General features: G+C 38.8%; 16 protein-coding genes and 2 long non-coding RNA genes across 37 annotated transcripts; 9 read left to right on the forward strand and 9 right to left on the reverse strand.

Annotated features, from left to right (window-relative positions):
• Positions 1–208: 208 nt before the first annotated feature.
• tsku (tsukushi small leucine rich proteoglycan homolog (Xenopus laevis)) lies at positions 209–10,211 on the reverse strand. 2 transcript variants are annotated; one of them, XM_034701962.1, is made up of 3 exons: positions 9,859–10,211; positions 4,698–5,009; positions 209–3,333 (listed from the first exon to the last, which is right to left on the reverse strand). In XM_034701962.1, exons 1-3 carry the CDS (start codon positions 9,871–9,873, stop codon positions 2,593–2,595), a joined length of 1,068 nt encoding a protein of 355 aa, XP_034557853.1. In that variant the 5' UTR covers positions 9,874–10,211; the 3' UTR covers positions 209–2,592. The 2 variants fall into 2 exon arrangements, with proteins under 2 accessions (XP_034557853.1, XP_034557854.1); XM_034701963.1 differs by lacking the exon at positions 9,859–10,211 and adding an exon at positions 5,752–5,843.
• A 4,987-nt stretch (positions 10,212–15,198) lies between these two features.
• Positions 15,199–25,349, forward strand: gucy2f (guanylate cyclase 2F, retinal). The gene is given in 19 exon segments (XM_034701676.1): positions 15,199–15,940; positions 16,562–16,863; positions 17,452–17,806; positions 17,916–18,000; positions 19,389–19,485; positions 19,642–19,767; positions 20,166–20,246; positions 20,371–20,547; positions 20,660–20,816; positions 21,055–21,162; positions 21,165–21,203; positions 21,378–21,526; positions 21,634–21,797; positions 22,001–22,193; positions 22,517–22,691; positions 23,544–23,642; positions 23,726–23,820; positions 23,917–24,002; positions 24,690–25,349. Coding segments are annotated over 19 exon segments (3,312 nt in total). The 3' UTR covers positions 24,772–25,349.
• Positions 25,350–27,138: 1,789 nt separating this feature from the next.
• serpinh1b (serpin peptidase inhibitor, clade H (heat shock protein 47), member 1b) lies at positions 27,139–30,840 on the reverse strand. Of its 2 annotated transcripts, XM_034701678.1 has the most exons (8): positions 30,715–30,829; positions 30,341–30,372; positions 29,458–29,607; positions 29,137–29,329; positions 28,737–29,007; positions 28,550–28,648; positions 28,223–28,455; positions 27,139–28,112 (listed from the first exon to the last, which is right to left on the reverse strand). In XM_034701678.1, the coding sequence occupies exons 3-8, from the start codon at positions 29,574–29,576 to the stop codon at positions 27,810–27,812; spliced, it is 1,218 nt and encodes a 405-aa protein (XP_034557569.1). In that variant the 5' UTR covers positions 29,577–29,607; positions 30,341–30,372; positions 30,715–30,829; the 3' UTR covers positions 27,139–27,809. The 2 variants fall into 2 exon arrangements, with proteins under 2 accessions (XP_034557569.1, XP_034557568.1); XM_034701677.1 differs by lacking the exon at positions 30,341–30,372 and having other exon boundaries at positions 30,715–30,840.
• A 6,142-nt stretch (positions 30,841–36,982) lies between these two features.
• gdpd5b (glycerophosphodiester phosphodiesterase domain containing 5b) lies at positions 36,983–85,391 on the forward strand. Its single transcript, XM_034700948.1, has 17 exons — positions 36,983–37,476; positions 54,118–54,291; positions 65,426–65,529; positions 68,202–68,295; positions 68,460–68,519; positions 68,961–69,059; positions 70,505–70,598; positions 74,427–74,572; positions 76,003–76,085; positions 77,289–77,439; positions 78,554–78,775; positions 79,021–79,178; positions 79,344–79,491; positions 80,498–80,580; positions 82,871–82,983; positions 83,258–83,532; positions 83,732–85,391. The coding sequence occupies exons 2-16, from the start codon at positions 54,175–54,177 to the stop codon at positions 83,269–83,271; spliced, it is 1,686 nt and encodes a 561-aa protein (XP_034556839.1). The 5' UTR covers positions 36,983–37,476; positions 54,118–54,174; the 3' UTR covers positions 83,272–83,532; positions 83,732–85,391.
• Positions 85,384–89,911, reverse strand: hspa13 (heat shock protein 70 family, member 13). Its single transcript, XM_034700950.1, has 5 exons — positions 89,722–89,911; positions 89,291–89,631; positions 88,354–88,567; positions 87,733–87,900; positions 85,384–87,417 (listed from the first exon to the last, which is right to left on the reverse strand). Exons 1-5 carry the CDS (start codon positions 89,744–89,746, stop codon positions 86,837–86,839), a joined length of 1,329 nt encoding a protein of 442 aa, XP_034556841.1. The 5' UTR covers positions 89,747–89,911; the 3' UTR covers positions 85,384–86,836.
• A 2,173-nt stretch (positions 89,912–92,084) lies between these two features.
• Positions 92,085–127,919, reverse strand: samsn1a (SAM domain, SH3 domain and nuclear localisation signals 1a). Its single transcript, XM_034701490.1, has 15 exons — positions 127,825–127,919; positions 104,648–104,815; positions 104,258–104,304; positions 103,420–103,460; positions 103,031–103,114; positions 102,411–102,505; positions 101,006–101,129; positions 99,868–100,298; positions 96,575–96,655; positions 96,087–96,215; positions 95,405–95,522; positions 95,111–95,262; positions 94,716–94,928; positions 94,177–94,324; positions 92,085–92,762 (listed from the first exon to the last, which is right to left on the reverse strand). Exons 1-15 carry the CDS (start codon positions 127,864–127,866, stop codon positions 92,608–92,610), a joined length of 2,028 nt encoding a protein of 675 aa, XP_034557381.1. The 5' UTR covers positions 127,867–127,919; the 3' UTR covers positions 92,085–92,607.
• On the reverse strand, positions 109,536–110,586 carry LOC117825585. The gene is made up of 3 exons (XR_004633872.1): positions 110,533–110,586; positions 110,128–110,232; positions 109,536–110,041 (listed from the first exon to the last, which is right to left on the reverse strand). It is a non-coding gene; the product is annotated as an uncharacterized LOC117825585 (long non-coding RNA).
• On the reverse strand, positions 115,214–123,737 carry LOC117825583 (P2X purinoceptor 5-like). The gene is made up of 12 exons (XM_034701496.1): positions 123,469–123,737; positions 122,849–122,999; positions 122,218–122,289; positions 118,972–119,047; positions 118,530–118,626; positions 118,318–118,398; positions 118,070–118,211; positions 117,706–117,842; positions 117,442–117,535; positions 116,617–116,682; positions 116,435–116,517; positions 115,214–115,976 (listed from the first exon to the last, which is right to left on the reverse strand). The coding sequence occupies exons 1-12, from the start codon at positions 123,591–123,593 to the stop codon at positions 115,895–115,897; spliced, it is 1,206 nt and encodes a 401-aa protein (XP_034557387.1). The 5' UTR covers positions 123,594–123,737; the 3' UTR covers positions 115,214–115,894.
• LOC117825584 lies at positions 124,914–127,772 on the forward strand. Its single transcript, XM_034701497.1, has 10 exons — positions 124,914–125,115; positions 125,537–125,872; positions 125,958–126,059; positions 126,182–126,226; positions 126,677–126,703; positions 126,832–127,020; positions 127,115–127,159; positions 127,232–127,288; positions 127,393–127,419; positions 127,507–127,772. The coding sequence occupies exons 1-10, from the start codon at positions 125,055–125,057 to the stop codon at positions 127,563–127,565; spliced, it is 948 nt and encodes a 315-aa protein (XP_034557388.1). The 5' UTR covers positions 124,914–125,054; the 3' UTR covers positions 127,566–127,772.
• On the forward strand, positions 127,893–130,228 carry LOC117825582 (zona pellucida sperm-binding protein 4-like). 4 transcript variants are annotated; one of them, XM_034701493.1, is made up of 10 exons: positions 127,893–128,042; positions 128,209–128,330; positions 128,410–128,512; positions 128,593–128,810; positions 128,896–128,984; positions 129,050–129,183; positions 129,324–129,510; positions 129,601–129,739; positions 129,865–129,928; positions 130,037–130,228. In XM_034701493.1, the coding sequence occupies exons 1-10, from the start codon at positions 127,928–127,930 to the stop codon at positions 130,126–130,128; spliced, it is 1,263 nt and encodes a 420-aa protein (XP_034557384.1). In that variant the 5' UTR covers positions 127,893–127,927; the 3' UTR covers positions 130,129–130,228. The 4 variants fall into 4 exon arrangements, with proteins under 4 accessions (XP_034557384.1, XP_034557383.1, XP_034557386.1 ...); XM_034701492.1 differs by having other exon boundaries at positions 127,894–128,135; XM_034701495.1 differs by having other exon boundaries at positions 127,925–128,135; positions 128,180–128,330.
• Positions 130,229–132,354: 2,126 nt separating this feature from the next.
• On the forward strand, positions 132,355–137,722 carry dhx40 (DEAH (Asp-Glu-Ala-His) box polypeptide 40). The gene is given in 18 exon segments (XM_034701489.1): positions 132,355–132,700; positions 133,655–133,800; positions 133,890–134,009; positions 134,150–134,386; positions 134,498–134,564; positions 134,649–134,780; positions 134,927–135,026; positions 135,111–135,197; positions 135,333–135,515; positions 135,617–135,697; positions 135,817–135,974; positions 136,213–136,239; positions 136,242–136,326; positions 136,485–136,593; positions 136,677–136,771; positions 136,901–136,970; positions 137,096–137,324; positions 137,515–137,722. Coding segments are annotated over 18 exon segments (2,190 nt in total). The 5' UTR covers positions 132,355–132,558; the 3' UTR covers positions 137,637–137,722.
• Positions 137,723–138,862: 1,140 nt separating this feature from the next.
• Positions 138,863–151,096, forward strand: akt2 (v-akt murine thymoma viral oncogene homolog 2). Of its 2 annotated transcripts, none has more exons than XM_034700872.1 (14): positions 138,863–139,270; positions 141,171–141,342; positions 141,759–141,890; positions 142,003–142,114; positions 142,914–143,067; positions 143,501–143,632; positions 143,741–143,806; positions 143,899–143,967; positions 145,274–145,396; positions 145,679–145,807; positions 147,599–147,813; positions 148,702–148,789; positions 148,876–148,978; positions 149,084–151,096. In XM_034700872.1, the coding sequence occupies exons 2-14, from the start codon at positions 141,297–141,299 to the stop codon at positions 149,161–149,163; spliced, it is 1,449 nt and encodes a 482-aa protein (XP_034556763.1). In that variant the 5' UTR covers positions 138,863–139,270; positions 141,171–141,296; the 3' UTR covers positions 149,164–151,096. The 2 variants fall into 2 exon arrangements, with proteins under 2 accessions (XP_034556763.1, XP_034556764.1); XM_034700873.1 differs by having other exon boundaries at positions 141,265–141,342.
• Positions 151,097–153,575: 2,479 nt separating this feature from the next.
• ccnp (cyclin P) lies at positions 153,576–157,244 on the forward strand. Of its 4 annotated transcripts, XM_034700794.1 has the most exons (10): positions 153,576–153,773; positions 154,009–154,115; positions 154,292–154,417; positions 154,656–154,731; positions 154,893–155,065; positions 155,231–155,329; positions 155,712–155,867; positions 156,122–156,280; positions 156,373–156,551; positions 156,693–157,244. In XM_034700794.1, the coding sequence occupies exons 3-10, from the start codon at positions 154,382–154,384 to the stop codon at positions 156,859–156,861; spliced, it is 1,047 nt and encodes a 348-aa protein (XP_034556685.1). In that variant the 5' UTR covers positions 153,576–153,773; positions 154,009–154,115; positions 154,292–154,381; the 3' UTR covers positions 156,862–157,244. The 4 variants fall into 4 exon arrangements, with proteins under 4 accessions (XP_034556685.1, XP_034556683.1, XP_034556684.1 ...); XM_034700792.1 differs by lacking the exon at positions 154,009–154,115 and having other exon boundaries at positions 153,577–153,773; XM_034700793.1 differs by lacking the exon at positions 154,009–154,115 and having other exon boundaries at positions 153,577–153,773; positions 154,896–155,065.
• A 487-nt stretch (positions 157,245–157,731) lies between these two features.
• On the reverse strand, positions 157,732–165,151 carry LOC117825134 (sodium- and chloride-dependent GABA transporter 2-like). The gene is made up of 13 exons (XM_034700797.1): positions 165,043–165,151; positions 164,249–164,389; positions 163,704–163,791; positions 163,474–163,606; positions 163,256–163,390; positions 163,075–163,178; positions 162,786–162,910; positions 160,913–161,025; positions 160,691–160,828; positions 160,394–160,496; positions 159,866–159,966; positions 158,597–158,767; positions 157,732–158,157 (listed from the first exon to the last, which is right to left on the reverse strand). The coding sequence occupies exons 2-13, from the start codon at positions 164,346–164,348 to the stop codon at positions 158,065–158,067; spliced, it is 1,404 nt and encodes a 467-aa protein (XP_034556688.1). The 5' UTR covers positions 164,349–164,389; positions 165,043–165,151; the 3' UTR covers positions 157,732–158,064.
• Positions 165,152–165,675: 524 nt separating this feature from the next.
• Positions 165,676–177,056, reverse strand: vwa7 (von Willebrand factor A domain containing 7). Its single transcript, XM_034700791.1, has 17 exons — positions 176,955–177,056; positions 175,393–175,657; positions 174,922–175,155; positions 174,575–174,671; positions 172,994–173,128; positions 172,664–172,859; positions 172,328–172,497; positions 171,464–171,576; positions 171,239–171,355; positions 170,753–170,965; positions 169,381–169,513; positions 169,035–169,187; positions 168,858–168,950; positions 168,466–168,752; positions 168,146–168,282; positions 167,885–168,044; positions 165,676–167,733 (listed from the first exon to the last, which is right to left on the reverse strand). Exons 2-17 carry the CDS (start codon positions 175,621–175,623, stop codon positions 167,173–167,175), a joined length of 3,030 nt encoding a protein of 1,009 aa, XP_034556682.1. The 5' UTR covers positions 175,624–175,657; positions 176,955–177,056; the 3' UTR covers positions 165,676–167,172.
• A 1,786-nt stretch (positions 177,057–178,842) lies between these two features.
• On the forward strand, positions 178,843–191,616 carry LOC117825274 (von Willebrand factor A domain-containing protein 5A-like). 9 transcript variants are annotated; one of them, XM_034701017.1, is made up of 21 exons: positions 178,843–179,006; positions 180,312–180,394; positions 180,793–180,995; positions 181,091–181,313; positions 183,105–183,280; positions 183,383–183,497; positions 183,585–183,760; positions 183,849–183,937; positions 184,040–184,184; positions 184,877–184,956; positions 185,052–185,166; positions 185,298–185,456; positions 185,589–185,692; positions 187,158–187,378; positions 187,562–187,618; positions 187,704–187,811; positions 188,647–188,739; positions 189,793–189,897; positions 190,635–190,783; positions 191,227–191,350; positions 191,470–191,616. In XM_034701017.1, the coding sequence occupies exons 2-21, from the start codon at positions 180,352–180,354 to the stop codon at positions 191,547–191,549; spliced, it is 2,565 nt and encodes an 854-aa protein (XP_034556908.1). In that variant the 5' UTR covers positions 178,843–179,006; positions 180,312–180,351; the 3' UTR covers positions 191,550–191,616. The 9 variants fall into 9 exon arrangements, with proteins under 9 accessions (XP_034556908.1, XP_034556909.1, XP_034556907.1 ...); XM_034701018.1 differs by having other exon boundaries at positions 180,315–180,394; XM_034701016.1 differs by lacking the exon at positions 178,843–179,006 and adding an exon at positions 179,067–179,211.
• LOC117825277 lies at positions 181,571–181,845 on the reverse strand. Its single transcript, XR_004633824.1, has 2 exons — positions 181,755–181,845; positions 181,571–181,657 (listed from the first exon to the last, which is right to left on the reverse strand). It is a non-coding gene; the product is annotated as an uncharacterized LOC117825277 (long non-coding RNA).
• A 1,723-nt stretch (positions 191,617–193,339) lies between the features above and the next one.
• LOC117825275 (von Willebrand factor A domain-containing protein 5A-like) lies at positions 193,340–206,519 on the forward strand. Of its 3 annotated transcripts, none has more exons than XM_034701027.1 (19): positions 193,340–193,443; positions 194,278–194,357; positions 194,658–194,860; positions 194,948–195,170; positions 196,675–196,850; positions 196,955–197,069; positions 197,157–197,332; positions 197,421–197,509; positions 197,612–197,756; positions 198,450–198,529; positions 198,625–198,739; positions 198,871–199,029; positions 199,162–199,265; positions 200,732–200,949; positions 201,133–201,180; positions 204,240–204,326; positions 205,100–205,248; positions 205,685–205,808; positions 205,928–206,519. In XM_034701027.1, the coding sequence occupies exons 2-19, from the start codon at positions 194,315–194,317 to the stop codon at positions 206,005–206,007; spliced, it is 2,334 nt and encodes a 777-aa protein (XP_034556918.1). In that variant the 5' UTR covers positions 193,340–193,443; positions 194,278–194,314; the 3' UTR covers positions 206,008–206,519. The 3 variants fall into 3 exon arrangements, with proteins under 3 accessions (XP_034556918.1, XP_034556919.1, XP_034556916.1); XM_034701028.1 differs by having other exon boundaries at positions 193,360–193,443; positions 194,275–194,357; positions 205,103–205,248; XM_034701025.1 differs by having other exon boundaries at positions 193,361–193,443; positions 194,275–194,357.
• Positions 206,520–225,162: the final 18,643 nt, after the last annotated feature.

Consider the following 225,162-nt stretch of genomic DNA (forward strand, 5'->3'; position numbering starts at 1 on the left):
ACACACCCTGTTATGAGTCAGTGCTGTTCATAGAAACAAATCACACACTGCTTTAAAAAACAGGATCTCTGGAAAAATGATAAATACAGTGTCGACACTGACACCATCTTTCCTGGGATGTGATTTTATTTTTAATATGTGTTTATGCTGCTTTGCTGACACACCTGACTACTATCAGACAGAACAAGAGACAGCAGTCACTCTGACCCCAAGTGTAAGAATAGTCAATTTATTATACATTTGATTCATTTACATTATATAAAATTATATACAATATAGTTACATACATACAAATATAAACTTCTGCATGAAGACAGGCTTTATCTATCAATTAAAATGCTGAAAGGTGTATTTCTTTTAAATGTCTTGCATCAAAGGCACCAAGCCTTTGCAGATCATTGACAGTCAAAAGCCAGAATATGCAGTACTGCGGCTGATCTTCCTCTCAGGTCCAAAGACACGCCACAGGAATGCAAGGGTAAGGCTGCACACAAGAGCACAGTGCAGCTTGTTGTTTTGCCGTAAAGATATATTTATACTGAATTCAGTAGTAAATATGTCACAGCTGTTTGATTGGGCAAGTTTGTTTTGAAATCAGCCGGATTTGATAGCAGGTCAAAATAAACTCACAGTCAACTAGGTCATTATTTGTTTGCTCCTGTTTCATAAACAAACAAATCACAGATTAGTGAGCACCATATCAAAAAGACTTATTTAGATTTAGACGTGTTTATGGAAAAACAGGCAAGTATTGAAACGGTCATCTTGTGGATGTAGCTAAGGACCATAGGTTAGCTTAGGACTGCATAAGACTTGACTCTTATTCTTCTTTATTTCCTCTTTTACATGGAATTAGATAAAAGGTTGATACCAGTCTGAAGTCTGTGTGGTAAATATGAAGCAACAACCAGCAGCTGTTTAGCTCTAAGACTGAAAACAAGTAGAAAGTTAGCGTGATAGTATCTATAGGCGGAAAAATACATCTGATCAACAATCTATATCTCTACTCTTTACATAACAGGGCTTTATCTTATGAAACAACTGGTGCCTAATCTTAGGTTTGTTCCTTGCAGCATTACTGCAACTGTTCTTGTCTAAAGATTCTCTTATGATTTTGTCTTGACTGCTGATAAACTCTGAAACTTTATCATTGTATCTCTATAAAATAGCAGTATGCTGAGCTTAGTAGTGCTAAAAACTATATCAACATTCAGCCAAAACTAAACAATTCCCTTAGATGTAAAATAATCTAAAAAATTTATTAAATTCTGACAGTTCTCAGAAACTGTTTACTTAGTTCAGGCACCAAACCTACTTAGGTGTTACGTTCAGTTAAAGCTTGTGGCTTATGTGAGCTACAGTTCTTTTTTGGAGCGTCATATCCAGTCTTTGTGCTAAGCCAGAGTAACTAGCTGAAGCTGCATGAATAGCAACCAGATGTCTGAGTGGTATCTTCCCTTATCTAAAGTTTGAACGTTGATACAAAAAAATCAAACTATCTTGTAAATTATTTTAACAAAGCATCACATTCAAAGTCAAATGAAACACATTAGTGGTCAACAGTCGTCAAGAATATTCTCCAGTGTGGGTATTGTTAATGATGCATAGAACTTTGTAAAACACTGGATGACATTAAGGCATTGATTACGGAAGAGGGTTAGGGTCACTGCAAAATAAAAAATTGAAGGGCAGGTGAGCAAAAACATTTTTTTCTCTGAATTCTGAGATTAAAATTAAAATTCTGACTTTAATCTTAGAATAAAAAATAAAAAAAAACTTTAAACATCTTTTTTTCAGTGTCTCTAATCCTCATCCGTACTTTTTTTAAGTGCATCATTAACAAAAAAATACCTCAACTGAAACAAGTGCAAATCATTTCTTATATGGTCCCACTTTAAATGAAGCACATAACCTACCTACGTTTTAGACTGATGAGAGGTTCCCTGCCATTGAGGATTACATAAGGAAATTATATAGTTATTTTTTTGCCAGGTGAAATGCTGAAAATCTTATGTTACAAGATTAGTTTTGAGTCTATGGCACTTTGGTCAGAACTTCACAAAGGCAACAGTACATCTTTAAGACAAATTCCAGTTTCACATAAACTAGGGTAATAAGGTGAGTGCAACATAAAAGGTGTTTGCATATCAAAGCTGGTAAGGCACAACTTGCATTGCAATTAAAGGCTTGGATATAATGCAATAACTACTTCATATGACTTTCTGTCTAACAACATCAGTATAAAAAGTGTTTATTGTTGTCTAAACGCTACACGCTCGGAGGCAGAGGTGAAAGCCAGCCTTTACAGTGAGGGCGGTATTTTAAGAACATTTTCCCTTAGTGTTACCCGCAGCTTTTTAAATGATGAGTTACATATGTTGCTGTCAAGAAAAAGAAAAGAGATATGGATGAAAGTGAGAAAAGTGGGTCAGACAGTCAGACCCTAATATTGCAAAGTGACTGAAAACGGTTGGACACAGCCCTCTGAAATGGAAGACAAAACGGTATGAGAGGTTACTCCATCACCCAGAGGACCTGGAGGAGTATACTGGCTCTTTTAAGAAGTGGTCCATTAGCACACATGCCATGTCTTTACAACGCCACCCCCTCTACGTTACAGTTGAGCACGTCGTTGTGTTGGACCTGACCCAGCTGTCGGTGGAACTGTCCCTGTTTCTGCGTCTTCCAGCATTGAATGTTTCTTCCTAGTGTAATGCTCTTAATACTGGGCAGGTGGGTCAGCATGTTATTTGGTAAGGTAACCAAACCAGAACCAGACAAATTCAACTCCTGCAAGGATTCCAGTCCACTGAAAACTGCAGGGCTCAAAGTCTTAAGTTTGGGGTTGTGTGAGAGATCCAGAACTTGCAAGCTCTGGAGGCCCTTGAAGCTGTACGGCTCAATTTCCTGAAGCTCATGCAGGCCACTGATGGACAAATACACCAGATCTTTCATTTGAGTAAATGCTCCCTCCTTGATGTGGGTGATGGGGTTACTATCCAGATTGAGGTACCTTAAAGGAAGTCCTGCCAGCTTTGGTACACTCAACAGTCGATTTACTGACAGATTTAAGCTCTGAATGTTTAAAACTCCTCCATGAAAAGTCATAGAGATTGTCACGAGCTGGTTATGGGACAGATCCACACTGACAGGTTCAGCGTTAACTTTGGTAGTGAACACGTCCATGTTGAAGTTCTGGAAGCTGTTATGGCTGAGGTCAACTTCAGCCAGAGGGAGGCCAGAGAAGCAGCTTGGGGAGAGGCTTTCCAGGTTGTTGCTGCTCAGATCCAGAGTCTCCAGGTAACGCAGCTTGGACAAAGCATTAGGGCTGACCTGAAAATGTGAAGGCAAGGAAAAGGTTAACGAAAGGAAAATACAATGTCAGACTTGAGCATTAGTGAGGTAACATTTTCAGGGTATAAGTTACAGCAAAAAAAAGCCCTAACATTTAAATCTGAGATATTTAAAGAAATGTACATTTTTAAAGTATTAGTGATGTCTCTAAAGCAAGAATAATTACGCAGCTGCTTCAACCTTCTGGATATTTTAATGAACCCAAAAAATAGAAAATAATTTTGGCAGTTGTGGAAGTATGTTTGACAACTTCAAAACTCATCTGACCGTCTTAAATTGTGGTATGATTTCATCCACAACAAAGGTATTGACATTTTATCTGTAAAGGAATAGTGTCTCTGAAGCATACTTCCTCTTTAATCTAGCGTTTTGCAAAGTACATGGCCATCATGGTTGTCAGTGCGGCTGACACACTCACAACTAGGCAACCCAAAGGTTGCAAACTTGACATGGATAGAAGTGATGGTACTAGAAAGAGCTACACAGCAGCACATAACTTATACACTGTAGATCATCATGCTGAAAGACGAGAAATGTAAACAAGAAAATGTTAAGTTACTGCATCCAATCAAGTCAGGAAGCCAATAAAGTATCATTTGACTGTGTTTCAAATGAAAATAAATTGCATAAATGTAAGTATTATGTATTGTTATTAATAAATAACCATAAAGATAAGTCATCCCTCTAGGCTGTGTCTTATATTCCACTGTGGATTTTATGGTACTTAATTTATGACCACTCTGGGGCAGCAACAATTAATCAACCATAAAATATAAAAAACTTGTCCACAAACAGTCTACTATTTACACATCCAGCAGTAAAGGAGTAACATGGTCATGTGGATTCATGTGTCGGGACACCTGGTCAGATAGACATCCAACCTTACTCCCTTTTAACTCTGGTTTGGTCTCAACCAGCACCTGAGGGAATTATCTGGCTCTTTGGTTGCTAAACACAACACTATGGAAGTACTAGCCACATATATTTGATTTTAAGGGGAGTTCTATTGAGTTTGTACAGCTATTTTAGCTAAAACTAGGTACTTGCTACAGTTAGTTATAGTTCATAGACTGAACCAACATAACAAAGACGCAACATGTTGCTCCGTAACATTGGTTACGCAATTCCATCTAAAGACCACTAATAATGCCTTCCATCAGACACAAGTTGTATCCAAATATGTTATACTTAGGAGGCAAAGTCTACACTTAGTCAAGACTGGATATGTTACACTGATAATAGATTAAACAGCATATTTTGTAAAAGAGAAAAAAAAGTGCTACTCTTTGATTAAAATATTTAACAGCAAAAATGTTCATATTTTATTTCCTCTAGCCACTGACCTTTGTTATGTGGTTGCTACTAAGATCCAAGCTAACAAGGGTGGTGTAGCCAGGACCAGATAACATTGTGTCACTGAGTGGGCCCACAGAATTGGAGGACAGGTCTAGGTGTGTAGTATCCAGAGGGATAGGGACTGGCATGGTGGTGCTTGGTCCCATCCCTCTGCAGTCCACTCTGGTGAGACTGAAGCTGTCGAACAGGCCAAAGCTTTCCACCTCACAGCGGCAGCCAGGGTGGCAGTTCTTCACGGTGCTGGACTGGACAGAGGCCAGCAGGGATAGGCCAAGCCAAAGGAGTTGTGTCATCATGCTCTGGAGAGAGAACAAATTCAATATTTACTTTTGAAACATGCCCAACCTGCTTCTCCCATTGAAATAAAATGTTTTTTTTGTTTCCTTTCATGCTGGTCAAATCAGCTTTCAACCTTCAGTTACCATCTGGGAAAAAAACCCCAACTTGAATCACCCCATCAGATCAGTGTCCATACTAGTTCAAAGGAAACTTTTTTGTGGTTTTAAATTTAGAGCAAGTCTCCCTGTTTGAATGTCGTCTTTAAGGTAATTGTCTGGCTTTGTGAAAAGACTTTAAGCCTTTATTCCTGCAACCTGAGTATCATCAGTTTCCTTTCCTCTTGTCTCCCAGTGGGTATGACCTTATTTCTTTGATCAAAGACTGGATTTGCACATTCATAGTGTACAGGCTGAAATGATTAAACATCGTTGCAAAATTTAAAAAAAGAACATTTGGAGTGAATCGTAAATCAAGCACCTTAAAATATCTCTGTTCCATATTAAAATGAAGAAATATGAGATGCCTCCACTTCCTAAGCACATTCTAGGAGCCTCTGCGTATTAAGACAAAAACAAAAAACCAACTTAAGGGTTTTTAAATAACTGAGAAAATGTTAAAAAGCTTGCACACTAAAGATCTGAAGCAGTAATCAAGTTTAAGATATCTTCAAAAAAAGAACAAAACAATAGAAAAAAATATATATGAGAATAAACCTTTCAAAGTTAACAGCTAATTTAATCTTCAAAAAAACAGTGAACCTACCATATCTTTATTCAGACGCTGCAGTCGTCCCTCTAAACACAACCTTGGTGAGAGCTGAATAGAACTCACCAAGCTAACCAGTGTGCACACACACACACTTGCACAAAAAACACCCAAGTAAGTGTGAAAATTGGACAGAGGTGAAACGTTGTGTAACAGGTAGAAATGAACAGTCATGGTCAAGTGGCTGGGGGAATGACACAACAATGTGCCTGTTAAAGATATGAGGTTTCACAAGTATTAAAGTCAAATTATGTTTTAGTCTAAAACCTTAAGTCTAGCTTTAAACCACTTACAGTTAATAACAACCTCAAAGTGGCCAAGCTTTTTTATGCCCAATAAAGGCATCTACTCCACACCTTACACTGCACATTGCTGTAAGAAATTTTATTTAAAATTCATATTTAAAATAATATATTCAAAAGCAAATCTATCTGTAGTCAAATAAATACAATTAAAAGTTATCTGATCTTTGAAGTGACATGAGTTTTAAATTCTAACGTTCTTTTTTGTGTACCCATGAAGGCGTGAGAGACGTAGGTTACAGCCGATATCAGGAATATTTAACAAGGCTTTAGATTATTCATCTCGGCTTATGTAACAGGCTGAAGTTACGTGGCTACATGGTACTTGTAGGTCAACAAAGCAGAATGGCTCAAAGTCTACCAAGACAGAGCTGTTCACCTTTGTGCTGTTTATTTTACTTGACTTTTGAACTCTCTTACTACTGCTAAATGCTTGAAACACTGATAGTGTCTGAGTGTTCCAATTTTATCAATTGACTTACTAACATGTACTGTTAGTACTCTGTTTTCATTTAACCTGCATTTCAAAAGTAATAAGGGCTGAGTTAACTGATAACACCAGTTTTTTTATTAGCATGCTTTTCCACTGTTACATAAAAGGTGCCAGGACATGTAAACATTGTTAAAAGTTGGTTTGATGGACACTTGTCATAAAGAAAACCAAATTATTTGCAGCACAGTCCATTTTGATAGAACATGGAATGGACTGTATAAAAGCTGAGGAGGAACTTCATGAATGAAGTATCTACGGTTTATTTAAAGATTAAAGCATGATGTCATTTTACAGGGTTTTACAAATGTACTTAAAACCCACAGGCACGATAGAAAATGATGAGCACCAATTTTCTGAGATGAAAATGACGATGTTACCCTCATCCTTCTGTAATCACAACTTCTCTTTAACCTCAAGCTAACGACCAGCCTGGGTACCTTCTTTGGTGGGAAACCACAAAGAAACCCATCTCAGACTAAACATGGGAAACTGCCAGTAAAACTAAGTGCCTAGACCTTTTTTACGTCAACCACACCGGTCTTCAGCAGCTCGTCACTTCTGTGTGGTTTCATAGCCACGCTGACCCATTCTTCTTTTCTACCCTGCCATCTTTTGCTCCATCTGTTGCTTCAGCATTGGTTGTGAACTCACTGCACCAGGTGTTCCTCTAAACCTTTCACCAATAAATCTCAGCTCACAGCAAACTGCTGCTGCCACTGCCTTCAAATCAAACACATTCTAACTACTGCAATTAGCCAAAGGCAACTGCAGTTGGAGCAATGAACCCCCTGAGTGGACAATTGGCAACGGCCTGTGAAGTCCCGCCCCAACATCTTCTCACTTTCAGAGGTCCTTTCACACCATTTACCCTGGGAAAGCAGCACAACCTCTGCTGTCGTCTGAGGATTATCAGCCATAAGGTGTTAATCTATTTATGTTGACATTCAAGTTGTATTATCACCTCTAATGTGATCAAGGTGGTGTGAAAGTCTGTTTGAGGGTTGGCTCCATTTGGAGTAATTCTCAAAAAAGGACATACAAAATATATTAAATGAAAGGTCATAACAATTAAATTAAATTAAGTTAAATTAAATTAAATTAAATTAAATTAAACAAGATAAATTACAATAAATAGATAAAATAAAATACGGAAATATACATTGTTGAAAATATAAGATATCAATATAATAGCAGTAAAAATGTTAAATATAAAAATCTAAATTAGCAATAAAAATGTCAAAAATATTCACATCTGAAAGCTGATCTTCCTGTGTGTCAACCTTCTTTTTCTGTGCCACATTCACACTTCTTTTCTACAATCAGACTCTTAAATAGTTTACAGCAATTATTACTTTTCATCACAACTTTTACATTCTTTTACCTCGCTTGTTCACATTTGTCAAAAGTATCTTGATAATACAATTCCAAGGAGGGTGTTATCAGTGAAAACTAATGTATTACTTATAAATCCAGAACAAAGGCACCACAGTTGCTGACCTTAAGTAATACACTAATCTCAAGTTTTTGTTCTTTACATAAATTTAAGAAATTTTACATTTAAAGCAGAAGACAGACCAATTACCTAACACAGTACTTGGTTTGTATCTTTTTGTATCAGTGTCATGCATCACCAGGCCCGAGATTAATTCAGCATCCTTTGGCACTCTGAGATATTCTTTAAATCATTGAGAACTCTCTCTTAATTTATAATCTCTTCAAACTGAAGGCTGAAACGTGTGTAATTAGAAGAATGATACCACGCAAATCCTTTTAAGCCAAATTAATGCATGATGCTCCGGAGGAGGCATGGTGTTTAAATAAATCAGCGGTGCCTAAGTGTTTTAAAACAATTAGATGACACAAGGACGCCTTCACAGCTGAGGTAATTAAACAAATTCATATGCAAGGAGAGAGATCAAAGCACATCTCACTGAGAAACAGAAAGAAAAAGTGATGACAGGTTCAAGAAATCAGGAGCTCACTGTATAATGATTATAATTACCCCTTCTTCACTGAGACATTGTGATGTAATGAGCCGACCTTTAGCACCAAGGAGCGTAAACTTTTGTGTCATGCTCGTGATTTGCTAACAAGCTTAAAGTAATCTATGATATATTCTCTGCGTGACTTCATTCCGAACCTGTTAGGTTGAGATATTTGCACACATTAGAGGGACAAAAGGCAAAAAAAAATGCATCATTAAAGCAGCAGTGAGTGGATGAATTGCACTTACTTCAGTACTTTGGTGTAGTGGTACAGTTTGAACAGACCTAAGTGTTACTTTAGTGTTATGCAACTACATAATACCTACTAGTATTAACTTCTTAATGACCTTTCTGAGTTTATTTTTCCTTTTTGTTCAGTTTATGTTTTGATTAAAGTTATTTATTTGTTCTGTGGATTATAATTTTACATTTAAATAACCTTTTAGTGAGATTATTGACATGAAGCATCGTCATAAACTTACAAATAGTAACTGTATAAAGAAGTTTCATGTATTTTCCCCTGACAGAATAAATATGCTTCTTCAATAATAATCCATTAAAAGTGCCAACAGTTTGTTAATCACCAAACTTTTTTTTTTTTTTGCATATTTTACCTCATCTGTAAGAGATACATTTTGCAACTTTAATTTTTTCTCTACACGTGCATCTGTTCCCTCGTTCTTAATCATACTGTTCTGACAAGCTGTGGTAATATGTTACTGCCCTGTCTGGACACCATGTGAATCACGGCTATGTCCCGGGACGTTGACACAGGAGGCGGGTATACATCCACCGCATGGGCACCTCTGCAGATCAGATTTCTCACAGCTGTACGTGGCAAAACCACGAAGAGCTTAAGACTATACCACAACATTTTCAGATACACTTATATACAAAAACAGACACATGTGTGAGTCTTAATCTCGTTCGTAAAACCTTCAAATCAACCCCGCCCCTCTAAGTTGTCAATCACTGCACCAGATGTCACCTTTACGCGCATCAGTCTCACGAGCTTACACAGGACTATAAGTTTATGTATAAGTCTTTACTACTCTGGGTAACAACACACAGCTGTTGGCACAGCAGTTCGGTCAGTTGAGTTGAACAGCAGGGGCAGTTTCTGAAACGCAGAGGACAGCGTGAAATCTGATCTGACCACTGATGTCCGCTGGTCTGCTGCATTTCTGTGCCTGAAACTCCGCTGCTGTTTGACGAACATTACGCACGTTTTCTGACCAGCGATCAAGAAGTAAAAGAATAAAAACGGTCAAACTACAACTATTACTACTACTTTTCTAATCAGTCAATGTTGAGAGGAACTTACTTTGGTACTTTTCATCCAGAAATACCGCTCTTCGACCGTTTTTCACTTCACCGCTCCCATTTTCCAGACCCCCGCGGCGCTCCTGTGTCAGGCTGCTTCGTTAGTCCGCCGGTCCACATGAGCTCTGCGAGTCTCTCCGTGAGTGTGGCCAGCCACTATAAACTGTCACAAACTGGAAACATCGGGGCACAGTCGTCATCCCATCGCAGAAGGTCTTACAGCTCGCCTCAAGACAGTCAAGCGGGCAAACGTATGAAAAAGAGCACTTCCTGTTTCTGCTTTTCAGAACAAAACGCGTTAAATGTTGGATAAGTTCTGTTTTTTACTTTGCCTTTGTGAAATACTTTCAACCTCTGTTGGTTGCTACACATTTTTTTACAGTGTTGCGTTGACTACCTTTGCCATGGCATTTTTAATGCCATACTTAGACCAAAATATCTTAGCTTCTACTGAGTCCAACCTTGCTAAAATGCAACCATATAAAAAAAAAACATAGTATGCTCATTTTTAGTGTCTCACAATGAAGACACATTTTCTTTCTTTCTGTATCAACCATAGACTGTATGAGATATGGACGTAGGATCTGGGACGTCACCCATCTGTTTCTGAAGCGCTGTTTTGAGGCCAATCATCTGCAGGAGCCATATTGTTGATGTCGAGTGATTGTGGCGTAAAGAGGCGGGCTTTGAGCCTCCTCACCAACAGTTACAGTGTTCCCGCCTGTCAGTCAAGTCAGCTGTTCCTCTCAATGGAAGACTCGTAATCTCAATATCTCTGAAATTGCCACGTTAGAAAAATATTTACCCCCCCTACAGTGTGTGCCGATCGAGAAATGAGCTATCCAGACTACACTCGTTTTTTGTACCAGGCTGTAAACATGTTTATTTCTGCCGTATAGATCAGCTTTTTTGAATTGGTGTGTATGTGGTTTCTGGTACTTCTGAAGCCGGCCTCAAGCGGATCCTAGATGAACTGCAGTTTTCAGCACTTCCGCATTGGACTCATACTTTTAGACCAGAGGTTGCCGCTTGGTCCAGCCTTGTTAACATGCAACCAAATGAAAAAAAAAAAATCATAGTATGCTCATTTTTAGTGTCTCACAACGAAGACACATTTTCTTTCTCTCTGTATCAACTCAGGTGATCTCTTACTGTTAACCCTGAGTGAGTGAGACAGAGTTTGATAGACTTTTAAATATATATATAGGCTATTTTCCCTTAAAGACAGACACCAGAGACATTTAATCATTGGCCTCTTGCACAGGTATTCTCATAGGACCTCAACCCACATCTGAGGCTAAAGTGTCCAGGTGTCATAATCCATGTCAGGCTTTTATTTTTAAGGCCCAAGCATACACTTCCGGCCTATGTCTTCTATGATAAGTTTTGACGCTGTTTGTCAGTGCGCACTCTAGTGGATATGCCGCAAAAAAAAAAAAAAAAAAAAAAACACGTGAAGAATAGCAGAAAACTGTGTTGCGCAACAACGCGGCGGTTTGTTTGATTTGGCCCTGAAGTTCACATTCTGATGAAACTGATAAAAAGGAATAATTAAACGGAAACGCAGACTTTTCCTGTTGTTGCTTCCGCAGCATGGTCTATTTGGACTGTTTCTTTTTAGAAAGCTCCTTAGCTTTGGTATTGTAGCGACAGCCCATGAGGAAAATATATGTCACCGAAATATAATTTCTACAGGTTCACTGTGTTGCTGATCGTTTTGATGCGAGTTTAAAACAACATGAAATACAGAAATCGATCAAATTGTACAGGCTACTTAACAAAGAAATATATCTGTAGAGCCAGACAACAACAATAGGTTACAACTTATAAATCTGTGGAGACAGACCACATCCTGTTGGAAGAGACACTGTAACAAGTTCTCCAAAAGGGGAGTCAAGTGTGATGAATTATGGGGAACATCTGCTGCTTCTCACACAAAACTGAGAGGCCTTCAGTCCTCAGCTATTGTTTTCTTTAGGAGCACATGACAGCATCAGAGCACACACCCAAGCTCTGTTGTGCTGATTAAATTAACTTCAAGTTGGACCCTCAAGGGTACACACAAACATAGCTCATGTCAGAAAGGAAAGAAAAGAGAAAGATCATGCCCTAATGAAAATGTCATAGAGTAAGATGGAGTGAAAAGAGGAGATTTAGCATGGAGGTGTTACACATGTATCTACTTGCACACACACACACACACACACACACACACACACACACACACACACACTCACACACACACACACACACACACACACACACACACACACACACACACACACACACACACACACACACACACACACCAGCATGCGGTAATGTCTTGGAATCTCCAAGGGCTGTAAAGATAAGATAAACTGCAGGCAGAAGGAATGCAGGGAACATTATCAGACTGAAAAAGAAACCAAAATACACCAGGAACATGATGCAAAGAGTTTGAGGACACTGTATTGAGTGGTCATGGATCTCTGTGCATTACAGCAATTTAAACTTGTGACTTACCTGAAACTGTCCAGGAAAGGAATATGGACAGTTTTCTGTCTTTTAAGTCACGGGGAAGAGAACTCATCAGGGCATAAAAGAAAGAGACTGAAAGTGTTGCACCAAATCTTAAAGAGGTGCATAAAGCTTCATATTTCTTTTATGCACCTGGAAGGGTGAAGATGATTTTATATTTGGAGAGAGTTAACATTTGAAATGGCCGAATAGATATAAGCACTTAAATGAATTAAAAAAGAGTATTGCCTTTTGTTTATTGTTAACATTTTATCATGCAATATGTAATGGCATCTCTGAAGATTTACCACTAGATGGCACCAGAGGTGAACACAACCAATTCACTGCAATTTCACAGGAGGGGAAAACTTCTAAAACCTGGCAGCTCTCATTAAACAAATGTTTAACATCCACATGTTGGAGGACACTAGAGGTCAGTGCAGGAGCAGGAATTAACAGCAACACAATATTCAGCATCAGTTCATGACCTGTCGCTTTGCTGTGACCTCAATGCACTGATTGTAACTCCAGTGAGAAGCTCTTTATGAACTTAATGTAATTTATTTAAGATAAGCCTCATATTTTACATCTTCCTCATATTTTGCATTTTCCACATATGTTGTCCCAGATGTGGAAAATGCAACTGAAGCTATGAGTGATCAAGTCCATGTATATCACTTCTGTCAGCATTGTTTTGATATAGAAATACTCCCCCCAGTTTAAAAGGAAGTCCTTTTTTTAATGTAAACAAATGACAGTTAGAATTAGAGCCCATGACTATTAGAGCCTTTTTTAATCGCTCCAGTGTAGTTTTTTTATTCAGCTATCTCCTAAGTTATCAGTGCAACAGGAGGAAGATCATGTTTATTCCTTTTGTGCCCACTGCCTTTTCCCCCTCCACTCTTTGTTTGAGACTGTACTCTAAGAGATGCAACTCTGCAGGTTAGAATCTGACAGATTTAGGGTTATTTATTTGTACCTTGTTGTTTTCCTTTAACTCATTTAGTTATTTGTGTCCATTTTTTAAGTGCACATGCAGATAACCTGTGAACCATCCGAGTGTCTAAAGCACTGGGACTAATGGGAGTCTGTCTCAGGAGTATCTTCAGATGTGCTGTGTGTGTTCACAGGCTCACTGGGTGAACAAAGAGCTGAGTCGACACTTCTGTCCTCTATTCCTGGATGCAAGGCAGCGGTGTCAAGGTTTAAGAGGCTCATCAGCTTATGTGGGTTAACGGTCAATGGAGGTGATATCACACATACACACAGCCATGCAGAAACAGACAGGCAAACTGAACAGTCACATAGAAGAAGAAGAGTGGATGGGCCTCTTTTTCTTACACAAACACATATACACACACTCACACACTTTGCACAGCAAGTAGCTGCAGTCTGATGTTGGTTTAAGTTTTCATCTCTGTGTGTTGATCATCTGATAGATCCTGCAAAAATTCTGGCAGGTGAATAATGCTTTTATATAAATTATAACTGATTTTAATGTATTGCAGCTGCCAGCTTGATCACAAATCACCTTTTCTGCATGGTATCTTCTGTCAAATCATCCATGCAGCCCATACTTGCATGTCATGCCCTGGTTGATGTTGTGGCAACCAGCTGTTCAGGGTCTCATTTGCCAGGCAGGCTGCATCACCAGAGAGTCTTTAGAATAAAGAGCTGAAAAGACTGACGCAGGAAAAACGCAGCAGAACTCAGGGGACCCACAGGGAGAGCCCTTCGTTATCTTTAATTACACTTCTCCACCAGGGTTCAAATTCATTTAATCTGTGGTACCTGCTGTACTGCAGGCACATTAGACCAATTAAAACATGGTTCAGGTGTCTTTGCGCAATATGACTAATGTGTCTCCATGGTAAGACAAGTGACCCTGCTTTGCACACAGAACATGTTTGTTTGCTAAATATCTACGTCTGTATTTTCACATATGTCTTATATAATCTCTGTATCCTACAGGGGTGTGATTACTGATAGGGCTCTCCAGTCTGCTTGACAACGTGTCTCTTTAATGTAGGCCTTAGGCCTGTTGTCAATCCTCTTATATTGTGCCTCACTGAAAATGGATTAGAGAGTAACACCTACGTTTCGGCCCAGGGTCACTTTGGAGGGATTTGACTGAATGGACCTGAAGCTGACACGGTCTCCTATAGTAATAAAACATCCAAAGCTCTCTCACATGTATGACGCGTCTATTTTTTAAGAGAATATCGCTCTCCTTGGGACCATAACCTTTTTGACTCAGTCTGGAGAATTGATTGTGATTGTTTTTCCTCAAAGATTTAACCTATATATAAAAGAAAGAAGCCAAAAGGGCGCCCTTCCTCTCATGTGCTGGCTGCAAACGGAGGTGTTTGTGGAAACGCACAGGAGCCTTCAGAGGCGGGACACAAGTAGCTCTCCAGGGTGCTGAAGTTGTCTCCAAACGTGACAGACACATAACCAGAGCTCTGCTCGTCACCCTCAGCCCATAATCCAAACATCATGACTTGCTGTGTCTTTTCCGGATTGACAGCGTGGATCGTTGGGGTGAATGGGTAAGGTTTGGGGAATGTTAGGAGACGGTTTACATGGAGACCGGAGACGCAGGAGCAGATCCGAGAGGACACCTGTAGGATTGTCTTACCATACTTTGTAGCTTTGTAAATGGCCTCAAATAAGTGGTAAGTAGTTTTACTTAAATTCAGACATTTCTGACCCACTGTTATCAATGCAAAAAGATAGACATGACCAAGACCTCTATCTGTCCCCGTTTTGCAGGTGTCTTCAGTCTGACTTATAGTTAGTGGTGAGCGCAAAGATTCCCTACCTTGGAATTTTTTGAGGAAAAATGCAAGATATTCCTCTAAATTTTAGAGGGGGCCTATGGGAGTCCAACCATCCGTGTGTGCCCATTATTAAAAGCAGACCAACTTTAACGACACTTCCTTTTTATAACTTTCTGTTATGGATCCTCCTCGGAGTATTGACGTTCCCTTGTTGCGTCCGCTGTTTGATATTCAAAGTGGGGGTGCTTGGACCTTGGAACTGCGATCCTGTTTACTACAGAGCTCTGCCAGCTGCGGCCGCCAAGCTCGCTGTTAACAGGATAAACGGAGACCTAAATCTGGATCTGGGCCTGAAAATGGACTACATCATCCTTCATGAACCTTGCGAGACCTCACAAGCCCTCAATGCGTTCATCTATTATGAGAAGATGGCGGATGCGTATGTGGGTCCCACTAACCCAGGATACTGTGTTGCAGCTTCTCTACTGGCCAAGAACTGGGAGAAGGCCATCTTCTCATATGGCTGCGTTAATTACGAGCTGGACCGTGTCATAGGATACCCGACCTTTGCAAGGACAGTGCCGTTTCCCTCTGAGGTGTTGTTCATTGTGTTGAAACACTTCAGGTGGGCCAATGTTGTGGTGGTCTCATCTAATGAGGACATTTGGATAGATACAGCTGGGAGAGTCGCTTCAGCCCTGAGGAATAAAGGGCTCCCGGTAGGAATGGTTACACCTATCGGAATAAACGAGACAGAGGTCGAGAGCACTCTGAGGAGGATCCAGGCTGCAGGAGAGATCAGGGGTGAGTATGCAAATGCATGGCGCTGAACTCATGTTGATATCTTTGCTGAAGATACCAGAGGAAATTAAAAAAAGAAGACTAGCACCTGTGATATAAAGAGAACAGATATTAACATGGACTTGCAGATTCCATATCCCCTGGAGAAGGTTTATCAGTACAAAACTTTAGGAATTCATCACCAAACTTAGCTTTTTTTGGGGACAGCATCAACATTTTCTCTCAACAAAAAGTGCGTTAATCTAGCATGTTTGGCTACCTTTACTACAGAGCTGACAGCAAAGAGGTGATGCACCCCAAAGGTCCCTGGCTGGATTTAAAGATGATAGTGATGTGCACCAAATGTCTTGTCTTCTTTAGACATTCAGGAAGATTTATAAAAAGACATGACAGATGACAATGTCATATATTTGTATCTTCAGAAGTAACCTTCCTCTGATCTGCACTGTACTTAAGTGCCCTTAACCCACTTTCAATCACAATGGTTTGTTATAAACTTTAAGAGGAACATCACACAACTTTTTCCTACTCTCCTTTTTTACAGCTGTCTATCATTGACACAGTAAATCCTTCTTTCTAGTTCAAGTTGTATCATTCCTACTTTTTTCTCACTCTTTGTTTCAGTCATTATCATGTGCATGCACTCCATCCTGGTCGGAGGAGAGCAGCAGGCTTCTTTTCTTCTCAAAGCGCAGGAAATGGGCCTGACTTCAGGGAAGTATGTGTTTGTGCCCTACGACACCCTCCAGTACAGTGTACCATACAACAACATCTCCTACTTCCCTCTGCAAAACAACAGCAGGCTGAGGGAGGCCTATGATGCTGTGCTCACCATCACTGTAGCCTCTGAGCCCTTTTCCTTCAACCAGGCCTTCACCGCTGCCAAGAGGAGTGAGGAGCTGAATGTAGCTGTGCAGGCAGAAGAGGTAAGGAAATCTTAGCATGTCACAAAAATTAGGAACATCAAAAGTTTCACTTCAAACTCGACTTAAATTTATCCACACTAAATATAAAGTGAGGAGTCAAGTGTAGGAAGAGCTGAGGAAGACAATCAGATATGTCAGTGTGAGTACAGAAAAGCCAACAGGTATCTAGAGTCAGAGGATACATTGAGCTTCTAAATGCACTCGTACCGATTCTCCTTGGGTGATCTAGGGAGTGGCCAGGGGTGGCCATGGCCCTCACTGTTATCTGATGGGCCACCCCAAAACCCTGTTGGCTATTAGTCTTAACATTGGCAGGACTTATGTTAAAATCCACTATTTAAGCTGTGTTGCAACAGGATAGCAGGAGCTTTCTAGGCATTCTTAGCTCCATCCCCTTTTGTGAGTGCTTTAAATGTTGACTTTGGGCATACATTTTTTTGAGCCCTGAAAGAAGTAAGTTAATAAGATTTATATTTTGATATATAAGGTTATATAAATGTTATTCATTCATGTGTGCATGTGTAAATTGGGTGTAGACGATGTTTCATCATTTCATTATTATTTTGCCTTTTCTTGTGCCCTTTGCAGGTACATCCACTATTTGGGACCATCTATAACAGCATTTACATGCTGGCTAAGTCCATCCACAATGCCAGAAGAGCAAGTGTGTGGCTGTCAGGCTCAAATCTGGCCTACTTCACAAAGAACATAAGCTTCACTGGCTTTAATCAGAAGATCCAGGTGGATAATGCTGGGGAACTGAAGACCAATTTTGTCATCTTGGACGCTGACATCACAGGGGGGCAGCTGTACCAGACCTACATGGTGGATCTATCATATGGAGTGCTTCGCTTTGCTGGGAGGTCTATTCATTTTCCAGGAGGATCTCCTCCTCCGTCTGATTCCAGCTGCTGGTTTGACAAGACTGCTGTCTGCACAGGAGGTAGGGGACTGTAGGGGGATGGGTACATATGAATGTGTTTCCTCAAGTCTTTTCATTTATTCATGCATCCTTTCTCCAAAAAGTCACCTGCTGTCATTGTCATCCTCAGGTGTGGAGGTCACGTACATCATAGTGGTATTTGCAGTCATCTTTGTGCTGGCTCTAGGAGGGCTCGCTATAAGCTTTTATATCAGGTACAGCCTTTAAATGCAAACAGATACCATCAATCTTAAAATTCAGTTTTTAATCTATCCTTTCGTTCCATCTTTCATCCAACATTTAGAGTCTTTTTGTATGAAAAAATATGCACTGACATACTGAAGAGCTGATGTGCAAAATAATAAGTGTTTTTGTGGGAAACAAGACATTTTGTAAAATAGCCTTCAAAACATGAGGCAGAGAAGAAATTATCTCTTAAGAAAAGAGAGTCATAACAAAACAAATGAGAAATGAAGACCTGGGATTAAAAAAAGTAGCAAAATGTTGATTTAAAAACAGGTGTTGGCATATTGTGTGGTGTTTTTCACAATTACATCAACGTCTTAAGACAAGGTTAAAATTGATATTCTCCCGACACCAAAACTAAATGACAAAGCCTGTTGGCTCTGTTTTATAGCATGTCATTGGCCGTCAGTCAGTCAATCACTCAATCACTCAATCAATTTTTATTTGTATAGCACTAACTCATAACTAAAGCTATCTCCAGACACTTTACACACAGAGCAGACTGTACTCTTTGTTGTAATGTTCATTAAAAAAGCCCAATATGGGTTTACCATGACTGAGAACCTTCACAGACATGTATTCCATGAGCCAGCCTTTGACATCCGAAAAAAATAGTGTCATAAGAGCACAAACAGCTTAGAAATGAAAAGAGTGATAATAATGATTGTAACACTAAAGTCCTATTTAGGTCTATTTTTGCAATTAACAAACATAAAATTAAGTCTACCCTATAAAGACCGGTAATGTTAATTAGGACAGCAAGACTCAGGCAGCTTTGAAGCTAACATTAAGGATCATAACAATGGTCATAAAAATATGACTGATATCAATAGGTGTAGCAATGGGAGTCAAGTATGTTCACAGACTCAGGCAGTCTACAAAGATCCATGGGAACCCATGAAACAAGGGAACTCAGACTTTTGGGAAAGTGTAGTGGTACCCTGTAACAGAGAAAAGTGGTGTCAGACTAAATGTGCTCCTACCCCTGATTTAATGATCATTTTCTAAATTCTTTCTCAGAAATGTACACATCATCTACACTCTGACTTCTGAGAGTTGACTGGCTAGGATTATGTAGTGTTTGTTGTGAGCAATAAAAATGCTAGAAAAACCCGTCTTAAAGTAAAGTTCAAACCAACCACTGATTTCTTTGACCTATGGCTCAAAGTGACTCAAATGAACACAGGCTTGATCCTGACCCTTATCTCATATCTTCCAATCTGACCAACATATGCTCACAGGAAACTCTCATAGAAGGAGAAGCTCTCACTCAAAGATGATCCCTGAGTTGATTTAAAGACCCTCACTCCCATTGGTTCAGCATTCTTATCTTTTTTTCAAAAAATGTCATTTGCAGAAGGCGACTGCAACAAATCCAGCTGGTGAAAGGTCCCAACCGGATCCTCCTGAGTTTAGAGGATCTCACTTTTATCAATCCTCAGCTTAGCAAAAAGGTAAGCAGTGACACCATATTCCAGTGAGTCCATTTTTTCTACATTTCACGGACATATAACTTTTGTAAGCTATAAAACTGAGAAAAAAATGCACTTTTGATTTATAAATATTCAGGATCTAACTAATTTTGATAAAACATATTCTTGTTGTTGCAGAAAATCACCTTAGAGGATCTCAGTGAGTCCAAGAGTGCACTGGAGGAAAAATCTGTAGACAACTCACACTCTGTCAACAGCATGCAAATGGCAACCCATGAGACCACAAATGTAGCTGTGTTTGAGGTAAGTAAGAGTGAAAACGTTGTGACACTTGTTCCTGCTGCCTTTCTGTATTTACAATATTTTCTAATTACATTTGAATGGATGTGTTTAATATTCTATTTTTGTGGGTTGGGTCGAACCTTTGGTTAGGGTAGAATCCATTTAATTGACAATATGTATATTTCTGCTATAGTCTAAAGCGATGAAGTCCATTTCAAAATGACTTCAATTACTTTTTCTTTTTTTAAGAAAAAAGAACACAGAGCCATCATTCATGTCATTTTACCCAGTAAACAAAACTGTATTTGCGAGTGGATGAACAGGCAGAAGTAAAATGGTTATTGTTTAATTTTAAAGTAAAAATGTGAACTCAATAAGCAGTTTTTTTTCCAGCTGTTACAACTCGGCTTTTCTTCCAGGGTGACTGGGTGTGGCTGAAGAAGTTCAAAGAAGGAGATTTCAAAGAAGTGAAGCAAAGCACAACAAAGATTTTCACAAAGGTGGAGGAATGTTTTTGAGTTAATCACAATTAAAAGCTAAACATTAAATGGACTTTCAGTTTTGTGATTTTCTCGGTTTAAATGAATCGCCTTCATCATTCCATGAACTTCTTTTACATCTTAGATGAAAGACCTGAGAAATGAGAACGTGAATCCATTTCTGGGCTTCTTCGTAGACTGTGCCATGTTTGCAGTGGTGACGGAGCACTGCTCCCGGGGCAGTCTGACAGACCTACTAAAAAACGAGGATGTTAAATTAGACTGGATGTTCAAGTCCTCACTTTTACTTGACCTCATCAAGGTAAACATTTAAGAGCTGCTGAATCACTGGGCCTTACTTTTATCCTTGTTGTCCTGTCTTTTTGTTCGTAGTTCTGTGATATTAACTGCATTGTGACATATTGTACTCCCAGGGTATGAAATACCTTCATCACAGAGATTTCCCCCATGGCAGACTAAAATCTGGTAACTGTGTGGTAGATGGGCGATTTGTCCTCAAGATTACTGACTACGGCTTCAATGAGCTGCTGGAGTCTCAGAAAGCTTCAATAGAAGAACATTCACCTCAAGGTACCTTCTGCTTTGGTTAACATGTGTCTCACTGCTATATTTGAACAACTGTTTACATCACTCAGCATTTTGGAGAAAGAACAAACCAGGGTTTGAATCCATCTATTTATCTTAGCTCTTTGAAATGGGTGTATATAAAACCTTTAGCTGCATGCATAAAGGCATTGATTCTTTACATTTGCTAGTGCCAAATGTCATCCCCCAGTTTAATCTGAAATCTTCTCTTCTTTTCTCTCAGATCTGTTTTGGACCGCTCCCGAGTTCTTAAGAGATCACGTTAACGCCCGCAAAGGCACATACAAGGGAGATGTGTACAGCTTTTCCATCATCCTACAAGAGGTGGTGGTCAGGGCCCACCATACTGCATGCTGGGTCTTCCACCTGAGGGTGTGTATCCACCGGGGAGGAGGAGACATAGACAGAAATAAAGAGACTAAATTACAGGCGAAATGTTTGTTGCTGAGATGTAGTTTTCAAAAATGAAGTGAAATTCAAATGTTCACTTCTGCAGGATAGCATATCCCAGTCAAATTTGATTGACATCTCCCGTTTCCTCACCAGAAATTATCCGCAAGGTGAAGAAGCCTCCTCCAATGTGCCGCCCCACTGTGGCCCCAGACCAGGCTCCTCTGGAGTGTATCCAGCTGATGAAGCAGTGCTGGAGTGAACTACCAGAACGTAGACCAACGTTTGATGAGATATTTGACAGGGTAAGTTACTGGAAGTTATTGTCTTGAAGTAATTAAACCCAAAATAAACCACAGATAAGAACAGTCAAGATATGTTTTAATATGTTTCTCTATTTTTGTATTATTAGTTCAAGATAATCAACAAGGGTAAAAAGACAAACATTATTGACTCTATGCTGAGGATGCTGGAGCAGTACAGCTCCAACCTGGAGGACCTGATCAGAGAGAGAACAGAAGAGCTGGAGGTGGAGAAACAGAGAACAGAGAAGCTTCTGTCAGAGATGCTCCCACCGTGAGTTTCCACACAACGTGCGCAAACATACCAACAGGCAATAAACATCAAATTTTTGAACAAAAATGCAACTGAAACTTAAGTATCTGTCTTTTGTAACCCTCTATTTGAAATAATTCCATCCGCACAGTGAATTTAGACACATTATTAAAAAGGTGGCTGAGAATGTTCTTCTCATGACCTCTCTGCTCCTCTGTCTTCAGTTCTGTAGCAGAGGCCCTAAAGACTGGTGCCACAGTGGAGCCAGAATACTTTGACCAGGTCACGATCTACTTCAGTGACATTGTAGGTTTCACCACCATCTCCTCGCTCAGCGATCCCATCGAGGTGGTCGACCTTCTCAACGATCTCTACACTCTGTTCGATGCCGTGCTCAGTAACCATGACGTATACAAGGTCAGAGAGCATGCTCACTATTTCTTATAAACCACCAGTGGGTTTTGAAACCGTGGCTCAAGATTCTCATTTGAGTTCGAACAAAAGTGACAGATATGTATCTTTCTAAATATATATCAGATGTTTTGTGTGAATGTTTTGTTGTTTTTGAGACACCAAAGCGACAGGTTTAATTATCATGGATGATTTCTTTAGTTGAAGAAAACCATACCTCCCGATATCCCGAGGTTTAACGTTACATAACAAAATGTGTCTAGTCATACATGACATATAGACATGCACTGAAGTCCTCATAACTAAATGCATATGTTGACTTTGTCTAGGTGGAGACTATTGGTGATGCATACATGGTGGCATCAGGTCTGCCAAAGAGGAACGGCAACAAGCATGCTGCTGAGATCGCCAACATGTCTCTGAATATCCTCAGCTCAGTGGGAACTTTCCGTATGCGGCACATGCCAGACGTACCTGTCAGGATACGGATAGGAATCCACTCAGGTGAGTCTCCATAACATGATGTTTATCTTCTGAACCTGTGCAGAGCTCTTTTTGACTCTGTGTTCTTAAGTGAAAACAAGTTATCAGGTTTCAACTTTGTACTTCAATTTATCCCCTCTACCAACCCTTACCCTAACCCTAACCACTCTGACTTTTTTGCCTAATCCGAACCCTTAATATTTGTCAGTGGACTTTATCTCTAACCCTAACCTTTAGTATTTGTCCGTGGACTTAGTCCCTAAACCTAACCTTTGGGCATACTCGCAATTCATCACCTCTCCCAAACCCTTGCTCAACCCTAACCACTCGGCATCTGAATCAAACTTCTGTTTTAGTTTATTTTAATTGATCAATTTACAATTTATTGCATGATTACTTGTGTTTTAGTTGTTATTTACACACACCTGATGCTGATAGGTGCAGACTGATAGCCATACCTTTTTTTTTAAGTTGTTCTGGCTGTCTCTGCAAACTGTTTGCCTGATGAAGGTCTAGGACCGAAATGTTGCAAATAGATTTTTTTTGTTGGACAGTGTGCAGGATTTTTGTGAAATTTGAAAAAATCCTGAAAACTGTCTGCATTGAGTTGTCATTACCCTTACATAGGGCTGACCTAGAGCGTTCACATCTTGAGATTGTAATAATAAGTTCTTGCATTTTGCTATGTTGGACAGTACTGATGCCTGCTGGGATATAGACTTAGGCAAAGAAGAATACAGTGCATTTTGCCAGAAGAAATAAAAAAGGCTAAAAAAACAACAGCAAATCAAGTCACAGCTACCAAGTGAAGTGTTATAAGTCTCAATCCATTCAGTTGGATTTATCTAAAAAAAGAAAACATGTCATTATCAGGACCTTGTGTTGCTGGTGTGGTGGGTCTGACGATGCCGCGGTACTGCCTTTTTGGAGACACTGTCAACACTGCCTCACGCATGGAATCCACTGGGCTGCGTAAGTATTTTGTACACATACAAACCATTTCAAGCTCTGTCATTTCATGTTTAGTTTCGGTCTAAAATCTTCATCTCCCTCAGCTTATAGAATCCATGTGAATATGACCACTGTGAAAATCCTCCATTCTCTTAATGAGGGCTACAAAATAGACATTAGAGGCAAGACAGAACTGAAGGTAACATATCATTCGACAACCATGTAACCACTGTTTTCGGTTATTGACTGATTTCATATGAGATGCTCTATCATCCATGTTTTGTCTTTTTTTCAGGGCAAAGGTGTTGAAGAGACATACTGGCTTGTGGGAAAAACAAACTTCACAAAACCTTTGCCAAAACCGCCAGAGATCAAACCAGGGTAAGCTTATTAATTCTCTTCAGTTTGTCTGAATCATTCAATATTTGTTTGATCAGCAGTGAATTCAAAAAAGATTTTAGGAGTGTCACATTTCGTTCATGTTATCTTCATGTTACTGTCTCCTGCCATTGATATACTTCTGGCTCACACAAATTGCAACTCTCTGAATGTTGCTTCAGGGAAGACAATCACGGGCTGAACCCTGAAGATATAGCTGCGTACAGAAGAAAAAAAGCTGAAAAAAAGGCTTGACCGTCTTAGTCCAAACACAGGAGGTAGAGTCTTGCATGCCAGCTGCTGTTGTATATTGTGGAGAAGTTACTGTGGCTGTGAGTTCTATAATGCAACCTCTGAGTCTGCACGTGCACTGTTTTGTCTCACTGGTTACTGAGTCTTATTGATTGCTCTGTGATCTATAAGTCTCATTAATCTCCTGATCTTATCACCTTCTACATCTTAAGGAGATTGGGAAAAGCCCTCTTTGTTTAGCTCATTCGCTTTTATTGCTGCTGGCTGGGACATTTTCATAATTAACTCATTTATTTGACTGTGTTTTTGGCTGTCTTTGATATGATTTTGTACTCTGTGTGGAATGCAGTATTGTATTTTTGTGGCTTTGGAATCCAAAAGCTTTGCTTGAAAACAATGACATTATTCATCAGTAATTCATTCTTTATATTTTGCCAGGACAAACTGGCAGGAGATGGTGACACAGGAGATCAGGACCATTTTTCGCAGGGCCAACAGGCAGGTGGACAAAAACATTTGAATGAGAAGAAAGAATGACATGCAAGAAGCAGAGCCAGAGGAGCACAAGAGAGGAGGACTTATCCAGAGGAAGAAAGAGACAGAGAGCTGGGAGGGGCAGGCAGACAATGCAGAGCACCCCCCAGCCTCTTGCTGTGCTTAATGCAGACTTGTTTAAGAGGATTGTCCATCGACCAGCTAATCTGCCTGCAGCCAGCACAGCAGAACATGACAGTGTTAATGTAATGAAGGTTGGCACATTACCTGCCTATGTACCTGCTGCCAGTAGCACAGGGAAGCTGCACGGCTCCTGAATGAGGGCTGCACTCACTACTCTCTGCACTAACCGGCCACTGAGTGGTCACCTATTTCAGGGCAACAGGAGGACGGCCCATCAGAAGACCGAACACCCAAAATGCCTATTTCAAAACGGAACCTGTGGCTGAGGCTGTTACTTCGCTTTGGCTGAATTTTATCTGTTATGTGCACTAAAGTAAATGCAAAGGCTGCTGTTGTAGATTAATATCAAGAAAAAAATTTGCACTTCCTGCACAAAGATAACGGGAAGTAAATCAAGTTCATTAAAGCCCTCCAAAAATCGCTTTTTAGGGTGTCACTTTTTATGTTGAAACGACAGGGTGAAAGCAATAACAAGGCAAATAAAGAAACGGAAATGTTTAACTGTTATCGCCGTTTTCACTACTCCACGTTGATGTATGAACACTTAAACACTCGGTCAAGAAATCTGTTGAAAGTAGATTTACCGGTACCGATTCTTCTAAACCTTTAATAGAACAAAAACAAATCTCTGTGATTGTTTCTCTTCAAAATTAATCCTGAAATGGAAATTAAAAAACAAATTGGGGACACGTTTACAAGATAAATAATCTTTGATGGCCCCTTTTCAACATTTTAGCAATTTCACATGTTGTTTAATTTCTGTCAGATTCCATAACAACTTTATTTAAGACACCAACCAAAAATCTATTAAAATAAATACACTTTTTTTCATGTTGTAACGTAAAAAAAATGTGTCCTCTAAGTTCAGAAAAGCAAAATATTCTGCTCTGTTATCTGGAAGGGTTTCAGCTTGATCCTGCCCTTTATTAATGTTCAACAAAGGTACAATGGAAGACGCCCTTGCTCCCAGAAGTGGAGTTTACGGATGCATAGTTTGTATTAAAAGCTAGAGAGCACCATCTAGTGTTTGTTGATAAGACTGCTGATATGGAGCTGATTGATTAATATGACATCATTATGTGACAGTCTGAAATTTGTCTTCCATCACAGTAGCTTCATTTAAAACACAGAAAGAGAGAGCATGCTATGATATCATGTGAAGCTGAGCAGCACACCTGATGACATCAGGTTTTCACTGCAAGCGTTTGAGTCAAAAATACAAAGCAACTTTTACACCATAATGTTTTTTAAATGTTAGAGTGAATTTCTGAGATAACGCACAAAATAATTTAATACAAGATTAACATTATTTGTCCTTTTTTGATAGAGGTGTTATGGTGACAATGTTGTTTTAAACATAAACCCCAACGATGAATTAACCTCTCATTTAAGGTATTTAAAAACAATCCCCTACATCTCAACATTTAAACACTGACTTTAGCAGCAGCTTTTTTTATGCTTGGGGTTAAAAATAACAGCATTCAGTCAATAACATGCATGATGTAGAACTTATATGTTTTTATTTTTATTTTGTTTTAACATTGCATTGCAAGTTATAAAGTGAATGTAATTATCATATTAGTTTGTAATGAAATCTGTACTTTGTAATACCTTCAATGTGAAACCTTTCTTCAGGGGAATCATCAGTCCCTTTCCTCTTTGCAGCCAGAGGGTGGCGCTACAGCTCTTACACAGAAAATAATAAAGCTTTCCTCTCTTCCAAAGGGATTGGCTAACAGAGGAATTTAACATGGTTACTGCATTTTTTTATATAAAGAAAATTATCATGATTATGCATTTTTAAACTTGTGACTTAAACTCTCTCTAGTTGTTTTGCAACTTTCTATGTGCTGTGCTGAAGTAGTCTGAGTGTCCCATTCTCCATGCGCACCCTGCATTCCAGTTTTACACTGCTTACTACTTTTACCACTTTAATTGTCCTATCAAAGTTCCTACAGTCTGTATCATAGAGGTGTGTGGTGGTGGAGGGAAATATCCAACATTCCCTGGATAGCAGACTCTGACAGACTAGAGACAGAAGGAAAGGGTGCTCATTGTTTGATCTCTACATTCCAGACCTGGGAGGATTGTGTGACCTCCAGCCGACTGGAAAGATTGTTATCCTTCTGCTTTGAGATGTCGACTCTATAACAGGCTCACGTTTCGCTGTGGGCACTGCGTTTGGCGAGAAAATAGAAAAACCCACGTAATCTGTTTCTTTTTTATTGAAAAGTCAACACGTTATTACAGAACAGCACATTTCCAACCACTTCTTTGTGGAAAAACACCTACAGTAACAACATGACACAGTATGGTTGGCAAGTACAATAAAGAAAGGAGAGCACATTTTGCCACCTTCTCTCTGCAGGCTCAGCTCGCACAGAGGAAAGATTCAGTGCGGACTGGAGGCAAAATCCACATCTGAGGTTGTAAAGAGGAAGGAGGGCGTAAGGATTGAGTATAAATGCTTGTGCGAAGATCTTTTTTTTTTTCTTTAAACGTTAAAGATAATGTGAGAAGACACAAGTGGAGCCTAGCCGAACCAATAGTGGCAAAACAAAGATGTAAAGAAAGAGAGATCACACTTAATATAAGCATGGTGTCGGCGGTGCCAACTGCTGTTTGAATGAGTGAAATCTCAGATAAGGCTTATATCTATTATAGAAACCATGGACTATGCATTGGGGTTTTAAGGCTGAGCCTCCACTTTGATGCAGAATTGATCTCTGGGAAGGTTTTGTGTTAAAAAGAAGTTCAAAAAGTTAGATTGTTTGAATTTACTCAAGAGGTATCAGTCAGACTTAAACACACACAAATGGACACAGTTTCCTGCCATCATTTCAAAACTATAACGACCCACCACAATTAATGACATTAACATTATAGCTCATCACGTATCTTGTCTCCTTTAGGTTTAACTACTCTGCCGATGTACATGATAGACTTGGTCTTGTTGTCCCTGACCAGGAAAATGAAGGGGTGATCTAAGTAGAAAAGTTTGGGGTTCCTGAGCTTGTCAGAGCCAAATATGCCGGTGTCGAATGGGTTTCCCTCCACGTCCAACTCGAGGGCTGATGCATGGAACACGTTCGAGAGGTAGAGGTCTTTCTTCCCTGAGATGTTGGAGAGGTCAGCTTTGGCTTTGTCCACAGCCTCAGTCAGGCCAAGGTCAGCCAGATGTTTCTAGAAAAGACATAATTACTCAAATTAAAAGGCTGTTTCTAAATTTTGTTGATGACTTTAATTTAACTTTAACTTCATATCAATTGCTCACTAGAATTGCATTGATTTACCTGCAAGTTGTGGCTGACTTCAACTGAGATTTTTGGGAGGGAAATAGCGACAGCCCTGTTCTGCATCTTGCTGAGCCAGGTGTCCACCTGCGCCTTGGTCAAGAGTTTCTCCAGGCGCTCCAGGGGCTCCATGTGGTAGGGCATGATAAGAATCATAGAGGCCTGCTTCTGGCCAAGAGGCATGTTCAGAGCAAAGATTTGGTTCACTGTGTCCTCATGGAAGTCGTACAGACCTGCACAGAGCACACAAATCAGATGTTTGATCTTTCTTTTTTCTTTTTTGAAGAAAAAAATCTCACAAGAAGCAGAGATGATGGAGGAACTTACCTGTGCGATGCATCATGGGAACGGCAACAGTGAATGAATGAGTAACCAGGAAACTACGTTGGTCCACCATTGCATCATGGAACTTCTCATCCCAGTGCGCTGTGGATCAAACAAAGAGGAGTCTATGAGAGTCTGTGTGTGTCTCATGTATGATAAGAACATAACTGTGCTTTCTTTTTAAACTCACGTTTGAAGAACATAGCGTTCACAATCATGGCTCCATCTGCGTTCGGCACATCCTTCGTGATCTCTGGCAGCTTGCCACCTGTCGACTTGGCTGCCCACTCGTTGATGGAGTTCACAGCGCTCTTCTTGTCCCTGAAGTTTATTTTGGAGTGGTCATAGTTGTAGTGCTTCTTGCTGGTTTTGACAAAATCATCAGCAAAGGAGACGGAGCTGGGGCCGTAGAGGCGGTTGTTGATCTTCCAGGTTGTGTTGCGTGTCTTTGCGTCACTCACCTATAAAGAAGCAGAATACAAAGGTGTTCAAGGAGCGAGATCTATCTTGTGATGTAAAAGTAGAAAGAGGCAGTGAGGGAAATCACTCACATGATAATATCACATTTTAATTAATTCTGTCACTCTTACCTCAGAAAGCAGCTCAGACAGGCCTGCATGCAGATGCTCATCCTTCAGTTTGTCAGCACTGAGTACAGTTTTGACCTGAGAGGCAGTAGCAGCTTTGCCTCCAAGAGCCACCATCCCCAGAGAGGAGGCCACCACCACAGGAGAGATGAGGATGTTCTCTGTGTCCTTCTCCTTTGCCATGCTGTGGTACAGGCTGAATAAAAAACAGAAGATTATATGCTTCTGCTTCTGACAGAAATAAGTTACACAAATGCTTAACAATAGATCAGTGTGCCTAGGTCATATGTTAATGATCACAGTTGTATAGAGTGTATTTCAGACCTGAAGGCCAGATCGACGCTTTTACCAGCCAGCGTGGTTGCATGGCTGCTCAGCTTCTTGTCCTCTGCAAAGGCCACGAGGACCAGCAGACAAAAAGCAACAACATGAGTCATCCACATCCTGTCAGTCTCCAAAAGCAGCTGTAGCAGTCTGTGAAAAGTAAACAAAAGAAAAAAGCAAGGCTTAGCCTCTCTTAGCCGGAATCACTAACACTGAATCAAGTAAAACTGACATGTTTTTTGCTTCAGGTGGAGGGCGGAAGTCTCATCAAAGTAAGTTTGTGAAAGAAGATGTTTCTTTAGTATCTGCTACACTTAAACAGAGTGATATCTCAGGGAGAAGATGTTAGAGCCAGCCCCAGCCAGCCATTTTCTCTGGCTGGGATGTGAAGCTGCTCGTTGAAGGCCAGGGTTGGCCCAGCCCACATAGAAGCTAGAGAAAGCCTCCAGTCTGAAGCAGACATGTTCCTCGCCACGTCAGCACCGTCTGAGGCCTGCTGCAGCTGCTGTCCACTTAGAGTGAAGCTGAGAACTGTGTTAAGACTGAAATATGATCACCCTCTTTTCTTAAGTTGATGTTAATTCTATGAACTGTTGATCAATTTCATGACATTTCATTTAGCTTAACTATCAACAATCACAGTATTTCACTGCAGACGTGCAGACCGTTCCATTTCTGTCATAAAAATGAGTGTGTGCCTACAGGTTTTATATAACTCATGTCATCACTTGTTCAAACAAAGGACCAAATGCATCAGGGCGTAATCAACCAGCTGAAGTGGCAGCTCTTAACATGTTTCTTTTGCCTCTCCACCATTCTGTTTGCATCCCAGTATTGTACATTTGTGATACAACAGAAAGGACTTCGCATCACATTCGGATACCTTTAGTTGTTTTCATGTCTGCCATTTTCATTCTGAAAGACAAGAGGTGTATGTAATAATCTCCATAGAGCAGGCAGTAAACATTACACAGGCTCTTGTGGAGACAGACTTTGAGAGTAAAGCAGTGTAAAGAAAAAAAAACGCAAGTATTAACATTCTTCAGTTGAGGGAAAACGTAAAGCTTTTCTAAAGAAATATTCTTTTGTGACTTAGTAATCATTTATGCAGGTCAAACAGTCAGAGAGGAAGTAGAGATCTAAAACTCATAAAATCCAAAAATGCTGCACTGCAACTTTAAACAATCAAATCAAAGTAGCTCATTCACTCCCTGCATTCTTTGGGAGAACATAGGCAGTTATTTATCTAATTCTTACCTGGCACATATGTCTCTTTCTCTCTTTTCTGGGTTGAGTCCTGCAGAAGGAAGAGTGTAACTGTACTACACTTGCCTGCTCTATATAGCAGTCCTGAGAGAACTTTCTGGAAGTGGGAATGGGATATTCAAATGAAGGTGTCTGTGATCCCATAGGAAGTTGGGAGCTGGGACGTCCCCCTTGCAACTACAGGCTGCAGAGAGAGGGGGGTCGGCTGATGTAAATACCTCAGTATTGGTCTGAGATCAGCATTGAATCTCTCCCTCCAGTGGCTGCAGACAGAAACCTGATTCTTTTTCAGTCTCTGCTTGTGTGTACCGCCCAGCTACAAGAACCTAATGCTGCACACTGACTCAACATCTAACACTTATTTCATCACATGCTTAAGCTAAAGATTACATGCATATTATCACCAACTACTGATCTTGTGCAAATTATTTGCTGCAAGTTAATGATGTTTTTAAAGTGGATGAAAATTTGATCACTTTTGTGTGATCACATCATGCAAGACATCAGTAAATGTTGTTTGCAGACGTTTGAGATGAAATTGAGGAGATATATTTATGTTACATAGATGTCTGATTGCAAACAGAACTTCCAGAACTTTAAAAGATTCACTTTGTCACCATGCTTCAAGGAAGTTGCAAACTCTGCAGCCCTGCCCCCACAGTGCCACGTCTGCTCAGCTGACTGCAGGGGAGTTGAGGGATGGGGGAGCACCACTGTCGTAAAAAATGCCGTAGTTCGAGGAGAATCAACAAAAATAGCTCTTACATCCACAGAGGACACAGAAGGACAACTGATAGATGAGATATCCTTGAACTACCTAGAGTATAATAGATTTACTCTTTGTCTAAAACAAACTGTTGACCTAAGGAATACAATCATTCTCTTAATCCCCAAATTCCATCTCTGTAGCAGCCATTTGTAAAATGTTTTCACATGCAAACTCATTGAACTCATCCAGAAAGTTCTGCAAAGGTTTTGGGGAAGAAAAGGTCTCCAACTACTACCATAGCTTCTATTTTATTGCAAATATTATAAGGTTTAAATTATGGGATAAATAAGCCCAGCTGACTAATTTCTACCTTCAAAGGTTGACACAAAGGCAGACCTTGCAGCTCCTCCCTTCTCCAAAGAGGTTGTTTGTCATTACTGGAAAGCCCCTGGGGTCACACTTTACATTGAAATTCTTCAACATGTGCAGATGGAGGGCCATTTCTAGGTCAAGCAAGTCTGGTCGAACCTCCTTAAACACGCACTTCCTATTAGACCCTGCAATCCTTTCTTTGTCTACCCCAGGGCACAAGACTGGAAACAGCCATACAGTCATTAAAGTGGGGGAGAAAACAAGACCAACGTGGCAGGAAATGTAGAAAACAGAAGAGATTGCATGTTTATTTTCTGATTAAAAGACAATAATTTCAAACAAAACATTATTTCAAGGAGGTCTAATGATGGTTGTGATACTTTATCATGTGTCTTTTTTAAGATAAGACACATATCAAATGCAGTAATAGTGCACAGAAAATGTGATTCCTCGTCTTTTGAAGTAATTATAAGACTTTAGAGGGGCCATGGTTTCCCTTTATGTGAGGTTCCACTCACAGAACCTCCTGTATACATACAAAAAGTACAGTGTGTACGTGTCAGTGTGAGTAATCAGTAGGTTCCAGCACTTTCAAAGCCACAACATGCATACAGCACAGTACAGCAAGTGGATGATGCAATATTTCAGAAGATTTAAAGATGGTCAGAATATCTTTTGGACAAAATATGAAATCTAGAATAACATCATGGGCTGGATTGGCTGCAACCCCAGGTTTGACTCTTTGAAAATCATCCATCTATAAAATAGAGGCCTGATTAGTTAGTAAAGTAAAATCATCATCTTTCTTCTTCGTACTATTTCTAGTCTTTAAGATGTATCAACTAATATGATACATTTCTAAGGGAATGGACAGTGACAAACTGGAATTCAAACAGTGCAGCCACCCTCCTGCCATTTGTGCTGTAGGTCTCCAAACAAAAACACTTGAAAGAATTTTCGCAGCCTCTTGCTATTGTTGTGAGGCTTCCTAAACCCTCCCACCCCCCAAGACTTCTTACTTCCAGATGTGTATGCATAAGTTTCTCTCCTGATTTACTTCTCAGGTCAGCTACCGTGACTGAATAATAGGCTCTCTAAGTGCATCCAGGGCAGCTTACATTTTCTTGCAAAAAAAAAGTTATATTTCTAAGTTGGCAAAAGTCAAATAATGTCTCTAAACAATCATTTATATAGATTATATTTGTAAGTTGTGATATATGGTTAGATAATAAACCGCTATGGACATAACAAACTGTGGAAATGTTGGACTCAAGCAGTGGACTGAAGAATTGGGGGTGCAGCAGCCAAGTGGAACATGACGCAATACCCGAGAAGTTTTTCAGCCTCCCTGAGTGATGTAACTTCCTGCAGTTCCTTATGTGTAAGAGCGGGAAGTAACTGTATGACATACATTCTTTATGATGCAATATCTGTATCTTTGATGAATTTCTAAAGTAAAGATTAAGGACTACTTGGTCTGTCAATTGAATAGACTGATGCTGTTTTCAAAATGGCACTATAAACTGCTGATATGTCAAATAACTGCCTTAAACAAAATATGCTTTTCTAGGGGTTGTTCATTTGTAGTTTGCAATGCATGACTTTACCCAGAGAAACAGCATTTACTTCTAAAGAGGCGATACTCTTCATAGCATTTTTAGTAGATTTACTTCAAAATATTTTTATTATCATACAAAGATCTGAATACTGTTTCAAACATATATTAGATGCAAGAATAACTATAAATATTTGTGACTTTCATTTAATAAAAAAGAGAAATATTCAAGGAATTTATTATCACATTCAGACACATTCTCTTTGCTGCATAGCACCAGTGTAATTTGTATCTGAGTGGATTGTGTCGAGGCAGCAGTATTCAGGTCACTCCTTCATATGGTTTTAACACTGACTCAACATGCCCCCTGGTGGAATAAGTTTAAGACTTAATCCAAGTCCAACAAAGTTCCCCTGAAGTAATTATAAATTTTAATTAAGGTTCTGCCCAAGGTTCTGTCTATTTTAAACCAAGATATGATTTCAGATTCAACTTCAGGTATTTTTTTTTTCTCATGTGCACAAGAGGAGATACACTTAAAATGGAACTTTGCATAGAAACCACAAACATCCATTCACCGTTCAAGTTTTTGAGGAGCCTTGAATTACAACACTGAATGCCAACAAAATTGGAAGAATGAGCTGAAATATTTCTCTTTTTTGTATGTTTTCAGGGCATTTATGCCTATATTGAAAGGATAGTACAGTGGATGGAGTGGAAGAGAGAGTGGGGGGTGTCATGAGACAAAGGGTTGCACAGAGGAATCAAACATGGGCTGCCAATTTAGAGCACTATAGCCTCTGCACTTGGGGTTCATATTTCACACTAAGTCCTGCCAGCACCCTATTGGAAATCAACTATATTTCAGACATGGTACATAATGCTTATAATCTATCTGCTATTGCATTGCACTGTGCACTACAAACCACTAGATGGAGTAAAAAGCAACCTAATAAAGTATGCCCAGTTGGCAAACAAAATAGAGGCTGTGTCCCAGTATACAGGTTGATTTGCTACTACAACAGCATAACAAATAAATCTGTTACTTTAAAAAAAAAAAGTTCACACAAGCTTCTTGATGGTCAATATATTTCACAGCACTTATTCTGTGTCAATAGCTTCAGTGTCGCAAAACGAAAGCGTCTGAAATCTAAATAGTCCAAATCCTCAAGCTTGGAGAATGTGGGATGACTTCAGTCTTCATCATTTGTATTCTACTCGTAGGAAAGTTGGCACATATATGGATCAAGCTTTCTCAGATAAATTACTTTTATATAAACTCCTACAGAGGACTGAATGTGTTATTTAAATTCACAGCTGTTTTAATCTCTTCAGCTTTTTTGAGTGAGCCTTCTGAAGTGTTACACTCTGCTGTGAAATTCCCCAACACCCCCAAAGTCCTAAGATGTTATATTGACATGTAGGCACTATTTAATGTTGTTAGTAGTGTTTTCATCTCTTCTCCTCTTTTCTTTTCACAAGTTGTGTTCTGGACCTTTTCACACAGCACCAATCACAAACTATCTGTCAGACCCTGCTGAATTATGCACCCCTCCCTGCGGAGGAGACCCCTACCAGCTGTCCCACCCTTCCTGCCTGTGGGTGCTGGTTGGCATTTAAAAATGGATGGAGATCATTACAAAGCGAAACAGCTGGAGCTGCTGACTAATGTCAACCTGTGGAGAGGAGAGCAGGGAAGCCTGGGTCAGTCACATCAAACAGGGATATGCCACAGGAAATCATCCTGGGGGCAACATTTCCCTTTTTCCCTCCTGCAGATGCTTATTGAGAGACAATGTCAATATGTACCTACCTGTGTTTGTGTGTACCCGTGTTTGTGTGTCCTTGTATGAGAGATGTAACATTGATGTTTCTGGGAGTCAAGTTACCAGAGAGTCAAAGTGATGTTTTTTCTGTGACAATTGTAAACATCAAATCTTCAGATTCATACAAAACACAATACTGTCATTCAATTAGAAGAAGGTGGGTGTTTTTTGGAATAACTGCTATGCTACATCAATACTGATTGCTAAATCTAATTAATTACTGTCAACTGATCTGGAAATGACTGAAGTATTCAAAAACGTAATTAGTTGATGAGTAATTTGACTCTCATGAGACCTGCAGCCCTTTTACCTCGCCCAAGGACTATCATCACAGACTGACTAAGTTCCACTGCGGTCCTAGAAACTAAATAGGCCAACAAAAATATGACATCTCTATTTAAATTTAGTGCTGATATAAATCAAGTTTTTAAAGGTTATTTTATAATAACCCTATTAGTCAATCAGCTATTTTTTAATCAAACTTCAATTATCTCCATGCTTCTTTTTTTCTGACTTTTTGACGCACATAACAATCTAAAAATTCAACTTAATACGAATATTATCATGTGTTGTCAGTTCGACGTGTTTCTTGAGTTTTGAGCACAAATAATGATTACATTCTGTTTTCAGCTATGAGTACTGAACCAAGTAACAAGAAAGAAACTATATTTTCAGGATGCACACTTTTTTGTTGTTGTTAGTTCATGGAATTCTCTGTTTATCATTCCACAAAAACTAAAGTCAATATTTGACATCATCCACCAGTGTCACAGCCAGTGGCACTTCTACAGCCAACAGGACAAATGAAGCTGAGTACTATGTGTCACAGCATGTTTGTTGTCGATTATTGTTGACTTTACATTATGTATCTGATTATGGTTGCAGATTGTGAAAAAAGTCAATGAATCTGTTCCCTGTAATCAGTCATCTGGTAGCCATGTGTCAGCTCATTGGAAGGTGCATGTCTGAACCTGGAAATTATTGAATGGGAGGGACCATGACATCATTAGTGTTAATATTGATATATTATATTTATTTATATTAATTAACAATTAGATGCAAAGTTATCCAGTCATACAAGTAGAACTTATCCCTTATTTAAGAGGACAACCACAATTTTAGAATCGAGCAATCAAATAAAATAAAGCCCACTTTAGTTTTTGGAAATAACAGATGGAGAATACTTTGAATCATGTGAAGAGTTCATTTGCAAAAACAGATAACTCACTTTAAAAAAATCAAAATCAAAATCTTTTTTTTTTTTTTTTCTATTACTAGCTTCAGGTATTATCAATCGATTGAAGTTGGGTGGCTTTGACTAAGTCAAAATTCCATTATTCATTAGAGGTATCTTAAAAATGTAACTTTATTAAAAAAATCTAGGCCTATATTAAAATAAATGTCTTTTGGAAATTTATAAAAACGGAGATATCTGTTTTTGCAAATGAACTCTTCGTGTGTTTGTGATTAAAACACATTTTTTATAATTCATCAGTTTCAGAAAAGAGCAGAAGGTACGGGTTTAATAAACAGCCTGATATAATGCCTTTTGGCTGAAATTATATTAGCACGTTGTTGCATTCACGTTACATCGGAATTTCTGACTGTCCGGCGTCGGCTGCTAAATAAGATTTTGATTTCTCTATAAGAAGAATTAATCCTGCATATAATTACGAAACCTTCGAGACCTTCAAACATATTCTCATTTATTCGTTCCATGTGTTGGTATATTGAGGAAATCAAAATAACATAAACAGTTTTGAGGTTCACTAAAAACCTGGGAAGCTATTGTTTTCCATGTGACTTGAACGCGCGGACCAGGAGTAAAGTCAGCTCGGTGACGCTCTCCCACTGTACAGGAGGGCTCCAGATAAAAAAGACCGACATACACTCCTCCCTCTATTCACTACACTGAATTAGTCAGCGGGCCAAAGTACCGCTACTCCAAAAAGACGAGAAGGTACGCTTACTGAGGTTCTTGAAGGGACCAAAAGACACTAAAACGGACTTGCTGAACACAAGAAACGAGACTTGTTTTAGAAAGAGCGAAGCTTCAACCCGTCCGTGCTCACCCGGCTCTCTTCTCCTTTGTTATCGGTGCAAAACTTCGGCTCTGTCAGCATTTACGGGCCACCCATCCTGCACACGTTACCTTTGACACGGGTTGTCCCCGTTTGACTTTCGGGATCATTTTAACGTGGGAAGAGAAAAAGATAAGGCTGAACATTGATCACCTTGTAACCGCAGAGCTCATCTTAAATCAAAGAGAAGCGGAAACAGCCCTCAGACAGGTGAGTGGAGAGCGGGTTTTAAAGGTGTTCTCACATGTACCTGTGTGTTACTTTAAATAGGGCATGCCTATTATTCTTTCACAACCTCTTCTGCAGTTACATACCTTTACATTGGCTTATACATTTTTTAAATGTATTTTCGTTAATGAGTTTTGGTGAAGCCTGCAGCAGCTTACATGTGTTCTACCCATCAGCTTAAAGCTTCACTGTACTCTCTGGTGGTCCCATGCCCTCAGACATAGACACGCCCATGATTTTGAATCACAAACGCTGGGGCCCCCTTTCCGGGAATATAGGCTAATAAATAAACCGGTTGCCTTTTATATCTCTAAATAATATGCAAGGGAGCTTAAGAGTGTTATTGTGAACTTCTGAGTGGAGGCTTCTACATGCATTTGTGTGTACACTCACGTTCAGCACTCCTGCCACATGCATAATTCATGACACCATAATTTTTCTTTATAATACAAGGGTTGTAAATGAGAGTAATCTTGTTTGTTGGTAGTCTAAGAAAGATTTAACAATGTTCAAAACATCTCAATGCTTCTTGGATTGCTTGTTACACTTCTGTTGATCACATACGTGTAATTCTTTGATTTCTGGTGCAATACCACATAACCATGTATAATATTGTAATTTATCCCATAACATATTTTATTATTAGAATAATCTACTAAATTTGCACTCTGGCTTAGGCTAATTTTACTTATTTCATGTCTTTAAAGTACTTCTACACCTTTCTTTGTACAGATAGTATTTTTATTTTTATTTAGAACTTTTGGATTTGTGTTTAGGTTTTTTTTATATTTATTGCCCTTACTGTCTTGTTGTGTTCTTACTGTCTTGTTGTTAAGTACCAGTGTTCCATTCACCATGTCAAATTCCTTGTGTGTGCGAGCTCACTTGGCAATACAGCTTTCTTGAATCTTGAATCTTAAATGTTGAGAAAAACTTGGCAACATTTCACCATGCAAAGATGGATAAGTTTAATCATCTTGATACTTTGGCCATTGGAGAGAATCCATTTTGCACATTGTTTGCAACCGTTACATCCTTCAGGGCTGTGTTAACACTTTCCCATCTGTCACTGCTGCCCCTCCAGTAAAAACATCTAACACTTATTTGTTTTTGCTAAGGCTTCCAGTTGACAGATGACATTTATCAACATCCCCTGGGCATGTTGACAAATACTTTTTAAGGGATTGAAACCTGTTTGGTCGGGGTATCAGTGGAAAGATGACTCAGCGTGAGCTAAAACTTTAAAAAGTGACTTGAAAGGCTTTTCTTCTTCCAACTTTTAACCATCTATAAGATATTTGAAGGGCCTTGGCGTGAAGTGTGCTGAATGCTGCATTTCTTAACTTCTTTCTGGCTTGTACAGCACAGTGTTGTATACATCTGCATAGTAAAGGGGGCTTCTGTCCCAAGGGCAGCGAGCACTGTAAAATATTTGAAAGTCATGACATTGAAATATGTATAATATGTCTGCCATATTAAAAAACAAGTACCTGTCTTTACATTTAATTAGCTACAGCTTATTTGTGACGTTTAGAAATGATACAGCTGTTGACAGAGGATTCATCAAGTAAAGATAATGCCATGTTTTTTTTTTTATTACAGTTCCTCATTTTTGTTGGAATAGATATGGATCAGCTTCAAAAATGCGCAGTCATGCTAAAAAAGGCTTTGGATTAGTTGTAAGTTCTCTAAAAGATCAGCTGTGTTTCAGAAATATTAGTTTAGGAGAAAGGCCCAAATAGAGAATGGTGGGAGATATAATAGGTCAGAAGACTGAGGAATGTGGTATGCTGTGTACACAGCAGTAATCCACTTACTGGTTCCCCATTCTTTTACAGGTCCAGTTCTGCACATATTTCATTCAGATCTTAAATCATGTATATAGACTTAAGGTTTGGTGCACAGTGTTGCTGATTAGACATGCAGAGTTTCTCTGTGAAGACAATAGCTGACCCCTTTGTCCATTTGATTGTGGTATTGATTCTGTCTTCCAGCTGCTCTGTTTCGCCTTGCTTATGTAACCGCCTCTGTGCATTTATACCATGCAAGACATTTGTTCTATTTCAAAAACAGATACATGTCCGACACTAATATTACAGTAGTGTACTCTTTTCTTCATTAGGAGCAAACATCTCTAAGATCTGTTTTGATTTGCAGGATTCTGTAGAGAGATTGCAAGTCAGATTTGTATGCAGTGGCCTGTACTGACTCCCCTAGCACAGCATGGTCGTGTTCAACCTTCGTGTGTCTTACTCATAGAATCACACACTTGTATCCTCACCTCCTGTATCTATTTGCAGACATGATAATGGACATTAACAGACAGCTGACATGTGTCTGAAAGTGTTTAATGTTCATTTGGAGCACTTGCATGAAAAAGTCCACTTTTTGAAACAAGAGAAAACACTTTTTACTTAAGAAATATTCAATGTTATAAAGCTGTATTTGAATAATTCTACAAGGAAACGGGTGTGTAAATATATTGAACATTATAGCCTTGATTCAGAAGGACTAATTCAATTTAAAAAGTCCTTCATGGTGATGCAACAAACTGCAACCTTTATATTTCTTGCTGGTTTTGATCAGGGTTAATATAACAGGAAGTAAACCATTCTGTGCTTCATCAGTAAGGCCGATCAATGTTAAAGGTGTGATGGATACCAAGGGAAATAAAACCTGCTGGCTATTTCAAAGAAATGTTAAAGCTCACAATCAATAAAATGCTTTCACTTACTCTCTTGGAGCCTTGCTACACCATGTCCAGAGAATCAATGTTCAATACGGACTGAATAATTGGTTGAAATGTGATCTTTAACAAACAAGGTGAAAATCATTGTTTATCTGTAAGAATGGGCAGGCTCTGTTTCTGTACCTGTAGTCAGGGCCCTTCAGTCCACAGTTTCAGCCTGTGAAAGACGATAAAGAGCAGGCGGGGTTGAGCTTTTATCCACTCATTCCACACATTTTGAATTCAACCCTCATAAGAACAACAGATGCTTTATTTTGCTGTCTTCACTAGTTTGCAACCAGAGCGCTCCTCGAAATCCAGGTCACAGACAAACCAGGTGGTGCAGTTGTTCTGTCAAGGTTAAGGGTCCAGTCTGAAAAATAAGACTTTACCTTCTTGTCTGAGAAGCCTGCTCATTTTTCTTTCATCCTTGGTTCCCCACAACAACAGAGTTTATTAAATTCGGTCACAGAGAAAGCTTAAAGTGAGACTCAGAGAAAAAGTAAGTTCTTCATTCCTTCAGACTCGACATGTTACATCACAACTTCATGGTATGGGACTCTTGTTTTTCGGATTAATACATGATCTGAGTTTCTTGCAGACAGGTAATGTACCTGCAGTAAAGTTTTGTGATGCATGGGGAAAATAGGTGCTGCTTGTCTGGACTCCTAGTCCTATTGGAGGACAGATCTCTGTGTGTTGTCCGCACACAGATGGTGGTGAACAGCCTCATGTCCACGCTTTCTGCACCAGGTGAAAACAAACAATTTTCTTTTAGACTATGAAATTATTAAGTTGAGGAGGTCAGAGTGAACATAGCTAAGAGAGATGTCCAGGCATCGACACAGTACAGCAATTGTTCCCAGCATGCAACAGTAATTTTAACTGATGCAAGACATTTTAATGTGAAAAGTAGTTATAAAAAATGACATTCTTTAATTTAAGGTGCCAGCTGGATGGACAATCTTTCAACACAATTTGAGCCTTGGTTCAATAGTATTTGCAGCAGCACAGTGCCAAGGACAGAACCCTCATATGTGCTTGTAATGGACTATGTGTTTGTTTAATTATCTCTCTTTGACACAAAAATAGGATTGTTTAACTAATTACTAATGAGGTATCATCAGTATCAAAGTAACCAAACTACTGGTCTTTGTTTTCCTTAATATTATTATCAGTATTGGTTCATGAATTAGCAGCTTGATTCTCAAACACTTTTATGCTTGGATGACTGGAACAAGCTCTTTAATGAAGTACCTGATATAAATAGTGAGCAGGGCATGGCAGCTTAAGGCTTGTTTCTCTTTTGTTGTAAAATCACCATCATCAAACACAGGAGTCGGGCCAGAAGTCTCTACTCATATAAGGCTTGAAAAAAAGGAGCTGTGTGATGAACATCCACTGCTTGCTATAACACTAATACACTCATTGCATTGACAAAAAAAAGCAAAGTGCTCACCTTTACCTTCTGCAACACTTTGCTCCGGTTCTTTCTACAGAGTTCCTCAAAGGAATCAAATTATATTAGGGCTGGGCGATAAAATGATATCGATGATCAACATGATATAACTTTGCTCGATAGATGCAACCAACATTAAAGAGAAGAGGAAGACAGAGACTTTAAACCAATTATTTCACAGGGTCAGGGGCAGGCTTTTAACTTTTGAAACAGAATCGTAACACAACTGAAACAAGCAACAGCGACAATGGATAAAATGCAATACCAACCAGCTGAAAGCAGGCTGAAAACTTTGTCGACAAGAGAGGACACTCAACTTAAATAGTTGAGATACTTTGGCTAATTACAGTCCAACAAACTTTTACGATGACACGCCAGCTAATTGAGGTAACACTGCAAACCTTTTAATATGGGCAATCATTTTCGAATATTTGAATATTCGCTCACTTAGTAAAAATCGAAGGGTTACTGCGCATATTCTCTCATTGTAAAATTACAATTTTCAATCGTTTTTACCAGTGCCTGGTTGTTAAACTGTATTACCGCCAGACAGTGGCTATAAGGTAGCAAAAGAAGAAGAAAACATTAGCGACAGCCGCAGTGATTTTCTCCGTTTCTGAATCTCACACTACTACACACGTATTTCCAGAGACTGAGCATGGCTGTAAAATGTAAACCTACGCGCCGCAACATAGAAACAAAGATTGAGACAGATGCTGTCAGTGCCCGCTACGGCTGCTGGTTAACGCAACTGCCACACAAACGGGCCGTTAACGGAACAGGTCTGTGTGTGTGTGTTTGTATTTGTGTGTGTGTGTGTGTGTGTGTGTGTGTGTGTGTGTGTGTGTGTGTGTGTGTGTGTGTGTGTGTGTGTGGATGTGGATGTGGATGTGTGTGTGTGTGTGATAATTCGAATAATGGTTGAATAGATCCCAATGATTATTTTGGCTTGAAATGCCCATCCCTACATTTTACACTAACAGTATAACCTGTAGAACACATCGAAAGCATACCGTGATTACATTTTTTGCAATATTGCACAGCGCTACATTTTATCTTTCGAAAAACGAGAGAACAGATACAGAGACTTGACCTTTTAACCATGTGCTTTAATTGGTTAGTTGGTCCAACAGTCTGGTCAAGACTGAAATATCTCAACAAGATTTCTGTGAGATGTGGACAAACACAATATCAAGAGGATGAACGCTATTAACACATTTGATCCTAAATGTGCAATGTAAAACCAGAGCATCTAGCTGTAGTCTCTGGATTCTGTTGAGTGACAGAACTTGTGTGGGCATGAACATTCAGCTCAGGCCTCTCTATTGAGTCAGTCCTACAAGCTCTTCACAGCCTGGCACTCTTACCAATCCACCTCCTTAATTCAGGGTCCTCTCCACTTCCCCTCTGAACATCCAAAATCACAGACTATTAAAGCTGATGTAGCAACACAGTACAATTACACACTGAGCAGGGAAGAGTTAGTGTCACCCAGCCTTTAAGGTGGTAATTATTCAAACCCACGGACCATCAGCTGCCTAAACAGAAGCAATGTAGATCAAAGGTTAGCATGTTCAAATTCAACAAAGTGGACTGAGGCGTTCCTGTAATGAAGTTTGCATGTTTGCCAATCCATTTTTAAAGATGTGACTGGGTGAGCCACTTACCTCACACTCCCCTACATGTGCATATTATTGATTACTTCTCCATCCTTTGGCCTTGATACCTGATATATGAAAGGATGCTGCTTCAACAGTATTCCTTCTGTCACCACACATAGGTTGAAGGCTGAAGGTGAATATAGCTAAATAAATGAAGACAAAGCTGTCCATCCACAAAGCTCCTACAATCTCCTATCACAACTTTATTGTTCACTGTATCTAAATTACTGTGACAAGCAGTGTCCCTGAAGCTTTAAGACAGCTTCCTGCTTTATCAAAACACCTTTGCTATTATGAAGGTGGCTACACACTGTAAGGTTAAGGACGGTTTATTGAAGGAAACCCAGATTACTTTTTATCTCCAGATGACAAATTAGACCAATAACTCCACGTCACACGACCTATTTACACCTCAGTCAGTTTTTCCGTGCGAAAACGTGTGGGTGGTTTTCCCTCTCTTGTCAGGTCATTACATTCAGTTGTGCTCTAATATTGGAAATGAGTGACTGTAATGCTCTTCCACTTTCCAATTTTAGTTTTCCGAATAGTAGATACTGACGGAATAAGATTAATTTTTCCTCAGATTATACAATACCCACTTTTTTAATTAATGATGCTGTTAGTCTATTTGAAAGTTCCAGTAATTCTTTCGTCCTACCCACTTTAGAGCCCTGGTGGTTCTACCTTTTGAAGCACAACCCTGGAGTCTGCTTTTTAGAAACTATAATTTTCTTGGTACGTTGTATGACTTCAATCTTGTAAGCTGCTGTGAAGACTGCTGAGCTTTCTTGGCTAATCAATCCCTCACAATCAGCAGTTTGCAATTCATCAAGCTGCCTGGCCCCTTTTAAAAATAATGAATGGTTATTTCTGTAGGTTGCCTTTTGTAAAGCTTTCTTAAAGTCACAGTGACTACATTTAAGATTATTGGTATATTTCTTAATGTACTGTGTACAATAGTGTCAGGATAAAAATCATCTGTCTAATAACGTGCAGCGAGGACATTAATACTAAAGAGTAGTTATGTAAGAATTTGGAATTACCCATCCATCTTCATTTGATAGGCCAGACTGTTCTGGTACGGGCGCTTCTCAACAAGTACGCGTTGAAAACCCCCAATCTCTTTTTTCATCATGAAGTCAAACTTTAAGTGCAAAGGAAACTTACATATCAGCTAATTTTACTTGAATATTCATTGTGCCTGAGGTATTGTGTGCTTGGAAATGACTCATTTTTCATGAATATGCAGTTGACTGTTTTTTAAGATCACTGGTTACTTCAAAGAACAAACATGGCAGAGACAGACTTGTCTGTCATTGCCTCTAGTCTTCTGATAAAATATGCACTTAGGTGGTGTTTGATACTGTGTGAACACAAACGTCAGAATCTGTTTCATTTGAACTTTAATCAGATTTTCGATAAAAAAAACTCAGATAGCTGAGGATAGCGGATGCATGGACACTAATAGTCTGGCAGACTCACTGGGAGCATTGGGGTGTGGTGGTGTTTATGTTAGCTATGTTTCTCTGCTTCATACGCTATACTAGGTATGTCAATTTTAAGTAATCTCTGTGATCGATCTTTGAAAATGCTAGCGATCAATCATCGATTTATCCTAAAAAAAACGTTTTCAATGTCAAAGACAATGCCAAATGTCCGAATGTCCTGAAATGATGATTAGTTCATGTGTTGAAGGGCTTAATGGCTGTGATTGATTTTATCATTGATAAGTTGTTCCCTAAAGACACAGATTGCTCAATTTGTCCTAACGACAGATTCTTTGACAGAGAGGACACATCATTTAAAAAATCACTTTGCTGGGATAGGAAACTTGGAGCAGGCTTCCTTTGTTTTCACCCTGTGGACCTAAGACTGAAAAGCCCATGATAATGTTCATTATGATTATAAATCACTTCCCTATACATGTGCAATAGCTGTCAACAACTGGTACAGCTGGTTGCACAGTTGCTGAGTTGTTTGTGGTTGATCCTAATGTCGGACTGGGATGAGCAGGAACTGTGGGCAATAAGCTGTGACCATAAATTGTTTGCTTTCCACCACACTGACTCATGGGAGTTGTTTGGCTGGAACTATATTAACAAGTTATGCTGGGCTTAAATTAATCGTTACATATTAGATCAACTGGAAATTTGCCAAGAGTTGTTTTGTTGTGTGATGCAGAGGCATTTAATATAAAATACAGAAATGAAAAAACCTTACTTTTATAATCGACAACATTGTTTTTAAATCTTGAGCATAAAACTCAGCCAGCTCTTACCTGGGACTTCCACCAGATCTGTGTCCGGTCCTTCTTCAATTCCGCTGCGGTCCGGCTTTGTGCTCTCTCATCCATTAACACCCACCGTTTGCGTTTTCAGAGTCATGTGACCAAAGTTTTATTGCAGTAATTACTGAATCAAGGATTCTCCTCCTCCTCCTCTCCTCATCCATGGTGTCTTTCTGGTCCTCTGAAAACCTCTGACATGTTGACTCCAGGCCTGGCTCCGCTCATCATGACGGTTTGTTGTTGTAGTTACTTGAAATACGATCTGGTGATAACACAGAGTGCTTTATTTTGAAAATTAACCGGATGTTTTCATTTGTTTTGGTGCCATGACTTCCTGTCCCGCTCCATCTGCTCTGTGCTGATTGATGCGTCGTGCTCCGGCATCTGGCAAAAATAGAAATTCGGTTTATCTGATCTGGAGGGCTCCTACCTGCCAAATCAGAGACGCAGCCGAAACGCACTGGAGCGGATCCAGTGAAAGTTTGACTAGAATAGAAACCTATCGGATCGGAGATGGACCGGACACGGACGTTAGTCTTAAGTCTTTAAAAACATGGCTTCTTTTCAGTTGCCCAACACTTCAAAATGATGCTGGCCACCAACTAAGCTGTCATCTCTGATCCATGAGGATGAAAGTATGTTGTGCGACCAAACATGAGCTCTCCATCTCTTAGAAGAAGTTGACACAGTTCTCACTCCATGTTGCTGTTGATTGTCTTCTTTAGCCATGCAATTTCAAGCTGATGCTTTTGAGAGTCAGCTCATTAACTTTACGGTCGTTGAAGGGGCTGATAATATGATAGACAGTCGGTACATAATGATTCACAACAGCTTGTTAGGCTAATTAGTGTTGTTATCACACAGGTGGAAGAAAGCTACCTCAGTGTTTATGACACACTTGATTGCGTTTGAAATGTGGAATACATAGTGATTTTATTCTAAGTGATTCAGATGACTGTTTGCATTCTTTTTATATATCTTCCTAATATATGATCTAGATGTTAGGCTGAGACTCCTATATCTATGAAATAATAAGAATACATCTGAATTGTCTGTTTTATTGGGGAGGATCGACCAAAAGTAATTTTGAAACAGTATTAAATGTTGATATATTTAGAAGGATGCAGATGCAAAGGGCCCTGCAACCTTATAAGGTAAGGTCCAGTCTATTTTTGATTCTACACAGTATAGATCTATCCCTTCCCTTCATCCACAGCTCTCCCTCATGAAAAATAAAAGAAAACACAAACTTAATTTAACTGACTCCTTTAGTGTCAATAGTTTGCCCTTGCTCCTGCTGAGCACCTGCACAATATGAAGATGTCTGGCCTGTAACAACACGTCTGGAGGTGTTTCTTCTCTCATAAACTCGCCTGGCTTTGTCATGTAAGAGAGGAATTACAGAAAGCAGTGTGAAGATTACCCTGCATTAGTGTGTTTCTGTATAAATGAGCGTTGCTTACATCTCTTGGAGCATTTTGCATTTTCTTGAGAAGAAAACGGTAAGCATGATGCTGCTTTTAAATCATCAACTTTCCAAACAAGTCTGTTGAACTTAATAAATAACCCTTTTCAAAGAAAGAACTTATGGTATAGCTCTAACAGAAATAGATGCAATGTTGATTGGAGTAATTGAAAAGGTCATTTCATTTAGTCCCTTTTGTATCGCACTGATTTGAATGACATAATGGTCGTTGAAAGAGGAGAACCTTGGCTCTCTCGTGAGCTGTTTCATTGAACTTCTTTCCCTTCTCATTATCTTGAATCTTCAACTTGATCACCTCTCACTCAGTTTGGTCAGAAGCAGAAACCGCTCTCCGATGGGAAACTGCTGAAGCATTTCCTCGCCTGCAGACTGTTTTTCCTCACTGTGCCGTCGACTGAAGGAAATGAGGCAGCAGAAAAGGAGATGAAAACAGCTGTTTGGGGGGTTTCACGCACCCCTTATGTCTCCTCTTGTTCACGCATGTTCAGACAACTTGTTGTTTTTGAGGGGTTGCTGCTCCTTTGAGGAAAGGCTTTGTTGATTTCACTTGTTGAATTTTCCAGTCTGTTTTAATTGAAACTTATGAAGTAATAAAAGAGTTTTCCTTTTTTATTATTATTTTTCACCCAGGGATTGAGCTTGTTTGGCTCAGCTGTTGTGTCTGTGGTACACTGAATCACTGTGACCGTACAGCCCACATGATGGTCACACTTCGGCTGCAGTGTGATCTGAAGTGTTACGACCATGATGGCAAAATATGATGGTGTAAGCACAGCGTCTGGGGGTGAATAGAATTTCAGTCTGAGATACTCAGATCGCCACTCATGCTGTATTCATCTGGGCTTTGACAAGACGCAGCAGTTTATTAAAAAATGAATTGTCTCCGCTGGGTCTTTTTAAGCTGATGAGTTTCTGGTAAGACATGCTGATAAAGGGATTAATGTGCAGCACTTTCCCGCCAGTCTTTCTATAGCCGGAAGGAGGGATGAGGCCTTTTTAACTAGCAAGTAAAAAATGGATGAGCCCCCCATGTCAAGGTGACAAGTCTGTGTCATCAGTGCTTCTCTGCCTCATTATGATAATATCCTACATCAAATAGCTTCAATTAAATATCTGTTTGATGTGCGGCTCAGTTGAAGATGAAGTGATGTGTCATATGTCTGACTATCTGAAAGGGCCTGCTACCCTGATATGATAAGGAGCTTTTTGAGGTAAACATGTTGCAACATATTCTGCACAAACCACTTTGCAGTGACAACATGGCAGAAGAATTGCTGCAGGTTTGAACATCGTAATTGATCAACAAGTGACAACATGACACTGCTGAAAGCCAGTTGTTGTTACTTTCCCTGAGCACCAGTAAAGCTTTGCTGAGTCAGTCAACCGCAGGATTTGAATTGTGTCTTAGAGGCCTTGTCTACATGCCCAGACACACATCCATGTTTGTCTTTGTGCATTATGTAAGGAGTGGTTGATTTCTTTCAACTGTCATAGATATTTGGGCCTGATATTCAGTTATGTAATCCAATTACCTCTTGGACAATTTAGAAACTCGACTTTCAGCCTTTCAAATCTCTTTGTAGCTGTTTCATCTAGGTTTACATGTTTATATTTATTGTATCATTTTAATCAATAGTCCCTTCATATTCCCTTCATATTTTAGTGCATTTTATAGTCAATCCACAACACCTCCTTTTATTTTAATATTTTATTTCATCTTTTAATTGTTTTTATCTCCAAATCACAAATTATCGAGTATCAATAAAGGTTGATTGATTGAATTGAAATATAATTTTTGAGAACATAATTCAGGATGAAGTTAAAAGAAAAAAAAAAGTATTTTCTAAGTGGAAGTATTCAAAATAGTGTTATATAAGGTATAAATTACAATATATGTCATGAATTAGAAATTAAAACAGCTTTGATGTTCTTTGGGTGTGTTTCAAGCAGCAACCTCTGCCCTCAAGAATTGAAGCTCATGCAGAAGTGTTAAAAACTGCAGTTCATTGATTGTCTGCTTGAGGCTGGCTCCGGAAGTACCGGAAACCACATACACACCGATTCTAAAAAGCTGATCTTTACAGCAGAAATAAACACGTTTACAGCCTGGTACAAAAAAACAAGTGTAGTCTGGAAAGCTCATTTCTCGATCGGCACGCACTGTACGAGGGTGACGTGGCAATTACGAAGATATTAAGATTACGAGTTTTCCATTATGAGAGACACAGCTGACTTGATTGACAGGCTGGAACACTGCAGCTGTTGGCTAGGAGGCTCAAAGCCTGCCTCTTTACCTCACACTATCCAATATGGTTTCCTCTAACGATTGGCTTCAAAACAGCGCTTAAGAAACAGATGGGTGTCAAGGATACTACGTCCATATTTTATACAGTCTTTGGTATGTTTACATCTGAAGAAGGAGGGATTTTAAGTACGACTCACTGAAAAGGTTTTTCCTCATTTCAACACTATTTCAACGTCCATAATTTGACAGAGATCAGATCAATTGATCCACCAGGGACTTTTTTTCTCTTTTACGAATTAAAGACAAATTGTGACATCACGAATGATGGAAGGATTTCTACTTCTTACATGCATAATAAGAAAAATAAAACATAAAATAGCTTATTGAAATCTGAATATTGTAGATTTTTTGTTCTATATCCACAGAGAATTGAATTCACAAATGGTTTTTAGTATTTTCTTATCATGGATGGACACGTCCGACCGATTGGACTTTTTGGCCAACTGGCTGCACTGCAAGATCAAAATGTTCTTCACTTGACCTTTCATGTCTTCTCAGGGTGGCAAAACATTAATCTTTTTTAACTTCATTTCAAATTTTCACATTTGAACCCTTCAGCAGACTCAAATCAAGTTCTCACAAAGCTGTGCTCACCATCTGACACACAACATTTATTCAGTAAAAAACGATCAGACGAGTTTAATTGCTCTGCCTGTAGTCAAGCAGTTCCTGATCTGATTAAGGTCTTAATCCATCACAGACATGGAGCGCCTCAGCTAGGTTGGACTCTGGACATCTTGATAATGGGACAATACAGCTGTGGAAACTCTGAGTATGATGGTAATTATTCATAAGACAGTAGCCAGTGTCTTTGTTAAACAAAAGAATGCATGGATCAGATGAATGCAGAGCTTAACCTGTACCTGTCAGGTCACAGCATTAACCATGTCTGTCCTGGAGGGTCGATCTTCATCGCTACCACTCAGTGCAAACTCGTATGTTGGCAAATAATGGCCTATACTGTAACGTGTATTTTAACAGTTTTGATGTGAATAATTTTTCGGCATGAAAAGGTTTTTTTTTGTAACATCTCGGTATGTTGATGTCAGCTTTTGGTTGCCATGGTTTTACAGGGGAACCTGAACACTTGTCATTCATGGCATGGGGCAGCCTTTGCATATTGCCTGTCAAGATCTTAAATCCTGCTGCAGTCCAGCTTCATTTTCCCCTTGTGTTTGGCCCCACAGAGCAGTTTTACTAATAACAGGAAACATGGCTGCTGCTGCAGACACTAATGGGTGCCTGCTCAGAGCCCGAGACAGCCAGATTACAGCAGGAAGAGTGTTGTTAACATACATACATGCTCTCAAACTGCAGATGCTACCTAGCAGCTGTGCTCCACAAACTGCAAGGAAACAGTGATGTCACCAGTTATGATGCTGTATTTGTGTATAGATACAACCTGATCAACCTGATTGGTGTATATGCATTAATCAAGGTAATTGTCATTGACAAAAATGAACAAAATACAAAACTAGAATGCAAAATAATTTCCGTTAATTTAAATAATAAAATCGAGGCTTTACAAAAAACGGTTAACTGTAACATGTTTACAAAACTAACAGAAGTGAAACATGTCCTTAGTTTTCATTCTTTGACACAAGCGCTGTGACTGACATTCATTCCTCTTGGTCTGTCTCAGGAGCATTGCCAGGAGTTCTGTGTTGGCTGACCTCTCAACAGCAGGAGTTAAAACATTTCCTCTTTATTATTCAAAATTCAGTAGAGTACTTTTAAAGAGCTTGTATGAGATCGTTCCCTGAAACATCTAATACAGAGAGAGCCTTTTTGTTCACCCACCAACTATTAATATTCTAATCAACAGACACGAGTAAAGCCTGCCACTCTTCAAACATCATATCTTGTTCATCTTTCGCTGTAGATGGTGAAGAAATATGCTCGAGTCAGTCAACTCATGTTGACTGGTGTTTGGAGTCTAGGCTCTAAACCTCATGACCCCTTGCAGATTAACTTTACATGCAGAAAATAAGGAGTAATGACATGACATGGTCTGAACCTGCAGGTGGCATGGATTCATCTGTTGTTGTGCTAAGTAATATGATGTAGTTGTGACGTAGAATGCGCTATGCAGCAGGGGCGTGTCCTGAGTTTTTTGGCTGGGGTGGCACTAGCTTATGCCAGGGTGGCATGAATACTGTGTGCACACACACCAATAAGGGGCAAGGCCAGTCCTGGATGGATATGTTCATCATCTTTTGTATTTGGATTACTTTTTTTTTTTTTACATGGATTAATGTTTTGACTTTTTTTCTACACATTGTCTTTTCAGATCCTTAAAAATTTCCCATATTACAAACAAATTAGACTAACACTCTACAACTTAGAATAACTAAACTAAAACTTAACTGTGTGAAAAAAAATAAAAGCTAAACGGAACTTAAAAAATAGAATAAGGAACAAAAAGTCAAAACAAAATAAAATTGAAGTAAAATTAAAAAAACATAATCTTAGTATTTATGATGTTTGTTTGATGCCATCTATATATTCTATAATTAGTCTATATTTTACATGCCATTATTAATGCATCGTATATGTTTTGATTACACTGATACCCTTCAAAGACCAGTTTGTTCTCCAATGTGTCTATGCCAGTTTTGGGGGTGAGGTATTTATTATTTATGTATGGTTCATTTGTGAGAGACAGATGCAGTATACTTAGACAAACTGAAAACAGCCATCTAATGCAAGTATCATAGTGTTTAAAGCAGATGCTGTTAAACTTGTGATAACAGTTAGCTCTGCTGTAATAACATGATTGTTGTTATATCTGAAAGCAGAGTCTCAGCACTGAATCAGCGGCAGCTTAATGGGATGACTGAGTGATAACCAGTTATTCACAGCCAACACAGCCTGGTACTTCCTATCATGGGTGATACTGCTACATTAGACAAGCATGGCAGGAGTGCTGGGTTTCCTCTGAAGTATCATAACATTCTGCTGCTTGCCCACACAGGAATACATGTTGCTGCTGGAACAATCATGCTGTATTAAAAAATCCCTGATAAAGAATTCCACTTGCCAAAGACCCTCAGGATTTGGGAAGTCTTGAGCAAATCTGGCAGGGCTCTGTGCTCATGTTTGCGATCACTGCGAGACAGATTTATTAGTTTTCTTAAGATGTACACTACCAGTCAAAAGTTTGAAAACAACTTCTCATTCAATTCTTTTTATTTATTTTAATTATTTGAAACACTGTAGATTAATTCTGAAGGCATTAAAACTATGAAAGAACATATATGGAATTATTTAATTAACAGAAAAGTGTTAAACAAACCAGAACATGTTTTATATTTTAGATTCTTTAAAGTAGCCCCCTTTTGCCTTCATGACAGCTTTGCATACTCTTGGTATTCTCTCAGTCTGCTTCATGAAGTGGTCTCCTGGAATGATTTTGAGTTAATACGATCCTTGTTAAGAGTTAATTTGTAGAATGACTTGCCTTCTTAATGTGTTTGAGACCATCAGGGGTGTTGTTCAGAGCTAGGGTTAGCACACAATGGATAGCCCTATTATTGTAATCTATATTATGGCAAAACCATATTATTTGATAGTTCTGATGTCTTCAGTATTAAATTACAATGTTGAAAATAATTGAAATCAATAAAAACCATTGAATGAAAAGGTGTGTCCGAACTTGTGACTGGTAGTGTAGTTCCATGCTACCTTCGCATCTCCACACTCCAGAATGTATTGGTTTTAATACAGTGACGTGTCATGGTAGCATTACATCCTTGTTAGCCCAGCTGGCATTGTCTATGTCTGGCTCTTTTCTTCTAGCACATAACCGCTATCCTGTAGCATCATGTAACTGCCTTTTGGCCCAGATATGTAGTGACTGTGAGATGTATTCATTGTCACTGTAATTTAATGTGATGTTCAGTTCAATAAGCCTTTTAAATGTAATTTTCTTTTTTTTTCTGCATTAATGATATTGATAAAAGCTCCAAGCAGCCTCAGTTGTCATTGGAAACAGGAGCAGGGGAGCAAGGTCTGAATTTGAGGCTGGGCTCTGTCTCAAAAGCATGCTGGTTTTTAAATCAGGACATGTTTTCAATCAAAGTGACAGACATGAAACCCAAGCAGCTATTTGATAAATAGGTTTTTTTATGTTGTCGTTTTGATCTGAACCCTTCGTAGTCATGTCAACATGCATACGTAAGGGATAATGTATGGTTAGCAGGTTGTTATGGGAAAAAGAATCCTCTCCGGGTGAGACAAGACACCGACGCAAAGCGGAGGGGCCTTGACCACCCTGAAGGGGTTCTTTTACCATAACAACCTGCTAACCATACATTATCCCGCTTATTACTCAGCCACTAACTTAAAATACAAACACGTCTTCAAAAACATTGATGAAAATATTATTTTATTGATCTAAAATGATTTATGTTTACAGTTTTAAAAAGATAATCCCAGTGATTCCACGTCAGTTAGCGTTCCATGGTGATGGATTCCTATCTGCCTGTTAAATGTGACGGAACTCTTTTCAGTGGATTGTTTTGACATGAATGCATGCGATAAGTTTGACTATGGTGTTGCTCAAGTTACTGAATGTTAATAACCGCTATCAAAGCAGGGTTTTGACCAATCAGAATCAAGCTTCTTATACAACCTAAAGATCAGTAAGAATGCCGGGTAATAACAAACATTAACGTTTTCTTTTTATCTTCTTGTAGGATACTTCAGAGTCAGTGGGATGTTAGAGCACTGGAAGAAGGACTGACTAAAGGAGCATGGTGAAACACCAACCCCTCCAGGTCTATGAGCGCCAGCTGTGTTTGTCATGTATCACTGGGATTTATGGTTGTCGCTGGAAACGTTACCAAAGATCCCATGATGACACCACCAAGGTGAGAGCTGACGGAAACCTTACTGTCAACCACACACACCAACATTCCTACACATCTTAGTGTAAGTGATTAAGAAAAAATTAACACATCATGAACTCTTTATTACAAGACTTAGTGTGACACTGTGTGTTGGATCAATACTGTGCAAGATACAGTATATGTTTATGATGTTAGTACCTTGATAATGCAGTCATGTGTGCGTTCAGCAGCCAATCTGTTAATGCACTGGAAGGACATTTGACTGACCTTGTTGAAGCATTTTATTACATGTCTGAATCTTTTACAGTTTTGCCTTTTGGGGATCAAAGATAGCCTTTTTCCTGCAAAACAATAAGATAGGATAAAATGAAATAATAGATGAATAAATTAGATGGATAGATAGAGATCTAGTGAGAAAGAAAGAGAAACAAATGCAACAAAAAAACTATGCAGTGGTTTTTGAAGTAGACAATAAAACAGTAGAAAATAAAGGTAAAGCTGACCTGGCTCTCATTGATTATCTTGAAAGAACACTATAGACTACCCACACTCATTAATGCTCATATGTTATATATGCTCATGTGCTATATGTGCTCATGTGCTGATATTAATTGGAATGGGACTCAGCATCTCCTTTTCAGTTCAAGTATTCTTAACACGGCCATCTTTCATGGTTATTGTACGGCTGTCATTGATTTAGAAAATAGATGTTTACCTTTTTATATATCATTTGTTTTTTAACAAATATGAATTTCTATACACTTTAATTACATATGTATTGCATACCTTTTTTTTCTACATCTTCCAATAACCACCTACATTTTTTGACAACAGTATGCTTATTGAAACGGCTCTTGATACTCGTCTGCAGAATTCCCAAGCAGCTTTTGCATCAGTGTGTGTCATTTCACAGCTCTGGATTACAACATGCTTGTGTAGGAAGAGGGTTATTTTGAAAACTGCTCTTGAAGAATAGAGCAGAGAGGAAAAAAATATGAAACTATAAAGCCATGTATTGTGCTTCCTCAGCAGTTATACCTTTCACCTCAGGGTCTCTGGGTACCTTTGTGCAACACCCTTTCTCACTCTCCATCGATTTACAGAGAACAATTATCTTTGACCAAATACGCCCTTGTGAGCTGCTTCCCCTATCAATAACCTTGAGTTTCCAGATAGGGGTTAATTTCACATTATGATACTGTTCCCAGTTGTCTGTCACCTGCTATGTCATGCACATTTTAGATTTGTTTCAAAAGATTTTATCAAAAATATTAACCATCAGATGTTTTTATATTGTTATGTGTGTATATGTGTTTAAATTATTTATAAAGAGGGTCACATTTATGATAGCAATACAAGATTGTGAGACACTGAAAAATAGTGAAAGCTTTATACTTGGCATTAAAATAATTTATTGAGCAAAATAAATGCATCTATGGTAAGATTTTTAATGTGCAGCTCTTTAATGTCCTCTTATTGAAACACATTTGTAAATCAATGTAATGTTTTTATATGAAGGACAGTAACTTGTAGTGCTTTCTTAGGAAATAACATGTACACAGGCACCGCAACTTGTCCAGACCTTTCCCTTAATCTCCTCCTCTCTGTTTTTAGGAAGCACACAGAGGTTTTGTTTTTGCAACAAACTCAACAAACATACAGCACATGTGCACTTACATGCACTCGCACACAAGGTTGGATAGTTTACATGGGCCTACATGCCATACTGTAGTCGAGCAGAAACCTAGGACACAGACCAGAGACTAATGTCACTCAGTACACATGGATACACCAGAGCAAATTTACAGCCTGTTTTAAACCTACATTAAGTCTGAGGGGAAAAAAATAGAAGACATAACTCACGTAGGAGGGATGGGCGATTACAATCGATCTTCTTTTGGATCATGCAAAAAGCTGAACTATAAAAAGAGAGATTGATTTTGCCCTATACTGTTTGCAGGAAACTGGACACCTTGTGTTTCCTGTTGCAAGTGGTTGTCTTGCAGGATAAATGATAGCTTAATGCACAGTCAGCATTCTTTATGGTGCTCATCCTTTGTCGAGATCGTGTGGTGGTGGATAGCTTTTTTTTTACCCCATATGAAGCAGTTAGACACATACTGATGATTTGACTCACTTTTTAAGAATGGGTGAATAGAGACCTTGTGCTATTTATTTGTATCTACTCTCCACAGAGTACGATCTTTCTCTTCTGAATGCCTCCAAGCATAGGTCAAGATGCTATCATATAAGTCTGCATCTTTAATGATACGAGTAAACAAACTGTAACCAATCAAGACCAGGTACATCAGTTTCATGTAACTGGATCTGAAGGAATCACAGGAGCGTGAGAACTGGGGATCTCATGTTGAAACAACTGACAGCTCATTCATAATCCAGGGGTAAACCATGCCCGTTCTCTCCTTTTCTTTGTTTGCTTTAATGAACCGTTCAGGTTGACTGGCTGTCTTAATAAAGCTGTTTCTGTCAGTATTCAAGGTGTTTTGTAGAAAGAGAGTCCACGTCATGCAATGCAAGCTGATCTAGCCTCTCAGTAATAATTGAAAGTATTTCCATTCAGCCAGTCTCAACCATTCAGACACACAAAGACTTCAAAATAGAAGCAAAACTCCTCTGCCCTCATTTGTCAGTGACTGTGTGGTCTTTGTTATGCCTGGCCAGTGAAGAATCTAGACAGACAAGTAAACACAGTTACCTGTAACTATGAATTATACTTTGTTGCTGTTATTAGGATTTCCCTACAAATTGTAATAAGTTAGCTGTATATTTTTAACATATAAATTATGTTATTTGTAACAACTTTGGTTCTAAAAAAAAGTTGAGACACTGTGTAAAATGTATAAAAAACAGAGTTTTCCATCTCGGCTCAGTCCATCTTAAATGGGCTTTGGCCCTAAAATGTAGCCGGAGCTTCTTGATCTTGTTTATAAATTGTGCCCTCCTTTTATGCTGCATTTTTAACCTGTATTTGTGGATATAGCGTCAAACTGTGTTCACAGATGGTGGTTTTTGAGATTGATTTTGAGCCCATACAGTGATTTCCACTACAGAGTCATGTCTGATTTATGATGAAATCCCAGAACTCATTGCAATTTTACTCAGAAAATTATTCTGAAATAGTTTAACTACTTGCTCAAGGAGACTCTGACAGAGTGGTGCCTCTTCCCATGCATCTTTACTTGAGACTCCTCTCTGGAATGAACCTGTTGCAAATTAACCTTCTTTTTTTTTCTTTTTTTTTTTTAGTGTGACACAACTTTCTGGGACTTTGGCTGTCCCTGTCCCAACGTTTTTGAAACGTGTTGCACGCACCAAGTTTAACATGAGCATTTTTTTTTTACATAAAACAATCAAATTTGACACTTTAATAACTATCTTTGAACTGTTTTCAATTGATTACAGTGTTAAAATTAAAATCACATTCTGATTGTATCATAATTTTACACAGTAGTATTCCAATTATTTAGGAATAAAGGTTGTACAATTTTTACATTAAAGATGTTTACCTATATTTTCCCTGTAGCGGATATATTGGAAGGTCAAGAGCTTCCATAATTGAAACGTGAAATGACTGAATATGGGTCACATGAAGTGTTAGGTATCAGCTTTCAAGAAGCAATCCCAAGCATGTCATCAACACAAAACATTTAATCTATGCGAATTGTCTATAATTATATTTCTGTAGACTTTCTGTTCAGGCAGCCCAGCATGTGACAACAAAAGTCTCATACCGAGCTCAGTTTTGTGCCAGACTGTTAATTCTGGCTTAACATTATGGGCTTAACATCAACAACAAATATTGCAACCAAAAAATGTGATCCCCTGCCAGCAGAGCAGATTGAAGAGAGCTTAGATAAATGGAGCGGTTCGGGGTCAACCAGTCATGTTTGCTGCCGAGTAGGATGGTTGCCCAATCGGATTTTCACCTCACGATTATCTCGGTCAAAAAAATATCTCAATAAGTATACTTTTGCAATATTTATGAAAAAGACAGCAGGATCAATTCAAACTAAGGAAAGGATCTTGCCTTTGGCGGAGCAACACATTATAAACTTTACTGATAAACGCAATTGACTTACTTACATGACGTCCTTGTAAAGTCTCTTGAGATAACATTTGTTATGAATTGGCACTCTATAACTAATGATTTATTGACTAACAGATTGAAAGGTCTTCCATTTCTATTGATGTTCAAGTTTATGTTTGATTGGCTCTACCAGCCCTGTGACAGAATCTTCTTATTAAATGAAAAGTCACCATTGTCTTCTCCTTCTGGCATCTCATCCAACATCATTTGCGCTGGTAAAGGCTAAAGGCTTTTATTTTTTACCTCCAGCAGCTGCTTCTTCTATGTCTTCCCTCCACTGGTGATGGGTTTGAACAAAGCGGCAACCTCCAACTGCAAGAATTGAAGCCAATGCGAAAGTGTTAAAAACTGTAGTTCATCACACAAACTCAAAAAAGCCAATCATCACAGCAGAAATAAACATGTTTACAGCCTGGTAAAAAAAACGAGTGTAGTCTGGATAGCTCTTTATCTATCAGCACACACTGCAAGGAGGTGAATTTTTTCATAACGCAGCAATTTTAAATGTATTAAGAATACAAGTTTTCCATTACGAGAGGCGCAGCTGACTTGATTGACAGGCGGGAACACTGTAGCTGTTGGCTAGGAGGCTCAAAGTCCGCCTCTTTACGTCACACTCGCTCGACAGCAGTTAGGTTGAGTTCAGCATTTCCAATATGGCTGCCACAGACGATTGGCCTCAAAACAGCGTTTCAGAAACAGATGGGTGACGTCACGGATACTACGTCCACTATTTATACAGTCTATGGTTGGAACCAGTGTTAAGAACCACTACTGCTCCTTACTGTGAACCAATCTATCACGTTGTATTACTGCTTATTATGCTTATTTTTAGCACAATATCACCTTTTTTATATAGTTATCAATACCAATATATAGAGACAGTCCTACTGCTGAATTAAACTACTTGCTGGCTAGATTTGTTGCCTTCTATAACCTGTACATGAAAGATTAGAAAATGTACAACATTTTAGATACATAAAAGTACAGCCTAACACAAGATGTTTCTAAGATACAAAGAGGAAATTCAGGTTCATTATCAGGCCTGTGTCATAACTTTCAATTACCTGGCCCCCTTCAAAGAGGTGAACATTGTGTGCTACTCTGGTGGTATAGCTGCCTTGTAAAGAGGTACATACTCTGTGTGAAATGCCACAGACATATCCAGATATGCTTAGGAATGTGACATGGAACTGTAGTGTTAATCCAGGGAAGATAGAGGCAAAGGGGCATGCCTATGATGTCCTGTATGTGCTGTACAAGAAGCACAACATGCAAAACAACAGCAGAACAGGTTTGTCTTTTTTCTGCTGTTGTGTGACTTGAATGTAATTACATGAGTTTCAGGTTTACTTACACACACACAAAAACTTGTTTACGTTTGTATCTGTCCAACCATGTCATGTTAAAGCCAGGCATATCATATAATAGCATATTAGTATGCTACTATGCAACATGCCTTATTCATAATTCAAGCATATGTCATCTCATAAAATTGCTGGGATCCACAATGAAATATCTCTCTACCACGCAGTGTTTCTGCGTACGTGTGAAACTATGAATGTTATACAGTTTTTTATATTCTTATAGGACAGCCTTATAATAGCCATCAAAATATACTTTATCTGAGATATAGAGTCATGTTTTCAAAAGCTTTATAACAAATCACACCATGGTTTTTATTTCTCTGATCTCTTATATGTCCATACACTTTAATTTTAATAAAAACGTCAAAAAATCAGCCATGCATAAAGGTTAATCTCAAACTGTCTTGTGATAGGAATAAAAGGACAGAGAACCTTCAGTATCCATTGTACATGGTGGTGAACTTTACATGTTGCAGCAACAGTTTCTTCACATAATCCTCACACATAAACAAACAAACACAGAACCAAACATGCTTAACCTTTTCAAGAGAGCTCCCCTGTTCCTCTGTGACAGAACGCTCTGCAGAAATATGTGCATTTATCGTATCTATTTGACCATTATTGTTTCTTATAATGTAAACATAAACATCACGTCGTGTTTCCATGTTAACTACTTGGTTGAATTGCAAAACAGATGCAAATCAGTGCACATGGTATTGCCATTATCATTGTTTAGACAACCACACAAAATGAGCATGTTCTTGGTCTTTTGTATTTCTGTAAGTGACTTAGTATGTGTGTGACCAGGTATGTTTACATTGCCGGAGAGCCACTGTTGACAGCAGCTCTTGAGGTAAAGACAAGAGAAATAAGACAATCTTTACCCATGTTCAAACTTTTAAAGCAGACTTCCTTTCCTTTCCTTTCCTTCCTTTCTACAAGAGACATCTCTGTAGCTATTGCAGAATGGATGATTTAATGCTGTCTCTTTTACTTTCACCTTGTTCTGTGCATGCCTACATTTCATTCTTTACTTCTGACTGTACAGCAGAGTGCCTCAAAAGCCCCTGAAAGTCTATATGAAACAGCTTACAACGTAAAATCAGTTTAATTTAAAGCTCATAATCTACTTATCAACTGTAACTAACCCTACAAGAGGTTGCCCTGCCCACCTTAAACCCCTAAAACTAGGTTAATATACACTTGTAACATAAAATTCAGATATTGTGCTGTTTAAAGACTTAAATATGCTTAACTAAAATATGCAAAAGATATATGATTGTAAAGACAGCCCAGAATTATATGACACATTTTAACACAGTTCAAGAACCCATTAAGAAGTATGCTTATTTAAAAATCATAATCCTCCACACTGGATTTGCTGTAATCCGTGATTCAGTTTAAAGTCCAGACAAATCTATTTTAAGTCCAGACAAAATTCAGACTGAAATAATTTTGTCTGTTGTTACGTTGCTGTCCTGTTCTGGACTTGTTCTGACTGTTTATGCAGCTCTATTTATCACTCTCACCAATGACTTTCCACTATTTCCATTCAAAGACTAAAATTTGCCACTGTTTGACTGTTTCCCCATGCTCCGGCTATTCCCAGGTATTGAATCATTGGAACACATTCCTCAGATACAGTGTTGTGTCAGCAGAGATATCAGTTTCACATTAATTACAGTGTTTTTATAGTTCTCTTTAACTTTTTGACACTGCAAACCCTTGGTGCAATCTAAGTAAAGAAGGATAAACACTTCTTGACCCATAAGTAACTAATATGATCTTTAAATCCTTTTATGTTAACAGCACAACTTCCGAATTGAGTATTTCAAGTAATGTGTTGGGTTTTGTTTATTCGCTGCAAAGAATTTCTCAAGAGCCCCTTGATTTTTTTCTCAAGTTCTCGAGTTTGCTGCATTATTTTCTTTATGTCCCGCTCTGTATCCGATCGGAAGGCTTTAAATTCCACTCAGAAGTCCTTGATCTCAATAAAAAGTGATTATTTCAGCTTCGCAATTAGTTGCCTAATCTCACCTGCCTCTGTGTTCATTAAGGGTTATTCATGGCATTAATTTGCCTCTATCTCTTTGATTAAGATGCACATTTTTTCACCATTTAGAAAATATATCTAATCTGAAACAGCTTCCTTACATTACTCAGGGTATAACATGAGAATGTATTCGAGGCTAGTTATTAAAAAAATGATGAATTACTGTTAAACCCCAGCTAAACATATAATTTAAATTGAGTTCAATTCAGTCTAAAGCTTTCAAGGACTTACTCGTATGCTTTGTCTTCTGTGCAATACAGTCAGAGTAACAACTAAAACAAAGCCCAGATGATCGTAAGCATACTCTGCCTTTCAAACACTTCATTCTCACAGACTGCAGTGTTTTGAGAGATTTCTCTTCCCGTCAGTCTGTGCAGCGGGGTGTTGTGCCTAAACAAAATGCCAACCATGCAGAATGATAATGTGATGTCACCAAGGCAAGCCAAGTCATGTCAGGCTCAACAATCTCAGCTGCTTTGCTAGCTGGCAAACAGGAATAGAAACGCAAAAACTAACGAGGAAAGTCTCAATACACGAAAATCTGTAGTCTGTCTTTTTTATGAATGCAGGTTCTCGAAACTTTAGTGGTTTGTCTAATCAGTAAGACCTCAGATGTGAAATAAACATCAGAACAAGGAGTTCAAAAACTGCACTGTATGCTTTGTGTCAGACAAAAGGATCACCCCTTTGTCATTGAGACGTACAGAGGTGATGACTGCATTGTCATTTGGATGCAGTTTTTATCAAGAGGTCATGGGAACAGTAGCGCTGCAAAGATGTGCACAAAGAAATTCAGCCACAGGAGCTGGACTATATTATTCTGTGTTCAAGCCAAATCTGATCCCAGTACAGCTTATCTGTTTAATCACCATCACTGCTTTTTTCACGTGTCTCAGTTTAAATGCATCAATCCACAGAGGAAGAGGGGGTCTGGTAGTGAAGGGTGGGAGTGGGGGTGGGGTGAACAATAGTGCATCTCAGAAGCATGGTTGTATTTCCCAGGTGTTTTCAGGTACTCATTATAGGCCATGGGAACCAGGGTCAATGCTCTGTCATCAATGAGCCGGAGAGCCTGCCACACACACAAAGAGCTGCCTCCTACTCACCACAGACCAGGAAGTTGATTGGCTTTTGTGTCCTTTTTTTGTTTTGTGTTTTCTTTTGCAGTGGTAGTCAAATAATAAAGAGAAAGGAACACTGAAAGCTCAACTTTATGTGCTCTGAAAAGAATGCACACGTTCTTGAAATGCTGAATTTTTTCCTCTCAGGTCTATTTAGTAAAGAAACAAACATGTGCTGCCAAAATGATTTGCTACCCATATTATCTGATGGGACAGCACCTTATTACATAATGAAGACTTGTATTACACTTCTTTAAAAAAAAGGACTTCAGAAGCCATGTCCAAATATGAGAGGGGATCGAATCCACATTCCACAAGCCTTGTTGCCTTTTTTGTACAACCCATCTCTAGAAGGCTTTAAAAACATGCCCAGAAATGAAATAATACATCTTAATGCCATTGTGATTTCCATATTTAGTCTGACCCCATGCAGGTCTCAGTGGTAAAGTGTGGAAAGCTTTTAAAACAAGCTCGGGGTCATTACATGACCTTTAAATGAGGATGAGGATTTTGATTGCATCATGATACAAACTTCCATATTTAGCATTTAACATGTCTAGCATACGTGGGACGAGACTAGGTAAACAGGATCAGGGAAGCTGTCCTACTTGTCTCAAATGCTGGACGAGGGGAAAATTATTACATTCAGCAAACAACAACAGTTCACACAAAGGAGAGATGTTTGTTGGAATATCAATCTAGATTAAGAGATATCTTCCTGTTGCTTGTTTTTCCAAACTCAACTCAAATCAGCTTTATTTGGAGCTCCTCCAAAATGACACCCTCGCTCACATGCAAGAGCACCGCTGATTAACGACCATATGATCGTGACTGATTCAAAACCAGTCCTCAACACATCTTTTGTGTTTTGCACTACGTCAACTCATGTCTCACTCAGTGGTAAGAAAACACCAAAACATTACCATATTGAAAGTTAAAAACACAAACAAACATGAAATGTACGCGCAGGAGGTGGGCAGAATGGCAGGATGGGATTTGATTGGTTTCATAATTTGGCTCCTCAAGGCAGGGATTGGTTTAAGTTTTTCCAGGTTTACTCTGGCTGTAGATATCGCCTTTTTTCACTCTTTTTTTAAAGAACACATTATGTATTGATTGCCATTGGGAAATAAAGATCACTTTAACCAGTATAACAAAAAGTGTATCTAAATCTGACTACCAACCCCAGCTTTCATACATGCAAGTATGCAACCCAAAGTGCTTCACAATAGAACAGAGAGAAAACAACATAAAAAAAACTAAAACAAGAGAGAATATCGTGATCATGAAAATACTTCAAAATAAAACAAAATCAAAAAAGTAAAATTAATAAAATAAGTAAGGGTAGGAGGCAGAATTACAATTAGTTGAAGTTAAAAGTACAAGATAAATACAAGACATAATAATTGCATAACCAGATAAATAAGATGAATAAAAGTTGTTAAAACAATGATTATGATGAATATGAATATGAGAAATCCCTTCAAATTAAAAGCCAATTAAAAAGGTTTGTCTTTAGTTTCTCTGTTGAGGTGCTTTCATCAGCTTTTACATGGCAATCATACTCAGATGGATTTGAGATGATTTTTTCATAAATACTTGCATACATGTTTGCAAAAGTCATATCTCACCAGAGGATTGTAGTGATTTGTGGTTTTGAAGGTATTAAAAAAACATTTTGCTGGAAGTAGTTGCATTTTGTCCAGATAACATAGAATTTAAGCCACTACTCCTCTACTTTACATTGTGATGGAAGTATGTGTGCATATGTGTGTGTCACATCCCGTTACTGGCGTCAGATGTTTAAAGTTCTATTACTCTTTAACAGAAAGGCTTTAGAACATCATGTGTGTTTGTGCAAGTGTGTCATTGGTACATTTAAGTCAACTAACACTGCAGCTACTGACTTCTCTCCGGTGCTTTGGATTTTCTTTGAATGAATGCCAATATTCTGTGCAAAGATAGGACAGATGGTTCCTGTCTGACTTGTGCTAAACCTCTGGATGTGTTTAAAGTATGCTGAGAAGTACAGAAATGGGTGTGTATTCACCTAGGTAACCTCCCGAGTGTGGCCTCCGGTGTGTTCCCATTTTAAAGTTTAATATTTGCCATAGTGTGAAAGTATATACAAGAGAAGAACAGAAGCGAGTCTGCTTTTAATAAAAGTACTTCCAGGATAATGAGCTAAGTGAATAAGGGAATACTCTCTGCAAAGGCCAGCAGTAAGGTTCACACCATGTAGGACCAAGTTTACTTCTAATTACATCTTATGCGAAGTCATCACATAAACATACATCATGTTGCTGAATATTTCCTAGCAGTTAGATACTTTCTTTTTTTATGACGGCATTTATCTTCTGCTTCAATCGTTCAAGCTTGGAGCAGGGAATGTGCTGCCAGTGTTATCAAATAAATCTAAGTAATCGTTTATTCTCAAGTCAAGCCAAATAAATGGACAAAATCAATAGCTAAATGTTCTTATGTTTGTATTTGTGTTTGTGTTCAGTGGGAGCTGCTGTGGTCCCTCATCCTGCTCTTCACCTTCTCCCTGCTGCTGGTCTGGTTCTACTTCTGGTGGGAGGCTCATAACGACTACAATGAGTTCAACTGGTGAGTAGAGCCAGATAAATATCATTCTATTGTGTCTGTAAAAACGCTATCCATCTCTGCTCCTGCTGACTTCCTGAATCATGAGTATAATCTGTCCTCTGCCTCAATCTGAGCAGATATCACCCAGCCATTACGGATTATATCGTTATATAACAGAAGAGATGGCTAATCCAACATTTCTTTGTCTGTTACAGGCTTAGCTCAGGCAAATTTGATGCAATTGCAGTTTATTTGACTGAAAACAATAGAAATTAAGCCTTGTTTCAAACTTATATGATAATAACAATCATAATGATTACTATTTAATAGTTATAATTACAAAAATCTGTTTCTATCTACATGATTCAATGCAAAATCTGATGTTAATGTCCTTTATATCAAAAGTAATCCCATCTTTTCAAACAAAAGGAGAAGCTGACATTTATCAACACTTGATGCTGTGGGGGAAAAAAGGAATAGAGGTAATTAACAAAACATTCAAAACATAAACAGAACATAATAATAGGCAATATATGAATCTCCTGTAACCCTGGATCACACAGCTGTCACAAATTTCCTCTCTCTCTTTGACCCCCATAGATTCAGTGTTTAATCTAACAGCTACATCAGATCTGTGTTTTTAATGAATGTTTGGCATGTTTAAGTACATGCTGTAAGACGACAAGGTTGCAGCTGTGCTCTATAATGACATATGTTCTGCTCTCTAGATACCTTTCCCTTCCCCCTCTCCTCCTACTCTCAGTAACCTCTTACAATGTCAACAGTATAACCTTCTCCTCTTTTTGTCCTCTGTGGCCTTCCAGTTTCTCTCATTCCTCTATCATGTTTTCTGTGACAGCTTGTTCCCCATTGTATTCTTTAACTCGCCTCTTTTTATAAAATCCCTCAATGGGATCCGTTCCAATTTTATCAGCAATATTGCCAGTGTTGATTCACCTCTGGAGTTCAGATTTGGTTGGCAGACGTTTGCCTCCTCTTGATAGAACATGAACACATTTCCTGCTTTCCTTCCTGCTTTTTGTTGGATTGTGCAGGTAATCATGGAGATGACATCTCTGCCCTTATGTTTTCTCGTGATTTAGCAGAAGGGAGTGTCCCAGTTCTCCCGCTGTAGGAATGTTTTCACAAAGAGAGTATCATCTTTAACGGACCCCTGCTGTGGCACTGTGCCAGTTAAATCACTGATAAGGTTTTAAAAGTAATTAATTGGTGTTATGTGACTGAGCTGTCATGTCAAAACACACATGTACACACAATTCATTGTCTTTGCTCTGGAGCTGGGAAGCTACTTGCTTACCCATTGTCACCGATTAGTAGCGCGTGTTTACATTTGTGCACGTAAGAGCACAATGTCTAAGCCAAGTATATGCGCAAAATATTGATTTTGATAAGTTAATCGTTTATATCATAGCTGTAATCTTACATATTTCTCACACTACAGATCCCCATACAATGATGAAGGGCAGTAATTCATCAACAAACCATTTTAATAACAGTCACATATCTCTCCATGACTTCTCCCTGTTGCTCAGTGGAAGTGTCCTTGGCCACTGATACCTTTGTTGAGGTTTTATTACAAAATACAGAATTATGCTCGTTGCGTGTCAGTGTTCAAAGACTCTCGACACATCTTTTTGAAGCTTTTAGAGGCATGCATCCCTTTTTCTTTCTCCTTCCTCTTTTCTTGTAGAGTCATTTTAAACTGTTAATGTTTTAGGCTTATAAACTCCCATTAACATGCCATCTGCTTTATCAGAAATTTTAGTCAGTTATGTTCCAGACAGAGACAGGAAGTATAAAGACAAGGAGAGGAAGGAGAGAGAAAAAGGGAAAACATTAAACAAATTCATTCAATCTTCTCTCTATTCAAACAACAGCTGTTGTTTACAGAAACTAATAAAATAACATAAACCTGATGTCAGAATATCTTTTGGACACTAATATAAAAAAAATTGAAAATAAAATAAAATCCTTAAATAATAACAAGAAATGTTGAGAATGAATAAAAAATTTATAATTATACATACATAAAAAAAATTATAAAAGGGAATGATAATAACAATAATGATCATTAATATTATAATTAAAGCAAACATTATATCTAAATTAACCACAATAATACAAAAAACAAACAAATGAATTATGACACATACTGTATTGTATTTATAAAAATAAATAAGGTAATAAATTGCTGGTGGTTCTTCATTTTCTGTTTTTTTTATAATTTTTTTTAAACCCTATGAAATATTTAAAAAATATTAAAACACAATATTTTTTTTGGTCATGTGGGCTTTTGCCTAAACTAATAAAACTTAACTGAAATGAATCATTAAAAACAAAAGAGAAACTTAAATGCACTAACAAAGTAGAACAAAAAATTGAATAAAAACTAATCAAAAAGTCAAAACAAAATTGAACTAAAGAATACAATAAAATAAAAACTATATTAAAACTATCATAAATTGCTTTGATTGGTTCACAACCTTTCATATCATTTATAACATTCATGTTATAAATCTAGTAAGGCATCTTTTGCTTTGGCTGAAGACAAATGGCAGATGGCTCTTTCAATAAATCATGAAAGGTAACTCTTCCAAGTCTTCACACCAGTGATAATAAACTGCAGGGGAGCTCCCAGCTGTGAAGTGTCATTCATTCTTTTGTTCCTGCAGGTTCCTCTACAACCGCTCTGGGGAGTGGAGTGATGGAACGGTTCCCATCCTGGCCACCACTGCCGCTGGCTTCACCTACATTGCATTCTTAATGGTCAGTTCTACATCAAGTTACCCAATGAGGTGTTATACAGGAATATGATCATCTTGATAGTGAATGGTTATAGAGGTAATAAAAAGCAGCATGTTTTGAACAGTGTGTATGTTTTGATAGATATCGGGACAAAGTTTAACTCTGATGTGTTTCTTTGTTTAAAGGTTTTAGCACTTTGCCACATTGCACTTGGACAACAGTTGAATTTGCACTGGCTCCATAAGGTAAATACCCTTTTCGTTTGTGTAACTGTGTGTAGTTGTAGTTGGTCAAAACTGTGAGATAGATGGGTGTGAGTGAGATTTATATATGTATCTTTCTCTGTCTGTTGTTATTTATGGGCCTGTTTGTACTCCTGTGTGTTGGCTTGGTGCCTGTGTGTGTGTTCATTCATTCCTGATCAGTTGAACTTATCTTGAACTTCCAGTTTGGATCGCGGTGTCCCTGAAGGGTTGTGACAGTCCAGTAAATGACCTGTTTGAAAATGCTATCAGCAAATCAAACACAAGAACCAAACACTCTCTGGGGTGTGAAAGGGCTAAGGGCTATTTGAGGTTGTTCTGTGGTGTGTGTTTGTGTGTTTAGTTTTGTGGTTGTGTAAATGTATTAACCCACAGTGACAGTCACTCTGATTTTCTGTATCCTCTCCCTCTTTTTTCATACAGATAGGAGTGACTGCTGCTCTGCTCACTACAGTTGTTGGGGTTATATCTGTCACTCAAACATGGGGGCAAGAGTGGGACATCATCCCCATCTCACTACAGGTCAGAAAACCAAACACAGGAAAGCAACAATACAGTTTTGGCAGCTTGCCATCAATACAGATGCCAAGATTTGAGTGTTGCGTTATGCAGGGTGGTTGTAGTATAATAATTCAAAATACCAAAGGAGACTTTAACCCTTTGTGGACACATGGTTGAAAAAACTGTGGCCCTCTGAGCTGTGCTAAATACAAGGAATTTAGAGCAGTTCAGAGATCCAAGATGATGATAGTGATAATGATTATTATGTCCATTATTATTATTATTATTATTATTATTATTATTATTATTATTATTATTATTATTGTTGTTGTTGTTAGTAATAGTAGTATTGTCATTATGATTCTTATTATTAGTTTTATTAGATTATTAGTTGTAGTAGTAGTAGTATTTGTTTTCATAATAATAATAATAATAATAATAAGTATTATTATTTGTATCATTATGATAATAATCATCATCATCTTCTACTGTAATTATTATTCTACTATTAGTCTTATTTATTATTATTATTATTATTATTATTATTATTATTAGTGGTGGTGGTAGTAGTAGTAGTAGTAGTAGTAGTAGTGGTAGAAATAGTAGTAGTAATAGCAGTATTTGTAGAAGAGAATAATAATGACAGTAGTTTCAAAATTAAAGTATTTCATTTAAGTTTCATCTGAAACCAGAGGCTTGCAAATGAGATGTGATGTTATTCTGCTTTAAAATAATTGTAATCACATTCCAAGTATCGCACAATCAGAACTGAGTCTTTGGTAAAGATGCTTTCAAATATGATACCTGTGATATAGAGACGCATTCAATTTTAATTGCAGTTCAGACTCAGTCGTTTTGAAGAACTTTCAAAAAGTCCCCAATTTTTCTTCCGGGCAATTATTCAGACATGAAATATTTTGAATCACCATTGTTTCATGGATGTCAGTTCTGTTGCTTTAATTTGCCAGTTTATCTCCATGCAGGATGTTTCACAAAGGAGACAAAATAATACAAACATTAGCTGCTGTAAAATAATCACGTAATTAGATCTTGGTTAATGTGGTATAGATTTGTGGTTCTTTATCATTTAAGCAGCATAAACAGACGTTACATTACGAGGATCCATGTTTATCCTACCAACAACTAACAGCTAAACAATATTTAAGGAGTTGTCTGGCTTATAGACTCTGTGTCCATGTGAGATTCTTTAACTTGACGCTCAGTTTGAATTCAACTGAACTGCCATTAAGATTGAATGCTTCTACATATTATAGCTATTATCTCTGTAAAGTGCCTTCACCAAAGATAATGTCTGTAATTCCATGCCTCTCCGTCTTTGATTTGTCTGCCTGCTGAAATCCTTCCTAAACCCTTATCCTCCACCTATTCCCTCCATTTTTCTAATCCCTCTATTCTTCAAACATGACCTACCCTTATCCTCTCTATTCTGCCTCCTCTCTGTCAAGGCCACGGGACCATTCCTGCACATTGGGGCTCTTGCTGCGGTCACAGCACTGTCTTGGATTGTGGCTGGACAGGTCGCCCGCTCAGAAAAAACAAGTATGTTTACATCTGGAACACAGAATATGGGACACTCTTACCTGTCGTAACCATTATGCTCTACAGGCGCACACACATACAAATAGAGGAAGAGTGGTGAATGGTTAACACTATGTCGACAGAGGCCAGGACCTCCACCCAGGGTGTCAGAGATAAAGAACATTCCTGGAGGCTCATGTGATGTTTTCCAGCCAGGACACCTTTGATTGTTTTCATCTCCAATGAGCAGCTCTTGTTGTTTAAACTAACTGTGACTGCCAGTGATATCTGTAAAATAGCACAGGTCTGACTTCAGATGAAAGTCAGTGTCATTTATGTAGCAGTGCTATGCAATCAGCCAGTTATGTAACTCACTGAATGTAAAAGTCTTCAGATGAATCTCAATTGATGAAGAGATATTTCTGAAAAAACTGCCTGATTTAAATCACTTTCTATTTATAGAACACATCTGAATAGGCACTGTGTGATATGTACTGCAAGGCAGAATTCAAATTGAATAGGGGAACCTTTAGTCCCCACCTTGTACCCTGTGCCTTTGATGAGCAAAATGGACCTTGCCAGATTAGCCTGCCCTCAGCATCAGTGTTTAATCACAGAGTGGAGTCTGAATAAGGGCTTTCACAGCATCACAATTATAATCTTAGACATACGTGAGACATAATGTTTTATCCAATTAAAATGCAGTAGTTTTTTAAAACACTAATCTATAACGGGACACAACATACTGAACAATCCCTCTCAATCATCAATTATGGCTCACTTTAAATGTGTGGCTGCATTTGCATCTGCAAAGAAGCTATACTCTTAGAGTTGATCTTATGTTTTGCATTGTTTGTGAAAACTTTGGGTGTCAGTCATTGAACACTTGTGTATGGCAGCTGATCAACACAGGTTATGTCTACCAGGTCTACAGGGTGTGCTACCAGGTGACATAGCGCTCACAGTTTCCCTCCTCTGCTCTGTGTCGTCTTTGGCAGTCACTAAAGGGTGAGAAGCCAATTCTTCATGACTGAGGGGCAGTCCCACAATGCACACTATCACACGTACATGTTTGGGCACTTGGCGTTCATGTGTTAAGTGTCAGTGTGCAAGTGTGTCCCATTGCTTCAACAATCAAAAGTGCAGTGCGGTTGATTTGCATTTTACCTGTAGCATTGAAAACCTCAACTGAGCAGTTTTAGCCTTTGTATAAATACCATAATGTATCACGTTGGTGAAGTTTATTCCCACCACTATAAGTTATTATTAAGAGCCACAAGATTGCAGCCAGATGTTATCAAATAAATTTCAATGGAAGAAAGATGTTTCAAATACGCAAATGTTGCAACTTTATATTATATTCATATCATAACAATATGCTGATATAACCGTACATTTGCAAGCTTCAATAATGTGTCTGCAGTGAGCAGGTCCACAGTTATTATTAATATTACAAAATGTTTTATGAAGGGACCTCGAAACAAAAATTCCAATTTTTGAACTGAACGATAGAGAATGATTTTTCATCGAAGCACAGCGTCTGATATACAAGTAGGCCTATTGTTTGTCATTTATTTTAATTGGATTTTGGCCATGTATGTGTCACTACTTAAAATGATAACTATATTTGTATAGCACCTTTAAAAACAAATATTTACAAAGTGCTTTGAGAGCAAAGCATGGCAGGACTCAACAAAGCATGGCAGGATTTGGATGTCAAAATAAACACTTGTCTTAAAATGTAAAGATGTTGTTACTAATAATTATCTAAAGTTTCTTACTATAGCAACATACTACAGTTGATGTTGCAGCAAAAAAACTTGGTGATCAAAGTATGAATTTCACTCTCTACACATATGTCTGAACATTAATTGCTGGTGGGATCTCTTTAAAAAATTGCCCAAGCAGAGCGCCAAATAACGCCAGCACAGTTAGCCACATTTTTTGTCCAAAGAAACGTTTTCTTCTCAATCCACTGCATGATGAAAAGGTGGTTAGTAAGTGTGTTCCAATTGCTTCTAAATACCTTTCGAACTTGACCACTTAATACATGCTAACACACTACAGGCAAATGTTCATTTTACGTGGCAAAACGTCACCGAAGTGTGTGCATAACGAAGTGCACCCAAATAAGTTGAAGAAATGGGACAGGTCCAAAAAGTTGGTATTTTCCAATTGGTGAATACAGGCATTTTGCCTTAGGAATAGAAACAAACCCTGACATCTTTCTGCGAGGCTTGGTGGAGGAGTGGCCTATGTTGTTCCCTACAAGAAGCCAGAGTAAAACAATACAAAATAATTTCTTATTTGTGTAATTCATTGCTTTGTTCTCTATAAATCAGCTCACACATCACTAACAGTCTAAGTCACCACACCACCCTTACTCTCTCTCTCTCTTCTGCTCGGAAGCTTTGGATTGAAAATCTGCATCCTTCTGTCCTTTTGCTACCGATGAATGTAAAATGAAAAGAGACTGCATCCTTTGAAACACATGGCATAGAAGAAATATTAAATAATCATAACTTTCGACTGTCCTTGCCTTAAAACATAACAGAATGTGAGGGATTGTGTGTGTGAGTGTGTCTGTGTGTGGACGAAGGCTTTGAGTCTCCTGTGTGTAACTAGAGTTGTCTGCTCAACCTTGCTCAGGAGCTGACCTTGAAACAAATACATTCCCCTGAGTCTGTGTGTCTGTTTGCCTTCTCAGACACACACACGCACGCACACGCACATGCACACACACACACAGCTGATTGCTTGCATTGTACTTGCACTGGGGGAGATGCATGGGAAAGTGTCTCATTTGCCACTGATGTGAATGTTTTCAGCCATTGTGTATTACAGGAAATAGAACTGCACACTCTATCACACTCCACATTCACAGTAACTGCCTGCATCACACATGTTTTAACCCATAACCCCAATTTGGCATCTGAGCGGTAATGAAAGCATGAAATATTTTTAATTGACATTGCTATATGAATGTCATTGCTGCATCTTTAATTACTCCATTTATCTCCATGCAGGGTGTTTAGCAAAGGAGACAAACATGGCACACAAATTGTATGAAGCACAGCTTCACAGCATGAAGTTTTCCCTGTGTGACGTGGGACGGGGGAGGGGTGGGTCTGAGGAGGCAAGACACTGAAGAAAATACTGCACAATGCTCACAAGATATCCTAGATGACACGTGCAGCAGTCAGCTTTGACAATAATAACAACAGGGGAGCAGAAGTGAATATGAAGCAGCTTCATCACAGCAGTCTCTCACCAGTCACATGATACAAAGAACATTGTCCCTGCCCACTTTTTCATGGTGAATTTGTCCTGACTTTTACTTCCTGCATTCACACATCACCTCACCCTGACTTGCAAACATTTTATTAGCAGGACTAGCAGGGAGTGGTCCGAAAAATGTGTGATATTTTCAGGAGTGAAGTGCTCATGGGAAAAAAGCTTTAGTCACTGTGAAGCTTATGATGCAATAATGGAAAATGTTTGGCACGGTTTTATTTTTTTGAGAGCCACATCATGTTTTAGTAAATATTAACATTTTATTAAGCAGTCTTTATAGTTAATTTTATTTTTTTAAAGATCAAATGAATATATGATATGGTAATTCATGAGGTATCATATGAGGTCCAATATGCTGATAGTGGTTTCTGGACACAGCTTATTTCCTATTTTCTCCCCTCACCTTAGGCTCAGCTATGTTAACAACTGCAAGCTATTATTTCATTCTAGCATGCAGACATGGCAGTAGTATTATCATTTGATTTTAACCTCAAATAAAGAAAAATATTAAGTATATTATTCAAGAAAATGTTGAATGGATTTGTCTACTTTCAGTGTTTCAGGTGGTGGTCATGCTGCTGTATCTCACTGTGTTACTGGGACTCTACGTGATACCCCTCTACATCACCTCCCCCTGCATAATGGATCCCAGCTCCCTTAAACAACGCCCTGATGTCATTGGCCACCAGGGAGCCCCCATGGTGAGTCAGCTGACCTCTTATCGTCCACTTCCAGTGCAGGAATATGAGTCATTTCAAAGGAACTGTATTACATATTCTTCAAACTCATCTTAGTTCCAAAGAGGGTTCAATCACTCACTACAGCAAGGTCTGTGCCTCTCAGAAAATGAAGCCTTCAAAACAGGGTGTCTAAGGCCACTTGTGTCCAATGTGGAGGAGGTACAGGAAGAGCTGTGCCGCCTTCATAGATATCCGTCTATCTAGTTCAAAAGTCAATCTTCTTCCCAGTGCACTTCTGGTATTTATGACCCTGTTTTTGTACAGCTGAAATAAACATAACTATAAAAAGCTTGTAGCTCTTACAGCTTGAAGTACAGCTGATATATTTCCTGCAGAAAATAAAGACTTACACCTGACAAAGACAAAGGCACTGGAGCTTCATGGGTAAGAAAAACAAATGAAAGACTGTTATGATCATACTCACTGCTGTCTCCTCAGCTTTTAATTACACAATCATATTTCAGACTCACTCCATGACAGAGCCTGTTAGGGCCTGCTTGTTAAGTAAGCATCAGAATGTCATATAAGGATATGATTTCTGCAAACCACAGTGTGCTTTTTATATTTGATTAATGCTCTGGTAATAATGATATTGCTTTTACATGGTACCTGCAGATGATTTATGAACTTGGCATAAGATTCGGTTCATGATTGTGCAACACTTTGAGGGAAAGGAAGGTGAATACAGATGAAGTCACTCACATGTTTCAAAACAAACTGATGAAAGTGCTTTCGTGAAATTAATCAATCCGCACTGTGGACTCCAAACTGAGGAGTATCTCTGTGAGAAACTCGACAGGGAAAAACACATGACTTGATTCCATTTCCCAGAAGGACTCTCTATTGATGACAGCATTATCTACATCATGTTGTTCCCAGTCATTGGTCCACAACATCCCATAGGAGACAGCTTTCCTAGTTAGTCATTTTGAACAATTGAGTGGGTATTGATTAAAACCTTGACCAAGATAGTTAGAGAGCAGTGCACAAGTGTTGCTTGTTTTCATTTAACAACAGTCTTTTGAGAACAGAAGGGGGATTGTTTACTCATATGTGATGTTTTCTTTTTACTTTGTCACATAACTTACTAAATGTTCAACAAACACATCTGACCTTGTGATTTTGCGGTAACTCTTCCAGTTAAAACACCAGTTATTTTTACATGTAATAGTGCGTGCAGGCGGGCGTAAGTGCCCAACCTGTAGGAACAAAAGTATGACTAACACTTCTCCACTGGGAGCTGCCCTGTATTGGATTACTTACTGGTGTGAAGACTTGGAAGACTTGCCTTTCTTGATTGATTGAAAAAGCTATTATCTGCCATTCTGACTCCATTCAGACCAAAAGATGCCTCATTAGATCTCTAATAATCTGTGTCTGTGTGTCTCCAGCTTGCTCCTGAGAACACGCTATGGTCCTTCCAGCGAGCTCTGCAGATGAACGTCACTGGGTTTGAGGCTGATGTTACTATCAGGTATTCACACACACACACACACACACACACACACACACACAGCTACACACACAATCAATACAAAAGGATGACTAAACCAAATGCTTAAAAGGTTACGTAGTGTATGCTTAGATTCTGCCTTTCTGTTTGGATTGTTTTAGTAGGTTAAAAAAATGTGTTTATTAAAAAAATCTTTATATGAGCCACAGCACCACATGTGCGGCTTTTTGTCCACTATATGTACTATATCTTAACTATTCTTCAAACATGAAAAATTGTAAACAAACTCATACTTGGGATACTCCACCAGTCACAGGACAAAGCATTACTCAGTGATGCGACAACAGATTAGTCTATCAGCAAGCAGTGGATAGAGGCTTCATATCAACAACATAATATGAGCTGACAAGCTTAGAGAGACACACTTGGAGGAAGAAAGAGGAAACGGGGAGGGTGGTGAATGGTAAAGTGGCCACGGTATATGATGGATAGAGGGTATACATGTCCACTCATGCATGTGCAGGATGAGATTTGTTTTTCTGCTGCAGGAGGAACATTCGTGGGTGTGGGCCTTATTTTGTATTATAGTGGAGTATGACATAATTTCCAATTATTCCTGCATCTTAGAGAGCAACAGGTTTTTTTTTTTTCTGATTTAACGACCACTTTTTATGTTAGTGCGTGTGTAAGGGTGTAAGTGTGGATGTGAATGTGGGTGTAGGTGTGAGTGTATTGTGTGTATACAACTAGAGTTTGTGAGTGCGGTTGGTGCCGGCCGCTGACAGGTGAGCTCCTGACTGTGCTGAGTAATTAGACTTGACGACAGCCAGAGCGTCAGTGAGACTCCACTCCTGCAGCAGACCGGACACAAACACCCACACACACACACACACACACACACACTGCGCACACACTAACAGAAATGCAATTACATGGACAAACATGACTTCAAAAACTCACACGAGTACATTTAAACGTAGAACTAACACATGCTGGAAAAACATCCTTGCAATGCAGTCACTAGGAAGGAGATAGTCTACATACATAAAACACACACACTCACTCCTAAAAAACACACATAGTTCACCAATGTATTTGTATGAACTTCCTACTCCAGATTTCGCAACTTTATTATTCACCATTTTAATATTTTTACTGTAAAACTGATTATGATGATTTTATGCACATTATATAAAATGTTTTTTTTTTTTTTTTTATCATTAGTGAGGATGGAGTCCCTTTCCTCTTGCACGACCGCACCCTGCAGAGGACCACTGATGTACAGAAGGTTTTCCCAGACAGACAGATGATTGATGCCTCCTTCTTCAACTGGACAGACCTGCAGCAGCTCAACACAGGACAGTGGTTTCTCAAGGTAGGTCTTGTTTATTGATGAGGACAATATGAGGATATTTTTAGCTCTGTGATGTGTGATAAAGGTCATTAGTCCTCTGAGTCACAAGTGCTCCTCCCCCGGTTTTAACCAAATACAAGGGTCCATTGAAGCTTTCAGATGATAATGTCCTGTATGCAGAATGGATCAGGGTGAACTACTGCTTCAAAATAATTTACATTTTTAATCAACATGAAGCACTAAGTAATTGGCCAAATTCGGATGAAAATGTTGTTACAGAAAAAAATCTATGAGCATTGTCTGGAAATTATGCTAGTTCTGGTTTTCCTCAATTTGGCTAATTTATTCATCCACCTTTTCTTTAACAATGGAGGAGTGATGATGTGCTGTGCTGCCATGCACAGTTATACTTCAGAACTTTCAGAGTACACTGAAGTATTTGCTTACTTCTTTTATACTCATTTATAATCTTAATATCTAATTGTATACATGTGTGTTGTTGTTGGTTATTATACAGCCCAAATTGACTCATGTCTGTTATGCCTCTGCTTTATCAGTAACCTCTATTGTTTCCTCCATGCTCCCTGACTTTTTAAATTGCATAAGCTCATACTGACGCTGAAGATTGCATTCCGAGAGCAGCCTTCGTACTCTTAAGTGTTATGACCACAGAAGTCAGATTTCTTTTATGCACAAACTTTTCTAAATGTATCTTAGTCATATTATTACATTGGCAAAGCCAAGGTTTAGTCAGAACATTAAATTCAATCACATAGCCTACAGGAGAATCAGATAATCCAATCATGTTAGTCTTTAACTTTGAGAAGGAGCGAGGGAGTAATGATACAGCATGCAATGGGCGAAATAAAACTATTTACTACGAATAAAGCTATCATTATTTACCTTAGCCATTATCCAAACACTACATAAAGCTTGGACTGATGCATTTATGAAAAGATACTACCACTAGCATGAAAGTATTTCATGTTCTTGACTGGTTTTAAGAACTGGTAGGATATGTAGCAGCAGGAATTGTATCACCATGCAGAAATAGTGCAACGGTAAACATGAAATTCAAGTTACCAACACCTGTAATCATCATCCTCATGTTGTCTGGTCCTTGTGTTTCATTCAGGGTGACCCATTCTGGACAGTGAACACAATGTCCCCCCATGAGAGGTTTCTGATTACCAACCAGAGTTTGTGCAGCCTGGAGCAGCTTCTAAAACTGGCTTCCTATCACAACACCACAGTGGTGTTTAGGCTGAAGAGACCTCCTCAAGAGCACCCCTGCTATCACAGCTGGATCAATGATACACTGCAGGCTGTGCAGCAATCTGGCATTCCTCATAGCCTGGTGAGTATATTGAAAATGAATGCTTTGTTTAGCTCTTAGTCCCAGTGTGTACAGTGTTTGGTCCTGACCCCTCCTTTAAAATGTAAAATAACAAAGTAATTAAAATATTCATTTCGCTATTTCACGCTTTAGGCGATTAATGGTCCCCTACTTCTTTTCAAAATGTTCAAAGCCTGTCGCTTAAAAGATACAAAGTATCAATTAGATAAAATAAATTATAGTTCTGTGTATTGTGCTGCGTGTAGGTCATGTGGACTCCAAAAGAAGACAGAGCAATGATAAATCAGCTGGCGCCTGGCCTGATCCAGACCTCACTGGAGAAACTAAGTCCTCAAAGTCTGGATCACTCTGGCATCAGCAGGCTGTTGCTCAGATACAACCAGACCAGCACACAGGAAATCAGGTAGGGCTATATATACACACACACACACACACACACACACACACACACACACACACACACACACACACACACACACACACACACACACACACTAAGCTCATGTGTTGGCACCTTAGCATAAAGATTAATTTTCGAAGACCTTCCTGAATGTGTGATTACTTTCAGAGACTTCTCCCAGAGCAATATCAACCTCACCCTCTACACAGTCAACGAGCCCTGGCTGTACTCTGTGCTCTGGTGCAGTGGGGTGTCATCAGTCTCCTCAGAGGCCCCACAAATCCTTAATAAGGTGCCTTACCCCATCTGGCTCATGGTAAGCATCTAGGAGCTTTCTCTTTCTCTTGATTTTTCCTCACCTCTCACTTTAATATCAAGCTGTTTGCAGGACTTTTTTATTTGGCCTTCTTCATAGATCAGCTTTTGTTTCCCACTCTCCCTTTTCTTTAACATCAGTCTCTCAAGTATCCTCCCCTATCTACAAGCCTGGAAAAGATTGAGTTTTTAAAAACAGGTTAAAAAAGTCTAAATTGGCTATAGATTGAATCAGTGTGGATGAGATTAGATGACAGCCTGTCTCCTCTCCTTCAACCAAATCTCCTCTACCTGACTGAACTAGATTATCTTTCAACTGAGCCCCACTAGTCTGTGTATGTCCTGTTATACACATGCTCGCCTCTTTATATTCCAACACTTCAATGAAGTCCCAGCACAGTAGACAGATGTGCGTTATCTCCCAGCACATTCTTCATTCAGCTTTTTAGTTCAGGTGTCTCTTGAAACCTCCACTGATGTTGCTTCTCTTATATCAGCTGCATGCCAGCCTGCTCTCCCTGCCTGTCCCACCAGATGGGAACTCTCCATGGCAACATGTGGATGTAGCATGGCCCCCCTGCTGTGGTTTAGGGAGTTTGGGCATCTGCAGATCTGTGTCTTAGAATTGTGGAACGAAGCCAAGTCAAATCTTCCGTTGAGTGTTGCTAAGGCCAGTGGAAGTCAGTAAATATCCTCAGGACATCCAATTTTCTTGTGCAAGATTCCTGTTCTGTTTTAATTTGTAAGACTATGTTAAAGGTTGTGTTAAAGATACTCCCTGTCAAATACAACACATATTTATAAATACTCTAAATTGCTGTTTTATCAAGGTAAATTAGCTTAATGTTGTATTTTTTAGCAGATTAAGTATTTTTTTTCTTTGTTGCTCACAAGAGGATTATTGACATGCAGCGCCACCCAGTGGTGGACCCAGACCGTGATCTGTTGAAGGTGGAAAACTTGAACCTACTGACTGTCTCTCTGTGTGTGTGCTCATGTGTTTCCAGAGACCAGATGAATACTGCCTGATGTGGGTGTCTGCAGACCTCATCTCCTTTGCTGTAGTCATAGGAATATTCTTTTTCCAAAAGTAAGTCCTTCTGTGATACAACCAATCATCATAGTGAGTTCTCACACAAGAATGAAGTTAACCTCTGTGTTTCTGCTTCTGTATGAAGAGGAAAGTATATTATACTTGATTAGATTATAAAATATGACTGTTTACTGTTTTAAAACAACCCTACTTAAATACCGACAAGCATTAGAATATTACTGTCAACAATAACGTATTATACACAATGCGATTAAGGTCTGAAATTGACTTGCTTTTTAATTGCGTGCTATTTTGTCCCTTTCAGCCTGCTGTAGTTTAGTTGCTGAGGCATTTTCCTGCTGATGCAACACTTTTGAGTAGAAAATTTCACTTAAAAAAAACTCTTAAACGGCTCACAACGTGTCAGACATAATGACATTTTTATCACCTTGTATTTCAGTATTACCATTTCAAGTTTGTGCTAACACCTACGAGCTAAGCATACAGGTGCAGGTAATGCGACTGATGTCAGCAGATGACACAAAAGCCAACAGAGTACTATTTTGGAGTTTGTCAATATATTTGGATAAAACTAAATCAAAGAAGTTAACTGCAGTGCTTTCTGGCTAGCACTGACTGCCTTAATTTGATATCTAATTCGAGACATAGGTAAAAATTGACTTAAAAAATGTTGTGAAATGCAAAATAACTGGAATTTTAAACATGCAATTAAAAGTGTGATTAAGCACAATTAACCATTAAAATTCAATCATTGATTGAGATTGAAAAAAATGATATTCAACAGCCCTACAGATAACACGAGCAGCTAAATGTTATATATCTCACTTCATTTAGAAGTGAGATATATATAAAATCTCTGTCTGAAGCACTAAAATAACAGTTCATCCATATAAATGCAGCTCCTTCTGTTATTGTCATTAAATGATTTAACCATAATGAACTTCAAAGGTAAGGCTCAAAAGAACACATATTCATTTATTCCCTGAATTGATTGATGTCATAAGCTGCTAGGATGTATTCAGCTGTTATCTCCCCTTGCACCTCAGTGTCGTTACAAATCAATGACAAGCAGAGAAAATGTGTGACCATGTCTCTCCTGTACGACTTCTCCTTTGTCGGGGAGTGTGGTTTTGTTGATTCTCTGCTGGAGAGTGTAGTTTTGATTATTCCTGTGACACCTCCAGAGACAGATGGAGCTCCCTCCTGTTGTCTGTGGTATCTGGAAGGCAGTGATCTCTGCTTGTTATGGTCCTGCCTGGGTTTGCTCTGCTTAACTGAGCTTCAGTAGCTTCTGCCAGCTTCTAAACTGACCTCTCTTGTCTCCCGCCTTCTTTTGTCCTTTTTTGTCCTTCTGCCTCTTCCTCGTCCTCTCTTCTCTGCCTGACGTGCATGCTCTCCTCCTCTGCTGCATTCTGGCATCTTCTCTCAGCTATCACATGATCAGGTAACTGGGTCACCTCTTGGGAACCAAAGTCTTCTCCTCTTTCACCCTCTTTGTCTTTCACAACCTTTATCAGCCATCCTTTTGATCATTGAATTCTTTTGTCTCCTCCATCCTATGACACGGTATGACATCAATCTCCATCCACGTTTCTATCCACCTTACTTTATACTGTCTTTATTTCCTCTATCTCACTTCTCTGTGATGTACGTGAATCTGTGTACTGCTCTGCTGCCACTTTACTGGTGAGAGTGGCGCTCAGGTCTTTATTCCTGTCCTTGTGAACTCCATAAAAGAAATGCTTTTCACCCACAGAGCACAATCCTCACTGCTGAGTCCACAAATCAGTTCAAACTTGTCATGTTATCCATCTCATTAAGGCAAATGACTAAGCGTCTGAAATGAACTACGGCTGTGCGTTCATCAGGGGAAGTGCCTCAGTGTTGGCTGTGGTTGCTGCTGCCGATGAAGTAAAAGCTTGCTTGGTTGCATTTCTGTGTCCAAATGCCTTCCTGCATTAGTTGCAGTTCATTGTGACAAATGATCTTCAGTTAATTAAATTGAAGCAGAAACTGTTTGGATGCTGTTTCAACACAGGGAAAGAATTCCTGTGAAATGACTGATAACCAACGCCCAGTCCGGGAATTTTTCCTCTTAAGCTACCGATGAATATTGATTATTAAACAAGTCTTTTACAATAACATGGTGGACATTTTCCAATACCTTATAAGCTATAAAAAATTCCAGCACTGATTGAATCACCCAAGTGCTTGCCTTCTCAAAGAGGATCTGACTTGACCGTGTGCATATTTAGAGCAGAGGCAGCAGTATTAGGTGACACTTTTGCTTCTAACAGACATGTCTAACTAAAATATGACCCCACAGGTATCGTATGAGTGGTATGCACAGCTACAATCCTGAACAGATCATGCTGAGTGCTGCAGTCAGGAGGTCCAGCAGAGACCTCAATGTGATGAAGGAGAAACTCATCTTCTCTGGTAAGACCCTCACGCTGAAAGAGAGACACGTCTTTGTTTGTTACACTGAGATGTTTTGTCGTGGCTTCCTTGTCACATATTTGGGCTCCTGAACTCTTTGGTCAATACATTTCAATTTGCTGATTTAATAATAATAATACAAAGTTAACTTACTTACAGGTAGGTTTTAAGCTTGTATGAGTTTCAGGTTCCCAGCTAGCATGTCACTCCATCCCAGCATGCACCTCTGAGCGTCTGTGAATGTTCTCGCCTCTTCCTGTCTCCCTTATTGAAGGTCAACCCCAGTAGCAGCCTGTGTGATGTGCACCACCTCCTGTTCATGCTACCACCTGTGTGACTTCTCCCTTTATTCCATGCATTCATTGCATCCCTGGTTGCCTGCCACTTCTGTCTACTGTGCCCTTCTTCCCTTCATTCATCCATCCATTCATCCGTTCCTTCATGCACCAAACCTCCCCCATAATTCTCTCGCTGGAGACAAGGTCATGTGTTCGGGAGTTTAAACCCGCCCCTATCTGTCTTAGACAGCCTCTAGTGCAGGGGGTAAAGGTGAGTCCAATCAGTGACAACTTTTTAATCAGTTTTTCATTCATTCTTTTTCAGTATTCCCCTCGTTTACTACTGTTTGATGACTTCTCTTATATCTTTGACCTCTGCAGAAAGTGTTCTTGCAAACTGCTATGCATTGAAAATGATGACCTTACATGACACTGAATTTTGTTTTTTCTTATCATTTGGCGCCCTCCAGAGGTTGGAAATGGTGTTGAAAGTGCTGAGGATCTGTATGCAGATAATGGCTACGACTACTACACCAATCAGGGCATAAGCCACTGACTGGGACTCATCTTTGTGAATCTGCTGTAGCGAGGAGGAGACTACAACACGTTGTGTTTGAATCAATCCTTCCTAGTCAGTAAGAGGTCTGTCCTCCTCTTTCCTGCTGGTTAACTGATGGACTGCAGAACGCGATGGAGGAAAAAACACCCAGTCGCTTCTTGTAACTCTGTAAATAGTTTAACTTCTTGCTTGTCAGACAAACTGTATAATACACAGGAATAAATGCACTTTTTATGAATAGGATTCAACAAATCAGTGGCCTCCTCTCTCATGTCTAAATGTTAGAGAGGCTCATGTGAGTTACCAATGCCTGCTTCTTTGTAAAGATGTGTTTCCAGATTGTTTTGAGCTGATTCAGTGGAGCAGTTCTTTGTTTTTAACTAATGTACATGATGTTATTGTCTTAACGGATACATTTCTTTTTTAAAGGCTCTTTTAAAGGGTTTATTGCTTTATGAAACTATTACATTAACAGTTCATTATGCTCTTGCCTTCTGTCAACACTCAGCTGTGCTGTTGTTCACAAAAGATATATCATTATTTATATTTAAAGAAAAACCTAAAAAGTCAAATAAGCAGTTTACAAAAGTCCTGCCTTCTATTCCTCGAGAAAACTTCACATGGTGCATGAAGATTGTTTTACTACTTTGATAGAGGTTGAATGGCCCCATTTCCCTACTTTTGACCAGGGCATATAACAGTAATGATCATATCAACTTGTGTGAGTGTGTGAGTGTGTGAGTGTGTGTGTGTGTGAGCTGGGCTCCCAGTGCAACCAGAAGAACTGGTGGAAATGGTCTTAGGACATTTGTGCAGTCTTTTACGGTTAATGTGAATGTGTTTGGATCGTTTGCCTTTATTAAAGACGTGTATAATGTATTATGTGTAAACTTGGCTGGTATATATTTTTAACCTTGTGTGCAGTGCTATAATAGGTGTTATAGTACATAAAAGGGGAACCAAGATAACACAGCCAACTAAGAATTTGAACTATGTGACAGTTCTAAACTGTTTATTATGATAGCAATAGTTAGGTCAAGATGGAAGTCATGACACTTCCATGTCAGCCTCTGAACTGCTGTTAAGTCTGTGGTATATTAGTATAAACATACACGATGCATCTAAATGTTGGTTGCTGAAACTGAATGCTGATTGGTAACTGAAGTGGGTGCTTAATGTGAAATAAAGCTCTTGGCTTATTGAAGGGACGCTACAGGTATTACAACAGGCAGCACAGGATCAAGAGCTTGATGTTGCCTTTTGTGTTTTTTTTTCTCATCTTATGGTATTATAGTGTGCCTCAGAAGTCAACAGTTAAAAGCTTCTATTACTGGAGTTTTGTGTATTGTTTTGATAGCTTTCTTTTCCTCCATTTATTAATAATACATTTCAAAACAGGGAAAAAAATGCAAGTTAAAACCAGAGTATCGCAGGTCGTTCCCAGCACCAGGAAGATCTCGCTAAATGTATGGAGCATGAGATGAACTTTGTCAAGACGACACGGATGTGCATGACCCACAAAATGGATTATGTTTGACAGGACTTCAATAAAGCAACGATGGAGAAGATGACAAGTTGAGTTTTATTTGACTGAAAGGTGAAACCTGTGTCTTGACTCTTAATGTGTGTGGATAGAAAAATAGATCCTAATCATAGAGTTGATGTTCCCCCTGTTTCAACAGAGGTCAATAAATGATCTGTACAGTAAAAGGAAAACAACTTTGCATCATATTTAATAAAGGCTTTGTGACACAGAAACGACCGATTCAAATTTCACAGACTAAAAGAACTTGAAATAAATGAACATGTGACAAACAATAAGTTAAGATACTTTTTGAAAGGAATGTAGGCAGCTTAAGTTTCCAGTTTTATGTTTTTTTTTTCTTTCATCTTCCTCATCATCAGGTACACAAGGTACCAGAAAGTAATGCTTTGGTCCTTCTGAAAGATCACCAGGGTCTACTCCTCTACCTATAGTAGCAAAAAAGCAAATACTTCACTCTGATGTGCAACAAAAAAAAAATTAGCTGGTTGGAAAGTGTGAGACATGATCTTTTAAATAGAATATGCTGTATTAAAAAAAAAAAAAAAGGATAAGTTGGCCAACAAGAGGAAATTCTCAAAGTGCAGCACTGTGCGTCACTCCTCTTTCACTGACAGCTAATGCAATCTTTACTTCTTCAAATGGGTTGCATTATATTTGAAGTAGTTCCAACAAGTGAGTCGTCTGTTTCGAAGTGACCTCTTTTAAATGATTTGTGAATGATGGCGTATTCTCAATGACATCTTCCATTTGAAGCTATAAAGTCTGTGACTTTATGCAGAGCCTTACATCAGCTCTCTGAAACTTCAGTTCCAACAATATAGAAGCTTTTCATCACAGACATAAGTGCACTGTATGCAAACATTTGATGGAAAGATGTAAAAATGTGTTAAAGGCCTACAAAACACACACTATCTCTCCATCTTACACACACACACACACACACACACACACACACACACACACACACACACACACACACACACACACACACACACACACACACACACACACACACACACACACACACACACACACACACACACACACACACAGGTTACATGGGAATAAATAAATAAATAGATGAGGCTGCTCTGGCAAGTCTTTAAGTACTTTGAAAATAAATGTCTGCTCCCTGATTTGAACATCATTAGAGGATCTAACATGAGTGAGCATCAAATGAAGCTGATTGTGTCAGTAGATAAGTGAGAAAGAACCCTTTCGCACGCATCTCGAGGTTAACAAATCAGCGTGTGTGCAAAAGAGTAGCTTTCAATTTCAGAACAGGTTTGTACACTCTCACAGATGGTCTCTGTGCACACGAGACAAAAAAGAATGTGAGCATGTTAGAAATGCATAACAGTCAAACTGGTCTGCTTCAGTTACCCTCAGGATCAAAGAAGATAACCATGAAATGGTTACGGTAAGTCTGTGAGGCATCCCTTTTACTGGAATAAATAACTCTGACAAAGATTAGAGGAAGTTTGTCTTGCGTAAGTGTCTGTTTGGGATTTCTATGGCGCTCACTTGTAAAGGCCAGGAGCCGCCCATGATCCCTGCCTGGATGGCCACACCTGTAACCACAGCCAGGTCAGGGTCTACTGATGTGTTCGGCTCTTTCCCGAAGTACTCGCTGATCAGCCTCCTAATCCGGGGTATCCTGGTGGACCCTCCAACCAGAACAATCTCATCAACCTCCTCCTTCTCCAGGTGGCCCTCGGACAACACCGTCTCGATGGGTGCCAAGATTTTCTGGAAGAGATCCTCGTTGAGCTCTTCGAAGAGCTCGCGAGTTATCACAGACTGGAAGAGAACCAGAGAAGGGGGAGAACCCTCGGATGAGCCAGAGCTGTCATGGGTGTGAAGGTGCAGAGGCACCCTGATGGTGGTATCAGGCTGAAGGGTGAGGTTGAGCTTGGCTGCTTCGACAGCTTGTCTGAGACGGTGAATGTCTTCTTTCAGAGTGGGTGGGATGCCAAACTCCTGTCGTACGCGCTCTGTGGTGTACTGGAGCAATCTCTGGCTGAAGTCTTGACCTCCCAGCTTGTTATTCCCTGCAGAAACACATTACAGGACCACTCAAGTTTAAGCCACTGATTCCTGCAGGATCAAAATGACTTATGTGAACTAATAATATTCATTATTTAGTTTTATTGCGTGTTAAACTTCTTATTTGTTTGAGAAGTTCCAAATAACAAAGGTCAAATTACACCTCCCTATTTTCAAAACAAATATCAGACACCTCTCATATTCAGATAAAAGTTCTAACAACATATTTTAGGCTGTTCCATCCCCTTAAATCATGAATACAGGAAAACAAAAAAAATATTCAAGCCTTTAATTGGGACTGAAGTGGTTAAACACATTACCTGCCATGGCTCTGGTGAGAAACATGCCTCCCTGTTTGTTGAGTAAAGACACATCCAGGGTTCCTCCCCCGAGGTCCACCACCAGCACGTTGAACACATCCACCTTGTGCAGACCGTAGGCCATCGCTGCAGCTGTGGGCTCATTGATCACACGCAGGATCTCCAAGCCTACAAGACAACAGGGGGGATATAATCTTAACAACTAGATATATTTGCAATGCAGTGTGTGCATGTATATTACAAGCCAAGCTAGTTTGTAGGATTATAAAGGATCTTAGTTGGAATACAGTGTACATCTAGAAACCATTTGTGCACATTTTGTTACCTTTTGTACATGGTTTCTGTAAATGTTCAGCAAACAAACACACAGCCAGATGAGGTGAGACTATCCATAAAAAACTAAATTGAAGTAATTAAAGTTTTGTGCAGGGTTTTTGCTACCTTATCTTTGCTGATTTAAGCTGCTGTAACAGTACTATTCCCCACAATCTATCTACCTACCTGCCTACAAATGAAGATTACAAGCAGCAATCATCCCAAGTAATCCTTATGTGTAACTTTGTCTAATGAGGTGCTCAGAAAATCCAAAGTCCCCTTAATAAAAATAGTATTAAAACTGACCAGCGAGATTGGCCGCCCTGACAGTGAAGTTCCTCTGTCTCTCGTCAAATTCAGCAGGCACTGATATGACAGCTTTCTGAATCGGCACATTGAGCTGTCTCTCTGCCATCTTCTTCAATTTCAGAAGCAGCCTGGAGCCAATGAACTCTGGGGTCACAGTGAAGGTGCTGTTGGTGGAGATGGAAAACTCTGCACTTCCATTGTTGTTAATCACCTGAAGGAGAGGTAGAGAAATAGTGCAAATGAGAGGACACATCTATAAACATGAGTTGGATAACATCTTTAGTGTTATTTAATTTAAGTTGAGCTGGGCAGTGCTAGCCAATGACAACAATGTCAGAAAATTAAATTACTGATGCTGTTAAAGCTGCTGTTGGTAGTCACAGAGTAAACATCTGTTCAGAGAGAGGGATTTGGAATGTCAACACTATCCCTCCCAACCAGATTTCTTGTTAGCCCCCCAACCAAGATCGGCGTGTGCAGTCATGATAGTGCCAGACTCATAACCAACCGCAGGATGTAGTAGGGGGCTGCCCCTTAACCAATCAGGACAGATGATTGGAGATTAGCTATGATTGGTCCGTCATAACGGGAACGAGGGGAATAATAACATTGCTTGAAACAAAAGCAGCTGAAAACGCAGAGATTTCACAATAGTCTCAAATTACTGTACTTACTGATGAGTACAGATGAGTGTTATGACCTTTTCTCCAAACCCAGCAGAAAAAAACTTACATTTTTTACACCATTCCTACCAACAGCAGCTTTAATATGTGATGACTGTGAAGGTGTGTGATCTACACTTCTATTTGGCTGGATTTGTCAGTCTGTATAAAAGATTCCAAATGGGAAATAACAAATTTCACCAGTATAAACTCTGCAACAACACAGCATATGTTAGTGCACAGTCAGGGGGATCAGTCCCAGCATTACCCACCTTAAATGGGTACCGAGCACTCTCCTGCTCCAACACCTCAGCCTCAAACACCTTCCCTATGAACCTCTTGGCGTCATAGATAGTGTTTTGAGGGTTGCTGTCGGCCAGGTCCACGGCTTCGTGTCCAGCCAGCACCGCAGTGGTGGTAAACGAGACGGCGCTGGGGATGCTTCTCCTCCCCTCTTCATCTGCTATAACCTCCACATCCCCGACGCCCGGGTGGAAGACAGCCACAGAGCAGAAGGTGGTGCCCAGGTCCAGGCCGATCACTTTAGGTTTGGGTGGTGGTAGGTACTGTTGGCCCAGATAACCAGCCAGAAACAGGGCCAGGATCACCGAACCTGAGGCATGGGAACAACACGCGTATCACAGGTGGCTCACACAGCATCTTACACCGGTTATTTATCATACTGGAAAAAGAGTCAGCTTACCAATCATGGAAATCTCTCCAGACATTGTCCCGGAATGTTTCAGAGTCACACAACACTTTCAATTTCCCAAAATGTCGATTCAATACTATTTAAATTATGTTTAGCTCTGACAACTGGATGATGTGATATAGGAAGTTTTCAGAGCACCAACAAAATACACGTCAACTCTGCGTGGCGACCGTTGAATGCTGGGTAATGTAGTTCTTACACCCTTTGTAATGGACATTTTTTAGGTCAAACGTTGACTTTGAACTACATTTCCCATCACGGTTAGCGAAATTGAAACGTAGAACGTAGGCTTTTGACGAAACGAGATTTTCAGCCAATCAGAAAGAGCCAGGGAGCCAGCGACTCAGCAGCACATAACCATAGACCGTGGATGTGGTCGATTTTGGCCCTACACTTTACTTCCCCTTTCTTTTTATCAGCTTTTCTTTCTCAGCTTTGTCTATCCATTCTGAAATGAAATAGCCTATATTGATAACAAAACTATTCTATTTATTAAATGAATATATATAGTTATAACATAAATAATGTTCTAAATAAACCTTTATAACATAAATCTAGGAGTCCTGTTTAATCAAGATTTATCCTTCAACTCTCAAATTCAGCAAATCTCAAAATCAGCCTATTTTCACTTGCACAATATTTCTAAAATTAGACACTTCCTATCTCAGAGCGATGCAGAAAAACTAGTCCAAGCATTTGTTACCTCCAGGTTAGATTACTGTAACTCCCTCTTATCAGGCTGCCCCAATAAGTCTCTAAAGACTCTTCAGCTTGTTCAAAACGCCGCTGCTCGAGTATCTTCACTGGCTCCCAATAAAATGTAGAATAGAATTTAAAATCCTTCTTCTAACCTACAAAGCCCTTAAAAATCCGGCACCCTCATATCTTAAAGAGCTCATAGTGCCCTATTACCCCTCTAGAACACTACGCTCCAAACATGCAGGCTTGCTAGTTACACCTAAAATCTCTAAAAGTAGTATGGGAGGTAGAACCTGCAGTTACCAGGCCCCTCTCCTTTGGAATCATCTACCAGTCAGGGTCCGGGAGGCAGACACCCTCTCCACTTTTAAGAGTAGGCTTAAAACTTTCCTTTTTGATAAAGCTTATAGTTAAAGCTGGCTCAGGCTTGGACCAGCTTTTGTTATGCTGCTATAGGCCTAGACTGCCGGGGGAACTGGCGCACTGACACACTGGGATCCTAGCTCACCTCCTTCCCCCCAACCCCTTCATCACTTACTTTAACTCTCCCTGTCCCATTAAAGTTACTAACCATAGACCTTTCTGGAGTCCCTGAGCTCCATTGTCTCGTAGATTCCTTTGAGCTGCCGTAGACGTCCTCCTGCTGCGGACGTTCTGGACTCCAGCTGATACGGACGTGCTGGACTCCAGTGGCAACAGCTTCTACTACTCGTCTCATCACTATCACCTCTCTCTCTTACTCCCCTCTATCTGTCTTTCCAGACCCAACTCAGTCAAGGCATGATGGCTGTCTAACATGAGTCTGGTTCTGCCTGAGGTTTCTGCCTGTTAAAAGGAAGTTTTTCCTCACCACTGTAACTAGCTAAATACTGCGATGTGCAATGCTCATGATGGATTAAGGTGGGGTCAGACTGAGTCTTACCCTGTCTTGAAGTTGGGTCTCTGTTCATAATTTGACATAGAGTGGTCTAGACCTCCTATGTTTGTAAAAGCGTCTTGAGATAACGTTTGTTGTGATTTGGCGATATATAAATAAAGATTGATTGATTGATTGATTGATTGATTGATTGATTGATTGATTGATTGATTGATTGATTGATTGATTGATTGATAATCATACATATAAATTATTTATATGTTGATAAAGCTTAAATGTTTTATACATTCGATGAAAGGATATAAAAGCTGCAGTTGGTAGGTTTGGGGTAAAAAACAAAAACTACTTATTTTGTGCTGTGTTCGGAAAAAAAGTCATAACACCCATCAACACCCATCAATAAATTAGGTATTTTAAAATGATGGCGAGATCTCTTTGTTTTCCTCTGCCTCTTTACCCAGCAATTTATAAGTTCCAACCACTTCCATCAAGTCTGACCAATCAGAGCCACTCTCCTGATTGGTCCTCCTACATTGTCCTGATTGAGCATGCGCTACGATCTGTTTGTAGGCAGGGCTTACAGTAGCAGAGAGGGGGGAGATGGATGTACCGAGAGGTAAATCTGATGTGGAGGGGTAGTGTTGACATTTAAATTATCTCTCCCTGAATTGATGTTTATTCCAGGACTACCAACAGCAGCTTTAAGGCACAAAGAACATAGCTTTTATGTTAGACACATACGACTGACCACTCATAGATGATATTGATCATTCCGTCCTGACAAAGTTTTCATTCTTTTAGTTTATTTACAAAAAGCTGTGAAAACAGATGGATGATTTATTTTCTCATGAATGCATACAAAGGCTGTTTTTACACATATACAATCATCCAGACTCTCACATTCAGAAGATAGATGACACATTTGCTTGTTTTTTCTTTTTTTTCTGTACAATATGTAGACAAGATTTGATAATGCATTGCTCAAATCGTGACTCTATATTTTCCATAAACAAGTTCACAGAGATCCCTTTAATCAGAGCAAAAACAAACAAAACACGAGATGTTGAATCAAGCATGGGTTTAAAGAAAAGGGTCAACGTGATGCAGATGTGATAAATAAAGGCTTAATATGGCAAAAGAGTGAAATACACAAAATGGGAAAAATACAAGTGACATTTAATAACTGAAATATCACTTTCAAAAACGTGAAAAGTCCAGATGCCATAACTTATAACTTGATTATTTTCTTGATAAAGTGACAAATGAAAAGGGTGACAGTAATAATACCAGTCATTCACACATTAAGAATCCACAGTTTCTGTGATGGGTTCTGTTTCCTCTTTGCTGTCTGAACATTCAGATGGGATGAAGCAGCCTGAGTCTCTGGGACAGTCGCTATCTTCCTCCTGTGGACTGTGGGAGGATTTGTGTTCTTCACCCTCTATGACGTCAGCCCCTGCAGCAACAAACCAAATGGAATAAAATATTACAACTTCCTGTTGCCAACCATATCGGAGACATTGTTATCCATACCGAGTACGGAGAGTGGAAACCAACCCACATTTAAATGAGGGTTTTTTTTTGGCGGAAACATGTTTTTTTTTATCTGATTGCTATTGCACGATACATTTGCAAGATTAAAGGTTGTCACTGTTGAAATCACAGTAAAAACAGCACCATGTTTTGATGGATAACTGCTGGTGGTCAACAATCACAACTGTCTGTGGTAATATTTTAGTAAGTTGCTCCTTCTGTTAGTATAACATCTCTCTGACCTCATTTTCCCTTTCAGAGGACAAAATATTCCACCTTTCTTTAATATTTTGACTCCACTTGTGGGAGCTGCAAATCCTACAGTCCAGACTGCCAAACCACTAACCTAATGGAGTTGATTAAATTCCTGGCATCTAGTGGGAGTCAATAAGCTTTGCAGGATTGGTACTGCCATCTGTTTAGTCATGCTGTCGCCACAACAGAAGTAGTACAGTGTCCTTTTATTTGCAGTGCACACAATGGCGATAAAATATCAAAATAATGAATGCAACTGACAAGATGCTGCTCCCACTTCACACTGACAAGTTGTTTTGTTTTCATTCCTGCAAGGATCTGAGATGATCAGCCTTCTGCTTTAAGACATCCGATTACAGAAACACCTTCTGCCCCATGTAGCACTTTCTGTCTGAGTAACAGGAAGTCACAGATAAGCTTCTCTTACACACAAGATGCAGCTACTGTGTTGTACAAATGTTTCCGAATATACCTGGTATTCTACATGAATAAGATCTAAGTTATTATATATATATTATTATATATTATGTTAAGCCCTGGCAGGTATGTTATAAAATAACTGCCAAAGTTAGTGAGTGACAATGCCCTTAATTCAATTAGAAGTAACAAAGCTATATTGTGTTGAATGGTCATTCCTGATTGGCTAAACAAAATCAGATATTGCAGCACATTTAAGCGGATCTTTTTGCTGACACCGATCAATGCAGAAAAATGATCTGTTGAGTACTAGTGTTTGAAAGCTGGAAGGCAATAACACCAGATATACAGTTGTGCTCATACGTTTACATACCCTTGCAGAATTTGTGATTTTTTTGGCCATTTTTCAGAGAATATGAATGATAAGATAACAACTTTTTTTTCACTCTTGGTTAGTGGTTGAGTGAAGCAAAATTTTATCAAACACCTGTGTTTACTCTTTTTATATCCTAAAGACAACAGAAGCTACCCAAGAAACCATAAATTCTGCCGGGGTATTTAAACTTATGAGCACAACTGTAGGTATTGGCACGGAGTTGTATTAAAGACAAGTCATTTTATCAGTTTGTCATCAATCCTTAGTCATTACTTGAAGTGTTCCTCACCTTCTGTGTAGCGGCATTCAGCAGCAGCTAGAAGTCGCAGTCTGTGCTCTGGGTCTTTTACATTTAGCTCAATTAGGTGTTTCTCCTTTAAGTGTAGCAGGTCTTCCACTGTCTGATAGCCATTTAGCAGCAAGGCAGAAGCATACTCCTGTAACAACAAGAACCAACATCTTCAACACACATTGCATACTGAGTAAAAACTCCAGTGGCATACATATTCAGCTTTCATCTGTACACATCAAGTTTCAGATCATATATTGCAAACAATGTTTACTATTGGAGTCAACAGAGACTTAAGAAATGTAGGATACTTTGCCTGTATGTATCTTGGATCATGAAAGTTCAGCAACATTTACGGCTGGTACGATACTCATTAAAATCTTAAATTAATTGTGCAGCATTGACACAGCCTGTGTACATCATGTTAGATGCAAAAAAGAGGAGTCAACCAAATACTTTTCCCTGTAGTGATTGTTTGACACTCCTCCCTCAATACTGAAACCAGTAAGCATTCCCAGGTGGGTAAACCCCCTCCTCACCTCCAGATTCAGTCGCTCCAGTAACTCCAGCAATGTTTTAGGCCGAGGTCTTCTGCAAAGCTTCTGTTGTCTGACTTTAGGAGCCTCTTGTTCTTCCTCTTTATCCACCAAAATGTCCACATAGATGAACTTGAAGTTGCCCACTTTGTTGTTTAGCATGCCTGTCCAGATTCCCATTGGCGGCTTACTAATGATATTGATGATGTCACCAACCTAAAGAAAAAAATACAGTGAATGGTTTTTACATCATGGAGATAACGCTGATATGCAAATGTGCTTATTATGTTTTGTTCGCTTGGAATTCGCATTACCTTCCTCTACATGACAGAATCATGATGAGTCAAAGGGATCATTTGCATGAAGCTCTAAGAATGGTGTACAGTGTTGTTTCTCACCTTGAGTTTGAGGGAATCTGTGTCATACGGGCTTGGAACAAAGTCTGTGTGGACGCGAGCTCTGCCAGAGAACTGTCCCTGATAGGAGCCATCCTCTTCCAGTCTCAGACTGTCCCTCTGACCAGATCCATTGGATTCACTGGTTACACCACCTGAACCCGCAAACACAACAACAATGTAGTTACACTGTTGTGGACTCCCACATCTTTTTTTGTGGGTTCACACATTAATCAAAATGAGGGATAAAAAACAATCCAGCTCCCTTTGCTATAGGCTGAATACGTAGGTACTTACTAGAGGAGCTCTGGCCGCTGTAGAGACTTTCTAAGGAGTTGCTCGTCTTTGCAGAGTTTTTCTCAGCTGGAGTGCTGCTCTCCGTCTCTGCCTCTGGATCTTTGTCAATGTCATCACCCTGTGTGGAAAAAGACGTATTGTCATCAATCATCGATGAAATACCTGAAAGCAAATGTTGCTTAAGTTGTCCAGTAAATTCATAGTAAGTTAAAAATCCACCCCTGAATGGGAACTTTGGATGGTGACGTGGGCTGTGAAGGTTTCAAGGTGACTCATTTTATCTCTCCATCTCTGTTTCAGTAATACACAGACTGCAGCAAGACTTTTTCAGATGGAGGCCACAGTGAAGCGCATCACTTAAAAACTGCAGCAGCGTGGTGTTTAAGGATGTGGGTTTACAAGAAGATGAAAGTGATAAGACTCTTGAGAAAAACAGGTTTGCTCTGAATGTGAGTGACGTTGATTGGTGACAAGTCTGGACTGTTGTTGCTGAAAGAGGGAAATTGTTTGATCATTTGTTCTCACACTTTGTTTGATTTATGATCACAAAGCCAGTATCTTTACCCTTGGATAAATTATTTGTCGGCATGAATGAATAAAAGTACTATCCCATCTACCTGATAATAACAGAGCTGTGTTTGTGTGTGTATGTGTGTGTGTGTGCCTGTGTCCAGGGACTTACCGTCTCCTCTGAAAAAGACTTGGCATGTTTTTTGCCCATTTTTCTGCGCATGGTCAGTGAGATTGCCTTCATCTTCTTCCCAATTCCAGCTGATTTATTTGGTTCTGAACTCTCACATTCTTCTGTAAGCTGTGTGGAGAAGACATATTCAGTACATGAACTGTAACACATAGATTATTAAGACAAATACATCTCAAATACGCTTACTAATATTCCTCCATGTCTTATTGTCTCATGTGCAAAACGTTAAATTTCCACTTCAACGAAATTAACCTTATTTTGTGATGCATGATTTTATTAAAATGCAGCATCCTGCAGCACCCTGTTTTTTCCATCTACCCAAATCAACCACTCTCACAACAGGCATATCTTTAAAAGAAGTCTCTATTAATGCTTTAAATGTTGAACACAAGTTGCTATTCCTCTCGCAACTACATGACATTTTTTGCCATCAATTAAATTAAATCTCATCAAACAAATCTACATACCACGGTTGTTCCATTTTCCTCTGGCTTGGCTTGTGTTGTCGGATGTCTGAGACCCTCAAACTTGCCAAAGCTGGTGGAGCGCTATGGAGATTCAAAGACAAAGGGTGCATTTGAGAAAACTGTGACCGACTGTGTTGCAAAGTATAACAGCATTTCATCACATGAAGACATTGCAGCAGTCCTTGTCTTTGTTCAAGGTGTCTCAATCATCAAAAGTCCTTGAAGACCCCAGAGGATCTTTAATAATGATGAGGTATAATTGAAGGTTTGCAGTGGATTTAGTTGTCTGCAGATCCATTATATAGAAACTAACTCTGTTATGAGACTGTTTTAAAATAAAAGCTATTGAATTTTTAATGTAGTAGTAATCATGAGTAAAATCAGCAGTTCTGTGGCAGCAGAGAGTATCTGTCAGTAGAGCAGGCTTTTATGAGCAGATAAAAAGAGGAATTAAAACAGCGTGTCTTTATAAAACTGCTGATATGCCCTCATGAATACCATACTCTGCCTTCGTTTTAATTCTCTTCTTTTTATTTTTTCAAAATTTTTCATAAAACTGAAAGTTATTATAATCTCCTCCAACTCCCCCGCCAGCTCCACAGAAGAGCTCCAGAATAATTATATAAATGAATAATCCCTGGAAATCCTGGTTAAATATGAGCTCCACAGTCCTAGACAGCCCTCTGTAGATTGATTTCATGGAGTGTTGTCTGACAGGGCCACACTTTAGCAGCAGCAGCAGCAGAATTAAAGGCAGAATTAAAGGGTTGCATTTGAAGCCTTACCCAACCCCAAAAATGTATTACTGTAATAAAAAACAGTATTTGTATTTCATTTCTATCATGAAAATTCACCTGAAAACCATCTCTTTGTGTCGACTAAACATTCAGTGTCCAATCAGTATTTTGCACAATGTATTTTCACCTTTACATCCTTTAGAATAACATCCTCTACACATTTAATTCAGCTCTTGTTTTGTAGCTTTCTTCCTCTACTTTTTTTTAAGTACATTTAAGAAGCATCTGTGGCAAAAGTCACACTGGACATTGCCTCCTTCAAACTGTCATCACCTTCATGACTCCTACATCACACTTGACATTCGTTCATTTTGTTTTTTCACCTACCTTCGGCTTGCTGCTCTTTGCTTTGTCTGACACATTGGATGCCGCCCTATGTAACATTGTCTTCTGTTTTAAAAGTCAATTCTTAGTTCTTGTTCTTCTCTTTTCTTAACACCCACTCTCCTGACAGTGAAGTGTTAACTAACACTGGGGCTGTCTGTGTGATGGGCTGACTGGCTCACTTCCTCACAGCACACAGGATGTGAGGCAATTGGCATTGTCTTTCTTCATGCAGTATCGCTTTGAAAGGGAAAAAACAAGTGCTTGGGTTTGCATTTTGTGGCCTACTTGATGAAAACATCGACAACCACTTCCAGGAACAGCTGCATTTAGGTCTTGAAGAATTGTAGTAGTCGTCGTTTTTTGTTAAATGTGAAACATCTTGAAGAAGATGAGCTTGTTCTTTTTTTTTTTTTTTACCAACTAAAATTCAATTAAATCAACACTGCAATGAGAGATGATGTGTCAGGTGAAGGGATACATCTTCATGAACTACCAAACAATAGAAATATAAAATATTTAATTATTATCGACACAATTTTTAGTTCATCATCACAAAATTTCCATTAAAACAGAAAAGGGGGAACTTGGTTATGGTAAAATGTGCTAGAGTAATTATTCAAAAGTTCATTTCTTCATGTGGGGTGAATGCTTTTGAGGAAGTTTTGTTTGTGTCAGAGGAACAGCTCAAAGTGGAAGCTTTGTTGTGTTGAAACACATATTGGTTTGTACCTCTCTATACGGATGTGGACACGTATTATTCTCTGTTTATGAAACCCTCAGACAGGAAGATTTACATCAGTCATTCAAAAATGAAAAACACCTGTAACCTTTAAGAACATGGCTTTCTTGTTGAATCTTGGGATTGGACACAGCAGTATGGCTGTAAAAAAAGAGGCCTCTGTTGTTGTTCATCACTGCTCTGGTGTTGTCATGTGGGGATTTGCCACAGTGTTTACATCGCTGCATTTCAGTCGGTCTGTTGTGGAAAAGGGAATTCTAAAGACAAAGCCATTGCCTAATCCTGCTGCTTGCAATCAGCCGTAAACTCATGTCAATCCAGATTAAGGCTTCTAATCTATTACTTCAGAGTCTTCCAGGAGAAGCAGTTGTTCATCTACAGAGCTCAAAATCAGATATCCAGAATTTGAAAAAGTTACCTGATCTTTGTTGAAATTCTCTAAACCACTGTAAGAGAGCTTTTCTAGAAATATGGGCAGAATTATCCCTCAGATTTAGTTTGAAATAGTTTCACATCACCAGACAAGAGGGAAGAATTGAGATGTTAAAGGATACAGCATCACGTTTCTAGTTAATCCAATCATATATATTTTAAATGTATGTCATGTTAGAAATCTCATTGATACAGTGCTCATTTTAAAGAGAGGAGCAGATCAGACTTTGATTATCTGTTTCATGTCCTCTTAAGCCATGAGGAAAAACATAGATAGGGTTCTGACCTCTGTATCATCTTTCTCTGCTCTTAAGAGGCTTCATGTTCAATGAAATGACATTTTGCCCCTGAGATCCAATGACACTACACTGTAGATCCATAGGGGTCTTGTAATCTGTCCACCAGATCATCCTTTCCATCCTTGTCAATTTTCTCCCAAGTCATGTTAAGCCTTATGAACTGCTCAGTGTCACACGTCAAACGCTGCACGTGCTCCCTGGCTATCAGCAGAGGTCTTATGTTCTGAGAGATGTCAAGAGCACGCAAAGACACTGACCTGTACAGTTGACCTACACCGATATAGTAAGCTCAGAGTAATTGTTTGACATGCTATTCTGTCAAGGAACGAACTGAAAGCGCGCAAGTATGAGAGCTGTGAGTTCAATGGAAATTGATTGAATAAGTATCGACGCTGCAAATTTCACGTTTAAATGAAAATTCTATCAGATATGTGCTTGAACACAATGTAACAACATGAAGTGCAGAAATGCTTCACAAACAAGAAAGGTGTGTACCCAAGGTGTAAAGGTGCACGAAAAGTAAATAAATATAAAAATATAAAATTTCAAAACCTAAATAGTGGAGCAGAAACTAAAGTGAAAGAAAGAAAGAAAGAAAGAAAGAAAGAAAGAAAGCTTTATATATACTGCAAGAACTTAATTCAATTTTCAAAAACCTAAATGGTGGAGCAGAAACTTTTGCCACCAGCATGAACTCACATTTGATTTCAATTGATCCAGGTCTGTGATAGATCGTGACACCTTCGGGGGAATCTCGGGTTTACAGTCCTGCTGACAACTTCCATCATGGGCCGTCCCTTGCTCCTCTCTTCCCTCCCACTCCTTCTCATTCGGTGTGGAGAAGTCATGGGAGTACACACGATACTCCGTGAGCGGTCTGCGGCATGTGTGCTGGACGGCCCCCCATGCAGGACTGGTGTCACCTGGGTTGCTCCAACGCTGGTGGTAGGTGTGGGTGGGTGTTGCTCCACCAGGTAGGGTGGCCGCTTCTGTGCATTTACCCGGGGTTGTGTTCTCTTGAGCGGGGAGGGTGGAGGACTTGCCTTGGTAGAGTCTCCTGTCTGACCTGAATGGCACATCCAGATGCTGGTGTCCCGTTTGTTGGCTCATCACACATGATGGGGAATGCACTGAGAGAGGACAGAAGAAAATACAGAATTGACGTATTATCAATTGATACCATCAGAACTGATCACTGCAGCCATGATACAGTGGTTGGTAGTTCTAACAGTCCATCAAATTTTCTTCCCTCTGAGAATGGTTACACCAAATCAAAACCACATGATAAATTTATGTTTAAAAGCAGATAAATTCACAGTAGTCTCTCAGTCTAACTTACTTGGAATTACAAATAAAAAAAGGAACCGAAGAGCCCAATTTGCACAAAATTTGCTATGTCAGACAAAGGAGGACTCTGTGAGTTTTCACACTTTCCATATCATATCAGCAATCAATAGATAGTCAAATAAAATATCATAATAGCCAAGTAGGCCAAACAGAGTTCTTGCAGTGTTGACCTTTGCCTTTATTATGTGTGTTCTTGTTCACTATACTATAACACACTCCTTTTTGTACCTACACTGTGGGGAAATCACAGAAATCTATGTTGCAACACCAAAAACCAGAAGTATAATTTAGCCGTCTTCAGACCAGTAAAGTCATGGACTAAATTTGCATTTGACGAATAAAAAAGGGCCTCTTCTGCTACTGTAAGCACAAACCTGATCCAGTCATAGTTTAGACACTGAATCATACCGATCACAGAGAGGTCACAGAGAACATTGCTCTAGAAAGAGGGAAATCAACCATGTGTGGAAGTCCTGAAAAATGCTCTCACCTGTGGAGTTCTGAGTTTTCTTTGGCGCTTCTTTTCCACTCTTTACAGCTGGTTTCTTTCCAGGCTTTTGGCTTCTTTTGACAGGAGGTTTAGACTCTGTAGACACACCAATGGTGTGGACACCCTGGAAAATGTCAACACAAAACCCCAATTTATACCTTTTCCTTCACATGCTATCTTCTCTAGTTTCTTACTGAGAGCCAAGCGCCCTGTTTTCTTGTGCCTCTTGTGCAAAACTTAGCCAATACCATCAGTACTATCATAAGGTCAAAGCTAACATTAGCCCAGCACTTAGTCCAACTAGGCCTATTAAAGTTCCATCAGCTTCAGTTGTTCTGTGTGTTTATTAATATTATGTTCATATTAGCATGCTTAGATGTGAAACTATGGTGTTTAAAATGGTATAGGACTCACGTTTCTTTTTAGGAAAAATAGCATGCTGATGTTAGCTCAGAGCACTGTTTTGTTTCAGAGCTTCTAGCATTCCCTGTGAATCCTTTCTTTTTCCTTGCGCTCTGATTATCTGCTGATCCACAACTATGACAGGCATAGGTCAGAAGCTGGTTGACTCGTGCATAAGGCCTCTTAACCTTCCCCACCCAATACACAACAATAGTCCTCAGAGTATTTTGTTCTCTGCCATGTGGTTCTGAGATTACACAGAGAGCAGTACCCCTCTTTGGAACATCTGCCCTGTATTAAAACCCAATCAGCATTTGTGTGAAATAACTGCACCATTATGGCAGATGGCAGCTTGTCACTGCTCTGTCATATTATCCCCCCCGCACACACATACAAACACAGACCCACACCCAAAAACAAAGAACTAAACAAAAAAAAAATTGAAAATCTGGCAGACCTTTGTGTCTTCAATTTTGCTTGAGGCTAACAGCTCAAGCTAACATAGTGACAACTACCATTACATTACAGCGTGGCAATACAATACTGTAAGTCATCAAGTTTGATCATGGGTAACGTACAAGTCAGACTCTGTGGTAAATTATCATATCTCTGTAAAAAAAAAGAATAAAAAGCAGGGGACAGCTTTGACAGCTTTAAACTCAGGCTTCAATGCAGGAAGCAGTCCATTTTAATTAAGTCCAGAATTAGGTTAGGTCAGATGAGTCACCCTGTGTTTAAGGATTAATTGTTTTAGGGCGTTTTTTTTTCCAACTTTAATCACATGCAGCGCACAAAGGACCAAAACTTGATCATCCACATTCCTCTGTGTTTACCTTCAATAAGTAAAGCCCTTGGCCCTTGTTTTATTTTTGTCACACACGCCTATGCCCTACATTACCAAGCGCTTAAGGCATTTAAAATACCTCTGTAATGTCACATAATTAGACACATTAGACTCAGGCATAGAAAATATCTCTTGAATGAGATATATTTTCATTCTGACCTGGCTTGCGGTCGGCTTCTCCTTTTTCTTTGTGCCAGAATGATGAGCTCCTTTCCTCTCTTTGGTTTCTGTCCTGTGTTTAGCTCTTCTCGTCTCTAGGGAGACACAAGAATGTAAGATATTTACCTTATCAGGTGAGAGGAACAATGTCAAACCAAAAGTAAAACCAAACCCAAAGGCAATCATTGAATAAAGAAGCTTGTTTGTTCACATCTATGTGATTTGTGTGATGTGGATTCAAGGACAGGTGTGCCTTTTAAGTCTCTCTTAAAGCAGCTGTAGAAGCTTTTGCTTGCTCCTGTTTATACTGTTTCCACACGGCCAAAAGAACATGTGAAGGAAATATGAGGCCTGTATATCCAGCAGGGTTACATTCCACACCAACTTAAATTAAGAGTTGTGTGATGAGTCACTGGTTTTGGAATAATTCAAAGTGCAAATCTCAAGACATAAAAAAATAAGAGGCACCTCTGCTTTGTGTTTAATATTGTGCAAATTCTTTCCAGGCCAATGTCACATTATTGAATAATTTATGGCTTGATCATGACCTCAGATGTCCTGCTAGAGCCTAAATGAACACTGGCATATAGATGAGCTTGACCCATTTATTTCCTATTTACCTTCATTGTGATTTTTGGTGATGTGGATTAAATCTTCCGGGCTCTTGGCAGGCTGCCAAACTGCAGTATTACAGCTGGGGTTATCTGCCATAAAGGGAGACCAATCACAAACATTGAGGATTTTAAGTGAAAAGTCGGAGTGGATGGAGGTCACAGAAATTGTTTCCTAAGTCACAGACATGCAGCTAGTAGATTACTAAAGGTTTAAATCTAAATCAGAGACAAAAGGTTTTTTTTTTTAGCTTCCATAAAGATGAATGATTTTACTCTAGACATTCTGGGGTTTATGATTCAGGTGAAGGCATCAGTGGCAATTATGTTATTATTCCAATAAAACACCTAACGCAGTATTATCACATACCTAGCTTTTTGAAAATGTTTCTACTCACCAAGGGTTTCATTATCTGATGCAGACTTGGTTATATGTGTTCTGAAAGTAAAACAAAACAAAGTGAAGGAACCTGATGCTGCTTCTAATGCTTGTGTGAGAGATGATGCATTCAAGCCTTAATAACAAAACACAACAACCTCAAAGTTATGATTGTTTGTATGCTGGATAGTCACCAATATAAGATAGAAACTTGCTATAAGAAGTGACACAAATCATAGAACATAAGGTTTAATACTGAGGTCTACTTTTTCTATGGACTGAGAGACCATCATGTGACACTAAAGTTGTATTGCTTCCAAAGTAAAGTCAGGGAAGTGAAGGTGTTGAAAGGACTGTGGGCTTATAGGTGGGCCTTGAATCGGCTTAGTTCAACAAGCCCAGAGCCGTAAGCTGCTTTCTGGTGGCTCGTCTGCAGGGCCCTTCTTCCCAAAAGAAAAAAAACACTACCAATCAAACTTAACAATATATGCATACATTTTTTGTATTCATTGCTTCCAATGGGCAGTCAGTTTCTTTTCATAAAGTATTGTATAAAAAGAAAAAAAGATAAGGTTGATGAGAGGAATGCTGCTGAAAAGCCTGTCTGCTCTGCTGCAGGAAGGGTTTAAAGTATTAACCCTCTGTGAAAATAAACAGGGAGCCTTTCAAGCCATATATGGGAAAGCCTTTTTACTTGCATGGCAGATTTTAGCCGCACGCACATCCAATAAAAGAATCAGAAAGAAGGCTATGCAGTTCAAGCCTGAATTCCTGGCAGGATTACAGTATTTTTCTCATTGTCTCTTTTATAGAGCAGCTTGTGAGAATAGGCATATCCAATTCTAGGATGAGCTCACCTTCTTTTCTTCTTTTTAGAGCCGGTCCCCTGCATCTGAGGCATGTCCTGAGTGAAATCAGAGCATTTCAATTGAGATGTTAGAGATGAATAATGTGGAAAATGAACAGTGACATTCAACTGGATTAATAAAAAAATCCTTTTATAGACTTTAGTTAAGATTAACTGGTTTTACGTTAGTGGCATTTAATATTTCATATAGCTTACATTGCCTGGCCACAGCAGCATCTGTGAACTAGCTCACTATTTCGAAATCATCATTGTTCCATAGTTGCATTCTGGTGTGTTGGAGTCCTCAAGTCCCACATCAATCAATCATGATAGTTCACGTGGGCTGTCATTAACAAAATGCACAACATGTGTCTTATGTTTCAGGTTCTGTTACTCTCACCATAGAAATTGATCTCCCAGACCCTCGCCACTTTGTGTTTTCATCTAGAAGGACGGCCGGGCTACAAGAACGGCTGCATGAGCGACTGGAGGAACGGCTGGGGATTGGCGGTGGTGGACCATCACTGGAGTTCTGCACTGCCTCATACAGGCTGTCCATGGACCCCTCCTGATGCAATGTGAACAGACAGACAGAGCCACAATCGTGTTAAACAGCACTGCTAACACATTTGGCAGCAGACATCATTTATGAATGGATTTAATCTGTCTTGCTGGATTAAGTCTCATGCGTACTTGTGATGAAGTACACATTGGCGCACACATAAGCAGGTTTTACACACTTTGTGTCTGTCAGGAAATGTTATGCTGGAGAGTGACTGCTTTTTCCCAACACAGAGAAACCTCCAAAACTAACAGGGACATAAAAATGTTATTGTTTTTTTAGTTTTTTTTTTTTAAGTAGAGCATAAAAGGAGTGTATAATGTACCTTACCTAACCAAAACAAGGCAGTCAGCAGTTTAACCCAAAGCATCAATACCAGAGCTTGAGGATGAGATATGTATACAGAATTACAATGCTAATGCTGCTACAATGCTTTTTAAAATGTGCTAGTCAACCATAGATGCAAGCAAGGGTTTAGATTAAAATGAGTTCATCTTGCTTGGATTTCTTCTAGGAAAGCGCTGCTGTGTCTCCATACATGATCTGTCACCTCTGGGCTCACAACCGTTTTAGCTGCAACAAGCAGGTGTGTTTTGGTTCACAATGATCATTCGTTGAACAAATCTGCTTCCTTAGGTTTCAGTTCTCTTAGTATATAAGAAGAACCCGTTGTCTTCATTCATTGACTGCATTTGTTGAAATTACTTTTTCATAACTGTGCCAAATTAGCACGAAAAAGCATCAAATATTTGCACAAGATTCCATTGTGTGTGAAACTAATCAGATGAGATCAGGGAAGGACAATTAGTGCAATCACTGTTCAAGCCAGTACTGCAGCAGGGTGTGAGGTAATAACCCTGATTACTTGTCAATATCTGTCTAAAAACAAATACCTGAATTTATGCCCTACGTGCCCACGTGTAGCATGACAGCTGCAGCAGCCTCTCAGGAATCATACGAGAGACGTGAGAGTGGTGCATGTGCGTTCATGTGCCCCTGCCAATACAAGCTTGTCTTTGCTGTTGTCGCTTCCATAATCGACACCTTTTTGTTCTATTCTTCTGTTGTTTTGCATCATGAACTGAACACAATTCACCTCATATCATAGTTCAGAATCTGGCTGCCAACAACAACAACAACAACAAAAACAACAACAACAAAAACAACAACAACAACAAATATAGGAGTCACTTTAAAGGTTTAGCCACCCATTTTATGTGAGATTGAAGATGATCAAAAGACTGAATAACTGTGTTCACATCCTTGAACATATTTCCAACACTTACTCTTATACAAAGCTTATTCTACACTTACTTTCATAGCATCTTTTGATAGACAAAAACAAATGTGTTGCTAGAGACCAAGCTCACATATGCATCACATTGCAGAGTTTGAGTTTCCCTAACAGCTCAATGTAGCGTGTCATATGCAGAAATAAAAGTGAATCTTACCAGTGAAAAGCAGAAAAGGTTCATACTGAGAGGCTGAGAGGTGTCCCGGTTGTGTTCGTGTGTCTGATGAAGCAACCTGAATGACAGCGAGAGACTAAGAGACACAACAGCTGAGTGTGAGCCCAGCCTGGGTCGCCTGCTGTCTTCTCAGATTAATACCACAGTGAAATCCCTCCACTAATCCAATAGATGGACCACCATTACTCTACCGGCTAAATCAGAACTCACAACAAGCCCATCATTGGTGGACCAACAGGATGACTCTTTGTTTTAAATCGTTCTCTTTTTTCCACAGGGAAGCTATGCTCTTTGTAAACCTTTACTCAGTTAAAGCTTCACTTAAGGAGTCCTGCACTCAAAATAACACTTAATGGACATTTCTGAGCTGATATTAACAAAATTCTTAATAAAATAAAATACAATTCTATGATAACAAAACATTTCATTTGACTGATATACAACTCCAATTCCAAAACAGATGGGATACTGTTTTAAATGTTAGTAAAATAGAATGGCTTGCAAGTCATTTAAACCCTATATTTAACTGAGAATGGTGCAAGGACAACATATCATAAGTTATATCATATCATATCTAAGTTTGATGCCAGCAACAAATTTCCAAAAAGTTAGACATTGTGTTGCATCATTTCTTCCTTTAACAACACTGTAAACGTTTGAAAACCGAGGCCACTAGTTTCTGGAGTTTTGTGTGTGAAACCAAGCTTGTCCTAATCTTGCCAGATATTGGATTTCAGACGCTCAACAGTCTTGGGACTCCTTTGTCATATTTTTGTTTCATGCTGTACCAAGTTTTTGGCAGGCAGGCAGGCCAGTTTAGCACCCGGACACTTCTACTACAGAGCCATGCTGTTGTAATATGGGCAGAACATGGTTTGGCATTGTCTTGCTGAAAAATGTAAGGTCATCCCTGAAAAATGCTGATATGATGCTTCTAAAGTGTGTATATTGCTCAGCATCAATGAAGTACCCAGTGGTATTATCTACCGATACCATGTGCACTTATGCATCTCCATACCATCCGCTACATCAATACTGGTTTTTGATCTGTGCACAAATAACAAGCCCGGTGGTCTCTCTCCACTTAAGAGTAGAGGATGTTGTCCCTATGACAACCAGAAAGAACAGCAAATTTTGATTCATCAGGCCACAGAACTTCCACCTGTGTCACAAAGTTATCACGATTTGTGGATTATGTGTATGGATTTATCTTAGCGTGGTACATTTTTGAATTTGGTGATGCAGCAAAAAAAAGTGTTCACACTTGGGTTTTTGAAGGTGATTTTCAACCCATAATTTCCACTGCAGAGTCATGTCTGTTTTTAATCCACCTGAGGGCCTGAAGATCACAGCCTTCCAGTATTGGTTTTTCAGCCTTGTCCCTTTTACAGCAGAGATTTTCCAGATCATCTAAATCTTTAAATTATATAATTGAATGAAGATGATGCAATACTCAAATCATTTGCAATTTTACAAGGATAAAAATTGTTCTGAAATTGTTGACTGTCTCTGTTCAGCAGAGCCAACTCATCTCTTTACACAGACAATGCTGCACATAATCACCCACTCCATTCTTCACCAACTTTAAGATGATATTCTGGCAACAAATGTTAAGTGTGATTATCACCATGGCCTCATATCTGCTATATGTTAATGTTTTTTTCATGAATTGCATGCATTGTCAAAAATGTTACAAATACCACATTAGCACAGTAACATAAAAAGAGCAGGCTCACAAAAACGTTTGTTTACATCATTGCTGGAACGGAACCAGAGAAGGTTCAGAGAGAGGACTGTCAAAATGACAAGAAGAAATTCAGTAAGATGTGAAGAATACTCTTCCTAGAACTAACAACAACCAGGCCCAGGTCGACTCATCATCAAAACAAGCAAAGACACTAAACATAGAGCAAGCTTCTTCTTCCATTTTGCAGCCACAACTCTTTCAGTTAACCACAGATAAATGAAGTACACAACCACAATAAATCATAACCAGGGATTTTTTTTTTTACGTTTAGGGGTCACCAAAGAGTGACTGAGAAAAATAAAATTGCATGTATTTATTTAGCTTTTCAGCTAAGGACATTTAGTGAGGATTCATTTGTTTAATCTTTGTAACATTTGGAAAATAAGTGTCTCAGCAAATAACAAATTAAGTGTAAAAGGTTATCTATTAATCCATCAATCTTCCACCTCTGATGTCTGAGCCGCTCTAATGTAAGGAAGAAACAGATGGAGAGATTAACACATATGACCTATATCTTCATGCTGATGTAACAGTATGAATGATTATAAGTGGAGTGATTTGTGAAGTTTGGAATTAAACTGAATCCACTCAGTTTTACAGCCAAGTCTGTCCATTACCGTGTTTGAATATTACATATTTGTGTCTGCTAAGGATGCTTTTGTTATTTGAGACACAACAAACAGACAAAAGGTTTTAAATTGTCCCTTACACCATTTTCATTAAAGGGCCTTGAATGTGTTTCGATTTCCAGACATGAGCTCAGGCTGCCGGTAACTGTATCTTCCTTACAGTAACAAGGTGTGACGGAGTCCCTCCCTCTTCAAGTGAATGAATGCTGCCAGGCAAGATGCAATGTGTCCAGCTGCACATGTCAGTGGCAGCTTTAGAGAAGCTATTTCTGTTGATGTAAATCATTTTTGTGTTTTGTTGTGCACGTTTAAAAGATATTCCCATGTAGGTTAATGATGACAAATACCAAAATTGACCTTCCCTTTATCAACAAGTGAAGCAATTTATGGTAACTAGTAAGATATTTGTTTGTCATCATATGGGTTAAAAACGCATGCTTCATTTTTCCCTGGTTACCAAATAAAAACAACTCAATATTAAAGCCATTTCATTTGGCCACCTTGGCGCAAGCGTGATGACACCAGAGCTTCAAAAATCAAATCCAGTCCTCTCTAGTAATGTAGATATGTTTGCATAAAATTGTTGGAGTACATTTTCAACCACTTCAATTATATCCCTTATAAATAAGATTGTACATATTGATCAGAGCAGATTGAATAAAAAAACAGGGATCTGATGATTAGACAATCTGGTCATCAGATGAGAACAGTTGGCCGGGTTAAACCTATCTCAAAAGAAACCCATTATAAACGTATGTTAGCTGTGTCGGCTACAGTATGCTAGTCCATATGTTAGCTGTTTGTGAGCCCTTTAATTCTCCACATAAGAGAGATGTTTCATCATCATCAGCAACAAAAGACAGCTGAGACAACCTGATGAGTTCATTTCAAAGATTTATTCATTTTTTGCTGAATGATTTGATACAGATGACTTCCAGCTTTACGTTACAGCACAGACAGAGAGCGACCCACATATCAGACGCTGTTGCAGTGACCCACTAAGTGACATCAAGCCAGTACAGGATTAAGTGTGTCTTTGTGTGCATGTGTGTAGTTGCCCCGCTTCCAGCACTAGTGAATTACAAAATTCATGGTTGTGACCATTAGAGTTGAGTAAATAATGAGGAATAAGACTATGCAATTTCACATTTGTAGAATTAATAGAAACATGACAGCAAAGCAAATCAAAGACAGGATTTCAATCTTTCAAATGACCATGTCATCCTCAGCAGCATTTAGATTTCAATGACTCTTTTTCTTGTGTTAAGATGAGGCAGAATGATCAGAAAGCTGAGTGGTCCCTAGGGTCCATTGCAATAGTCTTCTTTGCAGCAGGATGTGGAGTTGTCCTCTGTACATGACTTCGCACAGGAGCGGGTAACAGCACCTGTAAGAAATACAAAGATATTCAAAGACTGAACTTTTCCAAAATCAGTGTTCTTTGAAAAACAAACAACAAAGCCTCCAACTTACCATTGTTGTTATAAGTCTTGCAGAAGTACTCGTCACTTGAGCATGCTGCTGTTGAATCACAGGTGTCATCTGCACTGTGGCAGGTGTAACATCTGATAGAGAGCACTGATGACAGGATAAGAAACCTTCAAATTAGTTGTCACTCAACACAATTTAATGAAGTTACGCAGTTACAACAAAGCTCTGTTTTTAATTCAACTTCGTCCGTTAGTGGAATTACCAAATAGAGGTATTTTCTCTTCTACTGCTGAGAAAACAATGTTCTTCCATTTGTGCCAAACATCAGTGATTAATCTAAAAGCTTCCATTTTAATAAAATAAACATTTGAAAATATTTTTTAACTCTACTTTCCTTTAGTTCATAAAAACAATACAAAAATGAAACATGAGCCAAAGTCCTCTTACCTTGAGTGCTAGACAGCAGGAGCAGCAGAGTGAGCAGCAGGACCTTCATGTTTGTGGAGTGGTGTGTGGTCCAACACATGCACCAGCACTTTTATACCTGCAGTCTGGTGATGGCATCACATACCAACCTACATAATTGAGCTGTGTACTTCCTTGTACACAGTTATTCCAGTAAATCTATTGTCCTTTAAAGAAAGACAACGCCTGAAAAACAACTTAAGCTGTCATACTTGACCTGCAAATTATTAACCCACTGTTGGATATCTATGATGTTATTTGTACCTCTGAATTTGAGATAAACTCATTGCTTGCAGTTTGAAGAGTAAGAACCTGAAACAGAATCTGATCATGTCACGAACTTTATACAGTCAGTTGTAACTTCAAAACTGGTTCTGTATAAGAGAAAGGCCAAGTTTTAGGTAAAACCAGAAAGACAACACAGCTCCCACAAAGGGCAACAACATGTTAACTTGTTTAGTTTGACTGGTTTATCTCTACCTTCTGTGCTGAATTATATCTGCACAGCTTCACAATTAAAATACATGATTTGCAATGAGCTTTCTTGGTGTGAGAAGTAAATGGAAGCATTGATATTTTTTTGCATTTGATGGAAAAAAAAAAGACTGAAATTGTATCTTGTGAATAATTAATAGAGATTAACTCGATACAAAATATTGCTTCATATCTGTGAGGTTGAAACATCAAATCATCACTGATACAATCAAGAAAGATTGACACGACATTTTTTTTGACAGTAGAAAAACAAGTTCCTCTGCAGTAGAGTAACCATGCATTCTGACATCTCTTTGCATCTACTTCATGAAGCTTTTCAATGTTAAATAATGACACACAAAAACACGCAGAAAAACAGTGTTAAATACTACCATCCCAACAAGGCTCATAATAATAACAATAATAATAATACTTTATTGATATAGCACTTTTCAATACAAGTAACAAAGTGCTTTACAGTGGGCAATAAAAATAAGAAGTGCAAAGTAAAATGAAGCGATTAAAAATTAAATTAAATTAAAGCTTAAAAACCCTACAAACTTATAAAACAGACCCTTAAAATCAGAGCTAAAATTAAATAAAATCACACAATAAAACCTTTCCTGTCCCCTTTGGTTTTCAGTCGGGTCCTTGGAACAGCTAACAGAGCACTACCAGAGGATCTTAGACTGCGACCAGGTTTGTAGGGGGATAAAAGCTCAGAGAAATATAGAGGGGCAAGTCCATGTAGTGCTTTAAAAGTCAATGAAATAATCTTAAAATCAATCCTAAAATCAACAGGCAGCCAGTGTAGATGAGCTAAATTGGGGGTGATGTGGGGACATTTTTTAGTTCCTTTTGAAAGACGAACTGCTGCATGTTGAACTGTTTGAAGACGGTGAATTGATTTTTGACTAACACGTGTACAAGGAATTACAGAAATTGAGGCGGGAGGATATGAAGGCATGAATACGTTTCTGGAGATCTTTTGCTGACATTAAGGACTTGACATATTTCTGAGCTGATAAAAACAAGACTGGACAACTTTTTCACCTGGGGTTCAAAACACAAATTCCAATTAAAAACCACACCAAGATTTTTGGCTGAGGGTTTGACATTATTTGATAGTTCACCCAATTTTTGCAAGATTTGATTTGATGATTTGATGATTTGATGAATGTTTGATCCTTTACTGAACAAGTCTTTACCACATGTGATCAATCTGTCTCAACTATAGGCTATAATTAGTTGAAAAAACTGTGACTGAACCTCTTATTTAGAAGTCTAAGATTGACTGAGGTGCCTTAGTAGTCTTTGCATCCATATCTGATCTCCACCCTTTTTGGAAAACAACAATTTCACATTAACTGTGTGACTATCAAACGTGGTATATTTAGGGAAAGTCATCAGAATCATGAATGCATTACAGCACAAAGACAGCACACATGAAAGTGACTCATGACTTCCTAGTTGCTTAACAGATGATTCCTCATACTTGTACAAAGCTCCGGAGTGATTCTATGGCATATGAGGAATTGAATTAAGCTGGATTAAGTCCTTTTAAACAGATACATTTTGGTTTGTTTGATGAAGCAAGATGACAATTAGTTAACTAAACTCTTAGTCATCATACAGGTCTTCATGCCGTACTGTCTGCAAATTTCTGCTGCTGGAGTGAATGTGCTTTGACCTAAAAAACACAAAAGCACACCACAACACATGGTTTCGCTGATGACACCACCATGGTAGGACTGATAATGGACAACATTGAGACAGCCTGCAAGGAGGAGATGCAGCATCTGACAAAATGGTGTTCCAATAACAATCTGAACTTAAACACCTCAAAAACAAAATAAATCATCATGGACTTCAGGAAATCGAGATGCACCGAGCAATCACCTCAGAGGGTGGAGCGCTTTAAATTCCTCTGAGTCCACATCTCGCCTGCACACACCTCTCACCAGGTGGGAAGGCCCCAGCAGAGACTCCATTTTCTCAGAAAGTTAAAACAGGCCCAACTCCCTCAACATCTGTTGACCAACTTATACCGATCAACAATAGAGAGCCTCCTAACCTACTGCTGCACAGTGTAGATCAGCAGCTACACAGCAGAGAACAGGGGAGACCTCCAAAGGGTAGTGAGGTCCGCAGAGTGTGTCATCGGGACCACACTACCTCACCTCAGAGACATTTATGCTGGCCGACTACACAGGAAAGTCAGCTTCATCAGCAAGGACCCCACGCACACTGGTCACAACATGACCCCCCATGTGATTCAAGTCACACAAACAGACTGAAAACAGAGACTGAGTTTGGATAGTCATAAAAATCCACATCGACCTCATTCATTTCACGGCAAGATTTTCCCTTTGTAAATATAAAACTCTATTTCATTTTATAACTTATTGTATCATTTTATTGTGCCTTCTACTGTTTATTGTGTAATTTTAAATGTTAACTTCTTACCATGCTGTTATTGTGAAGAGCTGCTAAACTGCCTTTAATTTTTTTCACAACAATGACAATAAAGATATATTCTGATCTATTCTAGTATCCCAGGACACTCAAACAACAACTCTAAAGGAGCAACTTAAAGAATCTGGATCTTTATTGAAACCTATGTTTCGACCTCTTACATAGCACACTTTTGAGTAGAGAGTAGAAACACAAAATGTGTGGCTCAACAAGTGATTCTGTAGCTTTCGATAAGAGATAATCACAGATCTTATAATCCAACAATCTAAAATATCTTGAATCTGAAAGTAAAATTTGAATACAAAACAAATACTGATCATCAACTTGTGCAGTTTTCCCCAGCATGGGAATGTTTGGATAAAATATTGAGTTGTACTTTTGTGACATCTATTGTCAACAATGGGGAATTGCAAGACAGTGTGGATGTTTTGTTTTTCTTCATTTAACATGTCTTTACTGATTTTGTCTTTTTTAGGAGGAAAAAAAAAGCACTATAATGTCTCACTCAAAAGCAGATATCTTCAGTAACTTAGTGTCAAACTTAATCAAGGATATTTGACCTCTGTACCTCTGGAAACTGAGGCACCTTGCTGCCAGAACAGTAGTATCCTCTAAGACATACAGTAACAACATGGACTCAGCTACAGCTGGCGTTGGCACAGGGAAAGAGTCAAGCTCAACAGCAATTCATTATTGTACTGTCTTATTTATACAACTTATAAACAAGAACTAAATACACAAGTGGTTTCACAGCAATTGTACATTTGTGCATTAAAGAGAAGGTCACAACACATTCAGTTGACCAAGTGAAGTATCTAATGTCTAAGGTGGCCCTGAAGTGCGACACATAACATTTCACAAAACACAACACCAAATTATCCCACCTTACCTCATACAATAGGTCTCTGTCCAGGATTTAGAGCCTAAACTAAATCACTGAAAGCATGCATTACCAACTACCTCACCACAGGGTCTGCCTGTCAGTGCTTATCTTTTAGGTGTTTTCATTTGAACATTTAATTGGGATACTTTTAAAGCACGTTAAACAGTGAGAACAATTTGTTCCTCACATGGAAAGCCTCAGTCCAGGATGTGAACCAATGATTATTTTGTTGAAGATTGTCCGTGCCAACCACCACACAATTGACATGTCTGTAATGATCTGAGTTCTTTCCCCCAAACTAATCAGAGAGAATACCATCCTGTTACTGTTCTTAAAGTTATCAAAGTACATGTTATCAGAGTACTCCCCCAAAAGCATTCAGATTACATGTAATCAGAGTACCTTCCAAAGAGTAGTCAAATTACATGTAATGAGATACTTTTCCGTTTGTAGCTTGTCGTTGTGTTTTGTTAATGTTGTGTTTTCTGAAATGTTGTTTCAGTGTTTTGCCCACCGCACATTTCAAGCTGTAGGCTATTGGCCTATTTAGGATACTAGCAAAGATTTTTTCAGTATCAAAATAGAAAATAAAAGTGTAGTCTGTAAACAGTCTAAATGTGTAACCCCTCCTCTATTTGTTTATTCCTTAGTGGCGTTACGTTCAATTACTTGTCACGTTGATAAAAAGCATTTCAAGGCATGGCAGTTTTTCAAAATAAACTGCAATGATTTACAATAACACAGCTGAAAATTCAAAGACACTTATGCCAGGGGTTAAGAGGGAAATAAAAATAAAGACTAAGATATAAAGTAAATAAAGAAATGGATATGTAAAATCAAAGGAGTAGTGGTTTTAATCCTGGATACGTTTGTACAACATTTCTGTGACTACCGCAGCGTCTAATGATGTCACCAACATCTTACACAAACCTAACACTCATAGTGTTATATTTAATGACACATTCTATAAACATGAACCATAGTTATAATACGTGGCATAAACTCTAGCCACTAAGCCACTGTGTGAGGTCTCCTTGTAGATAATACATTTAAGTTACATATATACAATTTAACAGCACACAGTTGTGTAGGTAAACACTGAAATAGTGTACAGTAGTTTTGCCAACCACGTGCCTCCAGATCAGAATTACAACCTTAACAAATACGATACAAAGCCCATAAATAGAAAACAGTATTCTTAAAAATCTTTGCACATATATTATTTTGACATCCAAAAAATATCACATCTTTATTCTTGATATCTGGCTGATTTCAACAACATCTTCGACCAGAAATATTTCAGATATTTAAAAAGTTGTTCTATTCAAAAAATAAAAGCCTCCATAATATCTTTAATTATTTTAACAAACTTTAAAAGTTACACATCTTAAGCTTCAGTACAGTGTTCAGGCATCTGTTAAGACAGTACATAATCTCATAAGTTCTAGCTACCAAATGATGTAAAAAGAGATTCATCATCTGGCACAAGCTCCACCTCATTGCAGTAAGATACTACTGATTGGTTTTCAGATTTTCCTCCTCCAATGCATCCTTTCTGTCAGCACTGCTATCTTCAGATACTGATTCCTTCTCTCTGTTGAACAGAGACAGATTGTAGCAAGAAATTAATGGAAAATATCATGATTAATGCAAAGAAGTCATACAAGAAATGTACTAACAGAGGTAAACCTAATATGTGTTAAGGTATAATTGAATATAAGATACAAAAAAATCAGTTTTCTTTATTTCACCTTAAGAGCAAAAGAAAGCTTTAGATTTTAAAAAAAGAGGCAAATTAACAATCTATTACTCGGTGAAGAGATTCAAACGACATGTCAAAAACATACTTCCCACATTCCTCATCCTGAACAGCACTCATCCATTTCCATAACTATTTGATTTGTACTCTACAACTAAATCAACATCAGAATGCATGTCAACAATATGACATTTCTGTGGATGATATCACAGATTAGCATTTTTGACAGGAGTATACTTCATAAGCTTGGTCAGGTCTCAACACTCTTTTAAGTTCAAGTCTACTTCTCTTACCGGAATCCTTCAAACTTCCTTTTTCTATATGAGTCACCCTTCTTCATCAGGTAAAGGAGGACCATGTCACAGAAGAAAGTTCCCTGTGAAATGATGCATTATGAAGTGATGTGACTGACACGCGTTGCAAAATATAATCAAACTGTTGTTTCGTGTTTTTAAATTTTGCAAATGATACTTACAGCACCCATCAAAGCCAGGCCTGCTGCAACATTGATGGCTGTTGGGACGATGCTGAACTTCCCAGCCTGTGTATTACAGAAGGAATATAAGATCATTTTAAATATAAGTATTAAAGAACAAGTCTGTATGTTATTAAGAATTGTGTTCCAGTCGTAATAGGGTCTCTCTATTTGGTTCTATATGTCAGACAGCATGTCAGTCTCCTCTCCTCTAAAACAATACAAAACATGATATTATATGACCTCAATGTGTGCTAATTCTTTTTTTGTTTTGTTGAATGATTCAATTGCACACTGAAATATTGTCACATCAAAGGTTATGGCAGAGTCAAACTTGGAAACTTGCCAACCAGACTCGCAACTAGTTTAGTGACATTAGAAATTGTATCTCAATTAACATGCAGATATCTGTTTATAGAGATCAATCAAAATGTGATAGCCAAAAGATGCTGGGATCGCATCATTTTTTGCTTTTCACATGGACTGACTCTTGACTCTGGGTCAAAACTTTTTAGACCAGAAACAGACAACAAAACTTCCAATTCCAAAATATTCTCCCTTGCTTGCAGATTCTGCATTTGTAAATATCTCAATACAGAGCTAATGGTTGAGCAAAGAGGTTGCATGCATTGACACTCATTTAATGAGAATCCATATGTCCTACATCTATATATCAACTGTAACAGCAAACTAGTTAACATAGATCAAACAAAGTGTTTTTTCTTCAAGTCAAACCCAACTGTCCAAATTAAGACAGATGAAGTGTTGCCAGGAATGCTAGACACAAGGTTAACAGCATTAATCATATACTATCACTACACGTACCTTTCCATGCACCAAGATGTTAAATCTGACACCATAGACTTTGAAAAGAGATCGATAGCTCTCACCGGCTGCATTTTTGAAATATCGTGTGTGTCTGTGAGAAAAACAAGGTGAAAAAAAAGAACATTTTAAACAGAGATAATGAAGATTTTTTAATAATTTTACATCTTTGACATAATATGTATTTAAATCAGTGTTCCATGGGAGAAAATGAGAGCTGTGTAAATGTATAACATAAACAACAGCATCTACGGTGAGTGTTACCTGAAGTTAAACCCGACTGTGACAGTGGTGTTGGAGACACTGAGGTCAAGGCGAGTAAAGTGATAAACTGGATGGCAGTTGGAGTAACCTTTATCAAGGTCACAGTTCCACTCTATCATTATGCCAACAGAGCCACCCTGAAAATAGAATTAGATCTGATTATAATATATGATTATCTTAAATATGTCGGTTAATCATGGTGTGCAGCCTACTGTCCTTAATACTCATTTTCACATGACAGTCATACACACTGACACATTGATCCTTGAGCAATAATAAAAACTTTGAGATAGGACGTTAATTTAAAGGTCTGTATCCCTTCATCAACTCATCACTGTGTGCAGCAAGAAAAAAATATACAGACAAGTGTGGCCATGTCCTGGAAGTTGTATCCAGCTCTCTTGGTGATGTCCCCCAGGCGAAAGATGGGGCAGTAGGGATGGAGCTCCTCATCATATCGGCACTTCTTCAAATAGGAGTCATCAGTTGTTTCAAGAACATTTGACCTCAGGGTTGAGAAACACAGAGCAGAACAGAACTTCTCTGTATGTATGCACCGCTCACTTTACACATCTGGTTCCAGTAAATGGGCCCATGTGAGTACTGACTTACTTTGTAAAACCAAATTTTGGAAAGAGAATGAAATTCTTGATGTAGATTGTGAAGTTTTCAGCATTTGCAAGCAGAGGTCGTCTATAAGAGGAAAGTTTGGTCTTAGTGTCTGACCTCTATGGTCTTTTCCAAACAGGGTTTCACATATGTTCTAGTATCAAGTCCATCCAAATACAGAAAAATAAATTGTAATATATATCAATTGTTTTTACTCTGGTTTGAATGTTCTTTCAACAGGACACCAGGCGTAGATTTCACAGGTACCAGTGGAATTTTTATCTTTTCTCAAGCATCGGCCACTCATGATTCCTACAAAAAGAAGAACAGAAGAAAAGAAAACCAAGAGACAAGTATCTCATCAAAAGTGACCAGGAAAAGACACTTAAAAATCCTTAATCAATAAAACATTTATATTCTGCAATCTTTTCCCATGACATTTGGGACATATAGATTTGGACATATACAGACGAATACACGGTGCAATTCTTATTCAGATGATTCAGTATCCTTATTTCAACCCACTTGAATAACTTTTCTAGTTTCAGTTACACACATCACATTGCACCCATTGTCCCTCCCTTTGATTAAAACCAATCAATGTTACTTGCCTGACCCTCTTAATGGTAATGTAAAAATCTGTTGTGTCTCTCTTACCATTACCAGCCACCACAATCTTTCCTTCTTTACACTCATCATCATTTCTGCAGTGTCCATCCAGAACTTTGGGGCTCTGTAAGCAAACACCACAGACACAAGGTAGAGATTTAAGAAACATTGAATTATAATTATTATTATTTTTCTTGTATCTGTAAGAAAGTATTTGTGTGGTTCTCAGAAGAAATGTGACAAACAGTTCAAACAGTTTTGGACAAGAAAAGAGAGACGAAGACATGTGAAAGACAGAAAATAGCAATTGTCATTTTCATTGTGAAGCAACTTTTCAATGAGGTGTAAGAATGTAAGGATCCTGTTGTTTTGAGATGATTTAGTATCATTTGTATAGTCTATAGATGGTCTAAGGTCGATCCAGAGAAGAACAATCACTAAAACAACAATGATCCATGTCTCAACTCTGATAAAGGATAGAACATTTTTATAAGTAGAGCATCAAGTTCTGCACACTTCAAATTTTTCAGCAGATAAGATCAGAAGGGATGAATTGCAGTTTTGGTGACAGATGATGACTGGTTTCCTGCCACTTTGGAATATGTCCAATGACTGTTAAAGGGCCCCTCTCAAGGGTCGATGGCTTTTAGATGTAGGGGCACAGAGAAGCAGAATATACACAAGAGTGGTTTTTTTTTATTGCCATGTAGTTCTTGTAGGGGCTGCTCATCTTTGGTTGCTACAGTGAGGCAGGAGTCCAAAGAGAGTGAGTTTACATACCAGTGACCATCTGGCATTCTGTCGCTACATGCATAACTAAGGCAAAGATGAACAGAGTGATAGACACAGACACACACCAACGGAGAAAAGAGAGAGGTGCCCGCCTCCGGAGTTAAAATACTTTTGCTATGATAAAACACAGAGGGGAAATATGCAGGTCAGTGCACTTATAGCTCTTATGATACAGCATGTGTTTGTGACTTAAATCATTCCCAATCAGCCTGGGTCTATTGTACTGTATGTACAGTGGGGCAAAAAAATATTTAGTCAGCCACTGATATTGCAAGTCCCACTTAGAAAGATGAGAGAGGTCTGTAATTTTCATCAGAGGTACACTTCAACTATGAGAGACAAAATGAGAAAAAAAAAAATCCAGGAAATCTCTCACAGACCTGTAACTTCTTCTTTAAGAAGCTCTTCTGTCCTCCACTCGTTACCTGTATTAATGGCACCTGTTTGAACTCGTTATCTGTATAAAAGACACCTGTCCACAGCCTCAAACAGTCAGACTCCAAACTCAACCATGGCCAAGACCAAAGAGCTGTCGAAGGACACCAGGAAGAAAATTGTGGACCTGCACCAGGCTGGGAAGAGTGAATCTTCCATAGGCAAGTAGGTTGGTGTGAATAAATCAACTGTGGGATCAATTGTAAGAAAATGGAAGACATACAAGACCATTGATAATCTCCTTCGATCTGGGGCCCCACCCAAGATCTCATCCCATGGGGTCAAAATGATCATGAGAACGGTGAGCAAAAATCCCAGAACTACATCGAGGGACCTGATGAATGACCTGCAGAGAGCTGGGACCAAAGTAACAAAGGCTACCATCAGTAACACACTACGCCGAGAGGGACTCAAATCCTGCAGCACCAGGCGTGTCCCCCTGCTTAAGCCGGTACATGTCCAAGCCCCGTCTGAAGTTTGCCAGAGAGCATATGAATGATCCAGAAGAGGATTATGAGAATATCATGTGGTCAGATGAAACCAAAATAGAACTTTTTGGTAAAAACTCAACTCGTCGTGTTTGGAGGAAGAAGAATGCTGAGTTGCATCCCAAGAACACCATGCCTACTGTGAAGCATGGGGGTGGAAACCTCATGCTTTGGGGCTGTTTTTCTGCAAAGGGGACAGGACGACTGATCCGTGTTAAGGGAAGAATGAACAGGGCCATGTATCGTGAGATTTTAAACCAAAACCTCCTTCCATCAGTGAGAGCATTGAAGATGGAACGTGGCTGGGTCCTTCAGCATGACAATGATCTCAAACACACCGCTCGACAACGAAGGAGTGGCTCCGTAAAAAGCATTTTAAGGTCCTGGAGTGGCCTGGCCAGTCTCCAGACCTCAACCCCAGAGAAAATTTGTGGAGGGAGTTGAAAGTCTGTGTTGCCCAGCGACAGCGCCAAAACATCACTGCTCTAGAGGAGATCTGCATGGAGGAATGGGCCAAAATACCAGCTACAGTGTGTGCAAACCTGGTGAAGACTTACAGGAAACATTTGACCTCTGTCATTGCCAACAAAGGTTATGTTACAAAGTATTGAGTTGAACTTTTGTTATTGACCAAATACTTATTTTTCATCATAATTTACAAATAAATTCTTTAAAAATCCTACAATGTGATTTCCTGGATTTTTTTTTCTCATTTTGTCTCTGATAGTTGAAGTGTACCTCTGATGAAAATTACAGACCTCTCTCATCTTTCTAAGTGGGAGAACTTGCAAAATCAGTGGCTGACTAAATACTTTTTTGCCCCACTGTATCTCTGCATTATACACTGATGAGTGGAAACTTTGGATACTTAAAGGAAAAGAGGGGGGTTCAATAGATCTCCCCCACTTTGCCAATTTTAAAAATACAGATATCTGGTTTTACTGGTAGTCTATTGGCTTAATAAATAACATAACTAACAAACTTGTATCTGTATTTAATTGAAATGAAAAATATCAGATAAAGTTATATCTGTATTGAGAATTACATTCATTATACTTAATCAAACTCATACTATAGGATTTGTACTAGTCTACCATATTAGCATAGTCACTTGTCAAACAGTGAAGCGTAAATAAAGTTATCCTTGAAAGACACTCAATTGGTCTAAACGTTAAAGAAAACACAGCATCTCCACAACACTTCATGCCCTCAAGCAAGCCGATACTCACAGCAGAAAAAACACAAGCTCCCTCAAGGTAAACAAATAACAGGTTTGTCTGTAAGTTCAGTGTGGGGCATTATCGTGGTGACTACCATGAGAATGAGCTGGAGATTAAATGCTAATTTGGAAAAATGGCCAAATGAAAACAGCAGTAAGGAAACGTAATCTTTCTAAAGATAGACTCCTGTGAAGAGCAGACAGAGTTTATTCCATTCTGCAGTACACTTTGGGAATGAGTGTCTCTGGTAATTGCATTGTTGTTACTCCATTTACTATGTAAAGATAATTCCATATCTTTTAGCTACCAAACATGCAATAACCAATTTACACTTAAACATCTCTAAAAGCTATTCTCACCTCAGCGCAGTATCCCAGCTTCTGGTTTGGTGTCTCAAAGAAATTGGTTACGATAAATAGAACCGCTTCACCCTGTATGAAGAGAAAACACAAAGGATTGGTCTTCACCTTGACATAAACCATGACAGTAATGATAATCTGACCCTACATCCCTGCTGACCTGTCTTTCTAACACTGTTTTATATATTTTCTTAGATGCAAAAGAGTGTGGTAGCTTAACTTCTACCTGTTCTAGTTCTTTTGGGATTTTAACCTCCCAAACAGGTTTTGGTTGTCTCTTTTAACTACCTGTCCTTGTGTTGACATAACAGGGGCCTTTTTCTGATCTTTTTGACAAACTAGGCTAACTGGCTGCTGACTGAAGCCTCTAACATCAGAGTGGTGTAACTCTTGACATCTATCTTTTCACATGATGTCAAACCACCCTCTCTGACTCTCTGTTTGAGAGCACCACCACTGTGCACCAACCTTTAGTTGAAGTGGATATTAGCAACAGATGTCATCACCTTAATTAAGCCACCAGCATGTGCTTACCATAACCCTGTCTTAAATATATAATAGCATGGTGCACTGACAGATGTGATCATTCACTGAAAGGTCCTGTGTATTGCTGCTGATATGTATTTAAAACCTGTGGTGGGATGGCATAGTCCTCTGGGCCCCACACCAGCAAACCAGACTCAGAGGTGTTTGTCACTGAGACTCCCTTCAGTTTTGTTATGACTGAACTCTGGATTGCCTCATCTGTCTCCTGGTAGCCTTTCTTGCTTAGGAAAACCCACCTGTGGGTGAAAGCAAGTGTGTTATTTGTATTTTCATATCATTTGAGAGAGAAAAGAAGTGTCCCACCTAAAAACTAAACTATCATTCATTCTAATTAAAGTTATGTTTTGTGATCTACTTTGTGACCATAATCATATTATTTTCCTACTAAAAAGATCATTTTCATGTGAGCATTCTTTTAATTCTCAGCCTATGTCTTCATCATTAATTATTGGCAAGATGTTACTTCTGTTCTTGAGACATATTTACAAGATAAAGTCACATTTTTTAATAGGATTTACTGTGAGGCACTGAACAACCCTCCCAAAAAAGATAGTGTTTGACAGTTGGTATTTAAAATCAGCCAAAAATGCAACAGTGCCAAATTCCTCAGGCTTACATTTTTTTGTTAATATGCTGTATTTTTTCACTTGTCATGGATTAGTACACCGGCGAGTTACATATGAAATAGGCCAATAACATACTTACCCTATAATGTAACCGATGACAGATAACTGAATAAGTCTGTACAAAACTCCAACTCTCTTATTTTTGGCAACAATGAACTTTTCCGTTTTGTAGTCAAATAAGGAGAGGAAAAAGTTCCCGGCCATCCTTGCAGCTGCCTGGTGTCAGCGCATAATGAGTGCTACGATGATCCACTCCCCAAGTACGGAGAGATTCAGTACAGCAGCTCACAGTAAACAGCCTGCGGGAGGCGGACACACGCTCCACACAAGTCGGCCCATTTATATTCTACTCCCATCCCATCAACACCCAGAGCTTTCCAGCAGCGTCAAGTCAGCACATAGACTGTGAGTCAGCACCAACCAGCAGGAAATAATATCAGGATTTTCATAATAATATATTTGGAGCTTTGCTATGGACTAATGATGACTTCCGCACAGCTAACGTTGAGTGCATCCTAAATAGGTTCATTATTATGGTTAAAAGATGCCAATTTGAGATGGTGAAAGGAAAATCGACATTATAATAAATCAATGAGTGCAGCATACTATACTATAAAGGTAGTTACTGTTGTTGCCTACCTAAAGTCTTTCAAGATTAGATCAGTATGGTATCTTTGTTATAAAGGTTGTGCTCCATAACTCAGAGGCAAATATTGCACCTCTTTCTCAAGTAGACTACATTAGTTTAACTTATCTAGGCCTCAGTCAGTCAGTCAGTCTGCCTGTCTGTCTGTCTGCCTATCTGTATGCCGGCCTGCCTGCCTGCCTGACTGACTGACAAACTGACAGACTGACAGACTGACTGCCTGCCTGCCTGCCTGCCTCACTGTATGGGGAAATGTATGTTATGTTTACATTAATGTAAGTCCAAGAACCCAAATGTTCACCTAGGAAACATGCCTTCCTATTCATGAGAAGAAACCAGATTAGCAAAAAGGTACAGTGTCCAGTACTGCTTTTTGTACAGCTGACAGCACATTGCTTCATTTATTCTACTGTTCACAGTTTTTTAAATTGTTACAGAAAATTCTCTCCCATGGTCTCTTTTTCACACCCTCTTGATCTCTTTTACTTTCTGTCTGCAGTGTGTCCTGTCTGTCTGCTAGCCTCACTCCCACCCTGACCGCACCCACTCTCTTTGAAATCATTTAGAAAATATTTGAGTTGTATCCAGTGGATCAAGTTATCTTATTTAATTATATTTTCATTTTTAAAGTAAGAATAGATGTTTCTTTCAAACAAAATCTAATAATCTCATGCTTTTGTGAACATGGGCGACAGAACACCTCTGCACCTATGCTCTGCACCGGCTTTTATTTTTCAACAGGAAGTGGTCAAGAGCAGGAAGTTACAACAAAGATTGCTTAGCACATGTTCATTATTTAAAAGCTGCACATATTAATATGACTTTGGATTTACTTTTTGACCTGGTCACCAGCTAGAGTGAAAATTCTGAGGCTGTTTGTGTGAAAAAAAAAAAAAAAAAAAAAAAAAAAAATTACGTGAATATCTAGATGAAGTCGGGGGCTTGTGGTTTCTCTCCTATGATGCTTGAGTTTAAGAACAGCTTTACCACAATGCTGGTGGTGACAACAGAGGGTGAAAATGAACGGTAGCAGGTTGATTTTCTTTTTAGCCTTGTGCTTTATATGTGTGTCTTCAAATGGTAAGTCCTTTTTGTAAAATTAAAGTGTGAACATATGATATCATATTATTTTATAAACGATATATATATCGTGTGATCTTTTTTTTTACATTATTCTCTCAGTTTAATTTTGCTGTAAGGTTGTGCTTGTATTTTAAGGTTGTAAATATATAACCAATATGCTGTTATATGAATATATTAAATGCTATTGTGTTTTATATAATGAGGATCTTATTTTCCTCCCTAAATTTTCCCATTTCACACACGTTGGTTATAAAATAATCAAATATTTAATTTTGTAAGAATCTGCTTATTTTCTTTTAAATGTGTACATATTTGTACGAGATACAGCATCATATGTTTTGTTTTATTTCTAACAAGATCGTATTTATGAAAACTGGCCAAAGCTTTAAACTCCCTGTATTTCTTTCTTACTGTTTAGATCAGACTGCGCAGGATCAGTATTCAAAAGTTTGTGAGATGCACAATCTCAGTGCTCAACTTGGTTCCTCTGTACTCCTCCCTTGCAACTTGAGAACAAGTAATACCACTCGGGTGTCATGGGCCCAAACTTCTGGGGGGGACCTTGTCCTCCTCAGATCTGATGGCCGTATTCAGTTCACAGACCCCAGATATGGGCGAGTGAAAGCATTTCCAAACCAAGGCTCAGAGGGGAATTTCTCCATCCGCATTGATGAACTTCAAAACTCAGACCTGGGGTTTTATTTCTGCACGTGGGAAGACGAATGCATTCAAGTGGATTTGTTTGCTGAAGAAGGTACAAGTGTTTCTGAGAGCAGACAAATAAATGAGTGAGTGTTTCCTGTTACATATGTATCTGTAAACCACAACTTTTTTTGCAGGTACACCGAGCAGGCACATGAGACTTATGATTTACGTGTGTGTCAGTGTGGCGGTGATCATGCTGATGTGTGTTGGCGGTTACTTCTGCATGAAATGCACACGTGAGTACCTTCTAAGTGTTGCACTCTGAGTCTAAAAATATCTATAAAGAGTTTTAATATTTCATAATTGAATAGATGGGTGAATGGATTGGTTGTCTATTTACACACTTTGTTTATTTCAGGTATCTGTAATAAAACACCCAAGGACAATGCTGCAGGTGCTGAGGGTAAGCAATCATTTCAGAATCTACCATTTATATTAGATCTGTCAAATGATATTGTCCAACCCAGACATTTAAGTTGTATGAAACGTACACGTTATCTTGTTAATGTTGTTAACTCATTTTAATTAATTTATCCATAGCCAATGTATCTTGTGTTATGTATAATCTGAGTCAACTCTTATTGAAAAATTAAATAACCATATTTGAAGCTTCACAAGGGTGAGAGGGAACTACTTCTTTAAGGTTCAGTTTCAAAATGTCGCACAACAGCTGCCAGTGCTCCACCTACAGGACCAGGCAGAATACATTTTGAAAAGCATTTAGATAATCAATCATGATACAGCATATTCACTTAACTTTACCTTGTATATGTGAAACAGATCACAAGATAGAAACTTGGTGTATCATATCTTAACAGGGTTTTGCTGAAATAATTTTTTCCTTTTCTTTCAGAAGCATACGATAATGACGTTGTTTATGGTGAGTTTATCAAGCTCTTCTTCCTTTGATTATTTACCCGCTGATTCATTGTTTCACATAAATAAATGTATTTTATCCTACATTTAACATCACAAATACTTAACAAAGTGTCCTTCTCTCAATATCAGAAAATGATGACCAAAACCCAGCCAACCAACAAGGTGACCAGAACAGAAATCAGTGCACTCCACCAGCAGTTCTGTCTGATCCTGATACGACTCAGCCCAGCCAAAGCACAAGTGGGGGTTATCAGAACTCAAGCCAGTTTAAATTTGTGAGGATGGAACGTCAGAGCACCAAACGGAGATTTCACACAGGTGCTTAAATTCAGAAGAATTAGTGCAGTACTGGTGAGTCTCATCACGTTAAAGTAACCTAATCTTATTGTTCTCTCTCCTCTCACCTCCCCAGAACTCTTCAACAGAATCCGACAAGCAAGCAGTCGCCATTATTATGGTAACATTACCTCTTAAATTCTTACACATCATTTCACTGCTGTCAGAAATTCAACTCTATTATTGTACACAGTTAATCGTGGTGAACTCAGCAACCAACGCGCAACTCAGACAGCACACTTTAACAGAGGTATTAATTCAATCATCCTTCCATAATCTGTGTGGATGATTTATCTGCCTGTTTATGTGGAAAGAAAACTTTTTCTCGTCTTAAAATCATTCGTTTCGCTGCAGGTTTGGGGAAGAGGAGAGCCCAACAAGGTGAGTCCTGATTTAATCTGTCCCTCTAATCAGACTGATATTACTGTGCACTGATCTGCTCTCCCCCTTCTGTTGTTTCCTTCTCAGATTCTGAATACAACAACCCAATTTACAACAGGAGCACAGAGCGGCTGGACCAAATGTAGAAAACAGAGGGCTCTGCTAAAACAGCTTTATGTTTAGTTTCACAATACTGATTGTGAATTTGACTTAAACAGCTTAAATTTGATGCTTTTAGTCTAGCATTGTTTGTTGCATTATTTCATTTTTTCCTATGTATTTCTATCAAATGTATTAGATCATGTGTGATTGTATTTTGCTAAATTGAATAAAAATCTAAAATTCAAACACAATCAAGAAGTAGTCTGTGTTAGAATAGAGGAACGGCTGATTTAAACACAGTACCTTTAGAGCTGGTGTTTCTGTTTCTTTCACTCTCTTGAACATTGTGCCAATTAAGTCAAATGAGAAGCAGCTGCTCTGCCTGTCTCCAGCTCAACATCGAAACATGGTGACCAACAGTGCAATTCTGGTGACATTCATTTCAGTATTGCTCCTCTCTGTGAAATGCGGAGGCGCTGTGGTTACCAGACACCTTCAATCCACAGTTCATCACACTAATAGTAATTATAAATCAACTTGTCATGATAAGTTCATGTCTGTTTACATACTAAAGGAACAATTTCCTGATCTTCCTTTCAACATTTATATTCAAGGTAAGTCAAATAATATGCATCCATGAAGACGCGCTGCTTTGTAGTTTTTGTGTTGGCTCTTTTTTTCACGTAGATGAACACAGTGGATATCACCAAGCCATTGCTGTACCACCACAGTGCCACTACATCCTCAGAGAAACTGAAAGCTTCATTAACTTGACAGTTGCCTCTCATGGGTGTTTTGTGAGAAGACAAGTAAGCTTGTGTGTCTGTACTATACTTCTCACACTTTTTTTCTCAACATATTGTCATCTGAGCTTCTTTTTTTCTGTAGAAATATCACACCCACTTGCCTGTTGTTATCATGGGACATGCAGAGAAGGGAAGACTTGAGATTGAAAAGAGAATACATGTCATCTGTGAGAGGAAAATCAAAGGTAGTAACTCTGAACAGATTGATTGCATGACATGCATTTCAGCCTGTTGTTTCACCAATAGTTAACTGTGTTTCCTATAGAGATGAAGAAATTTGAGTATCCACTGGTATCAGGAAATCATTTCTGCAGCAAAGATGGGTTCAACATTAACATTTCTCAGAATGCAACTGTCCCCCATCTGGACCTGGATGCACTCTGGGTCCCTTCTGGACTAAGTGCAAACTGTAAACCCCAAAAAAGATCCAAAGAGGCCGTCACCTTCAACTTTCCATTCACTGATTGTGGTACACAGTACTCGGTAAATGTTAATAAATCACACGGACAGTTTTTTGTCTGATCGGGAGGTTTTTTTTGAAATAATCAAACAGATTATTTTTTTGCAGGCAGGAGATGGTATTATAAAATACTGGGTTAAGGTTGAGGTGAAACAACATCCACAGAAGGGCTCTATATTTCGTAACACTCCTTTCAGGTAAGAAACAAACTGTCTCTCTAATTGCTTTTTGAAGGTACTGGGACTCATTTATGTTTTTGCAGTCTTACAGTACATTGTAGCTTCATGCTGGCCCAAATTACCCAGCTGGGCCTCAACATTGAACAGGAAAAATTCCAGGACCCCTTCACATTGAAGAGTGAGGGAATACTGAGTACTGGAGTGAGATTTGCCAAAGGTAATGTCAAACTTACATTATTTTTTGTTCATATTTTCAAACTATCCATGATTTTTTTTTCATAACCTTATGTATCTGAATGCATGTGTATAGAAAATTCCTTCATATATCTTGTTACTTAATTTTTTTTTAATCCACAGATCCAAATTATAGGACATTTTATTCCTCTCGTGACCCTCCTGTGGTCAAGCTTGGCCTGCCAGTGTACGTAGACATCTATGTGCTCAAACATGAGGACCGAGACTTGGTGCTGTTGCTGGAGGACTGCTGGGCAACTCCCACTAAAAACCCTCATGACAAACAAAGATGGGACCTACTTGTTAAAGGGTGAATTCAAATGTTATAACAGGAACATTTTTGTTTACTAATCTCCGCTTGTAATTTGATCAATGAAGCTCTTTTCTCTTTTTCACACAGCTGTCCTTTCAGTGGTGATAGCCACATGACTGTTGTGTTGCCAGTTGTCTCCAGTAAGGAGATGAAGTATCCCTCTCTCCATAAGTGGATGGCCTTCAAGCTGTTCTCATTTGTGAAGTCCCAGTCAGATGAAAACCTGGTATGTATGATAAATCCAAACAATGACAGAAATTCACATTATGATAACGAATATAAACATATATGCATGCTCTTCAGTGATTTTGAGCCATGGTGTTTGTCTAAAAGGTATTATTGACCTTACAGGTATATCTGCACTGTGACATAAAGTTCTGTAAAGGACCGGATTGTTCACAGTCCTGCAGCAATGGTAAGAGGAACTGGAGTCTTTAGCATTTTGTAATTTGGACCTGACTGATAGGGTACAACATTTTTGCATGCAAGACTGTAAACAATGGTGTCTTCTTTCTTTGTTCAGAAAGGCGTAAAACAAGATGGATCACACCACAGCTTGGGCAGAGTACTCTTTTTAGTGTAGTCTCTGGTGGACCTCTTCTTTATCTAATGTAAAATGCCTTCTAGAAAGCTTCTAAAGTAGTGTGCAACAACTTCTCTGAACATCCATGTGAACCTCACATGGACTTCATATAAAGGCTAATAAGCAAAAAGATTCAAGAGCTCTTTTTTGGTGAGTGAATAATTATTCTGCACAGCTGCAGTTCAATGTAATTTTAACCAACTTCATATGACTTGGACAATTTGCCCTCTAGGCAAATGAGAATTTGACATGGGGTTCGATGGATGTGCAAAATGATCTTTCTTTTTTAATTCCCCCCCTCTTTTTATTATATTAGGGAATACCGACACTAAAGCCTAAAGGCCTATAACTTCAACAATATGAGTCATAGATAGGGACATGCTCCAACTTAAATGTTGACAGATGCTTGGTCTGTTATAGCCTCTTTGGTTCTTCTGTTCAATACCAGAGAGGAAACTCTGCGGTTGACACTTGGTCATGTAAAAATATGTATGTGTGTGTGTGTGAACTGATGAATATTTTTAGAAAGCCAATATTTATGATTTGAAGTCTAGAGTCAACTCAAGCTGAACAGCTGTATTAGGACTTGAGCACTACATCTGTATTGTAATTGCCATACCTTTTTTTGAATTTCTTCAACTTTTCTTCTAACTGCTTTTACGTGACTCGAGACTTACCAAAATTTGCACACACATCAATCAATCAATCAATCAGTCTTTATTTGTATAGCGCCAAATCACAACAAACGTTACCTCAGGACGCTTTTACAAACATAGGAGGTCTAGACCACTCTATGTCAAATTATGAACAGAGACCCAACTTCAAGACAGGGTAAGACTCAATCTGACCCCACCTTAATCCATCATGAGCATTGCACATCGCAGTATTTAGCTAGTTACAGTGGTGAGGAAAAACTTCCTTTTAACAGGCAGAAACCTCAGGCAGAACCAGACTCATGTTAGACAGCCATCATGCCTCGACCGAGTTGGGTCTGGAAAGTGTTGGGTCTGGACACACATAAGGATTTCATTTTATGAAAGACGACTTTTACAGAGTATGTCACAAGGAGTAATTCAATTAAGACTGCATTAAGTAAAATGTAACATAAATTCTCTCATTAGTGAATTTAATTTGTGGTATAGTCTTTTTTTTAAACAGCCATGGTACTTAAGTGCAGATACATGTACATCTGAAGAATGAACCAACTTTTTGGAGTGAATATACATGCAGTTGATGGAACTTGGACAACAAGTCCGTCTACATATCACAGCCTAAGCAGCTAGGCGTCATGCCATGTGCTTTTCTCAAGAGCATCATACTGATTTGTATGGTATAGCCCCACTTAAAGCTGCTGTTGGTAGTCACAGAGTAAACATCTGTTCAGAGAGATGGACTTTGAATGCCAACACTATTCCTCCCAACCAGATTTCCTCTTAGCACCCCCATACAGATCTATGTGCGCAATCATGATAGTGCCGGACTCATAACCAATCTGAGGACGTAGTAGGGGCCGCCTCTTAACCATCAGGATAGAGGATTGGAAATGAGCTATGATTCGTACGTTATAACGTGAATAACGAGGGGAATAATAACATTGCTTGATACAAAGTCATTGGAAAACGCAGAGATTTCACAATAGTCTCAATTTACTGCACTTACCGATGAGTACCGATGGGTACTTTAAGTACAGATACATGAACATGTGAAGAATGAATCGACTTTTTGGAGTGAAAGTACATGCAGCTGATGTAAATTGGACAACGAGTCTTCTACATAGTGCAGCCTAAGCAGCAAGGCGTTATGCCATGTGTTTTTCTCAAGAGCATCACACTTCTTTGTATGGTATGGCCCCACTTAAAAGGCCATTTACAAATCGAATGGCTCATTATAGAAATGGTCGCAGCCTTTTTTTGCATTTGTAATAACCTGATAAATATCAGTATTATTATCACATACATTTTATCCATAAAAGACACTCTTGTGCTTTATCAAACAAATATATGTGATAATACTGATATTTAAAAATATATGTGATAATAATACTGATATTTATCAGGTTATTACACATTGATGAAAAAAGATTAGACTTCCATATGAAGAGATCAAGATATTTGAATAGTCCTATAATTAGTCCACATTGTGTCGGCACCATACACTTGTGCACAAAGCTTAACAGCAGCTACTGTGACTTTACTGTGCAGGATGAGCTTCGGTCACGTGTCCACGAATCAGCCAATAGAAACGAACAAAGGGTAAGTTTGCGGAAGTCATTGAGTAAGCTTCTCGAGCTCTGGCGTGTAGTAAGCTGAAACAAGATAGGAAAGAAATTTTAAGGCAAATTATATATTTGAATATTGCCTGTGGGCATCAGTCGCGTGACCTACAAATTAATAATAGATTATTTGGGCTTTGTTGCTCCTCACACTGAAAACTGATGGTAAGGGTAGTCGAAGGTCTCAGTCATGTCGGAGTCCAAACATCTGCCGATATATCAGCATAAAGCCAAGCTGATTCAGGCCGTGAAAGAAAGCGACTTTCTGGTTGTCACCGGTGAGACTGGCAGTGGAAAAACCACACAACTTCCACAGTATCTGCATCAAGCAGGTATGCTCTCATTTTGCTGTTATGCTTAATTGAAAATGAAGGTATCGAGGTTACAGCTTAAGAGGTAAAGCAGAACAAATCTGAGACAAAGGGGAATTATTTTGTGTAAAAAACATCTAGATACATTTTGATGCAATAACAACCTCAACCTGAGAGTTATGCCCTGTTAAAAATAACTTGGGTGGGTAATTACGAAGCACTGAGACTTGTTTTACAAATTATATGAACGACTATGAACTTTCATACAAATATCAGCCTTGAAGTTACATGACATGAAGTACATAAACAAACCTAAATGGTTATTTTATAATAAATACAGATGCATAAGTGGGGGTGGAACATTTCCAGTAAATTTCCTTGGGAAGTTAAGCTGGGGAATTTTGGGAATATTTTAAATTGGAAACTATTTATGGGAATTAACTGGGACTTAACTGGGAATTGAGGGTAATTTAATGGAAAGGTATCATATTCAAGCATAAATATTTGTTAAATATAAGCAGACATCCATCCAAAATAATACAATTAAAACAGATTTATTTGTAAGTTGAGCTGTATCAAGTGTTATCTATTTTATTGAACAATCAATCCTTTAATTGCAGAACAAAAACATGAATGTTGAGTTAAATATTACTCATCCCCCCCGACCCATCTCATTCAAAAATGAACAAAAATGCAATCCCAACAAAGTCCCATTCAAAATGTTAAATGAAAAGAGCCTCTCTCCCTCCAACAAAGCCCCATTCGACATACAAATAAAAAAAGCATCTTCTTGCATGAAATCTGGTTGTTTTAGTCAGGATTATGCTGAAATATATTTTCCCCAACTATATTTAAGTTCCCTATTAAGAGCCAACCTTCAATTGAGTAAGCTCCTGGTTTATTCCCATAAATTCCTGTTAATTCCCAATGTTAATACTTGCAACCATTTATGTAGATTATCTCTTATTCTTCTAGGTATTTGTAAATATGGCAAAATTGGGATTACTCAGCCTCGCCGAGTGGCAGCTATCACAGTGGCCCAGAGAGTAGCCCAGGAGATGCAGTGCACTCTGGGCAGAGAGGTCGGTTACCAAGTACGCTTCGATGACTGCACAACACAGGTGAGTGGCAGATGACCCAGCCTCTGTGAAATCCAAAGTATGTGCTGTTAATGTTCAAAAGTATTAAGTCTTGCCTTTGTTTGAGCCAGGACACGGTGGTGAAGTACATGACGGATGGCTGTTTGCTAAGAGAGGTCCTGGCAGATCCTTCACTTTCTCAGTACAGTGTTATTGTCTTAGATGAAGTCCACGAGCGCAGTCTCAGTACGGTGAGTCAGTACATGACATTTACCCAACATTATTAATGATTATCAACTATATTGTGCATGATTCTTTAAGATGCATCCCAATGTTTTTGTTTCTGTTGCTCTTTCAGTACACTTGGATTAATTGTTTGTATTTTTTGCAGGATATTCTCCTTGGCTTACTGAAAAAAATCTTCTCTGATCCTGCTGAGGCTTCTCGTGGGAGGTCTTTTCCTCTGAAGGTGGTAGTAATGTCCGCCACGATGGAAACTGATAAACTTTCAGCCTTTCTTGACGACTGCCCGGTTTTTACCATTCCTGGGAGGACTTTTCCTGTCACCTGCACATTTGGCTTTGCTGTAGGACCAAAAGACATAGAGAGCACTAATTATGTCAAAGAGGTACTTAATTTATTTTTTAAGAAGGAAAAACATGGCGCTACAACTTTTCGCTGATTAATTAATCAAGTTTTGATATGTTTTTGTAACTTGAAGCAATCTTTTGCTCCTTAGGTTGTCAGAGTGGCCCTTGATTTGCACTCAAATGAAATGGCTGGAGATATCCTAGTGTTTTTAACAGGTTAGTCTTATTTCTAAAGCTCTAAGATTACAAAAATATGTCAACCTGGAAATGTTTCTTACACTCATTTTCTGTGTTCGACAGGTCAGTCAGAGATTGAGAAAGCTTGTGACTTGTTGTATGAGAAAGCTGAAAATATAGACTATCGCTATGATGTAATGGACCCAACAGTAGAGGGACTCCTTATTTTGCCCCTTTATGGATCCATGCCCACTGGTAAATATATACAACACTATATTCATTTCAGTCTTTGTGAAGTTGAATATAGTTGTTGCTTTTTCAGATCTCTTTCTTTCTGATGACAATGCAGAAGAAAACACAACTCCTGGGAAATAATGTTATCATATTTCTCCTCATCACAGATCAACAGAGGCAGATCTTCCAGCCTCCTCCTCAAAGGATAAGGAAATGTGTCGTAGCGACTAACATTGCAGCAACATCTCTCACTATCAACGGCATTAAGTAAGTGAGGCATGTGGTCACTTGTTTACTTGTTCACCTAAGAACGGATACTGTATTCATGATTTAATTCTTAATTCCATTAAGGTACATCGTGGACAGCGGGTTTGTGAAGCAACTTAACCACAACTCCAGGGTGGGCATGGATATCCTAGAGGTGGTGCCTATTTCAAAGTGAGTTTTTTTTTATATATTAAAATGCCATTTCAAACTTTAAAAAAAATGTTTTTGAGGTAACGTTCTGGCTATCAGCCATGCCAGTAAGAAAGCTAGCTTTGACGTTTTTGGTGGGGGATTTTCTATTCCTAGGAGTGAGGCTCAGCAGAGAGCAGGCCGAGCTGGAAGAACCTCAGCTGGTAAATGCTTTCGGATCTACACCAAGGAATTCTGGGAGAAGAAGATGCCAGAGTTTACAGTTCCAGAAATCCAGAGGACAAGTTTGACTGCAGTGGTACTCACACTCAAGTGTCTGGGCATTCATGATGTCATTAGGTACCTTGATACCCTATCTGGGTCTTTGTGCTCTCTTACTGTTCCCTTAGTAATACGTGTTCTCTTTCCTGCAGTAATGGGTTGATTTTATTTTATCTAAGGTTCCCTTATCTTGACTGTCCAGAGGAAAGGTTTATTCTGGAGGCGTTAAAACAGCTCTACCAATATGATGCTATTGACAGGTGAGCGGTTAAAACCCACTGAGATGAGTCACGCTTTTGGTTTTCAAAGTGAAGCATTTGGAAGTACAGTATATTTAATTACCTCTCAAATTCTGATCACTTCTTTGTTTGGGCTCAAGGAGAGGTAGAGTGACCCAGCTGGGGAAACTGATGGTGGAGTTCCCTCTGCAACCGGGCCTTGCGAGGGCCTTGCTCAAAGCAGCATCACTCGGCTGTCAGGACCTGCTTCTCCCTGTGGCAGCCATGCTGTCTGTAGAGAACATTTTCATCAGGCCAGGTCAGCAACTTAGCAGAAAAAAAGCATATTATGCTCAATGAAAAAGAACGTGGGAAGGAAAAATGATGCCAACGAAAAAAGGAAAAACATAAAACCAAAGGAGTATTGTATAGCATGCTGATGAGTTTGTTGATTGATTGGCTGATCAAATGTGTCAGGAAATGGTACATGCAGAAAAGTGTTGAACTGTTTTCACTGTGAGCTCAGAAAGCTTTGACTGATCTCTTCCATCCTTCAGGTCACCCTGACAAGCAGAAAGAGGCAGATAAAAGCACAGAGCGCTGGCTGCTAAGACTGGCAGCATGAACGACTTTGCCACTCTCCTCACTGTGTTTCAGGCATGCAAATCCAGGTAAACAGCATCATTTATTAACTGTACAAATTACTTTTACATCATTTCTATTTTGTGTGAGCAAAAATATGTCATAACTGGCCATGCATGGAATTTAGTACAGTATAACGATACTATTCCAGCCATCATTAGTGTGGGCCTTTTCTTTCATTCTGCAGTGACAGACCCTCAGCGTGGTGTAAAGACAATTGGATCCACTGGAGGGCGCTGAAGTCGGCTCTTAATGTAGAGACTCAACTGCGAGAAATCCTCCTCCACCTCCAGCAGGTACAGTTAAAGCCTGTTTTTTATTAGTCAAGAGCATGCTTCTTATTTGTGTGATATATTTATGCACCTTGTTGTCTTTTTAGAAGAGAGATCTCCCTGAAGAAACATATCATGGAAAGAAGAGTGAGCTCTTCAGACGATGCCTATGCACAGGATACTTCACAAATGTTGCCAGAAGGTATCACCAAGTTTAAAATGAATTATCAAATTCAATTCACCACTAGTAGTCTTCCATTAAACCCCTTCATTGTAATCCCAAATTGGCTGCGAACATTTTCAAAGCAATTTTCCTCTTCATTCCACATAGGTCTATTGGAAAGGTTTTCTGCACAATGGACGGCCATGGATCCATGGTCCACATTCATCCATCATCATCTGTAAGCTGACTGTTGAATTGATGAAAAATAAATGGATCATAAATCTTGTATTTTCTAAAAGATCTAATATATTTGGAACTAATTCTTTCTTTTCTTTTTGGATTCCTCCCCCTCGTTGCTTGAAGCTGTTTGATGAAGAAGCTGAGCTCAACTGGGTTCTCTTTCACGATGTGCTGGTGACCTCTCGAGTTTACATCAGGACAGTGTGTCCCATTCAATATGAGTGGGTGAAGGACTTGCTACCTAAACTCCATGAGGTGGATGTCTATGAACTGAGCAGTGTGGCAAGAGAAGAAGTGACTGATGAGGAGATGAAAAAATGGGAGACCAAGGAAGCAGCCAAAAGGCCATCAGGTGATCAGAATATTTGACAAGATTTGTATCAAAACTTCGATTTTGCACAACTTCATGGATAAGTGTTTGCTTACAGCGTTGGCAATGCATCAAATATTTAGAGGTCATAGAAATGTCCTAAAGGTGAACAAATAATTTTAGGTTATCAAATTAGATTAACAAACTTGCAAATTACTTTGATATTTTTCAGAAGCTTCTATTGAGGATGTCATGAAGAAGCTGGAGAAGAGAAACGACGAAGCCACTGTCAACGATGCTCGTGCTCGCTACCTGCAAAGAAAGCAACAAAGACAGCAAAGTAAAGCTCTGTGATGGAAAGTTATGCAGACAGTGAATTCAATGTGAATTTCTTTTTTGGGAATGATATGAGTAACAAATAAACTTTTTTTACTATTACAGCTCTCCCCCTATCTCTTTATTTTTGCCTTCTACTTTATGCACAATATTGGAGCAGTAGTTTGAAACAAGTTTTATTTTACAAGGCTTTATTAAAGCTGCTGTTGGTAGTCACAGAGTAAACATCTGTTCAGAGAGAGGGACTTCGAAATGTCAACACTATCCCTCCCAACCAGATTTCCTCTTAGCCCCCCAACACAGATCGGCAGTCATGATGGTGCCAGACTCATAACCAGTCAGAGGACGAATTAGGGGCCGCCCCTTAACCAATCAGGACAGAGGATTGTATAGTACTTGATGAGGGTTAAGGTGACTGTATAGTACTTGGTGAGGTTTAAGGTGATTGTATAGTACTTGGTGAGGTTTAAGTTTACTGTATAGTATTTAAAGAGGTTTAAGGTGACTGTATAGTACTTGATGAGGTTTAAGGTTACTGTATAGTACTTGATTAGGTTTAAGGTTACTGTATAGTACTTGATGAGGGTTAAGGTTACTGTGCAGTACTTGATGAGGTTGATTAGGTTTAAGGTTACTGTATAGTACTTGGTAAGGTTTAAGTTTACTGTATAGTACTTGATGAGGTTTAAGGTTACTGTATAGTACTTGATTAGGTTTAAGGTTACTGTATAGTACTTGATGAGGTTTAAGGTTACTGTATAGTACTTGATTAGGTTTAAGGTTACTGTATAGTACTTGATGAGGTGTAAGGTTACTGTATAGTACTTGATTAGGTATAAGGTTACTGTATAGTACTTGATGAGGTTTAAGGTTACTGTATAGTACTTGATGAGGTATAAGGTTACTGTATAGTACTTGATTAGGTATAAGGTTACTGTATAGTACTTGATGAGGTTTAAGGTTACTGAATAGTACTTGGTGAGGTTCAAGGTTACTGTATAGTACTTGATGAGGTTTAAGGTTACTGTATAGTACTTGATGAAGTTTAAGGTTACTGTATAGTACTTGATTAGGTTTAAGGTTACTGTATAGTACTTCATGAGGTTTAAGGTTACTGTATAGTACTTGATGAGGTTTAAGGTTACTGTATAGTACTTGATGAGGTTTAAGGTTACTATATAGTACTTGATTAGGTTTAAGGTGACTGTATAGTACTTGATGTACTTTGTTCAGGTGCAGTGGACCCTCTGTAGCCTCGTACGTCACTTCCGTTTGCGGGGCTGCTGTAGTGTCTGTCTGGGAAGGAGGGCTTCCAGGCTGAGCAGGCGACTTACTGCAGAAAACCTACAAAAGGCATTTTTTCTGTGCAGGGATCGGAAGTTATTTGAGACATAAAAACACTATTACCCGACAAGTTTGTACTTAGTGGACTATTTCCCTCTCTGAGCCTCATTACGCTTCAGTGAAGTGCTGCAGCAGCAACAGAGCAGCACGCCGCCGCTGCTGTTGTTGTAAGAAAACAAGTCCGCTAAGCTGTGTGATCATTGACAGAGTTCAGTACACACCAGCTTCGAGAGATAACTTGTGGGAGCCTTTTGTGGACTATCTCTTCAGGATCCAACAGCTGGGGGTATTTTGTCGCTGAAGTCAAGGTAAGAACAGCCGGTGGAACGAGGGGACAAGTGGCTAACAGACATGCTAACTAGTTGTTAGCTGTAAAGCTATTTAAGCTAGCTGCCTTGTTTGGTGGTGTTGCGGTTCTGATCAGGGTCCTTACTGCTGTCTTAGTCGCCACTTTGGCAAACCAGCCATCAGCTAGAATAATAGTGACTACTTCGCTGTTTAACATAGACAGAAAAGGCGACGACCTGTGTAGAATTAGAAGATGAGTTTATTGACTTTGACTCTGCTAGCTAGGTTTGTGAACGGATCAGGATGTCTTACCTTAATGTTTATGTTCAGCTGATCGTGGCTGTTCTTGGTTTTTGCTCCAGTTCATCATCTTTTCTTTAAATCTATGTATCTAGTTTGACGGGGTGGCCTTGTGAAGTGTTTCTGTATGTTCTTTTAATTATTAACTCCAGTGGTACTGCAAGCTTTAACTCTAATGCTCCACTAGATCCTTTAACCTTTGACTGGCTTCATTTTCACTAAATCGAAAGCTGGCACTAACACCCTGACTGTTCCAATTAATAACATAAACAACCTTAAATGTAACTTTAAAAAGTCCACAGTCTGAGGAAGCCTTATCAGTTTTTAACTTTGTAAACAAAGCAGTTCAAACAGTCTTTGTGTTCTGGTGTGCACTGTATTATCCAACCTCTCCACTTTCACTGGAATACTGTGAAATTCTGTTAAACCTATTATCTAACATAAGCTGTTGATTCAGTGCTGACCCTGAATCACCAAGGCTTCTCCACAAACATTCAGCAAGAGCTGTGGGAGGATATCACACATGAGAGAGTACACAGCTTTGAAACACTTCTTGCATTTGCTGGATCAGATCAGATGTTGGATCGGGTTGTCATTTTATGTTCCAACTCGATCACTGAGGTCCTAAACTTAAGACTTACTTTTTTAATTTGGAGTAATTTATTTTTAGCCCTGGACTGCATTATTATTTTTATTTTTATTTTTTTTTACAATTTTTATTATTATTTCAATCATTATTACTTGAATCATTGCTTTAACATATATTTATTTTATTTAATTATTTATGTATCTATTTATTTCTTGTATTCATCTGATCTCGTTAACGCTATCTTATTTTTAAAGTTATCTTTCCACTATTACTTATTTTATTAATTTTACTGTATTGATTTCATTTTATTTTTAAGTATTTTATTTAGAATCATGCCTTTTATAATCTTACCATTGCTGTTGTTTTCTGTTACTCTGTGAGCACTTTGGGCTGCATGTTTTTATGTATGAATATGCTAGTGCTATATAAATAAAGTTGAGCTGAGTTGCAAGCACACCTCAAATGTGATCTCTTCAAAACTACACTTAAAATGTTCATTGTATTTCGATATTAAAACAAGTTGTAGTAGCTTGCTCTAGTTTATGTTGTCAGTGCAGTATTTCCATGTCAAATGTGTCTGTCTTAAATGTTAGATGGTGAGATATGAGGTGGTGAGCAAACATGCAGGTTTCAGCAGTTTTCTTTGTTGTGGAGTTGTGTTTCAAGGCAACAGAATAGCCTCAGAAGGTGAGGGAGGAATTCATCCAGCACAGCACTGAGACCAGCATCATGCAGGAAGTTTCTGTTTAAGAAATTGTCTTTGCTTCATGTCTTACCATTCACCTGACAAATGTATTGTCCCATTATTTACTAGCATTTTTGCTGTGTATAAAACACAACTTTAGCCTCCGTTTTAGAATCACTTACAGTCAGAGGGCTCATAGCTGCTTGGTAGAACCCTTTTTAACACTGATGATCTGTAAAGGTTGTAACAACATGTCAAAGCTGCAGCCTGCAGTAGTGAGCTTTGCCTTGGTACTCAACGGACAGTCTGACACTTAATTTACTGTGTGTTTGTTTCTTTTCTCCAGGTATTTCACCGTATAGGTTTTTTTTATTTGAACCACCATTGAGCACTTGACTAGTAGGAACCCTCTTCACGATTTTAAACCAGCTTGTCTGCAGCCCCTTCCCATCTCAGAGCGTTCTGCCCCAGCATGAATGAAGTCAGTGTTGTGAGAGAAGGATGGCTCCACAAGAGAGGTAAGGACCCTGTTTGAAGTCACTGTACATCATCTCTTGGACTAAATTGAAGTGATAGTGTGAGATTTAGATACCTCTGTTATAGACTCATCAGGCATCTTAAAACATTACATTTTCCTATGAGTGGACAACAATTGTCCATATATATTTAATACAGTTTTTTAAGGTTATGTATGTGAGCATTTTTGGCTTTATTGATAGGACAGGAAATGTGGTGAGCAGGGAGGGGGGGGGGGGCACATGCAGCAAAGGGTTGTGTCAGGGAGTCAAACAAGCAACCGTTGAGAAGGACTGCAGCCACACGAACGCTCAAACACCTAGTCCAAGCAGACCCCCCTTTACCAAGAGTTTGTAGACAGCAGAAACAGTCTAAAATTTATACTGTATTGTTACTATCCTACCTGTCTGTGTTCCAGGTGAATACATCAAAACATGGAGGCCTCGTTACTTCATTTTAAAGAGCGACGGCTCCTTCATCGGCTATAAAGAAAAGCCAGAGGTTTCCAGCGACCACAACCTCCCACCATTAAACAACTTCTCTGTCGCAGGTCAGTCATCCCTTTTGTTTTTGCAACATGAAGTAATCTCCAGTTAGCAGTATTTTTTGTTGTAAACAATAATAAATTGTTCAGCATGACCTGATGTGTTAATGCATTGTAGAATGCCAGCTAATGAAGACGGAGCGACCCAGGCCAAATACATTTGTCATCCGTTGCCTGCAATGGACCTCTGTTATTGAGCGCACCTTCCATGTAGACAGCAATGAAGAGAGGTAAAATTCTTTCAGTCCTCAGGGATTTTTTTCCTTTGCTACATTTTATTTTCTGTCGCTGGTGGAAGAAAGCTGAATATGGGAAGAATAAGTTGTCTTTCTGAGGCTCTTTGTCAACACTAAAACATCAAAATACTATCAAAATACTATCAAAATATTTAATCTTTTTAGTTTTACTCAGTTTGATAAAGTTTTTAGAATCAAATGTGTCTTTTGGGTTTTTTAGACTAGAACGTAAATAGCAGAAAAATTGGCATTGTCTCAGAATTTTTTTTTTCAATTAATTATACACATTAAAAAACAAACTAAAAAAAAAACACCCTCTACATATTTTATTCTGAAATGAAAAGCCTTCTGGTATGTTGTCCAACACCAGTTGAATGATATCTAAACACTTTCAGTAAATCTACTAATCTGGTTATATTCCGTCATTGTTGGCAGTGACATCCATTTCAGTTTGGGGAGATAGAAAGACCATAATACTAGAAATTGAATTCATTGCCAGATTAAACCTGATTTATCCACCTCTAACCAAAGCAATTATTATTTAATCTTTTTTACATTGGCTCTGCCAAGCACCAAATCCCAACAGCCCCCAGATTATACTCCACCCTCTAAAACAAAGCATGCTGCACAACTGTCTGTATATTTTTTGGTTAAAATCTGTACCATACTAGTGAAGTCAAAGATGTCACCAAACCATGGCAATCACATTTATTTAGAGAATAGGTTCAGAGTTCCGTAGACATGCCTTGTTTCTAGATTTCATGGATGTAATGAGTGTTTTCTTCTGGGTCAGGGAGGAATGGATGCGATCGATCCAGGCGGTGGCAAATAGCCTGAAGAGTCAGCAGCAGGATGAGGAGCCAATGGAGATTAAATTTGGCTCACCAAGTGACAGCAGTGGCGCAGAGGAGATGGAGATTGCTATTTCCAAATCCCGCTCAAAAGTGGTCAGTATTTGAACAGGCAGTGCCTGGAATCAGAGGGTTGTTTTTGTTGTCTGCTGAAGCTCATCTTTATTGAGCAGACATTTTAATATTAAGGCCTTTTTAGCGACGTTTTTTCTTTTTGTGAAGCAACCTTTAAACAAATGGAAGGTTATATTTGTTTATATTTTGTTTCATACAAATTCACTTGAAGGGATTTTAATGGCTCTGTTTGTCCATTGTCTGATGACATTGTCAAGACAACTGAAAAGTACAAAGAGACACAGCTTCCTCACGGCTAACTTAACAAGTTAATGTCTAGACATTTGGTGTGTCAAAACATTCCTGCGCATTAATAATTCCTGTTTTATGACGAATGAGAAATAAGAACAATTTGAATCAGCTGGTTATTATATTCAGCTACATAAAGGCTTATTTTTCACCATTGTTCTTACAGACCATGAGTGATTTTGACTACCTGAAGCTGCTGGGGAAAGGGACATTTGGTAAGGTGATCCTGGTGAAGGAGAAGGCCACAGGGATGTACTATGCCATGAAAATCCTCCGCAAGGAAGTCATCATTGCAAAGGTTAGTTTGAACTCATCAAAGTAAAATATAATCTTTAAATCACTGTACAGTAGAGTTCTTGCTCTTATTGCGTGTATCAATGTGCCGTTTGTTGCTGTCTTCCTTTAGGATGAAGTGGCACACACAGTTACAGAAAGCAGAGTACTCCAAAACACACGACATCCCTTTCTAACGGTGAGTGACCGGTGCCTGTGTTGTCTTTACCCTGTGTATTTTACTTTCGAATGTATAATGTAATCACTATTGTTGCTCCTTCTTCCCTACAGACACTAAAATATGCATTTCAAACTCATGATCGGCTATGCTTTGTCATGGAGTATGCAAATGGAGGAGAAGTAAGTTTTATTCTTTTGTAATCTGGCATTAAACTGTGTACAACCTTACTGAAAGAATACTAACTGATGAATATTTTCCAAAACCGGTTTGGTTGCAATGCTTCAGGTACAATTGGTTCTTTGTGGGTTCCTTTTGGGCTTGTAGGAAAACTGACAATATGCCCTTGTGCAGACCATACAACCAAGTTATGATACATCATACTACAGTATTTTGGAAAGAACTGAAAGTAAATAAGAATTGGAAGTATTATAAACCCCCCATAATTGATTACAATTCTTTTTCCAAATGACTGTAGACATCAAACACTAGGAACAGTTTTAGCACAGATCACTGATTATGACAGTGTAGCGTCTATTTTGTGTTGTAAAAATGTTAAAAAGCATACACTACCAGTCAAAAGTTTGGACACACCTTCTCATTCAATGTTTTGTATTTATTTTAAGTACTTTCAACATTGTAGATTAATACTGAAGACATCAAAACTATGAAATAATATGGTTTTGCCATTATGTGGATTACAACAGTTGTCAAATAGGGCTATCCATTGTGTACTAACCCTACCTCTGAACAACACAACTGATGGTCTCAAACACATTAAGAAGGCAAGTCATTCTACAAATGAACTCTTTAAAAGGCTCATGTGAATTAGAAACCATTCCAGGAGACCACTTCATGAAGCAGACTGAGAGTATACCAAGAGTGTGCAAAGCTGTCATGAAGGAAATAGGGGGCTACTTTACAGAATCTAAAATATAAAACATATTCTGGTTTGTTTTTTGTAAATTAAATAATTCCATATATGTTCTTTCATAATTTTGATGTCTTCAGTATTAATCTACATTGTTTGAAATAATTGAAATAAATAAAAACCGTTGAATGAGAAGGTGTTATCAAACTCTTGACTGATTAAAAAAATTAAGTCCATCTAAATCTTATTTTACTGCAGAGTAAAACTTTATTTATAACTACTTTTCTTTTACCACACGTACATCTATTTTTTAACTTGTGCAACATCATAACTTAAAGGTTAGTGAAACATTGCTCCAGAGTAAATTCTCCTTTATTGACTCAGTTGCAGATGGCCTCACTCCATCTGTTAAAAAAGGAAAGAAAGAAAGAAATAGAAAATTAAGTTGCTAAGTACAAACACAGTTTTTAGTGTACAAGGGCAAACTGACCATGCTAATACTGACAAAGACCAAAGAGAACATTGCGACTCAAGCAATACATTTAAATCTAGCAGTATGTGAAATCAAGAAACATGAAGAATTGATGTCTTATCGGTCTATCTTTTTTCCTTTTCAGCTCTTCTTTCACTTATCACGTGACAGGGTGTTCACAGAAGACAGAGCAAGATTCTATGGTGCAGAAATAGTGTCAGCACTGGAGTACCTACACTCACGCAATGTAGTTTACAGGGATTTAAAGGTAAGGTGTCCGCTGCCTCTAACTAGAAAGTATAACATTATTCTGAATATTACATTTTTCTGATGCTTTAGATTTAGCTTGGCAAACATTCTGAGGATAATGAAAGATGCTAATACAGGGTTGTAATTTAATTGGGGGGGGGGGGGGGGGGGGGGGGGGGGGGTAATAATAAAGTAGCATTACTAATCTTGTTAGGCTTGATAATGATCACAATTCTTTCAGTTCTTTATCCACAATCCCTGTCACCCACTTTAATCCTAATTTCAATCTTTCCTCGCACAGTTGGAGAACCTTATGTTAGACAAAGACGGCCATATAAAGATAACAGACTTCGGTCTGTGTAAAGAGGGCATCACTGACGGCGCCACCATGAAAACCTTCTGCGGGACCCCAGAGTACCTGGCACCAGAGGTAACTCCACAGTAGCATCGATGTGTTGTGAGATCAGGATTATGTACATTTGGACTGAAGGATTTGAAAGGTGGTTCTATTATTTAAGCACAATGTGGGAACAAGTGAGAAGCTAAGCTAGCTGCGCTGGTTTTCATTTCATAGTGTTGGTGCATTAGCTGCTGTCAGCAGCATTGATACCATGAGGCTTCCAGAGCTTAAGCTGACAATGTTTTTAAACAGGTCCTAATGAAAGCTCAGGCCTGGGTATTGTCCTCGTGTCCTGCCCTGGGTAGAAGGAGTCAGCACACTATTTACTGTTTTCTTTGCCTTCAGATATGACACTAGATTTCTGCAGGGAGAGACACACTTAGGATTTCACCTTCAAGGGAGATAGTACTGACAGCCTGACAGTCTTACATAAAGATGTATTTTGCCCTTGCACTGACATGACCTGAATTCAGCAACAACATTACACCAGGAAGTATCATGTAAGTTATTATATGCTCAGGAAAATATGTTATGGGCAGAATCTAAAATAAGCCTGGAACAATGTGCTGTTTTTTTATTAGACATACGTTATGAGATTTGGTTTACTTTGACCGGTAGACTTTTGAAGTTAATAAGATTTTGGAGTAAAATAGAGTGTCAGATCACCCAATATTTGCTTAATAGCGTTAAGTATGGAATAAATCACTGCTTCTATTCAATTCTCTTTCATCAGACCACTTTTTTATTTTATTCATACAGCAGTGTTCAACGTTACAGCAGTCCAATTAATGAAAGTATAAATTTAACACGTCAGAGGCAGATTTCTATTAGATTTCAAATGCAACACAATGTTTTCTTTGCTCATAAACAGTTGTTATTCCAACATGTTAATATAGATCTGTTGGTGAGGGACACGTGTCAGAAGCATTGTCGTTTCTGTTTGTTGTCTGAGTCGTATGGTCTCTTTGCATTTCTGGGGGCTTTAGCTCTATGAAGGAAAGCGTCTGCAATCATTCATCTTTAGCACAAGCGGCAACCTCTGGTCACAAAATGCGAAGCCTATGCGGAAGTGTTGTAAGCTGCAGTTTATCAAGTGTCCGCTTGAGGCTGGCTGCAGAAACACCGGAAACCACATACACACCCATTCAAAAAAGACGATCTTTGCAGCAATAATGAAAATGTTCACAGCCTGGTTCAAAAAACGGCTTGGGTCTGAATTGCTAATTTCTCTATCGGCACGCACTGTACGGTGGGTGAATTTTTTTATAACACGACAGTTCAGAAGATATTAAGAATACGAGATTTGCCCAAATAAGGACTTGGCTGACTTGACTGACAAGTGGGAACAGCGCAGCTGTTGACTAGGAGGCCCAAAGCCCGCCTCTTTATCTCACATGACCTTGTGAGCAGTTAGGTTGCTTTCAGCATTTCCAATATGGCTACTGCAAACGATTGGCTTCAAAACAGCTTTGGTAACCAGATTGGTTACGTCCATTAATTACACAGTCTATGCCTCAGAACCCATTTTCTACCATCTTACAATAATAGTGTTTCCTCTAAAAACAGACATATGTAAAGAAGTTAGCTAACAATCCTGTTATAAAGGTTGTCTCAAACTGCCAATTAGTTCTAATGTTTTGAGATGCCGGTCTGTAAACAATGGTGAGCGCAAGGCAAAGGGAAGACCTGGCCCAGAAACCATCACTTATCTAAGTAACTGCCGGCTGCAATGAAAGATTTGAAATGTTTGAACTAAATATTTTTTAAACCAATATTGGAGATGTATCCGTATGATCAACACCTTTCATCCCTGCACTGAAGGTTCTAGAGGACAACGACTACGGACGGGCAGTGGACTGGTGGGGTCTAGGTGTGGTCATGTATGAGATGATGTGCGGTCGGTTGCCGTTCTACAACCAGGACCACGAGCGTCTCTTTGAGCTCATCCTCATGGAGGAGATTCGCTTCCCCAAGAACCTGGCTCCTGAAGCCAAGGCCCTACTGGCTGGTCTGTTAAAAAAGGATCCCAAGCAAAGGTTTGTAGTTTACTGCTGATGTTTTCACACTAGGCATTTATTGATCAAGCACTAAGAATTATTTGTTTTACATAAAATCATGCAATGATCATTAGGATACATTTGCACAAGATGAGGAAAGATGTGCCTCCTGTAGTTCTGTAATAGTAAACTAAGAAGTGTCAGTATTTTAGGCCTTATTGTAGAATGTATTCCCAAAATCTTTACGGATATTTAAAACTCCCCATTCTGACATTTTACTCCAGGTCAGTTTGAGTTGGTACACATGTAGAAACTGCTTTCATGTAAACGACACAAATTAAACCGTGTCAACACCTGATTGAAGGTTTTTGGAGGGTCCCACAAATGAAGTTATGTGATCTGTGACCAAAATCTGGATATTAATCCTCAGTGCTCCCAGGTGGATTACATAACTGACCCCTGAAGATGCAGCTTCAAGCATAAAAAAGAAAGAAAAGCTCTTCCTGTGGTTTAGAGCCTCTCCCCTTTGCTCAAGGGCACCACTCAACCTTTAAATTGAGCACAGACGTTTGTTTTAAAGCCCATGTTCCTTCTTGATTGGTTTTGGTACAGAGCAATGGTCATAAACAGAGACGTAATCAATTGTTGTTTTGGTCAAGTTGCTTCCTCCGTTTTCTGAGAATAGTCGAAGAACAGCTAATATTAGCACATTGAGCACCGCCTGCAGGCTTTTCACACAAGCACCTGGAAGCAGCAAGAAAATCGAGAGTACTGCTTTCTGTCAAACGGTGAATGCTATTTGGAATGAAACAACATGATCAAAGTGTTTGTTTTATGCTTCCTAAGACGCTGTTTGTACAAGGATCTGTATGTTTCTGGATAGCTGTTGAGTGGGTGCTAATAATCCTGTTTTTGAATTGTTTACAGGCTCGGTGGTGGACCTGATGATGCCAAAGATGTGATGGGCCACAAGTTCTTCATCTCCATTAACTGGCAAGATGTACTTGAAAAGAAGGTGAGGTGCTGGTTAAAATGATTATAGGTCGTTATGTAGGCCGAGATGTGTCACATGTATGGTGACTTATATTCTTTTCTTTTCAGCTTATTCCACCGTTCAAGCCCCAAGTAACATCAGAGACAGACACGCGTTACTTTGATGACGAGTTCACAGCACAAACCATAACAATAACTCCCCCTGATAAGTGTAAGTGCATCTCTGTATTCACTGCATTGTGACTTGTTTACACACATATACGTCTGTTTGTATCTTGTGCATGTATTTCTCACCCTGCTTTTGTGCTTATTACAGATGACAGTTTAGATCCAGAGGATTCAGATCAGCGTACGCACTTCCCTCAGTTTTCCTACTCTGCAAGCATACGGGAATGATCAATCAGACTCAAGAACAAGCAGTCAGACTTACACACTATCACAATTCCACATACACACTTGCACTGCAGGGGAATTTTGAACAACACCAACAAAAACTGGCACAAGACACATTTTCATTTGATCTTTGATGCACGTAAACTCACAGACACGCACACATACACACACACACACACATTCAAAGGCAAATCAGACAAGACGCGGATCATAAAGTGTGAAATAAACACACAGGCTGAGAATGACCGACCTCAGCAGGTTTGTGTGGATCGACTGGCAGCTTTGTCTGTGTACATCCTCTCAGGGCTTGCTTTAGGCTTCCCTGCGGGACCTCTGCTGCACTACACTGGGTACCACATCAAAGCCTTGACACTTTGAAATCCAGGTTATGCCAGGAAGTACCATCTCTCTACCAGCTGCGCCCATGCTTCACACACTGACATAGTCACTAGTTCATGCATAGACTGCATAAATATACACACACACACACACACACACACACACAAATGTACTTGATAGAATTTTAATAGCGTGATCAAGAAAATTAGGAAAATGAAAACGTTTTTGGGAAAAGACAAATTTTTATTTCATCAGTTAATGTTTTAAATGTAAAGCCATATTTCTGCATTTTCAGATTATTTTCCTTTTTTTCAACAAGTGCTCTTTCTGGAACTTGCTGTTACAAATCAAGTGTGGGACTGTTCCTACAGTAAGGGGAAATGGGAAAGGGGGGACGGGGAGGGTTGCCATTTCTGTGTTTGCACTGCACGTGTCTGTAAGCAAATGAGTGAGCGGATGTGTAAATGTACTGGGTGTGTGCATATGAGTGCAGGAGAATGTATGAAAACCATTTTGATTCCCATCCATCCATTTGTGTCAGTTTTTATGCATGTCTTTAAACTTTTGCTGGAAAATCAACCTGAGGACCCTACACAGCACACTTGATGGCCTTTCTCAAAGGGAACAAGCATGTAACTAATGATTGCTGTAACCAGCTTGGCACTAAATTGACTCAGTCAGAAATACAAACTGGGACCTATTGCATGACTAACCTTTGCTTTAAAAGCTACTTATGCTAAACTCATAGTGATGCAGCAGTGATGAGTCATAGATGCTGTGTCCAGACTGATCTGCTGGTTGGAGGTGTAGCTGTAGGTTTTTTGTGCTAAGGACAGAAGATCTGAGGAGAGAGACCTTTATAGGCTAGATGCTTTCCCCAGCTGTACCCAAATCAACTTAAGAGACCAATCACAGCCATTCACTTTCCTCCATCCAGTGATCCTCACGCTCTATCCCTAGCTGAAGAAGTAGGCACCGATCTTTGTTTGTTTCCCATTCATCATGTAAGTTTAAAACTGTTTTCAGAAAATTGTTCCCGTATTTAAAGAATAAGAGTTGATTTTTTGTGAAGTCTTTATAATGAGGCCAAAAATTGACTGACATAGTGGACATTTAACACTTCAAATGATTCCACGTTTTGTTTAGAAGTTTTGATTTGTGTTGTCGATAATGCTCTGTTGAGGCACTTAAATCAGCTTTGTTGTATGTTAAAGAAACCGTCTGCAGCCAACTGAACTCTGCTTTGCTGGTCAACCAACCTTTAACATTCTGACTAACTTAACAAAACATCCATTGGATTGTTAAGTTTGGATGAAATTCTGCACACTTTAAATAATGAGGGCACATGACTGAGTTCTGGACAGCATATTTTAAAGTGCTCGTATTGATGCAAGCATTTTGTATTCCGTATTGCTGGAAAAGATGTTGGTTATCTTTAAACCTCACTAAAGGAACATCAAGATCTTTTTGTTTCATTTGTTTTTGATTTTTTTCCCCCCTCTCTTTATCGTCCACCTATTTCTCCAACTTTGGAAGACACATTTTCATGTTTAAGTATACAGTATATAAAGTATATATATTAAAAGTTTTTAAACTATCTTCTTTTTGATTAAGTTCTTCATTTCCTGGGGTTTCCATTTTGGGATTGCTTGTTGTAATGAAGATGCTCAGTATTTTGATTTTCAACGGGCAGTTTAGATCTGTCAATGATGTCTGCATTGTCACAAAGAGGATTTTAGCCAAGACTGAAGTCATAAGTTATATAATTGAGTATTGATGAAAAGAACTGTAGGAGGATATCAACATTACATGACTTGCATTTGAGACTAGAAAGGAAACCGTCTCTTACGCTTTAATGTTGAACGTGTATATATTTGGCCCAAAAAAATGTAGATCTAAACTCATTATGATAATTAGACGACCACTGAATGGAGTAGACAAGAGCCAGTCTGTGATTTCTTCTACACTGTTGATAATGATATGATTTATGGTGTAATACGTTCCTACTTTACTGCAGAGCACTGGTTCTACAGCAATTTCAAACAATCTCATCACTCTCTGGGACACCCCTCATTTCACATTTTAATTTCATTTTATTTAATTCTATTTATGTTTTGTGTGAGTGACCAAGTGCTAGAGGGTGACAGTGATGTTTGGGTGAAAGTGGTGATAAGGATACTGAAACGCAGCAGGTTAATGATGCTCATAAGGCAACAGATGGCCCCATTTCTTCAGATGATAATGTGATCAGATGGTATTGATTTGCTGTTCACAACTTTTACCACTGGCTCAGGCACAGCCATCATACTCTAGCCTATTGTCCTGCTCTGAAACCTGAAGAAGCGGAGATCAGAGCCACTGTACTGATGGACGTCACTGTGGATTTGCCTTCATTGACACCATGGCCATTAGGGGGTGCTGCTGAACTTTTTAAAAATATTGGTTGTGAAGCCATACTGTAAACCTCACTGCTGGCCACGCTTTAACCAATGCTTCACAGCTGAACATGCAAGTTAATACCCCTTACCTCTCCTGTAGGCATATAAAGGCACAGGAAGTGCCTCGATCCTTACTATTGTGTAAATACCAAAAAAAAAAAATGCTTGATGATAAATGCAGCATTCGTAGAAGGGGAGGTCAGCAGCTTTGTAGTATTTGATTTGCAGCTTTACTATGGTTACCTTGCTTCTCTGTATATTTGAATGTGATCAACAGTCACGAATGTCGCACCTGATGCTGGTGTAACACAATTTGTTTTGCTTGTTGCTGTTAGATGAGGCTCAGAGGGCCATAAAAAGCAATCTTTAAGGGGGAGGACAGAAAGTGTCGGACCCCCTTTGCAAGACTTTACAATGTAACGGGGGAAACCTGCTACAAAATGGTAGCTTATAACATTTGCAACTCTAATGTGCCAGTAAAATTTTTAATAAACAAAGCTGTGTTTGTGTGTTTTCTCTTTTTATATTTCTTTTTCAATGTATTCTTAATTTTGTTACATCATACGGCCTACACTGCAACCGTCCTGCAAGGACCTGAACTGAAAGAGAGGAGAAGAGAGGAAACTTAAAAACTGGATTTGCTGTTCTGGGTAATGTGATGAATGCAACAAAAGGTAGTTTTTAGCAGTACATGAAAGTTGGGGTACACCTTACACTCTGCTGTAGTAATTTCTGAAACATTTAGCCATGGCCCTTGTCAGAGAGAAAAGGTTTCTGTTCACAGAAAATAGCAGATGATCCTCAAATACTAACAGTAGACATGACAAACTAGACACCAAGTCATTAATGGAGTGCACCTCTGATCCATGAAGGTAAGTCAGTTGTGTTGTTGAGATGTAACAAAATGTTTCCAGTAGACTTACTTAATTTGAGTGACAAAAAACTACCTATACATTGCATATCACTCTGGAACCATCTGCCCGAGGAGATCAGGTCTGTTAAGTCAGCAAGCTATTTTAAATCCCTTCTTGAAACATACTTTTATCACAGAGCCTTCCCAAATTTTATCTGAATTTTATTTGACTTTATTTTATTTTAGCAGTCTTAAAAAATATATTTTAAAATCATTGTATTCTTTTAGAGTTATTTTAGGGGAATTTTGTCTTTTAAAATATGTTTTATTTCTTTATCTTGGCTTGTGTGATTTTATGATCTGCCTCTTTTATTTTGCTGTCCAAGTGAAGCACTTGGTTTTTGAAAAGTGCTCTACAAATAAAACTATTATTATTATTATTATTATTATTATTATTATTATTATTATTATTATCAGGCAGAAATACAGAGGCGAGTAAGGACCACTATTTTAAAAAATGGGTCTTACCTTTTTTTTTCTTCAGAACTTTGACCTTGTTTTTTTTTTTATTCTTTGTTTGACTCAGACTTGTTTTAATCTCAGAATTCAGAGGGGAAAAAGTAAGATTTATAAATATAAAATAAAATAATCAATGTATTTCCCTTCACTCTTTTTGGCCTCGGTCGTCTTCCATAAAAAAATCAATACTTTTTTTTTTCAATTTTCTTCCAACGCCGACAGGAAGTCCCAATCCTAACTTTCCTTCACCCCCGCCCCCACCCCCACTCCAATCAGTGTGGTCTGCATGTCTTTATCAGCCGCCGGCTGACCGGGCCCTCATTGTGTCACTTTACTCCATTCTTCCGCCGACACCCGTGGATAAGTAGCTGCAGCGGCCCGGCACGGAAACTCTGTCTCCGGCTGTAACTATGGCCAGGACTGATTTCTGCGACTCCATGCCCCTGCTGGACTTACACAAGAAGGTGAACACCTGCTCAAATACAAATGTGGAAATAAATTAACTATTTTCACAAAGTGACTGATGCTCATTTTCTTTTTTTATTGAAGTGATAACCAATGGACTTTTTTTTTCTTTTTTTTTAATTATTGAGCAATATTTTGAGGAAAATGAACAACACAAAATTAATTAATTCATCACACCTTGCCCAAGGTAAATTATGCTTTACCTTCAAAAAGACTCACACAAGTCTGCTCTAGTTTTGTGCTTTCAGAAGAACTGCGTTCACCTGGTCTGCTCCCAGGTGTCAGGGAGTCCCTGATTAGATGGCTGAGGCCTTGTGCCTTGATGACAAGTGAACAATTGTGTGAGCTGAATTTTTGTGGAGCTCTGAATAGAGTATAGAGTATAAACTGCAGCCAAGTAGCCCCACTTCAAAGACTTGTTCTGTGTCTTTTGTGTTGATAATGTAGGTAGACGTGTATTTGTTGGCAGGTATCCTTGATCACTGCAGTATTCAAGAAAGTCTTTCTTGTCACGCAGGCGGATGAGAGACGAGCCCCGTTAAGAGCCTGGGCTAATGCCTGTGGGCCGAAAGATCGCTGGCAGGCCGTAGAAGTAGAGGAACCAAGGATGACTTCTGTCAAAATGGAGACGGAACACAGATGGGTATGTTCTCCTTCCTGTCGGTCTCTCTGTTTTTGTAAAACCTATTTTGTCTCAATATTAATCTGGCTTGATAACTTGTGGTTAAAGAAATGGTATAAGAGGCCCAGTCTTGTGCAGGCTTCTGACTGTAATCTCAAGGTATTCTGTGTAAACTTATTTGGCTCCTGCATTACCTGATGCACCAATATTTAATTGTGTATTAAATATTGTATTGTGTTATGCATTGTCTGTTTTAAAGGAAAGGAGGTTATCAACGCAAACAAATGAAGGCATCCTCCTGGGGTTCCACGAAGACAGTCAAACATGTTCATCTGGTAGAGTTAACAATCTAGTTTCCAAACTTCCTTTGACACCAGACTCGAACAACTGACATCTATTGCAAACATACCAATTCACTCAAGTGAAGCATGAGCAACCAATCACATGTCTGTTGTGTTCCTCCTTGTTCTGATTTCCATCTTGCCATCTTGTGCAGCAGCAGGCTGTGTGGAGGAGCCTGCGCTTCTTCACCCTCTTGGTCTACAGGGTCTTCACAGCCTGCAGGCACTGGTGCCCAGCCTGCTGCGCCGTGAAGTGGAGTTGGCACTGGAGAAGTTGGACCTCATATGGGACCGGACGTACGCTTGGGACTTGTTCTTGGAAATGATGGTGAGATATTGTTGACGGAGGTCACCCAACAGCTTCATGAGTAATTGAAGGCTTACACTTTGGCAGAAGAAAATAGTCATCCTCCAGGATTGGCAAAAACACTCACTGACTGTATCTCTTTATATAATAAGTGTATGACTCCTATGTTTTTCTGTCACGATGCAGAGAAGTCAAACACAAAACTCGTTTCCCAACGCTGACCTGCCCCGGCATTTTACGGATGCCACTCGTGCCGTTCTGGTAGACTGGCTAATTCAAGTTCATGTAAGTCTGTTTATTCAGAACTTTCTCATCCACAGGAAAATATTGTATAGATTTTCAGATGGTGTGAGGTTGAAGACTGCAGCTTAAGGATGGCTCTTTGTCTCTAGCTTCAGAGCAAACTGCAGTAATAAATTCAAGAAATTATAGATATGGTATTCAGGTAGTTAGGTTGTATTGAACCCCCTTTTCCATGGAAGTTATTTACTTATTTTCTACTTTACATGTTTGATAATAACAAGACAGCGGGGCAGGGTTGTTTGGCAGAGAATACTAAATGCAATGAATCCAAATTGGATGATTTTTTTATTTGTAAGTTGTGGTTTTATGCAGTACAACTCTCATTTGCCTCCAATCCATACCTGCCCTGTTTATTTCCAACCAGGAGATGATGCATTTTCAGGAAGAGACCCTTCATCTGACCATCCACCTCATTAACCGCACTCTGCGTCAGATCAAAGTGACCACGGTCAACCTGCAGCTCCTGGGCATGGTTTGTCTCTTCATTGCTGCAAAAAAGGAGGAGTGCCTCCTCCCTGAGGTATACCAGTTCAGTCCTCACTGTAACTTTAAGTATTGAAAATGCTTGATTTGGTGTGATGTTCATAGATGTATACATAAAGCACAAAAATCTTCAAGAGAAATGTTTTGGATCTTTTGTGTCACTTTACAGATTAGAAATGTTTGTTTGTTTTTTGACCTTTTTTTAAAAGCTTTTAATATTAAGTAACAGCAGTTACCCTTTTCTCCTGTTTGACTAAGAAATGATGAGCCATTGTTATGCATGCTCTGCAGGTCTCTGCACTGTGCTTTTTGATGGACCACACCTACACTAAGCATCAGCTCCTGCGAATGGAGCGTAAAGTCCTCTGTGGGCTGAAGTTTGATTTGTCCTACTGTTCCCCTCTACATTTCCTCATCCTACTTGCCTCTGTTGCTCGCTGCAGTGCTAAGGTCTTGGATATACATTGTCTTTAACTCAGCACAAGTATCAGTGAGATTATTTTCCAGTTTGATTTGATCTTAAGTGTCAAATATGCTACCAGGTGGTGTGGATGGCCCGCTATCTGCTGGAGCTGTCTCTCCTTGAAGGCCAATGTGTGGCGTTTCTCCCCACGCAGCTGGCTGGAGCAACCCTCTGTCTGTCCCGCCAAGTTTTGCAGGAGCCCCCGACACCGGAAGGGGAAGCCGCCTGGTGCCTGGCCTCCAGCGTCAATGTTGGCAGGTGGGTTTTGATTCTGAAGATGTGTTACCCTTTATCCCCATCACTCTTTTTAGAAAAGTATTCACAAGTCGTCCCAACTTTCAAGATGCATTAATTGCCAACATTTACTCTACTTGTATAATTGATATGTTTGTTTTTCAGTGAAACTGCCCTTCTGAGGATCATGCACATTTTGGCCAGTGCCGTAGCCAAGGCTCATAATCGAGAAACCTGTGCTACTTTTATTAAATTCTCCTCCCCAGAGACCATGCATGTCAGCAGACACCCAGGGTTGAATAATGCCCCAAGTCTGCTGGGCATGTGCACATGACATTGATAACTTCCATGGACTTATTTATACAAAGCCTCAAGGTAGAGACTCAAGACCAGTTTCACTTGGGGACTTCACTTCATTGTGGTCAAAGACTGTAAATTGTATGCTACAGATCTTGATGAATAACCGTTGACATTGAAATGAGTGAGGAAGAAGTATGATGGATTGAATACCAAACACTGATAAAGAATTGCATGAATGGTGCATTTGTGGGATTTACTTAGTGTCAAACATGTTTTATGATCTTATCTTGCAGCCGATTTTGAAAATATTTGAATTGTATTGATGTGTCCTTGTCTTGTCAGTTTTGAAGAGGATGTGGGCTGTCTACCAAGTTATATCTAAATTTTAATGTAAAATAAAGTGTCTGCTGCAACATTTTTGGTTCCAGCTGTTCTTGTATATACTCCTACAGATTCTACCTCTCCAGTAGGTTGTGACTTTGTATCTGCATGACGGTAGAGTCACCCTCTGGCTACATTGTGTAGAGATGCAGAAACGGCTTCCTCAAAAAATTCACTCAAAAAAAATATTGCTGCATTAGTTTACATTGAGAACAAATTATTTTTTAAGCAGTGTATTTTCAATTTAAATTTTGATCATTTGGAATATTATCTATATACTATATTTATATTCATAGCTGTAATGTTACGCAGTTGAAATCCTACATCAAGCAAGAGGGACTTATCAAAAGACTACATCAGAGCGGTAAACATGACCCTGGCCCACCTTTTTGTTAAAAACCTGTTGCTGGCATCAAATTTAAAGTGAACAAATGGTTTTCAAAAGACAATAAAAATGTCTTAGCTTTACCATTTCATGTGTCATCTTTGTGCTATCTTAAATAAAAAATATAGGGAGTCAGTGTATTGCAAGTCATCATATTCTGTTTGTTTACATTTTATACAACATCCCAACTTTTTGGGAAAGAGTCTATGGTTTGGTCTGTCTCTATCAACAAGTTGGTGATGTCACATTTGTGGTGTTTCATTAAAATATAAGAATCCTTCATCATGATATAACTTAAATTAAAGAGACAGGTAAAGGCTGCCCTCAACCATTGATTTGTAGACCTTAAAGGAAAGAAAGTGATATTACAATCAGTAGCTGAGTCAGCTTAGTGCTGAATCAAGGTGGATGCAAAAAGCAGTTTAGAAAACCTCAGGATAGAGTAGTTTCATTTCAGCTGACATCAAACTCCTACAGATCTTCCCCTTTGATGTGCTGAAGTTCAGTTTCACACTTTCTGATCTGTGAGCAGTCACTGGTAGGTTGACACAGATGAAGGAGACGCTGTAAAAGGAGAGAGATGTTTCAACTTAAGTGCACCATCAGTTTCATGCTGCTTGACAGAAACGTTGTTATGGACAAACTTTATCACATTGTTTGATGCAATAGACATGTTTCCAATTCCAGAAGTGAACTTTGATTTCTATAATACTGTATTTTACTGCAGCTGATTTCGAGACTCTGTTCATGGTCACTTTGACTGGTCCAATTCTATTTAAAAATGACCACCTTGTTGTTATTCTGATTCAGTTTCAATTTTCATTTTCAGATTATCTTTATTCCAGAGGGGAAATGTGGAGCACACAGATATAAACAATACAAAAAGACAACACATAGTCAAGTGTAAAAATCAGACAAATACAAATGACACAATATGACATGAACTCCATGCCATTTCTTGAGTTATTGTAAATCATCACAGGCAATTATTGATTTGTCATACCTTATATAGGTTTCCAGAACCAGTTCCCAGTTTATAGAGAGCCCATCCTGGCACAAGCAGAATAGAGGAGAGGGCCATTATCCAACCCAACACATACGCCCAGTCTGGGTACACATACCAGCGATTAAAGGTCAAAGGTTGGTACCAAACTAATGAAGATATAAAAGAGCCCTAAGGATATAACAAGAAGAGAGATGCAGTCAGTATTTTCAAATTTTAAATTTGCAAAGTTTTCTTCCAGCATTAAAACACTGGTGATAAGAAATAAGGAGTTCTCTATCCCATGCGTGGGTATTTGAGGCCTAAGTGTGCATGGACCCACACATTCATTGATTTCCACATGACAGTGATATGCAAGCATAAGTAGGAGACTACAGCATGTGGTATGTTGGTTGGTAGGAAGAGAGCTGGTCTGTGGACTCCTGGATTGCTGGGTTTTCTCTGAGGGTTTTTGTGAAGTCAGACTGGAAACGGTTCCAGTTTACCAGCTGTGTGGGCATTAAAAGGGCACTGGAAAGCACACCTCTTACAACAACAACGACTCCGACGCTGACAACAACAACAACAACAACACAGGCAGTGATTTGGGCAAAGATCCTTGGGACACTTCCAGTCAGAGTTTCAAAATAAGAGTTCTAACTAAAACCATGAAAATTGTCTGAGCTGTGGTATAGTCTGCTATCCTAGCTGCTGTCCCTCTTGTGAATCTTCTGCATCAAGCATTGGGAACCCTGCTCCAAACTTTCTCTGCCTGGGCTCAGGCTGTGGACCTAGCCCCTAAAAGGGCCACCCTGATAGCCATGGGTTGTCTCAGTCAATCCCCCTGACTCCGCAAAGTTTTATGACACTGTTAACAAGAGTGGCATACTCATATCACAGACAAATCCAAGGGCACACACAGCCTGAGAGATTCTTCAGTATCTGCAGGAGTCACCAGAGAGTAGTAAATTGGAGGCAACCCTGCGGGACACGTGGTGTCCTTAAATATAAAAGAGGACGGCAGATTATGATGGTGACCTTTTTTTTTTCTGAGTGACGAGACAGTTAAATGAAAAGTGAGTCTATGCACACCTGGCCCTATATAACACACGTGGACCATGTAGTAGTGTATCTCAATATCCACATCAACTAGCCTCTTGGGGGTCAGTACCTGTACATATGGAATGTGAGACTGGTTGGAGAGGTAGTCTCTTTACTTAGAGAACTGTGGGTACAATCATAACAAACTGATTCATAATCCATATATACAACACCTGAAGCCCGACTCACCAGTGAGACCAGGGGTGTGAGGTAAAGCCAGCAAATTTTGAAGAATGGGTTGGCCTTCACATTTGTCATGTCCTTTATGATGCTGTACAACCGCTCTGCCCCTTTATGAGAGAAGGAGACAGATTCATATGGTGACAACATCAGGCAATGATGTTTGTGAAATTAAAGCTCAGTTTACTATCTGATAGGAAAACTACACACGTATATATATATATATTCCTTCTTTGTATATTACTTCTAGGTCAAACCTGTGAAAAAAAACCTGATGATGTCATCAAGGGTGTCTTCACACAGGCTTAAAGCTTATCATTAACACAGCTGTAGACCAGGTAGTTACGTATGTGCATATGTTACATACTACAATAACATAATTTTGATGCAATGTGTTAAACATTTACAGTCCAGTGTTCAAGGATATTGCCCCTGAATGTCAAGATATCATTTTTTATTTGAAGTCTGTCAAAAATATGGAAGTCTAATATGATATTTTCAGAATTTCCGTTTTTAAAAGCAGCCGGTAATACTTACCAAATACCCATCCCAGTGCCAGGGTTTCAAACACACAGAGGAAGAGGATGCAGGCTCCATTACAAGCATAGTAGTCAAATAACTGGAACACATACATCCCTCCCTGGAGACACAAGAAAAGACAGTTATGCAACATTGGTTCATTAACTGTACATGTTATTTTGATCTCAGTAGAATGGAACATATTCCTGCCACTTTTTCCACATTGTTGAAATATTAAACCCACATCATGATATATCTGAAGTGTTTTATTCTAGTGAGTTTAAATAACGTATGGATGTAGTGCCAGACACTGACCTCAGTAATCATGACAAGCTGAGAGAAGAAGCATATGATGCAGAAGAATAAGAGGAGAAGCTCTCGTCTGCCTGTCCTGCGCATTACAGCAGGAAACATGTCTATGATGGATGTCATCACCACCTCCATGGCAACAAACTGTACAGACAAAGAAGGAGGTAGCGTAAATGTATTTCCAAATGTGACAAACATTTATTCAAAAATAGTTCATATACATCTTACTTGTGTGTCGAGACCCAATAGAATGAGCATGATGAAGAAACAGATGGACCACAGTTGGGGCAGAGGCATCATGGCCACGGCCTGAGGGTATGCAATAAATGCCAAGCCTGGACCTAGAAAACAACGTCAGAATAGTCGTGACTTTGAACAGTATGAGCATCCTTGGTGATGCAGGCAATCCCTGTCTCTCAAGATGGAGAAAGGAAACTGGAAAACACTAATGGATACAAATGGAACAGAAAGGTGAGAAAAGAGGAGACACAGAGAACACAGTGTGTCTTGGTTTAACAAAAGAATTATAGGAAATTTAATTCTAATCAGGAAGGAAAAAGCCTTTGTTGCTAAAAACCACAATGCCCAAGTTTGACCTCACAACAGCTACAAGTTTTTTTCTTCAGTGAGGTAAGATTAGAACATTGCATCATTAACATTTACATTGAAATAAGCAGAAAGTCAGCCACTGATACACTTTAATTTGCTATAAGATATTTAGAGCTGCCTGTTAGTGTGAGCTAGGCTAGATGTTCTTTGATAATTACACCTAGATACACATCACATTAGATAAAAGCACACCACAACTTTCCCCTTGCAAACAATTTTCTTCATGCAGACCCCCTCAACATTCACTGGAAGATTCCCCATACCATGAAGCATGCAAGCTCTTAGACAGACCCTGATCTGTGAACAGCAGAACAGCACTTAAACATGCTTAACAGAGCCGGAAGCAATGAGAAGCTGTGAGTTAGGTGCTGCTTGAGACAAGTTTTCCACAGCATCACAGAACCTCCTTCACTCTTCATGACTATAGTTGTCCTCAAGATGGCAGCAGAGATTATACCAGTTGTTAACTAATTGAAGAAGAACAATTCAGATCCTCTACTTAAAGGAACAGTGTGTAGAAATGTGGGAATATTTAGTGGTCAGATTGTAGTCTGAATTTGGGAGAGGAGATGAGATGAGATGACATGCAGTAAAGGGCTGAGTGCAATCCAAATCTTTGTTTTTTTCCCCATTGAAATGTGCATTACTTAACCTCTCTAAGGCCTATAAGAAGTTTAGCCTGGAGCTAGAAAACAACATCATATTAATTGTGACTTCACAAAGTAAAAGCAAATATGGATCCAGGTGGTGATTCAATATCCCAGTCTCTTAAGATGGAGGAATGTCATTGGAAAACCCAAATAGATTAAAAACAAAAACCCTGGGAATCTGAGACACTACTACTACTTATATAGAGTTATGTACCTTGGAAATGTTCACATTCAGAGTAGATGAATTAAGCCTGGACCTGCAAAACAATCCAAATCAAGCTCTGTTTTCATCTTCTCCAGGCCTTGTGAAAAGCTTACGAAAGTCCCTTTGGTGGAACTTTTGGCATCTTTAATATGTGGTATATCTGATGAATTGTAATTTCTCTCTTATATTTCTTTGAAGTATATCACTACTCATAAGCTTCGCTTGGTTGTATCAGTGTGCATCCTAACTTTTTGTAAAAAATGATGGTTGGTTGGTTGGTTGGTTGGTTGGTTGGTTGGTTGGTTATAAAATGTCAGATGCCATCATTTAATATTATCTCTAGATATATTGCAACACTTGGTTAGTGACCTTGTACTGAGAGTGATGGCTTACAAAACCATATTCCGAGGCACCGATCTTCCCAAAATGTGCTTGATAACACTGAAACTGTCAGAAGGCACACAGTTAGAGTTTGGTGCACCTTTTCTGTTTGCTTGGATGTAACTGTCTTTAACCAATTCTTGGTTAACCTCTTCAGGGCTACAGCATTATAAAATGTCGAAGCTGCCAATGGGCCATTATGAAAACAACGTGTGCAGACAGATGAAATCACATCTTTTCAAGTAGCATAACTTGCCTGACTCAGCCACTTCACTTATTGGAACACCCTGCTCCTGAGCCATGAATCCCAGCACAGAGAACACTGCAAACCCTGCCACAATACTGGTGCCACTGTTTAGTAAACACAGCCACAGGCAGTCCCTGCAAATCATTAAAAATGTATGGATGTTTGGTTAATTCATAGTGTGCAACTGATTTATTTTTTCAGCATATACTGTACATAGCTCTTTACCTCCTCAGTCATCTGTTAGAAAAAATCATGTCACAATTCTGCCAGTAATAACAACACTTTGACAGATACTCACTTGTAACAGTTGTTATTGTAGGCATTGTAACTCCCCAGGACAGTTAAGGAGCCCACACCCACGCTGTATGAGAAGAAAATCTGAGCCCCAGCCTCCATCCAAACCTGTTTCAAACAAAAAACAGTGAGTATATTTGTCCACCTAAGTTCTACACTGTTACCATACGTCATTAAGCTCCTACCTGAGGGTCTGTGAGTCGAGAGGGTTCTGGCAGCAGATAAAATAAGACACCTTGCATAGCCCCTGGGAGTGACAGCCCACGGATCAAAAGAATTATCAACATCGCATAGGGGAATGTAGCAGTAAAGTACACCACCTGGAAATAAAGAAGGATGTTCAGGAATTACAAAGAAACATGGTGACTACATATTCAGCATAGTTCAGGGATAATAGAAGTACCTTTCCAGTAGACTTCACCCCTTTCCAGATACAGAAGTAACAAGTGATCCACATAACAATAAGGCACAATAGCACCTCAAACCTGATGCTGCCTATCTCATCAATTCCTCCTGAAATAGCAAGCACTCGTCGTCTATGAATAAAAAATAAAAAAACACATTAACAAATATTTTTGTTAAAGACTAGGAATGAAAATCCCAGCTGAACAAAGATTAAAAAAAACGACATACTCCCAGAACTCGGTGGCAGGAGACGTTGCGTTTGTCTGGTTAGTCCATGCAAAAGTATTATTATGTGCTGAAAAATCTACGCAGTTATCTGAAAGTACAGTGAAAAAAACAATTAACAACCCTTATCATTTGTGGAGTATTTCAAAGGACATTTTTATTAAAAGTTTTGGTTTATTGGTAAAAAGAAAATGAAGCACGCAAAACTAAAACATAAGCAACCACAGTAAGTGGTATCATTTCATTCTAGGTTTAAGTACTGCCTTCCTTCCTGCCTTTTATTCAGTGGCTTTATGGGGAATGTTGGATCCAGTATTCCTGACACTTGAGGACTAAAAGTCAGGATGCCTGAGCCTCTGTAACTTTTTATTTAACCTTTTTTTTAATATAAAAATCTGTCTTTCACAAATTACCCTATTTTACAAAAATACAACAGTCTTTTAACACACACACAAAGTGAAGTGTCAGCTAGCAAAATGTCAGACCACCATCCAAATGCAAGTACTCTGTTGAACGAGTCAATCTCCATGCATGTGATTGAATTTAACCTGTGTTCCAATAGTTGTTGCAGCTGGCCCAGGGGAGCTGGGGGCTAAAGGAGAACACCAGGAACAGTAAAGCCCATGATAGAATAATGATGTAGGTCATGCAGCTGTAGAGGAGAATCAGCTGCCCGCCATAGCCAATACCTGTGGGGACAGATATTTATACTATTTGTTATTGACAGACATTACAAAATACAAACTTCTTACATTTTCCTCTATCCAGCTCATGTGTGAGAGCCCTCTTTGGACACTAGTTTTATTTACATTGTAGTGAAATTTCAGACTGTCAATCTTCACCCTGAGCTGACACTTACTCACAGGACAACACTTCAGACAAGACATCGGATTTAGCAGTTTTCCTCACAAGCCATTAGGACTCACTAAACTTGTTTTTAAAGAAGCAAGCCCAGGACTTATAAAGCAACTTTCATCATTAAAATCATGTATTTTAATGAAAAGTGATCAACAAAAAGAAAAAATCCCTGGACCCTTTGACATGGGACATGGCCACATTGACATGAGGGTCAATGTGGCCATGTGGTTGTTACCTTTGTAAATGTTTACCTAGATGACTGACAGGAATGGAAAAATGAGTCTTTCATTTCTTGTGTTTGGAGTTTTGCTAGCTCTGTTTCAGAGTGTTAATAGGTTACTACCATGTGTACGCCTCTGAAAAGGTAAATGAAGAAACAAACCGTCCCCCCCGAAGGGGTCATCAGGAATAAAGATTTTTTGAGATGTAGTTTGTGCATCAGATATAATTTGTGCCTTATATTGCTTCAGAAAAGTCTTGATACCTTCTGCCAGTGGGCAAAGCTTCCTCCAGCAGGTGATGCCTCCTTCCTGAGTGTATTGACCTATGGTCGTCTCCAGAAGGAACAGCGGGACGCCACAGGTCACAACGAATACCAGATATGGCACCAGGAATGCACCTAAATTTGTCAAGTAAACAGAATTGCATACCAGGTGGGTACTGACTTTAAGTAATGATCGGTGATTACTTTATTGGCTTACCTCCTCCATTTTTGTAGCATAGGTAAGGAAATCTCCAAACATTGCCTAGACCGACAACATTACCCGCCACAGCCAGGAGAAACTCCACCTTACTGCCCCAATGTCCTCTCTCCTCCACTTCCACCTTGTTGTCTTTACCTGCTGTCTTTTTACTCAGCATATCTAAAACCTCTGTCTGGGCCAAATTCCCCTTGAAGCCCATGCTTTGTGTTCAAGTTTCCTCTCTATATTCACCACTTACTCTGTCAGGTAATGAGTCACTCTCAATCAGTTAATCAGTCCTCTGTGGAAATGTTAATTATCTCTAGATCTTCAATAGCAATCTCTACTCAAACAACTGTCTGAATTTTTCAAAATGTTTCTTCCATTAATCAACTTTAGTTAAACAAGCACAACATGTTGTTTTTACCCTCATATTTATTTTACTTATTGAATCAAGTGTGTTTTTACTACACACATTTAAACACATTCTTTGCATTAGACTATAAAACAACTTGTGAAACAAAAGTCTGCTGTGAATATAACTTCAAAGTTACAGTGAAAGCAGAAATGGAAAAGACTGGAATAAGCACATTTTATCAAGACTCATGATCATCAGAAGAACAGATGTCCTCATTTTTCAAGCCAGGAACCCAAATAGATCTGTGGTGTCTTTCATTTTATTTTCTAATAAAAAAAAAAAAATGTTTTTCCTACTTTCCTTTCCCTACACACTTAAGGTCCCGTTCATTGTGCAATAACTGTTCCATGGACGATGGAAGTAAGGGTGCTGGAGGTGCTACAGCACTTTTTTGAGGCTGCAATTGCATGGCACTAAAACAATAGTGATTAATATCAGTGACCCCCCTACCGAACAAACGACCAAAGGGCCATGTCTCAATAGAACACCAATGAATTAAAACATGTCTTTCAAACTTAACAACTGGCATGACCTTAGAGGTTATAAACTAAATGTTTTTCTGTTATTTCCCATCAGCCTCTTTCAATCCCCCTCCTGCCTTTTAAGGCCACAAAAACATTTGTGTATCTGGGTGTCAGTGTTACCCATACATTTTCAAAGTTATTCTCCCCCCCCTTTCATGTCTCAGACAGCACTTAGGCTTAAATGCTGGATGTCTTTACCTCTCTCTGCTGCTGAAATTAATATTCTCCCAAAATGTTTAACATTCATTTCAGTTGCATTCCCTTAATTAATTCCCAAATAATTTTTTCGAGCAGGCAGACGCCATTATAACTTCTTTCCTTTGGAAAGGAAAAGCCTTGTGAAATAAAAAATATCTTGCAAATTCCAAAATGCCTCTGAGGTACAGTATGTCTGCGCTATTCAGCATCTCCTTTTCTTTAAATTCATCTATTCACTCCAATCTAGCTTTTAAATCTGCATTACTAGATAAAAAAATCATTGACTGGCAACATTTGAGAATTAAAAGCTTCAAGATCTGTATTCAGATGACGTCTTTTCAGCATTTAAACAACTCTACTTTAAAGAAAATCTGCCCAAAAGTATTTCTTTTTTATTTGCAAACCCAGGACTTCCTGTTCCTGTGAAAACCTGTTATAGAAAACAGGTACGCATGCTTTACGAGGGCGTCCATCACATTTTAGAGGTAAAATAGCTCTACTGTACAATAAAATCCCTCCCTTCTTTTCCCTCCCAAATCCCGGCTATTGAAAACACAAGACTTCATATTTTTCAGTGATCTGTCTTTAAGAATGACATTAACCACAACATAAAGAGTCAAAATAGACACACACACAAAAGTGTGTATTTTTTAGCACTTCTTTTCCCTGATTTTATCAGGGTCGGTCCTCCAAAGAAATACAACTTTTATGTTTTTTAATCTTTGGTAGGTCACTGGATTCCAGCGATCAACACAAAGAATACTTTGAGCTGCAAAACATTTGTAAGCGAATCAACCTAAAGCCAATAAAACCACTGTAGACCCAATAACAAAAGAAAACAGCCCAGTGTTAGTATTCTGTCCAGCTCTGTTGGCGTCTGTGCTCATGTCTCTTTGCTGCCTCTGGTGGCCAGATGTTAGATGGCAACGTTTCATGTTTCCAGCTGTGTCCCAAACCAGAAATTCTGCCTGGGCAGAGCAGCAGCTGGAATTGTACCACACCCACAGTGGTTGAGATGAATCCAGTGCCCACTCAGACACATTCAAAAGGGGGTCACCTTTCTCCAGTCTGGCCTTGTGGTGATGGTGGTAGCCTCCAGTAGTTCTGTTGTTCATGTTTGCTTGCTGCTGGTTAGGGCTGGGCTTTGCCCCATGCATACTGTTCTCACTGGGTGGAGGAATTTGAAATAACGTAAGAATGCCTTCACCCTTCTGAAGCAGGATGGAAGCAAGACCAGAGCGCCCCATGTCAGACACGACCAGAGATACACTCCAGTTAGACTGACTGCAATTGGAAGAACAGGCAGACAGTATCTGTGCTGTGGAGCAGGACGGTGGGGAAATGTCAGGGTCCTACATGTGAAAGAGGAAGGGTGTCAGTGCAACGCAAAGAAAACTTATCTCAGCAATCTTTTTGATATGAAAATATAATCAGATCTACCAAGAAAACAAAGAAAATAACTGAGGACTTCTGTGTAAAACAACAGTTTGAGTTATTACTCACTGGTGGGATCACAGTCAAGTAGGCCACTGCGTAGTTTGAGTCTGGAGAGTCATGAGCACGGACAGTGAGTGTGAGCGTGACAGTCACTCCTGCCTGCGCTGTGGCAGGAGTATGGAGTTCCACCTGACCACGGAAAGACCCTTGCTCTGCAACATGGAACCTTAGAGAAAGGAACATGAACACTTAAAACACACATGATTGACAAGTCGGGAAAAGATAAGAAATGAAAAGGCATGATAAGACTCCTTTTTCAAACATTACCTGTGATTTCCTTTCTTTTGAAAATACCCATAGTTGTCATCACCAGTTAGACTGAAAAGACGGGCTGGGCCATGGTTCATGATTTCAAAGTCCACCATTGTGCTGTGACCTGGTACCAGACGCGGGAGAGAAAGCACCTAGGGGTTTGGAGACAGATAAACTGTGAAAGATTGTCCCAGTAGGGTGGATAAAAGAGAAGCAACATTGTGTACAGTAAATCACTGCATACTTTTGTCTGCATGTGTTAAAACTGACCAACAGAACTTCATTTTTTTAGAAATGAAATCTGTTACACATGAATGTCTTGTTTAGAGGATTACCTGTATCTGAACTTGAGTGGGCTGAATCATCTCTGTGGAAACCCGCTCCAGCTTGTTTCCTCTGCTGTCCTGGCCTAGTAGTCGAACACTAAAGGGTACTCTGGGGACAGACTCCACCCAGCCCACCAGCTCCTCTACGGAGTAGGATGATGAAGGGGAGGAGGAGGAGTTCAGCTTCACCTGCTGGATGTTCTCCCCATCAGCTCCCATCAGCATCACATGACTAAAAGACACCTCCTCATCTGGAGTAAGGCCTGTCACAGCCAGCACCAGGAATGCAGGGACACCTGTGAATTCAAGGAAGGGAAAATGTTGGTTGTGAAATTTACTCAAGCACCTATGCGATTAACATCAATAATGACATTCCCATATAATACATCACCATCCCTTACCAGCCACTGGACTTCCCTCCACTCTTGCCAGACCTGGATGTGTCTCATTGGTTACGGTGGCAAAATAATACAGGAAATCTACGCTGCTGTCACCTGCCAACAAAAAGACAAATCCTCTGCTTTTAATCTGACTAGGTATCTGTTACTGAACGTACTCAGTCATCATTTTTTCATTACCTATTACACTGAATGTGAGGTTCCCATCACTCTTGGCTTGAAGTTTCCACTGGCCTGGCTGTATAGGAGAGAGCAGGGTGATGCGGTAGAGACCCTCAAAATGCTGCAAATCTGCCAGAGGTCTCCTTTCTCTCAACAAAGACTGGCTTTGGTCTGGAAAAGAAAGAAAGAAAGATGATTGACTTTATTATTTACTAAAAGCAAAGCATAGTAGCAAGAATGGAAGATGTGGAGATTTAGTGTTTGCTGCTCAGAGATAGTTGTTTCAGCAATAAAAAAAAATAGGATTTTAGGATAATGTTTTCATCAACAGTTTGTGCATATGTTTGTGACCGCCAATGTTTACCTGATGGGTTGGTAAGGATACATTCACTCAGAATACCAGTGATGTGCAGTGTGATGTGTTTTACTGAGCTGTCAACTGTGAATGAATGGGAGGACATCAGCTCTTGGTCACTCTTCACATGTAGGAGAGTCACCTGGGGGTAAAGAGAGATGTGCATTTTGTCTTCAAAGACATCAAAAGGGAAATCAGTTTTTCATACTCAAAGTTGTTAACAAGACATCTCACATTATTTAGGTATAAACGCTACTTAACTTAAGGCATAAACCATGCAGATGTCTTTGGTTCTACAGATTGCTTTACTCTCTTTTAAATATTTTTTACAGCCCCCTCTTTTAAAAAATTTGACCACCTTCACTGCTTTTATCAACCTAATTTGCAACGTATTAGCAGGGATGTTAAAACATCTCCCTGATACTACATGGGACCCCTCTTAAAATGGCAGCCAGCTGATTAACAGTGTAGCTTTACACCGCTAAATAGACGAACGGTTATTTTTTTCCTGGTGGAGACCAAAACAGAGCCAGATATTGAGGGAATAAAGTTAAAGTAGATAGAAACTACATAAAATACTGGGTGTTAACTGGACGTGAAAGATTAATGCTAACTGTTAGCTAAATTACATTTACTTGCAACTTTACAGGATGTTATCATCTTAACCTACAGCTGGTTTTCATTGCCGCCATGTTACATTTTAGCCATAGACTGTATAAATAATAGAGGTAGTATCCGTGACGTCACCCATCTGTTTATTAAGCGTTGTATTGAGGCCAATCGGCGGCGGAAGCCATATTGGAAATGTTGAACTCAACATAACTGCTGTCGAGCTAGTGCGGCGTAAAGATGCAGGCTTTGAGCATCCTTACTAACAGCGTTAGTTATCCTGCCTGTGAAGTCAGCTGTGCCTCTCATATTGGAAAACTCGTAATCTAAATATCTTCGAAAATTGCTGTTAGAAAGAAATTAACCCCCGTACAGTGTGTTCTGGTCGAGAAATGAGCTATCCAGACTACACTTGTTTTTTGTACCAGGCTATAGACATGTTTATTTCTGCTGTAAAAATCGGCTTTTGTGAATTTGTGTGTATGTGGTTTCCAGTTCTTCCAGAGCCAGCCTTAAGCAGATCCTCAATGAACTGCAGTTTTTTTTAACACTTCCACATTGGCCTCATATTTTTAGACCAGAGGTTGCCACTTGATTCTAGCTCAAAAACAGGCACACAATTATGTAGCTTTGAACGGTAATGAGGAGTTGGAAGCAGAGTCTGCATGCATATTGTCAGAATCCAAAAAAAGGTTGAATTCAACTTTGTAGCCTCCTCCCCTGCCTCTAGAGCTAGCTTGATTTGACCCTTCAGAGGACATAACTGATGTACCTTGTTGACAGCTGTGTTATCCTCTACTATAGTAGAGACTTTGTGGATGTCAGAGTTGGTGGTGAAAATCGTTAGCCCTCCTGACAGGGATGACAGGGAATAGTAGAGAGAAAAACGATCAGGAGACAAAGGTTTCCTGCTCCTCCTCCTCCTTCTTCTTCTTCTTCTGCTGTCTTTTAAGTAGCTTGGGTCTTCAGTAAGCAGAAAAGTAACCTGAGGGAAAATCAGTACATAACGTGAGAAAAGGGTTAGGCGTGGGAGTGACTTTTATGACTTTTCAGGCAGAGAATGGAAATATCTCTTTGTATCTCAGATAATTATCTCTCCATGTTGTCAGAGCAGCTGGGTATTTCTCTTGATGGCATTTTTACCACAGTCTGCCTCAGCGCTGATGACTTAAAAGAAAACATAAAAAAACAGGTTCACACATTTGAGCTGCTTTGTGCAGTAGTGAAAGTAGGATCCTCTTCGATATTTAAAACCTACCTTGCTTTGTTTCTCCAGTGCTAGGGCCTTTACTGCATCAAACAAGTGCGCATCTTTAGGGGAAGCATCAGTGAACACGAATATATCTGACAATGGTGGGCTGTGGGTGAGGGCCAGCTGAAAACACAGAGCAGGACACACAGGATGATTCATCAGTAGCTCCATGTTTTCACTAATTCACACATCTGATCTTAAGTGTTAGATCGAAATTGCACCCTAATTTACCAGAACAGCTGACAGGCACATCTCTGGCTCATCACCTCCTCCTAGTGCTATCAGATTCTCCATGTGCATCATAAATTGGTCTGGGTCGTCAGTCTCAAACACTGGTCCAACCTCTGCAGAGAACAGTACATAAAGGTTAACTGGTATGCAAAGGATAATGACTTTGTGAGCAGATATAGCAGCCCTGTCAGACTCAGAAGTACCATAATACTGGAATGTGAAGCTTAAGCTTATTCGTGCTAATCAATTTTTATGGGGAAAAATACAAATGAAACAACCATTAGATTAAAAGTAAATAAATAACAGGTTAAAGATGAGTAACCTGGTTATTATATGATACAAAGTCATAAATAGGAAGTGTTTCAAAGACTACATGAATTTTCTCAACTCTGACAGCATTTCTTTCCAGTTTAATGCACCAGACTGTAATGAGTTGATGTTGTTTATTTAATTTTTCCTTGTGTTTTATCTGTCTTTGTTTCCTGTTTCATTATGTAGAGTTCTCTTGTTTTTCATGCCTTGGTTCCTCCCCGTGTGTAAGTTATCCTATGTCTTGAGTTATTGGTGAGCCATGTCTCATGTTGTGTTCCTTTGTGTAATTTCTTAGTCCACTCTATTATGTTTCCTGATTTATTTTGTAGTTTTTGTAGTTGGATAATTGTAAGTATTGGGTTCACAGTATGTTTTTTTTTTTATTCTAGTGTTTCCATAGTTTTCTTTAGAATTTAGTATCTTAGACATTTTAGTAAGTTTTGTTTGTACCTTTTTGTTCTTTTATTATTCTTTTTTTTTTTTTCTTCACATGGGTCCTCAACCTTTTTCTCCCATTGTGACAGACTGTGCATTTGAGAGTGAAGCCATTACCTGGATCATGGAAAGGCACCAGGAGAAAGGTGCCAGGCTGTCCAGGGTTGTGGGCTCTGGTTTGGATGATTGAGTGGGCCCGGAGGCGAGCCGCAGTGATCTCCTCAAACATGCTTCCTGTCGTGTCCATGACAAATACCAATGCAGGGACCTGCTCCACACTGAAAAGTCTGTCGATATCAGAATGAAAACAAATATTGACTAGATTAACTCAAAAGCTGAGGATATCTAACTAACAAACCATTTTACTTGAGGAAGTTATGACAATAACAACATTTTATGGGTCTCCTGTCTCCGTAAGGACCTGAAATCTGTGAAACAGTAGTCAAAACTCACCTCAGGAAGGTTTTGTGACCCACTGTGTCTTTTAGGTCCCTCAGTACACTCTTTGTAGCCTCAGTAGCCAAAGTGGCCGCTTGCATATGGAGGTAATGGTGAGGGGAGAAGATAGGTGAGGTGCTGTCCTTGTTGATGCCCCCTTTGGCCCCCATGTAGCGGCTACTGTCCAGAATACCTCCATGACTACATTTGCCTGCAAAGGTCAGTTTGAAAAGTAAAAAGCCATTCAAACTTCATAGTTAAAAGAAAGGGCTATTCATTGAGGTGTATTCCTTTGCATTATTGCTAGGATTGCAGCTGCTGATGGCTGAAGTTGCACTGACACACCCTGAGGTTTGAGAGGGAAAGTGCTGAAGTAGCCAGTAGTGAGCAGCGGGGAGTCTTGCTGTGTTTTTGTCAATCTTGGCAGGAGGTTATCTCGACAGGTCACACTGAAACATTCCATACAGGTAGGAGTGTCATCTGTGGATATAAAGAAAGAGGGTTCGGTCTATTAATTGTCATGATATCCAAAAGCCGTAATTAACTCCTGCAGTAGTAAAACCTTATTTGAAAGAACTTGCAGTGAACTTTGCCTTGACCTTTAGTTTGGTTTTGTTTGGTTAAGAGATTGAGGATATTTTATGCTACATTGAGTTCACATGTTTAAAATGTGTCTTGACTGTAGCATTATGATTCCTTACTAAAGTCTTATTGCAGTAAAGTGTTAAATCTTTGTGAGGTTTTGATGCACAGCCGGCAGCTACATTACACATAAAATGTGTTATATGAAGAGGTCTGCTCAAATCACAGAGGTTCAGTGGCTCATTCACGAACCATTGTACTGCCAGGTCAGGAATTATATTTTCTAGTTTTACCATGATAGATTAAAACATAATACACTAATAATAATACACTAATACATATACTATATGTAGATAATTGCACCATGCAGCCATATGCTATTTTGGTGAATAATGCATCCAAAATTTGTCAGTAGCCACAAACGTACCTCACAAATTTGTGGCTATACCATTTGATTTTTTGTTTAAATTATTTAGGTGACTTTATATATTAAAATGTTGCTGATCAAATGGTCAAACAATTGATTACTCAACAGTGTTATTCTAGCACAACCCCAGACAATGGACCTACACTTTCAATCTCAAACTAGTGTTTAAAAATCTTTTTGATGTAATGATAATCATCTCAAACCAAAAAGTGTGGCTCCAGATATCGAAAGGGATTTGTCAAAGGACATATTAGGATAATGATTTACACAAATGTAAAAAAAATTGTAGTATTAGATTTCAAGCTATAAGAGTTTAAACTTTTCAGCACAATTCTAAATATAGTATTTGCTTTGAGCCTTTCTCCATCTCTATCCATAACCTGATCAGCTACCTTCTTGCATACCAACTGTACATGTTTCATCCACACTGCTATTATCAGCAGGGTGTCATGTATAATTGCTAGACTGTACAAGTTGCTAGGTGTGGTTGAACCACAACAAGTGTTGGCTGCTCCCTCCCTAGTAACATGCATGTGTTGGGCTTTGTACTAGCTGTCTCTTCGATGATAAATTATTGAGCACTCATCCAGTCAGCTTAGTCTTAAGTCAACCTGCCATGCCACTGTGTATGCATTGAAATCCACATTCTCTCAGACAGAAAACCATTCACAAAAGCAACACTGTTGCAAGATGAGTTCAGAGTAGATTGCCCAACATGCCCACACTGATGGGCTGCGCCTACTTAGTGTTGCTCTTCACTGAACAATGACCGCAGGGCCAGCTCTAGCCATTTTGGTATCCAAGAACAGAAACAGGGTAGGATTTGATGTTCCCTACCATAAGTACTGACTCAGAGGGAACCCCTGATGTTATGGAAAGGGTGGTTGTATAACAGATGTAATGATAGTAAGAATTACCCTTTGCCACAGGGATGGAAGGCTCCTCTGGCTGTAGCAGGTGAAGGTAAATGGAACGCTGGCCCATCTCAACCCAGTTACTGTGACTGTAGAAGTCCTGGAATAAAATAAGTTTAAATGCAAAATATTACATCAGTTTTTGTCAGATCTTTATCATAATTACTGCTCCTAGGCAACTAGAATCATCTATTTCCACTTCTCCTCCATAGCTTAAAATTTCAATCATATGTCAGAAGATGTCTCTTCATGTAATCTCTCATTTTGAATACAGAGGAGTTCATTAATTAATCAATCCATTCATTCATTCATTCATCTGCCTGTGTCTGTTTTAAAGTACCACTGTGTACCTGCAGGGAGTGAAATAGCTGGCCCAAGCTGTGGCGAGCACTCTGGTACTCTTTTGCCCGTACTGACAGCAGAGTCTGAGCCCAGAACTGTCGCAACATCACGATAGAGCTGTTCACACGCTCCGAGTCAAAGTGGTACACTGGGTCAGCTCTGGTGGAGCTCAGGAAGTCCATGGCTGCATTGGATTTTACCACCTCTCCAACAGCTCTCCAGAAGCTACGGCCCAGAGTGGTCTGGAGGGGATAGAGGCGATCTTTAACATGATGGGAAATCAGTGTACTTCTGTTCTCCGTTATTATAAAGCAGTATAAACAGAAAGGACCTATTTCTTTTTTTTTTACATTTATTGAACTAAAGATTTTAGGGAATGTGATTTTTAGGGAATTTTATTGATGTCTGATATAGTGATACTGAATAATGGACCACAGTGAATCAAATACTCTATTCTTATACTGCAGCGATCTGCTCACCTTCTCTACATGGTTTTCCTGATTCAAATTCTCCATGGTGACATTGAGAATGGCCTGCTCAGTGATGTACTGGTGTGTTTTCGAGTCCCAGGACAAAGTTAATACTCGAGACCAGAAGTTGGGGAGAAAGCCGGTGCACGGTAAAGCCAGAAGGAAAAGGTAGGTGAGGAAAAACCAGAGCATCTTTCTCCTGGTGCCTTCCCAAAGTCCCCCTCTCCCCTGTGTCATCATGTCTGGGAGACAGGGTTTGAAGGTCACATTCTACCTGCATAGAATAAAGCAAAACAGTCAATAATTGTATTCATCCTGCAGACACAGAGCAACAGCATTCACTTGAAGTTGTTTTTCTGGAGACTTCATGAATGTACTGTAAGTCAATGCAATTTTTAAAATCCAAGATGCATATTTGGCTCCACCATAAGTTTTTTTTTTTTCAATTTTGACTCTTATTTCTTTCAGTTTATATCAGCCTTTTTATCCTTTGATTCTGCCATCTTTCCTTTTGTCTGTCTTTCTTCTTATTATCTTTTGTTATTGTGGCCAGTGAATCAGAAACAATGATGTTATAATGCTATAATGAGTGAAAGAGGACCACAGAGTTCAGGGACAGTTATCTGTGAATGTGTTATTACCAATGACACCTGGAATATGACCCATTGTTGAAACACAATAATGATAAGGGCAGTTTTAGTCAACCTTTTTTAGCTTTGAAGCATTTGTGTGAATGCTTTTATTTAATTTGCTGCTAGACAGTCAAATTGAAAGTACCCCAAATCCCAATATTAAGAAAATATAGCCGAGCTATAAAAATTCCAATCACTAAAAGAGTTTGTAACAATTGAAGACTTTGTCATCTAAAGAAGTTTTCTGCTTGCTCACCCCTATTAATTAAGAAATATTCTGCGCTAGTTGGATCAGTCCATGCTAGTCATCCATGTGCCCTTTACTCCCATTTTCTTCTCCTCAAGCTGCCCCCCCCTCTCCCAAGCCCTCTCTTCCAATTTTCTCAGACTCGCCTGTACACAGACTCCTATTGTTCCTTTCATCCTTGTTCAGATACAATACTTTGGTTTTGTTCTCATCGTCTGTGCTTTCATGAGGAGAGGGGGTCTAAAACAAAGCATGAGACCCGTAAACTTCTACTCCCACCCTCTGCCAGCATCTTCTTCAGGAAACCAGTTTCAATTGATTGGCAATGTCTCTTAAAATTTCACAAAGCATTAAGACTCCTCCTTTTATTCATTTTACAGGATACTCTCACACCGATTTTTGTATCACTTGTATTTCAACATTCTTTGTCTAAGGTATGCAAAAAAAAGTATATTTGAAGTTCCTCTTCACACTGGATGTCCTCCTTTATCAAAGTAATAATAACAATAGAATAATGTCAGCTGAAAAGTTTTCTTCACTTCAAAAGACAGAACTCTAAGAATAAGCACATCCTGAAACACTTACACACATAGCACAGCATAATTTTAATGAGTATTCTAGGTTACAGACATCAAATGTTCTTAAGCTATGTCTATAACTTCATTTATATGCAGAACAAAACATTTTCTCACCTTAGCTCTTCCTGCTGGACTTTATATGTCTAGATTGCAGAGACCACAGCATGTAGTAGAGAAATCACAGTCCTGTAGGTTCATAGAAACACCGTGCATGTAGGTTTATATAACAGCAACCTGTCACAGGGTAAACTGGGCCCAGTATCACAGCTTTCCCATCAGAGAAACAAAGTTATTGAGTCTTTGTTTTTGCCTGTCCTTGGGTTCTTCTCTCTTGCGGTCTCCTCAGAACAAAAATCACATGCCAGATATGTGTGGAAGAGGTGCTTAGCTTCAGAGTGTGGTTGACACTGTGTGTTTGTCAGTGTGTTTGTCAGAGATGGGGCACACCATGAGGCAAAGGACTCGTCATGGCTCCCCTACAGCTTAATGCACCTCCTTCGCCCCCATTATAGCACGGTGCATTGGTTCACCACAATAGGTCTGCATATATTACCAGTCAGGGTGTTCAAATCAGGCCTTCCCCAACCCCCTGCCCTCCATCCATCACTCTTTCTTTACCTTACAAGACCAAAAAACACTGCTTTTCAGAGCTGCAAACTCTACAACTCCTAGTTACCGTTATTTGAATGGAAATGGAAACAAGAGTTCATCAGCTACTGACTAACACAAGGGACAGTGTTGAACTTCAGCTTATTGGATGGAATGCTGTAAAAGAAGATGGACAAAAAACAACTGACGTATTTTATTCAACTTTGCTTCTCTGTTGTGAACAGCTACCTAACAACTGTAATTCAGTCCAGAACAAGGTATTTTCTCATGTTTTATTTAAAAATGAAATTGAAAATAAAGGATGAGTAAAAGGGTTTTAATACAGAAATTGTTTAGTAAGCTTGGCAACACAATCCCAGCCTGTGTCAGGGAGAGGTTGGTAAAAACAAAGACCATTATAAAATGCATTCCTCTGCCTGTAGAGGAACCTGAAGTGTGTGGGAACTGTCACCAAACCACATAATTTACTGTAAGCAAGCAGCAGGTGAGGTTAGTGTTTCCTGTTTATCTGCAGTGGTAACCTAGTTTACCTTTGAAGAAACACTGTTTCCAAATTATTTTTGCTGTTGATGATTATATTGCAGGGGAAAAAAGGTGTTATTTCAAAACTGATGTATGTTCTGAAGGGTAAAATATGCAGCCTTAAAAAACAATATGAACCATAAAACCTCAGTTTCAGAGTTCAGCACAATACATTTTAAATGCTCATTTTGGCAATTTTATTTGGGTGTCCAATTTATTGAGGTGAATTATTACTTCATTCAGATATTTTAATTGAGTCCTGAAGATGTAAGATACGTTTCTGAAGGAGGGGAAAGGGGAGGCAATTGTGAAATGATTTCTGGATTGTACAGTGTCTTTCTTTGTTTGTTTTATGGATTCAAAACTTTTTTTCCACATGGTTACTCCATCTGACCACAACTCCAGTGTCCTTTCTTTTTAAACTTTTCAAATTGTATTACTGTTTTTTATTTAAACTCTGTTTGTTTTAATAATGTAAGGTGACCTTGAGTGTCGAGAAAGGCATTATTATTATTATTATTATTATTATTATTATTATTATTATTATTATTATTATTATAATTATGTCTGTGTTGTCACTTTCCAAAGTACACACATCGACATCAGATCTTTGGATAAGTGATGGTTTATTTACCTTACAGATTTCTGTAGCATAAATATAAAATATATTGAGAAAATACTCTTAAAACAATAGAGGAACGTGCATGCAAGCTTTCAATCTCTTCAGATCAACCTTTTAATGTGTAGAGTACCTTTTTATATTGCATGACCAAATAAAATAAAGTTTGTATTAAAAAAATCCAACTTCTCTAAATGCCTCTCTCTCACGAGATTTTCCTGTCGCTCGCAGTCGACTTTTGGTCTGGTCCTTATTTATACAGTCTAATATGGTCATGTCTGATAACAATATTGAATGGGATCACTCAGCGTCCAGTTACTACCAAGTGAAACAACAGACTGCGTCAGTCTGGGCTCACAGCTGTAGGTTCAGGCTCGCTCTTCCTTCCAGTCCGGAGCAAAACGACAACGTTTGGAGTTAAGTATTCTACTTTGGTTAACAGGCTGTTCTTGCTTGACAGGGAATAATTAGGACAAATGACAGGATACTGAACCTGGCATGAGAAGTGGGTGTGTCTATGTGGCGTGGTTCGAGTTTGGCCGACTGTATTTAGAGAAATACCTTCCGCATATTATTACTGCTTCAACTTCTCAGTTAGTACGCTGGTTTTTCATCAGACAGGTAGGAGACAGCTGCATTGTCTTCATGATTATTTTACTTAGTTTAATACTCTGTATGACCCGTATGTGCAATGGTTATGATGTCATTAAATCAAGTCATAGTTTAACTGTACAGCCGCATCATTGCCCGGAAGAGGGCTTTACAGTCGGGAGAGTAAACAACTCTAAGACCATGAATTCAGAGATAGGGCAGCCTAAAGGGAAAACTTCCCCTTTGGTAAGGGAAAAGGAGAAGGGGGGGAGAAAGAATAGGGAGGAATAGTACAAATCCCCTCCGCATGAAGAGAAGAGCCACAGAGCGACACATACGTGTTAAAAAAGTCAAAGTGTAACTAAACAGAAACAGAAACTGTACAAGTCATGAGCATCAAAATATGGATACAATCAGAATGTAATGCAAAATTTCGTCAAACAGGAAAAACAAGACTCTCATGACCTCCTCTCCACCTGATCAACCTGAGTTTGTGTATCAGTATTCAGTTTACAGATTGCTCTAATGTCAAGTTTGCATCTGTACAGGTCAACATCATCATCTATAGCTAGACCGATATGTTTTTTTCTGGGCCGATACCGATGATTGGTAGTCAAGGAGGCCAATAACCAATATTTGGAGCAGATATTCATTCTCAGTAAAAAGGGAAATATTGCTGTCAATATTTTCTTTCTAAAGTTTTCTACAGTAAATAAAGATTTCCAAAATGTCAATCTAACTGAAATGTTAATCTTTCACTTATCTTTGTTTTATGGAGATATTTCAGTTTTTTCGAAGTGTGGTTGTATGAGTTTTAAATCACTTTTGTAGGGGCCAAAACGGATCCGGCTCAGCTCGTCCCCTGTAATGAGAAACTGCAGGGAGAAATGCAACGCAAGCTATGCTACGGTTTCTGCAGACAGTGTCATTTCTTCCACGTGATTTAGCAAATTTTGAAAGATTCTGACCCGAGCACTCACTTCGTAAAGTTACACTCCATGACAGGATTGTTTTAAGTCAATAAAAATAAGCAAGTAAACTGAAGAAGTTACAGAATGTGTATGATGGTGACTTTACTTAATGTCAGCATACTATTGTTCATAATAAAAATGTGTATTCTCTTTCAACAGCAGTCGATTTCCTTGACAGTGCAACCTGTTAACCAGCATCATGGTGAACTGCTGTGGTCTGCTTACTGTACAAAAGGAACCAGGTAGAGTGCTTTAGAATTCATTTCTATTATACATTAAGTTGAATCAATTTTGAATTTTGGTTCCCTACTTTCATTATTTCATTATATGGCACAACAGCCTGACCTGTACACTTACCCTTTTAATGATTGCTTAACTGAATTTATCTTCAGTCACTTAAATGAAATCAAACAATATTAAAAAGAAAACATTATGTAGCTTTGTTTAGTTTCCTTTGTTTATAAGTGCTTACTGTTGATCAGAGATGTGTGTGTGTGCTGTACATAAGGAAGGGACTCTACCAAACAATTTCAGGATAACATCTCATCTGTAAAAAAGCCATAACTTTGTATCAAGCATATGACATAAGCAGCTGTTCTCACAGTCTATGCACGCGTTTCTCTCTCTGTTACTCTGTCAGTTCCTTTGAAGAGTGTGGATGTGGAGCTGGAGGTGAGGGACCATGTAGCTACTGTTGTCTCCACTCTGAACTATGAGAACAAGGAAGACAAACCACTAGAGGCTGTTTTTGTCTTCCCTCTGCCTGGAGATGCTGCGGTCTGTCACTTTAGTGCTAAGCTCAGACAGACGCAGATTGTTGCTGAGGTCAAAGAGAAACAGAAGGTGAGCAACACAGTGAAGATTAGGCACATAACATGTAACTTACAGTATTACTATTTCAACATTGAACTTCTGTGATTTGTAATTTTGTACTACAGGCGCGTGAGGACTACGATGATGCTTTGAGCTCGGGTCAACAGGCCTTCCTTTTGGAGGAGAGTGAGCAAAGTCCAGATATATTCTCTATGAGTGTGGGCTGTCTTCCACCAGGAGAGAGTGCCTCAATCAGACTGGAGTATGTCACTGAGCTAAGTGTGCAGGCTGATGATGGGCTGAGGTTCTGTCTTCCTGCTGTGCTCAACCCTCGTTACCAACCTCAAGGTATGAAAAACAAAAACAGAAATGTGTCATGAGCTTTTAAACTTTGTCTACATAAGGGATGGGCAGATTAAGCCATACAAAGCTTTGAGGCTTTGCTTCTTTTTGAGTTTTAAAAACAGCAGATGTTTATCTAACATCAGTCTGGTTCTGCTCAAGGTTTCCGAGCAGAACTAGACTGGGTTTAAAAAGTCTGTTTTCTCCTGATGCTGGTTCACTGAACAATGTGTGGTGTGAAGTCAAACACGCTGGGTCCAGGGCAGGTTTCGAAGGTTTATTTACAACAGAAAGGATCAGCTCAGTTCAGACAAAGGAGTGAGTTCAGATGTGGATGTGGATGATTTGTGCTATCAAACAAAAAGGGACAAAAAGGGAGATATTAAATATCTAAATAAACGTCACATAATACTGATAAAGATAATACGGAAATAAGGCGTTACTTACATCAGTAATGCATCCACTCCAGGTAATAGTTCAAAACCACATGGTACAAACATTTCAACAAAGGAGTCACTGGCACATGGCAGGTTTGGAGGGAAAAGGGGGAACAAAGGCTTGGGTGCAGGGTTTTATAGTGTTGGGGGCGTGGCTTAGGTGATCAGGTGTGGCCTGGTGGATTAACATTCAGGTAGAGTGGAGACTTGTGATTTAACATTGGGACTGGATCTTATTCTGTCTTGATGTTGGGTCTTTGTTAATAAAAAATAGAGTACGGTCTAGACCTGCTCTGTTTGTAAAGCATCTTAGGTTAAATTTTTTTGTGATTTTGCACCATTATTTTTAATTAATTATTATTATTATTTAATTAATTATCACATCTCCTGATGGAGATGTGATAGTTAAATAACTGTAACCATATATCATAGTTAATTTCCTTACTTCTTATCTGTCAAATGTGCTTATTAAACATTTTTACAGTGTAGATTTCTTAAAGCTGGGTTTGGTAGTCAGATTTAGATACACTTTTTGTTATACTGGTTAAAACGATCTTTATGTCCCGATGGCAATCAATACATAATGTGTTCTTAAAAAAGAGCCAAAAAAGCCGTTATCTACAACCGGAGTAAACCTGGGAAAACACCAACCAATCCCTGCCATCAGGAGCCAAATTATGAAACCAATCAAATCCCGTCCTGCCGTTCTGCCCGCCTCCTGCACGTACATTTCATGTTTGTTTGTGTTTTTAACTTTCACTATGATAATGTTTTGGTGTTTTCTAACTGTTAAGTGAGACATGAGTTGACGTTGTGCAAAACACAAACGATGTGCTGAGGACCGGTTTTGAATCAGTCACGATCATATGGTCGCGAATCAGTGGCACTCGTGCATGTGAGCGGGGGCGTCATTTTGATGGAGCTCCGATGGGAGGGGTTAGACAGAGTCCTGAGGAAATACTACATTCAAATTCATGCTAGTTTTCCGTGATTACCAACCTAGGTTTAACCACTTTTCAAGGCACTATACCTTCAAAGCTTTGAACAACATAATAGAAATGAATAAGAAATATAGCATCATGGATGAAACATAATATTACAAAAAGACCTTTAAATATTACTAGAATAATTCACACTATGATTGAAAAAACATGATGTCAACTAAGTGTTTATTTGTCCGTCTTGCCAACATGAGCATCTGCCATGTAGCATTTAAAGGGCATCTTGTCTGTAGCCTGACTCTTGACTGTTAGTCTTCTTTGTCTTTGTTGAACAGTGTTTATTGAGGTTAGAACTTGTTTTTTTCCATGCAACTGGAATTTAATTTGACTCCTTTAACCATTTCTTACCTTTCCCAAAGGAAGTGGAGGTAGTGGAAGTGGCAACGCCAAAGTAACCTCAACTCCAGCATCTTTGGTGCCCTACACTCTGTCTTTCTCTGCCCAAGTATCCTCTCCTCGTCCTGTGTCCAGAATAGAGTCCGGCTGTTCCCTTGATCCTCTTCAGTACCTCAATTCAGAGCAAACCAAAGCCACGGTAGGTAGAGTGTTGATGTCTGCTGATGTTGTCCTTCTTGATTTGGAACAAGAAAAAAACATCATTGATTTTGTGTTCATGAGTGTGTTTTGTAAACTGTAGATCAAGTTGGCTGCTGGACACAAGTTTGACAGAGATGTTGAACTTCTGATTTATTACAAAGATGCCCACCAGCCCACCGCTGTGGTGGAGACAGGAGAAACCTCTGCAAAGCTTGGTGAGTGCAAATTAGTAAAACAGATTGATCACAAATGCTAGAATAATTAGAAAAGGCAATATTTGATGTCCTTTTATTGTGGCTCAGGCACTCTGATGGGTGATCCAGTGGTGATGCTGAGTCTGTACCCAGAGTTCCCTCAGGCTGTGATGTCTTCAGTCGCCTCATGTGGAGAGTTTGTGTTCTTACTGGATCGATCTGGTAGTATGGGTCAATCTATGAACAACAGCAAGACTAACCAGACTCGCATTAGCAGCGCCAGGGTATTAATGTTTAAATTATTTTATTAAGCCTTTTGAAATATACCTCTTACACAGTGGCTTTCATTATCCTTTTCTCTTTTCACTTCAGGATACTCTACTTCTCCTGTTGAAGAGCTTACCAGTGGGCTGCTATTTCAATATCTACAGTTTTGGTTCCTCCTATGAACACATCTTCCCGTAAGTCTCTCCAGTCCAACAAATGTATTCCTGTCTTTGGTCTTAATGAATGTTACCTGTTTCTGTGTATTGTGACGTGTCCGTGTGTTGATGTAATCACAGTAAGAGTGTGGAGTACAGCCAGCAGACTATGGAAGAAGCTTTGAAGAAAGTTGGGGAGATGGGGTCTAATCTGGGAGGAACAGAGATCCTTAGGCCACTTCAACACATTTACAACCAGCCCTGCATTCAAAATCAACCAAGACAAGTAATTCACACACAACATGTAAAACATGTCGACCATCTCTTGCCAGTAACAACGCACACCACTTGGCCATCAACACTGCTAATCTTTCTGGTCTGGCTTTAACTTTGCAAGTACAAATTTGAACTGACAAGTTTATTTAAAGGTTATTCAGTAACACTTTACAATAATGGCAAAAAATAGAGAATTCATGCTTGGTTCATGTTAAAGTAATGCATGACTGTTGATTCTGTTTGAATTAATAAGGGGTGCACTATTAACCCCTGTTGTTCATCATGAACTAATGATCATGTCGCTATGACTTCATGGATATTCTTACAACACCTTGCTGCACACTTAACCTTCAAAAACACTTTAGTGACTGTTATGGCATCTCACACAGCTCACAGAGAATGATTTGAAGGACTTACACAAAAGCTGCATGTTTCTGGTTCACATGTCACCTCTCTTTTCTGTTATCTATTTTCATTTTCATTGTCCATTTTGAAACTGTCACTGCACTACCTGCACTGTGTACATACAATGTTTTTATAGAACTGTATTTTATTATATTTTATTGTATTTTATATTTAAATTTTAGATATTTAAAAGCTGGAAGAGAGAAACAGCATCTCGTTTTTCCTGTATGTCTCGTATACAGTGAAAATTGACAATACAAACCTTTAAACCTTTGAACCTTTGAACCTCTTCCCCAGGTATTTGTCTTTACTGACGGAGAAGTGGGGAACACCAAACAAGTTATAGACCTGGCAAAGCAGAATTCACATGCCCACAGGTGAACTGTCAAAACTTTGGTTAACACCCACATCATCAGAACATACCCCATTCTCTTTTGCTGTTTATCTTAAAAGCAACATTGCTGCATTGTAGATGTTTCTCTTTTGGGATTGGAGAAGGGGTCAGCTCTGCTCTAATCAATGGGCTGGCCAAGGAAGGAGGAGGTCATGCTCAGTTCATTGCAGGGACTGACAGAATGCAACCCAAAGTAAGTTAGACATGAAACACATAAAAACTGTCATGTTTAACAATACAATCAAAGATTGTGCTTGAATGAAAGTTTTGGTTCCATGTGGATGAGTATGTAAAATATTTCTAACGCAAACCTTTCATCACCAGGTGATGCAATCCTTGCGATATGCTCTGCAACCAGCTGTGGTGGACATCTCAGTCACATGGGATATGCCAAAGGATGTGTCTGTCACTGTCCTCTCTCCACCAATCACAGCACTTTTCCAGGGTCAAAGGTCACTGGTTTATGCTAGACTCTCTGGACAGGTAGGAGTGGTGACATATGGATGTGAAACTATTTTGTTTTTCAGTGTTAAATTAAAAGTAGGCTTTGAGGCCATTTAATAAATCAATCTCTTTCCTCCGTTGTAAGGGTAATACATCTATAATTCCTCTCAGATTTCAGAAGCAGCAGAGGGATGTGTTACAGTGAAATACAGCCTGGCAGGTCATCCCACACAGAACCAGCTCCAGTTCAGTCTGAAACCTGCAGAGGATACTGGGTAAAAAGGGACTTTTTTCAGACAGCCCTTACGTATATGTTGAGTTCAATTTAATTACAGGGAAACGTTTTGGATGAGAGACTTCAAACTTTTGAAAAAAACAGAAAATAGGCAGCAAGTGTCTGCTCAGTGTCCGACACACTCAAGTAGAAAATGAGTAAATATGTAATCATCCTAACATAAGAGTATTGAAAACTACAGAAGACTAGATTCTGGTCATATGTCAATTTTTGATTTGACTTGATTTTGATGTTTTTATTTTGAACATGTAAAAAAAAAGATTTATAATCCAAAAAAATATTTAGTAAAAAAGAAGAACTAGAAAAAAAATCAATCAATTCCATCAGTAATTCTACAACACTTTAACTTACATGTGCGAAAATCCCTAACCAATTTAAAGATAGTATTATTATTTTCTATTATGTTGAAATCCTAATATACATACACACATTGCATACATATTTGTAATAGTAGAATTCCTGAAGAAGGGAAAAATTATTGCATTGGTCACATACAGTTTTTTTATGTTACCCATCTGTAGATTTCATAATTACCATGTCACTGCCAATTTCCTATATATTTATGAAAAACATATATATTTTGCTGATCCCCAAAAAACATAAATGATCAAGATCTTAGCTCACTTTCATTGACATTATTGGCTTGGATGAAGCTGCTTAGAGTTTCTTTTTGCTCCCATTTTTTAAACATACTTTAGTTCAGTCAAAAATAAATCCAAATGAAATAGTTGTTGCATTTTTAATACTACACAAACAGGGGAGTCAACACTCTCTCAGATGTAACTAGCTATTGACAGTAACAACTCAATTTAGGACAAGACAGCTTGTTCACATTAGCATCAGCTTCTAAAATCTGTGCGTTTGCTGTGTTAAAGGATTGTTTTCCCCCTCGTGAAGCCCTGCCTCCTTCTATGACACGATGCAGACTGTATCTATGTGAGAGCAGTGGAGCACAATGCAGTTAATAACAGTGTTTGAACTTTCAGGAAGTCAAATAACATCGTAATGCAAAAAAAATGACTTCACACATTTTTGTGTCAGACCCTTTACTCTGTATTTTGCAGAATAGAAAAGCATCAGATGACCAGACTAATTCATGTGTCTCTTTTCCACCTTCAGATTCATATTTTTGGAATCATTTTGTTGCTCTGTTATATTTTCAATATTATTAGACGATTGAGTGAACTATAGCTTTACCAGTAGTTTATGGAATTATATAAACTTACAACCATCTTGAAATTGTCCACAAATGTTTGAATTACCGTTGTACTCAGAAACACTAACAGAACAACCAGCTATGCACCATTCTTAAATTAAAATCGGCCCCGGCTTTCTATACTCTTGAAAGTTTGTATAGAAAATAGATTAATTTAAAGGGGAAAAACAGTTTAATTGTTATTTCAAATCTATATACAGATATTTTATAGTCTCTCTCCCATCTTCAGATTAACAGTCCACAGGTTGGCTGCTAGGACTCTGATTCGCTGCCTGGAGATGGAGCAGAGAGGGCCCAGACAACAGCAGGACGACAGTGTGAAGAAGAAGGTGGTGGAGCTCAGTGTGCAATCTGGAGTGAGCAGTGCCTTCACTGCCTTTATCGCTGTCAACAAAGACAATGGCGAGGCGATACAGGGACCACTGGTGCGAAGAAATGTTCCAACGGCCAGTAAGTATTTCAAAGACCCTCAAAATAGAAAGGCTTGATGATGTACTGCTTTAACTTTAAGTTAAGTTTAAAATAAGAGCCATCATTAAGCATTTCAGGATTTCATCACAAATAAGCTGATATTTTCCTTTGTTAAATCACGTGTTTTCTTAACCTAATCTTTTTATTGTTTTTCCTTTTTAGGGCGTATGGCCTGTGCAAGGCCTTTATCTGTGCCTTCACGTCTTGCTCATCACTGTGGTAAGTAAAAAGCTGAATTTCTTGTTGGCTTGGTCTTATATTATATCTTGATCTCTTAAGATTTTACTTTTTTTTATTCTCAAAGAAATGATGAGATCGGCACGTAAAACGACAACGTCATACGTTCCCAACTCCGTACAGATGCATAGTAGGGCTCTACCAGAGTCATCAGGTGGCATCTTCTCAATGGGCTGTGAGTAAAACAATTGAGTGATTTTGCAAACATGACAGATCCAGACTGTACTCTATGTTCAATTATTAACAAAGACCCAACATCAAGACAGGATCAGATCCGGTCCGCTCTTAAGACAGGACTCAGTCTGATCTGAGCTTAATCGATCATGAGCATTGCACCTGGCAGTATTTAGTTAGTTACAGTGGCAAGGAAAAACTTCCTTTTAACAGGCAGAAACCTCAGGCAAAACCAGACTCATGTTCGACAGCCATCTGCCTCGACCGAGTTGGGACAACTCCTGAATGGACATCAGGAGCTGGTAGACTTTAGCCCACACTCACTTATTTAGTGTCAGTATATAAAGCTTTCCTAGGTAAAGTATGATATCACGGTTCATTTATTCATTTTTATAAAATGTTAAATGTATATTTTAATGTCCATAATGTTCTTGTAGAGTATAAAGTTGAAGACTTCCTTGAACGTCTTATAAATGGAGAATTATACGAACATGTCTCCTTGAATTCAGATGATCAGGCAGAGAAGGAAGATGGGGAAGAGGTGTCAGATGAGACCAGGAGTGATATAGATGGTTTATTTCATAGTATGAAGTTTTCATCAACTTTATGTCTTATATGTAAGATCTAAATCACATGAAATGCATAAGAGTTCATGAGTGAGAATACATAAAATGAGTTAAAAATGTGATTATTTTGTTTTTAGATTCAAAAAGGCACAGTTGAGAGGTTACATGCATGCCAGCTCATCGCCCTCATAATGAAAAAGCAGAATTACTTGTTGGCTAAGTCTTATATTGTATCTTGATCTCTTAAGATTTTACTTCTTATTCTCAAAGGTCAAGCACTGATGAGGTCGGAATGTATTGAGTCAAAGTCATCCGGTCCTGACTCTGTACAGATGGATAGTATGGCTCTACCAGTGTCAACAGGTGAAATCTTCTCAATGTGCTGTGACTAAAACAATTGAGTGATTTTGGAACTCAAAATATAAGACTAACAATATTTTCTAAATTCTATCAATTATCAATCATCAATCAATCAATCTTTATATGTATAGCGCCAAACCACAACAACCGTTATCTCAAGACGCTTTTACAAACATGGCAGGTCCAGACTGTACTCTATGTTCAATTATTAATAAAGACCCAACATCAAGACAGGATAAGATCCGGTCCGCTCTTAAGACAGGACTCAGTCTGATCTCATCTTAATCCATCATGAGCATTGCACCTGGCAGTATTTAGTTAGTTACAGTGGCAAGGAAAAACTTCCTTTTAACAGGCAGAAACCTCAGGCAGAACCAGACTCATGTTCGACAGCCATCTGCCTCGACGAGTTGGGTTTGGAAAAGGGATAGAGAAGAATAAAAGAGAGAGAGATGATAGTGATGAGACAGATAGTAGCAGCAGCAGCAATAGTAGTAGTATTACTAGTAGTACTACTAGTAGTAGTAGTAGTAGTAGTAGTAGTAGTAGTAGTAGCTGTTGCTAGTCCAGCATGTCCAGTCCAGAGGAACCTACGAGACAATGGAGCTCACGGACTCCAGAAAGGTCTTTGGTTAGTAGCATTGTAATTAGAATTGGCTAGAGTAAAAAAAACACTTTACGATAGCCTTTTAATGATGTGTCTACATGGAGGTACACGTTAGGCCCTACCTTAATGATAACTGTCCTTTTTTATTTGTGTGTTAAGTCCTTCTCTGTTAAATCTCAAACTCAAAAAGCCACATTTGCACCTGCCATGCTTTTTCCTAATTTGATGGATAAAGCGTAAAAGATTTAAAAAATGAATTTGCACCAACATTGCACCAATGTGGAGAGTGTCTCTGTTCTGGGCTGAGTGACAGTAGGAGTGTGTTTATCATAATGGAGGAATATTTCACCAAAATATCCTATGTGTGTAGTTTTGATGATAATATTAATTTTTGACATACTATTATTAATTATATGTATACCAGGCTGTTAAGTCTTCTCTCTCAACAGGAAAGATGCGTTTGCAATCTTTTAAACGAGGGATCCTTGGTTCCAAGGCAAAAAAGACAGAGAGTCGCGTGGAGGAATCTAAATCTGAATCTAAATCTGAATCTGGTAACAGAGTTCTACAGACTGATTCTGCTCTGCACTAACTTTGACAGCCACAGACGTTCTCGCAGCCTGATTTTTTTTTAAATAGAGGGCAAGTTATTGATAAAAATGAATTAGGGATTATAATACTTTTGATTGAATTAACATAATAAAGTATAAAACATGTTACTATTAAATCAGATAAGTTGTTTTGTATCAAACTTGTATGGAATTTTCAGTGTAAAAATGTATTTAACACTTATACACTGAGAACTTTGTCCCACATTTTGACATTGGCACATCAGCTTTGGCTTTACTTTAGAATTAATAAGATAGTAATAGCTTCTTGCTAAGACAAATAGGCTAATATAACTGTACACACTTGTTTTGGTCCCATCTGGTTTTCTTTTTGCTAAGTTTTTAAGTTTATTATCACAGAACAAACTTCATCTGCTGGTCACCCCATTTTCTTGTCTTTTGTAGCACTTTGCAGCAATGGTCAAAATGTCATTCTCATTCTCCAGTATGAAAGCTGAATTAAGTTAGCACTCCAGATTGGACACTTCATCAAAGAAAGAATGATATACAGTGCCATTTGAAGCCATTAAACAATGACTTACATATTTGCTGGAATATTTTTAACTGCAACACATCTACACGTCAGTGTCCAACAGATAAAAAAAGGAAACAATAAATGCCACAAATGCCTATCAGTGTCCACAAAGATGATTCTTATATTTGCATATTGATTCTCTTGTCAGAAGAGTGCGGACCCTGTCAGCCCTCCATGGACCCTTTGCTTCAGGTGGTCTCCCTTCAGAAGGCGTCTGGCTCCTGGGACCTAGTTCCAGCTCTGGCTACAGCTCTTGGAAAGACCAGTGAAGAGATGAAAAAGCCAAAGCCTGCATCGGTGTGTTATTGTAAAAACGAATACATTCAAATGACTTAGGGGACTAAGTATGAGTTAGTTATAGAATTCGTGAACTGGTTTATTTAACAAATAGTGGTAATAAAATGTATAACAACAACTTGACACCTTCATAAAACAAACCACAACATTTGAAAAATGAAAAAATGAAATTCACATCTCTACAGAGATGATCAGAATAAAAACCCGGAAACCAAAGTTTAGGTGTTCTTAAGCTCTTCAGTACTGGCTTCACTGCCACCAATACAGTAACAACTGGGCTGCACTATTGGCCATCTAAGCCCAGAGATGGTTTTGAAGTATTTAAATATCTTGTTTGTAATTTTGTTCAAAATCAAGCAGCAATATTTTCTCTTAATTATATACTTACATTTTCTCTCTTCTAATGCCTGCTTCATGTTCTTTCTCTTAATTTGGTGATTAAGGTGAACCAGGAAGTATGGGCCACCATTCTGTCTCTGATCTGGCTTCATGGTTTCAAGATAGACGCCCAGGAAGAGTGGGAGCTTCTGGCAAGGAAAGCTGTGTCGTGGGTCTGTGCACAGAACTGTAAGAGCTTAAATAAAAAGTGTTGTCATTTAATATGTGTGCCTGTTAAAATCAGCTGTTTGACCACATTCAGCCCACTCATTAATTTGGTTTTTGTGTTTGTTTTTTATTTTTTCCAGCACCATGTGTGAACGAGTGTGTGGAAGCTGGAAATGCACTTTTGGGATGTCAAGTACAGAAAGATGCCTTGGGGCTCTGAGGTTTTCAAAACTGGCTTCAAGACTGACACTGATAAGGAATTAAATCATGTCACACTTGCAAACAAACCAATTCTGCGGCTTGCACTTAATCAAAATTCAAAATCACTATATCACTTAATTTACAAGGGACCAGGTTCTTCTTTTTGCTAAATTTCTGCTTTTTGAATTTCTGGGAAGTCAGACTTGTCATACATCAATTAATCAAAAATATCAAAGACTAAGTGAATGAGCAAATAAATGCTCCAGGCCTTCCCCAACCCCCTGCCCTCCATCCATCACTCTTTCTTTTCCTTACAAGACCAAACAACACTGCTTTTCAGAGCCGCAAACTCTACAACTCCTAGTTACCATTATTTGAATGGAAATGGAAACAGGAGTTCATCAGCTACCGACTTACACAAGGGACAATGTTGAACTTCAGCTTATTGGATGGAATGCTCTAAAAGAAGATGGAGAAAACAACTGATGTGTTGGCACTTTCCACAGTGCACACATCGACATCAGATCTTTGAATAAGTGATGGTTCATTTACCTTACAGAAAAAAAAAGGTTGCAGGGCGGTCTCTGTATCATAAATGTAAAATATATTGAGAAAATGCTCTTAAATCAATAGAAAAACATGCATGAAAGCTTTAATCTCAGTTCAACCTTTTAATGTGTAGGGTTACTGTTTTATATTGCATGACAGAATAATATAAAGTTTGTATTAAAAAAATGCAACTTCTCTAAATGCCTCTCTCTCGCAAGTTCTTCGTGTCATTTTTGGTATGGTCATGTCTGATATACAGTGGTGGACAGAAACAAAGTAAGTTTACTTGAGTACTGTACTTAAGTACATTTTTGAGTATCTGTACTTCACTTGAGTATTATTTTTAGGGGGTACTTTTACTTTTACTTCACTACATTCAGAAGACAATTATTGTACTCTTTACTCCACTACATTTCTATCAGTGCTCTAGTTACTCACTACTTTTGCTTTGAGGTCAGCTCATGAATTTCCTTCTCTTTTCTGAAATCTGATCCCTAAGACAGTAAACTGTGTTTGTGTAGTTCTGTTTGTCTCAATGGTTTAGTCGTACCTGTATATTGTGCGTCTCCACGGTTGGTCGTGGAGCAAACACAGATCAGGCAGTTCATTTAGAGGTGGTAATGATGGCTATGATTCTCCACCTGAGCACCCACGGTCATATCTTCAGCCTGTGTTAGAGGTTTTTGAAAAGAGGAATATTACGTATGGTTTGAAATGTTCTCCCTGTTTCCCACTCTGCCCAAATATACAAAAATTCACAGTCCAACCTGAGAAAGTGTGTTGAACTACGTAACATTTGTTTCATTCCAGATGAACATTCCAGATGAAGTTGTCTGTGCTTGGAGTCACTTAGTTGCTGAATTTATTCCATAGTATAGTTTTAGAGATTTCAAGTAATAGTCTCTAAATAAACAGAATGTAACAGAATGTACTCCTATGTATTCTTGACTGCACTCATGCTTTATGAAAATACGTTTTGAGATATTTTAAGAAGTACTTTGAATACTTACGTATTTTTAAAAGCAAGTACTCCAGTACTTTGACTCAAGTAATAATCTGACAGAGCAACTTTCACTTGTACTGGAGTAATATTTGACCAGGAAGAAGTCATGAAGCTGTGTTCTTTGTCCACCACTGCTGATATACAGTCTATGGTCTGATAACAATATTGAATGGGATCACTCAGTGTCCGAGTTACTACCAAGTGAGATAACAGACTGCATCAGTCTGGGCCCAGCTCTCAGGAACAGATGGGTGACGTCACGGATACTACGTCCATATTTTTTACCGTCTATGGTCAGGGCTCAGCTGTAGGTTCAGGCTCGCTCTTCCTTCCAGTCCGGAGCAAAACGACAACGTTTGGAGTTAAGTATTCTACTTTGGTTAACAGGCTGTTCTTGCTTGACAGGGAATAATTAGGACAAATGACAGGATACTGAACCCGGCATGGGAAGTGGATGTGTCTATGTGGCGTGGTTTGAGTTTGGCCGACTGTATTTAGAGAAATACCTTCCGTATATTATTACTGCTTCAACTTCTCGGGTAGTACGCTACATTTTCATCAGACAGGAAGGAGACTGCTGCATTGTCTTCATGATTATTTTACTTATTACTCTGTATGACCCGTATGTGCAATGGTTATGATGTCATTAAATCAATAGTTTAACTGTACAGCCGCATCATAGCCTGGAAGAGGGAGGAATAATAAAATGAAGAGAAGAGCCACAGAGCGACACCAGGCATATGTGTTAAAAAGTCAAAGTGAAACTAAGCAGAAACACAAACTGTATACGTCATGAACATCAAAATATGGATACAATCAGAATGTAATGCAATATTTCGTCAAACAGGAAGAACAAGACTCTCATGACCTCCTCTCCACCTGATCAACCTGAATTTGTGTATCAGTATTCTGCTTTAGAGATTTTGCTCTAGCGGCAAGTTCGTATCCATCATCTGTACAGGTCAACATCATCTCACAATTTTGTGTCTATAAAACGACACAGAACATGAGTAATCAGTAGGAAGTTGTTTATGGAGACAAAAGTGTAAAGTTACACTCCATGACAGGATTGTTTCAAGTCAATACAAGTAAACAAGTAAACTGAAGAAGTCACACAATGTGTATGATGGTGACTTTACTTAATGTCAGCATAATATTGTTCATAATAAAAATGTGTATTCTCTTTCAACAGCAGTCGACTTCCTTGACAGTGCAACCTGTTAACCAGCATCATGGTGAACTGCTGTGGTCTGCTTACTGTACAAAAGGAACCAGGTAGAGTGCTTTAGAATTCATTTCTATTATACATTAAGTTGAATCAATTTTGAATTTTGGTTCCCTACTTTCATTATAACCGCAAAATGGCACAACAGCCTGACCTGTACACAACATTATGTAGCTTTGTTTAGTTTCCTTTGTTTATGAGTGTTTGCTGTTGAATTGAGGGGACTCTACCAAACAATTTCAGGATAACATCTCATCTGTAAAAAAGCCATAACTTTGTATCAAGCATATGACATAAGCAGCTGTTCTCACAGTCTATGCACGCCGTTTCTCTCTCTGTTACTCTGTCAGTTCCTTTGAAGAGTGTGGATGTGGAGCTGGAGGTGAGGGACCATGTAGCTACTGTTGTCTCCACTCTGAACTATGAGAACAAGGAAGACAAACCACTAGAGGCTGTTTTTGTCTTCCCTCTGCCTGGAGATGCTGCTGTCTGTCACTTTAGTGCTAAGCTCAGACAGACGCAGATTGTTGCTGAGGTCAAAGAGAAACAGAAGGTGAGCAACACAGTGAAGATTAGGCACATAACATGTAACTTACAGTATTACTATTTCAACATTGAACTTCTGTGATTTGTACAATAGGCGCGTGAGGACTATGATGATGCTTTGAGCTCGGGTCAACAGGCCTTCCTTTTGGAGGAGAGTGAGCAAAGTCCAGATATATTCTCTATGAGTGTGGGCTGTCTTCCACCAGGAGAGAGTGCCTCAATCAGACTGGAGTATGTCACTGAGCTAAGTGTGCAGGCTGATGATGGGCTGAGGTTCTGTCTTCCTGCTGTGCTCAACCCTCGTTACCAACCTCAAGGTATGAAAAACGAAAACAGAAATGCTTTTAAACTTTGTCCACATAAGGCAGGGGTGTCCAAACTTCTTTCTAAGAGGGCCACATTTGTTGTTGTCAGAATACCTCAGGGTCAGTGGCTCCTACTGAGACTTTGGAATCCTAAAAGTTATATATGAAACATCTATTTAATAAAAATATTTTATTTTTTTTTCTCAATAAATCAGTAACCAGGTAGTCCTCAGTTCTCCACAAGCCATGTAAACATTAGCAAACGTTATCTTCTTCTGGAGGAAAATGCTATTCATTAGGGTCGGTCAATGTGGGAAAAATATTGTATCATTATTTTTCTATGGCAGGATCACGATCTGGATTTCATCACACTTCTTTTTCATGTTGCTATTAAGACTTTTCTGACCAGCAGACGACATTTTAAGTACAAAATAATTATTTTCCTGAGTTCTGAACAATCTTTATGCACCAAATTTTCCCTTTTCTGTACAATTTTGATTCAGTGCTTGAAAGAAACTGCCAATGTTCAGATGATTTAGAAAGTGATTAATTTCTTTGCTATAAATAACACAATTAAAGATGGAAGCTTGGGGCCATAAATAAATGGACCTTGGGCCGCAATTGGCCCCCGGGCCGTACTTTGGACATGACTGACATAAGGGATGGGCAGATTAAGCCAAACCAAGCTTTGAGGCTTTGGTTCTTTTTGGGCTTTAAAAAAGGCCGATGTGTGTCTAACATGAGTCTGGTTCTGCTCAAGCTTTCTACCTGTTAAAGGAAGTTTTTCCTCGCCACTGTAACATGCTAAATGCTGCAAAGTGCTCTGCTCCTGGTTGATTAAGATGAGATCAGACTGAGTCCTGTCTGTAAAATGGGACTGGATCTTATTCTGTCTTGATGTTGGGTCTTTGTAATAAAACATAGAGAATGGTCTAGACCTGCTCTGTTTGTAAAGCGTCTTGGGATAACATTTTTTATGATTTGGCACTATATAAATAGATTGATTGATTAATTTAAAATTATTGTAACTTGGAATCAGGAGATTTGATAGTTAAATAAATGTAACCATATTTCATAGTTAATTCCCTTACTTCTTATCTGTCAAATGTGCTTATTAAACATTTTCACAGTGGGGCTGTAAAACTTTCTTAACCAGCTGAATTAACCACTTTTCAAGGCAATATACCTTCAAAGCTTTGAACCACATAATAGAAATAAATTAGAAATATAGCATCATGGATGAAACATAATATTACAAAAAGACCTTTAAATATTACTAGAATAATTCACACTATGATTGAAAAAACAAGATGTCAACTAAGTGTTTATTTATCCGTCTTGCCAATATGAGCATCTTCCATTTTATCATTTAAAGGGCATCTTGTCTGTAGCCTGACTCTTGACTGTTAGTCTTCTTTGTCTTTGTTGAACAGTGTTTATTGAGGTTAGAACTTGTTTATTCCATGCAACTGGAATTTAATTGGACTCTTTTAACCATTTCTTACCCTTCCCAAAGGAAGTGGAGGTAGTGGAAGTGGCAACACCCAAGTAACCTCAACTCCAGCATCTTTGGTGCCCTACACTCTGTCTTTCTCTGCCCAAGTATCCTCTCCTCGTCCTGTGTCCAGAATAGAGTCCAGCTGTTCCCTTGATCCTCTTCAGTACCTCAATTCAGAGCAAACCAAAGCCACGGTAGGTAGAGTGTTGATGTCTGCTGATGTTGTCCTTCTTGATTTGGAACAAGAAAAAAAAACATCATTGATTTTGTGTTCATGAGTGTGTTTTGTAAACTGTAGATCAAGTTGGCTGCTGGACACAAGTTTGACAGAGATGTTGAACTTCTGATTTATTACAAAGATGCCCACCAGCCCACCGCTGTGGTGGAGACAGGAGAAACCTCTGCAAAGCTTGGTGAGTGCAAATTAGTAAAGCAGATGGATCACAAATGCTAGAATAATTAGAAAAGGCAATATTTGATGTCCTTTTATTGTGGCTCAGGCACTCTGATGGGTGATCCAGTGGTGATGCTGAGTCTGTACCCAGAGTTCCCTCAGGCTGTGATGTCTTCAGTCGCCTCATGTGGAGAGTTTGTGTTCTTACTGGATCGATCTGGTAGTATGGATCAATCTATGAACAACAGCAAGACTAACCAGACTCGCATTAGCAGCGCCAGGGTATTAATGTGTAAATTATTTTATTAAGCCTTTTGAAATATACCTCTTACACAGTGGCTTTCATTATCATTTTCTCTTTTCACTTCAGGATACTCTACTTCTCCTGTTGAAGAGCTTACCAATGGGCTGCTATTTCAATATCTACAGTTTTGGTTCCTCCTATGAACACATCTTCCCGTAAGTCTCTCCAGTCCAACAAATGTATTCCTGTCTTTGGTCTTAATGAATGTTACCTGTTTCTGTGTATTGTGACGTGTCCGTGTGTTGATGTAATCACAGTAAGAGTGTGGAGTACAGCCAGCAGACTATGGAAGAAGCTTTGAAGAAAGTTGGGGAGATGGGGTCTAATCTGGGAGGAACAGAGATCCTTGGGCCACTTCAACACATTTACAACCAGCCCTGCATTCAAAATCAACCAAGACAAGTAATTCACACACAACATGTAAAACATGTCGACCATCTCTTGCCAGTAACAACACACACCACTTGGCCATCAACACTGCTAATCTTTCTGGTCTGGCTTTAACTTTGCAAGTACAATTTTGAACTGACAAGTTTATTTAAAGGTTATTCAGTAACACTTTACAATAATGGCAAAAATAGAGAATTCATGCTTGGTTCATGTTAAAGTAATGCATGACTGTTGATTCTGTTTGAATTAATAAGGGGTGCACTATTAACCCCTGTTGTTCATCATGAACTAATGATCATGTCGTTATGACTTCATGGATATTCTTACCACACCTTGCTGCACACTTAACCTTCAAAAACACTTTAGTGACTGTTATGGCATCTCACACAGCTCACAGAGAATGATTTGAAGGACTTACACAAAAGCTGCATGTTTCTGGTTCACATGTCACCTCTCTTTTCTGTTATCTATTTTCATTTTCATTGTCCATTTTGAAACTGTCACTGCACTACCTGCACTGTGTACATACGATGTTTTTATATAACTGTATTTTATTATATTTTATTGTATTTTAGATTTAAATTTTAGATATTTAAAAGCTGGAAGAGAGAAACAGCATCTCGTTTTTCCTGTATGTCTTGTATATACAGTGAAAATTGACAATACAAACCTTTAAACCTTTGAACCTTTGAACCTCTTCCCCAGGTATTTGTCTTTACTGACGGAGAAGTGGGGAACACCAAACAAGTTATAGACCTGGCAAAGCAGAATTCACATGCCCACAGGTGAACTGTCAAAACTTTGGTTAACACCCACATCATCAGAACATACCCCATTCTCTTTTGCTGTTTATCTTAAAAGCAACATTGCTGCATTGTAGATGTTTCTCTTTTGGGATTGGAGAGGGGGCCAGCTCTGCTCTAATCAATGGGCTGGCCAAGGAAGGAGGAGGTCATGCTCAGTTCATTACAGGGACTGACAGAATGCAACCCAAAGTAAGTTAGATATGAAACACATAAAAACTGTCATGTTTAACAATACAATCAAAGATTGTGCTTGAATGAATGTTTTGGTTCCAGGTGGATGAGTATGTAAAATCTTTCTAACGCAAACCTTTCATCACCAGGTGATGCAATCCTTGCAATATGCTCTGCAACCAGCTGTGGTGGACATCTCAGTCACATGGGATATGCCAAAGGATGTGTCTGTCACTGTCCTCTCTCCACCAATCACAGCACTTTTCCAGGGTCAAAGGTCACTGGTTTATGCTAGACTCTCTGGACAGGTAGGAGTGGTGACATATGGATGTGAAACTATTTTGTTTTTCAGTGTTAAATTAAAAGTAGGCTTTGAGGCCATTTAATAAATCAATCTCGTTTCTCCATTGTAAGGGTAATACATCTATAATTCCTCTCAGATTTCAGAAGCAGCAGAGGGATGTGTTGCAGTGAAATACAGCCTGGCAGGTCATCCCACACAGAACCAGCTCCAGTTCAGTCTGAAACCTGCAGAGGATACTGGGTAAAAAGGGACTTTTTTCAGACAGCCCTTACGTATATGTTGAGTTCAATTTAATTACAGGGAAACGTTTTGGATGAGAGACTTCAAACTTTTGAAAAAAAAGAAAATATTGGGCAGCAAGTGTCTGCTCAGTGTCCGACACACTCAAGTAGAAAATGAGTAAATATGTAATCATCCTAACATAAAAGTATTGAAAACTACAGAAGACTAGATTCTGGTCATATGTAAATTTTTGATTTGACTTGATTTTGATGTCTTTATTTTGAACATGTAAAAAAAAAGATTTATAATCCAAAAAAATATTTAGTAAAAAAGAAGAACTAGAAAAAAAATCAATCAATTCCATCAGTAATTCTGCAACACTTAAACTTACATGTGCGAAAATCCCTAACCAATTTAAAGATAGTATTATTATTTTCTATTATGTTGAAATCCTAATATACATACACACATTGCATACATATTTGTAATAGTAGAATTCCTGAAGAAGGGAAAAATTATTGCATTGGTCACATACAGTTTTTTTATGTTACCCATCTGTAGATTTCATAATTACCATGTCACTGCCAATTTCCTATATATTTATGAAAAACATATATATTTTGCTGATCCCCAAAAAACATAAATGATCAAGATCTTAGCTCACTTTCATTGACATTATTGGCTTGGATGAAGCTGCTTAGAGTTTCTTTTTGCTCCCATTTTTTAAACATACTTTAGTTCAGTCAAAAATAAATCCAAATGAAATAGTTGTTGCATTTTGAATACTACACTAACAGGGGAGTCAACACTCTCTCAGATGTAACTAGCTATTGACAGTAACAACTCAATTTAGGACAAGACAGCTTGTTCACATTAGCATCAGCTTCTAAAATCTGTGCGTTTGCTGTGTTAAAGGATTGTTTTCCCCCTCGTGAAGCCCTGCCTCCTTCTATGACACGATGCAGACTGTATCTATGTGAGAGCAGTGGAGCACAATGCAGTTAATAACAGTGTTTGAACTTTCAGGAAGTCAAATAACATCGCAATGCAAAAAATTGACTTCACACATTTATGTGTCAGACCCTTTACTCTGTATTTTGCAGAATAGAAAAGCATCAGATGACCAGACTAATTCATGTGTCTCTTTTCCACCTTCAGATTCATATTTTTGGAATCATTTTGTTGCTCTGTTATATTTTCAATATTATTGGACGATTGAGTGAACTATAGCTTTACCAGTAGTTTATGGAATTATATAAACTTACAACCATCTTGAAATTGTCCACAAATGTTTGAATTACCGTTGTACTCAGAAACACTAACAGAACAACCAGCTATGCACCATTCTTAAATTAATATCGGCCCCGGCTTTCTATACTCTTGAAAGTTTGTATAGAAAAAAGATTAATTTAAAGGGGAAAAACAGTTTAATTGTTATTTCAAATCGATATACAGATATTTTATAGTCTCCTTCCCATCTTCAGATTGACAGTCCACAGGTTGGCTGCTAGGACTCTGATTCGCTGCCTGGAGATGGAGCAAGACCCATTCCTACCGCCGGACGAAAGTATGAGAAACAAGGTGGTGGAGCTCAGTGTGCAATCTGGAGTGAGCAGTGCCTTCACTGCCTTTATCGCTGTCAACAAAGACAATGGCGAGGCGATACAGGGACCACTAGTGCGAAGAAATGTTCCAACGCCCGGTAAGTATTTCAAAGACCCTGAAAATAGAGAGGCTTGATGATGTACTGATTTAACTTTAAGTTAAGTTTAAAATAAGAGCCATCATTAAGCATTTCAGGATTTCATCACAAATAAGCTGATATTTTCCTTTGTTAAATCACGTGTTTTCTTAACCTAATCTTTTTATTGTTTTTCCTTTTTAGGGTATTTGCCAAATGGACAGGTCAAATATTATTCTCTAGTTAGTTTTGGTAAGTAAAAAGCAGAATTACTTGTTGGCTAAGTTTTATTTTATATCTTGATCTCTTAAGATTTTACTCTTTTTTTATTCTCAAATTTTGAGGAACAATGGGATATGGATGTAAAAAGTCAATGTCATACGGTCCCGAGTTCGTACAAATGGATAGTATGGCTCTACCAGAGTCATCAGGTGGCCACTTCTCAATGTGCTGTGACTAAAACAATTGAGTGATTTTGGAACTCAAAATATGACTCTTACAATATTTTCTAAATTCTATCAATTATCAATCATCAATCAATCAATCTTTATATGTATAGCGCCAAACCACAACAACCGTTATCTCAAGACGCTTTTACAAACATTGCAGGTCCAGACTGTACTCTATGTTCAGTTATTAATAAAGACCCAACATCAAGACAGGATAAGATCCAGTCCGCTCTTAAGACAGGACTCAGTCTGATCTCAGCTTAATCCATCATGAGCATTGCAATTGGCAGTATTTAGTTAGTTACAGCGGCAAGGAAAAACTTCCTTTTAACAGGTAGAAACCATGAGCAGAACCAGACTCATGTTAGACAGCCAGATATATGTAGTAGTAGTAGTATTAGTAGTAGTAGTAGTAGTAACTGTTGCTGCTAGAGTCCAGCATGTCTGGACGTCTACGGTAGAGATCCAGTGGAACCTACGAGACCATGGAGCTCAGGGATTCCAGAAAAGTCAATGGTTCGTAACATAGTAATTGAATTGGCTAGAGTAAAAAAAAAACACACCTCACTTGTTCTGAATCAAACTATACCAGTCAGGGTTAGCTTGCACCTAACTACCCAACCACAGCAGTTCTGCACCTTCTAGCACAATCCAGCTTTTGGCTAATTTCCTCTCTCTCACTCACTCACTCCCTCAGGGGCTAAGAGTGCGACATAACCCGCTGAGTGTAATAGACAGTTCACAGTGACAGTGTTGGCATCCGTGTTTGGTGCATCGTTTATGAACACTATAAAGCTGTATTTTTTTATAAGCCTTGGTAATCTTTGGCTTATGTAACATTTATGATAGCCTTTTAATGATGTGTCTCCATGAAGGTCCATGTTAAGCCCTACCTTAATGATAAACGTCCTTTTTTATTTGTAGTTGAAGTCCTTCTCTGTTAAATCTCAAACTCAAAAAGCCACATTTGCACCTTCCATGCTATTTCCTAATTTGATGGATAAAGCGTGAAAGATTTAAAAAATGAATTTGCACCAACATTGCACCAATGTGGAGAGTGTCTCTGTTCTGGGCTGAGTGACAGTGGGAGTGTGTTTATCATAATGGAGGAATATCTCACCAAAATGCCCTATGTATGTAGTTTTATAATTCACTTTTTTTTATTGTTTTCAAGAGCGTGCACAATTCAGGAAGAAATAAAACAATACAGAAAACAAATACATTTCACATAAACAGTAGTAATAATGACAAAAGAAATACATATCAATACCAAACAAACAGTAATAAAAACAAAAATAAATAAATAAATAAAATAAAATAAACAAACAACAAGCTAATTTCTCGCTGGGAAAACACCAATCTCAGTGCATCGCAACCACTCACACATTCTCATCACACTCATAAACAAAGGTAGTTATTCCGTATTTTATTATATCCCTAAAGGGGCTCCATATGTCCAAAATCATCTCCTGTCTGTTATTGACCTTAAAAATGAGTTGTTCATAGGTAGCTATTTTAGTCATTTCTCCCAGCCATTCATTAAAAGAGATGTTACTTTTAGTTTTCCAGTGTCTGAGCACCATCCTACATCCTGGGGTAAGAGCCAATCTACACCACAGAGTCTGGCGATGTGACAGTCTAACCCCCTCTGTTATTATACCTAAAATGCAAAGTGTAGGGCTCAACAGCAACTTGGTTTTCAGTACTTGATTGAGAAATGCTACATTTTTCCATAAACTCCAAGTCATTTTGCATTCATAAAGCATGTGTAAAAATGTGCCTCTACTCCTGTCACATCTCCAGCAAATGTCAGACTCCCGTAGCTTCAGTCTTGCCATCTTACAGGGAGTCCAGTACCCTCTATGACTTATCCTATATGTTATTAACCTAGTCTGAACTTTCCTAGACGTCCTACACCAGGACCCAACAATTTCCTTCCACACCCCGTTATTAATTTCCACCTGAAGGTCCTCCAGGTCCTCCTGCACAAAGGCCTTTAATGTTTGCGTTATGTCTGATAGCAGCTGCTAAAGGCTCCAGTGCCAATGCAAAGATCAGTGGGCTCAGGGGGCACCCCTGCCTTGTGCCCCTATAGAGGGTAAAGATGGAGGACATCTTCCCATTAGTTAACACAGAGGTTTTAGGGTTAGAATACAGAAGTTTAATCCAATTTATGAATGAGCAGCCTAGTCCAAACCTGTTTAATGTCCTAAACAAGCACCCCCATTCTACTCTATCGAACGCTTTCTCAGCATCGAGAGAGAACGCGACCTTAGGTTCAGTGCTATTTCTTGTTCTCCATATTAAATGTAGTAACCTACGAATATTATCTGCAGAAGATCTTCCCTTAAGGTTAATAAAACCCACTTGATCTGGGTGAATGAGGCTAGGCAAGTGTTTCCAGTCTTTTTGCCAAGATCTTGGCCAATATTTTAGCATCCACATTTATCAATGAAACCGGACGGTAGTTCCCGCATTGCTGAGGGTTCTTGCCTTTTTTATGTATCAATATTATCACAGCAGATTGCATACTCTCTGGCATACTTCCTCTTTTAAGTGCATCATGAGACACTACAAGTAGTCTTGGTGCTATTATGTCAGAGAACTTCTTATAAAAATCTGTAGGGAAGCCATCGTTCCCTGGGGATTTCCCAGAGCTCAGCTTTTATAGCTTCTAGGACCTCTTCAAATTGAAGTTGAACCCTCATTCAATTCCCAATATTCAAGAATTTCTCTTTTAATGAAACTACAAGTATTTATGTACTATGTGTGTAGTTTTGATGATAATAATATAATATTCATTTTTGACCTACTATTATTAGTTATATGTATACCAGGCTGTTAAGTCTTCTCTCTCAACAGGAAAGACGAAATCTAAATCTCGCGGCTCAGGGTTCTTTGGTTCCTTGCTAAGGAATTTTAAGAGAGGAGGGAAGAAATCTCAATCTGGTAAGAGAGTTCTACAGACTGATGCTGCTCTGCACTAACTTTGACAGCCACAGATGTTCTTACAGCCTGAATTCTTTATTTTTTAAATAGAGGGCAAGTTATGGATTCAAATGAATTAGAGATTATAATACTTATGAATGAATTAACATAATAAAGTATGAAACATGTTACTATTAAATCAGATAAGTTGTTTTGTATCAGACTTGTATTCGCATGTAATATTCAGGGTAGAAATGTATTTAAATTCTGGAATACTTTAATATCTCAGTAGGATATTGTCCAGTGTTTCAGTCAAACTTTATTTGTCCCACATTTTGACATTGGCACATCAGCTTTGACTTTACTTTAGAATTAATAAGATAGTAATAGCTTCTTGCTAAGACAAATAGGCTAATATAACTGCACACACTTGTTTTGGTCCCATCTCATTTTTCAAGTTTATTATCACAGAACAAACTTCATCTGCTGGTCACCCCATTTTCTTGTCTTTTGTAGCACTTTGCAGCAATGGTCAAAATGTCATTCTCATTCTCCAGTATGAAAGCTGAATTAAGTTAGCACTCCAGATTGGACACTTCATCAAAGAAAGAATGATATACAGTGCCATTTGAAGCTATAAAACAATGATTTACATATTTGCTGGAATATTTTTAACTGCAACACATCTACACGTCAGTGTCCAACAGATAAAAAAAGGAAACAATAAATGCCACAAATGCCTATCAGTGTCCACAAAGATGATTCTTATATTTGCATATTGATTCTCTTGTCAGAAGAGTGCGGACCCTGTCAGCCCTCCATGGACCCTTTGCTTCAGGTGGTCTCCCTTCAGAAGGCGCCTGGCTCCTGGGACCTAGCTCCAGCTCTGGCTACGGCTCTTGGAAAGACCAGTGAAGAGATGGAAAAGCCAAAGCCTGCATCGGTGTGTTATTGTAAAAACGAATACATTCAAATGACTCAAGGGGCTAAGTATGACATAGATTTTGTGAACTGGTGTATATAACAAATAAAGGTAATACAATGTAGAGCAACAACTTGACACCTTCATAAAACAAATCACAACATTTGAAAAATCAAAAAATGAAATTCATATCTCTCCAGAGAAAAACAGAATAAAAACCCGGAACCAAAGTTTAGGTGTTCTTAAGCTCTTCAGTACTGGCTTCACTGCCACCAATACAGTAACAACTGGGCTGCACCATTGGCCATCTAAGCCCAGAGATGGTTTTGAAGTATTTAAATATCTTGTTTGTTATTTTGTTCAAAATCAAGCAGCAATATTTTCTCTTAATTGTATACTTAAATTTTCTCTCTTCCAATGCCTGCTTCATGTTCTTTCTCTTAATTTGGTGATTAAGGTGAACCAGGAAGTATGGGCCACCATTCTGTCTCTGATCTGGCTTCATGGTTTCAAGATAGACGCCCAGGAAGAGTGGGAGCTTCTGGCTAGGAAAGCTGTGTCGTGGGTCTGTGCACAGAACTGTAAGAGCTTAAATAAAAAGTGTTGTCATTATAATGTGTGCCTGTTAAAATCAGCTGTTTGACCACATTCAGCCGACTCATTAATTTGGTTTTTGTGTTTGTTTTTTTATTTTTTTCAGCACCATGTGTGAACGAGTGTGTGGAAGCTGGAAATGCACTTTTGGGATGTCAAGTACAGAAAGATGCCTTGGGGCTCTGAGGTTTTCAAAACTGGCTTCAAGACTGACACTGATAAGGAATTAAATCATGTCACACTTGCAAACAAACCAATTCTGCAGCTTGCACTTAATCAAAATTGCACTAAGATAGCTGTGCACCTATAAGTACAATGTGCACTATATCACTTCATTTACAAGGGATCAGGTTATTTTTCTTGCTTGGTTGATTTTCTGCTTTTTGAGTTGTTTGAGAGGAAGTATGATAATCCAGACATAAAGTATCAAAGCTGCACCTGAAGTACGACTGGCAAAAAAATCAAAGACTAAGTGAATTAGCAAATAAAGGCTTGTACTATTTCTGATACAACATTAGTCACAAGACGATCCACTATAATTACATCTGTGTATTCCACTAAATTAGTTATCAAGCTGGATGTATTCTTATGGACTTTTGCGCACTTTAAGATTTACTAAACTGACTTAGGTCTGGTGAAGTCAAATGAACTTATGCACTAAATGAAAATGGAAATAAAAACATAACTCCAAATGTTAAGAAGGCTCTGTTTCATATCTTTAAAGAACATTTAATTGTTTCATTGCTTTTATCATGTCTACATGATGATGTATAGGTAACAGTGAATCCCCTTCTTAATACTGACAACCCAGTTAACCCTACATAATGAATGTCAAATGTATTACAAAATGTGGGCTGTTCATAAAAAATGTATTGTTCACTTTAAAAAAAAAGTGATTTAATCAATAAATATGTTTATTTCATTTGAAAAAAAATGTCTCATAGTAAATATGTTTTTTGTAGGATTTCAAATTGTATGGATAAAGTTTTACACTAAATGTAAAAAAAAAAAGCTTAATTTCACATCAGTTTATCTCTGGGTGGGATCAATCTTTGCAAAAAAGGATCATGGACTACCTTTTCTGTCTTGATTCATTATAAACATTCTCATAACTTTGTCTGAACTGAATCATTTACAACAGATGAAAATCTCCCTTTCCTGTGCATGGTAAATTCCAGGTTGTAGGGGGGATGGAAGTCTAGAACAAGTCCAATCCCAGATGACTGTCCCTGACAAAGAATCTATCTTTTAATCCCATGACTGATCTATATACAGTGGTGGACAAAGTACACCGCTTAATTACATAAGTCAAAGTATAGATACTCCAGGTCAAATATTATTCCAATACAAGTGAAAGTTTCTCTGTCAAATTATTACTTGAATTAAAGTACTGAAGTACTTGCTTTTAAAAATACTTAAGCATTCAAAGAACTTCTTAAAAGATCTCAAAATGTGGTATTTTCACAATATATCAGTACATTCCATTATGTTTATCTAGAAACCATTACTTGAAATCTCTAAAACTATACCATTGAATAAAAACAGCAATTAAGTTACTCCAAGCACAGACAACTTAGTTTGAAATGTTCATCTGGAATGAAACAAATGTTACGTAGTTCAACATGCTTTCTCAGGTTGGACTGTGAATTTTTGTATGTTTGGGCAGAGTGGGAAACAGGGAGAACATTTCAAACCATACGTATCATTCTTCATTTCAAAAACCTCTAACACGGGCTGAAGATATGGACATGGGTGCTCAGGTGGAGAATTGTAGCCATCATTACCACCTTTAAACCTCCTGCTTGATCTGAGTGAAATCTGCTCTGTGTTTGCTCCACGTTCAACCGTAGAGATGCCAATATACAAGTATGGCTAAACCACTGAGACAAACAAAACTACACAAACACATTTTACTATCTTAGGGATCAGATTTCAGAAAAGAGAAGGAAATTCATGAGCTGACTTTAATGCAAAAATAGTGAGTAACTAGCATTCATAGCAATGTAGTGGAGTAAAAAGTACAATAATTGTCTTTTGAATGTAGTGGAGTAAAAGTAATAAGTTTCCCCAAAAAATAATACTCAAGTGAAGTACAGATACTCAAAAAATGTACTTAAGTACTTTACTCAAGTAAATTGACTTTGCTACTGTCCACCACTGTCTAAATATATATTATTGGAACCGGAAAAAGATTCTTAAAAGCAACAGAAAAGCAATCCGCAATCTTGATTTTGATTTTGATTTTGATTTTGAATGAAAAGAAAGGAAAATAGAACACAATCTAGAAGGCTACGATTAGCATGGTCCTCGTTTCTAATTATTTTAATAACTCTTTTCAGACATATAGAACTTGAAGTGCTCTTAGCTTTACCTTGCTATTATGTCAGTATAAAGCAGCATTATTTTTTCATGTTCATAGACTTAGACAAAATGTCAACATGTGCTAATGTTCGCTAACTAGAATGAAAAAATGCTTTTCATTGGCTTTGTAATCACACTATGGGGAAATCCTGAACTATTTTTAAATATTTCATTCAGATAATGGCGTTGTTTATTTCTGAAGTATAACGATAAACTGTTTCCAAATATTTCCAAATATTTTGGGGGATAAAGCAGACAAAAAAGGTTGCTTAAATTTCCTAACTTCCCTAGTAATTGCCTTTTAACAATGAAGCTCTTTACAACTGGCAAACTACCACATGAAATCACCAAAAATTAAATGCAAGCTTGTGAGGAAAAAAAATGTGTTTCCATAACAAACTGTGGCCCTGCTTGAACATGCCCACATTGCCCCCTCCTGGATCAAATAATACATGCTAAAAACAGAGTAGAATTAGAGTGGGCTTCTAGAATACATGTAAACATCTTATATTTAGAGTAGCCCTTCTAAAGACTCAGCATAGGAACAGATAAAATGAAATAAAATCGGTGAAAGCTGTCAGAGAAGAAAAGAGTCATCAAGTTTTCATCAATCACAAAAAAACCACATGGGCTGTGCTGGTAGTTGAGGGAAATTTGGGCCTTGAAAATCAGTTAATCCTCTTAGTCATATAGAGAATGGTAAACTGTTTGCACTTATATAGCGCTTATCTAGTCTTCAGACCTTTCAAAGCACTTTTTCTTTTAAAGTCTTACTGTTGCTCTTTATCTTTTAAACGTTAACTGATCATGCACAATACCAACAATTTTTAATATTTGCGTGGCTTGCATTATTTTTTATAGACATACTGCATGTGTAACGTCAACAATATTATTTAAATGTTTACATTTTAATGTTGAGCAGAGAAAAACTTCCATTACACTGCTTGAAATAAATTATTTGTCCACATATCCTTATTCTATTGGCAAAAATTACGTGGTACTCGAAAGCTGGAAACAGACCAAGTCATGCCAATCCAGCCTCAAGTGTACTTTCTAAAAGCTGTTAGTTGTTACTTTTTTTTTTTTTTACTGAAGATACAAAGTTATTTTGAGAAACTCTAATGAAAATAGGTCATCTTTGTAGGTACTGTATGGCTTAGTTGTTAAATTATTTATAAACACAACGCAAAATAACAACTTATATAAAAAATGATTGTCTATAATGGATTACTGATGCAATCATTTCTTTAATATTCCCATAATCAGTGCCGTGTTCTGTTTTTCTCAACCACTTCTTGTCATAAGAGGAGCTGGCAGTAGTCTCAGTCTCACAGCCTGTCCAGCTTGAGAGTGGCAGTGCTCAGTCTGCTGGTGTTCATGCCAACAAAAGGTCAACAGCACCAAATACAGAGCTGCAACTAACACTTATCACTGCTTGCATATACTTATTTAAGGATTTAGCAAATCATCCTTGGAACTATTGGGTTGTTTTGTATCAGTTTTATTTGAAATGGGACTCCAAGATTGCTAACAGTGGTGCTGGATGCCAGGCTGATGCCATCTAAGGCAGTTATAAATTTGAAAAATAGCCTTTGAAGTATTTTTGGCAAAGAACAAGTTTAGGATCTTCTCAGTACACCTAAAGGAACCATATATGAGGTAATAAGGTGAAAGGAAGCAAGCACCAAACCTTGTGGAACTCTGTGACTTACTGACCATCTTACAACGGTTCTTGTAATGCCAATTAATTGCTCTAGTCTCTGCACTAGGATGTGATGGTCAGTCTTGTCAACTGTAAGATTCAAGCGGACAAGTTAAGAAAGAATTCCACTGTTGAAGCCACAAGACAATTATTTTTAACTTTCACCAATGCAGTCTCAGCGCTGCACTATAAAAGAATAGAGGCAAAAGTCACCTTTAACTTACACTGCAAAAACTAAAAATCTTACCAAGAGAAATTGTCTCATTTTTAGTCAAAATGTCTTATCCCACTTAATTTAAGATACATTTGCTTAACAAGTAACATTTGAGCAACATTTTAAAACAATGCATCTTAAATATCTTGTTAAGTCAAACAATCTTGAAATTATCTTGTTTTGAGCTGTAATTTAGAAGAAACAAGGTTATTTTATATTTCATACATTTTTCAAGCTGAGATCTCATTTGTAGAAGACGGCTCATCTTGATTGAAGACAAACACTTTACTAGATTTAAGTAAATACATTTTATTGTAGAAACTATCAGAAAACAGCTCCATTGATAAAAGAAAGAAAGTGTCACGGCTGTGGCAGTGCCTTCTCTCCCCTGTTGTGTTAAACCTCGGCTGTTTCCAAAACCGCCTACTATACTAGCAGTACGTACTGATTTGTCCAAAATTCAGTATGTAGTAAGTAGTATGTGAACAAGAGCAAAATCTGCAGTAAGCCAAAACTCCCTGGATGTCTACTGATTCGGGAAAATATGTCAGCATGCATCAGACCAGTCTGCCTCGCGTACTGTTTCCCATAATGCACAGCGCTCATCCTGCTTTTTCTTCTTCCTCATTTTTGACAAGGGGAATCCGTTTTTGGGTGCTGTGAAAATTATCAAATTACATATAAACCACTTCCTAACTTTTTAAATCATAAATGGATGCTAAATAAGCATTTTATTTATCGGCTTCGCCGTTGTTTACTTCCGCTTTCCGAAACTGGAAATCCAGCGACGTCTGGCTCAGCATGCTGCATTACAGATCAAACAGAACAGTCATACTACATACTAAATTCAAACGCAGTATGTAGTAGGCAATACCTACTGCCTACTACATTAGTAAGTAGTAGCAAGCCGTTTCGGAAACAGCCCTCCTCTCTGCCTTTGCCCCCTCCTTCCTGTGTGCTTGGTGTAGGTGTGGCTCAGGAGACACACCTGTGAGCAATCTGAATCAGCAGCACTACAAATACCTGGTCCTCCTGCCACTTCAGAGCCGGATTGTTCCTCTGCCATGGCGATCCTCCTGCTACCAGTTTTTCACCAGGCGTCTTGGAGCTGGCTTCCTGGATATTTTTGTTTTGCTTCAGTTGTCTCCACAATAAATTGACTGTACTCTTCAATTTGTCTCCGTCTCAGCTCCTGGGTCCCTCTGTTGAGAGCACACCCTGAAAGAAAGAAAGAAAGAAAGAAAGAAAGAAAGAAAGAAAGAAAGAAAGAAAAGTTCATTTTTTAAGGGTGGGTTACAGTTTTCAGACACTGTTTCTTCTAAATACGATAAAAATATACATCCTCAAACTACATGCACACAATGAAACATCTACTTTTGAGCATAGCGGGCGTATCCTAAAAAACAACATGACTGAAAATTAGTATATCCAGCTCACTATGAGAAGACATATCTCAAAATGCTCAAATTAAACTTTGTAATCTTATCTCAAGTACAAGATGGTCTTAAACCTAGAGAAGGGCCACTATAATACAACTCAAATTAAGGTGAATATATCTCAAATGAAGAAGTTGACATGAAATATATTAGTGCAAAAATCTTTTTTTGAGTGAAAAATATTGTTAGCCTTCCTGTCTTTTTCTGAGACACTAAGCTTTAAAATACTGGTATAATATCGCTTAAAATAAGTTTTCCCTGCTAATTTTAAGATCACAGTTTTCTAAATATTACATCTTATTTTAAGAAATCTTACCAAGCAAATTTTCACTTATTCTATTGGCAGATTTTTGTGCTTATTTCAAGGTAGAAAGTACCTTGAAATAAAACTAAAGTACCAAGGTTGGTCAACCTTATGGTGAGGTTTTATACTCTGAACCAATACCAAAACATGTCAGAGATAATGTATGGTTAGCAGGTGCTTCTGGGAAATAGAATTCCACCACCGCTTAACATTAAAGTTTCTTTGTAGAGATTGGTATCCTTACGTTGCACTCACCTACCGTGCTTGTTGCAAGGATTGCTGGACAGGAACCAATATGAAAATGTCCATGTTATTTAGCTTGCTGAATTAGCATGTTAACCAAAAACTAGCATTTTAGCCACATTGTTTACCAATACGATGCTAATGCAAACTAACAGTATTACCTCACCTTGCAGTCTGTGTCGTTAACAAGAAGAAGCAAAATGTGCAGGTATTCTTTTCCACGGATTCATTAGACCAAACGTGTGATCAATTTGCCTCTCATGCTAATAAAAGTTAATAACCATAGTCAAGGGGTTTTGACCAATTAGAATCAAGAAAGCCGTCTAATAAGCATGTTTTATTCATTAATTTAATATTCATTTAATATAAGATAGCACTGAGTCAGACTGCTTTTAAATGACTGCTTATTCTTCTGTATTTATTTATTATGTTTTTAAATAGTAGTGTGTCTCTATTACAATTATCGGCAAAGGGTTAGTTACAGGAGACCATTAAAGTCAGTCTTATCCAAACCTTTGGAGGACCTCCAACCAACACTTTCTAAACTGGTTTCCTAGGCAACCACAACCAGCAGGGCCAATAAGAACTGACACAGTATCCCCCAGCACTAAACTGCATAGAGATTGTTTCTCTCCCTCTCTCTCTCCCTCTCTCTCTCTCTCTCTCTCTCTCTCTCTCTCTCTCTCTCTCTCTCACTCTCTCTCTCTTACTGTCTCTCTCGATCACTCTCTCTCTCTCTCTCTGTATGTTTCAGAGGATGTCACAGGCTTTACATGAGCGTGAACCTCTGAGCTCAGTTGTGCTTTGCTTTGTTTTTCGGTGATAGGCAGTGAGATGAAATTCAACCTGCTATCTTTTCTTCCCTTTCTCTATTCCTCTATGACTGTTGTGTGTCGATCTGTATCTTTATTAAAGCCACAGGCAGAGAAGCAGATCAATAACAAATAGTTTAGAGAGAGTGATGCTTTCCCCCCCTTTTCAGGCCATCACAGGAGCACTAACCTCTGACCACACATCAATCACAAGCCGTGCGTGTATATGTGTGCACGTGTGTGTGTATTTGACTGTGTCTGAGATTGATTGATCTTGCTGCCTTTGTACTTTAGCTTGTGATCTACTTTATTGAATAAGTGACACCTATGATCCTGTGGTGTTTGTGGTTATGGTGTGAATGTTGACGTCAGTTTTATTTCATTTTATATCAAATGTCACGATCTTTGATATTTACTGTAAACCCCTCCAGCACTCTCCTGTGAGGTAAGAGCTGAGTTGTATTCTTTTTAACAGTCATATACTCTACTGTAAGCCAAGACACACAAACATGCTAAATACAGTTAAGCCCAAATTATATCCTATTATTACTGCTTTAATCGTATTATCCAATAGCAGAACAAAAGTGGCTAAACAGCCACTATGGTGTAGAGTTACAATAAAATAGGGCCTTAAACTAAACTGCAGTGGTCTTGGTTTTGTGTACCTGTGTGGCCTGCAAGTCCACGAATGATAATGCTAGGCCCTATGTCAACATCAGCTGTGTTAAAGTCATATTATTTAAATCGCTATAACACATTGACCTTCATCTTGTAATAAGATAGTGTTATAAGGTACTTCTAGCTATTGAAGAACTACACGAGGCTAGCCAAACCAGTGTGGCATTACAAACCACCATCCAAGGTAGTGCCATTTCATTAAAAAACAATATTGATGCAAATCCTTTGTTAATGACCAGTTTTGAAAGCCATTAGTTAAGGCCTAGTTACTTGATATGTCTACTACAGAGGTAGCAGTAGGCTTTCAAAGAGGTCCCCTCCTAGCTAGAAAGCGAAAACTTTTTTCTGGCCGCAGCTGGCCAACTTGTACATTTTGGATGATAACATTTTACATATGTTTGTGTTCTATCACTAAAAGACACAACTGTAGCCCAATTCTTGTTTTGCAATAGGTCTGAGCTGACTGCATCTTACCCTTGTCATACGCCCCTGATCTCACTTCTTCACCCTGAAATAATTAACAGAGTACAGGGACACAACTGGTTGGTTGAATGAGCTAACTAAACTGACTCTTTGATCCTTTGTCTGACATCTACTAAGATATTTATTACATGAAACTGAATGATCTAACAATGTGACTTATTGGGGGATCTGACGCGAAAAGGTTCAGAAGCACTCCTTTAGACTGAGTTCTAGCATTTTTCAAAATTGCTATACATCTGAGAAATGATGAATTTTTGATTTTTAATTGATTTAATTAGCAAGAAAATGGTATCAGGATCTGGGCTCAGTTAAAGCCCCACCAGGAAAGTACTGAAGAAAAAAGGCTCAAACATACATCTGTCTGAGATAGAATACAGAGCTCTGGTCACCTCATCTTTCCTTCTTCTTCTTCTTCTTCTTCTTCTTCTTCTTCTTCTTCTTCTTCTTCTTCTTCTTCTTCTTCTTCTTCTTCTTCTTCTTCTTCTTTCCCCCTATCATATGTTTAATACTTTTCACAGAGACACAACTGTAGTTTATTTATTATGAAAGGTTCATATATATGCAATATATTTATCACCTTTTTTTTCAAAATCTAGACATAGATAAGACCCACATGTGTAACTGTATTTGCATAGATGTTGCATTTTCTCTTTATTTTATTGTGTATTACATAAAATAATAAACAAGTAAATCTATTCATTAAAACATGCATTTGTATTTGTTTATCAATGTTTATTTGTTGTAAATAATAACAGATGAAGAGATATGGGATGAGAGATTAAAGATTTGGTATTAGCTAAGAATGATGAAGTGTTATAATTTATTTGTCACAGTTTCTCCTCTACATCACTGCAGCTGCTCTTCTCTAATGGTTCAGAGAGAAAACTATTACATCGCCTTCAAATAGATTTAGATTTTTTTGTAGAAGTTGGACTTTGTATCTTCTTCTGGCGTTTGTCAAGGACGTCATGATGCTACTGTCAGTACTTTTAATGAGTTAGAGATCAATCCTGCCTCAGGTCATGGTCTTTTCAGTGCCTTTGCCCTTTACACCCTCTCGTCCGTGATAATCTACCAGCTGCTTCCTTTGATCCTTCTGTCTTTTTATCTTTTTCACCCACAAACCTGCCCTTGCTTCAGCTGGACTTTCTCTCTCCGCTTGTTTATCCTTTTATTCTTTGGTCTCCAAAGGTTTTAACAGGGTCTAGGCGTAGCCCTCTCCGTCTCTCCATGGTAACACCAACTGCCATTCTTACACAGAGTTTCTCGCTGTCTCCCATCTCATAACTCAGCCCTACCCCACGCTATATCGCTGTACCCTCCCCCTATATGCACTCTCTCTCTTACTCCCCCCCTCTATCCCCTCCTCCTCCTCTCTCTTTTTCTCTCATACACATTCACTCAACCTCTCATGCTCTGGCAGCTTGTCTTCTGCTAATGCTGCACCATCCACCCGAGATGTTCAACCCAGCGTGTAAGGTAGAGCCAAGGTAAGGGGTTACACTTGTTTTCTGGGGAGCTGAAAGAGTAAAATTGTTACGGCTTCTGTGGATGGCTGCTGACAACAGCTATCTGAAATAACTGTTGGGGAGAGCGTGTGTGTGTGTGTGTGTGTGTGTGTGTGTGTGTGTGCGTGTGTGTGTGTGTGTGTGTGTGTGTGTGTGTGTGTGTGTGTGTGTGTGTGTGTCTGTGTGTGTGTGTGTGTGTGTGTGGGTGGGTGTGTGTGTGTGTGTGTGTGTGTGTGTGTGTGTGGGTGTGTGTGTGTGTGTGTGTGAATGTGTGTGAGAACTCTCCAGCTGGAGTACAGAGTCAGTGTTAATTTGCAGGTTTGGTATGACACTTGTGATCCTCATACACACTCAAGTGGAGTGTGACTCTACTTCCAGGGCTCTTTTTTCCTATGATTATTTTTTATTTAAATTATGCACCTGTGCTTCAAAGTCAGGTTACTGGGCTATATTATGATTGTTGCTTTCTTGTATTTTTTATGTTATGTCGATTTTCCAGTGATGGTAAGTGGAAGTAAGACGTTTGGATTCTGCATATGTGAGTGGGTGGATGAGAACATATTATCATATACATTTTCATGAATTTGACTCAAGACAGTATATTCATGTCACAGGAAGTACTTCAAGAGAAGCAACAGAGAGGGTCAAAGTTATAGAGAAAAACACAAAAATATTTATACAGGAAGGAAATGTACATTAGTGGTATGTAAAATGCGAGTACATCCATTCATGCATGGATTCATTTTCTAGGCAGTGTGTACGTGTTTGTTTGTGTTTGTGTGTTTGCCAGTTAGTTTTCTTCATGTTAGTGACAAAAACAGTGAATAGTTAGCATAATGTATGTAAAAAAATGTCCTCCCTGCAGACATACAGCCCTTACTGCATAATGCAGAGAAATGTCATTTGATTCATGACTTTGTTTTCCAAGTGGATGAACTGCATGTGCTACAATGGCTCACTTTGAAATACATGTAAAAATAGACAAAGTACTAAAAAATAAAGGAAAGAAAATATCAGTTACTCTCTGAGAATTTGACATTCTTCATTTAGCCATGCAGATGCATTTTGTTCCCTCAATCCACATTAATGTTTCTTTATCAGGAAAAAACACATCTCTAACAAATACGTTTCATAAAGTACGGAAATGCACCTTGCCTGGCTCATCACTCTGTTATTTTACTTTGAAAGGTCCAAAATTAACCACAGCAGAAGAGCAGACTCTTGACACAGCAGTTCCTAACTGAGCGGCTTGACAAACCACAGTTCTGCAATTTTGAATGGACAGCTGGCCCTGTTGGCAGCATTGTGTACTATCTGCTGCTGATTCCAGCTGAAAATAGATGGTGGCTAATCTGTAACTCTCAGGTGGAGTGAATTCAGGATTGGTCCCAGTTACATTCAATGTGTAAGAGCATGCACAGAAACATCTGCTAGCACACATCACTTACTCTAGCACAGTGTAGGCGATGTCCTATAACTGCATCCCAATTCATACTTACATGAGATTAACTGTAAACACTTCTGCAAGGGTAACACAAGATCTGCTCTATAGGGGCAAGAATTCCCTCTTCATAATCATAGCCTTTGTTTCTCTTTTCTGTTTCCCTTTTTTATTTTATATAGCCTGAGTTAATCCCGAACCAAATAAGAATCTGCCCTTTCATTAATCTGCTTTAGTCCTCCTGTCTTTGTTGATGCTCTGATACACGAGTCACAGCAGCTGTTGGCAGGGTTTGTTTTAAACTTCTGCGGCTCGTGTTTGTATTTGTATTCTCCCTTAAAGTGGAAATAAGTGTTTGAGGAAATTGCCATGTTTTCTGAGTGCATCTGATTTAATTGCTTTTGTGTGGGCCGAGCTTATGCAGTTGCCCCTGTGGGTGTTTCTTTTTGTGCTCTCTGGTTCTTTGGTGTGTGTTGCTCTTTATAGCCTGGCAGAGCTGCAGTGAAGGAGAAGCATGTGAATTAAATGGTTGATTTTCTCTGATCACTATCATCTGGAAGACTAAACACCAGGGAGAGTATAGGGCTGAGGGCAGTATTAGAGAATGTGCAAGTTGTATTTGTGTGATAATTTTTGCACATGTGCAAACAGCAAACATAACAACATAAGCGTGTGCATGAGGCACTGTATCTGTCTGTGATATGTTTATGGATGTGTGCCCTCATCTGTGTATGTTTGTGTGTGCTATCTGAAGGAGTAAGTGTGTGGGTGGGCTGGCTGTCAGTTTCACTAAAATTCACCCACAGAGGGAACAACTACTACTATATTTACCCCGTGTGTGTGTCTATATATATATATATATATATATATATATATATATATATGTATATATATATATATATATATGTATATATATATATATATATATATATATATATAGAGAGAGAGAGAGAGAGAGAGAGAGAGAGAGAGAGAGAGAGAGAGAGCAAAAGATGTGAGGAATATTTGAAAACCTATATAGATAGAGTAAATAGAGCAGAGTAGAGTATATATACATATATATATAAATATACATAAATATAGATTATATATATATACATAAATATACATAAATATACATAAATACATACATATCTTCACATCTCTTAACCACTAGAGGGAGCGGGAGGTCTGCAATCAGAAATTTCAGATTTATGAAAACTACTCAAAGGCAAATTATATTTTATTTAGTGTATTTTTGGACTTCTATACCATAACCTGGGCCACCTGCTTCAATGTGTGATTTACAGTTTTCCTCAATTGTTTACACACAAACAATCCATGCACCAACCCCCTGAACCAATTCTGCTAAACTATAAGCCCAGTTCCTGCTTTACACTCAAATTGCAGTTCTAAAACACACTTTTTTTTAAAAAACACTACACACAATTCTCTGCATTTGGCACAATTTTCATGAAGAAAATCTCTTGTTTTCACACACTGTCATTCAAAATCTAAAGTTAATTGCCCTACTATGCACACTGACTCATCACACGGGCAAACACCTGTCACACAGGTTTACAATTAGCAATCAGAGCTTTATTTCCCACGCTGCTTGGCCAGGGAAAACATTGCATGTGATGTGGATGAGGTGCTGTTGGCAGGCCAAAACAGATGAGAGGATGCAGCATAGTTTTTTTTTTATTTTATTTTTTACCGCAACTGTATACATTCTTCTGTTGTTTTGTTGGGATGTACACTGTGTACACTGTTTTTTTTTTTGGAGGGGGGGGGGGGGTAAAATATATTTGTTACCATGTATTTGTGTGTTTTGAGTATAAAAACAATATTCTAAAATATTTTACAACACACTTATGTTTGTACTGTCTGTAGTAAGTGTAAAACTGAACAAAAAAAAGGTCACTATGATGAATGGAGAAGAAGTGTTTTCAATTCATCAAAGTGTTTTACATTGAGCACACCAGTGTTCAACTGGCTAATTTATCTATGTATATTCTTAAAGTTTCTGTTTAATTGAATCTGTCATTATTACAATGATTATCAGCTCCTCTTTTTGTGTATAATGTATATTTGTTTGTGTGTGTGTGTTTGTATGTGTATTAGAAACAGACACACAGTGTGAGACATGAGTTTGAGGCCCCTCCTCACCTTGCTCCTCCCCCTGAGATGAATATGCACCCTAGTGTGTCAGTGTGTTAAAAAAAGTCAAAGTCAGCAGTGTTGTTTGAAAAAAAGTCGACTGGTCAAGAGAACAAGTGGAGAATGACAGCTCTGGGAGAAGGGTAGCAGAGAAGTGGAGAACAAGGCAAAACAAGAAGAAGAAAATAGAGGACAGAGGAGAGGAAGAAGAGGGAGAGAGTAGCAGTGATTGGTAGAGAGAGAAATAAAGTGCAAGTTTTCACTATATAGATAAAGAGACTGACTGACAGCAGAGCATTTCCCGGAGGACGGAGGCTGAGAGCAAGAGAGACTGCTGAGAAGTTCAGTCTGACAAAATGCTAAAGCGGAGGAGAAGTGTGTCGTTTGGTGGATTTGGATGGTATGTTGCCTTTTCATGAAAACTAAAATGTATGTTTGTCTGTATTGTGTGTTTACATGCTCATGAGAAGAGAGATGATGGTGAAGTGATCCTTTTTATATTGCGACTGCTGCACATTATGTTACGTGTGTGTGTGTGTGTGTGTGTGTGTGTGTGTGTGTGTGTGTGTGTGTGTGTGTGTGTGTGTGTGTGTGTGTGTGGGTGTGTATGGGTGTGTGAGGGTGCTAAAATGTAAACTTTTTCAAAAAGGAAGGATGGGTGGAGAGCGTTGGCTGACTGTGTAACACCTTTAACACTTTGTCCTCTGTTTGACAGCCTTGTGTGTGTGCATGTGTGTGTGTGCGTGCGTGCGTGTGTGTGTGTGTGGGTGGGTGGGTGGGTGTGTGTGTGTGTGTGTGTGCGTGTGCGTGCCTGTTGTAGTGTGTGTATGGTAGAATGTATAGTTTCACCCTGCGATGTCTCTGTTTGGAGAAGGATAACAATCAACAGGCGTCTTTGTCTCTGCCTGCTGTTTGTGGAAACAGCTCTTTGTAGTAACAGTCTCCTGCTCTACCGTTTCAATCCCAGGATGTAGTGCTGAATGAGCTGTCAGTCAGGGAGACCACTTAGCAATGAATGCACTGACACACTCAGATCAGTGCTTTTGTGCTTGCCCTCCTGCTGGTTGTCTTTTCAGAACACTTAACCTTCTGAGCTGACACCGTCTTTACTACCAGACAGGCTCAAATTAGAAATGTCTCATCAGCTTTTTGGCCCCCAATCCTGATGCAATTTTTTAATATCGAGTAACTGCCATTGCCAAGTTCCAATTCACTACTTCATTTGCCTAGATAATAGATTATTATTGAAATGTCGATTGTGTATGATTGTTTCCAAACGAGTTATTTCATCTGATTGGTGAAATGTTTGGTTTAGATGTCTAAATGGCTAAACAGAAGATGGAAAGACCTCTCTCTTTTTCCAATTGTGCATCAGTTCTGCAGAAGCCTTTTTCTTCAAAGTTAATGCAGAGCAAGTCTAACATTAGGGATTAACAGGCTTTAAAATATTAAGTCCGTAAGCAGAGGGGAAATACACTGAACACAGCACTAAGGGACAATAGTCATCTATCTTCAATCAGTGATCTGACACTGAACACTCTAAAAGCACTGCATGTGCACTAGTTTAAACCACAACATGCTACATTCCTTCCCACCTGCTGTTGCCTTTAAGGGTAGTTATGTCATTGTGGTCAATGCAATGTAATCTTGACCTTTCTTATCAATCATTCAGAAGCAATCTCTTCTGTTTGAATATAAAGTATGTCTATCTCATATTTCACTGAGCAGTCAGTCACTCGTGTTATTAGAGGTACAAGTGAGATGTTTTCAGTGTAAACAATATGAGTTGAAGCATGAATTGATCACTTATAAACACTGAGACCTGCAGTCTGCAGTCCATCTTGTAGATACATAAAACACATGCTTGCTTCTCCGACCATGACTTTGTTCTGACGTCTATATTTACTATAAACAATCACACTGTACCCTCTCACTGAAAGAATACATGATAGTTCGGGGTATCGTGAGCTCATTTCTTTGTTTAATCATTTTGATGTATGAATCTTATGGTTTTAATATCCACTGAATAAAATAATTGTGTCTTTCGGGCAATTTGCATGGGATCACTAATGTTTCTTTCTTTCTCTCCTGCCCTCTCTCCAGGATCGACAAGTCAACTTTGTCTGCGCTGAAAGCCCGGTAAGTTCTTTATTTAGATTTTGGTCTGGCTTCTTGCTTCCCTACTTTTCAAACTGATTTCAATAACCAGTCAATATTTGAAATCTTTGAATGTGCAAATAAATAAATTGCTGGGAAGAGCTAAGATGTAAAAGCTCACAAGTAACCGAGGCTGCGAGTCAGAACTCCAGACTCTAATTATTTGACTAACACTTCAGCTATTAACTCAGTCAAAGGCTTAGTTCCTTTTTACTCTAGCATTACACAACATGAGAGACACTCCTCATGCTGCAATCAATGCAAGTTAACACATCAAAGGATTTTTTTTCTTTCTGAGGCATCCTCTATCTCATTTCTCTCATGTGTCGCTGTGTGAACAGTGTGTCTTACACTTTGTGGTCATAACAGGACACTTCCTTTTTTTCTGCTCCAGTGGAGATGGCCAGTTGTGCTGTGGTACTTTCCATCTGTTGGACTTTCTTGCACTCAAGTCAGCTTGTTTTGTGGGATATCGCCCTTGTTTTTTATTTGAAAGCTTTATTCAGGGTGTAAAAACCCTTGACTGGGATCTCATTTGCTCAGCTTTGTGCATGCTAATACTTAAAGGTTAGTCTGCAGAGACTAATGCTTGTTATAGTGCTGATTGGAAATGGGCTTCAGAGTGTGTGTTTGTGTCTCGATGTTTATATCTGATCCAAAAATCTTTTTTCCTGCCAAATAATGATGCTACATGTCAAACACTCTTGACTTTTTTGGTATTGCTTTGAGAATTGAAAAGTTTGGAGAAAAGCCTTAACTTAAAATTATTTCTGACACTCTGGATATCGATCAGCTCAGTTAATTTTTACAATACTTTACACATGTACTGTACCATCTGAGACACAACTGTTAATTCAAACATATTTATCTAAACTGAATAGATTTTTCCAAGTTTTTCTGTCTGTACAGTAGTCATTGAACTGCTATCTTAACAGACCTTTCCCAGGGATAATACCAGTCTGCTGATGTCAGCACATTAGTGCAGATAGTTTAAAGTGGAAACAAGCAGAAACAGAGTTATTGCATTAGCAGTATTGTATGAGACTTTCAGGACTGAGATTTGTGCAGTGTGGTTCAAAAAACAGAAATTGTAAATATCTGTTCACTAGAGATTTAGGGATATATTCTGTGCAAATGAAGCACGATGCTGGAAGTTAAATAATTAAGGGACTGTGACTCTTTTGAATACTAGTACATTTGTTGTTTGTTTGTTTTGGAATAATGATCATATGGCTTCATATTTCATGTGCATGAGAAATGCACATCCAGTGTCTCCCTCTGTTCCTTGCCAGGTGTTTTTAGACCCTCAGCTCTCGAGAGGCTCTGAATTTCAACAAGTGTCATTACCTACTGCCCAGACCATTTGTCTATGTGCATGTGATAAGAGTACACAGACGTGCAGTGAGCAGCTAAGGAATAGAGGAAGAGGGATGACTGCAGTATAGAAAGGGTTTATACTAAGGCTGTCAAATGACACTGTCGTTTTTAAAATCGCAATTACTCATAGAATATCCATGGCTAATCATTATTAATTGCTTTTTTAATTGCATGTATAGAATTGACTTTCATAGCGTCAGATTAAGGAGACGATATTACAGTGGAGTGTCTCAGGGTTCAGTCAACATGGCTGGAGTGCTTCTTTGCTGATGGAGGTCAAGTGTAGCTTTAAGTGCATCTTTATTCTTTGCAGCCAGGTGATCATACTCAGTTCGGAGTTCCATCTGGTGGAAACGTCTTGGTTTAGAGGCTCCGACTGTTTTCCATTCTCTGCTCGTGTTGCGGCTCTGCTGCATTTGCTGGATTATGCTTGAAGTGTCCAACCAGTTTGAGGCATTTTGTCAACAGATTCTTGAAACCACAACGTTTTGCTGCTGCTGTTACATTGGGACGAAGAAGATATTTCTTCTTCTACAAAAGTAGCCTACGTGAAAAAAAATGAGTAGGTGATTAAAAAAAAAGGAATGTGATAATCAAGGACCTTAATCCTATGGCGATTGAAAAAAAAAAAGACCCTCCCATCCTAATCCCAACCTCAACCCCGACCCCAAGCCAACCCCACAATCCTAAGGTTAAGAACACAATATATGCAACAATAATAATAATAACAATAAAAATAAAATAAATACATGAAAAATAAATAACAAGTCGCTGAACGAACTGAGGAACCGCTCTCATGATATCTTAATAAGGAAACACTGTAAATAAAATAAGATGGTAAAACAACACAGGAAATTTAACTCACCAAAATAAAATACATTTCTAAGATAATAAAACAAAACAATATTAAACCATTAAAAGAAAATAAGATGCTATACTTAAAGTAAATAAATAAATAAATAACGAGTGACAAAAATTTGAACTAGATAATACATAATTAAATAAATAAAGTAAGGTGAAATAAAGCTGTTAGAAGAATGAAACTCAGTTAAAAGCGAGTATATACTGTATGTATGTATGTATGTATGTATGTATGTATGTATGTATGTATGTATGTATGTATGTATGTATGAACTTTAACATACCTGCTCCATACTGGCTTAAGAGAACAGTCAGAAGAAGATGTGAATCTCTGTTGTGGATAGCCATGCAAAGACACTTGACATCCACACAGGGTACAGAGGATTTCTGAAATTGTGTTTTTAGCGTAGAGTTATACCAGAAATACTTTTCTCTGTTTGGTTACATTTCCATATTTCTGCACTAGGATTTTAGATATTGAGATTCTAAGATGGTCGAGGAAGTGATATCCAGGAAAGTGTATCCACAAATAAAGAGGAGATCAATAAATCAAAGGGTACACAAAGGAAGTAGGACACCAGGGGCAAAAAACATCAGATGGGGGTCTCACTTCAAAGTTTGCAGCTGCAGGGCAGTGGGGGCGCTTTATTCTGCCTAGCCTGCCTTAGCTCTCTGTGTCCCTTTTATTCCTCCCTCTTGCCATATTTGTTCCCATTTTCTGCCTTTTTATGTCTCTCTTCTGTTATTAATTCCCAGTGTTCCCTTGCCTCTCCTTTGCCCATGGTTACCACAAAGAGATCTCACCGCCTTCACCAAACAGACAACTCCTCATTAATAACTGCATAATCAAACCCTGTGTGTCCTTTAAGCTTGCTTCGTGTGTGTATGTATGTGTGTGTGTGTGTGTGTGTGTGTGTGTGTGTGTGTGTGTATGTATGTGTGTGTGTGTGTGTGTGTGTGTGTGTGTGTGTGTGTGTGTGTGTGTGTGTGTGTGTGTGTGTGTGTGTGTGTGTGTGTGTGTGTGTGTGTGTGTGTGTGTGTGTGTTTGTTTGTGTATGAGAGAGAGATAGAGAGAGAGACAGGGAGGGCAAACACATGCATCTGTTTTATGGGTTTTGTCTTGAAGTGGTGGTGAGGGTGAATGAATATTAAAAGTGGACAAACAGACATAATAGAGGAGCGAAAGGATGAAACAGAGAGAGAGGGACTGAGAGTGAGAGGTTGAACCTGATCACCTTCTCAATAGAGTCTGACAATGCCTCGCAAACTGTGGTGAGTAATAACTATCTATCTTGTATTTTCAATGCCTAAATAATAATATTAATTTTATGATTACAGCTAATCTTTGTCTTTATCAGCTTAAATAAAATGATACACTCACTCTGCAGTCTATCTGTAGATGAGTTACAAGCAGAGATGTTCATCGTGGAAGCTTGCATCACAAGTTTTTATTCACTTGTTGATAAGTATATAATTTACAAACCGCATTAAATATGTTTAAAACCAGTCAGATGAATTAGTGGAACATACAAACAATGACTTGTCAGAGTTTGGAAATGACTGTCTTTACAGTCAGTACTTTTTGAGACCTCTCTGTCACAGCGTCTCCTTTGACACATCTCAGG

Source organism: Notolabrus celidotus, chromosome 14, assembly GCF_009762535.1.
Source record: "Notolabrus celidotus isolate fNotCel1 chromosome 14, fNotCel1.pri, whole genome shotgun sequence".
Classification (NCBI taxonomy): Eukaryota; Metazoa; Chordata; class Actinopteri; order Labriformes; family Labridae; genus Notolabrus; species Notolabrus celidotus.

What these genes read in the sequence shown, in the direction of transcription:
- serpinh1b (XM_034701677.1), bottom strand. Translation starts at nt 29,576, where the DNA reads ATGTGGATGACTCATGTTGTTGCTTTTTGTCTGCTGGTCCTCGTGGCC. An exon ending in TCCCATGATGCATCGCACAG is followed by an intron (nt 28,456 to 28,549) that starts GTAAGTTCCTCC and finishes TGCTCTGTGCAG; the next exon opens with GTCTGTACGACTTCCATGAG. An exon ending in AAGTCAGCCACAACTTGCAG is followed by an intron (nt 28,113 to 28,222) that starts GTAAATCAATGC and finishes TGTCTTTTCTAG; the next exon opens with AAACATCTGGCTGACCTTGG.
- akt2 (XM_034700872.1), top strand. Translation starts at nt 141,297, where the DNA reads ATGAATGAAGTCAGTGTTGTGAGAGAAGGATGGCTCCACAAGAGAG. An exon ending in AGGATGGCTCCACAAGAGAG is followed by an intron (nt 141,343 to 141,758) that starts GTAAGGACCCTG and finishes TCTGTGTTCCAG; the next exon opens with GTGAATACATCAAAACATGG. An exon ending in TAGTTTACAGGGATTTAAAG is followed by an intron (nt 145,397 to 145,678) that starts GTAAGGTGTCCG and finishes TTCCTCGCACAG; the next exon opens with TTGGAGAACCTTATGTTAGA.
- LOC117825275 (XM_034701027.1), top strand. Translation starts at nt 194,315, where the DNA reads ATGGTGAACTGCTGTGGTCTGCTTACTGTACAAAAGGAACCAG. An exon ending in CAGAGCAAACCAAAGCCACG is followed by an intron (nt 196,851 to 196,954) that starts GTAGGTAGAGTG and finishes TGTAAACTGTAG; the next exon opens with ATCAAGTTGGCTGCTGGACA. An exon ending in CAGAATTCACATGCCCACAG is followed by an intron (nt 198,530 to 198,624) that starts GTGAACTGTCAA and finishes GCTGCATTGTAG; the next exon opens with ATGTTTCTCTTTTGGGATTG.
- LOC117825134 (XM_034700797.1), bottom strand. Translation starts at nt 164,348, where the DNA reads ATGACCTACATCATTATTCTATCATGGGCTTTACTGTTCCTGGTGTTC. An exon ending in CCTGCCACCGAGTTCTGGGA is followed by an intron (nt 163,607 to 163,703) that starts GTATGTCGTTTT and finishes TTTTATTCATAG; the next exon opens with ACGACGAGTGCTTGCTATTT. An exon ending in TATTGGGTCTCGACACACAA is followed by an intron (nt 160,829 to 160,912) that starts GTAAGATGTATA and finishes TTGTCTGTACAG; the next exon opens with TTTGTTGCCATGGAGGTGGT.
- LOC117825583 (XM_034701496.1), bottom strand. Translation starts at nt 123,593, where the DNA reads ATGGCCGGGAACTTTTTCCTCTCCTTATTTGACTACAAAACGGAAAAG. An exon ending in AGCTGGGATACTGCGCTGAG is followed by an intron (nt 119,048 to 122,217) that starts GTGAGAATAGCT and finishes GTTTGCTTACAG; the next exon opens with AGCCCCAAAGTTCTGGATGG. An exon ending in GAAAGAACATTCAAACCAGA is followed by an intron (nt 118,399 to 118,529) that starts GTAAAAACAATT and finishes TTCCTCTTATAG; the next exon opens with ACGACCTCTGCTTGCAAATG.
- LOC117825582 (XM_034701492.1), top strand. Translation starts at nt 127,928, where the DNA reads ATGGTGACCAACAGTGCAATTCTGGTGACATTCATTTCAGTATTGCTC. An exon ending in ATTGTGGTACACAGTACTCG is followed by an intron (nt 128,811 to 128,895) that starts GTAAATGTTAAT and finishes ATTTTTTTGCAG; the next exon opens with GCAGGAGATGGTATTATAAA. An exon ending in TGGGACCTACTTGTTAAAGG is followed by an intron (nt 129,511 to 129,600) that starts GTGAATTCAAAT and finishes TTTTTCACACAG; the next exon opens with CTGTCCTTTCAGTGGTGATA.
- LOC117825584 (XM_034701497.1), top strand. Translation starts at nt 125,055, where the DNA reads ATGAACGGTAGCAGGTTGATTTTCTTTTTAGCCTTGTGCTTTATATGT. An exon ending in CAATGCTGCAGGTGCTGAGG is followed by an intron (nt 126,227 to 126,676) that starts GTAAGCAATCAT and finishes CTTTTCTTTCAG; the next exon opens with AAGCATACGATAATGACGTT. An exon ending in GACAGCACACTTTAACAGAG is followed by an intron (nt 127,289 to 127,392) that starts GTATTAATTCAA and finishes GTTTCGCTGCAG; the next exon opens with GTTTGGGGAAGAGGAGAGCC.
- vwa7 (XM_034700791.1), bottom strand. Translation starts at nt 175,623, where the DNA reads ATGATGACACAGGGGAGAGGGGGACTTTGGGAAGGCACCAGGAGAAAG. An exon ending in TATCCTTACCAACCCATCAG is followed by an intron (nt 169,188 to 169,380) that starts GTAAACATTGGC and finishes TTTCTTTTCCAG; the next exon opens with ACCAAAGCCAGTCTTTGTTG. An exon ending in GGAGGGAAGTCCAGTGGCTG is followed by an intron (nt 168,753 to 168,857) that starts GTAAGGGATGGT and finishes TTGAATTCACAG; the next exon opens with GTGTCCCTGCATTCCTGGTG.
- ccnp (XM_034700792.1), top strand. Translation starts at nt 153,720, where the DNA reads ATGGCCAGGACTGATTTCTGCGACTCCATGCCCCTGCTGGACTTACAC. An exon ending in TGCTGGACTTACACAAGAAG is followed by an intron (nt 153,774 to 154,291) that starts GTGAACACCTGC and finishes CTTGTCACGCAG; the next exon opens with GCGGATGAGAGACGAGCCCC. An exon ending in TGGAGACGGAACACAGATGG is followed by an intron (nt 154,418 to 154,655) that starts GTATGTTCTCCT and finishes TCTGTTTTAAAG; the next exon opens with GAAAGGAGGTTATCAACGCA.
- hspa13 (XM_034700950.1), bottom strand. Translation starts at nt 89,746, where the DNA reads ATGTCTGGAGAGATTTCCATGATTG. An exon ending in TGGAGAGATTTCCATGATTG is followed by an intron (nt 89,632 to 89,721) that starts GTAAGCTGACTC and finishes CCCATGCCTCAG; the next exon opens with GTTCGGTGATCCTGGCCCTG. An exon ending in CAGGGCGGCCAATCTCGCTG is followed by an intron (nt 87,901 to 88,353) that starts GTCAGTTTTAAT and finishes GTTGTCTTGTAG; the next exon opens with GCTTGGAGATCCTGCGTGTG.
- LOC117825274 (XM_034701017.1), top strand. Translation starts at nt 180,352, where the DNA reads ATGGTGAACTGCTGTGGTCTGCTTACTGTACAAAAGGAACCAG. An exon ending in CCCTCGTTACCAACCTCAAG is followed by an intron (nt 181,314 to 183,104) that starts GTATGAAAAACA and finishes CCTTTCCCAAAG; the next exon opens with GAAGTGGAGGTAGTGGAAGT. An exon ending in TGAATCTAAATCTGAATCTG is followed by an intron (nt 189,898 to 190,634) that starts GTAACAGAGTTC and finishes TTCTCTTGTCAG; the next exon opens with AAGAGTGCGGACCCTGTCAG.
- tsku (XM_034701962.1), bottom strand. An exon ending in GTAGCAACCACATAACAAAG is followed by an intron (nt 3,334 to 4,697) that starts GTCAGTGGCTAG and finishes TCACATTTTCAG; the next exon opens with GTCAGCCCTAATGCTTTGTC.
- samsn1a (XM_034701490.1), bottom strand. Translation starts at nt 127,866, where the DNA reads ATGTTCAAGAGAGTGAAAGAAACAGAAACACCAGCTCTAAAG. An exon ending in CTGGGAGATCAATTTCTATG is followed by an intron (nt 104,305 to 104,647) that starts GTGAGAGTAACA and finishes GATTTCACTCAG; the next exon opens with GACATGCCTCAGATGCAGGG. An exon ending in CAGCGGCCAGAGCTCCTCTA is followed by an intron (nt 95,263 to 95,404) that starts GTAAGTACCTAC and finishes TTGCGGGTTCAG; the next exon opens with GTGGTGTAACCAGTGAATCC.
- gdpd5b (XM_034700948.1), top strand. Translation starts at nt 54,175, where the DNA reads ATGGTGAAACACCAACCCCTCCAGGTCTATGAGCGCCAGCTGTGTTTG. An exon ending in TCATCCCCATCTCACTACAG is followed by an intron (nt 69,060 to 70,504) that starts GTCAGAAAACCA and finishes CTCTCTGTCAAG; the next exon opens with GCCACGGGACCATTCCTGCA. An exon ending in GCCACCAGGGAGCCCCCATG is followed by an intron (nt 74,573 to 76,002) that starts GTGAGTCAGCTG and finishes GTGTGTCTCCAG; the next exon opens with CTTGCTCCTGAGAACACGCT.